Genomic DNA, 286,972 nt, shown 5'->3' on the forward strand with positions numbered 1-286,972 from the left:
TCCTATGTCCAGGCTGCCTCCCCAGTGAAGAGGGGTGGGTTTGAGGGGGTTCCCTAACAGAGGAGGGATGTGGCCCTAGACATGGTGTGCAGGGGAGACCCCCAGATCTCAGGAATTCCCCAGGCAAACCCTTCCTTCCTCTGTCCCTGGGACACACAGGGACAAAGGACCCCACTTCACTCTCCCGGGAGCCGCAGCCCCACCCCAGCCCCACCTGGGCTTCCCCCTGCCCCGCCTCTGGACACTTCCGCTGAGACTCTAGAGCAGTGCAGGGGGCAGAAACAGGGACCCCGGGTGGGCTCCTGGCTGGGAGGGCTTGACCCAAAAGCCTCCAGCCCCACCGCAACTGTCAGGAGAGCCTGGTGTGTGGGAACTTCAGCGGGGACATGCTAGGGTTGTCCAGAGTCCAGACATGGGGACCAGAACGGGCAGAGTAAGCCAAACCGCTGTGTGGCCTTGGAGCAGCTCCCTAACCTCTCTGAGCCTCCCATTCCCCGGGTGCAGGAAGGAGATGGCGCCCTTTGGGGGAGAAAAACGAGAGTTCCAGGTCAGGGCCTAAATGGAGGCATCCGGAGAAGGTTCCTGGGCCCACAGGACATGGCCCAGAGGCCGCTCCCAGCTGGGCAGCTGCTCAGTGCAGCAAACTCACACAGTGAGTGTCCGAGAGACACGCAACGGCGGGCCACAGAGACCCAGCGACCCGAGGCCTTTCGCACACACTCACCCCTTGGAGTTGTCCAAGGAGCAGGCGCACAGGCCGGACGCCGGCACCCGGGTTAGGGAGATGGGTCGGGTCCAGCTAGCTGCACAGCTGCTGAGCGCTTACACGGAAGGGGCGAATCTGCGTGAGCGACTCTAACCAGGTGATGAGCTTAAAGATCAGGTTGTCAAAATTAGAGAGAACTGGGGAAATTGTCTGCCATAGAGGCAGGGTGAGGACTGGGAGGTGGGTGGTGGAAAATGTGCACTGGTGGAGGGATGGGTGTCCCATCCTGAATGGCTGAATCTCAAACATAAAAGCTTTGTAGCTCTATCTCACGGTGATACAATTAAAAACAACAACAACAAAAAACCCAGGCATGCCGGTCCCGGGCTGAGGTCTCCAAGCCTACTTGGATTGGGACTGGGCCTTCTCCACCCAGACCCCCCATCTCCCAGTAGGTAGGTGTCACACCCACCAGCTGCAGCCAGCGCCAGGTTGGTTCCATCATCGGCCAAGATGCAGAAGACTATAAAACCCAGCTCCCAGAAACGTGCAGCCGCATTTGTGGCCGCGCAACATCTTATTTTTCCTTTGGAGAACCTGGCAGGCTACCAAAAGTATCCTGCCCGCACAGCAGAGTCTGGCAAACTTCCCATGTTGTACTCAATATGCCAAATACCAGTAACAATGATGGGTCTCATTCTCCTAATCCTGAAAGAGCATTGAAATGGCTCTTTTAAAATCTCAGGGCTAGGAAGAAGGAGATGTTACTGGTGCCTGCTGGAGGAAATCGACGAACAACAGGATGATCGTGATCGTGATCGAACAACAAAAAACAATGTGGAGTTCATGTCCAATTCAATCAGCTTAATCAATGGCTGAATAAATAGCAGGACTGCTACACTATTAAAAAATTAAAACATCAGGGTTGGGGGGCTGGGGCGAGAGCACTAGGGAGGGCATTTGCCTTGCACATAGCTTACATGTTGGATCCTGGGCATCACATGAACCCCTGGAGCTCTGCCAAGGTGCGATCTCTGAGTGCAGAGCCAGGAGTAAGCCCTGAGTATGCCCCGAGTATGGCCGGGTGATCCCCAGAACCATATATGGTGCCCTGAGCACCACTGGGTGTGTGGCCCTAAGTGGAACCCCAGATCAGGCATAGCGCCCGGAAATGGTGCGATGGGGCCCGTGGTGGGCTGGAACCTCAGTGCTGGCTTTTCTGGGGGTGGGCTCAGCCCTCCCTCGCTCTCTGATGCATCGATTCACAGCCGTGCAAACACATTCCGTGTGGGCATCCCTGAGTGTGACCGGCTCAAAGTCAGACTAATCCAAGGGCAAGCAGACTGGAGCCGGGCAGGGGCTGACATTCCCTCGCCGGCCCTCTGTGCTCGTGGGGGTGGGGGGACAGGAGGGAGAAGGTGCCCAGGCCAGAGGCGAGGGCGTCGGCTGATTCCAGCCCCTCTCACCAGCTGCGCCCGCCCAGCCCTGCGCCCCAGGAAGACACGGCCTGCAGGTTATTTTAAACCGCTTTATTCGGGCTGGCTGGTTGTCACAGACTGGATCATGTGCACGGGACCCCCCCCACACCCCTGGGCTGAGTCCTTGCCTCTCCCCCACCCCCCCACCTCCTCCCGCGCCATCGCTGAGGGCAGCCAGAGGGCCCGGCCAGTTCCCAGAGGGGAGTGGGGTCCAGTAGAAATATTTACAAATCACCACCAGGGATGGTGAGGTTGGTAGTGGAGGACCCTCGGGCCCTGGCAGCCCCAGGCCCTTGGGTGGTCGTGGCACGGGCCCCAGGACAGGAGCCTCGGGAGCTGGCAGAGGGGGCTCCTGAGGGAGCCTCAAAGACCCCCGAAGGGGTTCTGCTGGTGCAAAAACTCTGCAGGGGGCAACGGGTCCGAGGGGGTGGGTGGTGGGTGGAAGATGCCCCACCCCTTCTGAACTGCTGTGTGAAGGGGGTGTGGCACGAAGCTGTTGGTTAGGTGAAAGGAGGGGCCGGTGTCCCCACGGACAGACCCCGAGGTGCCTTGCTTGAAAGGTCAGAACCCCCAGAACAGGCTCGAAGGGGGCGGGGGTGGGGGGCTCTGCATCCCACCAGCCGCTGCTGCCCAGGTCTGCTCAGAACCAAGTCCAAAGGCAGGAGGAGGGCCCTGCCCGCACCCTGGGGCCCAGCGCAGGTGGGGGTAGGTCGGGAAGAGTCAGAGCACGGCGGGGGCGGGGTGGGGGGTGTGGCCCTGGCTTGGGACTGGATGTCAGGGGGGGAGAGGGGACAAGCAAGCATTGCAAACACTGGGCTCCAGGGAAGCCGAAGAGGGGCGGCCGCCCCGCACCGCGCCCCCCTCCCGGGAGTTCGGTCCCCTGGGTGCCCAGAGCCGCCTTGTCCAGCCCGCGATCGCGGGCGCGCAGGGGGGCGCGCAGGGGGCGGGCGGGGCTCGCATGCGGCGAGGGGCGTCCCGCGGGGCCTAGAGGCTGCAGGCCTCCTCGTCGTCGGCCGAGCGCTTCCGCAGCTCCCGGCCCGGCTTGGGCGGCGGCGGCGCGGGCGCGGCGGGCGGCACGTCGGGCAGGTGCAGGACCGAGTTCTCGCCGGGCTGCACCCGCAGGTACGCCTTGACCTTGTGGTGCCGGGCCTTGCCGTCGCTGAAGTCGATGACCCGGCACTCGTACGTGCCCTCGTCCGTGGGCTTCACCCGCGACAGGCGCAGCTTGTGCGAGATGTTGCTGCCCACCACCTTGACCACCTGGGGGCGACAGAGAGGCCGTCACCCACCGGTGGGGAACCAGCCCGGATCTCCCCATCCCCACCCCGCCCCGCCCGCGATGGGGCCGGACGCAGTGCCCCTCAACAGCAGGCCCCGCCGGCTCAGACGCTGGAAAACCCCCTGACAAGGCAGTCAGGGGTCACACAGGGTGAGTGTCCACCAGACCAGGCCACTCCTGTAAAGAAGGTCCCCTCACCCCAGTTCGCCTCTGGGTGGGTGGGGTGCACCAGGCCCTACAGCTGGGGAAGGCTGCGAGCCTGAGTGTGGTCTGAACTGCTCCGTTCCTTTCAAGAGAGGGGGCCAGAGCGATAGCACAGTGGGGAGGGCGCTTGCCTTGCACGTGGTCATCCCCGGGCATCCATCCTCGGTATCCCCGAGGGTCCCCTGAGCACCGCCAGGAGTGATTCCTGAGTGCAGAGCCAGGAGGAACTCCTGAGCATCACTGGGTGTGACCCAAAAAGCAGGGGGAAAAATAAAATAAAAAATAAAGAAAAGGGCAAAGGGCTGCGGGAAAGCACAGTGGGGAGGGCGCTAGCTAACCTGGCACACGGCCCACCTGGGTTTCATCCCTGCCACCCCATAGGGTCCCCCCAGCCCTGCCTGGTGTGCGGCCCCCAAAACAAACAAAAATTTAAAAAGGCTGAACACAGACTCTGCAGGACTGCGTTGCCTGTCCGTTGTCGTGATACAGACCTCACTCTTGAGCTCTGCTTATTGATTCCACACGGTGTTTCCATTCTTATTTATTTGCTTTTTGGGTCACACCCAGTGATGCTCAGGGCTTATTCCTGGCTCCGCACTCAGGAATCACTCCTGGTGGTGCTTGGGGGACCATATGGATGCTGGGGATCGAACCCAGGTCAGCTGCATGCAAGGCAAATGCCCTACCTACTGCATTATTGCTCCGGCCCCTCCATCCTTATTTTCAAGTGGAAACGGAGCTCCCAAATGTACACAGCTGGTGGGTGTGGCTCCGCACACTGTGCTCTCCACCCAGAGCCGAATGGGACACTCCTCCCCCCACTCACCCCCCACAAGCACCCACTTGTGGCACCTCCTTGCAGTGCTCAGCACCACCCACTGCTCTCACTTGTCACCAAGGCCCTATGGTGACTCCACTGTGTGACACGGTATCATCAGATATCAGATACTCCAGCATGTTGCTAAGTGGCCACTCTGGTCCTTCTTCACCGCTGTGTAGTATTCTGCCACAGAAGCACGACACCATTTCTGTAGGCAGCCCAGTGTTGACATTTTGGGTTGGTTTCCAAATTAGAGGGCTGATGGATTGCATCTGTGATCAGTATAAAGCTCTTGTGAGTTTTCTCCATTAAAAGAGAAAAGGCAAAGGGGCAGAGAGAGAGCACACAGGGAGGACGCTGGCCTTGCACGTGACTGATGCAGGTTTGATTCCTGGTACCCTATATGGTCCCCTGGGAGCCACAGGGGTGACCCCTGAGCACAGAGCCAGGAGAAAGCCCTGAGCACCACCAGGTGTGGCCGAAAAACAAAAAGAGAGAGAAAAGGCATGGATGGACAGACAAGGTTTTAGGTGCTTGCCTTGCATGCAGCAGGCCCTGGTTTATAGTCCCCACACAGCATGTGGTACCCCGGGGACCACCAGGAGTGACCCCTGAGCACTGCTGGCGTGGTCTCACCCCCGCCACACACACACACACACACACAATAGGAACAAACGAGAAAAGCGGTTGCTCTATTATTTCCATCTCCTTACTGGGCAGCTGAGTGAAGGGTCGACATAGACCAAGACCGGCAGACCTCTGAGTCCAAAAGTGGACAGTGCTCAGGGAACCATGCAGCATTGAGGATGGAGCCCAGGCATGCAAAGGGAGCACTCAGTCGCATGCAGGAGTCCCTGGCGCAGGGGTACGTCCTGATATTAGGTCCAGACAATCCATGGCATCGAGTTTGCAGAGGGTGAAAACAGGGGGAAGTGTGGACTTCCCCTGGCAGTGGGTCAGAGAGAGGCAGAGCTGGGAACTGAATCCACGCACCAGCGGGTGGCACAGGGCTGCCGGGCAGGCAGGTGGGCAGCAGGGGGCCGGTCCCTTCCTCCGTGAGTCCCTCCGAGCCAGGTCACCAGCCCCCACGGAGCAGGAGAGCGTGGGATGAGGTGGGCAGCGGGAGTCACGAGAGGGAGCCACCAGGCGGATCTCCCAGTGGCGAGGGTGGGGAGACTCCCAAGGTGAGGGGAGAGCGGGGGTGCTCCCGCCCCAGCGTGGAGGTCACCAGCCCGGCTGGCGCCATCACCTCTGACCAAGGGCACCGAGAGACCCTCTGGCCCGCCACACTCTAGGCGAGTCAAGAGATGCTGTTGCAAATGCTCAGCGGGGAGCGAATTACCTCAACATCTGTTTCCCTCTCGGATATTAATTATCCTTCATTTGTCAACCCTACAAGGCGCTAATGGAGTAATAATGCAGAGCGCTGGGAGCGGCTGGGGGAGGGGGAGCGACCGCCACCCACCCTGCACCGCCCACGGCTGTCCCTCCCCCCAGCCCGTCCCCACCACCCGCAGGACCAGAACGGGGGGGGGGGTGGGGGGGAGGAGCCAAGAAGTGTGCGGGGTGGAGGCAACAGGAGGCGGGGTGCAGGCACCCACACCCTGCCCAGGGGTTCTTGGACCCCTTCCTCCACTCATCAGACATTTGGGGCCGCCTCCTCTGAGCTGGGCCCGGGGGTCTGCGAACCAGCCGGACCCCAGTTATGCTCATCCCGCTCGGGGTCCGGGAAACCCCAATCTCAGCAGCAGCTCGGGGAAGAGGGAGCTGGTGGGCCGGAAGCAGAGTGCAGCCCCCAGCCCGGGGCACCCCCAGCACAGGAGACAAGAGTCACATCAAGCTGAGCTGGCAGCGTCAGTCACTCCTGTCCATGGGGTCCATGCCCCCTCGCAGTAGCTGAGAGCGTGGACAGGGCAGGGAAACTGTACAGTGCTCGGGGTGTTGGGCACACAATGTCCGGGGTGGGGGCGTGGGGAAACTGAGGCTCAGAGAACCACTGATTTGCCCAAGCCCTTGTTTGTCCTTGCCCCTCCCTCCCACCTCACCCCCCCAGCCTGCTCAGGGGGCAGAAGAAGCAACTGGTGGGTCTCTTGCTCCACCAACTGGTAAGAGCCCCCCCGTGGTGTGCCAGCCCCTCACCCGCCCTGCACGAGGGCGATTGTAAATCAAAATCTCGGCTCAGGCATCGACCAGAGAGGGACAATTAAGCACCTAATTAGCCCAAGCCGCACAACGCACAACGCGCATGCGCACTCTGCAGCACTGCCCCGCCCCTCAGGGCCTGGAGGAAAGCCCCACCCCCACCTCCCCACCCCCCTCCCAGCTGGACCCCCCACTGTGCCAGGTGTCAGGCCTGTCTGCAGGTGGCCCTGGGCTTCCTAAGAGTGACCAACTGGACGACAGCTCCTGGGGGATGCTCAGAGCCTCCTCGCTGCCAGCAGCCCCCCAGATTCCCCCAAAGCCCCACCGATGCCACTCCTGTCTGGGCCCCAGTGGGCTTCACCCCCTCCTGTGACCCTCCCCATTTCTGTCTCTGGCTCCGTCTGTTGTTGAGTGCCCCAGATGACTGGGCATCCCCTTTCTCCCCAGAACAGAGCCCTTCCTAAGGTAGCTCCCCAGGGTGACTTATAGGGGATCCTTCAGACCCTCATCCTGACAGGCTTTGGCAAGCTATCCCTCTCTCCACAGCTCCTCTTACACTCCAGTGCTCACTTCAAACAGCGCCTCCTCCAGGAAGCCACTCAGAAAGTTCTCAGCCCCCAAGAGAACTTTCCCCGTCTTGATTTGCAACTGTTTATCTTCACATCACTTGTACTTACTATGTTACAATGTATCTCCCCTGGCCCTGTGTGTCTTATGCAGAATTCCAGTTGTCTAAAATACTGCAGCCTGGGGGCCATCTCTACTTGCAGCACTGGTCAAACTGGTGAAGGGGACATTAACTTGGGTTTGACCGAAAGGAAGATGCCCAGCACTTGAAAATGGTTGCCCAGCAGCAGAATTCGCCTAAACCCTGGGAATGAGGCTCTTGGGGGGGGGGGGGTCTCTGCACATTGCCAGGGGAATAGTTTCTGGCCGGCAAGTCCCTCCACAGGCCTCACCAGGAAGTGTCCCCATGGTGACTGACCGCGGCCAGTGCAGCGCCATATGGTGCATCATCACCACCGTTAGGCGACAGGTGTGGACCCCTCGGAGACTGAGCCCCTGCCAGCATCGGGGCTCCCAGGAACTGACCCCCAGTCCCCCACTGGACTGCTGCTGTCCCGGGCACCTCCCACCCAGACCCCGTGCCAGGAAGCTGAGCCCTGTCATTTGTAAATGCATGATGAGTGTCCACTGGAGTGACCACTGTCATCCCTGCAGGCCAGCCAGGCTCAGTCCATTTCCCGCACATGTGCAACCCTGAGAGCACGGAGAGGGGATGGGAGCGGGGAGGGATGGGGCAGGGAGGAGCACAGGGACTCTGGGAGCACAACAGGGGGACAGAGAGGAAGGGACTCTGGTGCTGTCCCGCTGTGTCATCCCCATCCCAAGCCAGCTCCACGCTGCCCGCCTGGAACCTCCTTGGGTCACCTGCCACCCCAGTTCCTGGACGCTGGCATTCTTCCTCTTCTAGAACCTGACACCTCATGTGCCCCGTGGCCAGCTGTCGGTCTGTCTGTCCATCAGGAGACTGACTGTGCAGACAGGCCCCCATAGTACTTGGCAAAAACCAAGTCCCAACAGTTCCCGGCCAGACGCTCTTCCCCTGAAAGTGGGATGTCAGCTGTCGGTTGGGGCCCTGGGCGGATGCCGCTGACCCCCAGCCTGCAGCCCCGGGAGCCCTTCACGTGTCCAGCCCAGGGCCGGATGCAGGTGCGCATCGAGGGTGTGTGGGTCAGAGTCAGGCTGTGTGTGGTCCCAGGGTGCTGGGACAGGCCTGCTGCCCCCAACCCCAACCCCAAGGGACACAAACAGATCAAATTCCATGGAACCAGAACAAACCAGAGATGGGGCTGATGGCGGGAGGGGGTGGGGGAGTGGGCATATGAACCTCAGCATAAAAGACCTGCAGGTAACACCCTCCTCCTCCTCCTCCTCCTCCTCCTCCTCCTCCTCCTCTTCCTCCTCCTCCTTACCCCCACACCTGGAGCTGTGGCCGATGATGCATGTGGGAGCCCCAAGACAGGGCACCTGTGCGTGAGTGCTGGCAGGTCAGACCACATCAGGGGATCCCTGAACTCACAGAAACGGGGTGACGTAGATGCAGGGAAAGGGGTGAACTGAGAGTGGAACCCACAGAGAGACTTTTCCAGACCCGGGACTGGCCTGAGAGATGGGAAGGGGGTAGAAGGTGGGGCAGGAGGCAAGGCTGGGGGGGTCCGGGGTCCCGGGTCGGCGATGGCAAAGCCCAGAGCCCTGGGGAGAAGGTCACGTAGCTCACCCAGCGGGTGGGCGCCTGCTCGGGCCGGCGACTTCGTCCTCCCTGAGCCCGCGTGCCAGGGGCCCGGGCTCGGCTGCCTGCGGGTTCCTGAGCGGCAGCTGGCGGGGGCTGGCTGGGGCTGGGGCCGGAGGAGTGGGCACCCAATCACGCCGAGCGCATTTATTTTATTTAACTAATTAGCATCTTTGCATTCCATGCACGTGGGGCCTGGCAGCCTGAATTCTAATCCTCTAAGTCAATTAGATTATTCTCTCCTTTGCCTTAAAGCCCCCAACAAAATCATAGGAGAGAGAGAGAGGGGACGGGGCTGCCTGTCCGGCCTTCGCCGTGAGCTTCTGGGCAGGGGCCGGTCAGCAGCCAGGCGGGCCCGTGGTAGGGACACATCTGGAGCCCCGGGCCCCACCCGGCCAGGCCCCGGAGCAGAGGGTGCTGGGCAGAGCACTCCTAGCCCAAGTTTCCTCCCGGGCCTCTGCCCCCCACCTCAGCTCCGTGGAACAACACCCCATGGCTCTGTCTAGTTGCCTCCCACCACCCTGTTTCGGCTCTTTTCACTCCCTCCCGCCCCTGGAGTCCCAAGAGATCACATGACCCTTCCAGACACACATGCCCCCTTGGGGATCTCCATGCTGCCTCCCGGGGGCCTGGCTCGCCAACCCCACTCGTCCACGGCTCCCCATGCTTCAAGGCCTCTTGTCCGGGCGCACTTCCCTTCTTCCTCAGTCCTGCCTGACTGTGAGTGACCCCTCTCACAAAATAAAGGGGCCACCCCCCCAGCCTCTTGCATGCCCACCCCCCACTGGGCTCGGGCCTTATTCCTGGAGCTCACAGCCAGAAGTAGGCCACAACTCCCGCAAATCTCTGACCCCCTTAGCTTCAGCTGTCCCGGCTGTAAAATGGGTGAATAGAGGCATCACGGTGATGAAATCGATCCAGGCTTAAAAGGGGCTGGGCAGTGCTGAAATCCTAGGGCTGCCCACTCCCCCGGCCCGCCTCTCCTTCCCCAGGTCACCCAAGAGACCATGAGCGGCTCCATCGTCCGTTGTGAGGGACCGGAAAGAAATGGCTCCATCTCGTTAAACCCTGTTGATTTCCCCCGAAGAAAAATGCCGCCGAGCCAGCCCCAGGACGAGCGCGGCCCTGGCCGACAGCTGCGAATGTGTCTTCTCTCCCCCTGTCATTTTTTTGTGCCTGTCATTCAATGAACTTGAAAAATCTCCAGCTTTTAAAAGCTGGAGTGCGGTCATTTTTTTCTCCCCTCCTTTTTGCTTTCTCCTCCGTCTTCCCGCCCAAGCTCCCTGCTAAACGAAACCGCCCGCCCCCTCCCCAGCCTCCCTCCCTAAAAGGTTTTCTAGAAACTTCCATCTGCACCCTCCATTAGCGGTCCCCGGACTCACGCTTATCTTGGTGGCATCCTTCCCTGCGTCCTCCTGCGGAGATGCTTTTAGCTGTGCGGAGGGAGGGCGGGGGGAGGAGAGAGCAGAGAGAGGCGTTAGCAGAGGGGGCGGGGACCCCCATGAAGGCTGCAATTCTGGCCGCAGGAGGATGAGGGGTCTGCGGCTGGGGAGGAGGCCCTCGGCTCTGTGTCCACTCGGGGGAGAGGGAGTTAGAGCCAGAGAAGAGAAAGGGGCTCCCCAAAGAGGCCTAACGGCTGGAAACGTGTGTGTGGGGGGGTGCACGGGGCTGGGGGCTGGGGGCCCCAGGCCCGTGTGGGGGTCTGCAGGGATGCCTCTCTTGGTGTTTCCCCTTTGTTCGGAAGCTGCTGGGGTGGGGGTGCTCGTGGCTCACTGCTCCTGCTGGAGGAACCGTGCCGCGGTGAGGATGGAACCTGTGGTCTCTCGCCACCTGGAGCCACACACCCCAGTGAGTTCGTGACAGGGTCGGGCACAACCCACATCTGCTCCCTGTGCATGGCCGTACAACTCACCCTGGCCTCCCTACCTGGGCACACAGAAGCCCTGAGGTGGGGGGGGCTGCCCCCAGAATCACGTGCTTAAGGAGAGTTTGTATAGGTTAGAGGGCGTGGGGGGACAGTGCCTGCCCCGATGTGGGGGGACATGGGTGTGAGGGGACAGGGCCTACCTGGGTGTGGGGGTCAGTGCCAACACAGTCCCTACGGGACATGGCGCCCGTGCAGCTGGGAGCAGTGGCCGAGTGAACTCAGGAGCCCCACCTGCCCAGTGACCCGAGCAGAGCCCGTCGCCCTGGCCTCGGTTTCCCTCCCTGCATTGCGGGATCTCTGGAGGCCCTTCCTGTGGGCACCACCCCTCCCCCCAGTGCCCGAGCCGGACACAAGGCCTTGTTCTGAGGGGCGGAAGGAGAGGCGGGCGACCCCCGGCCGGCGTACCTGGTTGGAGGCCCACGCCTGCTTGTCCGCCCAGTCCCTGCGGCCGCGCTCGTACCACCACTGGATCTCCAGCGAGTAGGCGGGGGAGCCGCTGCCGCGGAAGGAGCAGGCCATCTCCACGTCCTCGCCCGTGCGCGCTGTCATGTCGTGGGGCGTCTCTGTGAACAAGGCTGGGGGGGGGGGGGATGCAGCCATGTCGGCAGGAAGACCGGCCTGGGGCAGAGCCAGGGGTGGGGGGGTGGGAGAGGGTGGGGCCCGATGCCTCACCGCCCTGGCTGCAGCAAGGAAACTGAGGCATGAGCGCAGTGGCTGCCTGGTTGACCCTTTCCTGTCGTTCGGTCCACTCTCGGTTCATGACCACCTGGCTCCCCGCGGACAGAACCACGCCGGAGTCTCCTCTGTCCTGGGAATCCCCTGACTTCCCTCCCTGCTGCCCTAGAATGTTCTTCCCCTGCTCCACGGAGCCCAGCCAGTCCCTCAGAGCCGAGGAAGGCCAGGGGCAAGGCAGGACCCTGAGGCTTGTCTGGCCTGGACACAGCCGTGGTCCACCCCCCACCCCCTGCACCCACCCCTGCATGGCCCCCCAGGAGATCCACCCCAGCAGCAGCCTCCAGCCTCGGGGAGAGAACATCCTCCTCCCGGGAGTGTCACCTGCCTCCCCGGGGCCTACCTGCCTCCCAGCACAGGCCTGACTCAGGGTCGCAATTCCCTCCCCTTCCCAGGGGGCCATCATGGACTGGGAGGGGGTCCGGCAGCACTCCACAGGGCCAGCCTGTGCCCTCAGCTCCCAGACACAGAGCGAGTCTGAGCAGGAAGGTGTGAGGAGGTCGGTCCTGCTCTGGGGTCCCCAGTCTTCGGTGCGATGGGAAGACGGGCTTGCCACTGCCTGCATCTGGAAGGTTCCACGCTCTGCTCACATGGAGCCTTGCTCCAGAAACCAGGCTAAAAGAAACCCTGCCGGGTCCCAGGACTGAGCTGCTGGGCGTGTGGGAGAAGGTTCTGGAAAGCGGGGCCTTGAGGAGGAACAGAGTCACCCTTGTCCGTGCGAGTCTCAGGCCCAAACTTCAGAGCTGTTCTTTCACCCCCTCCCTAGTCAGGCCCTGGGGGGTTCCACCTGCAGAACATTCCAGAACACTCCAGAATCTGCCATTCCCCGCCCTCCCTCGCCCCCAGCCCTGTTCCCTTGGTCCCCCTCATCCCTCTGTGCTCCCTCCCGGCTTCCGACTGTCCCTTTTTAGCGCAGCTGCAAGAAAAGTTCATGGAGTCCTGCCCCTTCTTCCCCGGAGATCCTGAAACCCTAATGGCCCCCACATCCCCACGAGAAGGAACCAGCAAGGGGGCGGTAGCTGCCAAGACCTCTGGGTCAGCTCCTGTCCGTCCCTCTCTCCCTTCATCCTGGCCTGGGTAGGCTCCTTGCACGTGTCCACCTGTTTCCTGCATGGCTTCCACCTCCCCCTGCCCATGTCTAAACACCACCTCCTCCAGGAAGCTGCCCTGACCACCTCCTGCAAACCAGCTGTGAGCAATGAAAAAAGGAAAGAGTCAATAAACGGATCCTACAGAATCATCTCACTCCTCCAAACCCAGAGCTAGACTTGCCAGCGAGGTCACTGGACCTTCTGAGCACTGCTTGAGAGCCCCCCACAAAAGAAAAAAAATGCACCCCACTCCAGGATGGCCCCTTCGCCATAGAGGTGTATGGTTTGTTTCACTTCCTGGGTCCTCTGCTCTCTGGGGAAACCTGGGATCTCCAGAGTGTTTTATTTCTTCTCTTTTCTTTTCTTTTTCTTTTCTTTTTTTTCCATTTTTGGGCCACGTTTGGCGATGCTCGGGGATTACTCCTGATTTTGTGCTCAGGAATTACTTCTGGCGGTGCTCAGGGGACCAAATGTGGTGCTGGGGATCGAACCTGGATCAGCTGTGTGCAAGGCAGACGCCCTCCCTGCTGTGCTATCACTCGGTCCGAGTGTTTCCTTTCCTCTCCCTTTTGATAACATTTCTTCCCAAAAGTTTAAAACAAGAAATTAATTATCTATTGTATTTACCCTAAGATATCAAAAAGTGTAATTCCAACGTGTACTAAGAATTCTGTTTGTGGGGCTGGAGCGATAGTACAGCGGGTAGGGTGTTTGCCCTGCACGTGGCCAATCTGGGTTCGATTCCCAGCATCCCATATGGTCCCCCGAGCACCGCCAGGAGTAATTCCTGAGCGCACAAGCCAGGAGTAACCCCTGAGCATTGCTGGGTGTGACCCAAAAAGCAAAGAGAGAGAGAGAGAGAGAGAGAGAGAGAGAATTCTGTTTGTTATGTTTTAGTCACCCCTGTGAGAACTGAACTACTTCTGGTTCAGTGCTCAGGGGACCATGTGGTGTGTCGGACCTTGGCCTCTTGCATGCAAACCCTGTGATCAGTCCTTTGACATCTCCCCGGCCCTATACTCATAATTTGGGGGGGCTCACTCCTGGAGGTGCTCAGGGACCATACAGGGTGCCAGGGATCAAACCTGGGTCAGCCACAGGCAAGAGAAGTGCTTGTCCACTAAGCTATGTTGCTGGGCATAACGCCACCCCATACGAACAACTATTAAGGAGGTACTTTAGACTCCAGCTTCTGAAGCTCTGGATCTCAACCCTATATGAAGTCCCACTGAATACAGAGGTCAGGAAGAATCTGACAACAGTAAAAGGTCTGGGAGTGTCTTTTATTTTGGAGGGGAGGCACATCTGACTGTGCTTAGGACTTCCTCTTGGCTCTCTGCTCAGGAGACCCTAAGTGAGGCCAACCAGGTCAGTCGTTGTGCAACCAGGCCAGTGCCGTGAACCCAGCACTCTCTCTCGTTCTCTCTCTGGCCTGTGTAAAAGGTTTCCAAATTCACAGTGACCAAACATTAATTTGTGTGTGCAAGGCAAACGTCAAAATTAATTCAAAATTAATTCAAAATCAACCTCAGCATGATGCCCAAATGTTTCTGGCACTGGGTTTGAAGCGATAGTGCAGCGGGGAGGGCCTTTGCCTTGCATGTGACTGGCCCAAGTTCGATCCCTCACAGCCTATATGGTCCCTGAGCACCACCAGGAGTGATTCCCTTTTTTTTTTTTTTTTTTTTTGCTTCTAGGGTCACATCTGGTGATGCACAGAGGTTAATCCTAGCTTGGCACTCAGGAATTACTCCTGGCATTATTTGGGCTGGAGCGATAGCATAGCGGGTAGGACGTTTGCCTTGCACACAGCTGACCCGAGTTTGATTCTTCCGTCCCTCTCAGAGATCCCGGCAAGCTACCAAGAGCATCTCGCCCGCACGGCCAAGCCTGGCAAGCTACCCGTGACATATTCGATATGTCAAAAACAGTAACAAGTCTCACAATTTGTTGTGAGACATTACTGGTGCCTGCTAGAGCAAATCGATGAACAACGGGAGGGCAGTGCTACAGTACATTGTTTGGGGCACCATATGGGATGCTGGGAATCGAACCCAGGTCAGACAAGACATGCAAGACAAATGCCCTCCCCACTGTACTATAGCTCCACCCCCCAGGAGTGATTCCTGAGTACAGAGCCAGGGGGAACCCCTGAGCATCGCCGGATATGGTCCAGAAACAAAAAGCAAAACCAATGTCTCTGGCACTGCTCACCCAGGTTGCTTTCTTGGGTGAAGAGTCACAGTTAGAGCGAGCTGGAGCCCTGGGCCAGGCTGTCTGTGAAGTCTCGGGACTGTGCCAAGTGCATGATGCCATCACAACCCGTGTCAGCTGGGCTGTTTGTGATGCAGAAGACCCTGCAGGTGCTGCTCTGGGTCCCTCAGCCCTCTCCGTCTCTGAGCTGCGGGTCCCCTCGCTCAGGGGAGGTGGCTGGGGCCCAGCACAGGGCAATCACCCTTTCAGCACCACACGGCCAAGTCTGGACTTGAATCCAAGGCCTGACTCCTGTGGACATGTGCATCCAGAGAATCCCAGCTTTGGGGGCTGCCGATCTCTTTCTAACAAAGGAACAGTCTAAAAGTGGAAAAACTTTCAGGGTCTCATGGGGCGGAATGCAGGACTAAGGCCTAGGCCGGGACAGAGGAGGCATTTCACCCAGCCTGAGGCAATCAGAGGAGGCTTCTGGGAGGAGGTGATTGCTTCCTTTCTACAATTGCTCCAGAACTGGGAGGGGCGTGGGGGCATGTGAGCCCAGCCTGGCGCAAAGGAGGGACAAGGGGAGAACTGGAGCTTTGCTGCTCGTACACTTTTTCTTTTTAAGAATCCACACCATCTCTTGGTTAGTCTCTGCGCCTGGCCCACGCCCTCCCGCTGACAGGTGACAGTACTGCGATCAGGAGGGCCTGTGGCCTGCCCAGGACTCACACAGCCGCACCGGGCACTGCCACCCCTCAGCCTCCACCGGGTTTGCCTGAATCACAGGGGTAAGTCCCTCCCCTGAGCCCTCCTCCCCTACCCTGCCTCCCTCGCTCAGGCTGGCGGCAGGGCCTTGCAGACCCCCAGACTCAGAGTGGGGCGGGCTTCGGCTTTAGGCTTCACTTCGTGGGTGGGACACAATCCCCTTCAGGAACGAGGTGCCCCTCCTCGCCCCCAGCCACTCTCTTCTCTGTACCCCAGCCCCCAGCTCTCACATGAAGCGTCAGGATCCCCGCAGCCCCCATCCCTCACATGGGGAAGCTGGGTCGCAGGCCACCGGGGGCTTGCCCAAGGTCACAGAGTGATGAACCCAGTTCTAGAAGATTCTAGAGGAGCAGCCTCAAAGGGCTCGATTTTCCAAAGCGGATGCGAGCGCCCCCTGGAGGCGGGCTCTGGAAGAACTCAGGGGAGCTACAGTTCCCTGGGGTGCCACTGGGGCACTTTGTGTTTGCTTCAAGTGGCTCGAGTTCCAGGGGCGACGCTGAGTGATTTTCTTCCTGAAAAGATGAAATAAGCTGGGAGGACTCTGCCCCTCCCTGATTCCCAGGCCCCCACCGGCCCCCAGTCTCCATCTTCTCAGCCCGTTCTCTGTCTCGGTCCCCCGGACCCCACCCCCCAGGCAGCAGGAAGGACCGATGGAGTCCCCCAGCCCTGGCTGAGCGGAGCTGGGCTCTCCCGGGAAGCAACGGAAAACCATCGTCCCCAAATTAGGATTCTGCGGGAGAAGGAGCGAGGGGCTTGATTGAATGTAACATCTCCTTCCTTTCTGCCTTTAATTGGGGGAGCGATGTATTCATTAACCCCAGGCCGGTTATCGCATCGTCTGCGGAGGCGGCTCTGGGGGCCTGAGGCGAGTCCGGCTCCTGGGAGATGGCCGGGAAGACCCCGCTGCCCACCGGGTCAGGCTCACCTCTGTCCCCTCATGCCCTGCCGGGGCCACAGACAGCCTGTGTGGGAATCCCGCCTCCTCCCTGCTGGGGAGACTGGACAAGCCTCCTCACTGCTCTGAGCCTCAGTTTCTCTATTTGGAAAAGGGCAGCCAGGAGGCTGGAGGGAGACCTCCAGGGCAGCAAGTCCATGCCGGCACATGTGGGCACATACAGGCACACACGGGCACACGCGGGCACACCCAGCACCCTCCTATCCCACCTTCCAGCCTCCCCAAAAGGACTTCCTTTATTTGACAAGTGTTTAGACCCATACCTGACCACTCTGGGGAACTACTCCTGGCTCTGTGCTCCAGGATCACAGCTGGCGGGGTTCAGAGGTGAGATATGTGTTGCCGGGGATTGAACCCGGGACAGCCACATGCAAGGCAAATACCTTACCCACTGTGCTATGGCACTGGTCCCAATTCTATGTTTTTTTTTAACCTAAAAAAAATGAAAAACTAAAAAAGAAAAAATAAAAAGCCTTTCATGCGGCCAACCCAGGTATGATCCCCAGCACCCTATACGGTCCCCTGAACACCGCCAGGAGTAATTCCTGAGCACAGATCCAGGAGTATCTCCTGAGCTTTGCCAGGTGTAGCTAAAAAACAAACAAACAAAAACCTTGCATGCCTTCCTAGGCCTAAATAAAATTATGCCCTGGCCAGAGAGTTAGCACAAGGGTTTAGGCGCTTGTCGGCTGCACGGTCGACCTGATTTTGATCCCTGACACCCATAGGGTCCCCCGAATCTCCTGCCAGGAGTGAGGTCTGAGCACAGAGCCAAGAGTCAGCTCTGAGTACTGCCGCGTGTGGCACCGAAACACCAATCCCTGCGGGTCCCCCTCGCTCCTTCCTGCCACTCCATACATGCACCCATCACTCATTGCTCCTGCACACAGAGCCCCCGAACACAGGAGAGGTGGGGGGGCCCTACCCTGGAGGCCACAACACAGCCGGGCTGAATAGGGGAAGACAGTACAGGGGAAGCCACTTGCTAAGCACACAGCACTGCACGGGTCCCCCAACACCACCAGAAGTGGCTCCTGAGCACTGAGTGAGGAGTAGGCAGATCCTCAGCATTGCACGGTGTGGCCCAGTCCCCTGCCCCCAAGATTTTACAAGGAGAAAATGAGAGCGAGAGAGAGACACCATCCATCCCTCCCTGCCATGGATTGGAGAATGTTGAGTGGGAATCACACCCCCCAAGAGCAGGGTGGGGACAGACATCTGATTGGCTGGACACAGGCCACCAGGGAGGCCCTGAGTAAGGTGGGCGGGTGCGGGTGACCCCTGCCTTCTGCCCACCTGGGGCCCGGCCACCCTGCAGAGCAAGCAGGAGGCTCCCCAGGTGGCTGAGATGAGAAATACACCAAGAGGCAGGGAGCCAGGGCCGTGGCGCGAGGCAGCAAGGGGGCGCCAGGAAGGGCAAGCTGAGGGGCTGGAGCGATAGCACAGCGGGGAGGGCATTTGCCTTGCACATGGCCAACCAGGGTTCGAATCCCAGCATCCCAGATGGTCCCCTGAGCACTGCCAGGGGTAACCCCTGCATCGCTGGGTGTGACCCCAAAAGAAAAAATAAATTTAAAAAAGGGCACGTGGCACCCTGCCCCCTGTCATCCTGATGGGGACCCACAGCCTGACCACAGGGCACGTTCCTGCTCCCGCGTGCCCCCATGGGTCTGGGGGCTGGCACCCCGGTCCTTTAAGAGGTGGGGGAAGGAGGCTCCAGGGCGCTGGTGCCAGACCCCCCGCCCTGCTGTGGGCCAGGATCCTGCTTTCCCTGCCCAAAGACAGACCAGGCTGGGACTCCTGGGAAAACAGCCCTCATGGCAAGTGCCACCTGGGCTCAGAGAGGGCGTGCCAGGGGCCGAGTCCTCACAGCACCACAGAGGGACTGAGTCAGATTTCACCCCAAGGCTGACTGCAAAATTTCCCTCTGCAGCCCAGAGCTCTAAGCTCCCTCCGACTCTCCTTGCAGCTCGGAAAAGCGTGATCGAGGGGTTACTTTCAGGTCTGCCTGGGCGCCCAGGTCAGCGGGTAGAGCTCAAGAACCCACTGCGAGGAGAATTAGGGGCACAGCGCACTCACCCGAGGGCTGCCAAGCTCCCCACAGCTGTTGCAAGGGTGCACCCACCCGGAACAGCCCCATACAGAGAAGCCTGGCTCGATGGTGTGGGGGGGGGGGTCCTCTCGCAGGCGGCAGCAGCCAGAGTGTCCCCTGCTCCTAGGGGCCCTGAGGTGGGCCCAGGAAGGCACCCCGGGTTATTTTCTCCAGGGGCAGCCCAGGCAGGCCGTCTGCAGAGAGAGAAATGGGGGCAGGGGGCAGTGGAGACCGTTTCTTCAGGGTAAACACGCTTTCTTCTTCTCAGGATGTGAACGGGGAGAGGTGCTGTATCAAAGCCAGGACTGAGAGGATGCAGGGGGCAGAGAGGGCCCCTCTGGAGAGTAGCGAAGGGATCCTGGCACTGAGGTGGCAACACTGTAGCCCTGAAACCCGTGCCCACTTAGATTCTTGGATATCAGTGTGATCTCAAACATGTTTTTGTTTTGTTTTTGGACCACACCCGGCGGGGCTCCGGTAATGCTCAGGAGTAACTCCTGGCTCTGCACCCAGGAATCACTCCTGGCAGTGCTTGGAGGACCGTATGGGAGGCCGGGGATCAAACCTGGGGTAGCTGCATGCAAGGCAAACACCCTACCTGCTGTACTATCTCTCCCGCCTCTCAGCTCAAGCATTTTGACTTTTTAAATTTTTTTCCACCTCAAACATTTTTTAAAGCTTGAAGAAGTGCAATGCTCCTCATCCGTGTGCTCCCGGGGAAGAATCAGTGCTCCAGGCTCACAGGCCTGGACCAGGCCCGGTGCTGGACACCCCAAGGGACTCATAGCTCCGCCTGGCCCTCCGAAGGGGGAGCAGCCTGCAGTCCATCAAGGCCACACACACTGGCCAGGGACTGCCACATGGATGACCATGGACAGCCGTCCAGGAGTGCACTGCTCACTCGGCCACGCATACTGGGCAGAGGAAAGGGCAGGAGAGCGGGCGAGGCACCTGGAGGCCAAGTGGGGTCTGAAGGCGGGGGTTGTTCCCAAGGGGAAAAGGGGACAGACCGCTCCCCAAGCCCACACCCTGGAGGACCCCCTGGGCCACGTCTGCAGATCCCCGTTCCACTATTTACTTAATATTTATTTTCAAAGCATCTTTCCCTTTTTCACTTAAATAAATTCATCCTAAAAGGAGACTTTTATTACTGCCATAAACGAAAAATCAGCCTCACTTGCCATAAATAGAGGGTAACTGTAAAAATAAACACCATGAAAACCAACTTTGCACATAAATCCTGGCCAGGGAGGGCCGCCTGCCGAGGCCGGGGCCCCCCGTCGCCACGCTCCCCTTCACTACGGAGACCGGGGGTGGGGGTCGCGCGTCCAAGCCAGTGCAGACCCAGCAGACTCTTGGGTCCCGTGGAAGCGGGGTCGCCACGAGCCCCCACGGACACAGCGACCCTGGTTCTGGCTTCTGCAGACACACCCACCCGGCCCAGCTCCCAGCTCCCTTCCAGCTGGCCCCTCTGAGGTCTGTGCGAGTGGGGATGTGCACCCAAGGGCCCGGTTGGAATCCTGGTGACCCCCTTGCTCAGGCCCTGGCCAGTTGCCTCTTGCGTCTCTCCCTGGGTACTCTGAGCACTGTACAGGGACCCACTTCTGGGGCACTGGGCGAAGTGAACACCCACTTCCGGGGCGCTGGGCGCAGTGAACACCCACTCCCAGGCACAGAATGAGGATGAACACCCACTTCCAGGGCACTGGGCTAGGTGAATACTACTTCCGGGTCATAGGTCATGGTGGGCACCCACTTCCAGGGGAAGTGGCACCCGGGACCAAGGAAGAGCGATGGGTGGATGGGGTGGAGGTTGTGCTGTTGGGCTGGGCTGCCTGGCACCAGCGTCCCTCCCCAACCCGGGCGGGGACGTTATTTTTACGTTTACTTTTATTGACTTATTTCCTGTTGTTGGGCCACATCCGGCTGTGCTCAGGGCTTGCTCCCAGCTCTGTGCTCAGGGATGGGTGCTGGCAGGTTCAGGGGCCACATGGGGTGCCAGGGAGGGAATAAAGCGAATGTGCCAGGCAGATGCCTTCACCCCTGTGCTTCCGTTCGGGCCCAAGAACATTATTTTTGTATTAAAACAAACATAAATATATTATGGAGAAGAATACATGAATTTTGAATGGAAACAGGAGACATCAAAGAACAGTTGCTCCTGGCTGCGAGTTGTTTATTCTCCTGCACGGGTCCGAGCCCCCTGGTCCAGGCCTTTGTGTGATGCAGTCTGAGGCTTCCCCTCCTTCCTCCCCTCAGGCTCAGGCTCCTCAGATCTGCTGGCTCTGCCAGCTAAGGGGGGAAGGGGCTGTGGGGAGGAGAGAGTCCAGGTGTGCAGGAAGGCAAGTGGCAGGCACTCTGCCCTGACTTGCTGTGTGGCTTTGGACAAATTGCTTAACCTCTCTGAGCTTCTGTTCCCAGAGTGTAAACGAACTGCCGCAGGTGAAGTGCCTGATTCACACACACACAGTACAGTTACAGTTGTCCCTCAGTGCCTGCCTCTGCCGGTGCTGCCTGCTCATTGCAGAGTTTCAGCACCCACGCACAGTCCCAGGGGGAGGTGGTGGTGTCTGGCTCTAGGTCATCAGGAAGGTTGGCTGCCCCACCCAATCCGAACCCGGCAGTGCGGGGCTAGAGCGACAGCACAGCAGGTAGGGCATTTGCCTTGCACACGGCTGAACCAGGTTCGATTCCCAGCAGCCCATATGGTCCCTCAAGCACCACCAGGAGTTAACTCCTGAGCATTGCTGGGTGTGACCCAGAAAGGAAAACAAACAAACAAACAAACAAACAAAACAAAACCCAGCAGTGCTAAGGGCTGAATTCAGGTTGTCCGCACATAGGGCAAGCACCTTCACCCTGGCCGTCTCTCCAGTGCTGAGCGCGCGCGCGTGTGTGTGTGTGTGTGTGTGTGTGTGTGTGTGTGTGTGTGTGTGTGTGTGCGTGACACCGGCTGACACGGAGCCCTGGGTTCCTCGCTGCCCACGATGGACAGTAGCTCTCAGCCCTGCTGCCCAGCCTCATCGTGGACGTGCGATCGAGGGTCCCCTTGGCATTTTTCAGCTTTCAGTGAGATGCGATTCACATCAAATAAATCCCTTCGACCTGAGGAACTTGTCCTTGTTGGGCCTCCCCCTTCCTCTGGTCCCCAGACACTCTCATCACCCCCAAAGCAAGTCCAGTCTCCATGGAGCCTGGCCCCGCGCCCACCTGGCAGAGTGGCTGCGGGCCGCGCCTCTCCGGATATTTCACATAAACGGGATCATATAAACGCGGTCCCTGGGGAGTGGCGCTGCTCACTTAGCATAATGTTCCGAGGTTCATTCCCATTCCGCGTATATCAGATTTCATTCCTTTTTATGGAGGCCTTTCTTTAATAAAAAGCGCTCTCTCCCCCTGGGCCTCCCCGGCACCCCGAGGAAGAGCTGCTCTTATCCTCCTCTGCTCACAGATGAGGAAACTGAGGCACGGGGGACAGCAGTGGGATCAGTCTCAGGACGGGGGAGACATTCTGGCACCTCGGGACAGCGGGAATAGAGGACGTATCCCAGCACCCCTGTGGCCACCCGCCCCCCTCTCCCCGGGAGCGAAAGGGTCTGGACGGGAGAAAGGCAGGTGGGAGGGGGTCGGGTGGGGGGACAGGGACAGGACGGGGAGAGGACAAATGTGCAGCCGGGGCCTTGGCAGAGAACGTTTCTCTGCCTCCTCATTAGAAGATTCTGCAAAGCCGGGGTGAACGCGCTGACCCCTCGGCCAAGGAGGCTGGAGGCTGGGGGAGGGGCCAGGATCTGAGCTGCAGAGTGTGACCCTGAGCCCAGCCCAGTCCGGCCCTGATGCTCACCATGGTCAGAGTGTGTGTGTGTGTGTGTGTGTGCGCGCGCGCGCGCGCGTGCACACAATCATGTGTGCACATATGAGTGTATGGGGGGGGGGGAGTGGATAGGTAGCCAAGGCATGTTTGCAGACCAGAACTAGGAGGAAGCGAAGAAGGGGAGAGAGACCAACCGGAGGGGAGAAACTGAGGCAGGCCCCCTGGAGGGTCTGCAGCAGAGCTCCTGCAGGGGCCCAGCCAGGCAGAGACACCCATGCATGTGTGTGTGTGACACCCACTCGGTCCCCCCTCGCCTGCCTGCTTGTTTGGGGAATGCTGGGGGGCTTCAGGAGGAGGTGGGGCTTCCCCCTTTCCCCCCAACACCCCCCTCCCGTGGCCCAGCCTGTCCTCAAATCCAGGGATTGTCCGGGAACCAGGAGAGCCCTGGCTGCAGGGGCTCTGAGCAGGGGTCAGCAGGGCTGGGGTGGGCAGCAGCTCTCCAGCGCCTCACTGGACTTTAGGGGCCACTGCAGCGGGTTTTGAGGGGCAGGGGAGACCAGCCCCCCTGGGCTGTCCAGGGGCTGTGGGCACCTCCCTCCCTCCCTGGCTGCCTGCGGGAGGCCATTAGGTGGCTTTGTTTTGACGCTCTTTCCCGGCTGGGCTCTCAGGCCGCCAGGCCTCCATTAGGGACCCTTTTCCACCCGTGACAGGCGGCAAACAGCTCCCCTGCGAGCTGGCCGTAATTGCTGCTGCCTCCGAGGCCGGAAACGATTTTTTTAAAACCTCACAAAGCAAAACAGACACCCAGTCGTCTGCCCTGGCCTTCCTGCTTGCAATCAGACACCCACTGTGGGCTGGGAGGAAAGGGGGTCTGTCAAGATCCCCCAGCCCCAGGGAGACCTAACCGTTGGCCCAGTGGGTGGGAACCACCCTGGCTGGGAAGACCTTGGGCTTCCCCCTCCCCCGGGCCTGACGCACCTCTGGAGGTCTCAGTTTCCATGTCTGAGGAGGGGGCGTGTTGACAGGGTTGGGGCTGGGGGAGCAGGAATCGAGACCTGACGGCAGAGGTCACAGGGGTGAGGTCCCGGGGAAGGGAGTGCCGGCCTAGAGAGGAAGACGCTGACACGAATGCTCAGACACACGCCTATACACACGTGCACACATGTGCACATGCAGACATGCTCACCTTCACCTTCATGCACACCTCAGACATGCTCACGTGTGTACTCACAAACAGGCTCAAACCCATGCTCACACACCCACACATCCACATCAGGCTCACGTGCGCGCACACACACACAAACCTCACACATAAACGTGGTCGCACAAGAATGCTAGTGCATGCAGGCACGCGCTCACCAACGCACATACACATGTTCACATGCAAACACTCCTGCACATGCACAAACACAACATACACATCGATGTTTGCACTGCACACACAACAACACACAGTGCTCACAGTATGGATGCTCACAAAACGCACAGAGACATGTTCTCACCCACGGGTACAAACGGTGCTCAATGCTCAACAGTGCGTGCGTGTTTGCAAACATCCTTACACGCGCACACACACACACACACACACACACACACACACACACGCTCTCACACAAGCACAGGTTTCTGTCTGCATCTCAGGAGCCCACAGATGTAGCCCAGCGTCAGGAGCCCTCTCCTCCAGCCCGCCTCTAGCTTCCGGCCCTGCCTGAGAGCCCACCCCACCCCACCTCGCCCACCTGACTGCTCACTTGGCCAGACTCGCAGGAGGCCAGCACAGCTGAGCCTCCCCCCAGACCCTTCAGGGCACCCATGGCTTCCCCTCAGACCCTTCCAGCCACACCCATGACTCCCCCACCCCAGACCCTTCCAGGTCACCTGTGCCTCCCCCTGCAGACTCTCCCACAGCACCCCTCAGACCTTCCAGGGTTACCTGCCTGAGCACCAAGCCCCAGCCCCGTAGCCTGCTGGCAGAGCTCCAGCTGCAGCCTGGTTCCCGACATGCACGCGCGACTCGTTTGGACATGCGGCCCCTGCCAGCCCCCAGCAGTCAGACAATGCCCCGGGCTGGCCTCTGGAGTCTCCTCTGAGCCCAGGAGCTGGACTCAGGCCCTGAGCCCACCTCCTCCAGGAAGCCCTCCCTGACTGTGCCAGGACACAGCGGCCATTCTCAGTGGGGACTTCCAGATACTTCCCTTGGGATGATTCTAGGCTCTGCCAACACCCCCTGTGAGCAGGACACTGCCAGAGGAATCTCTGCTTTGTTCTGGGGACTCCCTCCAGCCTCGAGAGGGCAGTGTGGAGGGCTCCAGGCCACACCAGTACAGGGCACAGGGTTGGAGGCCCATCCTCGCCCTTTCGGGCCTTAGTTTCCTCCCCAGTGTCACGAAGGCTGCCTCCTCCGACCTCAGGTGGGCTTGGGGGACCTCCACACGCCCTCTGAAACATGGCGAGACAATGTAATCTTTTTCTGAGGAAACTGTCCATTTGAGGGGCTGCTCGGTGAGGACTACTCCCAGCTCAGTGCTCAGGGCTCACTCCTGGCAGTGCTCCAGGAGCCCTGTGGAGCCAGGGATCAAACCTAGGCCTCCCGCATGCAGAGCTGCCCCCAGCCCCCACGCCATGTGCTAGTGATGAGACTAGCAGGAAGCCGGACCTCCACCAACTTAGGCCTGTCTAGGCGAGCTCCAGTCTCCCTCACACGTCACCATTCACCACGGAGGCCATGCTCATCACAGCTGCACTGCGTGAGTGCCGGCTTCATGTGGTGTCGCTACAGTGGACAGACTGTGCGCACGTGTCATCCTGAGATGGCATCCCGAGAGGGGAAAGTCTGTGTGTGCACGTGTGTGCATCTATACACGTGTGTGCATCTGTACATGTGTGTGCATATGTGCACAGTGAGCATCTGCACAGGTGAGTGTGCGCATGTGTGACCGTGTGCACACGTGAGCACGTGTGTGTACATGTATGCACATGTGTGTATATGTGAGCATGTATGTTTGCACGTGATGTGCAAACGTGTGCAAATGTGTTACTGTTAGCCTGTGCACATGTGTGCATGTATGCGTGTGTACGCACAGGTCAGCATTTGTGCACCTGCATGTGTAAGTTTGTGCATGTGTGTGCACGTGTGTGAGCATGCGTGCATCTGTGCACATGTGTGAGTGTGCGGTGTGCACGTGGGCGTTTGCGTGCATCTATGCACATGTGAGTGTGCATGTGTGTGAGCCTGTGTGTGCACGCGTGTGCCTGTGGTACAGGTGTACACCCACAGATAGGGGGAACCCGGGGAGTGGATTTGGTGGGCACGGAGGAAGGGACAAAGGAACACGGAGAGGGAGGCTGAGAGGCGGCAGGAAGCAGCAGAATGAGACAGCGCGCGCCCGACCCGGGGAGGAAGATGCAGCGCGCGGCAGAGCCCTTGCCACAGATGGGCACTGCCAGGCCCCCTAATTGATAGCTCTGAGCCAGGCCCCCTCCCGGCGCCAGCTCCAACCTTCCAGATGCTCCCGGAGCCTCTCAGCCCTGCCTCCCTGGGGCACCAGCTGGCAGGGGCGGGCAGGCTGCCACGGAAGTAGAGGCGAGAGGGCAGAGGGCACCCGGCTGTGTCCCCCCGGGCCCAAGGCCCGAGTGGGCTCACTCAAGAGCACTGGGCGCTGACCCCGAGCCCTGGGCGGGGACTCCCGCCTGCCCCCAGGTCCCCGCAGGCCACTGACAGGCTGCTCTCAGACCCAGCCCTTTGCCTCGTTTTGATAAGGGCCCTGAGAAGACCAAGGCCGGGGCACAGCTTGGGGGAGGAAACCAGCCTGGGCCCCACAGTGTGGCAGGCGGGGCAGGCGGGGGGCTGCACCCCCAGCGCTGGGCTACTGAGGGGCCCCAAGGGCCAGAGCACAGGCTCTGCCTGCAGGAGTCCAGGGTCAGTCCCCAGCACTGTCCAGTGCCTGGTCCCCCGGAGCACTGAGCCCGGAGTAACCGACACGGCTGGATATGTCACTAAAGCAAAACAAAGCTACGAGAACAATAGCCCCCAGAACCCCGCAGATGGGCTCACGCCTACCCTTACCACCAGCCCCTACCCCCGCCCCCATCCCAGGGGCACAGGCAGTCCCTGCCCAGGAGCGGGGGGGGGGGGGGCTGCAGAAATCGCTGGACAGACACGGCTGGATTTATGGCTCACAGACCCCCGAGGACCACTCAGCATACCACCCCTATGGTGAGGCCCCCTGCCAGGGCTATGGTTAAGGGCAGGCTCAGGAGGCTGCGGATGGAGGACTGACCGCAACCTAAAGCGGAGGACACTTGTTTAGATGGGGAAATCGAGGCACAGAGGTGCAAGGAATCTGCCGAGGTAGCGAGAGAGGGTCCGACTGCATGGCCACAAATGCAGCCGTGAGACATTTACCGCACCCCACTCATACGTCAGGAGTAGGGCACCACATTTGATGGGGTTAAAGTAATCTCTTATACAAGGGCTTAATGCCCCCTGGGTGAATCTTCACACACTCTCCTCTAAGGAAGTTTTTTTTTTTTTCTTTTTGGGTCTCACCTGGTGATGCACAGGGTTTACTCCTGGCTCTGCACTCAGGAATTACTCCTGGCGGTCCTGGGGAGACCATATGGGATGCTGGGAATCGAACCCAGGTCGGCTGCATGCAAGGCAAATGCCCAACCCACTGTGCTATCTCTCCAGCCCCTAAGAAAAGTTGTTTGGATCATTTTCAGCAGTTTATTCATAACAAACAATACAAAATAAATTATTTCGGTTCTTCTTTGGGGCAGGGGTTAGGGTTCAGGACGGAAACATCCAAAATATGGTGGTGTAATGGTGGTGGGATTGGCGTTCGAATATTAAATGTAATCAAATATTGTGTACTTTATTAAAAAAAAAAAAGGAAATCCTGAGTCCGAGACCAGGACTGCAGTACAGCGGGTTGGACGCTTGTCTTGCATGCCACAAGCCCGAGCTTCGATCCCTAGCACCCCATACAGTTTCCCAAGCCTACCAGGAGTGACCCCTAAGTGCAGGGTCAGGAGTCAGCCCTGAGCACCCCCAGATGTGGCCCCCCGCCCCCTGTAACAAAAGTGGAAAAAGAAACCTTAGGACCACCTTCACCTCCTGACCTCAAAGCTACAGTGATGGGTCAAAGAAGCACTGACTGCGCCCCCCCAACCCCCCCACAGGTCAGCCCCCAGGCCGGCCCTGTCTCAGATGGTGCGGGCCCCAAGGAGTCACTGACCTGCAACATGATACGTCTTTGTGGGCCAGGCCTTGTGTTGTGGCCTCTCTGTCCACGCCCTGATCTCTACCCCTTTGGGAAGGAAGGCTGGCGTCCCCTCTGTAAATCCTCCAACCCTGACCGCTCCGGTCCCACTTGCATGCCGCTCGTGACAGGAGGCTCACCTCCTCTCCGCCCCGGAGTGCGGGCCCGCCCCAGCCGGAGCGTCAGCCCCACTTCTCAGCCCTTATCGCCAGGTGCGCGTCTATAATTTTATAGGTTTACTTGTCTGAGCAAGAGCCTTATCTGTCTTCTCCACTGATCGGTCCCCGGTGGCTGAAAGCCTGTGCCTGGCAGGTGTCGAGTGATAGGAGGGGAAGGATATCCGCCCATCCCTCCCGGCCCCCGTGAGCGCAGGTGGAGGGGGGCTGGGTGTGGTCATTCCCGCCCTGACCCATGCTGTGGCCCGGCCCGCGGTCAGGCCTCACTGCGCTTCTCCAAACGCTCCCCCCTCTCTCTAATAGCCCCGTTACTCTCATCCTAAGCAATCATATGTGTGAAATCACAGTTTTGATGGGCTGGTTATATTTTTCTAATCCACATTAAAATAAATGCAGAACCATTAAAATGGAAGAGGTTTGTGTGGATCTGGCCTCAAATCGCCTCCCGGGGTAAGGCCCGGTCTGACAGAGGGCTGGCTTGAGACCCCCGCAGGCTGCCTGGGCCCGCATCTCGAGTCTCTTCCCGACAGCATGGGGGCCACCCAGGCCTCCCTCGAAGCCCCCTTTCCTGCCGAGACTCACACCCCATCACCTTCAGGGCTGAGGCGCCTCCGTGGTGCGGGCCTGCCCCCTGTGAGGTGACATCAGTGTTACCCACTCAGAATGTCACTGCATGCTCAGTGCGGACCAGGAAAAGGGGCGGGGGGGGGGGGGCTCCAATCTGGCGACTTCCCTGCTGAAAACACGGCTTCCTCTGACACAAAAATGATGTCCGGGTCTGAGACATTCTGTGGGCGCTGGGATGTCAGGCCTCTGACGCAGGGCTCGAGGCAGGATACTGGGGGTTCGGACCTGTCCCTGGTGCCCGAGGCCCCCATCCTGACAAGGGGGGGAGCATGAGAATGACCGGATGTGAACCCTGCCCTGAGTCCAGCTGACTATAAAAACTGTCTTGGGGAGGAGAAATGGTCGCCACACACCCTGTCCACTCCGGCCCAAGCCCGGAAGTCCATGGTCAGGGCCATGGCTTGGGAATGGCGCTGCAGTGGGCACCCATGCCGGTGACGCTCTCTCCCTGTCCACCTGATTCTCTCCCTCAAGGGAAGGGGGTCTGGTCACTCCCACCGCTCCTCACGGTTTCCATGTGGCGCTCACCCAGCCTGCCCTGGTAGCAACCCCCCGCGCCTCTCCCAGAGGAGCTCAAACCCGCTCCAACGCTCGGCAGGGGCATGACCTGAGGGGGGCTCCTTTCCTCTGAGCTCACTGGGCCCAGGGAGGCCTCCACGGGAGATGAAGCTGCTCACGGTGCTGGCGAGACACGCAGTTAGCAGCGGCCTTGAGCACCCCCTGTCTGACAGACCCGGGAAAGGTAGTACCCTGCGCTGACAAGGCAGCACCACGAGGTGCCCTGGTCTCGTACCCCCACCCCGCCTCACTCTGGGGATGCCACACAACAGCTGCTGCTTCGGGAAGAACCTGCTCCAGGCTCCGCCCCCTCGGCCAGCTCGCTCACTCCCTCGCCCCCCAGACTCTCATCAATGCCCCCAGGCTGCAATATGGACCGGGCAGAGTCCCCTGAAGCCCCCTTCCCCCGCCTCAAGACTGCAGAGCCCCTGGCGGACAGACAAGGTGTCAAAGCCAATTGGCGTGAAGGACTCGGGGAAGCCACTGGTGAGGGCGCGTTCCCCACAGAGGCCCGGGAACCCTCAGCCCAGGGCGGCCCATGTCCCGCATGTGTGCCCGCATAATTGATGGGATAATCACCGGCGCCCGAGACAACGGCCGGCCAGCCGGAGGGCGCATTTTTTACATCATAACCTTCGGAAGACAGCCCTCAATTTCCTCCCTCTCCCCGCCACCAAACTAGCCGGTATATTGATGGGGAGATCCCGACAGTTCGGCGCTTAAGAAAGCCAGCCGTTTTTCAGGGCACGGGGCCGGGTGCCAACTGCCCGCCCCCCTCCCCACCCCAGCACCCCGCTGCTCCCTGCTGGCAACGGAGAGAAGCCCGGGACAGCGAATCACTCAGTGGACAAAGCGCCAGGCCAAGCCAGGATCTTTGTCTGCAGCGGGGCACATTAATAATGGAAGGTGCTGGCCTTGGGGGGGAGTGTGCTCCGAGTATGCTCTGAGTGTGTGTGTGTGTGTGTGTGTGTGTGTGTGTGTGTATGCGCGCGCACATGCGTGTGGCAGGGCGGGGGTCCTCCGAGGATGGATGTTTGTTGTGGGATAAGGTTCCCAGGGTCCACTTTCCTGCCCCCCTCCATTCTTCTCCCACCTTTGCAAAGCCAAGCCCACCCAGCAGGCCCCAGCCGTGCCGCCACGATGCCGCCACATCCCATCAGGCACGAGCGGATACTCCCGGCTGTGGCTGGCAAACTCCAGCTGACTCCACCTGAGAAGCTTCTGGGGGAGCTTATTAAAATTTTGGCCGAGGGGGCGTCTCAGAAGACCTTGGGATCTGCATGTTAAGGAACTCTGTGGGTGATTCCAAAGCTGGAGGAATCTGCAAAGTTCCCCCCCACCCCACCAAGACCCTGCCTTCTGGACCACACCTTGGAAGAGCACAGGAGAAGGAGTCCAGGGCCACTGTCCCCCCTCCCCCCACCTGGAGTGTGGCCTCAGAAAGTTCCCATCCTCCTTCCCGACTGTTTCCCCTTGATGGCATCCCAGGGTGAACAGTCCACGGGGAGCTGGAAGGCAGGGTGTGCGGATGGGGCTGTGACCAGCCCCGCCCACTTCAGGGCTGGCCCAGCGTGGGGGACCCAGCCCATCTTCCTTCTCGAAACAGCTCTCTGCCTCTCGAAACAGGCTCAGTGACCTTGGGCGAGTCACCGGTCCACGGTGAACCTCAGTTTCCTCTTCCCTGCAATGCCAGCCCTGCCTGGGTCATGAAGGCCAGCCTTAGTGAACCAGCGTCTGGCAGTGCCCGACTCACACTCTGGGGTGCATCAGCATCAGCTACCTCCCCTCCCGCGGTGGCCCCCCTCCCCCAGGCAACGGGTGAACCCTTCAAGGCAGGGGGGAAAATCAGATGAGCTGCCAGGTATGAAACGCCTACCAGGTGTGGGCACAGATCACACCCCCCACCTCCACTGCAGCCTCCCCGTTCCTGAGCCCCTCTCCCCAAGGAGACAGTCCCTCCCTCTCACTTTCTATCGTGCCTTTAACAAGCCCCCTGCAAAGTGCGATGCGCAAGGGACGGAGGGAGCGGGCAGCTGGGCGGGAGGGAGGCAGCCGTCCTTGCAGCCGACCATCTGACGGAGCTCGGCCTGCAAGGAGCCCCCGAGGCGGGTGGCGGGCGGCGGGCGGGCGGGCGGAAGGCGGCAGCCTGGTGGCTGGGCTGGCGGGACCAGAGCCAGCAAGGGGCTGGGGTCAGCGGGCGCCTGCCCCCCCCCCCCCCCGGGAACCACCCCCCTACCCGGGACACACAGACTTCCCTCTCCCGGCCACCACATTTCCTGAATCAGCTGAGACCACGCGGATCCTAGAAATAATGAAACGATCAGACTCCAATCTGCTAAACAGCAATTTCTGGGCTTTTTCAGCACACACAGCTTTTATCAAATTGGTATTCTCCTCCTGAACACAAATGGCTTATTAGACATGACCCACTTCTTCGCCATGTCTCACTATCATTAATAACAGTTTCTTTTGGTGATTAAGTGAGTGGCTCCCAACCCCTCCCAAGGCAGGGGCTGAGATGGGAGCCGGGGTGGGGGGGGTGGGGACACTGACCAGTGGAGGGCCAGCCTCGGGACTCCTCAGAGTGGTGACTTGGAGCCTGGCCATGCGGGAGGAGGCAGTCTGAGCCCCAAGGGGCGGCTCACTTGCCCGGAGCTCGGCAGGAGAGGGGAGAGGAGAGGAGCTGGATTTTCCAGCAGAAAAGACCTTTCCAGCAGCCCCCCTCGAGTCTCCGCTGGACCTCTCGGGGTTCAGGGGGTACATCAGCGAGGGTGGAGCTGAGTGACTGCCTGAGCACGCCTGGTGCGGGGAAGCAGGCAGACTGCCACGCCAAGGGCACAGCCTGCCTGCCTCGGGGAGCCCCGGGGCGAGAGAGGGGAGCACCCAGATCTCTGAAGTCTGGGGGTCTGGGAAGGGGAGAAACACACACCTCAGAGCCCCGGGCCTGGCATCTCGGCCCGAGAACTGGGTGCTGAGGGAGAAGGCGCCCAGTGTAAGTTTCCACCATGCCAAGGAAGGGAGCTGAGTGCAGGAGGGAACGCAAGGAGGAATTCCCAGCCTCCCGGAACCGCGGGAAGTCACCGGGCAGCAGAGTCCTGGGAACACGCGTTGCCTTTGCCCCCCAGACCCAGGGCCCAACCCAGCTGGGCCCCTCGCTCACCGAGCCCGGGTATCTGCGTCCACACTGAAGCTAGAATCCCTTCCCTGTGTTCCCACTCTCCACCAGGCTGGAGAGCCACGAGGGATGGGAAGGGTGCATGAAGAGTGCCCCGGCCACCAGACGTGGGAACGGGGGAGACAGAAGTCAGGGTTCCTTCCCTGGAAGCAAATACCCGAGGCAGGCTCTGGAAGACCCCTGCCCCCTGAAGCAATCCCGCTCCTGCGTCACTCCCCAGCAGCAAAGCAACAACCCCCTCCCGGTCCTCACCCTTTCCCATCAGAATAAATCACCCCATTCTCTGCTCTTTGTGCAAACCTGCACCCAGCCCTACGCACAGAGTACCCAGCCCTTGGCGCTGCCACTTCCCACCATGCAGCCAGGGTCCCTGCGGGGATGGTGGCTGGGGTGGTATTTCCATCTGTGCCCTGGTCCTTGGGGTACATGCCGGGCTCATAGGGGCAGAGGCAGCCCCCCACACGGCCGCCAGCATCCGACGACCTCACTCAGGCCAACTTGGACTTCTCTGGGGCAGGAAGGAGCTTTGGACAGTGGCATCCGAGCGGGGCACACCGGCTTGCTCCCAAGCGGCAGTGGAGTTGAGATTTCCCACATTTTGGTCCTGGGGGAGGGTGGGCAAGCAAGAGTGGGGATGGGGAGGGCTTCCTGTGCACTCCCAAAGTAGACAAACGAGGCTGCAGGCATCTCCTCCCTTTCCCACCCCTGCCTCGGGTTGGAGCTGGAATCCCAACTATTCCCGCTTCTCCAGGGGCCCCTCCGGAGTCTGGTTCCACCCAACTGCCGCCTCAGGCTACCTGTTCTCCAGGGGCAAGGGCTGCCCGGGGCCCCCAGGGCCTCTGCCAGGGCTGCCAGGAGCAAATGTGGAGCTGGAAGGGGCAGGTGACGGAAACCCACCCGTCGGGAAGGGTCCGGGAAGGCAGCCGGGCAGAGAGGCCCGGCGAGCAGGAGTGTGTTCACAAGTGTGTGCGTTCGCTAGTGTGTCTGCAGCGGGAGGGCAAGAGTTGTGCAGAGTCTGTGCGCCTGGGTGCCAGCTGGCGGGGTGCGAGCCACGGGCCGTGGCACGCGCGCGTGTGTGTTTGTGTGTGCGCGCGCCCGTTGTATGTGCGTGTGCGTGCGCGTGTGCATGTGTGCATGTGCGTGTGTGTGTGCGTGTGTGTGCGTGTGTGTGGCGGGCACAAGTCTCTGTTTACAGAGAGGAGCGGATGGAGGTGTCTGGGGCTGTGCGCGCGAGGGTGCCGGCGGCTGCTGCGAATACAGGGTCGCCGGGGTGTGTGCTGGGCGCGGGCGCGCGGCTGGACAAGGCGCGGGGCGCGGGGGGCAGATTCGGGGGAGCCGGGGGGACCCCCGTGCCCCGGCGGCGGCGGCGCCCTGCTCGGCTGCTCGGTAGGGGTGGCCCGGGAGTGCGGGGAGCAGCCCGGGAGCCGGCAGAGGGCGTCGCGGGGGGCTCCCCGGCGCGGCCAGGGCGGGTTCGCCTCCCCGGGACGCGGCAAGTTGGAGCGGCGCGGCGGCGGCCGGGCGGGGGTCGCGGCGGCGGGGTCCGCGGCGGCGGGGTGCGGGGCGGCGGCCCCCAACTCACCGTGTCCGGAGCCGTGGCCGTCCCAGGGCGCGTGGCCGGCGGGTCGCGTGGCGCCGCCGAGTTGCAGGAAAAGTGGCAGGTAGTGCAGGGCGCCGAGCGCCGCGGCCAGCGGGGCCCCCATGCTGCGCGCCGGGCGCCTGGCCGCGCCGGAGCGAGCGCACGCCCCGCCGGCCGCCTCCGACTGCGGGACTCTTCCCCCGCGCGGAAGGCCACGCCGCGCCGCCCGCCGGCGGAGGGATCCGCCGCTTGATTTATCATCAAAGTTTTGCCCAGGCCGGATTTTTAAAGCGGTACCCGCGCCCCGGGCACGCCGGGGGAGCCCGCGCCCGCCAGGGGGACGGCCCGGCTCTGCGGCGCGCGGGGCGCACGGGGCGCGGGGCGCGGCGGGCCGGCGGCTCCCCGGGGTGCGCGTGCAGGTGTGCGGCCGAGCCCTGGGCCCCTTCCCGGGCTCCCGGGCTGTGGGGGGTGTTGGGGGGATCGGGGGGGGTGCGGGGAGGAGACGATGGGCGGGAAACTCTGAGCACGACGCTGCTGCCCACACGGCCGTTGGCCACAACCCTCTCGGGGGCTCAGTTTTGCTGTCTGTGCAATGGGAGTGGAGAAGGGGATGGCTTCTCCCCGCCGCTTCTGGACCCAGAGGCCCTTTCTGGGACCCCGTCGGTGGGATGCGGGGGGCAGGGGGAGGATGGTGAAGCCACCCCCATTTCCAGGAGCCCAACAGGCTCCTCCGCTCTGTCCTCCCGCGAGTCCAGCCCTAAAGGGGCTGTTGCTGGAACTGACCTTTAGCAGCCCCCTCATTCTCCCACCCCCCCAATCGCGGACCCGTTTGCAAGTCCCCTGAAATCAAAGGCCTGACTTCTCCTGGACCCCAGTGCAAGGGTGGCACGCGTCGGGAAGATCCACCCCGGGTCCCATTCCCACCTCTGTGTCACACGGCCCTGCTGTTTCAGCACCACCCGGCGAGGACAACGCCAGCCGCGTCCTCCCTGGGCCGAAGGACGCTAAGATGCTGCATGGGGGACAGACCCTCCAGGTCCCCCACCCCACCTTCCCGGGAGTCAGCCCGCTGGTGCCCACTGCCCCCTCCACATCACAAGTCCAGCACCGTGCAAAGCACCCCACATTTTGCTAATGGGTTTAGGACTTGAGGGACAGTCTGTATCATGCCTCCCTGCCCCCCCCCCCATCTTCACTCTATCCTCACTTCCCTGTACCACAATGACAGCGGTCAGCCCAGCCCAGCCCTGCCGAGAGGTCCTGTAGTCCCTAAGCAGCAGCATCCAGTGAATTTGGGACTAAAGACAACCCCCCGCCCCCAAGTGTGGCTCGTGGCTCGCTCTCGAGTTTGGTATGAGGCGCAGCTACCTCGGACAGATCCCTCCCTGCTGCCTTCTGCAGCCTGGAAGGTTCCTGTGGGCCTGCTTCAATGCCCCCACCCCACCGCAAGGCTGCTTCCTATCCCTCCCTTTCCACACAGAGGGGTCACTGAGGCACCCCCCCGGGGCAGGGGTCTTGAACTGGACAAAGCCATTTCTCATTCATCAACTCACTCGCTCGGTTTTCCCTCCCGCCCCCCCCCCCCCCACACACACCACAAAAGAGAAAATGGGAGAAGCTTCCAGATGGGGAGCAGCGCCAAGAATGAAACCCACAACTCTCTCTATCGCACCCTGACGCCTCTGCAGGACAGCGGGGCGGGGGGGACTGGGGCTCCGACCCAAGGCTCTTTCCCTTAAACCTCTGCCTAGAGGGATGGGGCGTGAGCAAGGGGTCCTTCTTGGTGCCCCCATGGGGAGCGGCTCTGGCTGGGCCACTGTCTGGCTGGTTGCTGTCACTGAGCCACCGGCTGACCTTCAGGAGTCCTTTCTCCTCATAGTCTGAAACAGGGCGAAGCCCAGTGACCTCTAAGTTTCCCTCAAGGACAGGCCTCCAGGGACTTTATGACTGACAAAACACATAGGGTATCAGCTCTGCTGGACGCTCTCTACGGGGGCCAAGCCACAGCACGTGGCCAACCAGGGTTCAATTCCCCGGCATCCCATATGGTCCCCCGAGCACCGCCAGGAGTGATCGCTCAGCACAGAGCCGGGAGTAAGCCTTGAGCCAGTGTGGCCCCCACAGAAGCAAAGCACCAACCAAACAAGTGAAAACCACATCCTGGCCTTATCTATCTCCTAACTTCTCTAATTTGCAGCCAGGGCCCCAACCTCCCCCTGCAGAGAGCTTCTGCTCCAGGTGCAGTCCCTCCCTGAAGGTGCCCCGCCCCCCAGCTGGCCTCTGCCTGTCTGCCATGTCCCCCACTGGCAAGGCCCAGCCTCAGCTCCCCACAGGGACAAACGTCTGCTCCCGGGGCCTACTGGCCCTGTGGGACCTTCACGGTGTCTTCGCCACTGTGCCAACCGCTGTATTGATTCCACTTAATCTTCAGGACAAGACTGCAGGTAAGGTCTGCAGGGGAGAACAGAGGGATTCTAGGGCAGACTCTGCTCCTCCCTAGCTGTGTGACCTTAGAAAGCTACTCAGCCTCTCTGGTCTGAACAGCCTCATCTGTAAAACGAAGCTGATCCCTCCATGACAAGATTGGGAGGATGAGGGGTCAGAGCGATAGCATGGCGGGGAGGGCATTTGCTTATCTGGCATACGGCTAACCTGAGTTCAATCCCCGGCAACCCATATGATCCCCCAAGCACCGCCAGGAGTAATTTCTGAGTGCAGAGCCAGAAGTAACCCCTGAGCATCACCGGGTGTGACCCAAAAAGCCAAAAAAAAAAAAAAAAAGAAAAGGATTGGGAGGATGAAATGACAGAAGGGGATGAATCCTCAGAGCGGTGTTTGGAAAAAGGACATGCAGGATCCGTGTTGGCAATGGCTATCCACATTTTCTTTCATTTATTTTTATACCACACCCAGAGGTGCTCAGTGTTTACTCCTCGTTCTATACTCAGGGATCACTCCTGGCAGGCTCAGGGGAACATACGGGGTGGTGGGAATTGAACCCCGGTCAGCTGCCTGCCAGGGAAGCTCGCTGTACTATCTCCCGGGCCCCAACTACTCTTCTGAACGTTCCCTGAGAGCGTCTCTGCGCCCCAGTCCCTCCCCTGCTCCGGGCGGCCACCCCCTCTCCCCCGTGAGGGGTGTCACTTGAGCACCAGGACTCGTCAGTGGTAACAGCCGTAAGATTTGTCCTTTTAATCCGGAATCAATAACAAATTTCATTTAAAAATAAATTAAACCAGGCATTGGAAATCATTCACCATGTGGGCTAGGGCCCTCCGTGGCGCTGTCCAAATGGCTTCCTCTGGCCCATCTATCAATGCCAAGAGGGGGGGGAAATACCTCAGCTGCCTGATTCCCAGAGAAACGACTTAAATGTATCAGCCCTAACAATGAGCAATGCCAGCCCGGAGTCGCACCTTTTAACACCCCAATAACATGCGGAGCGAGGCTTCCGGAGAGCTTATCAGAGACCCCGCGGTCACTGGCTTCCAGGGAGCCCATTTATAAGGGGGAACAATGACTTTTCTGTGTGAAGCCGCCTAATTTCCAGAAGGCTCAGCCCCGCTCCGAGGAGCAGGGCTGAGATTCCCTTCAGCCCCTCTCTGCCACGGGAGGACAGAGACCTAGCAGGGATGTCCCGCCCGGGCCTAGGCGCGCCCAGAGAAGGCCAGGACTGACCTCAGAGGTGTGCGAACATACCCCGGGGGAGGGGAGGGACAGGCGGGGCCCCAGATGTGTGGAAATATGTGCATTAATGGGGCTCCGGCTTCCAGCGATTACGTTCACATCAGCGAATAAAATTTGGCTGTAAAATATCGAAGCTGCGTCTCTGACAGCATTTCCTTTTACAGCCTGGTTTATTTCACTCCTTCTAACAGGAAGCCAGGGGTGCGAGGGGTCCCCGTTTCTCCCCCCTTTAATTAAATTTCCTAAATTATTGCCCAAGATTCGGATAAAGCCAAACACGGCTCTGCTAATGGCCTGCCCCATCACTGTGGTGACCCCAACTTTTGGGACCCGGTCCCAAAATGATTTAAGTGAAATATGGTGGACAGCGGGCTGGAGCGATAGCACAGCGGGTAGGGCGTTTGCCTTGCATGCAGCCAACATGGTTGACCCGAGTTCGATTCCTCCGCCCCTCTTGGAGAACCTGGCAAGCTACCGAGAGTATTTCACCCACACGGCAGAGCCTGGCAAGCTACCCGTGATGTATTCGATATGCCAAACACAGTAACAACAAGTCTCACAATGGAGACTTTACTGGGCCCGCTCAAGCAAATCGATGAACAACGGGAGGACAGTGACAGTGATGGTGGGCAGTGCCCGCCTAGGCTTCAGTTTGTATAAAGGAACTGCAGACGCAGGAGAGAAGTTGGCACAGGCTCAGGAGAGAGGCTGGGGCCTTGGGGCTGGCTCTGTCTCCACCTGGCTGTGTGACCTTGAGTAAATTGCCTCCACTCTCTGAGCTGCTCAAGTCACGGTCTCCCAGACATCCATCTTGGGGTTAGGAGAGTGCATTCAGGGCTGGGCAGTGACTATCTGCCCTCTGGGACAGCTGGAGAGCTTTAAGGTGATATTAACGCCCAGGTCTCTTGATCTGGGGTGAGGGCTGGGGTCGGGCACACAGTTGGGGTGAGCATCCCTGGTCCAGACACAGAGTGATGACAGGGCCGGAGGGACTTTAGACCCTGGAGAGGCAGAAGCAGCCTCTGGTCTTTGTTTTTGTTTTGGGACCACACCTGGCAGGGGTTTCTCCTGGCTTTGAGCTCAGGGATCAGTCCTGGTGGTGCTCGGGGGACCGTATGAGATATCAAGGATGGAACCTGGGTCATCTGCGTCCCAGGCAAGCACCTCACCCGCTGTCCTATTACTCCAACCCCAAACTTTTTCTTGTTTCCTTTTTCCAGTTGCTTTGGGGGTCCCACAGGGTGGTGCTCAGGGGCCAGGGGCCACTCCGGTTGGCCTCAGGTATCATCACCCCTTGTCACTCCAGAATGAGGCGTGCGTTGCCAAGGTTGAGGACCAGGGTTTGGCGCATGCTGGAACACCCCCACCCTCTGACTGATTTCTCCTCTCGTCCTCCTCACATGCCAGGCAGGAGCCGTGAGGGTCTCTGTGCTCAGCCTTGTACCTCTGTCCTGGTATTTGTGTCCACACGGTCTCCCAGGCACATGCCCTGGGCCTTCGTTCCCCGAGGCTCTGAGCCTGCAGAGCCCTCTGCCTCCAGCATAACCCCCCGCCCGTGCGGAGTTCCCTTTCCTGGCCAAGGCCCTGGAGGGGGCTGTGGCTCCACCCAGAGGAACCCCAGGAAGATCCATCCAGGGTGTCAGCCTGAGTCTTTCCTGCTAAATTCCTGGACAGACCACAGAGAGTGATGATCTCATCTAAAACCTGTCACTGTCACTGTCCTCCCGTTGTTCATCGATTTGCTCGAGCGGGCACCAGTAACGTCTCACGAGAAATTGTGAGACTTGTTGTTACTATGTTTGGCATATCGAATACGTCACGGGTGGCTTGCCAGGCTTTGCCGTGCGGGCGAGATACTCTTGGTAGCTTGCCGGGCTCTCTGAGAGGGGCGGAGGAATCGAACCTGGGTTGGCTGCGTGCAAGGCAAATGCCCTACCCCTTGTGCTATCGCTCCAGCATCTAAAACCTAGAACGGAAAAATTTCACTTTCATTATGATATTGTTATTATTAATGTTATTTGTATTGGGGCCACACCTGGCAGGGGGCCCCGTGCAAGCACGTACTCTAGTTCCTCAACGTCTCACCAGCCCAACATTGCCCGCCTTTCTCTCTCTCTTTCTTTCTTTCTTTCTCTTTCTTTCTTTCTTTCTTTCTTTCTTTCTCTCTCTTTCTTTCTTTCTTTTCCTTCCTTCCTTCCTTTTTTCCCTTCTTTCTTCCTTTCTTCCTTTTCTTCCTCCTTTTCTTCCTCCCTTTCTTTCTTTCTTTCTTTCTTTCCTTCCTTCTTTCTTTCCCCTTTCTCCCCCCTCCCTCCCTCCCTCCCTCCCTCCCTCCCTCCCTCCCTCCCTCCCTCCTTTCTTTCTTTCTCTCTCTTTCTTCCTTTCTTTCTTTCTCTCTCTCTTTCTTTCTTTCTTTCTTTCTTTTTCTTTCTCTTCCTTCCTTCCTTCCTTCCTTCCTTCCTTCTTCCTTCCTTCCTTCTTCCTTCCTTCCTTTTTTCCTTCTTTCTTCCTTTTTTCCTTTTCTTCCTCCTTTTCTTCCTCCCTTCCTTCCTTCCTTTCTTTCTTTCTTTCTTTCTTTCTTTCTTTCTTTCTTTCCTTCCTTCTTTCTTTCCCCTTCCTCCCCCCTCCTTCCTTCCTTCCTTCCTTCCTTCCTTCCTTTCTTTCTTTCTTTCTTTCTTTCTTTCTTGTGGTGGTGAGAGAATTGGGCCACACCGCATGGTGCTCAGGAGCAATTCCTGGCTCTGTGCTCAGAGGACCTTATGAAATCCCGAGGCTCAAACAGGGTCAGTGGCATGTAAGACAAATACCTTACCTGATGCACTCTCTCTCTCTGGTCCAATAGATCCATGTTTAAATGATGAGAAATTGCCTACAGCATGGAGAACTGAGGCTGCCGAGGGCAGGGAGGGTGGGGAGGGGTGGGGGGCGGTGTCTGGGGCAGAAGGGGTGTATTGGTACCAAAGCATTGCATACTTTGGTACCTCAACACAAACTCTTGGCTGGAAAGAAAAGCTATTTCCTTTTTTTCACAGAGAAGAACAAACATCACACATGACTGCCTTCATTGTGTAAACAGGAGGGCTGGGGTCCAGATGGGGGGATGGAAAGCCTCGAGTCTCACAGGGAGGAAAGGGTGGACACCCCTAAGACCAGCTTCCAGCTGGAGGCCAGGCAAACAGGGACCATCACCTGTCATGGCCAGGCAGGTCTGCCTTCCTGAGGCCTGGAGAACCCTCTAGGCTGCGGCCTTCATATTGACCCCAAGACCGCCAGCCCAGCCCTTCAGGGTCAGAGGTCGTAGTTACAGCACATCCTGTCAGCCCAGCAAGGCGCCCGAGTGATAATCGCCATCAAAGACCATCAGCTGCCTCCGAGAGATGGGGTTCCCGGGGCCCTTCACCCCGCAAACCAGGTGCTTATTAAACACAACGGGGCGGCGCTGTCACTGCCAATTTCCAGGCTGTGCTTGGTGGGAGAGTTTTTAAATTCCTGAAATGATTTTAATGGTGCAGTTAATGCCGGTTTAAATATTCCACGACTGTGAGTAATTAGCTGGACCAACTCTGTCCTGCCAAAATCCACACGCATACCTTGAAATTCTCCATTGCCCCCACCCCTCAAATAAACAGTGAAAAGGAAACGGGTAAAATCTATGGGATAAAATCTTTCGGGTAAGCCCACAGACCAGAAATCCTGCCACTGCAACACGTGGCAAATTCGTGGACGGGGTCCCCGGGATGTCACACTCAGGTGTGGATTTGACACAGAGGGCCACTGCAGGCTGGGTCGACCACATTCTAGGGTTTGGTGGCCGCACGTGCTTCACGGCTGCTGTCGTGCAGAGCTAAACCAGCTGGGCCTGGGCCTCCCGTCTGTGGGTCCCTTCTGAGCCCTCACTTGGCCGTGCACTGGGATTTATCACATGAAATCCCACAGGAAGGTGGGGCTCAGCCCATTTTTCTGCCGAGACAACTGAGGTCCAGAGAGGGGAGTGATGGGGTTAATGTCACACAGTGGCTGGACCACGGTCCACTGCCTCAGACTCTGGGAGGCCTCAGCCTGGGGAGGGCCAGCAAGGCGGCAGCTAAATAAAGCCAGGGCTGGCCGTGGGCACCCCAAACCTCAGGAGTTATTTCTGTCCCAGTTCCCCCTGGGGTGTTCCTGACTGCTGAGCACCAAACAGTCCAGCATCGCTGGCTCTGAGCAAAACGGGATGAGCTGTGGCCGGGAGTGGCCTCAGGGCCCCTAGGTGCTGCTAGGACTCTTCCCCCAGAAAACAAAGGGAAACTGAGGCTGGGAAGAGCCCTAGGTTTGACCCGCCCTTCACTCCAAACAGCAAATGCTACCTACCACTTCCTGCGGGGCCCTTCAACACCCAGACAGGCCCCTGGGTACCACCAGCCTCCCTGGCATGTGGGTGACACCACTCGGTGGCACGTCTGAGAGCTGGGATTCGGGGTGCAGAGGTGTTCAAGCTGGGCCAGCAGAGCCTCTGGGAGGGGCCCAGACCTCAGCAGTGGGCGGGGTGCAACCAGGCCAGCCCCCTCTGATGTCGGGGTGTGCAACCCTTTGTGGGTGGTTGCTTCCTCTCTGCACTTGGTGACTTTCCTGTCTGCACCCGGTGGGCGTGACCTGAGGTCACAGAGGACCCTTTCCTCCTCAGTCTCCTAGAAGGACATAGAGGGAGAGCGCATTGGGCCCCGTACCCCAGCTTGAACTCATGACCTTCCAAACTAATGCTTGCCACTTGCTCTGAAGCAAATGACTTTTAAAATCAGTTGGGGGGGCTGGAGCGATAGCAGAGCGGGGAGGGCGTTTGCCCTGCACGCGGCCAACTTGGGTTCTATTCCCAGCATCCCATATGGTCCTCAGAGGACCACCAAGAGTAATTCCTGAGCGCACGAGCCAGGAGTAACCCCTTGCATCACTGGGTGTGACTCAAAAAGAAAAAAATAAATAAATAAATAAAATCAGCCGGGATGTGAAGCCAAAGGAACACCACAGGGGGCGGGGGGAGGGGGTGAGGATCAAGGGATGGTCAGGCAAAAGGGGTCTGAGGGCACAGGGAACTGGATAGGACTGGCCTGAGCTGGTGCTGGGCCTGGTGATGCCAGGGGAGGGAGGGGGTGCGTGCGGGGTGAGCTCCCTTCCCAGGGGTCCCGCTGCAGTGGAAGCACTGGTGTCCACGGGGCTGGGCCTCTTGTGTTAGTGGTTTATTGACAAATTCTGGATGGAGGTACCTGGCAATTGGGTGGAAATGGCTGGAATCGGCTCTGAGCTTTCCCGACCACGGCCACAGCGACAGCGGCTCAGGGAGGGAAACCCCCCCTCCAGCTGTGAGCCCCTCTACAGCACAGCCTGGGGGATGAGGGTCTTCGGAGCCCCTAGGCCCCTGGGGGAAGTCGCCACTGAAGCAGAAGTGGGTAGAGGGGGCAGCAGGGACACAGGAGACAGTGAGTGAAGGTGAGGCAGCTACAGAGTAGCCACACCAGTACTGCTTGTGGCCATTCGGGTGGGTCCCCAGCGCCCCATATGGTCTCCCGACCCCTCCAGCAATGATCTCTGAGTGCAGAGCCAAGAGTAAGCCCTGAGTCCCACTGTGTGTAGCCCCAAAACCGTTATTTTTTTAAAAAGGTAGCTTCCAAAGCAAGGCCAAGAGTCCCCAGGATTCAAACCCAATTTCTGCTGGGTTCAAACCCGAACACCCGTGACCTTGAGCCAATGTCTTCCCTCTCTGGGTCTCAGACTCCACATCTGAGAGACTGCTACCCCTCCTGGTAGCCCTGAGGCTGGTGCCAGGGCAGGAGGGCGGGAACAAGCTCCTGCTGAAGACCCTACAAACACCGCTCACTCACACTGTCCCGAGGGGCTGCCGATGCCCCATTTTACTGATGGCGACAGACTGGAGGAGGGCAGAGAGAGTTGACACAAGTCCCACGTGGGCTTCTTAGAGCTCATTCCTATAGCTTCCCCGCATGTCCACCACATTTCCAGATTCTTATTTTTTGCTTTTTTGGGTCACACCCATCAATGTTACTGTAAGAAAGAAAGAGCCCCCAATATGCCATTGGGCTACACTAGCACATGACAGGGACGAATGGAGACATTGCTGGTGCCTCCTCGAGTAAATTGATGAACAATGGGAAGACGGTGACAGTGACAGTGGGTCACACCCAACGATGCACAGGGGTTCCTCCTGGCTCTGCACTCAGGAATCACTCCTGGCCGTGCTCAGGGGACCATATGGGATGCTGGGTATCGAACCCAGGTCAACCGCGTGCAAGGCACCCTACCTACTGTGCTATCGCTTCACCCCGCATTTCCAGATTCTTGTCCGACCCCTCACCCCAACTTCGGGCTACATCCGCACCCAGGGTGCAGCTCTGGTGGGGTCCCTGCTCAGGGGGGTCTGGCCACACACCGACACACCCAGGCGGGCTCCAATCTGCTCTCGCCCTTTCCCAGCTGCTCAGTCTTTGTCTTCTTGTTGTGTTTGGGGGGTGGGGGCAAAGCTGGTAGTGTCTGGGGGCTACTCCCCACTTGGTGCTCAGAGGCTGGGGGTGGGTGGGATGGTGTTGGGGATCGAACCCAGGGTTCCTGCACGCAGCGCCGTGAGCCCCAGCCCTCGAGGCATCCTGCTACCCCAGCCCACCTTTCGGAGCCTTCGTTTCTTCTTCTCTAAAATAAACCCGATGATCCCTATCTTCCCGGGTTTCTTGAAAATTAAGTGAGACATGCATGAGAAACCCTTATTCAGCACCTGGCACTCGGGAGGAGGCTCAATAAATGTAAGCTATTGATTGGTCGGTCCCGCGCGCGCTGGGATAATCTATAGCTGTCACCGTTCATCGTCTTATTGTACTTCCTCGTACAGGTGGGGAAGCCGACGGAGGCCACACAGTCCACAGGCAGAGCGGACCTGACACCGGGGACTGGTCCCAGTACAAGGCTGCACCATGCGTCCTGCTGGACACTCCCATTTGGAGGAAGAAACCAGAGCCCCAGCTTAAATCCCGAGGGACTGGAGGATCTGTGTCACCAAGGAGGCCACCTCTGGCCAAAGGTCACATGTGGTTCCCACAGGACCCCCTTTCCACCTCGGCACCCTCATCCCAATCCTCGGTGACTGTTTCCTGCCCGGTCCCTGGATGCTGGCGCCAAGAACCAGCATGCCGGCTCTGAGGGTCATCTGTTCTCCGCGCTCTCTGCCCTCCATCGGGATGACTGGGCAGGACCTCCCCGGCCTTTGTAGGGTCCCCCTGAATCTGCTGAGAGGCGCTGGAGGCTGCCTGCGTAGAGGTTCTGGACTGGCCTTGGGGCCTCACTTGACCTCTACCAGGTTGTGACCTTGGGCCCATCCATCACTGGGCCTGGGTGTTGCCAACTATACCGTGGGAATAAAAATAGCCCCAACTGCAAAGGGAGTGGAACTGAGAGTCCCCTAGGCTTGGAACAGGCCCCGGTGCCCAGTGCAGGGTGGCAGCCGGGAGTTGTGGGCCACCCCCAGCTGCCCGGGGTCCTGGTCCAGCTCAGGGACTGCTCTCTGGAAAGTGCCTCACGGCCCTCCAGACGACAGGGAAGGGGCCACAGACCAGGCCACAAGGTCACTGGTGCCAGCGTGGATGGGGTGGGGGGTGGGGAGCAAGCCCGACCTGGGCTACAATGGGGTGAGGGGCCCTGACTCATGGCAGGCAGAGAGGCCCGCCTGCAGGTTCTGCATCTTCACAGGGAGGTCTTTGGTAGTTGGGGGGTGAGCAGGGTGACCAGTGGGGGGCGGGGCTGTCTCTTCCCCTCCCCACAGGAGCAGCTCGCAAGCCTCAGCTGGCCCGCGAGCCTGTCCGCCTGTTGCCCTCTGGACTTCTCCATCTCGGGAGCCCCCTCCCCCTTTAGCCAACCCTCCCTGAGAGATGCCCCCTGTTCCCAAGGAGCATCCCACACCCGGGACCCCTCCATTCGCCGCCACGGTCAGCCTCACCACCTACTGCAAGCACCCCTGCCTTGCCCTGCTCGGGCTCCCCAACGGCTCCTCTGAAAACTCTCCCCTGCCCTGAGCCCCCTCCCCCGAGCTCCCACCCCAGTTCCCTGCCCCCAGGACTCCCCTGATTCCTCCCTGAGCACCCCACTGGGGTCTAATGGCTGAGCTGAGCAGCTGGGGCTCCGTAGCTTCTGCTGAGCTCAGGGGCCAGAGGAGGGATGAGGAGAGGCAGGGACCCCAGCTCTCCATCACCGGGAGTCGTGGTCTCCTTCTGGGCCTCAGTTTCTCGGGCAGTTGGGGGAGCAAACCCCTTTGAGATTCCTTGTGCCCTGAGGCGCAGGGGAGCGGAGACAGGGCTGCGGCAAACAGGGGTGCCACGGGGGGGACCCCTGAGCAGCCACAGGCCCTGGGGGTCGGACTGGGCTTGTCTGGATGAGCCTGTGACCTTGGCCAGTGGGTCAGCGCTCACTCAGCTCCCGACAAGGACCTGGTCTCAACTGAGGGAGACGACGCCCATGGAGGCAGGCAGGAGAGTGTCCCTCAGTCCAGCACCCAGGCCGGTCTGCATGCCCAGCCCCAAGTTCCGCCCACTTCAGGGACAGCGACTGGGCCGGCTGCCTGGGCCCTTGGGCCTGCGGGTCCCTTCCTGGTCTTGGCACCGGGGCTCTGCGGGCGGGGATGGCCTGTGGCCTGCCCTTCTCTGGGCCCCTTCCCCCCTGCCTGGTGCAGGGAGCCCCCCCTCTCCACGCCTCCCAATCACGGCAACTGCCTCATCAATCATGTTCTCTCTAATTAACTTCCAATTTACCTCTTTAGTCAAATCTGTTTACAATCAGAGACAAGAAAACACGCAGAGGCTCCCGTGGGCGTGGGGGCAGCTCAGCCTGAGGGAGATCAGACAGCTCCTGGCGGCGGTGGGGCACGCTGACCCCCATAGAGAGGGCCCCCTGCCCCCGTTCTCCAGCGCGGCGCCCTCCCCACCCAGTTCCTGTCGTGGGGAGCACCCCCCCACCAATCAGCCCAGCCTCTGCTGCCCCTCCCCCGCCCCTAGCCTTAGATAACGCCTATGTGGGGTAATCCCTATGGTCCCCTGGGCCCGCCAGGAATGACCTCTGAGGGCCGAGCCTGGAGTGAGCCCTGAGCATCCTGGGTGTGGCCCCCTGAGCAAAACTAACAACAACAACAAAAAATACACAATAGCTTAGTACTTCCGTTTCTGCTTTCAGAGTGGAGGGGCTGAACCCCACTCTGTGCCCCAGCAGCCACTCACAGGACCACCCTAGGCTGCCCAGTGGCCCAGTGGACCAGCCTCGGAGGCTAGGCCTTGCTTGTTGGGGGCTTGTTTCTGCATCTTGGATATTTTTATTTTATTTATTTTTTTTTGGCGGGGGAGCCACATCCAGGTATAGTCAGGCTTACTCCTGGCTCTGCACTCTGGGATCACTCCTGGCAGGCTTGGGGGACCGTATGGAGTGCCGGGGATCAAACCTGGGTCAGCCACGTGCAATCCAAGTGTGTTACTTGCTGGAATATCCCCTATTTAAAATTTTTTAATGATTGAAAACTAGGGTCAGAGAGAAATTGAGAGAGAGAGAGGGGGGGGGGAGGGAGGGAAAGAGGGAGAGGGAGGGAGAGACGGAGAGAGAGACAGAGAGAGAGATGGAGAGAGAGAGGAGAGAGAGGGAGAGAGAGAAGAGAGGGAGGGAGAGGGAGGGAGGAGGGAGGGTGCATGGGTTAAGGTGCATCATTGCCCATGTCCGATCCCAGTTTGATTCCCAGCTCTCACACGGTCCTCCAAGCCCTCCCAGGAGCACAGAGCACAGAGCCTGAGCCCAGAGCCAGGAGTAAGCCCTAAGCACCACCATGTGTGACCTAACACTCCTCCCAAAGAAAGTGCAGAGCGATAGATAGCACAGCAGGTAGGGCATTTGCCTTGCACGCGGCCGACCCGGGTTCGATTCTTCCGTCCCTCTCAGAGAGCCTGGCAGGCTCCCCGTGGTGTATTCGATATGCCAAAAAACAGTAACAACATGACTCACAATGGAGACGTTACTGGTGCCCACTCAAGCAAATTGAAGAGCAACGGGAGGACGGTGCTATATCGAGAATCTGCAAGCAGAGTGGGAGGCATACTGCCACTGCAAATATTTCTCTCTTTGTTTTGGGGCCTCAGCTGATGGTGCTCAGAGCTTGCTCCTGGCTCTGTGCTCAGGGATCACTCCTGACAGTGTCAGGGGACCGTAATGGGTGGCAGGGCTCAAACCCACGTCAGCTGTGTGCAAACTCCGCACCCACTGAACTATCTCTTTGGCCTCCCCCTCCTCCAAATATTTCGATTTGAGGGACTCTCAAGCAGTGACCGGGAGCCAGGGGGTCACTCCCAGTGAGATGGCTAACTGGGCAGGAAGGTTCTATGCATAGTCCCAGCAGTGCTGGGGATCAAATTCAGGGTCTTCTGCGGGTGAGGCCGCACCCCTGGCCTCTGAGCTAGCTCTCCCCAGGCCTTCCAAATATGTTAGTGTGCGTTTCTTTTCTTTTGCTTTTGGGACCATATCTAGCAGTGCTCAGAGTTTATCCTGGCTCTAGTGCTCAGGGATGACTTTTGGAGGTGCTCAGGGAACCGGATGTGGTGACGAGGATTAAACCTGGGTTAGCCCCATACAAGCCAAATGCCTTACCTGCTGTACTATCTCTCTGGCTTCTCAGCACACGTTTTTTTATTTTTCTTTCATTTGTTTAGTATTTCTGGGCCACTCCCAGCGGTGCTCAGGGTTTACTCCTGGCTCTGTGCTCAGGGATCACTCCCGGTTGCCTTGGGGAGACCATGTAAGGTGTTGGGAATCAAACCTGGGTTGGCCACGTGCAAGGTGAACGCCTTCACCCCTGTCCCATTTTCAGCCCTCAGCATGAGCAGGACACGGGGGTGGATGGAACAGGATGGCTCGACCCCACTTCATTGGGGCGAGAGCCGGGGGTCCCCACTCTGCATCGCTAACGGCCGCATGATCCTGGGAAAGCCATGCGACCCCTCCTTGGACCAGGTTCCATGACTGGTGGGACGGACCGACGGACAGATGCTGGCTGAGGCAGCAAGCCTGCGTCTCTTGCTGTGTGGATCAGGAGCGGGCGCAGGGCGGGCTCTGGGAGGCAGGAGTTGGCGCTGGAGCCAGAGTCCAGACCAGCTTCGAAGAGGGGGAACCCGGGTGTGGGCGTGGCTCTGCTCCACAGCAGCGGGGAAGGCGAGGCCACAGCTGTGAGTGCCCAGGATGCCAGCGGGGCTGTGTGGGGGCACAGGCGGAGGGGCCACCATGGGGCATAGGTCACAGATGGGCCACTCAGAGGAGCCTCTTGGGAACACATGCAGGGGAGCACTCCCTCTCTGTTCTTTTTTTTTTCTTTTTGGGTCACATCCGACGATGCTCCGGGGTTATTCCTGGCTCATGCACTCAGGAATCACTCCTGGCGGTGCTCAGGGGACCATAGGAATGACGGGAATCGAACCCGAGTCATCCACGTGCAAGGCCCACGCCCTACCCGCTGTGCTACGGCTCCAGCCCCTCCCTCTCTGTTCTACTCCCAGCTGCTCCACCTCCCCTGAGAGAGGCTTCCAGAAGGGTCCTGTGGAAGCACCCCTCAAACTCCAGTCTGCTGTGTCATTGTTTATTTTCGCTGTGTGTCTGTATGTCTGGGTCTGTGTCTGTCTCGGTGCACGTGTGTGTGCGTGCATGCATCTTTTTTTTTCTTTTTGGGTCACACCCAGGGATGCACAGGGGTCACTCCTGGCTCTGCACTCAGGAATTACTCCTGGCGGTGCTCAGGGGACCCTATGGGATGCTGGGAATCGAACCCGGGTTGGCCACGCGCAAGGCAAACACCCTACCTGCTGTGTGATCGCTCTAGCCCCAGCATGCATCTTTTTATCTGTCTCGATGCGACTGTGCATGCATGTACACGCAGTGCATTTCCACAGAGCACACGTGTATCCACACATGTACACGGGCGTGTGTACCCAAGGCTGTGTGTGCAGAGGGAACTCTTTCCTTGAGCCAGGGGTGACTGGAGGCTCTGGAGTCTGTTGGGGGGCGGGTGGGCAGCTGGGGGGCCCTCTGCGTCTGCTCCTAGCATGCACCCGCCCACCCATGCAGCTCGGCACGCTCCCACGGAAAGAGCTGTTGGGGGTCCCTGCGGCCCGCCTCCCCCTCCCCCCGCAGCCACTGAGGCCTGTCACCTGCCTCCAGAGCTCGGTTTGCCCATCTGTCGGCTGGGCCCCGGGGTGCTCGCGGGGCGTGCAGGGCGCGGGGACAGGCTCACACACGGCACTGCCGGGGAGCCGCACGCCAGCCCAAGGTGGTGTTTTTTTTTTATCGCTGCCTTCACTGTAATCACCATTTAATGAGATTAATGATCATTAATAGCACTAATAACAGGCTGTCCTTCACGACGGTCACTGGCGCCCACTACCCTGAGCCCGTCTCCTCCTGACTCGGTCCCCGTGTCATCCTTCACCGTGGTCGGAGGGGCCTCTCCCCCACCCCCGGCCCCCGCCAACCCCCTCCCCGGCCATTCCTTTCCTGCACTCTCCCTACACAGGAAGTACCCAAGAGCTGGAGCTGACACTCTGTTGTGGGCACCCTGAGGGTGGAGGGAGACGGCTGGGGGTGTCGAGAGAGAAGGTTCCTGAACCCAGGACTTGTCCCTGACCACAGGAGGTGGCCAAAGCTAGCCAGCCTCCCTCCAGGGGCTCCGGCCTCTGCTCACAGCCCCTAGTGGCCACGGAACTTGTGCGGCTGAGGGTGACCGTCCCCATCTGCTTCTCCCACCATTGACAGCAGCACTAGCCCCTTCCCGCCCTTCCAGTCACTGCCACTCGCTCTGGCCCTCAGGTCCCTCTGTCCCTCACGTCCCTCCATCCCTCACGTCCCTCCATCCCTCCTGGCTCCCACCAGCCTGCGTCTCTCCGCTCCGCTTCAGAGCCTGTCCTGGGCTCCTGGCACCCCCAGTCAGCCCCTGGCCCTCTCCACCCCTGTTCTGTAACCGCTCTCTCCCCCTGGGACCCCCCTTTTTGTTTTTGGCTTTTTGGGCCAAAACACCCGGCGATGCACAGGGGTCACTCTGGCTCATGCACTCAGGAATTACTCCTGGCGGTGCTCAGGGAACCATATGGGATGCTGGGAATCGAACCTGGGTCGGCCACGTGTAAGGCCGATGCCCTACCCGCTGTGCTATCAGCTCCTGGGGACCCCCTTTCTCACCCAGCTCCTCCTCCCCCTCCAGTTGGGTCCCAATGCCCCCTCCCCCGCCCCACCCCCAAGGCTGCCGTCTCCTGTGTCCTCGAGGCACCCCACCCTGCTCCATGGCCTACAAGAACGCAGGGGTCCTGCGCTGACTTCCCGGGCCCTGCCCAGTGCTGAGGGGACAGGGAGCCCGGCTGGGGACTGGGGTCCAACAGGCGTCTGGGGCCTTGCTGGTTCTCATCTCCTGGCTCCGCCCACTGGCCGGCTATCCTGGGACCCTTCACTTCCTCTTCTGGAAAGGGCACCTAAGAGGGGATGTTCAGCGGGCTGGAGCACATGCTTTGCATATGGGAGCACTGCAACAGATCTTTGATGCCACCAGGAGTGACCCCCAGGGGGGGAGCCCTAAGTGTACCCTCTGCCCCCCAAACCAAACAAAAGCAGAAACACCCTGGGGGGTCTGGAGGGGAGAGTGAAGGAGAGCAGGGGGGGGGGAGGGCAGGGCCACATAGCTCCACCTCCCGCTTTCACAGGTGGGGAAACTGAGGCTGGGGGAGGCAGAGGGTCTCTCCATGGGGGAGTGGGTGGTACAGCACTACCCAGACTCTGCCTGGGGATCACCAGCCCGGTGGGCACCCAAGGCCACCCTGATGTGGCGTGGCGTGACAGGCATCTCTCCATCTCTTCTGCAGCTGCTCAGGGCTGGCCGGGCCCTGTCCTGTCACGGCCGCTTGATGGGCTTAAGCGACCAGCGGGGCTCAGCCGCTTGGCAGCTCAGCTGGGCTGTCTGGCCAGCTCCTGGCACTCAGAGCTGAGCGTGCCCAGTGTCTCCTCGGTGCTGACAGGAGTGGACGCGGCACCTGGGGCATGTCACAGCACAGGACGTGGAGGCTGGCCAGGATGACCCTCTTGGGGACCCAGGTAACGCAGAGGGAGCCACTGGGGTGGGGAACCCCATGTACTCGGGTCCGGCTAGTCACGGTCTCTCGGGGCTCAGTGTTCCTGTCTGCAGAATGGGACAGGGTGAGTCCCTGAGGCGGGGACAGGCCTTAGCTGGGGTGGAGGCCCGGACCTGCCCTTCGTGGTGGACCTCAGGACTGTCGCCTGCTCTGCAGGGGCCTCATGGCTCTCAGCTGTCACACCCCTGAAGCTGGTGTCCCCCCCACCCCGACTCTGTCCCAGGATTCACCCCCTTCCCCTGCGTTCCGGGGCAGGGACGTGTGCCCATTTCCCCACCCGGATGACAGAGGCCCCATCCTGCCCGTTGCAGCTGTGGGTGGGGAGGGGCAGGAGCAGCCCGAGGCCCTGGGAAGGCCTGTGGGGCTCTGGGGGGGGGACTGGGGGGCTGGGGAGGGGGTGCAGGCAGATTTACGGCGGCCATTCTTCTCCCCCTGCAGCGCCTGCTTCTAATGAAATTTTACGGCAGGTGGAAATGATTCCACTCCGCCAGCCTAAAAGCACTTCTATTTATTCATTAGAGATATTTATATACTGAGCAGCGCGGTGGCTGCCCCGCCCGGCACCTGCCAGGGCTGCAGGGGGCTGCTGGGGACAGGGGCTGGGCCTCTGGGCACCCCCAACTCATCGCCAGATGGGTCCCCTCTCCTGTCCAGAGCCCTCTCCCCAGCCCTGCATCTCCTGCTCCTCCGGGAAGGTCAGGGCCACTTCCTCTGCCCCAGCCGGAGGTTCTGGCCTGGCGCTGGCTGTTCCCCTCAGCTCGTTCTTGGCTCAGAGCTCCTTCCCACCAGCCCCTGTTTCCGTCGGGGAGTGTGCTCAGGGCAGGGACCGTGTCCCACGGCACCCAGGACAGGACGGTGGCTGCTGAGGCAGGGGCGTCTGGGTGGCATTTCCCGGCGGGCCCCTCAGAGGCCCAGAGGGGGTCCAGGACGCTGCTGGGGCTGGACATCGAGGCCGGCTCTGGTCCTGATTCCCGCAGACCTGTCCGGGGCTCGCCAGAGCTGGAGCGTGCGGTCTGGTGCCCGGGGCCTGGACACTGGCCCGATGTGGCCGGCTCTGGCTTTGGGGTCAGCGGAATCAGCTCTGTGACAGGACTGAGGGGCACAGGGGCGCTCTTGGGCCATGCACACCTGCCCCAGCACTAGAGACCCCGTGGCTGAAAGTCCGTTTGCTCTTGTCCGGAACCTGGCGCCGAGGCGACCTGCTGCCTCCTGCTCCTGTGTGATCCCAAGGCCCTCCTCGGGTCAGGGGGTGACAGCGAGTCCAGACGGGTGCTCCTGCTCTGTGCTCCTGCTCCCCCGGGGTTCGCTCCTCCTCTGCAACGCTCTTGACCCCTCCTGAGAGCAAACGTGCACCGTGCACAGTCTGACAGACGGACGGACGAGCAGGGCCGGCTCTGCACCCTGCAGAGCTGCAGACCAGCCCGGCGCCCCATGCCTGCGGAGACGGTGGTGGACACTCTGCTCCCTGCCCTGCCAGCGCTGCCTGGAGTCAAGCCCGGGTCCACGAGATGAATGAGCATCCCGTCCAGGGGGTTCGCGCAGCTTGGGGCCCGCCTGGGGGGAGAGGGGGGGACATGGCCTCCTGTCCGCCAAGGCCAGGAACTTAACCAGGGGAGGCATTGTCGGAGGAGTGGGGCAGCGGTCTGTGCGGGGCGGGGGGGGGGGATGGTGAAAGGCCAGGGCAGCCCCCAGAGGTCACTGCGTGAGTCACGACGAATCACATCCCCAGGGGAACACAACTGAAGGGAGCCAGCCAGGAGCAGCGGGGGCCGCAGGGGCAGGGGTGCCTGGGGGGGGAGGGGTGCGGGGTGCGAGGGCTCTTGTCCTTTTCTAGTCCAGATGACTGTCACCATCCGGCCCTTGCTGTGCCCCGTCCCCATGCTCTGGGGGAGGACCTCGAATGGTGGGGCCTCGCCAATAGGAAGTCGCGTCTCGTCCCCTGGCTGCCCCTGAACTGCCACTCTGGTAGTACCAAGAGGGACGAGCTGGGCACAGCTGAGGGGGCTCCCCTGACCATGCGTCCTCCTCTCTGAACCGTACCCGGTGCACCTTGTGGCCACTGCGCCCCACAAACAGGGCCAGGATGGGGCAGGAAACCAGACCAGCCCGAGTCCCCAGGGCTCAGATGCCGCTGCTGCTCTGGCCAAGGCCAGGTTGGGCGTGAGACAACTGGGCGACAGCTGGGCACGTGGGGACGGACAGGTTGGGTCCTGCACAGAGCGGGGATGGCCCTGGTGATCCCAGAGCAGGCCGACCCAGATGTGGAGGCTGGAGCCTTGGGGAAAGGGCGGCCCAGATGCAGCGGCTGGGTGAGGAAGGTCAGGTGCGGGTGTCCAGCTGTCCCCAGGGCAGGCTTCCCCAGTGGAGATGTGTCCCCATGCCGTCTCTTGTGTCCTTGCCCCTCCTGGGCCCCGGGGCAGCGCAGCCCCTCCCCAATTCTGGGAATCACATACCTCACACTGGCCGCAACCCTTCCAAGACAGAACCGAGGCGAAAAGGGCCGAGGTGGTCACTGGGCAATGGAGGCGAGGGGTCACTGCTCTGGAGGGGGGACTTGGTCACACAGGGGCCTGCGGGGTGACGGCAGGGAAGGGGCCGGTGGGCCTGAGCCGGGGCACCTCCCATCCACACTGGATTCTGAGGCACAGTGGGAGGCTGGGGGCGTCAGTGGGAGGGTTACGACGCCTTTGGAGGTGACCAGCGGTGAGTGGCGGCAGGTCCCGCTGAGCCCATTTTTGATCGAGTCTCATTTAATTTTTTGGTGTGTTTTTGGCCACACCTGGTGAAGCCCAGGTGTTCCTCCTGGCTCTGCACTCAGGAATCACTCCAGGCGGTGTTCAGGGGGCCCTATGGGATCCCAGGCATCGAACCTGGGTCATCTGAGTGTAGGTGAGAATTCTACCTGCGGAGCTATCGCTCCGGCCCCTCACTCTGAACTTGTGTCAATGTTACCTGCTTAGGACGGAGCTTAAGGAACAGGCGGAAGGATCGTGACCCTCTAAGGGACTGGGCCCACGTCTGCGCTCACAGCTGGACTTGCTTTAGGCCCGAGATGGCATCAGCCCCAGCCACACAGGAGACGGAGGGCAGCATCCTGTTAGCTGTGGGCCCGTGGTGGCTTCTAGGAGGAGGCTGTTGGGGGACAGGGAACATGGCTGGGGTGTCACACAGGACTGGCTCAGATGCTGGTCCTGGGCGGGTCCCCCACCCCCTGGCTCCAACAGTGTGTGGCCAGGGCCGGCGGGAAGAAGAGAGCGGACCGTGGGGGCCCAGGGCGGGGCTCCCTGTATGGAGGTGAGGCAGGAGAGTGACTAAATCCACCAGTGACAAGCTGCCCTGCCTCAGGAGGGGGCCTGGACACACGACCTGTAGCAGCCCCGGTAACCCAGGCACCATCCTGTGCACTGCCCTGGCGGTGGTGGCCTGGGGTGAGGAGGGCGGCTGGACACAGCAACTCTGGCTGGACGCGCTCAGGCCCCGAGTAAGAGGGGACCTGCTAGGAGGGGAGGGGACCTGGTGTGCCCTCTGCGTGCCTGCCCTGTTCCTCCAAAGAAACCTTGCACCAGTATCAGTGCTGCCCGTGGCAGAGACAGGAATGAGACCCAGGCAGCTGGGGTCGCTTTTCTGTCCCGGGTGGACACCCCGGGCCAAGCTCACTCTAAGGTGGTGGCACGGAACCCGGGAACCGAGAGCCACTCGGGGCCTGGATGCGCTGGAGTCTCGATGTCCTTGGCCCAGGTGGGCCCGGCCCGGCCGGTTCCAACCCGCCACTCTCGGCAGTGAGGGATCCGGGGAGCCCGCCCGGGTCTTCATGTTTGGACGGTCATTAGTCCGTGCTGCCTGCGTCCAGTGACCACGGGCAGGACCCCCGCCCCCTCTGGGCCTGTTTCCTTCCTGGAAGAGTGACCCCCTTGCTGCTGCGGGGTGCTAGGGGTGAGGGACGTGCACAAAGAAGCGAGTCCAGGGGTAGCAAAACCAGCTTTAATCCCCTGGGAGGGGGTGTCGGTGTCCCCGCGGGCCCTAGAAGTTCTCCAACAGGCCCAGGATGCGCTTCTGCTCATTCTCTCGGAACTCCGGGCTCCGGCCGTCCCCGATGTTCTCTGCGTACTCTGGGGAGACAAAGGTAGGGGGGTGTGAAGCTGAGGCATGGGCCTTGTGTGGCTGCACCCTCCGGCCCTCCCAGGTCCCAGCTAGCCCCAGACTCCCTTCTCCCCGCCACACCAGACCCTTCGCTGCTTAACAGCACATGCATGCTGCCTCCCCCAGGCAGGCCTTCTGGCTTTCCCTACCTCCCACCCCTTCTCACCCAAGAGAAGCTACCAGGAACACCTTAATGTTTCGTTCCTACATGGCCAGGACACCCGACGGTCTGTGTTTTCACCTGGGGATGCTTGGGGACTGCTCCTGCCTCTGTGCTCAGGAGTGACCCCTGGCGATGTGGTTCTGGGGATCAGACCAGGGCTGGCTTGGTAATACCTGCCATATTACTATCATCAGAAGCTCTTTTTGTTGGCTTCTGGGCCGTGTCTGGTAATGTTCAGGGGTTACTCTTGGCTCTGTGCTCAGGAATTACCCCTGGTGGGCAGGGGGGACCATATGGGCTGCGGGGGGCCGGACTATCTCTCCGCCCCCATCAGAAGCTCCTGGACGTGGCGTGGGGCCCTGTTTGTTTACTCCTGCTGTGGCCCCGGAGCCAAGGGAGGTGGGGCCACCACACCATCACCGAGGCTGACGCCTGGGAGACCCTCATCGCTGCCTCCCGCAAGTCGCAGACTCGTCTTTCGTCCGTTCTGGACACGATGAGTCAGAAGGAGGGTGTCTCTGTACACCACAAAATAGCAGCCAGGTGGGATCCGGCCCCTTACACCAACACGAACAGACCTAAGGGAAGTCAGTCGGAAGGAGCGAGACGCCCTGCGGTTGCACCAACACATGGCAGACCACGGAACCGAAGGCCGAGCAAGACCAAACGAGGGACTATTAGGGCTGGAGCAAGAATACAGCGGGTGGGGTGTTTGCTGTGTAAGTGGTCGACTGGGGTTCAATCCCTGGCACCGCATATGGTCCCCCCGAGCCCCGCCAGGAGTGATCCCTGAGCACTGGGCCAGGGGTGATCCCTGAGCACTGGGCCAGGAGTGAGCCCTGAGCACTGGGCCAGGAGTGAGCCCTGAGCACTGCCAGGTGTGGCCCAGCGCTCCCTCCCCACAAACAGTCGGATGACAAGAACACAAGGCAGGTTAGTGACCACGGGGTAAGGAGCAGGGAGAAGTGGGTGGGAGAAGGGGCCAGGAACGAGGCTTTAGAGCCGAGCAGGCCCAGGACACAGGGCCGCGACCCTGCACGTTTCAGTCCAGAACATGCCTCCCTGGGATATCAGCACACGGTGCGAGAGCCAGGGGCATCCCCACCAGTACCACCCCCTGCAGAGAGGGCGAGGCTCATTTGAATCCAGTGAAAAAATGCATGACAGGGACCGAGCCTAGCCTACGATAGAAGCACGTGGGCTCCGCGGCGTCTCCGGTGCTCGGGCAGGCGAGGCCTCCCGGGGCGGCCCCCTCTCGGGGCTTCTGGCCCCGGCCTGCTGCGTGCCGCCCTCTCCTCCCTCGCTAGCCCGGGAGCTTCATGCATCTGGGGCCATGGGCCTCCTACTCGGTAAGATGCAGAGCAATGGACAAACACAGAGAGGGGGTCAGACAGTTACGGGCAGCCTGAGAGGCCAGCGGCGGGTGGACACAGAACTCTCCAGAAAGAGGCCTGGGCAGAATAAAACATCTGTAGAGCCACAACAGGGAAAGACTGGGGAGAAAGGGGACAGCTCCCTGCCCTGGGAACAGCCTTGGGCCTGACCCTCTTTGTGTTTCCTCCTTCCTCTTTATTACTTTGAACACGTGCTGGGACCTGGGACTTGGGATCCAGACATGTGCACCTGTGTGTCTCCCCCCTGGAAACCAGCTTCTTCCGTGAGGCCCAACGCTCACCTCTAGGGCTGCACCAGCCCAGAGGCCTTCCAGGGTGGGGCAGGCGGGCAGGGTCATCTCCTCACCGTGCCCGATGCAGTCTCCGCCCCAGGAGAGAGGAGTGACCATTTATAGCACTTAATACCCCCAGAGGCACGGTCTGGAAGCGAGTCTTAATGGATTGAACTAATACTTTGCTCTCCTAATGTATTCTCCGAGCCGGAGGGGCGGGGAGTGGAGACAGTTTGCTCCTGAGGGGCAGTAATTTTCCGAGCCTGGCCAGCTCCCCGGAGGGGCCTAGGCTCCTTCCAGGGATCGCAGGGGGAAAGCCTCTTACCCAGGGGCTGGTGGGTGCAGGAGAACGCCCGGGGCACCCCTGCGAGCATGGGGGAGTTGCCAGAAGGCGTGTGTGTGTGTGTGTGTGTGTGTGTGTGTGTGTGTGTGTGTGTGTGTGCCCCCGTGCACCCAGTGATGGGAACAAGCCCCTCCCACCTCCCAGGGCTGAAGCCGCTTGCCCGACTGACTGCGGAGGTGCGAACCCTGAGTCCACAGGCCTGAAAATGCTGTGGGCAGAAGCTCACCCCGAGCAACTGCCTCCCGTCCTACAGGGGAGCAGCCAAAAGGGCAAGACCGTGGAGGTCGGAGGTCAGAGGGCATGTGCTGGGCAATAAAGGGGCCCACAGGGAGCAGGGCCGAGCTGACGGGCTCTCGGCAGGGGCCACTCTCAGGCCGGTCAGAGGGAGGCCGAGTTGGTGGCAGCTCTTTGAAGCGGCCACCCTTCTGCCCCCCAGCAGGCAGCTGCCAGCCAGGCCTCCCACCGGACCGGCCAGCAGCCGCCTGGGGGTCCCGGGCCCCGCACCCTCTCCCCCTCACCTCTACCCGTTCTTTGTTTCCAGACGAGACTGTGTTTGGAGCAAGTGGCGGTGGTGCCAGCTACCCCTGGTTATTATAGCTGCTGCAGCAGTTCATAAATATTGAACAGAGCCCTCCCAGAGGTCTCGGGAAAGAGTTCTCCTTGCTGTGCGTGAGAGAGAGAGGAAGAGAGAGGGGGAGAGGGAGAGAGAGAGAGAGAGAGAGAGAGAGACAGAGAGAGAGAGAGACAGAGAGAGAGAGAGAGAGAGAGGGGTGCGAGATGAAGGGAGCGCTCCCATGGGTGGGGAGAGGGAGAGGAGGGGCCGAGGGGCGAGAGCCGCGGGAGGAGTGAGCGAGATGATGCCCACATCGAGCCCCCTGTCTGGTCTCCCCGCATTTCCGAATGCTCTTATAATAATAAAGGCTTTGATGGAGCTCACAACCAGGCAGCAGTGCTGAACGCATAAATATTAAAGCAAACTTTAGACAGCAGGTTTACTATTCAGACACGGAATACAAGCTGTTCTGTTTATGTTAAGAGCAAGAGGGAGGGGGCGTGGAGGGGGGGAGGCATGGCCCTCCCGGGCGCAGGCCGGACCGGCAGCAGGGTGCAACCTCCCCCCCCCCCACATACACATACATCTCAGGCCTCGGCGCTCGCCCTCCTCAAAGATGCAGGAGGCAGGGAGAGGGGGCGAGGGAAGGAAAAGTCAATATTCTCACGCTGAAAACCCTTGAAGGCAGAGAAATCACCGTCAGGCAGAAAGTGGGAAAAAGGAGGCCCGGTTAGGCCCCGTAGAAATCCCAGCACTGCGGAGAATGCGGCAGAGACTGGGCCGGGCCCCCTGGGTGCCTTCCTGGGGGCAGATGGCGGCACCCAGACCCGCTGGGAGCAGAGGAAAGAGGCCTCCGACAGCCCAGATCTGGGGGGCAGGGGAGCCCAGTGGCTCCGGGATGAGGGGAATGAAGGAGGGAAGGTGAGCGGAAGAAGGAACGAAGGGAGAGGAAGGAAGGGGAAGAAAGGAAGGAAGGATGAAGGAAGGAAGGGAGGACGAAGGGAGGAAGGAAAGAAAAGGAAGGAAGGAAAGCGGAAAAAGGAAGGAAGGACACAGGAAGGAAAAGGAAGGAAGGACGGATGGACGGACAGAAGAGAGAGCCCTGTTCACTGAGCACAAACGACCGCAGACCCCAGAACCTGCCTGGCCTCAGCCTCTGACACGGCACCCCTACCCAAGACCCCCACAGTCACTCCCCAAAGCTGCAGTCCCGGCCTGGGCGTGCGTCCCAGACCCCATTTGACCCAGCAAGTGGGCTGCCACCTGTCATTGCCACAAACAAGCAGGGGCTCAGAGAGGCTGACACTGCCTCAGGTGGACATGTACGCCTCCCAGGGCTCTCTCGGTCCCGTCCACCCACCCAGGGATCCTCAGAGGAAGCCCCCGGGCCTCTCACAGCTCTGCGACTGCAGGGTGGGGAGCACAGGCTTCGGAGCCCTGGGCCAACCTGGAAACACACCGACGGGCTTTGGAGTGATCTTCAAGCGGGAAGGAGTGCAGCCACCTCTGAGGCCTTCTGCCCCAACCCCTCAAGCTCTTCTCCACGGCCCTCCCCTCCAGACTGGGCCACCCAATGCCCCTGTAGCTGTGGATGGTGTTTGCTGGGCCTACAGCAAGGCTCTTGCTGTACCGGGGCTCAGGGTGAGCCGGGTTCTGGGTCTCAGCTCTGAGCCCACGCAGGGAGGCTACCCTCTCCGGGGCAGGCTTGGAAGAGCCGTCATCTGAGGCCGGCAGCATCACCAAGACAGAGAGGTGGGTGGGGAGGGGCTCCGTGGGTGCAGGAGGCAGTGAATTCTGTGGTTAAACAGTGGGCACTGAGGGCCGCCATGTCTGGGAATCAGTGGACCCTGGGGTCCGCCCGACCTCGATGAGAGACAGGAAATGGTGAGTGAGCGTTTCCTCCCTGGCTCCCGGGGGTCACCCACAGAGAACTGGGCCTAGGGGGAGTGGTCGGTTCGTGGACATGTCCTGGGGTGATGGGCCCCGAGGCCCCCAGGCGGCCTGCCAGTTTCCCTCACTGAGCTCAGGGGCTCGGCAGAGGGATGGCCCTGAAGACAGTTTCTCCTTCCTTCAGGTCTGTCCGGCTGCGGATTCCCACTGTCCAGGCCTCCCGGGGCCCGGCTCCTGCTCTCCCGGTCCCTGCAAACAGCCTCTGGTCTCTGGGAGTCCCGTTCGCTCCTGATCTGAGAATGGGAGCTCGTGGCTATGCTTCAAAGTCTGGTGTGGAGGGCCGGCCACAGCTGTTCCAGCTGTTGTGGTTCGAGGTTTCTGGAACAGTCCAGAAGTGCCTGTACTGTGCCCCCAGTGGGCACAGAGGGGGCCCCTCTCCGTGCCCGTCCCCCTGGGCCAGCTCCAGGAGCAGGAGGGTGCCCGGGCCATCTCCCCGTCCTCCAGGAGCAGAGACCCCTGGCCCATCTGCGGAGACCCCCAGGGCCCTGGCCCCGGGCTTGGCCGGCTCCAGGCAGGGCTGGACGCGGGAGCGCCGAGTAAGCAGTACACAGGGAGGAAGAAGGGCTTTAATGAGCCATCAATTATTCCCAGCTCCCTGGGCGCCCCGGGAGGAGAGGAGGGAGGAGGACCGTGAGAAAGGGGACCGGAATATAACAGGAAGAGTCCCCCGCTGGGTCTGCCTCATCAGCGTTTTCCCCGGACCCCGAGGGATACATCAGCTGTCACCCTGCCAGCAAAACTTAGGAAATATGTAGGCCATAAAAATCAAAGGGAAAGTCTGCATCTAATTAGTATGTTAAAAAAAAAAAAAGAAGCAACCTAAACCGAAAAACAAAATCAAAGTCCACAAGGACCGACGACGGGGAGTGTCTGCTGCCAGTTTCTGACAGGACGGGGTTGGGGGATGGGGCCAAGAGTTTAGCACTGTCTGGCCTGGCCCGCCCCCTCCTGGGCCGGGCATTGGTGGGTGGCTGCCCAGAGAGGTGCTTTCACCCCACTCTACCCCATGGGTGAGTGCCGGCACGTACCAGTATTTTTTTTTTCTGGGGGGGTGGCGGGCACACCCAGTGGTGCTCAGGAGTTACTCCTGGCTCTGCACTCAGGGGTCACTGGACGTGCTCGGGGGACCGTATGGGATGCTGGAGATTGAACCTGGGTTGGCTGCCAGCGTCCTCCCCGCTGTGCTCTCTCTCCTGCCCCTGTGCCATGATTTTCACTGACACCTGAATACTCATCAGCAACATGAGGGCCTCTCGGGTGCCTGTCCAGGTGAGCACTCTGCTGGGATGACGTTGGATTCCATGCGTGTACGTCCCTGCCCCCCCCCCCCCCCCCCCCCCCCCGGTATGCTGTCTGAGCCTGCAGATACTGCCAGCACCACCCCCCAAACTCACTGTGCACGAGAGGCTTCCCGGAGACCCCACCCCCACTGATGCTCTGGGCCTGCCCAGCCTTGCCTGGATGGGGCGACCTCACCTGTCTCTCCATGGGGATGCCATGGTCAGCCTGTCCCCCACCCCCCGCCCACGGCCTCCCGCCACGCGCACTGTTCACGGCAGTAACACGGCACTTAGCACGTTATAATTAGCTTCCGGCAGCTCCCCGCATCTCGCAGGCTCTGCAGTGCCAGTGGAGTCGCCCTGGAGCGTGTGTTTGGCTTAGGCGGGGTTGGGGTGCTCCCCCTGCCCCCCAAGATGATACACATCTCCAGGGGGTAAGCACCTGGGAATGAGGGGCCCAGGGTCTCACCACAGACAGCACTGAGGAGAGTGCCATGGGCCAGGCACAGAATCAAAGGACTCCGTGGGAGGGGAGACCCCCAACACTTGGGCTCTTCACGGGGTGCCCTGGGGCGTCCAGTCCGGCCCTCGTGGGGAACCGCATGCCCCTGAGGTGGAGCTGTGGATGCGGCCGCCCATGAGCAAGTCTGGACGCAGGGCTGTGGGGAGGGAGGGAGGCGAGGAAGGGAGAACCAGGAACCGGCGATGGGGGTCCACAAGACAGGGATCCACCCAGGGAAGCGGGAGGCAGAGGGGAGATGCTCGGGGGCGGGATAAAGAGTTGGGGGGGAGGCACGGCCCTGGCGGGGCTCTCCAGTCACTGTGCAGGGGGCTCCAGAAGAACATCCGCCTTGGCCCAGGGTCACGGTATCGCCTGCAGGATCAGCCGGGACGCGGAGTCGAAGAGCTGATAGCCCTGAACGTGCGGGCGCCACCGCAGAGCCGGGGGCTGCAGACTGCGCAGGGGGTGTCCCGCCAAACACTCAGGAAGGTGACCCTGTGCCCAGGAGGGTGGCAGCCCTGAGGCACCCTCAAGGGCAGAGGTGGGGGCGTGTCCTGAATGGGTGCCTTCTCCCCCCCCCCACCCCCGCCATCACTTCTTCTGTCAACAGGTTCTAACGCCTCAGATTTGCCAGCTGACACCACCCCCCTCCAGTCCACCTGGGAGGGCCACACTGGCTCTGACCCTTCCTCCGGCAAGGTCCCTGGCCTTGGCCGTGGCTGGACAGCTCCCGGTGCTCCTTGGGCACCACTTTGGCGGGACTCAGCAGGAAAAGCATTGCCCGGTGCATTCCCCAGCACGGCTGGCTGAGGACTCAGCAGGGGCCCACTGCGGCCCAGGCATTCCCCCTCACTCCCCTCGGGCAAATAAAACACCCCCGAGTGGCCAGGGACACGTCCAACGGAGGTGCAGGGAGAGCAGAGGCAACTCCTGGGCCCAGGCCGGTGACTGTGCATTGCTTCTCTCTTCTAGTTTCCTCCCGAGCGCTGCTGGGGCTCTGGGCCTCTCCAGGGTGACCCTGAGGACCTTCCTCTAACCCTTCATCTCAGAGAGGGGCAGAAGGAGATCCCAAGAGAGCAGGCTGACCTCGCCCGCGCCCCACTCCACCCCGGTTAGTCTTTACTCCCTAACTTTGGCATCATGAGCACTGCCAAGTCCAATGCCAGTCACGACCGGTCATGTGGGTCCGTCTGTGCTGGGTGGCCTGAGGGTAGAAGGGCCCTGCAGAGCTCAGTTCTGGGGTTCTCCAGAACCTCTCGGGACCAGGCTGAAGCAAGGAGGCAGTAGGCTGGAGCAACAGTATAGCACGGAGGGCACTGGCCTAGCACGCAGCCGACCTGGGTTAGATCCTGGCACCCCACTGGGTCCCTGAGCCCGTCAGGACTGACCCCTGAGTGCAGAGCCAGGAGAAAGCCCTGAACACCGCCACACGTGGCCCCCAAGCAAAAAACAAACACCAAGGCAACAAAAACAGACACAATGGCATTTTGGTGGAACTGGGTAAAGCAGGGCTGGAGGGAGACGGCTGAATGGGACTCGGGGTGCCTCTCGCTAGGACTGTCTCACAGGAGTGGACAGGACAGTCCCCCACACAGCTGGGCCAAGGGGCCAGGCAGGAACAGGGAGGCGTGTGCCCCGCACCCTCCACTGACTTTCCTGCTCTGCACAATGCGTCTTTCCTGCTGCCTCATTTTTGTCTCCCCAAAAAAGCAATTTTTTTTGCTCTTTGAGACTAAACTTGTTCTGCCATTTCCCTGCACCAAGAAAACAAAGAGAGCCGTGCCCTTCGCGAGCCCTGTTCTGTTTTTTCCCAGCTCTGGAGGGAGCAGGGAGGGAGGCAGGAAGGACTACGGAAGGCCACGAAAGCTGGAGGCCTGGAAGGAGCCCCCACGCTGGGCGCTGGCATGGAGTTGGAGGGGGGGCGTGTCTGTCGCCATGCAGGTGACTCACCCTTGATGATGTGCCTGACGATCTTGATGGAGCTTCCTCGCATGTTCAGAATCTGGTGGACCCGCTGGCGGATCTAGTTGGGGAGGGGAGGGACAGGAAGAGAGGATGGGACAAGCATCGTTTCATCGGGAAAAAAACAGAGAATCTGACAGGGAAGGGTTTGCCCCTCGCCCCCCCCCCCGGATGAGGACACAGAGGGGGGTGGGATGTGACTGTGACACACTTCTTCCCTGTCCTCATTCCAGTGTGTGTGTGTGTGTGTGTGTGTGTGTGTGTGAGAGAGAGAGAGAGAGAGAGAGAGAGAGAGAGAGAGAGAGAGAGAGAGAGAGAGAGAGAGAGAAAGAGAGACCCTCTTATTGGCAGGACATTGCTGTTGCACATCTCAGCTATGGTACGTGGGACATTAGTTTTGCAGATGTCATCCATGGTGTGTGTGTATGTATGTGTGTGACCCTCCTACCTGTGGGACATTAGCCTTGCAGATGTTGGCCACGGTGTGTGTGTGTGTGTGTGTGTGTACCCGCCTACCTGTGGGACGTTGGCATTGCAGATCTCGGCCATGATATAGCAGATGTGCTGGAGAACAAAGAGCCCCGCGTCCAGGCGCCGGAGGTAGAACTCGTCTTCGGTGTCGTTGTCTATGATCTCTCCACGCCGGACCATGTCCTGGAAGAAGGAGAGCAGGCTGGGAGTTCTCCTGACACAGACCAGCCCCGCGGCCACCACCCGGCCAGCCTGCAGAGACACTTCTACTTCTCATGCCTTTCTTTGGTGCGGGGGTTACCAAGCAGTGCTTGGGGGCCCGGGAGCCACTCGGGCCACACAGCCAAGGGCGCCAGCAGTTCAGTGCTAGGGACCAGCAGAGACACACCCGCTGATTCTGGGGATCAAACCTTAGGGGGAACAAGTGCCCTGACCAGGAACTTTCTTCCTGGCCATCTTCTCTTTTTCTTGGGGGGTGGAGTGGTCACACCCGGTGATGCTCAGGGTTTACTCCTGGCTCTACACTCAGGAGTCACTCCTGGTGGTGCTCAGGGGACCATACGAGGTGCCGGGGATCAAAACTCCCTGCTGTGTTATGGTCCTGGCCCCTATCTTCCAGGCCTTCATATGTTCTCTGTCTTAGGGAACACAGAGGCCTGGGGAGTCCAAAGGCTGGAGACCCACCCTGATGTGCATGATCCTAACGTCAGGACGATCTCACCCACACACTTAATCCCCAACAACGAATTTGAAGAGACACAAATCTATGTATGTACCTCCCTCCTCCCTCCTTTCCTTCCTGCCCTGCCACATGCAGCAGTGCTTAGAAGTTAGTTACTCCTGGCTCAGTGCTCAGGGGACCCCGCAGAGCTGGGGACTGAGGCTGAGCTCCGGCCCTGCGCGCCATCTCCCTGCCCCGCGTTCTGAAAGCAGCTGCTGAGACACACTTGGCAAAGCCCCCTGGCTGCCCATCTCTGGGTGCCTGGGAGCAGCCCACCACGCAGGCACCCACTTTGGCTGGAGCATCGCGGTGTGCCCGCTGTGAGATGCGGGCAGACTCTGCGTCTCATTTTTTGCGTCCTGCAGCCCAAAGCCTCAGACGCGCCGGCAGGCCCTTTCTCAGGGGATTCTTCTCTACAGAGCTGCTTCCCTGAGCCACGCCTGGCCCAGCAGCCTGGGCGCCCACTCGGAGGCAGTGACTGGATAGTCCGGCTCTGAGCCCTGAGGGCTGTGCTGTGATCACTGCAGACACCCCCCTTCCACCTCTGCTGGAAGGGCACTTCTCCCATCTCGGGGCCCCGCTTGGGGTTCTAGGGAGCGAGCAGCCGACATTCTTCTTTCTCTCCGGAGTGGGCGGGGATGGCGTCCCACCTGGTGATGCTCAGGGCTTTTCCCTCTTGCCTCTGTGCTCAGGGATCACTCCTGGCAGTGCCCGGAGGGCCATATGTGGTGCCAGGGGCGAACCTGGCTCAACCGTGCAGTCAGGGCAAGCCCCATCCCCGCTGTTACCTCATGTATAGCCCCACCAACGATATTCTTACGCTGCCTCTCCTGCAGAGCCTCCTGGCTTAGGTGGGGGCCAGCGCAGCCCCCGGATGCACCCCCACAACGCTGTGGGCCCTCCGCCAGGGCCCCCGTGTCTCCGACTCCCTAATTCACGGGGGTGGGCTGTGCGCCCCGGGAAGGTGGCGGACGGTTTCGCCTTCAGATCCCCAGCTCGGTAAACATCCATACAGTCAGAGAAAGTTTTTTTTTTTTAACGGCATCTCTGGGGGCTGTGGGCTTTCAGGGGCAGAGGCTGGGATGAGGGGCCTCTTCTGCAAGACCGGCAGACCGGCCGAGAAGGCAGGGGCTGGCTCCAGGCGCAGGGGACCGAGACCCATCCTTCCACTCCATCTGTCGCTCCCCGGCTGTGCCTCCTCTTGACGGCTCGGCGCCTGTCAGCGACAGAGACCCTGGGGACCCCGCTTCCCACTCTCCCGGACTCAGAGGACTTATCTCCGCGGCCATCCATCTCCCCCGCGCACCCTTCGGAGACTATTTAGACACAGATAATGTACTCCTTTATTTGCCCAGGGGGCTGGCCTGTGGCTGCCGCTGGAGGCTGCCTTTCATCTCGCTCCTCGAGGCCTGTCTCCGAGGCAGTGGGGCTCTGCACGTTCACCGGGCCTGCCTGGCAATACGGCCACGAATTCCGAGCTCCATTTAGTCGCAAATTCCTTGGTAATCCGCTAATGGCGCTAATGTCCGCGAGGCAGTCACGGGGCACTGGCCTGATGGCCGAGGGGTTTAAAAATAGAAGGGCCTCTTTAGTGTCTCATTTACTCATAATCATAACTTCCTGCTCCAGGACCCTCCAGCAGGGGCGGGGGAGGGGGGGTGGGAGGAAGAAAACTAGTCCTGCTTTCCTTGCAGTCATGCAAGGAGCATTTGTGGAGGAGACTGCAATTATGTAACACTGTCGAAGTGCCTGTGTGTGGTCCTTCCTACGGATTTATAGAGCGCTGGGAAGGGATGAGGAATCCAGGGTCCGAAACAGAAGCCAGGCACATGGAGGTTAAGTTAACCTGCTCATGAGGAGCTGATTATTAACCAGTTCCTAGTGGAGGGGTGTCCAGTGGGCAGGGTGCCCACCTGGTTCATCGCTGAGGTGGAAATGATGATGCCGAGGGGTGGGGTGGGGTGGGGTGGTCAGACCCAGCAGTGAGTTCCGGCGGGAAATGGAGGCGACCTGGTCTTAGTTCCCGAGGGGGTGACTGGCTGTCGCGGGTGCGCGTGAAAGGCCCACAGCCACTCCAAAGAAGGAAAAAGTGCATCAGAAGACATGGAGAAGTCACCTTGGCTTGGGGGAGAGAGGAGAAGGAAAACAGAGCTAATACGGACGCAACCTCCTCGAGGCTGGCGGCTGGCGGCACTTGGACACGTTCGGATTTCTGCGTTGTCTCGGGAATAAAGGAAGGTGTTGAACATGAGGTAAGAAGGCTCGAGGATGGTGCTTAGTGAAATTAAGTTCTTTTAATTAGGTCCTAAGTGGTGCTTTTGCCTTTTCCCGACTCTCCCTGTAATATTTTTGTTTTTCGCTGGGCAAGTACAGAGTATACCTTCCAGTTTCTCCACATGCCGTCATCTCAAGCAAATGGAGGCAAGGGAGCAGTGCCAAAGCCCATCTTCTCCCTCGTGGAACTTGGAGACACTTTGATAACGTTCAACTTGACATTCTGCTTTCAGACGCGTGGTCGCAGGATTTGAAAGCGAAATTTTCAAATGCGGATCTGAGTTACAACCGACCGACCGGAGAGCTCGTCTCCAAGCGAGGCTTCGCCACGCCGAGCAGACACAGAAGAATAGGACACGGGCGTCTGACGGCGGGAGAAACGTCCCAGAAACAGTGTGCAGAGAGACCCGGCCAGACAGGGCCAGCTGAGGGACTGTCACTGTGGGCCTGGGGCACTCCCGGGAGACTGAACTCCTGAAGGGGAAATGAGCAGCAGGAGGACTAGGGACCACTCAGATGAGGAAGGAAGTGGGGTACAGCCCCTTTAGGAATATCATTACAAGTTCGGCTTCTTCAAGAAAGAAATATATTACTTTATCATCTACTCTTGTCTTATATCTAGATCTATATATGTATTTTTTTTGGGGGGGGGGGGAACGTCAGGGTGGCCCCACACCCAGTCGTGCTCAGGGATTATTCCCGGCTCTGTACTCAGGAATCATTCCTGGCAGTCTCGGGGGACCATATGGGAAGCTGGGGATCAAACCTGGGTTGGTAGTGTACAAAGCAAGTGCTCTACCCACTGGACTATCTCTCTGGCCCCTACTCTTGTCTTACTATGTATGGTTAGCACTGTAGCATTGTCCTCCCGTTGTTCATTGATTTACTTGAGCAAGCACCAGTAATGTCTCCATTGTGAGACTTGTTACTGTTTTTGGCATATAGGATATGCCACAGGGAGCTTGCCAGGCTCTGCTGTGCGGGTGGGATACTCTCGGTAGCTTGCCGGGCTCTCCGAGAGGAATGAAGGAATCGAACCTGGGTCGGCCGTGTGCAAGGCAAACGCCCTACCTGCTGTGCTATTTATTTGTAAATAGATTAAACACATTTTTGACTCCTTAGCTGGGATTCTAAGATATCATTTTTTAAAAAAATGTGTTTTTGTTGTGGTGGTTTATTTGTTTTTGTTTTGTTGGCACATCTGGAGGTACTCAGGAAAGTACCTGCAGTGCCAGGGACCAGCCTGGGCCTCTGGGGAAAGTGGGGCTGGAGCCTTCAGGGCAGCCCACGACCACCTTCACACCATGGCTCGACCCGGCTCTTCATGTGTCTGCGTGTAAGGAGCCAGTGCAGAGAGCGGAGAGCGTGTCTGTGTCTCCAAAGTGGCTGGGAGGGTTTGGCTCTACCCCAGGACCGCTGGCTGGATCCAGCCCTCGAAAGGTAAAATCAAGTAACATAAATGTCCAGGGATTTAAAAAAAAAAAAGTCATCGCGAGCATCCTCTCCTCCCCATTACTTCCTTCACCCGGGATTCCAAAAGATCAGAGAAGCCTGCTGCCGACGGTTCTGGTGCACTGCTCAGAGACAGGCCGGCAGGCTTCATTCCCACCAGCAGGACGCGGCGATGCCCACCTGGCTAATGAGACGCGATTCAAGAGTGAGCGGGGGAAGCGGCTGGCCAACGCAGAGATCAGGCCCGCAGCCCGACTCCTCAGCACAGGGTCGCAAACCTACTGGGAAGGAAGTGTCCACTCTTCCCTCTCAAGGCACCGACGGTCACCAGCAGTGCTGCCCACAGCATCAGGACCTTCTCAACGCCAGCGTAGCGATTCTACAGACTGAGAGCCTTTGCCCAGGTGGAACAGAGCTCTGAGCCAACGGGATCAGACTCCGGCGCTCAGGCCGACTTATGGGGACCCTGAGGCAAGCCCCCCGCATGTCATGTGTTCTTGGTCCTGGCTTCACTGCTTGGGAACAGGAAGGCAGGCTAGGAGCTCGGGCAACTCTGAGGGCAGTCAGGTGAGGCCCAAACCCTCAGGATTACCCGTGGTTTCTCTGCTTGGGGGCTTGCTTGGGTTCCAGTCGGCGCAGGTAACCCGGGGTCCATCTGGGCAGACTTGAAGCACCTGTGTAGCCGGGATACAGGGGTGCGCCTGGGAGCCAGCCCAGAGAGCAGCGGGAGGAGACTATGACAAACCCCCTCCAATGGGAGCCCCCACCCCCCCAATAGGACACGGCTCAGCCTGGACACGGAGCAGCAGGACTGCGGGCAGGGCGCTTGCCTGGTACGTGGCGGACCTGGGTTCGATCCCAGGCGCCCCATCTGGTCCCCTGAGCACAGCCAGTCAGCCAGCTGTGGCGACAGAACAAAACAACAACAACACAAAGAGGCTTCCACTTCCTGTGACAAGGTGATGGCCCCCAGAGCTGAGGCTTCCGCAGACGGGCCATTTTATACCATCTGGTTCGTACGTGGGTTTTCAAACGGGAATATGATGCGTCAGTATGAAAGAGAAACCCCCTCCCCCAACCAAATCTAGTCACTTCCTTAACGTCTGCAAGCATGATCTCTCTCGAGAAAGTTTCGGAGGAAAAACATGCGTGTACATGTGTTGTCTCGTCTTGGAACTGAAGAGTCCCACTGACAGGGCGTCCTCACGGGCGAAGGCCGGTCCTGCACGGAGGCCATGGTGGCGGTGGTGGCACTGCCCACATTTCCCAGCCGACTGCCGATGCCACCCTTTCCTGCTGTCTGTGCCCACGTGCCCTGTGCGGCTGTGTGCAGAACACGGGTCATTTCCAGGTATCCCAGGCAGGGAAACTGAGGCAGACGGCAAATTGATGGGCGCTGGGCTGAGGTTAGGGACTCAATGGCGCGTGGTTTCCTGGTCCGAGGCCCTTTCCCGATCCGTCCCTTCCCTCTGGCAGGAGCTCCGCAGCCAGAGTGGGCTGGCCATGGCAGCCTGGTGCCCAAGTTTCTGCCATGTGCTGGCACTGTGCTAAACTGGGGATATAGACGGCTCATCTTGCCTACAGGACTCCCCCTCCTTCCTCCCTGCCCCCTGCCCAAGGGAAGGTTTATGATTTTCGATTTCAAGTGGGAAACGCAGGCTTGGAAGAGGTGAATTATCATCTCCCAAGCTCGCAGAGCTCATGTGTGGGTAAATGTTGCTGGCACCTGGGCCTGGCACTGATCTTGCGATCATGTCCGTTACCCGTTACCCTGTGGGGCCACGATCACTCCAGGCCTGTGAACTAGCGTGCACGGGCAGGGAGCTTGTGGTGCTGGGGCTAAGACCCAGGGCCTCACACGAGCATGGCACGGGCTTGACCACCTGAACCTTCGGCCTGGCCCGGGAAGGTCTTCTGCACGGACCTTTCCCACTATCAGTTACCGTCAGCCAGACAGGCGTGTCCTTCCCCTTTTTCCCCTTACCCAAGGCTGGAAGCCGACCAGCAACGGTGAATGCGAGGCTCTTTGGCTCTGCGGTGAACCTTTCCCTTCTAAATTGCAGGAGGCAAAGAACTAGACTGGAGAATTCCATGTGCAATTTAGGAAGTTAGGAAAAAAGAAAAAGAAAGAAAGAAAGAAAGAAAGAAAGAAAGAAAGAAAGAGAAGCCATGAGAGGTTTGGTTTTGCTCAGCCCTTAAGAGAGGCTGAAAGCAGCCCTGGGATGGTTAATTCTGAGAATGGCACGAAGCAAAACAGATTGAGATTCACAGCAGCACGGGCCTGTGTGGGGGCTGCTAAGATCAACACAGTCACTGCCAAAGATACACAAGGCGGAGGGGCGCCTGGTGTCAAGGTGCCATTCCCGCCCGCGTCCCTGCCTCCATCGCAGCCGCCCGGTGAGTGGCTGACCTGCAGCGGGGGCACCCCTGTATTGACGCTTCTCCACAAGCCTGCCTGTCCGTATGTCCACCTGTCCGTCTGTCTGCCAGAAGGCTCCAGGTCTCCCAGGGAGGACCCGATCCCAAGTACCAGCGAGCGGCCCTCCAGAGGCAGGGAGTCCGGCAGGGGTCCCGGTTACTGTCTGGTCAGGTGGAAGTTGGTGGGGGGGGCACCCCACCGACTCTTTTCTTCCAGAGCTGGGAGGGGGGTGTGGGGTCCACGGGCAAGATAGGTGAGGGTGGACAGTGTGAAACAAAACCTCCTGCCCATGCTTCCAAAACAAGCTGGACATTGGAGAAGGATCCGGCACCGCAGGTGATCTTCAGCTGGGGCAACTGAGGCAGGAGATTTATTAAAAAGAAAAAAAATTTGTTTTTGAGAATGCACAGCTGGTTGGTGGCAGCTTAAGGTAAGTATCTGAGGCTGTCGGGCCATCGGCGTTGGGGGAGGGGGGGCTTTCTGCTCAGCTGACCCACACAGGGCTTGGAGCAGGCTTTCTCGTCACATTCACATTCAATAATGCCTGCTCTCTCCTGTTCGTTTTTGTTTTGGGGGTCACCCCGATGGTGCTCAGGGGCCCATACGGGGGGGCTGAGGGCTGAAGCTGGGCCAGCCATGTGCAAGATGAACACCTGGACTGTCTTGCTGGCCCTTCCAAATGATAGTCTGAAAAAGCCACAAAGAGAGCAAGTGAAACAGTCGGGGGCATTCTGGGGCATCGTACACGCTCCTTCTAGGGTCCTTTGATATCATCCCCACAGGCTTTTGTTTTTCAGCCACAATCAACAGGGGTGATTGTGGCTGAAACATTCGCGGCCGCGCGACATCTTATTATCTCATTCCTACTTTGGACAAACTTGCAGGCTATCGAATGTAGCCTGCCCACAGGGCAGAGTCTGGCAAACTCCCCGTGGCGTACCCAATATGCCAAATACCAGTAACAATGATGGGTCTCATTCTCCTAAAGAGCCGTGAATATAATCTCAGGGCTAGGATGAAAGAGACGTTACTGGGGCCTGCTCGAGGCAATCGACGATTAACAGGATGATGAAATGAAATGAAATGAAATCAACAGGGGTGACTCCTGGCTCTGCATCAGGAATTACTTCTGGCCGTGCTCAGGGGACCATCTGGGATCCCAGGGATCAAACCCTGTTGGCCGAGTGCAAGGCAAATGCTCTCTACCTTTTGTACTATCGCTGTGGCCCCAACAGAGGTTTGTTTTGTGTTCTTCTGATGTCTCTCTATATTTCTGGATAGAACCTGTAAGCCTCAGAAAGACAAAGCGGTCTTCCAACATATTTACGAATCTCAACGAAGGTGATTGCTTGTTAAAAAAGTTAAAGTAAAGAAAAAAACCCAAACACCTGGAGGGCTCCTGGAGCCACACAGAGCCCGTCTCTAGAGCTTGTCTGAGTGCAGGGACAAGAGACCAACCTCTGCAGGGCACACGTTGTCAGTGTTTTGTTTTTACTTGGCGTTTGGGCCGCTTCTGGCAATGCTCAGGACCTACTCCTGGCTCTGAGCTCAGGGATCACTCCTGGCGGGGCTCAGGGGACCCTGAGGAGTGTCGGGGATCAAACCTGGGCCTGACGCGAGCAAGGCAGCCTTCCTGCTGTGCTACTGCTCTGGCCCCTGCAGTGCCAGTTTTGACGGGGGGGGGGGGGGGGGGGGGGGACAGACAAATGTGCAAGTTCCCAAACCACGGAGAGCTGCCACTTCCGGGGCATTTCGAGGGCCAGAACTATTCTAAGAGACCAATGTACGTTAATAGGTTTCATCTTCCCTGCAACCCGACAAATATACTTTCACTGACGAGGAAACCAAAGCAGAGCTCTCGGAGCTTCCTGGGTCACAAGGCTTCAGAACGGCAGAGGCAGGACTTGGCCAGTCCTGGCTCAGTCCCGATCTGAAGCCTGAGGTGGTAGCGCAGGGAGTGGGTGTTGGGGAGCTAGGGACCCACCAGGAGCTCAGGGAGGTTTTCTGCCGGAACAGACGCTGTCATATAAAGCAGCACACGTGGTGCGGGGGAGACGCGCTCGCCACACAGACGCGTTGGCTGGCTTTCCTGTCGGAGCCTGTAAGGACACAGAAAAGCCAGCCGGCGGCAAGAAAGGGGCTAGGCAGAGAGGGCCCAGGCAGCCAAGACAGCCCTGGGCACTGGGCAAGGACAGTCAAGACAGCCCTGGGCACTGGGCAAGGACAGTCAAGACAGCCCTGGGCACTAGGCAAGGACAGTCAAGACAGCCTTGGGCTCTGGCAGTTAAGATGGCCCTGGGCAGATGGTGAAGGCTCTGAGAACGCACATGGAGGGTGGGGAGATGTGAGAGAGGGAGGTAGGTGGAGGGGCCGCGGGGTCAGAGTGAGGAAAATGAGGCAAGGGGGGATGGGCCACAGACACGAGGTCACGCAAGGCCAGTAGGTCTCTCGGGCAGCTGCTGGCACGAAAGACTTCTCAGTTTAGCAAAACCCTCTGCTTTCTAGGCAGGAAATGGACCGGGGCTTGGGGATGGGGGCATCCGACCGAGCATCAGGGGATGGGCAGGTAGAGGGGGCCACAAAGTCGCCTTCCCGAGCCAGGCCGGATGGATGGGATGGGCGGAGACCAGGCCCGGCTCTTTGGACTGCTCAAAGTGACAACTGGATGCCCTGGAGGACAGAAAGGCCCAGGAAAGGCAAATGGATGCTCCAAGCTGGTCCTCGGAGCCAGCCGGGGGAAGGAGGGCTGGTTGAGAGCAGGAAGGGGCTGAGCGGAGGTGGGGGTGGGGGTCTACCGCCTGAGGCCGAGCATCTCTGGCAGAGAGAGAAGAAAAAGCAGCAGGACGCCCCTCCCTCCCCACCGGGCCGATGTGCTCTGGAAAATTCATGCGCTGGGAAATTTGGGGGATCATTGGTTGAAAGAGCATCGGAGAGCAACTCAGCAGGATTCTCTTGTTTTAAGCTTATCCCAGAAGATTCCGGCCTAGTTAGCTGAAGAATCGATGGTCGGCTACATCAAAGCGGGTGATATCCAGCCCCAGCTTGGGGGTGCTGTGATGGCTGGGGGGCTGGGCAGACAAGTCTCGGGTACCACTGGGATGCTGGGCGGCCTGTTCCTTCCTTTTAGGTTTCTCTTGGGTCACGCCTGGCGATGCTCAGGGCTCATCCTGGCTCTGTGCTCGGGACTCACTCCAGGAGAACTCGGGGGCGCCATATGGGATGCTGGGGATCAAACGCTGGTCGGCGGCGTGCATGGCAAGCACCCTACCTGCTGGACTATCACTTGGGTCCCAGGGTGACCTTTGCTTTCTGAAAGAGGCGGGAGGCCAAATGAGTTTGGGGACTCTGGTTTCTGTCCTTACCCAGTGCTTTCGGATATGTCTATTTCTGTACTGGTGCAGGCACCCATTCCTGTCCCTTCCCCTGCCCCTGTCAGCCCCCACGCAGAGCACAAATCTTCGAGTGAGTTTCAAAGGCAAAGAAAAAGAGTCCAAGTGTGTTGCCGACATCAACCCTCGGACGTGGCTTCATTACCAGGAGCCCATCCCTCCCTTCCCAGGACAAAGCCAGGAATGACTTAGCCGTGGCAAAATTAGCATGCAATTTGTAAGTCATTACTGTGAAAGTATGTGGTGCGATCACTTTGCTGAATAAACCTGCTGAGTATAATTTCCCAGGAATCAGGGGAGAGGTCTCCCTCCCAGGCTCTTCTCTCTCTCCCAATGCCCCCGTGGGGCGCTGTCAAGATGACTGCCTCCCGATGGGGGAAGGCGGGCGTCCCCGTACCTCTCTCTCTGACTGCCAAGCCCAGACATCTTCCCAACAACAAGGACCCCGGGATTTTCCGGGCCTCTTGCTGTTGGGGAATCGGGCGAAATCTGCTGAGACAAGCATCCTAGATATTTACAGATCACAGAGAACTGCTGCTTACGAGGAGAGTCTTAAAGAATTACATGCCCTGTAAAAGTTCAGGTCAAATCTTGTTAGCCAGGCGCCCTGAGGGGCTGTGCAGACCCGAGGTGGCCGACACTGCGTGCATACACACACGGGGCTGAGCAGACACAGGGGCGGGTGGGACCAGTTGGAGGAGCACAGCTGCGGGCTTGGACACAAACATGCACACTCTGGCCAGTTTGCTCTGAAGAAGCAGCAGGGGCTTTCCTCGACAAATCAGCCTCCATTTTACTACGAGTCTACAATGTACCACAGAGTCTACATGTATCAGAGTCTACATGTACCACAAGTCTACGTGTACCAGAGTACCAGAGTCTAGGTGTACTACAAAGTCTATGTGTACCACAGAACCTACATGTACCAGAGTCTATGTGTACCACAGAGTCTACTTATACCACAGAGTCTATGTGTACTACAGTCTACGTGTACCACAGAGTCAATGTATACCACAGTTCTATGTGTACTACAGAGTCTATGTGTACCACAGAATCTATATGTACAACAGAGTCTAGGTGTACTACAGTCTAGGTGTACCAGAGCCTACTTGTACCACGGAATCTATGTGTATCAGAGTGTATGTGTACTGCAGTCTATGTGGACCAGTCTACTTGTACTACAGAATCTAGGTGTGCACAGAGTCTATGTGTACCACAGAGTCTACATGTACCAGAGTTTACATGTACTAGACAATCTACGTGTACCATAGAGTCTATTTGCACTTAGATATTTCTGGCGACAGGGTTAGTGAGAGAGAGAGAGAGAGAGAGAGAGAGAGAGAGAGAGAGAGAGAGAGAGAGAGAGAGCGAGCATGAAAAGAAGGCGGGTCAAAAAAGGAGAGTAAAGGAATAATGCAAAAAACCCAGGAATATTTATACTTCTTAATGCCCATGAGCAAATGCTAATTAATCTCAGGAGCTGCAGTCCTTCCCAGCAGGAAGGCACTCCCTACACAAAGAAGAAAACGAAAGTCTCTTGGATTACCTCCTACCTGCCTCCAAATAATCAGACTGGGAGCTGGACAACAGTACTGCAGGACACGTGCTTGCCATGCACGAGGCCAACCGGGCTTTGATCCCTGGCACCCTGAGTGTCACCAGGAGGGATCCCGGAGCGCAGAGCCAGGAGCAAGACCTGAGCAATGCTTGGTGTGGCTCCCAAGCCCCAGGATACAAAATAAAACCCAAACTCCAACATACAGATGAGGATAGGGCCCTTATGAAGAAAATCAGGCCAGGGCACATCAGCTGCTCAGGGCAGATGAATCACAAAGAAGGCTGGTGTCTCACCTCCTATCCCTACCCGCCTTGGAATTAATTTAAAATTAAAAAAATACCTTATTAATTTGTTGTTGTTGCTGTTGTTGTTGTTTTGGGAGCACATCCCTCTATGCTTGGGGCCCACACCTGGCAGAGCTGAGGGACCATATGGGGTATTTGGCTGGCAGCCGGGTTGGCCACGTACAAGGCAAGCACCTTAGTGACTGCACCATCCCCCCAGCCCAGGTTCTGGACTTGAACCTCCCACTCGCTCCGTGCTAACGTGGCTTCTCCTTTGTACCGGGTTCTCTAGACGGCCCACACAACTGGGCCCTTAAAAGCGTTTGGCTCCACCTACAAAACTGCTGAGGGGCGACTCTGGGCGACAGCTTCTCCCTGTGCCCTGGACAAGTCCAGCCTCCTCCCGGCACTGCTTCCGGCCCATTCTTCAGCCACCCCTGCCAGTGTCTGCGCCTGAGACACAGCGGCCAAACCACCGGGTTCTCTAAGCGGGTCCTGGTCAACTGCAAGCCACGGGCATGGCGCCAAGTCTGCGTCTCTGGGAGGGACGGTGACCGGCGGTGTCTGCTCTCCGTTATGTGGGTTGGTGCCAGGCCATATTAGCTAAGGTGTTTTTTGTTTTTTTTTGGGGGGGGGGGAGGGAGGTGCTGCAGCCGACTTGTTGAGGGATGTCAGGGAGGTATTCATTACCGCTCTGACACTCAATGTTATCGAGGGCGGGAAAATAAGCATCCAATTCAAGTCAACAAATATTTGCTGAGCTCGCCAGGGAGGTCGGCCATGGAAGTTTAATGGATGGCGGGGCGAGGTGACACGCTGTTTGCCGCTGATGGGAGGAGCAGGGAAAGCGGGGGACGGTCCCCACTGACCTCCCACCTTGGAGGTGTGTACCCTGCCAGGATGGGGCCCGAGCGCGGCGGGGTCAGGCCGAGCCACGCTGCAGAGCACCAGTGGCCTTGGCGTGTTGGCTGGGGCCCAGCACAGCAGCCTTGGCATGGAGGCGGCAGATGCTTGCCAGGGAATGACCAGCACCCCCCCCCCCCCCCCCCCACCAGGCTGCAGACTCGGGTCCAGGCTCAGCTGGGCAGAGGGGCTGTGGTGACTCTCCCCATCCGGGGCTAATTAATCCCACACCCTCATCAACGTGGAACACGGATGCGCGTGGGCACAGAGCCAGGCTCCCCATGGCCCAGGAGCCGACTCGGCCTCCCCCTCGGCACTGGTTTCAACTCACACAAATCTCTGCTGGTGCCGACACCTGGGTCTGCTGGGGCGAGCTCTCTGGCGCACCCGGCAGGGAGCGTGTCCTCTGGAAAAGGAGAACCATTTGGGGAGGAGGGGGACCACACCGAGCCCGAGAAGGTGCAGGTGTCTCACCTGCTGGCGCGTTTGTCCTCAGAGTGACCTGGGCAGTTCCTTGGTGCCGGTGCCAAAACCAGAGCTCCCAGGGGACCACGCACCCATCCCAGGCCTCAGAGGCTGGAATCGGCAGAGCCCCAAATGCAAGGGGTTGGGGAATGCCACCTGATGCCTACTTGTTTGTCTTTGGGCCCCACCAGAGCTCAGGGAATCAGATGGGGAAGCTGGGGATCGAACCCGGGTCGGCCGGGTGCAAGCCTGGCAGCCTACCGGCTGTACCACGGCTCCAGCCCCACGTCTACTTTTATTTGATCTTGCCTGGCTGTTCTTCACAAAGGAGGCCATGCAGCCAGGCATGCCCTCTCCCGCGGCTGCTCATCGAGTCCTTCTCAGAGCCGGGCAGCTGACAAAGCTCGCTCACCAGAGCCCGCTGGCCGGAGTCGCGGGGAGACGTGACGTGGGGGTGGGGGGTCCCGGACAGCACCTCTGCTGATACCACAATCCAGCTAAGAATCGGGGGTGCCACAAGGGGATGCGATGATTTGTGGCTCTGCACTCAAGGTCCCGGGCCCCCAACTCCCCACTACTATTCCTTCTACCCTGAAAATCTCCTCTAGTGGATGGATATTGGGGGCCTGGGGGGGCTCTGTCCTGGCAGGAGTCCCAATTGTCATGAGGGTGCTGCACTACAAAAGCCTACGGAAACTTCGATTTGTTTCTAATTATAATTCAGGTGAAGAGGACTCATGCGTCACTCTGGCACTTCAACAATCACCAAGTGTGCATCACACAGGAGTGGACCGTAAAGGGAAGAAAAGACAGAAACGCGAACTCCAAGAACAAAATCAAGGAGGCGGGGCATGCGGAGGCCCAGTCTACAGTGCTTCATCTGTGCTGCTCACTGGGAGCCGAGCACTAGAGCAGGAAAGAAGAGAGACCCCCGGCCAGGCCATGCCTGGGAGCACAAAGCATCTCCAAACAAGGAAGAACAAGGAGCAGAGCCCTACTCACTGCTACCCCTGCACGAAGGGGTTCTCTGTGAAGGGGCAGAGTGGGTGGGGAGGAACAAATGAACTGTACTCGGACGGTGGGTCACCGCATCCTTCCAGCTCCTGGTCACCAGCATTCCTCCAGCTCCTGGTTACTTCATCCTTCCAGCCCAGGGTCACTGCATCCCTCTAGCCCAGGGTCACTGCATTCCTCCAGCTCCTGGTCACTGCATCTCCCCAGTCCAGGGTCACCGCATCCCTCCAGCCCAGGGTAACTACATCCCACCAGCTCCTGAACACTATCCTTCCAACCCCTGGGTCACTGCATCCCTGTAGTTCTTGGTTACTGCATCCCTCAAGCCTCTAGTCACTGCATCCCTCCTGCCGCCGGGTCACTGCATCAGTCCATTCCAAGGTCACTGCATCCCTCCAGCCCCCAGGCCACTATATCCCTCCAGTTTCCCTCCAGTTCTCAAGTCACTGCATCCTTCCAGCCCCCAGGTGACTGCATTCTTTCAGCCCTCGCCTCCTTCAGCAAGAAATGAGGGCTGGCATTTAAGGGAACTTGACACCATTACGTATGCATTCACTCTGGGCTCTGAGCACCTGTGACCACCCTTCCCCATCTGACACAGAATCAGCACGTGCGTGGACGAGACCTGCCCAGCCATGGCAGGCAGCGACACATCAAAGGGCCGGGCTTCAAATGTACGTGAAGGGTACGTGGCCTGTGCCCTAATGCCCGTCCTGCTGTGTCATCTTTCCTCTCCGCCGGGGCAGTGACAACCACAGGGGGACTGGTTACAACAGGAGGGTCGCTTACAACACGAGGGTCGCCATGGGACACGTGTGGGCGCCTTTGTCCTGACCATCCCGGGAGTGGAGGGGTCAGAAGGAGCACGCCAGTCTCTCACGGAAAACTAGGCAGGGGCACTCACGTGTTTCTCCCCCTCGATCTTCTTGTCAGCCACCTGCATTGCATCCAGGTATTTGAAATGCAGCTCCATCAGCCTGTCGACCTGAGAGAGGGAGAGAGAGAGAGCGCCACGGGCCTGAGTGGGGAGGGAGAGCGGCAGGGCAGGGGAATGAAGGCACTTCTCTCTCCGCTTCATCTCATTGTCTCTCTGCGCCCCCCAACGCCCCGGCGAGCTCAGCTCAGGATGGCATCTCGGACGGGCGAGAGGGCGGACAGAACAAAGCAGACCCCCTGGATGGATCCGGCCCCAGAGCGGGCCCAGGCCCCAACGGGGGCACAGGCCTCCCCAGGAATCTGAACCGTTAAAAACAAACAGAAATTCCAATCCCTTCTGGCAGAGTGAAGGAGCTTGAAGCCACCTATTTGATATTCACTTAGAACTTTCTAGAAATTTCTCTTTTCGCACTGAAGCCTTTCATGTTCAGACTTTGCCCCAGAGCTGATCTTTCTTTTTTTTTGAAAAAGGTCTGAGTAGCATCTCTTCAGTTACTTCTGAATCAGGAGAGAGTGTAAGAAAAACTCCTCTGGCAACTTAAAAAAAAATCTTGACTTCTGCTCAGTAGTAAGTTAAAAAATAAATTTTAAACTCAGTCCAAGTCATGCTTCAATCATGGCCTGAGGAGCACTGGGTGGGCTCGGGAAATTTTATTTTCTAAGACTTCCAAAAAGTGCAACCAGCCTAGATGTCTAGCCCATTTATTTTTAAAAAACTCAAACTGGCAATGCCCAGGTTCTTGGCAAACCTGGCAAAATGTATGCCAGGAGCTGAAATTGATTAATAATGGATTGTTGCTTCAACATGGCATCAGAAGAGTTTGCAGAAAGACTTCGAGCAAACTTTCTATGGTAACTACCATGCTGTTTCAGTGCGCAAAGTATTTTTGTAGCTGTTATTTTCTTTAAACCTAAGGAACGCCCCTCCTCACCTTGCAAAAGACCAACCCATGACATCATAGCAGGGGAGAGAGATTGTAACCCCCAGTTTTGAAGATGAAGAAACTGAAGCAGAGAAGTGAAGGGGTGTCTGTCATGAGGTGACAAGGTTCCTGCCATACTCTCCAGTCTAACCTGCTGGGCTCTTGACTGGCCTCCACACTGCTGGCCAGTGTGGGGACAAGGGCAGGAAGTGGGCTCAGGGGGACTGTCTGCAGCAATTCTCCAGAGCAGGGAAAACAAATAAACCAAACTAGTCTCAACTTAGACACAGGAAAGAAAGAGACAATTGTATTAGAAGGGGGCGGGAAGGGGGGAGCCCCTGGTCTTTAATCTTTACCTATCTGAAATTTCCTATTTCTGCCCAACCTGAGAAAGACATAGCTTTTCTGGACTCAGGCAGCCTGGGTTCAGATCTTAGCTCTCCTTGGATCTTGGGCAAATCACATATCATGGCTGTGCTTCAGTTTCCTTATGTGTAAACGGGAGTGAAAACTGCAAGTGGAGAAACCACCACTGCTGTAGAATAAATGCAACAGTCAAAGGTATCTGCTGGAATTACCCAACCATAAATCGCTGCATGTATTGCTGTTAAAAGTACTGTCGTTGGGGGCCAGAGAGATAGTACAGTGGGTAAGGCACCTGCAGACAGCCAACCTGGGTTTGATCCTTGGCCCTGGATGTATGTGGTCCTTGAAGCACCACCATGAGCAATCCCTGAGCACAGCCAGGTGTGGCTCAAAACCCAACAAACAACAAAGTATACTGGCTAGAGAGGCAGTTGAGGTAAGGCCCTGCATGGGGCCAATCCCTGCTCAAACCCTGGCACCACATATGGTCCCCCAAGCACCACCAAGAATAGCAAGAATAGCCCCCAACCACCTCTGGCTGTCACCCCGTGGCCAAATGTATCACAGTTGGCTGGGGATGGAGTTTAGTGATTGTGGTGTGCACGAGTCTAGTCTGAGTGTACAAGGCCCAGGGTTTAATCCCCAGCACACACAAACATCCCCACCCTGACATCTGCTCCCATTTCCAGGAGCACTGTTATGTTTTCCAGCTCATCTAGGTCAAGCTCCACCATTTTTCTCTCCATCAACTTCACTTTCATCACTACCCCCAAGGAAGAGCTCATTTCATCCCCTTTCCACCACGTCGAGGCTCGTACGTCAAAGCCAGAAAAAAAGAGGTTCAGAGTGGTGCATAGCTTGCAAGTAGCAACACCAGGCTCAAACCCGGAGGCCTGGGCATAGTTGGCTGTTGTTTTCTACACCCAACGGTGCTCAGATCATACTCCTGGCTCTGTGGTCAGGGGTCACTCCCAGCGGTACTTGGGTGGGGGACCAGGGTCTGCAGCACGCAAGGCCCAGTGCCTTCACCTCTGCACCATCTCTCTCTCTGGGCACAGAGGCCTGAACCTAAGCAAAGTCATGTGATGATCTTAATCATTTTGCCAGGTTGTGTTACCCACCCCTGTCCCTCCTCCAACCACAAGAACCCTCTTAGACCCCTTCCTCCCTGGGTCTAACAATCCCCCTGGAGTGCTGGCTGACAGCCTCCCCGCCCATCCCCAAGGTGTCACTTAGCGACCATGCAACTGCAGGGGTGAGGCAGAGTCACGGAGGAGCCAACGCAATGGAAGCAGTGGGGCTGGGCGTGGAGCAGGGGCAGCGGGGTGGGTTGGGGCGGGGACGCAGTTTGGGGGGGGGGCGGCTCTCACCTTCTCGCTGTCGTTCTCGGTGAATTTATTCAGAAGCCGAGTTCGCTGCTGCCCCCTCAGGTTGCGCAGGAGGGAGGCCAGGATGGAACAGACGTGCTCTGGGGTGGGAGAAGAGAGGAGGACACGCATGGTGAGAGCCGCCTGGGCTGCCCAAGCCCTCTCGTTATTGATCACTAAGAAACAAAACCGTGTCACCGGGAAACGGATCTTCTACCGCACCAGCCTCGTTGGACGTCGGCCCGAGGGACCATATCCTCCAAGATAGCTGGGGCAGGTGAATGGAAAGAAAATTTCGACTTTTTTTTTTTGCTTTTTTTTGGGGTCACACCTGGCGATGCACAGGGGTTACTCCTGGCTCTGCACTCAGGAATTACTCCTGGCGGTGCTCAGGGGACCATATGGGATGCTGGGAATCGAACCCGGGTCGGCCGCGTGCAAGGCAAACGTCCTACCCGCTGTGCTATCTCTCCAGCCCCTCGACTTACTTCTGTTTTGCCTGAAATTAATCGACTTTTATTGTCTACAACACTTTCCCTCTCCTCTTACCCACATATTCATTTTAACCTGGGACTAGAGTATGGAAACCGGCCACGAGATGAGGACTTAGAAACAAATGGGACAAGTTCTGGCATATTCTCAAGTTGCCTCTTCCCATTTGCAAATAAATATCCTAGAATTGGATAAGAACTAGGAAGGGATCCAGTCTCCAGGCAGCTGGACCGTGAGCACTTCAGAAAAGGCAGCGATGCTTTCTGGGTTCAGATAACCCAAGGATTTCTCTTCTCCTACCTTGGGAAGAAGAGGGTAATTGAAGGGTTTATTATAGGCTTTGACTGTGAAGAGATTCTTTTCTTTAAAAAGAACTGTTAAAAATCAAGTATAATGACCTTGAAGGGCAGGCAGCGGAATTCTACTCAGGGAGGAACGGCAGAGCAAAGTTTATTTTGAATCACCTGTTTGGAAACTGAGACCCGAGCATCTCTGTATACCAACATCATCATGGATGCTCAAAAAGCCACTCGACCAACCGCTAATTAAAATCTGCAGTGCTGCTACCTTGGCGTTTGCCCCCTCCCAGTGCAGGCGTTCCTCGTTTCTCTATGTCCTCTTCCTCTCTGTTTTTGGGTCATACTCAGCGACGCTTGGGGGTCACTCCTGGCTCTGCACTCGGGAATGACTCCTGGTGGTGCTCAGGAAACCATAGGGGATCTGGGGACTGAACCCGGGTCAGCTGTGTACAAGGCAGGTGTCCTACCCGTTGTGCTATTAATCTGGCCCTCTACATCTCCTTCCTTTAATTAATTAATTAATTAATTTTTGCTCTCTGGGTCACACCTGGTGATGCACAGGGGTTATTCCTGGCTCTGCACTCAGGAATTACCCCTGGCGGTGCTCAGGGGATTATATGAGATGCTGGGAATCGAACCTGGGTCGGCCATGTGCAAGGCAAATGCCCTTCCCACTGTGCTATGGCTCCAGCCCCCGCCACCCCGCTTCCTTTTAATGTTGGAGTCATTCCATCCCAAGACTCCCTTCTTCCGCCTATGCTCCTCTCCCTGGGCTGTTCATCTACTCCACAGCATTACAAACCTTGTGTTCGCCGATGACTCCTAAACCTGAGTCTAGCAGGGGTCCTGTGATCTGAACACAGACTCGCCTTTCCCCATAAATCCGCCCTCACCATGTGGCTATAGACCAGGTACTTAAAACAGAGCCTTTAAAAACCAAGCTCCTGGTCTTCCTCCTCACGAGTCCCTCCCCCCCCCTCCGCCCCCGTATCTTCCACATAGTGAAAGGGCATCTGATCTGATTCCCAGGTTCTCTCTCAGGGGCAGGTGGAGCCCCTCACCTGGGGGGGCCGACAAACCAACAATCATGGTGACAAGGTGGTGACAAGCTCCATCACTGAGGAGGCAGGCTTGGGGGTCTCAGGGGAACCGACCTTGGAATCCCACTGGGTATCTGGATAACGAAGAACTGAAAATCTTCATACACACACTGACACACACCAACAACAGCCATGGTCCCAAATTAGATAAGAGACCATTCCAGGGGCTGAAGCAGTAGCACAGCGGGTAGGGCATTTGCCTTGCACGCGGCAGACCCGGATTCGATTCCCAGCATCCCATATGGTCCCCTGAGCACTGCCAGGAGTAACTCCTGAGTGCAGAGCCAGGAGTAACCCCTGTGCATCGCCGGGTGTGACCTAAAAAGCAAAAAAAAAAAAAAAGAGACCATTCCAGACAGAAGTCAGTTTGGCTTTTTTGGGTCACACTGGGTGGTGCTCAGGGTTTTATCCTGTCTCTGCACTCAGGGATCACTCCAAGTGGTGTTTGGGGAACCACGTGGAGTGCTGGCGATTGAACCCGGGTTAGGGGCGTGCCAGACAAGTGCCCTCCCCACTGTCCTGTCTCTCTGGTCCCACAGACATCGAAAGGTCACTTGGAGGAGAGGCCAATCAGGTGGGTCAAGACTGGACCAGAGAGAAATGTCACAAGGATGGAGCCCACCCCAGTAAATTCTAAAATGGGGAGAGGCAAGATCAGATCCATTTATTTGTAATTAATTTTCTTCCTGGTATAGATAACGTGGTTGTAATAGTGACACTAGTGTTCGCACTTACGGCTTTGCTGTACAAAGCTACTGCATTCCCTCCTTCCAAAGTCCCCCTACACCCCCCACCAATGTCCATTACTTTGGGCCCACCTGGTCATTGGCCCTCCCTCCATTTGGTAATCTCACCTTTGTCACCCAAGGCAAAGGGCTCTGACACTGTGTGCTACCTTGTCCTGTCTCTCCCCCCCCCCCCAGGAGCCTGAGGCCATCTGCCATCTGTCCTCCCACTGACCATTCCACTGACCACGGTGCCCTCCAGCCCCACCCATGTGAGGGGGGACCACGTGACCATCTACCCTTCAGACACACAGTGGGCCCCTGTGTCCACACACCACCACTTCTCTGGCCGATCCAGATCGGGATCTAGACCAATCCTTTTGGGACCAAGATTTGGAAAACCTTCTTCCTTGCCAGGGAAATGTTTGTGCTTCTTTCGAGGCTCCCCTTTCTGCCTCAGTTCATAGGAAGCTCAAGAAGAGTTTATGCTCGGCCACAGGAAGCAATTTCTTTCATTACTTTATTACTGATTATCTCCATTTGCCACCAATGAATTTTAAAATAAAAATCAATGGCTATACATGATAAAAGCAAAACTCCACACAAAAAGGCATACAGTGTTCTCGATATATAGTTACTGAGCACTGACTAACATTTTTATTTTCTCATACTCCTTTTTCCCTAATGGATGTGCTCAGAGGTACTGACAGACCAGGGTATAGCTCACAGACAGAGCGAGAGAAAGAGAGAGAGAGAGAGAGAGAGAGAGAGAGAGAGAGAGAGAGAGAGAGAGAGCGCGAGCCTGCCTGACACAGGTGACGCCTGAGTTCATTTAACACAAAAAAAAGTAAAAAAAGAAGGAAAAAAAAGAATCTACATATCAAGTGTTAAAAGACCGAGAGACACTGACAAATTGTCTATGAATTATACACCTCTTCTTGGGATGTGTGTAATATAGACACATAAACAAGCAAACACACACACACATACACATCTACAGAACACATGCCGAGATTGGAAGCCTCATTATGTTAGTATTATAAAAGTAGCTTTTTTCCATATCCTCACTTAAATTGGATGTTGTCCAACTCAGAGATTATGACAAGTTGGTATATGAAAATACATACTTTGATTAGCAAGTTTTTATTCCTGCAATAAATCAGGGCAAGCACCTTTTTCTTTTGCTTGCTGATCATTTGTGTTTTTTTTTTGCCCGGCTTATCCTTTGCCAATTTTGGCTCCTCACAGCTCTTTGTAAATTAAGATTACCCTTTTGTCAGATATGCTGCAAATATTTTCGTGGGTTTGACATTTGTCTTGTGACGAATTATTATTCAAAGCTATGATTTAGTATCACCATATTGTTTTGCTGTAAGCTGCTTCAAAATCCTATTCAAAAGTAAGTAGGCTACAATAATAACTGTCACCATTTTTATTGTGTATTTATGACAGTGGGCTTATTTGAGTCTGTATACAGGGATTTTTTTTTTTTCTTCACTGAATCCCACTACCGAGCTAGGAGGAAGCACCACTTGACAGGCATGCAGGAGCCACGGTTGGGGCTGGTTAATTGATCGAAGGTTCTGTCCTTGCGTAAGTGTTAGGCTCCCAGACTCGGACCCCAGAGGTCTGACTGCAAATGAATCTTTTTCCCACTGTGCTATGTGCTTCCCATATTCAAATAAATGGTCATCAATCATAATTGCTTCAAAGAAAGAACAGCAAAGAAACCGAAAATAAGCACACAAGGCCTGACCGGGTGCTTCACGTGGGCTCACTGACCAAACGAGAGGCACACTGGACTCTCACCAACCAAGGAGAGCAATGTAGATGATAAAGCCCAATAGTTTTTCTTTTTGGGTCACAATGAATGATGCACAGGGGTTACTCCTGGCTCATGCACTCAGGAATCACTCCTGGTGGTGCTTAGGGGACCATATGGGATGGTGGGAATCGAACCCAGGTCGGCCGCATGCAAGGCAAACGCCCTACCTGCTGTGCTATCAACCGAGCCCCAAAGCCCAATACTTTTAGAGAGAGAAAAATGAAGCTAAAAGCCATACGGAGTCAGACATGAATAGCATCTCTTCTCTCTCCCCCTCCACCCTCACTGAATTACTCTTTCCAGAAGCAACCTTGACCAGAGTCTGAATAAAGAAGTGACTTTGGGTCGTAGGCAGTCCCACAAACAAGGGACGAGAGTTTCTTAGTAACTTTAGTCCTGTAGATGATGATGGACGAGCAAGGCCTGTGGGACGCTGATCTTTATAGTATCGTCCCAATGATGGGTGGGTGCAGACAGCAGGGAGGAGACCAGTCACCCGAATTTTCAAGGAGTAGTAGGTCACGTATGGAATCTTGGTTTGGGGGCAGCGGGTCCCAGTCACAGGCCTTTTCATGGCTCATCCTGGACGACAGCAGGAGGTAGCTTGAGGGACTGCAGTGGTATCGACACTAAGAACAAATGACATTTGCAGGAGCTTGGGAGTGGACGTGAAGGGCAGGCTGTCAGTGTGAGGAGACACAAGCTGCCCGTGTTCCGTCTGTCTCTCTCACTGGGGGTATTATTATGTCTGCTGTAGGTCCCTGGTGCCTGTCAGGCCAGAAAACCCCTCAAGCTACCCCAAGTTTTACCCATGTACACACGTAGACATACACACACACACACGCACACACACACTCACACGGTTTCATTAGCTACTAATAAATGTAGCTTCCCTAGGAACAGATTTCAGCCCAAGGTGGTGTCCATTTTTCATGCACCAAGGAGACGGGGAGAGCTGCCGGCGTGCAGAGCTGCGGAGATAACAGGTTTATCGGCTGGCCAGCACCGCTCGGTGCCTCCATCATCTCGACAGGGGGATATGGAAGGGGAGGATGGCCATGGGGCTGTCAACACAGACGGGCGGCTGTGGGGATGCCCACGGCGGAGAACAGCCTCCGAGGCCGGCACACGAGCAGCAAAACACATGGGGGTCTCCATCCGTCCTGTCTCCCATACTGCCCCCATTTCTACCTGTCTCTCAGAATCCAAGGCTCCAAGGACATGATGACCACGTGAACCTACATGTCCCCGTAGTGGACAGTGAGGTGGGGGTTGCTGATGGAGTAGTGCGGAGCTAGGGCTAAAACTGGGCCAGGAAGGCCCTGCCCGCTGGGTGCCCAGCTCAACGGGTAAGACAGCCAGCTGCTTCCGGCCCACCTTCCGGGCCTCTTCAGGGCTTAGTCACGGGCTAAACGCTTGGGTGCATGCCAGGGGGCTAAGAGTTTATGTCTCTAGGGTCAGAACTCCAAAACATTCAGCGCTGACGGAGAAGCAGACTCAAATCTTAATTCAACTCTGCTGGTGGTTCAAGGACGGAAACAACTGTCCCAATAAAGAATAAGGTCAAAGGTTGGGTCAAAAGTAATGTTGACGATGGTTATTCAATACCTCTATTGCAAACTACAACACCCTAAAGGAAAGAGTGAGCAAAAGGGAATGCCCTGCCACAGAGGCGGGGTGGGGTGGGGTGTGGGAGGGCTACTAGGATCATTGGTGGTGGAGAATGGGCACTGGTGGAGGGATGGGTACTTGATCATTGTATAACTGAAACCCAAGCAGGAAAGTTCCAAAGTCTACAACTGTACCTCATGGTGTTTCACTAATTTAAAAAAAAAAGTAATGTTGAGGAACTGGAGAGATAAACCAGTGGGTAGGGCATTTGCCTTGCATGTGTCTGCCCCGGGTTCCATCCCCGGCATCCCACATGGTCCCTCGAGCACCACCAGGAGTGATCCCTAAGTGCAGAGCCAGGAGGAACCCCTGAACATCACCAGGTGTGACCCAAAAACCAAACAAACGAAAGTAATGCTGAGGGGCCAGGCAGGCATGGAGGGTGAGGCACTTGTCTTACAAGGTGGCTGACCCAGGTTTGATCTCTGGCACCTCCTATGGTCCCCTGAACTCTGCCAGGAATGACTTCTGGGCTTAGGGGTCAGAAATAAGCACTGAACTCCACTGGTTTGGCTACATGTCCGCCACCCTCTGCCTGCCCCCAAGGGAAAAAAAAAGTAATACTGAGAACACCAGACAGTACCATGGGCAAGGCACTCACTTACCTTGCATGCAGTCAACCTGGGTTCAATCTCTGGCACCCTACATGGTCCCATGAACACCACCAGGAGTGATCCCTGAGCACAAACAGGTGTGGCCCACAAATAAAAATCAAACAACAATGGAGACTCAGCAGTGAATTCCGGAAGACAGCAGCTCCCTAGAGATCTCTCCAGAGACCCTGCTGAGCCAATTTCACCGGGGCCCCTCACATGGAGCGGGTGTCCTCTCTCCGCCCACTCCAAATGAACCCCCGGTAGCCACAAACTTCCAGAAGAAAAAATCCAGGTACGTGGGACCAGGGACTCAAGACTCCAGGCTGCATGGTGGGGGCAAGGATGGACCATCCTTTCCTGTCTCCCTGCTCCTTTGATGTCCTGGCTGTCACAGCCACGGATTTAAAAGTGCCTCAATGATCCAGAAACTCATAAATGAATCTCAAAATGATTACCTCCCTACAGAGATGGCTCCGGACCTCAACCATTTACGATTTTAGAATTCCAGGAGCACGTGGATGCAAAAGCGGCTGCACAACACCTCACGACATTCATAATAAGCAACAGAAAATAAATTATCTAGCACCTGCCTGTGGCAGGCAGGCTTGAATGGTGGTGGGAAAATTGGAAATAATGGTGGCGGGAAGGTATAATGGTGGTGGGATTGGCGGTGAAATATTGAATGTAATCAATTAATGTGAACAACCTTGTGAAAATAAAATTTAAAAATGAAAACAAACAAACAACAAGCCCCAGTGGTGGTGCTGAGAGTCGGCAGACTCAAAATCTGCAACTGAATCACAAGAAGTACTTGAGAGTCTTTTTTTTTTTTCTTTTTGGGTCACACCTGGCGATGCACAGGGGTTCCTCCTGGCTCTGCACTCACGAGTCACTCCTGGCAATGCTCAGGGGACCATATGGGATGCTGGGAATCGAACCCGGGTCGGCCATGTGCAAGGCAAATGCCCTACCCGCTGTGCTATCTCTCCAGCCCCATTTAGAGTCTTTTGGTTGTGCAGGTCCCATAGGACCCCGGGATGCTGGGGTGAAGAAGAGGGGGTATAGTATACCAGGATTCAAACCCAAGACCCTGAACACGCAAAGCATGTGCAGACCACATGAACCACATCCCCAGTTCTAAGAACTCTTGACGGAGTCTATGCGGATCAAAGATCTTTCCAGAATGGCCCAACCAGACTGACTTCTGAGGGTATTAGTCACTGGTGCAAAGTAGTAAGTGGATCAGCAATTTACCCACTGTGAGTCTTTCAGTAAGAGCCGAATCCCAACAGATTAATATCATCCTTCTTGACGAGGAGCGCTTATCCAGACCTCCACAGAACTAGGCTGCTCAGTGTCCCGCTGCTGGGAAAGACAGTGGGCACACGAGGGAGTGGACCCTTGGGACCTGCTCCAGAAACACCAAGTGAAATAATGAACCCAGCGTGGTTTTCTCTGATCCAACAGACTTCCACTTAAAGCTCGCCTCGGATGCTTCCAGAGCTGCTTAAACTATACCATGGGCGCGCTGTTTAGGCTGAGTCTTACGGGTGGTTCCTTTTATCTATTAAACTGCCCTCGGCAGACATTAGTTCGAGATTCGGTGGCATCTCATGTGATTCTCTCCCCTAGGCACCTGTCAAGACCATCACCCAACCCCTTCCACATGGCACTCTGATCACACGTTGGCCAGGGACCACATTTTCGCCTGCCCAGGCCGTCCTTGTGAACCCCTGCTGAGAACAGCAGAACTCAGACGGCTGGGACTTCTTTGCCGGTAGGGTTATTTTTCTACAACCCGAGATCTGTTTGAACCCTAGGATGGAGCAAGGCCAACTCCATTCCCTCTTAAATCCCATAAGAACTTAAAGTGCTTCCTGGTGATTTCCTGAGAAGTTGAGTAATGCGAGATTCAGGGCAACCTTCAGATGGCCGAGAGGCACTGCACTATGAATTGAAGTGCACAGCACAGCGAAGGGAGATGGTCCTACCTTTTAACTTAAAAGAAAGAAGCAAAACAGTACTTGGCCCTGGTAATCATTTGTGGTTAGAATCGAAAACCCACCACATGATCTTGAAGAAAAAATAAAGAAGGCCTTTCTTCGCGAGGTTTTTGGTTGGTTGGCTTGTTTGCTCTGGGGCCATTTCCAGCTGTGCTCAGGGTTCACTTCTGGTGGGTACCAGGGAGTGAACCCAGATCAGCTGTGTGCAAGGCAAACACACTACTCACCCTTATGAGCTTAATAACTAGAGGAGCATTCACCGGCATATACCATGGAGTATATGCAACAGAGGGCGGATAGAAGGTAAGGAGATTGGGAAGGACTGGGGCGAGGATAACGGATAAGCACAAACGACGGCTTCATCACACCCCGGAGGCCTGACGTTTAAATACTTCACCAGCCCTGCTGACTGGGACCACCTTCTGGCTCTTTCTGCCCTCCCAGCTTCATTCAGAACCAGATCTGCTTTGCAGTGGTCCGACCGGGTGAGACAGCGATGAGTCAGCCCCGAGTTCTATTCTTGGGGCAGAAAGGGTCCCGGGACTTGGACCATCAGGCCCATCCTTGGGAAGATTTTGCAGGACCCTTTTAAAAATTCACGGCCACGCGGCAGAGCCACCTTTGTTTCCCTGAAACATCCAAGGCCATTAGCTCTTTTGTCCGAAGGAAATCATACACCGCCGTCCTCTCATTTCTAAGATGAAAAGTCAGCGCCGCTCTACTGCAGACCCTCGCTGCCCACTTCTCCCAGCCCCAGATGGACAGACGTCCTGCCTGCTGGTGAGACTCAGGAGCAAACAGGGTGCTTCAAACACCCTAATTAGATCGATCCTGACTTCCGTAGTGGCGTGCTGGAATACAGATGAAGCTTCGCCGTGCCCGGCAGCGGAAGGAGCAGAGGGGGAGCTTGTCAAATCAAGCCATAACATTACACTCCTCGGCCCTTTATTATTATTTTTTCCTTTTTTTTTACATTTCATCCTAACAGACATCTGCCTGGTCAGGAATGTGGTAGTAGCCCAAGAAGAGGCAGGCCTGCGTGCGCGGCCACGGCCGCTGAATACCGATGCAGAGTCAATCAAGCCCTCTTCTCAAGGCAGATGGAGCTGGGTGTGCGTCTATATATAGCCCACTTTAACAGAGAACACAGAATCCCCATCAGTCGCTGGATCCTGGATCTGGGGCAGGCGCTGGGCTGGGGACTCGATACACAGCAGTGGTTCTTAGCGACCGACTATGCTGCCCTGTGCACACGCTGCAGGTTCGAGCCCAGGTCGGTCCCCCTCATTCTGGACTGCTCCTCCCCACCTAGCGAGAAGAAACCAGACACTCAGGGAGGAAGAGAAACCTGCCTCTCAGCCTGCCCTGGCTAGAAAGTCAGTGCCAAGAGAGTAACGCTTGAGTATTTTCCGTATAAGTATTAAAAAAAAAAACTTATACCCCCCCCAATTATTTATTTATGGGTCATACCTGGCGATGCACAGGGGTTAATCCTGGCTCATGAACTCAGGAATTACTCCTGGCAGTGCTTGGGGGACCATATGGGATGCTGGGAATCAAACCCGGGTCGGCCGTGTGCAAGGCTAACATCGCACCTGCTGTGCTACGGCTCCAGTCCCCCCCCAATTATTTTTTTTAAAGCACTTAATCTTCATTACACTACAAGGGACATGGGAAATAGTCTCATCTGGTCGAGTTTTCCAGCGGTCGTCCCATGGCGAATCTCTTATCCTGTGGGTCCCCAGGGTGCCGAGACCAGGCAGAATCCGCTCCGTTCCACCCATCTCCCTGGATCAGGGTGAGAGGCACCCGGGCTCACCCACATCGCCCCTCTACCTGCAACACTTAGTCCAAGGCCAGCAGTTTAATGGGCTCAGGGGTTCACATCCCAACAAGACCCTTGCTGGGAGTCAGCTGTGGCAGAGACCAAGAGGCAAGAGCCGACCCCCACAAGGTCTGGATGGGCCAGACTGTGGTGAGGAGGAGGTAAGAGAGAACCAGGGGAAATGAATTCTGGACAGATCACTGGCGGCCTACAGGCCTGGACGGAGGATAGCATGACCAGAGCGGTGTCCCGGGAGTACCCCGGGGGGGGGCTGCCCCAAACGCAAGTGGGGAGAGCTAATGACCAGGTCTAGTGAGCTAACACGGATACCACAACAGATTCCCCAGGAAGCGGCTCGGTCTCTGGGTTCTGTTCTCCAGGCAAGATAGGAAGTGAGGCCTAAAGAGCATCGGAACCGAGTTGGGAGATGTAAGTTTCTGGTCCCGACTTGGAGAAGGCGCGTTTGTGCCCTGTGGGCGCCCTGTGGGCGCCCTGTGGGTCTCTCCCCCTGCTCCAGGGCCTAAGACTAAGAATGTGAGCAGCGCCCACAGGACTCAGGGATTCTCCCCCGGGCATGTGGTCAGAGGAACGAGAGCATCAGATTATGAAGGGGCCGCTCCAGTCCTAATGGCGCTGACCTGGACATGGTCTGCCGAGAGAGGGAATGAAAAAGAAACGTCTATCACACCACGCGACTTGGCAATAAATGGGAACAAGCAGCCAAGGCACAGAGACAACACGGGAGAACCTCAGCATCCGCGTGGGGGGAGCGACGGCTTCCCCCGAAACCGGGCAAGCGGCAGTGGACGGTGAGTCCCCGCGTGCTGGATGCAGCTGCCACTGAGGACAACAATAGCCTCAAGGGGGGTGAGGGGGGCATCTGACCAGGGGAGGATGTGAGGTGCCTCTGGGCTGCATCTTGGGAACTTATGGGCTGGTTCAAACTCCCTGAAGATCTGTGTATTTCACATAATTAAACAAAGCAAAACAAAACAAAAAAACAACAAAACAACAAGCTCCAGTTAAATGATTTTTGTGCTAAAGAGCTTAAGGGTGATGTGTACAGATGCAACTATTCTTTCTTCTTCTGGGGAGGTGGTGGTGGTGGGGGCATGCTCAGGGGTGCTCGGAGCTTATTCCTGGCTCTGTGTCCAGGGATCATACCTGGCCAGGCTTGGGTGACCACGTGCAGTGCCGGTGAAACCGGGTTAGCTACATATAAGGCAAGTGTCTTCTCCACTATGCTCCCTCTCTGGGTCCTGCCGTTAGCTACATATAAGCCAAACGCCTTCTCCACTGCGCTCTCTCTCTGGCTCCTGCCTGCAACTTATTTCCTCTATCAAAGAATGAAATGAATGCATAAGAGAAAGGCAAGTGACAAAGCAAAAACAGCAAAATGCCAACAGAAGAATCTGGATAGTAAATCCATGAACATTCGCAATATTGTTCTTTCCACTTCTCATCTGTTCAAAATTCCCGTTAAGAGGGGCCAGAGTAATAGTACAGTGGTTAGAGCACTTGCCTTGAAACATGGCCAACCTGGGTTTGATCCCGGGCACCCCACTTGGCTCCCTGAGACCACCAGGAGTGATCCCTGAGTGCAGAGCCAGGAGCAAAGCCTGAACACCACCGGGTGTGGCCCCAAATCAAACCAAACAAATAAAACAATTTCCTTAAGAAAATGCTATGAGGAAAAAGGCAAGGGGAGGAAAAAAAAACAAAAACAAAAAAAACCCAAACCCGAGAGATGTGAACGTGGAATACAAACGTGGAATATCCTAAAGGCTATTATCCCCAAAGTGATTTTGAATGTCTGTTATTTGAAACTTCAAATCCATTTTCCATGGAAACAGACCCACTGAAACCCATTCAGTCTGAAAAACTGCCAACACGAACTCCGGATCCTCATCTTCTGCTGGGACGAGATTCTGCAAGCACTGTCTGGGCACCTGGGGGCGCGGCAGGGCGGGGGCACCAGGCTGCGCTTTCGGCTGACGTATTCTCTGGGCTCCCATGGAATTTCGTTTCCTCTTTCCCGGGTTCCAGCAGCATTGTGGATTTTTTTTTTTTAAAAGTAGGTTTAAGAGCCAGTTTCACTCATTTACAGCCTTGACTCTGGGGATAATGTGCCTGAGCAAGAAGGGCGGGATGTGCGCAAGAGAGGGCTCTTTCTGCTACGCAGCCGCTCTCCAGGGCGGAGCGAGAGAAAATGGAAGTGACATGCAGGGAAGAGCTGGGTGCAGGGCCTGGGCCTGAGAGAGGGATGGGAGGCGGTGACCCTGCTCAGCGCCCGCACCACCAGCTCAGGCAGCAGGGTTTTCTGCGGTCCATGGGTTGTGCTGGCACGAGGGCCGGCTGTGACTCCAGCAGCAGCTGCGTGGACCCAGGAGGGAGGCAGATGTCAGGCACGAGGCGGCTTAGGAATGTGACGCTGGAACAAAAATGCCTGGGAGATGTTCTGTACCCCAGCAGGCGCATTGCGACCAGCTGAAGTTTCCAGACCCTCCGCCCACTCCTCTCCTTACCTCTAAGAGAATCTGGTTAAGGCCCAAAGTGTGAAACGAAACCCAAGCCACAGTTTCCCCTGAAGCCGGGGGTGATGGGCCACACATTTGGGTCGGAAACTGCGGGCAGGGGTCGGAGCGACAGTATAGCAGGTAGGGCGTTTGCCTTGTACGTGGCCGACCTGGGTTCAATCTCTGGTGTCCCATATGGTCCCCCAGTCCCCCAAGCACCACCAGGAGTAATTCCTGAGTGCAGAGCTAGAGTAACTCCTGAGCATCAGTGGGTGTGACCCAAAAAGAAAAAAAAAAAACAAACTAACCAACCAAACACCATGAAATTTTGGGCGGCTGCTATCTGGGACTCTGGGGAGGTGGGGGGTTCGTCTTCTTCCCCTTGCCCCTTCCCCTTTATGCTCCTCCTGGTGTTTGGAACAGAGACACAGAAACAACCTGGAATCTCATTGGCTCTCGGAGTCCAGCAAGCCATCTGGGAAAGGGCAGTTAGGTGCTCAGGGTACGAGGGGGACGCTGACAACTGACCAACAGCCCTGCCCTGGGCAGAGACTCGGGCTGGCTCCTGACTGTTCTGGCCTCTGCATTGCTTCCCGCCACAGAGAACTAAACATTCACGGGTCCTGTTTGGTCCAAAGCTTCCACTCTCGCCAACTAGCAGATTTGCTGCAAGGCCTGATTCACCCTTCCAGTCAACTCTTCCTGGGGTTTAGCCAAAAAACAAAACAAAAACAAAAACGATGGAATGGACATCCTTGCTCAGTTTGGGATCGGCCACAGGGACTTGTGGACATGTGTAGAGGCTCAGGCCCTGCCCTCTCCTGCAGTACCACAAAGGGTGTCATTGGAGTACCTTTCTGTCACATCTGGGCAACCTGTCCGGAAGGACTGAGCATGTGTGTTCGCTGACCCTGACTCTCGTACTGGAACTACCTGCCCGGGCTGCAGAACCTCTGCTGTGCTCTGCCTGCCCACCAGTGCTCCGTGATGGCCCTGATGCTCCCTCTCCTCGGTGAGCCTCTTCTGAGATAGCTGTAGCCTGACTCGTGAGTGTGTGTGTGTGTGTGTGTGTGTGTGTGTGTGTGTGTGCGCGCGCGTGCGTGCAGGGGTGTCACCAATAACATCAGTTAAAAAAATTATTATTATTTTGGGCTACTCTGCCTGCTTCCCCCATCTCTGGTGACTCAGGGATCACACAAATAAGCCACACTCTGCGGGTACCTGATAATCTCCTCATCAGCTACCCTCCAGAACTCACGGATGCTCCTCCCAGACGGAAGCGTAAAAGGAGGCCCCCAGAACCATGCCACCGGATTCCTCCACACCAGGCTGTGAGGCGGGTAAGAGAAGGGATCCAGCATCGGCAGCCGACCTCCACTACCCAACCATCGCCATGCTCCCACGCTCCAGGCTTTCTTTGTGGCCACACAACACATTATAAGACACTTCCTATCCATTTATGCCTCTTGGAGAGCCTGGCAAGCTCCCCCTGGCACATTCGATATGCCAAATACAGTAACGACAATAGGTCTCGTTCCTCTGACCCTGAAAGAGCCTCCAATTGTTGGGAAAAGACGAGTAAGGAGAAGCTGCTAAAATCTCAGGGCTGGGAGGAATCGAGATGTTACTGGCGCCTGCTTGAGTAAATCGAAGATTGACGGAATGACAGTGATACAGTGATTTTGGGCTACAGTCAGCAGTGCTCAGGGATTACTCCTGGCTCTGCACTCACGGATCACTCCTAGTGATTGGGGACCGTATGGGATGCCTGGAATCGAACTCAGATTGGCTGCATGTAAGGCAAAGTGCCCTCCCTGCTGTACTATTGCTCTGGCTCCGTAATATCACTTTTTAGAGTCTTGAAGCTACTGAATGAAAACATCTTGCAGGGACCATTCCTGGCAGGGTGTGGATGTCTCTAACAAGGGGCCCCTCGCAGGAAACTTGGTCCAGGGGACCAGTCTCAGGGACCTTAGACAAGGGAGGCATGATCTCCTGGGGGCCCCTATTCAAGTCAATGTCAACAGACTCTATGACCAAGAAGCGCTTTCAGAGTTTAAATATTTTATCACCTGGGACAGAGAGATAATATAATGTGTACGGCGCTTGCCTTGCATGCGTCTGACCCGGGTACGATCCCTGGCACCACAGATGGTCCCCGGAGCACCACCAGGAGTAATCCCTGAGCACACAGCCAGGAGTGAGCCCAGAGCGCCACCGGTATAGGCCCTCCTTCTCCCACTGCAAAAGAAAGTTCCGTGTGCGGTTATCACCTAGCCCAAGTAGACCTCCTCCCCACAGAAAGATAAGTTTAGATCCTAAAAAAAAACAAAAAACAAAACAAAACAAAACAAAACAAAAAAATAGTTTAGATCCTAAAACGACACAGTTGCCCTGAATATGTGTACTGTGATTTTATTTTTCCGCGATTCCTTTCTGACAGTTGGCTTCGGATCCTCTCAACGAGCCTGGCAAGGGCTGGGAAGGCAGAGAGGCACTGTGCCCACAGCAGGACGGGGGCAGCCGCGGTTAACAAGCCTGAGAGCTGGGACTCTCCTGCGCATCAGGGGTGCTGTTGCCGTGCCAGGCTCCCCCCGCCCCGCCTCAGCCTGCCTTGACACTGGGGGACTGTTCCCACAAGCACCGGGATGCCCTCCCTGGATGCAGCACACGAAAGCCAGTTTAGGCAAAAACAAAACAGAAACAAACAAAACAAGCCTGATGGTTGTCGGGCCTCCTGGGGTGATTTTAGGCTCCCCTTCTTGCCTCTCTCGCCTCCTCAGCAGCCCCGCCATGGTACTCTTCAACCAGCCCCTCCTCTAGCTCGTCCCACATGTAGCAGCGAAGTTCCCCCCCCCCCGCCCCCCCGCCACCCCAATCGGGGCTGCCCAGCTGGTCTCCAGCACACCTCCCCCGCGGATTCCGACTTCTGCGAAGTTTCACAGAAACCAGCAAAGCCTGCTCGCAGGCCCAAGGCAGCCGTATGCTTGGATCTTGGCAGTCTGACTTCTTCGCCCTCCTTCTTCCATCAGCGGGAAGAGGGGGTTTCAGCGCCGGGGCCCGGGGTGGGGGGGCACACAGATGTGGTCATTCTGTAGGCTCGCACACACAGACTCTGGGAATGATTATGCAACCCTCTCCGGGAAGGGATCCTCACCTACCAGGGAGCAGACCAAAGGCAGCTGGCTCATCCCGAGGAACACACTGCACGGAAGAAAAACCATTTCGAGCTCTGTGCTAAGAGAGCGATCAGAAAGCGCGTTCCCATTGTCATTTTCTTTCCTTTTTTGCTTTTTGGGTCACACCCAGCAATGCACAGGTTACTCCTGGCGGTGCTCGGGGGACCATATGGGATGTTGGGAATCAAACTCGGGTCGGTCGCATGCAAGGCAAAAGCCCTACCCGCTGTGCTGTCACTCCAGCCCCTATTGTCATTTTCTTTTTCTTTTTGCTTTTTTGGGTCACACCTGGCAATGCACAGGGGTTACTCCTGGCTTTGCACTCAGAAATTACTCCTGGCGGTGCTCAGGGGACCATATGGGAATGCTGGGAATCGAACACGGGCCGGCCGCGTGCAAGGCAAAAACACCTAATCTGCTGTGCTATCGCTCCGACCCTCTTTTTCTTTTTTAAATTTTTTTTTAATGAATCACCATGAGGCAGTTACAGACTTACACACTTTAGTGATTGTGTTTCAGTCATACAGTGATCGAATACCCATCCCTCCACCAGTGCCCATTCTCCACCACCAATGTTCCCAGTATCCCTCCCACCACCCCTATCCCCCCAGTCCCCCACCTCTGTGGCAGGCATTCCCTTTCACTCTCTCTCTCCCTTTGGGTGTTATGGTTTGTAATACAGGTACTAAGCGGCCATCATGTTCGGTCCAGTCTACTTTCAACATGCATCTCCCATCCCAAGCGGGCCCTTCAAGCATACTTTACTTGGTGGTCCCTTCTCTATCTCAGCTGCCTTTCCCCCCAGCATGTGAGGCCAGCTTCCAAGCAGTGACGGAATCCTCCTGGCCCTTATCTCTACTATCCTTGGGTGTTTGTTAGTCTCCCATTCTGTTACTTTATATTCCACAAATGAGTGCAGTCCTTCTATGTCTGTCCCTCTCATTCTCACTCGTTTCACTTAGCATGATACTCTCCACGTCGATCCACTTGTACGCAAATTTCATGGCTTCAACTTTTCTAACAGCTGCGTAGTATTCCATTGTGTCCCACCTCATTTTCTCACAAAGCTCTTCCTTCCCTACTCCGGAGCCACTGCCGAACACTTGCACAGATAAGGAACAGAGGGCGGCAGTGGGTCTGTCTTAGGAGGGGGCATGATCCCCTATTATCACCACCCTGTGCCAGGCTACTGCCCCAGATGCCTCACATGCTGTTTCTCACCACTTACAGTCAGTCACTCCCCCCACTTGACAGTTGAGAAAACAAGGGGACCCAGAGGCACAGAGCCTGGGCAAGTTCTCAGAGCTAGTAAGAGTTACTGATCCGACCTTCTCCCACCGGCTGTTCTAGCAGTGAACCAAATTCACCAGCATCATTCTAGCAGTGAACGAATTCACCAGCATCCGTGGTATGAAGCAACTAAGGGTACTGCTTTGCATACTGGGTTGTGAGACTAAAGCAGAGTCCATTTTGAATAAGCTACAAAAGCAAATTATATATAATGAGAAGACAATGCAATTTACCATATATTAATATCTTTTCACTACCAAGTTAAAGGGCTGTAGTCATAGTACAGCGGGTAGGGCGTTTGCCTTGCACGCGGCCAGGTCGGCCAACCCGGGTTCGATTCCTCTGCTCCTCTCGGAGAGCCCGGCAAGCTACCTAGAGTATCTCGCCTGCACGCAAAGCCTGGCAAGCTACCCGTGATGTATTTGATATGCCAAGCACAGTAACAAGAAGTCTCACGATGGAGACGTTACTAGGCCCGCTCAAGCAAATTGATGTACAACGGGAGGACAGTGCTACAGTGCTACAAATGCAAATACCAGTATCTCTTTGTTTTATGGAGACAGATGTTTCTGAAAAAAACAAAACAAAACAAAAAAACTCACACGAAAACAAAACACTCAAAAGACAACAAAAAACAGGCTTCAAAGTAATTTCTTTGAAACAAATTCTACCGCCTACCCTTCTGAAGCCCAAGAAGCCTTCCCGAGGAAAGACACCCCCAGTCTGCCTCAGCAGAAATGTGGGGGTAGGGAGTGACCACAAACACCCCCATAACCGCATGTTCTTGCCGGCAAGGGCATTTGGGGGACTTCCTCGGCCTGGCCCTGGGGCGTGTTCTGCTCTGTGGAGCACCCATCACCGGCACAGGAAGTGAACCCCCAGAAATCGTGTGTGGTAGAGTGATCAGAGGAATTTATTCCCACATGGCCCAGTGCCATGTCTCCAAAAGAACATGCTGATGCTGAATCTCCCCAGGTATTCTTGGCCCGGCCGAGAACTCTTGGGCCTTCTTGGAAAAGGGAGCGGGCAGACCCCCCTTCCTGCCCACAGCCACACCCTCGGACAGAGAAACGGCCCAGCTCCACAGCCGAACCTCATCAAACAGCCACACCACCAAATCGTTCCAGATCTTTAGCTCCTGGGCGCCTCCAAATTTCACAGTACCGTCAGCCCAGTGGGATCGCAGCAAATCTGATGGGGAGGTCGCACAGAAGCCTCCTGAGCCCAGTGAGCCTCAACGGTACAACACAAGGTTCAGCTAGCACGGACCTGCCCAGGAAATCCTGACTTCGGCTCAATCACTATGAGATGTCATAATTACTAAAAATTCACTCGTTTTTGATCCAAGTTTTGATCATTCCATTTGCCTTTGTGTTGCAACAAACGACATGAAGCAAAGTCGTGCCTGCACAGGTGCAGGCTGGGGTGGTGGTTAGGAAACTAGGGCCCACTGATGGGTGAACTGATGGTGGAACACTGAATGCCTGAAACAACCATTATAGACAACCTGGGAAATCACGGTGTCATAATACAAAAACGACAAAAATAAAATAAGGTATTTATTCTCCAGCACAGTGCTGATACACACAGGAAGCATCAGAAGGACAGTATTCCTTTCTGGGACTCAGTTTCCCTGTCCATGGAGTAATTCTTTCTTGCTCTCAATATAGACAAAACACTTTCCTTTTGCTGTCTGGGACTCTGAATGGAGGGTGGGGTGGCGCAGGAGAAGATTCTATTGCCTGAGATACCTTGCTCTGTGTGTGTGTGTGTGTGTATGAGTGTGAGTGTGCGTGTCTGTGTGTGTATGAGTGTGTATGTCTGTGTGTACGAGAATCTGTGTCTATGTGTGTCTATTCATGTGTGTATGAGTGGATAAGTGTGAGTGTGCGTGTGTGTGTCTATGAATGTGTATGTCTGTGTGCATGAGAATCTGTGTCTATGTGTGTGTCTGTGTATGTATGAGTGTAAGAGTGTGTGTGTATATGAGTGTGAGTGTGCGTGTCTGTGTGTGTGAATGAGTGTGCATATCTGTGCGTATGAGAATCTGTATGTGTGTCTGTGTATGTGAGTATGAGTGTATGAGTGTGTGTGTGTGTGTGTGTGTGTGTGTGTGTGTGTGAGTGAGAGAGGGAGAGAGAAAGAGAGAGAGAGAGAGAGAAAACACACCCAGGAGGGAAGAGAGTCTGTGCAGAGCAGAACACAGGCGAGCCCCCCACAAGGCATCTCGGTGTCAAGAGCCGAGGCTGGAACCATGATTATGCCGTTTCTTATTATCTCTAATTACTGGTAAGAGGCTGAACTATCAACAGATCTCGATGCTTCATCGGTGTATTCTAGCTGGGGGGAAAATTGCCTAAATCCAAGGCTCTCCTCCACGTACGTGTTGCTAAGTTTGTAAATTAAACATGAAGTGAAATCACATTATGTCTGGGGTTGTATTAGGAAAATTCCAGAAAAGATAAGGGAGAGGGAATGAAACAAGAGCAGCGAAAATGCTCATCACTTAAGTTGGGAGATAGGTACAGACGGGTTTAGGATATAATTTTTCTCTATCTTTCCGGAGTTTTGAAAATTTTCATAATGAAAAGGGTTTTTTTTCTCCTTCTCATTTTCAAGGTGGGTTTTTATTGGTATAAAACAAAATCACCTATCTGCTGGAGCAATAGGAGAGCGGGTGGGTGCTTGCCTTGCATGCGACCGACCTGGGTTCAATCCCCGGCATCCCATATGGTCCCCCAAGCACCGCAAGTAGTAATTTCTGAGTGTAGTGTCAGGAGTAACCCCTGAGCATTGCTGGGTGTGACTCAAAAAGAAAAAAAAAAACCTAAAAACAAAAAACACAGTGATTTTATTTTTTTCCAAACCAACTGAGCAGTAAGTTTGAATTTTTTTCTGGAGGGGAAAAAAAAAAGTTGTAAAGCAGAGAAAGATTTCTCAAGCATCCTATATACTATTCTCCACGAAGAGAGAAAAATGGTCATTATAAAAGATCACGTAACAATGCAGAGGCCATCCTACGTCTGCATCCTGCCAAGTTCTCCCTTTTTTCTTCCCACCTGAGCTGTGGACACAGAAGTCAGCCCCTCACCTCGTCAAGCTACTGCAAGTTCCTTGTGACCGTGTGACCACATCCAATTCCTCCCCTTCCAAAGCTACCAACTGAAGGTATCTGCAATAAAGAGACTTCTTTGCATGTGCCGGCCTCAACTGCCCATTCCTAAATGGACTCTGGATTGTCAAGAGGCGCGGCCGGGACTCATGGCCATGTGGGGCTTCTGCTTGGGGTGCTGGCTGTGGGCTCTGCACAGCAATCCCGCAGTCTCTGGTCATGACGGGTTTAGCCTGGTGGTGTTCTGGATTTGTCCGGTCACCCCAGCGGCATCAATATCCAGAGGCTGCTTTGAAGGGTCAGCGACACCAGGTGGCCCAGCAGGCCTCCAGCCACAGTGCCATCAAGATGCCTAACTGATAGCTGGGAGTCCTGGATCACCTCCCAGACAGCAGTGGACCAGCTCAGGGGATCAGGGACCTGTTTCCGGGAGCCGATGCTTGTTTGTCTGTCTGTCTCTCTGTCTGTCTCTGCGTCTTGTTAAATTCCTTGGAACCATAATAAAACAGAAGGGCTATATTTTGATTTCTTCAGTCTGAGGAATAATATAATAAAGCCAGATTCTCCCGTCTCTGTTTCCTGAACCCACTGGAATCTCTCTGATTCCTGGCATCACAATTCCGAACACTTGGCATCGCCTGGGAATAGGTTTTCCAGGACCGAGGCCGCTTCCCCAGTGCCTCGTGGTCCGGCGCCTTGGTGGCTGCGCCGTGCTTGCTGACTCGGGAAGATCTGAGTCTGAGCAGGAAGCGCTGCCTGTGGAACCGCGCAGGCATCCTTCAGCCACTCGCCAGCACGTGGAGCCGGCAATGGTTCTCTGGGAGGCCGGCCCCCACCTGCAGAGACGCGGCCTGCCTCCAGATGGGCCCGCACACACTCCCTCTGGAAACGGCAATGCCTCGGTGGGCATCAAGGCGAGGGCACGCCCCACCAGTCCCGTGAGGCTACTTGACAGGAAGGTGTTTGGTGGGTCTGTGGGAGGAGGAGCCTGACGAGCCGCCAGGAGCAGCGTCCACCTGCTCCACCCCCAGCCAATGGGTGGGCTTGGCCAGGCCTGCGTCACGCAGTCGCCACTCCGGTGTTCTCTCCTTCTGACCAAGTTTCCGGCGAGACAGACGGTCTCTTCCACCCCCAGTGCAGAAGCCACGACTGTGGCGGCCCAGCAGGCGTCCACGGCGGAGTGGGCATCGGTCGGTCAACCACATCTCTCACAAGGAATGAGGCTAGGAGCGGAGGGAAGGAACAAGACTGACGCGGGGCTAGGGGTGGGGTCAGGGATGACTCAAGGAGGAAGTGGGGCGGGCATGGGGGCAGGGGTCACAGATGACTTCAAGGAGGAAGTGTGTGTGTGTGTGTGTGTGTGCGGGGGGGGGTGCGGGCGTTATTTCAAAGAACAAGCAATCAGGATGGAGACAGGTGAGCGGACGGGGAGTGAGGGGGTGGGTGGGGAAGAGCAAGGGCAGACCGACCAGCAAGGCTAAGGAGCCAGAGTTCACCCTCACGGGCTCAGAGAGGCCCTTAAAGGGACAAGCAGCATCCAGTGCTGAGATTACTGCGGGAGTGCTGGATCTCTATTTTTGCCACTTCCGGTGGTGCTGAGGTTGGGGGGGGGGGGGGTGCGGGGTTGGGGAAGGAGACACCATGTGGTACCAGGGAGCCACACGGGGGCTCCTGTGTGCAAAGCACGTGCTCGGTTCTTCTAGATATCTCCCTGACCCCCCCCCCCCCCACCAGATTCATAAGTTAGAGGGCCCAAAGGCTGTTCGGTTCATCCTTGTCTTCTGAATTTTTTTTGGGGGGGGGCATATTCAGAGTGGCCATCTGGGGACCATCTGGGGTGCTGGGGATTGAACCCGGGTTGGCCACCTGCAAGGCAAACAGCTACCCACTGTACTCCAGCCCTGTTCAATGACTCTTGGTCGAAGAACCGAACAATGAATGGACTCCGGGGACAGGGCAACACTACCTGCATCGTGACTTCCAGCAGACCTTCTGGAGCCGGGGACTCTGAACAGAGGCAGGCCACACTGGAAACACGCGATGCCAGACACGCATCAGAAACGAACGTCGGAGAGAGGGGGAGGGAATCAACACCCGTCAGGACGCTATACCGAGCACAGCACTGAAGGGTGCGAGGCGGACAGCAGCATCCTGCATCCCGTTTCAGAGGCATCAATTCCTCTGCCAGGGGGCGCCGCCTCCTGGGTCAGTCGGCTCCAAAGGACACAAGCCCAGGCCTCACTCCAAGCGCCAGAGACAGAACCAGCACAGAGCGGTCCCAAGGGAGCGAGGAGACAACCGCAGGAACTTGGAGGCCCACGGAGGGTGGGGTTCATGCCCAGGGTTAGATTGGGATGGGAACTCGGACCCTGACCGGTGGAGCTTTCCCTATGACACAGCCACGCATGCCACCTAGAAACATACGCCTCGTTAAAGAAAAGATTTTACTGGGGCCAGAGAGATGGTCCAGTGGGGAGGAGGTCTGCCTTGCATATGGCCAACCCGGGTTCGATCCCCAGCATCCTGTAGAATCCCTGGAGCACTGCAAGGAGTGATTCCTGAGCGCAGAGCCAGGAGGAACCCCAGAGCATCGCCAGGTGTGACCCAAAAAGAAAAATAAAAGATTTTACTAGGACAAGATTCAAAGCTCCCATCTTAGATCAAGATGCCCCAACCCTCCACAAGAGCTCCGCGGCCCTGCCAGTCAGAAAAGGCGACCTCCTGAAATGAGAGTTTGAGAAACGGCCCACGCGACTGGATTGTTGTTCTGCGATTCAAAGTCACTTGACTTCTCGTTGTTTTTCAGAGGTCTCCCTGCGGCCTCGAAGCACAGCAGCAAGAGTCCAGCGGCCGGACATTTGACTGTGGGCACGACTTGAGATGGCTCAGGTTCTCTGGGGCTGTTTCCTCAGTGGTAAGCCGGGGTCACGAAGCAACGCACAGAGGGGCGACGGCAATCAAATATGTTGGGACACAACAAGAGCTCAAGAGGCCAGAGGCCCAGTGGCCACCGCCGCCAACCTCACACCACAGAGCTGGAGCAGTCCAGGGTGGGTGCCCCCACCCCCACGCTCCCCAGCCAGCAGGCGCAGGTCATGGAGACACGATTTATTAGTAATCAATACATTTAAGAAAGTTGTAGGCACTTCCCTTCCCCCCAGTGATTATCAAAATGATACGCTTAATTTATTTTATAGTAACCCTGAAGCAAATCGGGAACAAATTAACAATCATTTTCTTTCTACTTTGGAGCCAGAGAGAAGGAAGAAAAGTGTTAACCGGGGGGAAAAACCTAAATGATGGGAGGAACAAAGGCCAGAACGTGGGGCTGCAGCTCACACCATTGCCGCCTCCTCCGTCGTCGGTGTCAGGTCACAGCGCACAAGTCACAGTCCCCAGATGTTCCCTTCCCCAATTCTCACACGCTGTGAAATATCGCCGCCTCCATCGGAAAGGGGGTAAACTGAGGATCAGAAAGAGCAAATGATTCGTTCCAGCCACAGCTCCTGAGAACTGTTAAGGCAAAATCATAAATCAAAGTCTTCTGGACACAGGCTGGGGGGCGCCTTTCCACCTGGCCATGTAAGAGATTCAGGGCCAGCACTGAATAGGTACAGAAACCCACCCCATCCCACAAGGGGACCCGCTGCCTTTGTGCTGACCCACCCCCTCCCTCTGCCGCTGCTCCAGCATCAAAGAGAACTGCTTCTCCAGAACAGGATACTTGAGAATAATTCCTGTTTGGGGATCCTTTGTTTGGCTACCAGAAAAGAATGTTCAACATCTTTCCAAACCTCCTTCTTATGCTAATTACAGCTCATCCGCATCTGGGCACCCACAAGCAAAATCAATCTGACTATAAAAACAAGCCAAAGACATTTTCTTACCATTAAAACAAACACACACACACACACAAAACCAAACCCCTAAAACAAAACAAAACAAGTAAGATTGCAACATGATTAAATCCACAAGAGCATTCCCCCAGCAACCTAAGAGCCCCTGTGCGGAGAAATCACAGCCAACGGCACGAGTCCTGGAGACGGACACCAGCAAACATTTCACACATGTAACTGTGTTCTTTAGCAGCGGTGCGGGATGCAAGTTTATTTTCAGTTCATCCTCTTTCATGTTTTATCTGCTGTTAGATGTCAACAAGTCTGACACATTCAAATACTGCCACGTTGGAGGAAAAACACCACTCGAAAGGCATGTTCACTTCCCCCAATGCCGAAGCCAAATGAACCTAGACACATGCGCCGTCTGTGCACACCTCATTTCTTTCCCATCCCGACATCCGAGGAGTTTGCAGGAACCACCACAGCTCTCCTTCCCAAACTGCTCCTTCGACCAGCTCACCCCTCCTCCACCCTGTCCTCTAAAAGGAGTCAAGCTTCCTCATTAATAAAGCTCACTCCTGACAAGGCACCCAGGGCAAAGTAAAAACAGCTGCTTACAAAATAGCACGGATGCTATCATTTCATTTCTAGGAGATGACAGCGCACGTGTAGATGTAGATCCACCTGATGCAAATTTTTTTTTCTTCTTTTGGGGCCATACCTGGTGATGCTCAGGGGTTACTCCTGGCTTGACATTCAGGAATTACTCCTGACCGTGCTCGGAGGACCATATGGGATGCTGGGAATCGAACCCGGGTCGGCCGCGTGCAAGAAAAGTGCCTTACCCGCTGTGCTTTCGCTTCAGCCCCTGATGTAAAATGTTTTGAGCGAGCAGTGTCCGTGTTCTCAGCAGCTGGGTGGTGAGCCGAGGGTCATTCTTTCCTTTTCCCCAGTCTCCTTCCTTTCTTCCTTCCTTGGCGGTGGGAGGTTTGGGACACAGCCAGCGGTACTCAGGGGACCAGGCAGTGCCAGGGATAGAACGGGGGGTTGGTCGCATGCACAGCAAGCAGCTTAACCCTTGCACTATCTCTCCAGCCCCACAATGCTTGAATTCTCCATGTTGGTTCTTTGTATTCTCATACAGAAAAGTGCAATAACGCTGTTTTTTCCCCTTTTTTTAAACCAGCCTCCCTCTAAAATCCATCGTGTCAAGAATCTTCTTTTGGGGTAATTAGTTTGAAAACCTTTATTTAGTGTACTTAGAACAACAACAACAAAGGGCTCATATGGAAAGATCTCAAAAACCACATCCCAGGGACTGGAATGGTAGTCCAGTGGGGAGGGCGTATGCCCAGGTTTGATCCCCGGCATCCCATACGGTGCCCTGAGCCTGCCAGGAGTAAACCCACAGCACTGCTGGGTGTGGCCCCAAATCTTAAAAAAAAAAAAAAAAGAAAAAAAAGAAAATCTTGGGGTCTGGAACAATAGCACAGTGGGTAGGGTGTTTGCCTTGCATGCAGTCAACCGGGTTCAATTCCCAGCATCCCATATGGTCCCCTGAGCACCGCCAGGGGTAATTCCTGAGCGCAGAGCCAGGAGTAACCCCTGTGCATTGCCGGGTGTGACCCAAAAAGAAAAAAAAAAAAAGAAACCAACCCCGAAACAAAAGCAATACCACATCCTAGTAAAGATTATGTTTAAAAAAAAAAAGGATTTTTTTCTGGGGGGGAGTGGGAAGGCCACACCTGGCTTCCTCCTGCTTCTGTCTCTGCACTCAGGGATCAATCAATTGGGGAGCTGGCGGAGATCAAACCGGCCAGGCAAACGCCCTCCCTGCTGTCTGATCACTCTGGCCCAAGATCATGCTAAATCTGAATAACTCAGGGACCACAGTCACTTCCTTATTTTCACATCACTTAAAATGCTGGGAAGAAATAGCCTTAAAAGGTCTGACTGCTTCTCCACCACTGCGCGCACTTTCCTGCTGCTTATTTTGCGTCTGTCGAGGAGATACACTCTACATGCTAAACTATTTCTGAAAGATTTAATCAAGACTATAAATGAAAACCAAGAGAGTCATACTGGAGAAATAATAACTGTACCTGTGAGAAATTCTACACCCAAGTCAGAATGTAGCTAATGCTGCCACTGAAAAAGAAAGTTTCTGGGTCTGGAGAGAGTTTCCATGGGCTGGCGGGCATGGGTTGCACACAGCGGGTGCAGGTTCGATCCCTGGCACCACATGGTCCCCTGAGCACTGCGGGGGTGTGGCCTACCTTCTCCAAACCTTCCCCCCGCCTCACCCCACGCATCACCAAAACAAACAACAAAACAAACAAACAAACAAAAAACAAGCCTGGAGCTGCTTTGCTGGGGATGGAACCTGGGTCAGCCGCATGTAAGGCCAATGCCCTCCCTGCTCTGCTATTGCTCTGGCCCCGGGAACAAACATTTTCACCCGATTTGGAGCAACAGAATTCAGCATGGGGTGGACCTTTGCTTTACCAGTTCCACGTTAGTACAGCTTTAACAACGCGGGCTTTAATAACGATACCCTCCTGAGCTAAGTGCTAAGTTTAGCCTGATCTTAACATAAAAAAAACAAAAAAAACCCCAAAACAACAAAAAAAAAAACAACAGCCTCAAAGAGGTGAAGCAACTTTGCCCAAGTCACACAGCTAGTAGGAACAGGACCAAGAGCCCAGCCTAGTTGTTATTTCAATCCTAAGCCGTGTTCTTCAACACGCAGGCCCCAGTCACGAGCTCCCCGTGCCTGTGCGTCCATGTCTCCTCACTGGCACAAGAAGGGACACGTCATCTTTCAAGGTTCCCTCAAATGCCATCTATTTTCTTCCCAAATACCTACAAGTCTGGACTTCCACAACCTCAAAAATAATCCTCACAAAACCCCAAGAAAATAGGTATTGATCACATTCCGACAGCAGAGGAAACAATTATCTATCGAACATCACTATGGGAACAAGTGCAGGGCAGCCTGCGGGAGAGGCATGAGCGGGCCCGTGGGCCACTTTCCCCGGGCAACCCTGCCCCCTCCCCCTAACGTGGCTGCCCCCCCCAGGCAGAGCGAGCCCGTCTGGGGCAGACTCTGCAAGGCGAGTGAGACCCGTGACCAGCAGCTCAGGGCTCAGGGCCAAGCAGGCACAAGTTCACTGAGTCACTCAAGTCAGAGTCTCCTAAGCCCTACAGCCCACGGGGCATGCTGACGCGCGTCTCAATCATATAAAGACACATTCAGACATGGGGCCGGGGTGACAGCATGTGAAGTGCTCACCTTGCACACGGCCAGCCCGGGCTCCATCCCCAGCACCCCACAGGGCGCCCGAGCCCGCCAGAAGAGAGCACAGAGATGGGAGTCCTGAGCATAGGAGGGTGTGGCCCCAAAATAAAACAGTATCTGGGGTGCAGGTCAGACAGACGCTGAAGGGAGTCCCCAGCCTCACCCGGCCTTGCCCCAGCCTCTCTTTCTGGTGGCTTTCCTCTCTCAGCAAGCCTGTTCCACACCCTCGCGTAACAAAGCGCCCCTGTGTGCTGTGGATGTATGTCGCACTTGCTGATTTGTTTGCCTGGTGAATATCTGTAATATCTCCCCCATTTCTGTGATACCAGTTTCCTTAAGCTGATTCAAGAGAGCACAGGGAAGGAGAACTGGGATTATAAGAAGTGACACGGGAGGAATATTAAGCCTGGGGTAGCACTAGTGTAACACTGTCCTCCCGCTGTTCATCGATTTGCTCAAGCGGGCACCAGTAGCATCTCACAACAAATTGTGAGACTTGTTACTGTGTTTGGCACAGTGAATATGTCACAGGGAGCTTGCCAGGTTCTGCCGTGCGGGCGAGATACTCTCGGTCACTTGCCGGGCTCTCCGAGAGGAGCAGAGGAATCAAACCTGGGTTGGCAGTGTGCAAGGCAAACACCCTACCCACTGTGTTATCGCTCCAGCCTCGAGTATGGACTTTTAACTTGGGTGGTGGGGTGCAGGCCAGGAAGAGGAGCAGAGACTTGGGCCCCGTGGGTAGGGGAGGTCTGGCTTTGAGTGACCTGTGCCTGGGCCTGGATGCACTGTCTGAGAATCCCCATCTGTGGCTCACTAGCGCTGCCCACACGGTCCTGGGAGAGAGCAGAGTCAAACACCCGGGACTCGGCAGGAAGAGGTGGGAGCTGAGAGCGGCAGACAGCGAGGAGAGGGATCAGGGCGAGGACGTGGAACTGAATGAACGGGGGAGGTGAGGCACTGCCAGGAAGGTGGAAACGACCCCTGGAGAGGAGGCAAAGGAGCAGGGTATTGGGGGCGGGAGGAGGAGGCGCGGGGGGAGGGGGCACACACTCTCCTTGGGCCCCTACGACCTGTGATGGATTAGGTAAGACCTGAATGTAGCAGGAGTCCCTGGGAAAAGAGTCGGCCCCAAACAATGCCAGGCCAGCACCACGGTCCATGTAGATGGCTTAAAAAATGCTTCTTCTCTGCCCATGCCGGGGCTGCTCCTTTCTTGGACCACAGGCCCCGCTGTGCCATTTCCTCCTTCCAACCCCGGGAGGTGCCTGGAATGGTGACACCTCCTCGTTGTGCGGGAACCAAGAAACACCCGGCAGACTTAGGTGCTTCCTGCATGCAGCCCTCCAGGATCACCGGCAAGTCTCTGCAGGTGCCGGAGAGAACTCTTTCTTTTGTTTTGGTTTAGGGGCCACAGCCGAAGTCTTTGCGCTCAGGGGTCACTCCTGGCAGGGCTCAGGGGGCCTAGAGGGATGCTGGAGATGGGACCTGGGCTGGACATCTGCCAGGCAGGTGCCCTGCCTGCTGTGTCGTCTCTCTGGCCCCAGAGAGCACTCTTGGAAGAGCCGTCTCCTCTTGGCGCCTGTCTCTCCTGGGTGAGGCATGCGTGGGACGCCTGGCATGGGGGTGCCCTGCACACCCGCCTGCCCGCCCGCTGCGGGGTGCTCACCCGCTCACAGCTCACACAGCCTCCAGGGGAACCGTGTTAAACAGTGCAATTAACTAGAACTGCTACAAACTCAATAACTCATCAGCCTAATGAAGCAGGACAAGGAAAATTCGACCCATTTTAATAAGCATTTTAAAAAGAAACGAGAAAGAAAGGTCAAGTGCCATTCCTGGGTCCCGGCTCTTCCCTCTACCCCTCCCGCCCCACGGAGCAGTGAACGCCATGGAGCCCACGGATACGGCCCCCTTCCCTCTAAAGACACAGAGCCAGCCACCCTGCCCGCCTCAAGGGCAAATCACCCCTTTCCAGCCCAGCCCGAGAGGGAGAATCTCCCGGATCTATTCCTGAAGGTTTTATTATGCAAACCGGAATGGAATTCAATTACAATCTTTCTTTTCCTTATCCACCCAAACTCGCCAAGAGGAACTAAATTACCAGCGATTCCAGGTTATAAAAGTGGTTTTTGCTTCTTCCCTCCTCTGGAGTCACCTCAGTCTAGAAATTCATTCTCTCTCTTTCGCTCTCTCTCTCTCTCCTCCCTCCTTCCTCTCCTCTTTCTATTTCATCTCGCCTTTCTATCTCTCCCCTCTCCTTTCTCTCCCTCTCTCCCTCTCCCCCCCCTCCCTTCTGTGGGTGCAGGGTGCACAGCTGTCCTCCTGCCACCCTACTCAGCATAGCGCCCTGGCCTTCCAACCACAGATGAGCCCACCCTTGCTCAGGCAGTGAGACCACAACCCGCAGGCTCTGGTTCTCTCTCTCCGAGCCCAGGGACAGGTGGGCAGTCTCCTGGCCTGGCCTTCCCTATGACCTCTGACCTCTGAGAGGATGGGTCCGTGAGCACCACGGCCAGGGTGGACAAGAGGCAGGCCTGGCCCAAGAGAGAACCTGTAGATCCCAGGGTGTACGCCAGGGTGTCACCTGTCACGCTCTTCCGGTATCTGCCTGGCACACACAAGTCCCGGCCCTGCACCCACCCTGGAAGGTGCATCTAGGCTCACTACTGTAGGAGCAACTGAGGCCCCGAGCCGAGGAGCTGGTCCAATGTCACAGGGCGACAAGCTGCGGTGGCATCACACACCGAGCCCCAAAGCTACTGGAGGCGTTTCGGTAAAGCCCTATGGACTTGATCATCCAACAGTCGAAGTGTTCTTCAACCCTGGACCCACGCTCCAGCCTTACACCGGCCCTTGGAAGGACGCTGGAGGTGAGGGGCAGAGACTGGGGAGGGGTGTGTCTGGAGGGTGCGCCCCCTCCCTGGGAGAAGCTGCCTCGCTCAGGAAATGCTTCTGCATCCCCAGGAGCCCAGGGCCCTGCCTGCTGGGCAATGGGGCAGTGGGGACCGCACAAAGGCGGGGCGCCCTCCGGTCCGGAGGCCCCTCTCCTCTCCGCGCTCCAAACACAGCCCTAACTCACATCCCTCCACGTTTTCTGTACCCGTGATGGGCATCACCCGATGCTCCTCTACTGCATGCGGCATCACGACACTGTCGTTCCCCATACATATATACCTGAGTGTCCCCCCAACCACTAAAGACGTAAGGCTGTTAAGTCACCCCGAGTCTATCGAGCACAAAGCCAAGCCCCCTCTCCTGTTTGGGGCTCTCCAGAGAGCACCCCCTCTGTGTGGAAGTTGGCTCGACAGCCCGTGACAGGGACACGCGTGCTTGCCCCATGGGGGTTTCTGGCCCATAAAGCCCCCCTCTTTCTTGTGCTTTTCTGGGTGATAATCCTGAGACAGGCCAGGGGCTGAGACTGGGCCAGCATGAAGTGACAGAGGCAGACCCCGATACACCGAATCCAGAGGCCGGACAAAAAAGAAAGGCTGAGGGCAGCCCCCCAGAGCTTCCGACTGGCTGGTTCCTGGCTATGGTGCTGAGTTAGCTGATGGGTTACTAACTGCGGCACGTCCTAGCGGGGGCCTGGAGACAATTTACGTTGACCACCATTTGTTTAGCTTCTAAACAAGCTGAGTGACCATGGGGGTGTGGCACCCCCACAACAAAAAAATATAACCATAAGCTGGGTGAAAGACCACGTCCCTCATGTGTAAGGCTGACAACTGAACTGACACCTTCAATCTGGGGGGCTCCAGGGAGAACCCCAAACTCATGTCGGTCTTTCAGGGAAGTGGCTAATTAGTTGTTGCGGTTAATAAACACTGACTTGTTAATATATCACATGCCAAGCACTGGTCTAGCGCCTGGGACCCAGAGGCGGTAAGGCCCTTGGCTCCACGATCTGAAGGTTATGAAGTCCTGGACCATGGGGGCTCCTGGGACACTTCCTAAGAAACTAATATCCCGGGCCAGAGAGACAGCATGGTGGGTAGGGTGTTTGCCTCGCATCTGGCCAACCTGGATTTTGGTCCCCATCAGCCCATATGGTGCCCTGTCCCTGCCAGGAGTAATTCCTGAGCGCAGAGCCAGGAGTAAGCCCTGAGCACCTCCAGGTGTGGTCCCAAAAGCGAAGCAAAACAAGAGCAGCACTCACACCCAGGACCCGCAGAGGCAGCCAGGCAGGCAGAGAGGTGCTACAGACGGAGCAGGGTGGGAGCGAGGGGCAGGGAGCACTAGAGGGGGGTGCAGGGGTGCTCTGGTTGGGCTGAGGCTGCTGTGTGTCAGCTGAGCTGTGCCTGTGTGCCAGGTGATGGCCCAGCCCACGCACAGGAACACACACATGTATACACACACAGTCTCACAAACACACACACACATACACAGAGTCAGCCCATGTGCAAGAATCCAACACACACACACAGAGTCATACACAAACACAGTCTCAGCTCATGTGCAGAAACACACACACACACACACACAATCAGCCCATAACAAGTACGCACAGACACATACACAATCTCTCTCTCACTCTCACACATACACACATACAATCAGTCCATAAGCAGGAATGCACAGGTACACAATCTCTCTCTCCTTCACTCTCTCTCTCTCTCTCTCTCTCTCTCTCACACACACACACACACACACACACACACACACACACACACACGCCTGGCAGGTGAGAGAGGAGGAGGAAGCCCTGCACTCTCACTCCTCCCGCCCGCCCAACCCTTGGCATCAGGGCGGGGTGCAGGGCGGGGGTGGCCCAGGGCTATGCTCCTGGTGGGGTCCGCCTCTCTCTGGGCTCCGCTGGGCTGGGGTGCAGAGACGCATCGTCGGCAGCCCCATTACGGCCTCACATGCCTCCCCGGAGCTGTCTTACCAAGCCATTGCCCTCACTAATATCCTGTTATCAAATTCCTAACGTGCCTACTCGAAACCAAATGTACTGTTACCAGCACGCGGCCGCCGGGCACAGCTCTCAACAGGAAAACAGCTGCTCGCTGAATCTGTCACTGCTCGGCTCAGGACCGTGCCCAGAGAGGCAGAGTCTGTGCCGGGAGACGCTTCCGCATGACCTCGAGGCCCTCAACAGGACCAGCAGGGTGGCCCGGGGGCATTTCCGGGATTCCAGGACAAAGCCCCGGCAACCAGGGTCTAACACACAGACATCAGAGCCTGTGTCCAGGAGTCCAGCACCTTCATTTCAGAGGCCTCAGAAGCAGCCCCGGGCTGGCTCCTTCCTGAGTGCTCTCAGCGAAAACCCCACGGGGGCCTAAGTAAGCGTATAATGAAGTGGGGCCAGGACGTAGGCCGTCTCAAAGACCTCCTCCTCTGAATTTCCACAGAGGACTGGACAAAAAGCCCCACAGAGGCTCGGCTGTCTCTGGGCAGTGCCTGGCCTCTCTCCGTGGGGGTGACCAGAACCTCCTCTCCTTCTTGGATCTTTAGGCTACAGTTCTCTGCCCTGCCCAGTCCTGCCTTCCCTAACTCCCTGCTGGCCCTGGAGAACTGAGTCAGTGGGAGAAGGAGAGAAGGAAAGTGACCTCCAGAGTACAGACCACCTTCCTTCCAGCTGAGAAGAACAGACAGGAGGAGGATTTTTTTTTTTTTGGTCTCTCACCTGCTCCCTCAAAAAAAATTATTTTTAATTTCATCAAAGAACTGTGACTTACAAAAACTCAACTTGGTAGTTGAGTTTTAGGCATATAATAAATACATCAACACTAATCCCCCCTACCCGTGTCACCTTCCCTCCCCCAGTGTGCCCCTATTCCGTCCGTCCCGTCCCCCACCTGCCGCCTGGATAGGCACATTACAGAGTTCAGTGGTTTCGGTGTAGAGTATATGTTTTCCGGGTCGCTGAGTCTCTCCACGCCAACAGCACAACGGAAGCCCCAACCCCTGCTCGCCCATCACTTCCCCTTATCTCCCCCACCCTTCCTTGATTTCTTTCCATCTCTGTCCTTCTCCTCCCTAAACTCTGGGGTCAAGGGTGACCTAGGCATCCCCCCTTTACTCCACGACATCTCCTCATCACTTCGTATGCCAGAGGTAAGTGAGATCACGCTGCGTTTGAGACAGACAGGTGCTTTGAGGCAGGCAGGTGAGGACGGCGAAAGATCCTGCAGGCACCAGCTTCCCGACCATGGGCAGGAGGCGTTCTCCCAGAGCACGGGACGGATGTTTCCTCTGACACGCCAGCCCATCAGCCGCGGGGTGGGCTCAGCCTTCCCCCTCCCTCTCCCTATCTTCCCCCTGCCCTTTGCCACATACCAAATAAAACCCTGCGGTCCTGTAACTCCCCCAGCATCACCATCAGTGGTGGCTCAGGGGTGGAGGCGGGGGACGGAGTGGGGGTTAACAGTGGGTACTTATGGAAGAACAGACGGCGCAGCAGGCTGAGACGGGTCCCTCTGGCAGCTCTCTGCTGGGAACGCGTCCCGTCGGGGAGGAAAAACATCGAGGGGGGGAAGCTGGGCAGCAGTCAATAGTTTGGGGGATTCCTGGTGTCGGCTGAATTCGACTTCAATACAGAAATACGTGAAGGGGCCTTGCCGGAAGTGACAAGTGCTGCTGCCACCTCGTCACTCTTCCCAAAAGGGTCTTTGATCAGAGAGACACTGGTGACGGCTGACGAGATGACACAACCTCTGCCTGGAGACTCACAGGCCAGAAGGAAAAAGGAGCCACCACAATTCTAGCCAACAGAGAACGAAGGTGAAACAAGGGCTGCAGAGGACCAGAGATACCCGGGATGCCCTTTAAAAAAAAAAAAAAAAAACAAACATGCACAGGAAGTAAGACACTGGAAATAGGCAACCCTCCTCCTGCCGGGCCCCAACACAGCTCCGGCTCCCCCTTCCTCCTGATGCCCCCGACCGGGAGGGCTGCTCCCAGGAACCCACCTTCGTGCTCCTTCTCCGTCGTGCCGACCTTCTTGATCTTCCGGGGGGATTTCATGAAGAGGGGGAAGATGGTTCGCAGGCCAAGAATATCCACAAACTTATGGCAGTTGTCGGTGCCCTCGGGGCCGATCATGGCATGGTCCAGGACTTTGAGGGCGCTGCTCCGGGAAATCTTCTTTTCTCTGGGGACGAGAGGTTTCACGTGAGGCCCTTCAAGGCCATAAACATGGGCCAGAGACATAGTCACCACGGGCTAAGGCACGCACTGTGCACGCCGGCTCTGGTTTCATCCTGAGCACCTCTGGGAGCCACGAGGAACCCCTGAGCACTGTCAAGTGTCGTTCCCCCCCCCCCCCCAGGCCCCCAAGACAAACATATTTACTGTAGCATCCACCACAGAAGAGATGAAAAGGAAAATTAAGATGATTCAAATATGTACCAATGAGAAAATAGGACTAATTATGGGATATCTCAATGGAATGTTACACACTTGCGGACAATTAGGAGCCGGCAGAAAAATGAACAAGCGCGGATGACACAAAAGTCACAAAAAGTCAGTATTCTGTACTGAAGCACAGCCTAAATTACTTTTAAAATGTGCACTAAAAAAAGATGGGAAAGAAACGGATGGAAATGCAAATGAAAGTTATTTCCGGGATGGCGGGGGTATGGGCAGCTCTATTCTCTTGTCTCTTTCAATTTTTGAAACTGCTTTACGGAGATATTCAACTCACACACAATTCACCCATTTAAAATGTACAACTCGACATTTTAGTCTATTCACAGGCATGAGCAGCCATCACCTGGACAAGAAACCCGCTCCTGTCCCTTCAGCTGTCTGCGTCACACCCTGCCCTTCCGGCCTCCCCGCCCCCCACCCCGGCTATGCCCCCCAAGACACACTTCCTTTCTCTATGGATCTGTATACTCTGGATACTTCAAGGAAATAGGATCAAAACAGTGATCACTGTGACCAATTTGAAAGAAACAAACAATATCCCTCCCCAAACTCTCACTGTCACTGTCCTCCCATTGTTCACTGATTTGCTCCAGCGGGCCCAGTAACATTGTGACACTTGTTGTTACTGTGTTTGGCATATAGGATGGGAGCTTGCCAGGCTCTGCTGTATGGGCGAGATACTCTCGGTAGCTTGCTGGGCTCTCCAAGAGGGGCGGAGGACTCAATAACTTGCGTCGACCGGGTCCGCCACGTGCAAGGCAAGCACCCTACCCGATGTGCTACTCTTCCCAAAACAACAACAACAAAACCCTTTCTATGGAGCTGGAGAGATAGCACGTGGCCAACCTGGGTTCGATTCCCCATATCCCATCTGTTCTCCCTAGTCAGCTAGGAGTGATTCCTGGACACAGAGCCTGGAGCAAGCCCTGAGCATCACTACGTGGCCCCCAAACCAAACAGAAGCCTTGTGAAGGGGCCACATCCACCAGAGCACTGAAAATGCACAGCCGGGCCACCCCACATGGGTATACCTGTTGGTGTGTGGTGCTGTGAGCCAGAGATGAGTTCAGGGCCGCACACAGACTGGGATGTGCTCCGGGCAACACCCAGCCCCCTGTGACCAGCTTTTCTCCGAGGGTGATGTTTCTCAGGGCTCAGCCTTATCGTCACACTGAGGGAAACACTGAGCTCTCTGGCCCTTCGCCCTGGACACGAGGGTGATCGCCTTGTCTTGGCACTGGCTAGTGCTGCGGTAAAGGTGTTCTCCCAGGCCTGGCCTTGGAGGGGAGGAATGGGTTTTCGTCTCCTTACTGCATATTAGATCCAGGCAAAGGCATCTCTCTGTTCAAACTTTTTTGGGAGGAGGGCAGTTTGGGGTCAGACCTGATGGGGCCTGGGGGCTCAGGGGTCATTCCCAGAGAAGCTCGGGAGAACCAGGCCTTGCCAGGGATGGAGCCAGAGCCAGCCGGGAGTCAGGAGGGGTCAAGGTCTCTCTGGCCTCAGGCTGGGCCTTCTGAGCAAGGGACTGTCAGGTCGTTCTCCTATGTGGCTGAACCATTTTGCATTCCCAGAGTGGTGTACAAACCGTATGATTTCCGGAGCCGTTTGCCCATGTGTGTTAGCTGGCACTCTGTTGCCAGTCGTCCTAGTGGGTGGGTGTGAGTGCTAGATCTCATTTTGCCTTTGAGTCGCATTTCCCTAATAATTAATGACTCAAGCAGATTTTCTTGGTCGTCAATGTATACCTTCCCTTTTCTCCCTTTTGGTTTTTAGGACAGGACTGGCAGTGCTCGAGGGCTGCTCCCAGCTCAAGGCTGGGGGTCCGCATGGTGCCAAGGATTAAACCAGGGTTGTCTCTCTCTGTCTTCCTGCCTGCTTGTCTGTCTATCTGGTTCTGCCTCTCTCTCTCTCTCTCTCTCTCTCTCTCTCGACCTCTACCTCTGGAGAAAGATCTACTTGCATTCTTTGCCCATTTTAAAATTAGCTTAATTCTCTTTATAACCAAGTTATAACAGTTCTTCATTCTAGACAGATGTCCCTTTACAAATATATATAATCTGCAAGCATTCCATTCTAAATGCTGTCTCCTCATTTTCTTTATATAGTGCACTTTGAAGAAGAAAAGGTTTTCATTTTGATAAAGTCCAAGATACTTATCATTTTCTGTTTTTAATTGTGCTTTCTCTTAAAAAAAAATCCTACATAAGAAACACTGCCAAATGCAGTATCACCAAGATTTAATCTATGTTTTTGTCTAAGGCTTTTAAGAGTTTGAGTCCTTAAATTGTATGTGGTGTGAGATTAAGGAAGCAGCTTCATCCTTTTGGCTCTCGACATCTGATTTCTGAGGACCACCGACTGAGTCTGTTTTTTTCCCCATTCCGTCGCTGTGGTGCTCATGCTGGAAATCGGTTAGCCAGAGACACCTGAGATTTCCAATTTTATTCTATTGATTTATGCCAGCACTGCACTATCTTCATTATCACTGCTTTGCAGTGAGCTTTAAAACAGAAAACTACACTTGTCCCCCCTCGCCACTTTTCAGGATGATTGACTTCTTTTTTTTTTTGGTGGGGAGTAGTTTGGGCCACACCCAGAGATGCCCAGGGGTTACTCCTGGCAGTGCTCAGGGGACCAGAAGGAATGCCAGGGATGGAACCCGGGTTGGCTGTGTGCGAGGCAAGCACCATTCCCTCTGTACTATGGCTCCGGCCCAACTGCAGGCCTTTTATTTCATTTCATTGCCTGAGTGCCCTGGCCAGGCCTCGAGTCCAGTGTTAGAAAGATGTATGCGGGGCTGGAGTGATAGCACAGCAGGTAGGGTGTTTGCCTTGCACACGGCCTACCTGGGTTCAATTCCCAGCATCCCATATGGTCCCCTGAGCACCACCAGGAGTAATTCCTGAGTGCACGAGCCAGGGGTAGCCCCTGAGCATCGCTGGGTATGACCCCCCCAAAAAAAAGAAAGACGTATGCATTTTGGTGGCCATCATATCTTTTACCTGATAGCAAGGAAGAAACATCCTATTTTTTTCTTTTTTCGCTTTTTTTTTGGGTCACACCTGGCGATGCAAAGGGGTTACTCCTGGTTGTGCACTCAGGAATCACTCCTGGTGATGCTCGGGGGACCATATGGGATGCTGGGAATCGAACCCAGGTTGGCCGCATGTAAGGCAAATGCCCTACCCGCTGTGCTATTGCTCCAGCCCCAAAACATCCTATTTTCATCGTTAAACAGAACACTGGTGGCGGAGTTCTTGGAAGTGCACCCTGCCATGCCCACGATTCCTCATTGGGGCATTTTTATCATGCAAAAGGGAGGTTGACAAGGTGGTTTCCCTGCACCTTAGTCCTCTTTCTTCTTTTACATATTGTTCACTTTTTGCCCTAATGAACATGTAGCGCGCCCATTCAGAATTAGAAGAGAACAAATCTTTTTAAGAAAATCTAATGGTGATTCTGTCCCCGGGAAGTCATCCCGCCAGCGAGTGCTTCTCCTGAAGAGCCTCTCGGAGCCTAATTTCCTTTCGCCTGACACTGTTTACCCCCTCGCTGCGGGAGAGGGGAGCACCATGCCAGCAGCTTGAGATCTCAGCATGACTGATCCACCAAGCCAGCGAACGTGATATTTACCGAGCGCTTCCGCGGCCATGGGACGGGCTCGAGGGGGAGAGAAGAGCCCGGTTTCTGTTTTGAAAGCATTAAATCTATTTAGAGAGACTAAATTAATATAGAACAAATAGGGAAAGGTACAAGCCAGCATATAATTTCCCCCATGTATCATTCAATCAACAAATATTTACTGGATACCTCTTATGTGAACAGGACAGATCCAGAAATCTCTTGATCGAGGAGCTTAAACCCGGCAATAGGAAACAGATGGAAAAAAAAAAATCAAGACACAGTTTGCTGGGCGTGTGAAGGAATGACTACAGAGGGATCCAAGGCCAAGGAAGACCATTCCAAGGGCCCCACCTGGGTTGAGATCTGAGCAGTTACATCTACTGATCATGTACATTTTCTCTGCTTTTTATGTATGGTTTTGGGGCCACGCTCGGAGGTGCTCAGGAATCACTCCTGGCGGGGCTGGGAGGGATCATGCGAGGTGCCAGGGATCGAACCCAGGTTGGCCGTGTGCAAAGCCAGTGCCCTATCCACTGTACTATGCTCTAGTCTCATGCACATTTTCAGGGCAAAATGTTAAAGAAAGGAGCGGTGAGCATCAAGGCACCAAGGCGCTTAAGGCAGAGCTGAGCCGGCAGCGTGGAAGGAAAGGTCTGCAGCAGGGCTCTGACTTAGATCGGAGAGGAAAGTGTGGGCCCTGGTCAAGGCCACATCCCGTACTCTTGCAGGCACAAAACGTCCTACGGGAAAAGAACAGCACTGCAGCACTGCAGTCCCGTTGTTCATCGATTTGCTTGAGCGGGTACCAGTAATGTCTCCATTGAGACTTATTACTGTTTTTGGCATATTGAATATGCCACAGGGAGCTTGCCAGGCTCTGTTGTGCAGGCGGGATACTCTCGGTAGCTTGCCGGGCTCTCCGAGAGGGACGGAGGAATTGAACCCGGGTCGGCCGCGTGCAAGGCAAACACCCTTCCCGCTGTTCTATAGCTCCAGCCCAGGAAAGAAATCTAATCCTAGAAATAAAAATGATACCATTCAGCCTGTTTGTTCCGATACTAATATGCAATATGTGTCAATTGAGTCAGACACACACACACACACACACACAGAGTGTGTAATAAAGTCTAGAGAAGAGACCACCAGATTTTTGAATATTCTTAAGTGTGAAAAATTTTAATATTATAGGGTGTCAAAAATTAAGATTTCTAAAAGGGAGGGGAAATTAATAGATAAAGCAAGGTGACTACTCCAGGAAAGGGAGGAAATCCTGATGAAACAGAGGCACTCTTCCTCTTCCTTGGTGACTGACTCAGAATCCAAAGGAATCAGAAGCATCCCTTTAGGACAGTCTCTCAGAGGGAACTGTTACTATTAAAACATTCCACTACTGGGGCGGGAGGGATATAGCACAGCAGGTAGGGCACTTATTTTGCATATGGTCAACCAGATTTGATCCCTAGCAACCCAAATGGTCTCCAAGCACCTCCAGAAATAATTCCTGAATGCAGAGCCAGGAGTAACCCCTGAGCATCACTGGGTGTAGCAGACAGACAGACAGACAAAAACATTCCACTAGCACAGGACTAATGGTGACAAAATTTTTTTTTTTTTGGTCACCAACAGCCAGGCCCGTCCCATGGGTGGGGAGAGACAGGGGAATGGCTGCCAGAGGTGCGCTTCCTGTCGGACCACTCTGGGTCACCAAGGGCTGTGCGCGTGTTAGAACTTGAAGGCAAGTTTCCAGGACAACCCTCAGAACTGAGCAAACCAAGATGGGTGTCAATATTCCCATTTTTCCTCCATATGCAATGGGATCAATCATAAATGATCTACAGACAATCCAATGGCATCCAAGAGAACTACTGAGATTAAAAGGGTTGAGGAAAAAAGATCAATCAGCATGTTCGCCACTAGAAATTATAAGCTATGCATCCCTCGCTTCCTTCCTCCCTCCCTACCTCTCTTTCTTGCAACACCCAGCAATGTTTAGGACTTTCTCCTGGATCTGTGCTCAAGGATCACTCCTGCTGGTTCTCGGGGGACCATACAGGATGCCGGGGATCAAAGCCAGGTCGGTCACAGGCAAGGGTAGCACTGTCTCCCTGGCCCACTATAAGCTCCTCTCTTGTTCTAAGCTATGAAAATTACATCTGACAGATGGAGATAACTGATGATATCTGGGCACAGTCAGCCAAGGTGTCCAGTGGAAGGGAATTGGAACCGGAACCTAGAGACAGAGTCAGCGAGGCAGAGAAGAGGGAATAGTGGCTGAGGCGGACTGGCAGGAGGCAGCAGGAGCCAAGGGGGAGGAGGATGGAGACTGACACTGAGTAGCGCTGAGCTCCGAGCGACCAGCGGCAGGGGCACTACTGAGAAGTGGACACCAAGAGGTCGTGACAGGTCCTGGAGTGTCGCCAGGGATCCTGGGCTCCAAGCCACAGGTGCTAGAACCCAGGGAATAGTCTGGAAAAGCAGGGCATGGCCAGATACACTCAGAAAGCATCACCCAGCTGGGGGAAGAGGGGCTGGAGCAACTGAGCCTGGGGGCAGGGTGGGCGTCAGGAGGAGTGACCAGCAGCATGGTAGGAAACCGGAAGGTGCTAAAGAAGGCAGGGTCTGCATGAGAAAGGCTTATTGTGAGACATAAAATCCTAAACATCAGGTGCAGGAGACATGAGGTTCCAAATTCGGCAGGAAGTGTGTGTGTGTGTGTGTGTGTGTGTGTGTGTGTGTGTGTGTGTCTCTCTCTCTCCCCCTCCCCCTCCCTCCCTCCCTCTTTCTTTCTCTCTCTCTCTAAGATGAAATTCTAACCAGGAGCCTGGCAAGTAATGTATTCGTTTTCACGGCAGCTGGACTCCAGCATCCGACCTTACAAACTCGAATTTACAAAGGCTCTGACTAGAGCAGATAATCATGGGAGCAGAAATAAGGAAACTGAGCCACAATCTCCTCATTGTTTAGTCACTCAGGGAAAAGCCTCTCCAAACGAATGACGGTCACCGAGCAGGGCACCTCCGCCTGCTCCTCGGCATACATTCAAGCATTTCACAAGGAACGGAGAATTGTCTGAAAGACTAGAGGTACAAGGACTCTCTGGGCGAGTCAAATCTCCTTTTTTCCCTACCCAAGCAAATTCCACAAACAACCGATTTTGAAAGTAAACCCCCTTCTTCTTTCGGCAGACAGCCCGAGACACGTTTAAGGGAGGGGGGCCGTAATTGCATATTGATCCCCATTTACACAAGCTGCAAGGAGGTGAACTTTGGAATATTCATTGGGCTCAAGTTCAGGCTTTTAGCAATCAATAGCCGTTTGGCCTGACTTTCTGGGGTTGACTTTATTTGAAATATTTATTCTACTGGAGGACAAGCAGTTTATCTTAGTCTTGTCTGGGTTCATTGGGGTGTCGATCATGCAAGTGCCCGCCACTGTGAGGTCGGGGCCGAGTCCCCAACGACTCCCAGAGTGACCCCGATGTGGAGAGGCCATGGGGATGGGGTCCCGGGGTCACTCTGCTCAGTTTCTTCTCTAGTACACAAAAACATGCATTCTCCATCGAATTTTTTTGTCTGCTTGCTTGTTCTTCCGTCGGGTTTATGAGGTGTCCAACAGGGGCCAGTGGGTGCTGAGATGGAGGGCGGGGAGGAAGCCGAGAGGAAACAAATTTGAAGCACGAGAAAAAGTGGTCCAGCCTCCTCTCTGCCTGGCCAAGAGAAACTGAGGCGTGAAACAGTAAGTGGTGGCATTCACTGTAGGAGGCTGAGCCTCTGGACCCACCCGGGCAGGAAGCCTGGCCAGCGTCGGGGGAGATGGTTCTTACTTGCTTTATCCTGTCTATGATAAAGTTCCTGTCCATGAGTACCCCAAGACAGAAGGCCGCTGGCCAGGGTTCAGGACGGGCAGAGTCAGACACGGACCCCAGCAACCTTAACACCCAGCCCCGCTAACCGCATGTGTGAGACTTGAGGAGGGGTCACCAGCACGGTGAGGGTCCCCAAGCACTGGCAGGAATGGGGGCTCCCATGTCGGGCACCTCAAAAAAAAAGGGTGGGAGGTGAGAACCAAAAAAGGGATAAAGTAGAGAGGGAGAACAAAAACACCAAAAGAGCAAACCAGGGGGCGGGGGCTTAGGGTAGGGCAGTGGAGCTTGTCCGGCCAGCAGGCAGTCACATGTTCAAGCCCCCGTGCTCGCCCCCCACCTCCCAGGGCCAAGCAAAGTGCTGGCAGCTCTGCTGAGGGGATTCCCCCCACCCCGTGCCACCCCACAGTGTGTGATCTCTCAGCACGATGCAGTTAGTGAGCATGAGCACTGCAACGAAGGGGTGCGGCCCTCGGCGTGCATCTGTGTGAGCCCCACAGTGACGCCCGCCCCCCCCCCCCCCCCCCCCCCGCCGTGAGTGTGTAGCCCCCAGCCCAAGGGTCGGAAGCCCTGGCTGAGCCTGGGTGTGGCTCCCACTGGCCCCAACAACTAATCGGGGGATGGGTTGGGGAGGGGCAGGGGGGGGCTGAAAAAAAACTGTTAAAGCAAAGGGGAGGAGCTAAGAAGGCACCGAGGAGAAGAAAGCAAGAAGAAAACGGTTCCTCTGAAAGGGCCCAAGCAAACGTGAGCACAAATACAACGGCGGTGGCGGGGGTGAGGAAATGAAAAGACCAGAACAACCTTCAGCAGGGTCGATGAGCCCAACTATTAATCACTATATCAATACATCACTTTAAATGTAAATGACCTCAGCACCTCAGCACAGGCAGGTGTGTGTGTGTCTGTGTGTGTGTGTGTGTGTGTGTGTGTTGAGTATATGTGTGTGTGTGTGTATACTGACTGCACACAGCAGATTCATTTCTTCAAAGAATAAGGGCCACTGCCAGTGGGGTCGAACATGAGGAGGGATCCCCGAGAAGGCTTGGCCTGCTCGGGCATGTGTGATGGCTCAGGGCTTGGCGGCCACCAGGGCCACACGTGGGGCCACCTGGGTGCAGTGCCAGAGACCCAACTCAGGAGAGCGGGGTGTGGAGAGGAGTTCAGCAGTCTGCAGAGCAATCCTGGGTTTGGTCCCCCCGAGCTCTGCACCTGGTGTGGCCCTCAAGCCAAGTAAATGAAAAGTCAGTAAACAGGCCGACCTTCACAGGTGCCTCCCGAGTCCCCCACGCGTGAGAATGAACCCGCTGAAAAGCCCAGGTATGCAGCATCAGTGACTGAAAACCCCAGGCTTCACAGAGTCGGGATGGGCAACCTCCTCCCCATCTCCCCACACCTCCAATTTCCTGGCAGTCACGCCCAAGAACTATCTCTTTAAGCACATTAATGGCCATGATTCAGAGACTCACAAGTGAATCTTGGAAGAGAGCGGCACGTCGCAGGGATGCCTCCGGACCCCAAATATTTTAAAAAAAAATTAGAATTTTGCTTTCGTGGCCGCATGACATCTCATACTATTAATAACGATCACGATCATCCTGTTATTCGTCGAATGCCTCAAGCAGGCACCAGCAATGTCTCCTTCGTCCTACCCTGAGATTCTAAAAAGTGCCACATTCAAGGCTCTTTCAGGGTTAGGAGAATAAGACCCATCATTGTTACTGGTATTTGGCATACTGGGTACACCACGGGGAGTTTGCCAGACTCTACCGTGTGGGCAGGTTACATTCGGTAGCCTGCCAGGTTGTTCAAAGCAAGAATGAGATAATAAGATGTCGCACGGCCATGCGCTTCCGGGAGCTGGGTTTTATAGTCTCTGGGTTGGCCGTTGATGGGATTACACGGCGCTGGGGGGCAGCTGGTGGGTGTGACACCCGCCCCCCCCACTGGAAGATGGAGGATCTGGGTGGAGGATGCTCAGCCCCGATCCAAGCAGGCTTGGAGATCTCAGCCCTGGGACCCACATGCCTTTGTTCCTCTGCGGTACCTTCATGCATGTAGAGAGTGGTCTCAGCATGGCTGTGGCTGGTTCTGGAGGTCTTTTGCATAACAAGCGATGCAAAATAAATCATTTAGCATCTGCCTGTGGGGCAGGCTTCGGTGGTGGTGGGAAAATTCGAAATAATTGTGGTAGAAAGGTGTAATGGTGGTGGGACTGGTGTTGAATTGTGGAGTGTAAACAATTACTGCGAACAACTTTATGAAAATAGAATTAAATTTTTTTTTTAAAAAGTAATGTGGAGTTCATGCCTGTTTTAGTCAGCTTAATCGGTGGCTAAATAAACGGCAGTACTCCTACATTTAATAAAAAAGGCACTAAACAGGTTTTATGAAAAAAAAAAAAAAAGGTGGTGTATTATTAGTCTTCTAGGGTCACCATAACAAAACAACACAGACTGGAAGGACCAAGGGAAGAAATGTGTGTTGCCTCACAATTCTGGAGACGGAGACCAGGATGAATGGGATGAATGCGGTGCCAGGGCTGGAATTCACGAAACCCTCCCCCTGGGCCTTCAGAGAGTTGCCTTCTCGCTGTCTATTTGTTTGTGGACCACATCAGCCATCAGCTGTGCTCAAGGGCTACCCCTAATTCTGAGCACAGGAATCTCTCCTGGTGGGGCTCAAGGTAACATAAGGGGTACTGGGGATTGAACCCAGGTCACATATGTGCGAGACAAGCGCCCTCCCCATCATACTATCTCTCCAGTTCCGCTTTCTCTGTGTCTCGACAGACCTTTTATCCTGTGTCCACACAGTTGGGGTCTCTTGCTGTACTCAGAAGTTTTAGTAGATTAAGGATCCACCAGTTCAAACGCATCTAACCTGTTTCACCTCCTTAAGGGCCCTATTTCCAAATACAACCACCTTGGGAGTTAGACTTTCAATGTCTGAATCGAGGGCATGGAGTCCAAAGTTAGATAAAAGATATACACTGTGCTATAATACGAAGCAAGAAAAATCTGAGGGGGGGCTATATTATAGCATCAGACACAGTATCTATATTATTGAATATCATTTCAATCGAGCAAAAGAGCAAATGCTTCTAAATGTTTAAGCACCACAAAACACTTGAAGTAAAAATTCACGAACTGCAAAGAATCCACCATTATAATCAGGTTTTGACACCCATCTCAGCAACTAACAGACCAAGTCTGGAAGGAAATACAAGACTTAAGCAACATTCAAATTCATCGGAACTGATATTTATAGAAAGAACATTCCATTCAATAACAACAGAATGTATACTCTTCACATGAGAAATATTTAGGAAGACTGATTGTAGGTTTTGGGGGTATATTTTGTTTGTTTTTGGGTCACACACAGCTATACTCAGGTTTTACTCCTGGCTTTGTGCTCAGGGATTACTCCTGGTAGGGGTTGAGGACCATATGGGAAGTCAGGGATTGAACCTGGGTCCGTTGGCAAATGTACTATTGCTCCAGCCCCAACCCTGATTATATTTTGGGTCAAAAATAAGCGTTAATAGGTGGAGGGATAGGTATCTGATCATTGTATAATTGAAACCTAAGCACAAAAATTGTAAATCTACAACTGTACCTCATGGTGTTTCACTAATAAAAAAAAAAATAAGCGTTAATAAACCTGAAAAGTCTTAACCAAACAAAAAACATGTCTCCTGGATAATGGTATAATGTAGAAATCAAAAATATTTGAGAGATCCCCACATCCCTGGAAACTAAACCACACACCTTTAAAGAACTCCTGGTGCAGGTATAAAATTGAAAGAGAAATCCCAAAGCATTTTTAGCAGGAAAAAAAAAGAGAGCGAAAACACAATGTGTCAAATGTGTGTGACAAGGCTGAGGCGGCAGTTTAGAGGGGACCCGATAGCACGCCATTAAGTGAGTGGCGGAGACTGGTCTCAAAGAATGATCTCTAGCCCCCATCTGGACAAGTCAGGAAAGAGAACCAACTGAGCACTCAGAGTAACCGGAAGAAGAGAAACGAGGAAGATCAAAGGTCTGGGGGCGGGGGGCGGGGGGGGGAAGGGGAGTCCTCAGGGCTGGGGCTCCTGTCCAGCATGTGTGAGACCCAGGAGTTCAGTCCCTGGCACCGCCACTAGGTCACCAAGAACAACCCCCACGGCACCGCCACCAGCACCACGACATCCGGAATCTCCCGTGTACCACCATGACCAAGTGTGCAAGCACCGCGGACCCCTGGACATCAGAGCAGAGAGGACAGGCACCAACACCAGAGGGACGGGGGAAGAAAGCAGGAAGAGGGGCTGGAGAGGGAGCACAGGGGGTCTTCATCACCGGCATCCCATGTGGTCCTGCCAGGATTGAGTCCTGAGCTCAGTGCCAGGAGTCAGCCCTAAGCATGGCTGGTTGTGACTCCAAGACAACACATGAAAGAAAAGAATAAAGAGCAGAGCAGAATTCCCTGGAATGAAACATAAAAAAAAAAAAAAACAAACAAACAAAAGGGAGAGAGAAAAGTTGACAAAAACGATTCTCAGAGAAGATCAGTAAAATTGATAAACCTTTAGCTAGACTATTGGGGGGAAGGTGAGGAAAGGGGAGAAGACAGATGGCCAACATTATCTTCAGGGCCTTGCCACAGAGTCTACAGAGATTAAAGGAATTAACGGGAGAATACTCGTAAACAACTTAATCCCAATAAGTCTGATGACAAAGATAAAGTGGGTTCCTTGAAAGACAAACTGTCCAAGTTTATTCAATTAGGGGAAATATCATTTGGAACAAATTAAAAATAATATTTCACCAACCTCTGAAACTTTTCGAGGAACTTTTTCACGATACAAAAATGCAAAGTAAGCTAAATTCTTATGAGAAGGCGAACCTGTAACCTCAATCTGACCAGAGAGAGCTCCAATGGTACACAAAACATTGTTACAATCAACTAATCAGACAAGGGCCTCCAACACTGGGTAAAAAAAGGTCTCACACCATCAAAGGTCTGTGTGGACAGCAAGCAAGCACACAGAAAGACATCCAGGGCCATTCACTATGAGAGAGATGACAAGCAAACCCACCCCTGATACCTCCACGTACCCACTTGGGAGGCTAAAACAAAATTCACTCTCCACAGCAGGGAGGAGCAAGGATGCAGAGCGACTGAAAATCTCCGGCACTACAGGGACAAGCAACAGCCATTCTGCAAAAGAGATTGGCGGTGTCTGAGAAATGAACAGTCCATCGATCACAGGACCCCGGCACTCAACTCACCGGTAGTTATCCGAGAGAAATGAAAAGCGTATTTACCTAGAGATCTGTTCTGTGAATAATAATAGCAGCTTTGTTCTTAAGAGTGAACAAATCAGAAACCCCAAAGCCCATCAACCAGTGAATAAATCTCAAAAAAATAGGAAGAGAACTCTCGTACGAGTCAGTGATGGCACTTCCTGGCATCTACTCCCACAGACACAAAATCATTCATTCGAAAGGACAAAGATACACACCTATGTTCACTGCTGCACTCAGTACCACAGCCAAGACTTGGAAGCCCAACTACTGATGAACAGAGTTGTCAAGTGTACACACACACACACACACACACACATACACACATGAACCTTATATGTGTGTGTGTGTGTGTGTAAACCTTATACATACCCACATGTATGTGAGATTTCCTACATATATACATACATAGATAATGGAATACTATGCAGCTCTCAGAAAGGACAAAATTATACAATTTGCTGCAACACGGATGAAACTTCTGGATCTCACGCTGAACGAAGTCAGTCGAAATGAAGGGTCAGGCACAGTATATCTCTCTCAGAAGTAGGACTTAAAAACACATGGCAACATAGCAACAAACAGCCAAACAGCCATTACATGAGGGTGGGGTGGTGGGGGTGGGGACTGACACACACAACTGAGTTGGGGGAAAGGAGATGAGAGGGAGGCGGGCTGGGTTCCTTGGGGAAGGGGGAGGGGTACACTGGTGATGGCTGTAGTGCTGCAATTATGTCCACGAGAAACCATTATGAATAGTATTATAAACCAATGTGTGTGTGTGTGTGTGTATACATATACATATATAATGTTTTTAACCAGAAATAAGTCTTCAAACAACTTTCCCCCCATAAAAATCAAGTACTACCTGGCAAGGAGCAAAATGACCAACTCCAGCCTCAGGTTGATTACCGACACTTCCTTCTACTCAAGTGTGACCGTGGCTTCAGGAGGAGAGACCGGGCTGAGGACACAGCAAGTGCCCTGCACCAGTGCAGCTCTAGGTTTGACGCCCAGAACACCCAGACACACAGACGTGCCAACGGCCCGGCATAGCAGGCGATGCCACCGAGGTGTGCCCAGCACACGCTGTGATGCTCTCGTCATCACAACATCCCACATGCCTCTCAGGAAGCAGCCCAGTTGCTAAGCGACACACAGCTGTATTGCTCCAGAGTATCAAGATGATTCCAGCGAGGCCTCACGGCAGAGCACACACTACATAATTCCATTTACAAGAAACTCGAGATGGCCAGGAAGCATATCACTGGTTGCCTGGGAGACTGGGAGACGGCGTGAGAGGCATCCAGGGCTCCCCAGGGAAACGAAGGCCTCTTGGGCATGACCCACATATGCGTTATGAGGCTCAGGTCGACACAGTCGGCAAAATTCACCCACTTTTATATTTTCTTTAAGTGTGACCGACCTACGGTGAAACCCACAAACTCCAGCTATGGGTCGGCGGCAAGGGGTGAGGAGGCCCCAACCAGGCCCTGCCAGTTGCTCCTGCTCTGGTTTAATCGTCTTTTTTTTTTTTTTTTTGGCTTTTTTGGGTCACACCTGGCGATACACAGGGGTTACTCCTGGCTCTGCACTCAGGAATTACCCCTGGCAGTGCTCAGGGGACTATATGGGATGCTGGGAATTGAACCCGGTCAGCCGCATGCAAGGTAAACGCCCTTCCCGCTGTGCTATCTCTCCAGCCCTCTGGTTTCATCATCCTTTGAGGCCACTGCGTCTTCCCGTTTATGAAGAGGGAGCGCCAGCCTGGGGAGTATGGTTGGAAGGATTGCTCTGTGCCTCAGAAGCGTTTTCCGGGTTCCTGAAGAACATGTAGCAACAGCCCCTCCCCGTCTCAGTGAGGGTGGCAGTACCCGGCCAGCAACATAAGGCAACACATGTTGCCGACTATAGGCACGAAGCCTGTCTCCCGTGCAGGCCGGGCTCTAGGCCCCTGGGCAGGCAGGGCGGAGTTCTAACGGGCTGGCATGATTACTATGTTCCTGCCGTTGAATCGGTGAGACCGAAGGTCAGAAGAAAAGGTTTTCCCTCGAAGAAACAAAATAAAGGACGAGCACAAACACCCAAAGGGCCTGAACCTTCACCTGTCCACTAGGAACAATGCCAACATGGAGCAAAAATTAAAGGGAGTAAAAATCAAAGTTTCGGGGGCTGGAGCGATAGTACAGCAGGCAGGGCGTTTGCCTTGCACATGGCTCACCGGGTTCAATTCCCAGCATCCCATATGGTCCCGCGAGCATCACCAGGAGTAATTCCTGAGTGCATGATCCAAGAGTAACCCTTGTGCATCGCTGGGTATGACCCAAAAAGGAAAAAAAAAAAAATTAAAGGTTCAAAAGGAAAAAAAACCCAGAACCCCTGCCAAAAAAAGCATTGAGACACGCTTACAGCTCAGAAGCGGGCCTGCAAAGACTTATTTTACAGCTGGATTACAGTCCTCTTTCGGCGTTTTTTTTTTTTTTTTTTTTTTTTTGGTCAGAGACACTTTTCCTTAGCTTACGGAAAATCTTCCGGCAAAACCTCAGTGGAAATAAACCGGGGTGGCTCCTGGAATGACATGTCTGCGGCCCTCCTCTTCCTCACTCCCCCTTCTCTCCTGTTTTGCCTACAGAGTTAATAACCGAGATGGATCTGCCGGGTTTTAGCTAACGCGGATGCCGAGCAGCGTTTCTCCGGCCCCTGGGATGCTAGTGGCCTCTTCTCCTTCTAACTGGAACAGGGCTTTACAATAGAAGTAATAAACTTCCTGTCAACATTTTCAAGGAAAATGACACTGGGATTTTTTTTCCCCTCTCCCACTGGCTTTGTTGCCTTTTAGAGCACAAAGGATACGGGGACACACAGTTCCACAGAGTGCTGTGGAGGCAGGGCAGTGGGCGACCAGCGTAACTTGAAGGAACAGGGTCTCCTGTTGCAGCTTGGGGGGCGCAGAGACAGCTGTAATGATGGGCTCGGCGATCACAGCCAGTCTCCACCAGGCGACAAGGAGGGCAGGATTTAGTTTGTTTGTTTGGGGGGCCACATCTGGTGATGCTCAGGGCTTACTCCTGACTGCCCTCAGGGATCACTCTTGGTGGGGCTCAGGGGGGCATTATGGGATGCCGAGGATCGAACTCAGGTCAGCTGCATGAAAGGCAGCCCCTACCTGCTATACTATCTCTCCGGCGATGTCTTAAGACTCCACCCTCACTTCCTGCTAAATTCTAAAGGGTCTACTCCCCAGCAAGTATAACTGACTCATTTATTTTGTGGGGGGGGGGGGAGGGGGGAGGAGTTATTCTGGCTCATGCACTCAGGAATTACTCCTGGTGGTGCTTGGGGGCCCATATGGGATGCTGGGGATTGAACCCGGGTCGGCCTCGTGCAAGGCGAATGCCCTACCCGCTGGACTATTGCTTCGGCCCTTGACTCTTATTTCTGTGAAGCAGACCCTTGGAATCGAATCCTTCTGCTAACCCTTCCCATAAGTTGTGGCATGCAGACATTTTTATTTTTCTCTCGACTATCCCTGACAACAATTACTCCACGTGGTTCCTCTCCACTCTCCAGCACTTTGACAGCAACCCAGCCCCAACACCCATGCTGTACCCTAACTCCAGGCCACAAAAGTGAAGCCAAGCTGCCTGGCAGGCACCAGAGCAACCCATGCCTGGATCTTTCTCCCTTCCAGTTTATTTTATTTTTAATTAATTTATTTTGGGGTTTGGGGCCACACCCAGCCGTGCTCAGGAGTTACTAGCTCAGGTATCATCACTCCTGGCAGTGCTTGGGGGACGTCCATATGGGAGTGCCAGGGATCGAACCCAGGTCAGCTGTGTGCAAGGCCAGCGCCCTACTCACTGTGCTATTGCTTGGGGCCCCTCTCTCCTCCAGTTTAGAATTTGGCACTACATAAGTGGTTTGCACCTCTGCTTCATCTTTTCTCTCTCCTTCTCTCTCCAGACACTAGTGTGATGGCCTGAGAGACAGTATAGTGGGCCGGGTCCTTGCCTTGCACATGGATGACCTGGGTTCGATTCCCCCAAGTGCAGAGCCAGGAGCGATTCCTGAGTACCACCAGAAGTGGCCCCTCCAAACACCACAAAGGAGACACTCTTCTGAGGGTGGGGAGGTGGGGGGGGGGGCTCCCACAAATGCTAAGACGCTTCTGTGACTTTTCCCAGCAGGAGTTCCACTTTAAAACGCCACTGCAGCAATCTCGACTCTTCCAAAATGTCTTCATCTGGCCTTCGGCAGCGAGAGAAAAACAACAAGAAAATCACCTGCCCCCTCCCCCAACCCCCCTTATTGATTCTGTCAAGCCATGTGAAATACAGACACTCAACACAGGAAAAAAAAAAAAACCCAAACAGTCACCTGACAACTAGACTAACACCTTGCCAGGGGGCAAGGGCGAGAAGGAAGGGCAAAGCAGCGCCCGCCGGGTACCACTGATTCCAGACCCAGAATACCCCGGGGATGAGGGATGCTGAGAGCCGAGAGGTACGGGTGTTTCACAGGGAGAGAGACTGAGGGCTTCTGCTCTGATGCCCACTGTGGGCACCAGTCAAAAGGGCAGGCAGCTGAGGGGCGGGCTCCCTCAAATCGGCCAGATCCGGTTCTGCTTCGTGCTCGTCACACTCTATAATTCTGGCCCAGGCCCAGCAGGACCCAGCGTCGCCACGCAGGAGGCTGAGTTCTCCGCTACTTGGCTTTCTGATACGTGGTGCCTCATCCTGCGGGTCCATCGCCTGGATCTCCGAGAAATGTTCCGGCCCACTGGCCCTCGGCGGCGAAAAAAAAAAAAAAGATTTCTAAAAGCGTCTTCATCTACTCAGAAAGAGTCGCCGGGAGACTTGGGTGTGCCCCCTATCAGGAAAGGGGGGGCACAAGTGGAAGAAGGAAGGATGCTTGGAGGGTCCAGTCCCAGCCGCGCCAACAGATGCTTCCCACAGAGTGAGTGAAGCGCAGCCCGTCAGAATCCAGTTCCTGTACTAACAGCAGGTGGGGTGGGTGTGAGAAAGGGCTGAGGGAAGCGAAGACAGGGCAGAACCGTCTACAAGAACTTCAGCGCAATGGGCTGAAGCAACGCTCTGCAGACGAGGCCCAAGGCCCAGGTTGGATCTCGGGACCACCTGACCGCCCCCTCCACTCCCCGCGCCACTGGGAACAACTCCTGAGAAACAGCCAGGGGCCTGACGCCGCCAGGTAGGGCCCCCAAATCTAGAAATAAATAAGTGCGGTTTGAGCAAAAACAAACACACAAAAACACCAGACACACAGATCACAGGGACAGATTAGAAAATGCAGGAAGAGATCCTCACCTAGAGGATAAACTGATTTCTGACAAAGGTGCGAGCAATTTAATGAAACACCATCTCTGCAATGTAGGGTGCCAGAATTGGGCATCTACATGCAGAAATAACAAAACCAACAGCAAACGCGTAACTGTGAGACCGGGAACTGAAAACTTATAGGAGACGCAGAAGCGTTCTGATAGACATTGGGGTTTGGTTTTGCAGCTTACGTGCAATACCCGAGCACAATTCATAAGTAAGTAAAGTAAAGGCCCTCCCGTTGATCATCGATTTGCTCGAGCGGGCCCAGTAACGTCTCCATTGGATACTTTGTTGTTACTGCGTCTGGCATATTGAATACTCTCGGTAGCTTGCCGGGCTCTCCGAGAGGGGCAGAGGAATCGAACTCGGGTCGGCCATGTTGGCCGCGTGCAAGGCAGACGCCCTACCCGCTGTGCTATCTCTCCAGCCCACTTTTGCTTTTCAAAGGACACTTGAAAAATGAAGAGGTAGGCCACAGATGTGGGGGAAACTATTTCCTAAACATTCATCTGACAGACTTGTCTCTTGAATAAAGAACACTTACGATTCAAGAAAATAATGCCAGATGGACTAAAGGCTTAAATCCAGGTCTGACCTTAACAGAGATATTGTATCAGAAAGGTTGAGATGTACACAAGAAGACACTCAGTGTCATCGGTCATTATGCAAATGGGAACCCAAACCGCCACAGACCTCGAGTGGCAAAATTTAAAGTCTGAGGGTATTGAGGATGGAGAAGGATAAGGAGCACGCAGAATTCCCTAGGCTTACTGGCAGGAAGTGAAAACAATATAATCATTTTGGGAAAGAGTTTCTAAAATAAGCTTACATTTATTTTACAATATGACTTGGTCATTCATCTGATGGGCACTTGGAAATAAAAATACATGAGAAATGCAGAGAAATGAGAAATATATTTATCCACAGACTTTTCACTAGCGTTAGTCACAATGGCAAAACACTGGAAAGAACACTGACACGCATCGCCAGGCAAATAAATACACCGATTCTGGAATACAGAAGCAGAAGAGTACCACACGTGAAAAGGAAACAAACTCCTAACACAAGCACACTACACCTCAAAGACAATCTGCTGAATGAAATAAGCCACGCAGTTCCTCAAAGTCGGCTACCGCCTCTCACATCCCTGATCTGTGGGAGCCCCAGCAGTCACGCCCATCCCCCTAAGCTGCCACCCAATTAATTACAGCTGGACCTTCCCGATAAAAGTACCGAACTTCCTGACATCTCAGATGCCACAACACTGATAAACCAGTAGTAGCACACCACACGGGAGAAGGCAAACAATCTCGATGAACGAAACATAAACCTCGAAGGCTTAGCCTGTGACAACTGACTAGGGTGTGGAGGACCCCAGTGACAGGGAGCTAATGAGCACCTGTGGCCCTTCGCAGTGAGATTAATGCAACCCAGGAGCTAACATTTGACTTGAAATCAAATGCTTTGGGGTCCACACCTGGCTTTGCTCAGGGATCACACCCAGGGGACCGTGCGCTGCCAGGGACAGAACCCGGGGCAGCCACATGCAAGGAAAGTGCCGCGCTGTACTGGTGCTTCACTGTCACTGTCCTCCCGTTGTTCTTCGATTTGCTCGAGCAGGCCCAGTAACGTCTCCATTGGAGACTTTTTTTGTTGTTACTGTGTTTGGCATATCGAATACATCACGGGTAGCTTGCCGGGCTCTGCCGTGCGGGCGAGATACTCTTAATAGCTTGCCGGTCTCTCCGAGAGGGGTGGAGGAATCGAACTCAGGTCGGCCATGTTGGCTGCGTGCAAGGCAAACGCCCTACCGCGGTGCTATCGCTCCAGCCCTACTGGTGCTTCAGCCCCACTTTAATTTAAATTTAATTTTACTATTGTTTTTTAAAAATTATTATGATTTCGTTTGGGGGCCATACCTGGCAGTGCCCACTCTTGGCTCTGCACTCAAGACTCCCTCCAGGTAGGTGCAGGGGACCACATGGGGTGCTGGGGGTGGAATCCAAATCAGCTACATGCCAGGCAAGCACCCCACCCACTGTATTATCATTCTGGCCCTATCGATTTCTACCTTAAATAAACTTAAAGTCAGCTTTGAGGATTAATAACTTGATTCAGTTACTGGGAAACTTTTCTTTGTTTTAGTTTCATACCCCCTGTCCAGGGTTTACGCCTAGCTGTAGGTGAGAGGGGCGACCATGTGTGGTGCTGGGGATCAAACCCGGGTCTGCTGTGTGCAAGGCAAGTGCCTTCCCCACTGCACTAACCCTGGGGAATATTCATTTATTTACATGTTTGCATTTTTTTTTTAGACCACATCTTGTAGTGCTCAGGGCTGACCCCTGGGTTTGTGGTCAGGGATCATTCCTGGAGGACTTAGGGGACCAGGAGGTCAATGCTAGACAAGTCAAGCACCCTACCTGCAGCACAATAGCACCGGCCCCCGTTTAAAGTCTACTTGGAGAAGCAGGTAGAAGAACCTGCTTTTTCAACTTCAAATTTCATGAAGTCTAAATACAAATTGGGTACTCTGATGAAAAGTCTGCAGCTAATTGAGATGCAAGTCTAAATACACTATTTCAAAATGTTAGAATTTAAAAAGACGGACAATGGCTCACTAATAATTTTTTAATCGACTGCATGTTAAATGGTGATTTAATATTCTGGCTTAAGTAACAATACTAAAATTAATTCTGTGCCTTTTAACCTTTCTATCATGGCTATTTCAAACTATATATTTTGTTTCCATATCACTTCTATTGGACAGTATTATTTATAAATTTACCATAATATAAAGATGTATATACACCTGCTAAAATTTAACTGTGCACTTAAAAATGGGTTTGCTGCATATAAATTGTCTCAATAAAACAAAAAATATTAAATTAAATAATACACATGTATCCATGTGAAGTGCACAGGTACATAACAATATGTCGGTATAAAAGGTTATTTTGTTGGTCACATATCCTTACCAATAATCAGAAGTGCAAAAACTCCCCTAATGGTATAGACATGCAAAATAAACTGTTTCTTTTGATAGCTACCACATTAAACTATATTACATTTACTTAAAATCACTTCCCTGACAAGCTACTGAATCTTCTGAAGTCAAGAAATCCTGTCTTGTTCATTTTTGTATAGGCCTAGCTTTTAACACAGATCAATACTGGAATAGCTGTAGAATTATCTCCTTTATCATCTGATTTCCATGAAGTCTCTGCTACTCCCACTTTTCACTGAAGGTCAGAGGTCAGAAAGGTGACCCTGTGTTGCCTAGCCTGTTCACCTAAACTTCAAAGCCCTTCTCCCACGCTATACCAAACCACTATCTTTCCCAGTGAGCAATTCCCAACTCTTCAGCGAATGCTCAAAACAAAGTGAAGATTAGTGATTAGAAGCAACGGAACCACTGGCATTTCCCCGAAACATCTAACATGCACTTTCCTGGTCTTGAGTGGGCCCTTCCTCCCGGGGGAATAACATCTGGCCTGGGAGACCTGGTGCATGTCAGAATTGTGTGCTTCTCGGGGGCTGCCTGCAGCCTGTATGCCTGAACTGTAAGGCCTGAGAACAACGTTACAAATATCCAGTGGTCTGGGCAGAAAAAAGGCCCTCTACCTCTGCGGCAGACAGCATCGTGGAAGCTCTTGCTAGATCAGAAGAGGTAAATCTTTTTGTCCCTTTGGTTTTGGAACGCACCCAGCCGTGCTCAAGGCTCACTCCTGGCTCTGCACTCAGGGCTTACTCCTGGTGGAGTTGGGGGACCATATGGGGTGTCGGGGATGGAATGTGGATCAGCATGCAGGTAGGCGCCCTGCCAGCTATTCTATCACTCCAGCAGAAGAGGTAAATCTTACCAAAATAAAACCTCCAACTCCCAGTGACACTCCTATTTGGTAATCTAGAGAAGGAAAAATAACACAGAAAAAAAAAAATGTCCAAGAAAGGGAAAAAGGAAACACTGAATCTGCTAATAATTAATTAATCCCAAAGAATTACTCCCCGTACCAGTCACTTCCCACTTCAAAACTGAAGTTGGGCAATCCGAGAGAGGTAAAGTTTCTAAGTCTTTGGAGCTCCCTTTTAATTAGGCACGGGAATCTCCGCATTCTTGCTGGAATGATCCATATTTCTGGTTATTTATTCAGCTCCCTACTGCTGCACATTACCAAACCATATGCTTTTGGAATACATCACTTCATATTTGCACGCAACCATCCAGAGCCACGGGCAATCCAGACCTTTAAGAAGTGTAAGAAAAGTTCCTGCCAAGGATAGTTTAAAGGTTAGGAAGCCTCGGACGTCAAATGCATCTTCTCGGTATGTTATTTGCAGGAGAGAAGACGGGTCATCTTCACGAAAGGCCGGTTAATTAGAAGGGTAAATAAACAAAAGACCCAAGAGAATAAAAGCCAGCAAAACAGAGATGAATATTAAAGACGCTAGAATAATTCTAATGCCTTCCCTGCCTAAAAGAAAAAAAAAATTAAAGCAATTACATAAAAGGGAGCCTTTCAATCAATCCAAAATCTGGGAGGCATTGAACAAAGGTTTACAGTGTCACCACAAGCGTCTACAGAGACGGTATTTTAGAATATATATATATATATATATATATATGTACATATATATCGATAATTTTAAATAGAAAAAAAAAGTTTGAAATACAAAACACGGTCACTGCAGAATCTGTTCACATGGCAAAACATTGGAAATAATCTCAACATCAAGAACAGAATACTAATGAAGCAAGATTCTCTTGGAGTCCATTATGTAGCTTTACTGAAAACTCTCGTGAAGTCTGTGTCACAGCATGAGAAACAGCAAGTTAAGTTTAAAAAGAAACATTATAGGAAATTACATGTGTGGGAGGACTGAAAGTTGTTAAAAACAAGAAAACAATTATAGGGAGAAAAGAACTAGCAGAAACAAGCCCACCCCCCCTCACCACACACACCCCAAAGATGTGTAGGACAGCTCTTTTTCTGTTTTGTTTTTTTTTTAAGTTTCTCTAAGGTAGGGCCCATCTTACTAACTTCTGCATAAGCTACCATTGAACTTAGCACCTACTTCACCAATGTGTTAATAGCACTTTTGCATGTCTACACTCAAAAATTATGTGTACAACATACAAAATTTATTAAGATCACTTTTTCGAAGAAGTTGTTCAAGAGTTTCCCTCGGAACACGTGGGAGAAATTGAAGACACCATACTCTCCTCCAATTCCACAAAGAACCCCCCTATTATATTTAGTCTGCCAACCGTGCAAACACCGCTAAGATCTCCATATTTAAAATACTGTGCGGCACCACCTCCTCCCCCCTCTTCCTTGTCAAATTTCTCAAAAGTTATCACTCTAACCGCCTCCCATTTGCTTCCATCTTTTTAGGATTCCGTGAAATTCGCTCCCATGAAATCCACATTGAATATTTTAAGGAGTACGGCGGAAATAATAAAATATACAAAGAAGGAGGATTTACAAGCTATCCGAGGGAGGGTACGGCGAAGTTCTAAAGCCGTCTTGGCATACTTCCGCGTCGACCGTGCTCACCACAGCACACAGGCAGGGCTCATTACTGAAATAAGGAAATAAGGAAAGGACGCGTGCATGGAAAAAAAAATATATATGGAAGAGATGCTCCTGCCAATAATAAAAAGACAAGCAAGCACAGGGAAGAGACAGACCTATTTCGGATGTCAAGACAATTGGCCTATGTTGAGAAATCAACACAGAATCAGCTTAGAAGTGAATGGCAGGGAGACTTTTGTCCCCGGTGGGTAGGTCAGATCACCGACCGACAACTGCCAGACAGACAGAAACAAGAGCTTTCGTTCACCTACTCACCGAAGGAAAGATCATACGTGTGTACCCAAGGGCCTTGCCTTTGGTATCTAGGAAACTCGACAGAATGAAAGACCCAGAGCTTGACTATGGGCCGTGGATGGGGGCGAACCGTTGGAGCGAGGCCAAGACGATCCCAGTAGGTGAGCAGGGCGACCGGAGGCGGAGGGGCCTACCTGAGCATGAGGTTCATCAGCTGCAGCCCCTCGCCCTTCAGGAAGCGCTCACGGTTCGAGCTGAGCATCAGGCAGGAACAGAGGGAGTCGAAGAGGTTCTCCATCATCTCCTGCTCCTCAGCCGTGCTAGGGTTATGTCTTTTAAACACCTGTCAGGCGAAAACGTTGGGAGGCCTGGTCACACTCAGAGAACCTTGGTCCCCTCAGCTGGCCACTTGCCTAGTCTGCCTGGGACTGAGGAAACTCTGGGTACCAAGAAAAACTCTCCTCGATTTCCACTGAAGAGATATGGAGCTTTCTGATGCGGTGAAGCAAATGGCCATTGGTTGATACCAATAAATAAATAAATAAAATAAAAACAGCACTCAGCTGGCCACTGAGTCCATGGGGTGACTGGCTCCAAGGAGGCAGATCTTTCTTTTTTTTTCCTCCCCAAATCAACAAAACTATTTTACACTGAACTGTCACCACATAAATAAATAAATAAAAATTAAAAAAAAAATCACAGAGAACTCCATAGAAGACATCAAGCTAAATAGAGAAAATAAACAAATGCACACCCCTGCAAGCACTGTCTGGTCCTGTGCTCCCCACGAGTGGGTACTCCCTAACCACCTGGCCACAGCGTGACCTGCCTCAGCTCTAAGCCGCAGGGAGACCTGGGGAGCGCTGCCTTCGCCAAAGCTAACTTGGCGCGCGGCGGGGAGGCGTTTGGACGGAATGTGCACGCTCGCACAGTCGCCTACAAAATGATCAACAATCTTGCGGGAAGCAGACCGAGCGCCTTCCCGGCGCTGGAAATTGAGTTCACATTTCAAAGCTCTGTTTTCTGGGGTTGGGGCCAAGCCACGCTCGCTGCTGGCACCAAGACAGAGCTGCATGCAAACTGACACTCAGGCACTCCCAACACTGCAGGTTTTATCCAAATAGATCTATTTTCGGTCCTGTGGGTTTTATTATATTTGGGGGTGGGCGCACAGTACAGACAAGATTTATGAGAAGAAATTCTGATGGTATTTTCAGCACGCCGGAACCTCATCTCCACTGGATCTACATTTCCGACAGTGAGCAAAGGCCCATTCCCCACTTTACTCTGTCAGGTCCCCGATACCACCTTCCTCTCTCAGGTGTCTCGAGGGCCCCTAACCCGCTACGCCGGGCAGCGTGCCTCTCTCATTGATCTGGACCCCAAATCAATAGGCTGGAAAGGAAGTGAACAACGAGGGGGTCGGCTGGAAATATCCTGCCTTTACGACCCAAGGACGAACACTGAAGCAGGGTGTGCTGCCCTTCGGGGCTGCCAAGTTCAAGATCAGAACCCCCAGAAAGTTCCTGCCACATACACAGTGACGTGTGACCATGAGGCATGCGTGGTGAGGCGGCGAGGTCCGTCCCTCCAGGGTGACCTCAACCTGGACGTCCCACGTGACTCGCCTCTCCCCGGCTGCGTCCCTCTACCTCCCACTGAAAGCAGGCCATGGGTCCGCACGGCAGACAGGAAGTGGAAGGATTACTCACGGATAACTGCTGAAGAAGCACATCGATTCCGTCCAGCTCCCCGAGCAATTCCCTGTTTTCTAAAAGGGGAAAAAAATAGAGGGAGGGAAAAGAAAAAATGAAGCTAACTGTCAGATTTTACAGCCGTCTAACACGGATACATCAGCAAACAGGATCGATACCGCTTGACAGAGTACAAAGGCTGCTCGGAGCGCGAGCGGGGGAGCAGGGGATGCCAAAGGCAAGAGGGCCGGCCATCATCGTCTGCAACAAGCCTGGTGCCTAGCCTAATGGAACGTCAATAGCGAGAGGGAGCTCACCATCGTTGTCCTGCAGCAGGATGGCCAGCACTTCACTACAGTACAGCTTGTTGGCGTCGAAAGGCATCTTTGCCTGCGGGGGGACAGGAGAAATCAGGAAGTTGTTCAGGGGCCTCATTCCTTTCCCGAGACGTTATTTCTCACAAGTAGCAGGATCTGAGTGCAGAGAAATCACAGCTGCGGATGGGGTGGACGGGGGCTGAGGGGTGGTGGTGGAAGGGTAGGTTAAGAGTGTATTTAAAGGGGCTGGAGCGACAGCACAGCAGGCCTATAGGGAGTTTTACTTTGCACACGGCCAACCTGATTCGACCCCCGGCATCCTATATGGTCCCCTGAGCACTGCCAGGAGTAATTCCTGAGTGCAGAGCCAGGAGCAACCTCTGAGTATCCCCGGGTATGACTCAAAAAGCAAAAGCAAAAAAAAAAAAAGTGTGTTAAAAAAAAAATAAGCCTCAAGAGATCATATCAAGTTGCCCACTGTGAAACCCTAAACAGTTCTACGACACTCTGCATCTCTCCCTCCCAATGTCCCCTCTTCCAGGAAGCCTTCCCATATTCCCTCCCCTTTCAAATCTAGGGTCTACTGGCTAGCAGGAGTCCATCTAATCCAGTAGGGCAGTAGTCCAGAGTGCACATTCAAAGGTGACCTCGATGAACAGCCAAAAGTTCTGGATTCTGGGGGCTGGAGCGGGTAGGGCATTTGCCTTGCACGTGGGCAACCCGGGTTCAATTCCCAGCATCCTATATGGTCCCCCGAGCACCGCCAGGGGTAATTTCTGAGAGCATGAGTCAGGAGTAACCCCTATGCATCGCAAGGTGTGACCCAAAAAAGAAAAAAAAAATAGTTCTGGATTCTGAAGACAAGCCATCTTAAAGTCATCCTCATAAAAGTAGGCCGGAAAGTACAAGACGGGAGAGAGGCTGAAAGAAAAGCAACTGGGTTATTAGGAAACTTATTTAGCCGAGTTGGATGTATTCATCACAAAGCAGCTCCTTCTGGACCTTTTTTTTTTTTTAATGCTGGAAATTTAATTTGAAATCATAAACCTTTCTGCTCACGTGCCACAATTGCCCCGCTATTGAAAAAAGAAAACCGCATTAAATATGCAGAAACGCGTTAATATTTTAACACCCAAATTACTACCCACAATTCTTCCCCTGTCGCATGCTCTAGCACTTGGAGTTTCAGAGGGGCCAAGCAGATCCAGGACTCTCTCGGGTGCCAGGCCACACCGTCACTTAAGTGTGTGTGTGTGTGTGTGTGTGTGTGTGTGTGTGTGTGTAGGGGGGGCCACAACACTCAAATATCACGGCCCTTAGACATGGGTGCAGAAGAAATAAGACTCTGCCTACTGACTCCCCGAACCATCAGTGCGGTGCGGTACAGTGAAACGCAGTGGAGATAATGACTGTTAATCAGCTGCTGCCCTGCTTACCCATCCAGATTTTCAAAATGTCAACTGCTTCTGTATCTGGGAAGGATGGGAGACGTGCTTCTCTCGGAGCTAACGCCTCCACCACCTCAGCGCCACTCCCAGCTCTGCTGGCGCATAGATTTTGTACCCGACGGGGAGACAGTGGCCCCTCGTGAGAGGCCCAGCCCCTTCTCAGCATTCCGCACAAGTCCTCCCGCCAAGCCTCCGAGCGCTCTGTGGGCTTTCGGGAGGCTGACCAGGTAGGCCCCATCTCCAGCTAAAGATCTGTAAACGCCGGGTCTTCAGGGGAATGATGGCAAGGCAGGTGCCCTGGGCAAGCTGGAGGCCACCTTTCAGGGAATCCTGCATAACCAAGAGGGTTTAAAAGCAATTGGTGGAAATCTGATATTTTGTGTTCCCGAGGAAAGCACAGTGGCATTTGACATCTGTAGAACACTGCACGTCTTACTAGTTGGAGGTTCCTGTTTCTCTTTAAGATGGGGAAGAAATAAATCAAAACACAAAGGGTGAGAAGCCAAGGGGTTAGCACCTTCAGCAGACGTGAGCTAATAAGACTATATACTTGGGCTGGATTCCTCCGCCCCTCTCGGAGAGCCCGGCAAGCTACCGAGAGTATTCGATATGCCAGACACAGTAACAACAAAGTCTCCAATGGAGACGTTACTGGGCCCGCTCGAGCAAATCGACGATCAACGGGAGGGCCTTTACCTTTTACCTTACTTGGGCTGGAGAAATAGTGCGGCGGTGGGAGGCGGGGGGGGGGGGGGGGGGGGATGGGGGGAGATGGGGGGAGATGGGGGGGGAGCACAACACTTGCCAGACAAGCGGCTGACCCAGGTTCAGTCCTCAGCACCACATACGGTCCCCCTGAGCCCTGCCAAGAGTGACCCCTGAGCTCACAGCCAGGAGCAAGTCCTGAGCACTGCCAAGTGTGGCCCAAAGACAAGCAGAAGAAAAATAAAAGTAAAACTACATACTTAGACTGTTAAGTGAATTTTAAATAAATCAACTTACATACAGTCAGTGGCTGGAATTCTCTTTTGGGGGTTGAGGGGAGCCACACCAGCAGTGCTCAGGGGTTAATCCTGCCTCTATACCCAGGAACCACCATTTAGTATGCTGGGGATAGAACCCAGGTGGGTCACGTGCAAGGCAAGAACCCTCCCTGCTGTACAATCGCCCGGGACCCCAGGGCTAGAGTGCTTGTTGGAAACAAGATATACTTTACTGCAAGATGGGAAAAGGCACATTAGGCCTCTCAGTAAACAAGCGCCTTTGTGTGGCTGAAAGCCTCTGTCCTTCATTTGATTTCATAAACTCCAGTGCCCCAGGCAGGGGGGAGATTCTGTCTCTTTCACTAAATATTTATTGGGTACTTGCTATCTGCAAGACAAGGAATTGAACACGACAGCAAACAGGTGAATTCACCTTGTCCGGGGTCAGGCGTTTCACTCAGTCAGCACTACACTAAGTCAGCATCAGTGCGATTACGGAAGACAGGCATCTGGGATTAGAAGCACCGAGGGCTCTCGCTAGCATGGAGTGCCCTAAACCAGGCGCGAGGTACAAAGATTACTGAGGTGCCAAAGGGCAACACAGAGAATGCCCCGTGATCTCTTGGTCTCAGCCCCTGCCTACTTCTTAGTCTCATGTTATCTCTAAAGTGTAAATAAAATATCTTCCATGAGAAGTAAATCTGGAAGTACTAATACATAGCAGGTATTTTTTCCCCCCCTTTCTGATGCCAGAGTCAGAAATATCTGGGTCAGAATCTCAGCTCTCCTAGTTCCTGGCTACGTGATCTTGGTCAAATTACTTGCCCTCTAGCCTGGTTTCTTTCCTGTTGAGTGAAAAAAAACAGTCATTCTCTCATGAGGTAGCTGCATGAAATGAGCCGGAATATATGTAACAGACACCTGAGCACTGAGACCCCTTTTGTGAGAATTCCTGATTCCTAGAGAAAAATCTCAGCTTTTGCTTAGCGTCACTTCAAGTCGTTCTTAATGAGCCCAAAGTAGGTCTAAAACCTCAAAGTCATCATTTCATTACAGTTCACCCCTCCTCTCCCCCCAAAAAAAGCAGATGGGTCTTTTGATGGGAATACAGGCATAAAGGAGGACTCTAATGAAAAAATTAAAAAAAAAACAGGCACCATAACTGCCCCAGCACAGAGCCAGGGAGGCTTTGGAACCCTCGGCGGGACTCTCTGAGACCCTCCCTTGCTACGTCCCTTCCCTGCGAGCCTTTTCTCCTCTGTAAATTGGGGAGAGCAGCACCTCTTCATTTTAATTTTTTTAATTTTAATTTTATTTTTATAAAGTAGTTCACAATATTTGGTTACATTTAATATTTGAATACCAATCCCACCACCATCACACCTTCCCACCACCATATTTTGGATGTTTTCATCCTGAACCTCAACCCCTGCCCCAAAGTAGAACTGAAATAATTTATTTTGTATTGCTTGTTATGAATAATCCGCTAAAAATGATCCAGAAAGGGTTTCTTAGAGGAAAGTGTGTGAGGATTGTTGTATTTCACTCAGGGGCCATTAAGTCCTTCTATAAGAGATCACTAATGTGTCGTAAATGAGTAGCGCCCGTTCGGGGCTGTTTGTGAGGATCAGAAAGAATGCCTGTAAAACACAGAGAATGTAACACTTTGCACACGGTGGAGACTTAGTGGCGATGATGATGATAAAGACGGTCATGGTGACAATCCACTACAACGATCTGGTGAGAAGACGTGGAAAGAAACGGTGGATTGGGAAAGTGGGAAGGAAGAGAGAAATCTTTCAAGTCCAGTCAAAGATGGGAGTCTCCTAGGAAGTTTTAGTTCTGCTTTCATTGCCGCCAGAGAGGGTGGCCTCCGAGCTTACAAAATACCAAACTGCCAAATGACGAGGACAATTAGCCGGGACAAGAGAGAGAAAATTCGTTCGGCAGATGTAATCTCTTGGCCTTCACAAAGTTCAGCCCAGGGCATTTGGAGTTTCTGGCGGTGCCTTCCGTCCGGGAGCCCGGGGATCCTAGCTCTTTCCATCAGCAGAGGAACTATGGGGTCAAGTGTCGGTTTGGACTCAGCAGGTACCAGCCTTCAAACAGGATTAGGTTCAACCTGTTGGAGGCTGCTGGTGCTTTCTGGGTTTTTCTTTTAAAGTACAAGATAATCACGCTCCCTCCCGCAGCCAGAAATGGCAGGTTATTGCTGCAACTCACCTCTGGTCCCTGACTCAGACACAGCTTCAACCTGGTACGACTATCAGAGGAGATTGTGCCTGAACCCCCCCCCCCCCCCACCCCAACACACACACACACACACACACACACACACACACACACACACAGACACACCTGTTTCCCAGCCACGAGGCTCAGCGTTTAGCATCACCCAGCCGTATGTGTACTGAAACTGAGCCGGCCTTCTTCGATTCATTAGCTCATTATGTTGAATGTTTTGAGACTGTGTTTGAAACATCTGCTTTAACGGGGAGTCAAAGAGAAATCTTAATTCTGTTTCTCCTTGAAAAGGAAAAGCAGAACTTTGGGGTGAGGGGCCACTTTTAAAGAGTAAACAGTATCCTCATAAATTGGTAGTCCCCGTTTTAAAAATGAACTGTGGTGCAGTATCTCCTACAGACAGTTATCTGCTTATCCGCTAATTCATTTAATGCAATCACCCGCAATGGGCTTCATCCTCATTAGCACAAATTAGTGACGTTTCATTTAGTGGATGAAGAGATCTATGAGTATCTCTCCGTACTGCTCGGCTACTAGCACAGAAAGGAAATGCGGCAGCGGGCCACTCACTCAAGAATGTCTCGAGAACGACGGAGTGATTGGGGGGTGACTAGTTCAATAGCAGGGTTTCGGCACAGTAGGTGAGGCTGCGGATCTGAGATTCTCGGCTATTAGCATGCGCCGGAACCACCGAGAGGGCTCATTAAAACACGGACTGAGGTTCCATAGCCAGAGAGCACGATTGGAGTAAGGCTCACAAGGAACACTACCGGGAGCAATCTCTGAGCACTAAATCAAGAGCAAGCCCTGGGGCAGGAAGGAAACTAGGGAGAGTGGAAGAGAAAATGAGACCATGGGGAAGGGATTGGTCCTTGATCACTGTACTCCTGAAACTCAATCATGAATAACTTTGTAATTCATGGTGATTCAATTAAAAAAAGAAAAAGAGCAAGCACCAGGTGCTGCCCCAAAACACAACACAACACAACACAGCACAACACAACACGGACTGGCAGTGGGTCTGGGGTGGAATCCAGAATCTGCATTTGTTACAGGTTGGCAGGCGGTTCTGGTAGGGAGCCTCATCTTTTTTGTTTTGGTTTTGGGGCCACGCCCGGCTGTGCTCACAGCATACTCCTGGCTCTGTGCTCAGGGAATCACTGCTGGCAGGCTCGGGGGAACCAGATGGGGTGTTGGGGATTGAACCCAAGCTGGGCTTATGCAGAACATGCTCCGCCCGGCATTGTACCTTCTCTCCAGCTCCCGGGAGCCAAGTTGGAGGGCCCGCAATGTGGCAGAGACCAACCCCTTCTTTGAAAGGCCATGAGCACACAAAAGAACAGGAAAGCCTGCCGGGTGAAGGAAAGATGGTCCATGAAGGCAAATAGGGTTGTTTACAGGTGAACGACGGAACCCAGATCCGCTACGTTCACACGGGAAAACCATTAGGAAAAACAGGAAGTGGCAGATATTCAGAGAAGAAAGAGGTCAGCGTGTCTGGCGGGCAAAGTAGTGAAGAGCACGCGAAGAAAGGCTGAAGCCTTGGGCTTCTGTCCTCGCTCTATCCGACCAGCTATGAGTTCGAGCTTACTCCTCATCTCAGTAGGTCTTGATTTAAAATGTGCTTATCTGAGGGGGCTGGAGAGAGCGCAGCGAGTCGGGCGGCTTGCCTTACATACACAACCAAGCTGGGTTCCGTCCTCCATCAGGTCCCCTGGGCCTGCCAGGATTCCTGAGTGCAGAGCCAGGAGTAAGCCCTGAGCACTGCTGGGTATGGCCCCCGCGCCCACCCTCCCCAAACCCCCCCCCCCAAAAATCACGATCATGATCACGACCATCCTGTTGTTCGTTGATTGCCTCGAACAGGCCCCAGTAACGTCTCCTTCGTCCCAGCCCTGAGATTTTTTTTAAAAGTGGCATATTCAAGGCTCTTTCAGGGTTACAGGAGAATGAGACCCGTAATGGTTACTGGTATTTGGCATATTGGGTATGCCACGGGGAGTTTGCCAGACTCTGCCGTGTGGGCAGGTTACATTCGGTAGCCTGCCAGTTTGTCCAAAGTCGGAATGAGATAATAAGATGTCACGCGGCTGGGGTTTTAAAACCCCAAAAATAAATAAATAAAATTTGTTTATCTGAAACAGAACTTATAAATTCCCACTAAGTTTTAAAAACGATGAAGGCGACAAAGCAGATGGCAAAGTAGGAACTGGAGCTGGTTAACAAAGGCTGGAGATAATTTAGACAAATGAGAAAGCCAGGAGTCGTGCCTGGTGGAGGAAGGAGCAAAAGCAAAGACAAACAAGTCAAAACAACTTCGGCCTTTAGAGGAGAGAGGCCAGAGAGACGCCCGGAAGGTAATGAGGCCCGTGCTCCGAAATGAAAAATGGCTCAAACGGAACGAGGTACAGCGGCCCGAAAACGTCGGAGCTGATGTCGAGGGGCAGGGCTTCCGCGAGGGAGACTCTCGGGAGAAAACGGCCAAAAATGGAGTTCTTAAATCTGCCCAGGAGCAGAGCAGGATCAAAACAGCTCCCCAAAGCCTCTGTATGGCCACGGCGGGGGGCTGAACCTTCCCTGAGATAAGCCCAAGTTTCTCAGGGGGTCTGCGAGCTGCAATGTCCAGTTCAGCAGGTGAAAGGGGGCGGGGATCTGAGTTCAGCACCCTGAATACACTGTGATGTTTATGATGCTGAAGGCCACAACAAGCACCCAAATCTCGAGCTGCATGGGCAAGACACCGTGTGCAAGGACACGTCTTCTTGCTGACCAGGCCCCGGGGCAGGGCTTGGCTGGCATCAATGTTCCAGGCAGGATCGGCTTTTTCTAAGGGCAGTTGCTTACTAGTAAAATAACCAAACAGCATGTTAAGGTTTAAATACCCTGAAACCTTGGAAAACTGTTTAAGGGGCAGCTGAATAGCGCTTTATACCCAGAGGGTCACACGCGACCCTGACTGGATGAGACACCTGAGGAGCAAGACACGTTACCTTGCAGAATTAGCAGAGGGGCCTCCGGTGATTCCCCTTGGGCCAGTGGAATCCAGGCTGACCGCCCAGAGCTCTCACTTTCCCTTTCTCCCTCACCCAAAGTTCCAAAAGAGACCCTGGTGAGCTTCAACACCTTTCAAAAGGGAGGACAACCTTTGATTTCGGCTGAATAGAGGATCCTCGAATCACAACAAGTTAGTCTCAACTAGCTCAGAAAACTGATGACTGCACAGAGCAAAGAATAACCGGATTATACGGAATATTCTAAGTATTCTGCTAATAATACAAGTCCCCGCTGACAATTCCATCCCCTTCACTGTGCTTTACTTCCTTCTTTCACACGTCCCTCTCCCCGAATGTCCCAAGGCCCTGGGATGAGAATGTGTTGAGGATTAATGAGCTGGCCAATGGGCTGAGCACATACTTCACATGGGGGAGCCCTGGGTTCCATTCACAGCACTGCATGGTCCCCAAGGATCCACGGGTGTGATCCCAAAACAAACCCACCACAAAGTAAGCGCTGAATACTGAAGAAAGAAGATACTGAGGTAACTGTGAGGGAAGCCACACCAGGAAACAAGCCTGGTTCCAAAAGCCCAAAAGCTAAGGACAGCAATACTCGGGAGAGAAAGAGAACAGGGGCTGCAAGACGACAAGGTGGGGACTGACGATACCAAATGTTTTCCTTAAAGGCAAGGGTGTGTTAGGTGTATTATACTGATATAAACAAGAGACTGACTTGACATTGTGTATGTCACTGTTATATGTAAGAAGCTGACTAGACATGAGTATCACACTGATATATGCAAGAAAAAACTGACTGGACACGTTATTACAGATATATATATATATATATATATATATATACACACACACATCTACATCTATATATATATATATATATAAGAAATTGACTAGACCAAATTTTATCCTTAATCGCAAGGGTGTGTGTGTGTGTGTGTGTACATGCGTGCGTGTGTGTGTGTGAGTGAGCACTGTTCTATGCATTAAGTTTATATGCAAGGATGTGTTAGGTGTATTACATTGATATTAACAAGAAACTGACCAGACAAGAAACTGACTCTGACATATACAAGAGGCTGACTAGACATGTATGCAAGAAACAAACTGACCAGGCATGTTATTACAGATATATATATACACAAATATATATTTACATATCTATAAGAAATTGACTAGACCAATTTTTTCCTTACTCGAAAGGGTGTGTGCGTGTGTGTGTGTGTGTGTGTGTGTGTATGTATGTGTGTGTGACACTGATCTACGCATTAAGTTTGTACTGTGTGGTATACCTCTGCTCCTCATGATTTCATATTCACAACATGCTTTATTTATTTTGCTTTTTTTTCTGGTCACACCCAGCAATGCACAGGGGTTTATTTATTCCTGGATCATGCACTCAGGAATTACTCCCAGTGGTGCTCAGGGGACCATATGGGATGCTGGGAATCGAACCCAGGTCAGCCGCATGCAAGGCCAACGCCCTACCTGCTGTGCTATTGCTCCAGCCCCTAAAGACTACTTCTAAAGTCCTTTAAAAGAAACACATGAAAGAGGAAGTTATAAAAAAAGAACAAAAACCAAAAAGCCCACCAAGAGTCCCAGAGCGGGTGCTGTAGGGTCCCCGGCAGACTCACCTTCAGCCTCTTCAGCAGCCACTGCAGGAGGCCCTGCTGCGCGGCCTCAGTGCACATCTCCGGCCGGAACTCGGCCATGTTCTCCACGATAGCTGAGGGAAGACAGGGGTGGTCAGTGGGGAGGGCGGTTTTGTGTCCATCTGCGGCATTCACGCCTCCTCCTGCCGCCCTGTATCCCTCCTGGCCAGCAGGTGCCCTGTCCTGCTCAGACTAACCAGGAAGTGCTATGCTTCTCCCTTCCCCTAACAGCGGAAACTCATGCAGAGATTACAGTTCACTGGAGAAAGAAGGGATGGACTTCCAGTAGTATGTGCCAGGCAGGTCATACACGAGGGACCACGCCTTGGTTCTCACCACATCCAAGTCCCAGAAAAAGGCAACTACAGAGACAGCAGCCAGCAGAGACCTGGGGCAAAGCCTGGGAACTTTTCCTTTCCAGGCGGACCCGTTTGGGTCTCCAGTTGTTATTATAGGGGAAGTAAGCCGGGGTTTAAATGAACAAAATGCTGAGCCTATGTAGAAGGGAAAGGTCATGTGGGCAGGGCTCACTGTCGGGAACCTGGAAGCAAAGTATCTTCCCTATAACAGTCAAATTGCTGTTTAATAAAAATAAATAAATAAATAAATAATAAATTCTCAATGAGGAGGTCAAAACAAGTTATTGCAAGCCAGAGCGATAGTACAGCGGGCGGGGTGCCTGCCTTGCATGTGGCTGACCCGGACTGAATCCCTGGCACCACATAGGGTGTCCTAAGCCCCACCAGGAGTGATCCCTGAGTACAGAGTCAGGGGTAAGTCCCAAGTGCAAAACAAATAAAAAGTTACCACATGACTATTATATGAAAAAAAGCACTGTAGCACTGTCCTCCCGTTGTTCATCGATTTGCTCGAGCGGGCACCAGGAACGTCTCCATTGTGAGACTTGCTGTTACTATTTTTGGCAGGCTCTGCTGTGCGGGCAGGATACTCTCGGTCCCTTCTTGGGCTCTCCGAGAGGGATGAAGGAATAGAACCTGGGTCAGCTGCGTGCAAGGCAAATGCCCTACCCACCATGCTATCGCACCAGCCCATGAAAAAAGGGGAACATTTAAAAATAAAAAATTGTCTCCAGCCCCATGGTTGCTTGTCCTGTCCCAGGATGCTTCGGCACAGAGCTCCGTGAACCTGGAGGGGCCCCAGGACATGCTGGTTTTGGCCCGAAGGAGAGAGAAACACAGCTCCGAAACGCTTCGGCAGTCAGTCTCGGCAAGAAGTTCCAGGACGAGTGGGCAGCTCCCATGGGGGGCAGAGCACAGAACCTTGTGGGGGACAAGGGCGGTAGGAGGCTGCTGAGAGGTGGGGGCCATTGTAGCACTTCGAATTACTTCCGGAGGGAATCAGCACACTTGGAGCAGCCTCTCGTGCCTTTGCCGTCTTCTTCACCCTCCACGGCCCAGAGCCCCACCGGGACAGAAGACAGACATGCTCCACACTGTGCCAGGCTCTCCCAAACCTGGGCAAGCTCCCTCCCCGCTCCCTCTGCCCTCACACTGGTCTGCAAGGGGTCCAAACAGCGCAGTTCTTCTTTTCCCCAAGGCCAGGCTCAGGCAAGGCTTTTGCAAGAGTCGCTCCCTGGCTGGCAGGGTGGGCCCTCCCTGCTCCCTGCGCCCCCACACCCATCGGGAGACTCTCCCTCCTCACGGCCATCGAGTTCCCTGGGCCGAACCTCTCCCAGGCTATTTGTCACCCTGCGTTCTCCCTCCTCTCAGCGCGACCCAGGCCCATCCATCTTCCTCTTCAGGAGCAGAATCAAGACTAATTAATCACCACTCTCCCCGCGGGGCCTCACACAGGACCTGGCAGACCCAGAGCACCCCGGCCGGAGACAGGCCCCTCCCGGGAGCAGAGCTCCCAGGTGCTGTGCCGCGGCCCTTCTCTGGGCACAGTCAGGGTGGGCTTGTGGCCGGGGGCGCTGCCAGGCTCCGGCTGGAGACTAGCCCCTGAGCCGCAAGCTGACCCACTGCTGTCTTCTCTCCTCGGACTCCCGAGGGGCAAGGCCTGCCCCTTCCTAATAATAATCTTCAACGAGGGCAGTCGCGAAACTACAAGAGGAATCTGGGTGCACGCACAAGGAGCCGAGAGAGAACCTAATCTTATCAAAATTTCTACTTCTGCCGGGCCCCGCTCATCCCTCAAGCGCTGCTCAGAGACAGTCAGCTCTGGTTCTCCCAGACAGTCGCGGTGATAAAGGGGACCCCCTCGAAGTGCGATCTTATACAAGCTCCTGGTGTGGCAACTTTATTGGGGGGGGGATGCGCAGAGTGAAGCTGGAGGAAAGGCGGGGAAGAGGGGGCCCGGGCCCAGCCAAGGTAACAGCAATATTTCCCCTGGCAGTTTACAGGGCAAACTACACCCAAGGAAAGCAGGAGTAATTCTTTTCCAATAAAATGTCCTATAAAGGCACACTTGTTCAAAAGTGCGTTGTTCCAGCGAAGTGGAAGTGGGAAGGAAATCCAATATAAGGGGCTTACAAATTGCGGAAAAGCTACCCCAAAGCGAGAACACAGCACCCCCGAAGCCCGCCCTGCATGGGCTCCACCCCGAGTTTCGCTTCGCAGGCAGAGGCTCGGCTCAGGAGCCAGCAGCTCTGGAGCAGGAAGGTCAGCGACCACCCGGGGGCTCCGCTCCATGATCCGGGGGCTCGAGCCAGAGCAACAGTCACACAGAAGCGGACAGGAGGGTCTGAAAAGGCTCTGAAAAGGTCACTTTGGAGCACAAAGGAAAAAAAAATACTCCTGCCGTGATGTGAATGGAGGGCAGGGAAACGAAAAGGCCCCAAAACACACACACACGCAAATACACATGAACACGGACATGGACACACATGCATGCACACATAGACAGACACGCACGCAGACACACACAGATATGGACACACACACATGCACACGCATGCACACACACACACACGGACACGGACACGGACACGGACACCAGGCGGCTTACCCAGAGTGTTGTGGACGCCGTCGGCCTCTTCCTTCACAGACTCGTCCAGGCGCTCCAGGTTCTGCACAAGCAGCGCCACCACCTGTCCATCCACCTTCCATCACAGGGGGGCAAAGGAGAGGGACACATGTCACACAACTGCCCCTGCCAGGTCCCCGTGCCCACACTCCCTTCGCTCCTAAGCAAGGGCCCCAGCAGAGCCCCGAGGTCTACAGTGCCTGCTCCGTCCTGCTTTGGGGAGTGGGAGGAGGAAGAAGGAGGCCACACCCAGCGCTGCTCAGGTCAGGGCTCACTCCTGGTGGGGCTCAGGGCTCACTCCTGGCCAAGCAGGGCTCACTCCTGGTGGGGCTCAGGGCTCATTCCAGCGGGGCTCAGGAACCACAAGGGATGCTGGGTCAGCCGTGTGCAAGGCAAACCCCTCCCCGCTATGCTCTCTCGCCAACCACCCCCCACCCTCCCTCTCTCTTGAGCTGCGCAGTGACCCTCAAGCAGGGCCTGGCTGCCCTGATATCCCAGAGTTAAGAGGAGCCAATGGAAGCTAAAGGCAGCAGAGTTGATTCATGCTCACAAAGGGAGTGCAGAGAGCGCCTGCACTGAGACCCGAAAACCAACTTGAGAGTTCTGCTCCCTGGTAGCACAGAAAACCCTTCCAGACAGGCCAGCTGGAGTCAGGCCAGCGCTTCACTCAGAGACATACAGATCGAGAACAAGACACCATGAGGCTGAGTTGGGGTGTCAACTTGCTGTACCTCACACAGACCAAGATACGAGGCTGACTCGAGTGTCACTCACCTTCCGTGCAGCTATGAAATGATGGATTGTCCCCAATAGTGAGTTCGACTCTTTTTTTTTTTTTTTTACTTTAAGCAAAAGGCATTTAGAAGAAAAGTACTTTTTATCTTGCTCTGTATACGACACTGGAGGAAACTGCCAATCATCACCAGTGTACTAGGCAGACAGTGGGCGGCTGAGGGCAGCCTGCGCTGAAGATGGGTTAATGGGGATGGCGCCCACGGTCAGTGGAGAGAGGTCTGTACCGTTTCTGATGAACTCATATGCCTTCCCGAGAAGTGCATGGAAGAGCAGGGTACTCAATGTTCATACTGCATCTGAGGCGCCCAAGAGCCCTCTTTCTCTCATTCAATTCGCGAGACCCTTGGTGAGGAGACTCTCAGGAGATTTGCCTCACAGAGCTGCTACTCAAGCCTCAGAAAAGCCGGACTGCAGGACGCCAGGCACCACACTCTCGTTCTCCTGGGATTTCGCTCTTCAGGCGAGTGCAGAGCCACGTGCAGAAACTTCTGCTCGAAGTAGAAACGCGCGCTATGATCAGATCCGGATGTACACTTCTCCACTGACTCTCCTGTAAGCTTCGGTTTTTCACCTCAGAATTTCACCCCGCCCCACCCCCCCACCCCTTTTTTTTATTTGGCTTTTGGGTCATACCCAGTGGGGCTCAGGGGCTACTCCTAGCTCTGTGCTCAGGGAACTCTGTGGTGCTCGGAATCAAGCCTGGTGCTCCCATGAGCAAGGGCATGCTGAGACAGTTAAGCAATCCACCCCCCACCCCCACCCCGGGGTTCTTCATCGTTTCTTTTTGTTTTATTGAGTTGTGGGGCTACTACACCCAGCTCTGTGCTCAGGGGTCACTCCTGGTGAGGCTCAGGGCCCATGTGTGGTACCCGGGATCCAACCTGGCCAGCTGCGTACAAGGAACGCCTGACCCACTGTGGTAAAGTCAATCAGAGTGATTTAGGGAAAAATGAACTGTGACATGGCTCATATTCCTCCCCCTAGAGTTATCTCTCTCAGGCCCCCACACGACTCTTCATAGTGGTGGGAGTTACAGCCCGGGCGCTCCCTGGCCCCCAGGGGCCACACCTGTTGGGCCAATGTGGAGGGGAAGCTGAGGTTAGAGCCCAGGCTCTTCTACGAGCAAGCATGCGCTCCACCACTTGAAGCATCTCCCCCGCTGACACCCCCCGCTGTTTACGGGTGAGCACAGAGAGAGGCTAAGGAGCCTGGGCCAGGTCACAGGGCGAGGGGCGGGAATGACCCAGTCTGGGACGCGATTTTCACCATCGTACCCTCATGAGCTGGGGAGGAAGAAAAGAGGGCGAAGAAAGCGTGAGGAGGGAAAGGATTCCATTCAGCTGCCCCAGACACGCCTCACACTGAGGCTGAGCCTGACAGGGTGGCCAAGGCCCAGAGCCTGACAGGAAGTTTTCACTGCTCTTCCTGGGTCAGACTCAAGGAAGAGTCTGGAAGCCAGTGCTGAGGCCGGCATCGGGGTCACCAGGGGCTGATGTGTGCTCTCAGAATCACCAGGAAAAGGTTTTTTGTTTTTTGTTTTGTTTTGTTTTTATAGGCCCCCTTTGTTTTTTTCCCCCAAGTTTTTTTTTTTATTTAATCATTTTTTTTATTAGTGAAACACCATGAGGTACATTTATAGACTTATAAATTTTTGTGCTTGGGTTTCAGTTATACAATGATCAAGCACCCATCCCTCCACCAGTGCCCACCACAGGTCCTAGCATACCTCCCACCCCCCCATCCCCCCCATCCCACCCTGCCGCTGTGGCAGGGCATTCCCCCTTGTTCTCTCTCTCTTCTTTTGGGTACTGTGTTTTGCCAGAAAGGCATTGAGTGGCAATCATGTTTGGTCTATAGACTACTTTTAGCATGTCTCTCCCACCCTGGGAGGGAGGGTCTTCACAACACCCTTTATTTGGTGCTCTCTTCTCTATCTGAGCTTGCTTTTCACCTAGCACATGTGGCTGGTGTAGGCCCCCTTTGTGCCGTGCTGCGGGGAACACTGAAAGCCCCCAGTGGCAAGTGAGGGACCAGTCATGCCAGCACGAGAGCGCCCACGAATACAGAAAGAGCTGTTCCAATGGAATACTACGCAGCTGTTAGGAAAGATGAAGTCATGAAATTTTCTTATAAGTGGATGGTCATGGAGAGCATCGTACTAAGTGAAATGAGTCAGAAAGAGAGGGTCAGACACCGAATGACTGCACTCATTTGTGGAATATAAAATAGCATGAGGGTGACACCCAAGGATAGTAGACACAAGGGCCAGGAAGACTGTCCCATACTTGGAAACCTGCCTCCTGAGCTGGGGGAGAAGGCAGCTGGAATAGAGAAGGGATCACTAAGACAATGATGGTTGGAAAATTGTTTGGGATGGGAGATGTGTACTGAAAGTAGATAAAGGACCAAACGTGATAGCCTCTCAGTATCTGTATCGCAAACCATAACGCCTAAAAGTAGAGAGTATGGGGGAAGTTGTCTGCCATGAAGGCAGGGGGAGGGTTGGGAAGGGAGGGGGGTAATACAGGGGACATTGGTGGTAGAGAATGTGCACGGGTGGAGGGATGTGTTTGATCATTGTATGACTGAAACTCAAACATGAAAGTTTTATAACTGTATCTTATGGTGATTCAATAAAAAAAAATAAAAAGTAAAAAAAGAAATTAAAGAAAAAAATAGCTGTTCACCCTTCTTGGACTAAGGAGATAAACAGTCTCGCTCTCTAAATCTCACAGCCAGCAACAGCTTCACCCCAGAAATCCACGGCACTGTTTTCCTTAATTAATTGGACAATTTGAGTATGTGAGAGAAAACAGAGAAACGTCTGGGGGGAGAAATATGAACCATGTCACAGTTTGTTTTTCCCTAAATCACTCTGATTGACTTATAATCTCCCTGATCCTGAGGCAGAGACACCCGGCCCGGCTGGGGACCGCGCCGCTCGTCAGCTCTGCAAAATGTGTCACCAGTTTCCACCGCCGATTGCTGCTTTTATCTGCCACTCGTCTCGTACTTCCCCTGATTTTCAGTTATAGCTCCCACTTCTGCTGCCTGCAAAGTGGTGGGGACCGTGGCAGGAAGCAACGCATTCAAATCCCAGAACTGAGTGGTTATGGATAATGGGTGTCTGGCTGGAGAAAAATCTTTTCTTCTTGCTACGGAAATCTAAGTTCTAACCAATGACCTTTTTAAGCTTGCAAAGTGTGAGGCGTTATGCTTAGCTGGGTTAAATGCAATTTTTATCTGATTGCAGGAGGGTCAAAGCAGTCAAAATACATTTAGTTCAGAAAAACCTTGGAGAAATATTTATATTATGCATAGTTCTTGGATATCATCTCGCACGGAGCACAAATTAGCATTCTGGCCGACTCCCTCCTAGCCCTGTGGGTCTCCCACCTTCATGCCTTATTTCTTAATTCATTCATTTATTTTCTTGAACAGTGACTAAGTCAGAAACGGAAAATAAATCCTGCCTAGGGATTAGGGAATCAGCCAGAGCAACACTGGCTTTGGAAATTCTCACTGTTTTAAGGCTGATGTTTTCTGATAAGTCGCTGGTTGGCAAGACTTCTAAATCACGGTTTCTTAAACTTTTTCCATTTGATTCTTCTTTCACCGATGAACTTTTAAAATATGCGGTAACAGTTACATAAAATAGAAACGCAGGAGTCAGAGACAGGATACAGGGGTTGATACTCATGTCCTATATGCAGCTTGCACCAGTTCGATCCCTGGTATCACCCCCTGAAACATTGCCAGGTGTGGTCCAGGAGGCCCCCCCTGAGCATCACTGGGTGTGGTCCTCGAAGCACCTGAGTACCCCCAGGTGTGGTCCTGGAGGCCCCGAGCAGCACTTGGGATGCCCCTCAAATATAAATTCACACAAAATAAAATAGGTAAATCAAACATTTACTGATGCTGAGTCCTAACTTTAAAACACGCCGTCTAACTGTCCACATTAGCTCAGCCCTGAGGAGGGTTCCAACAGGTCCCACTGAGAGCAAACAGGAACGCGACCAGGCGCCCTCCATGCGATCAGAAGGATGGGTGCAAGAGAAGGGGCGGAACCGGAAGGCTGGCTTGGAGGGAGGTCTTTTCTCCTGAGTAACCTCAGCCAATAAACTTTCTCAACCATTAGACTGGAGTGTCTTCTCTTAAAGAACCCTAGAAATTTCATATCAAAAAAAAAAAAAAAAAGAAACTAGCGCAGCACTGTAGCACTGTCCTCCCATTGTTCATCGATTTGCTCGAGCGGGCCCAGTAACGTCTCCATTGTGAGACTTGTTGTTCCTGTGTTTGGCATATTGAATGCGTCATAGGAGCTTGCCAGGCTTTGCCGTGCGGGTGAGAGAGATCCTCTCGGTAGCTTGCTGGGAGAGGGGTGGAGGAATCAAACTCAACTCGGCCTGGCCAACCACGCACAAGGCAAATGCCCTACCGCTGTGCTATCACTCCAGCGGGAACCAAAAAATCCAAGTCCACAATGGTGAGTCAAGCAGCGCGTTTTGGGGATTCCTCCAAGGAACACGGCCAGAACTGACAGCTGGTGCCAGAGCCCAGTGAGACGAAAGCTTCTCTCCTAGGCCCTCGGGTTCATCACCGCCCAGCTGAAACATTAGGTCCAGGGATGACCCGGGGCAGGTTCCTGACAGCACCCCACATGCTGAGTGTGAGCCAAGAGGCAGCGCTGTTTGGGGCCCTGACACCACAAAGGCACAGGGCAGCAAGTGTGTGTGAACACCAGAGCCGAGGGGTGGCCTCCCCCACCCTGCGGAGGAGCAAGGATGACAACCAAAGGGGGGGGGAGGGCAGGGAGGGCAGGGCAGGGTGACACAGAAGGATGATCACACATTAACAATCACACACTAACGCTAGCAATGGAAAAACAAATGAGGGAAATCTCCGAATAACAGAAACCCAAAGTGAGCACAGAACTGAGGCTAGCAGAGGGGCCCTCTGGGGATGGGGGGAGGGGGATGAGAGGGTGGTGGGGCCCAGAGGCAGTGGTGGGGAGACTGTGGTACTCCGTGCTGTGCCCTGGCGTGGTGACACACTCACAGACGGGGAGAGGAACATTCCCCCTAAAGCACAGAGCCCGTGAACCAGCGTGATTTTGACACAGACCAACAAAGGCACCAATCAAGGAGGAGAACTAAACGTCAGGCTAACCTGGGCCCGTCCTCCATGGCAGCAAATCTGACCCACGCCTGTTCCCGAGGCCTCCTGGGGCACGCTGGGGTCCGCCTGGCCCTTTCCAACCCCCTGCCCACAGCTCTGCGCTCACAGAAGGGCCTTCACGCTCCTGCCCCCATGTGCTGGCTCATTTCTGCTGCAGGTCCCGGACTCAATTTCATCTGGCCCTGGGTCACTCTGAGTGGCTGGATTCTTCCAGATGCCAGCATCCCCCCGGCCCCTGGATTTCCCACGTGGGCAGCACATCGCGTTTTATTTGCTTTTTGCTTTTTGGGTCACACCCAGTCATGCTCAGGGGTATCCTGGCTCTGCATTCAGGAATTACTCCTGGCAGTGCTTGGGGAACCATATCAGATGCCGGGGATTGAACCCGAGTCGGCTGTGTGTGTGCAAGGCAAACGCCCTCCCCGCTGTGTTATCGCTCCGGCCCGTATTGTTTATTTTATTCTCTCTGGGACAGAGGATCGCCTTTTCCTCTCGTGTATCTACCGCCTCCCCTCACGTGTGCCCCCCAGAAGCATCTCTGCCGGTCCCGGTATGAACTTGGTTTATACCCAGTTTCTAGATTTCGAATCCTGTTGCTATGAGCTCAGTAAACAGCTGTGGGCAAGTGGGCCTCAGGGCAGCGAGCTGGCCTGGCCAACCAGCATTCGGGGTTTGAGCAGGGCTCCCTGAGGGTGAGCCTGGGTCCAGGGGCCTCCTGTGAAGTCCTTCTGTGTACAGCTGCCACTTCCCTCGGCAGGGGCGACTTCATCCTTCCGCAGGGGAATGCCGACCCTGTCCATGCCCTCCTGAACTCCTCCCCGCAGACACCCATTCCGCCTCAATTCTGGAGTCAGCCCCCTCCCACAACAGCCCTTAGCAGTCCATCTGGCTTCATCACCACAGGGTCTCTGCTTACAATTCTTGTTTTTCTTCTAAAAGACCAAACCTCTGTCTTCCCACGTCTTGTTTAGACTCTAGCCCGCCAAATGTTTCTTGCTTTCATTTTTAGCATTTGCTCAAGTGCTTTTTCTTTTTTTGGGAGACATCTGTTGAAATGGGGGGAAAATTCCGTTTTGGTTAAACTCAATGCTAACACTTTACCATGTGGCAGACGGCACATCGGCCATCGGAACCTGACACTCGCCCCGTGACTGCCATGTGCCAGGCATCGTGCCTGCATGAAGATGATGGCCAACACCTAGGCGGTATTTGTCATAGACACGATTCTAAAGCTACCTGAGAGGTGGAGCAATAGCACAGTGGGTAGGGCATTTGCCTTGCAAGCGGCTGACCCAGGTTCGATCCCCAGCATCCCATACGGTCTCAGTAATTCCTGAGTGCAGAGCCAGGAGCAACCCTGGATGTGACCCAAAGAACAAATAAATAAATGAATAAATAAATAATAATAATCAAAAAAAGAAAGCTATCTGAAATATCTCCTTTCTTGCTTGCCGCGGCCCCTCTCTCACAAATGAGGCCAGTCACAGAGAGGGGAGGTAACTCTCCCTAGGACATACTGTAGGGGTGTGACAGAGACACAACTTGGAAAAGAAAAACATGAAAAGATGGCTGTGACCCCACACGACCTGGGTCGGTGCGTCCAAAGCGCTGAGGAGCACGGGGTGCGGAGAGGAGTCTGCCGAGACCTCTTGGGATGCGGGGGGGATATGCCAGGCCAGGTGTGCCAGGCTGAACGGAGGCTGAACTGCCAGGCGCCTGCCAAGTTCTCAGAAAATTACCCCAAAGTGAGTCTACCCATTGCTCCCGCTACCACAGGAACTGCTGCTGCGAAACAGAAATAAACATTTACCCATTCTGAGGTGAGGGAAGGGAGCAATACGTAACAGCAGAGGTGATGACCCAAACTCTTAGACCCCAAAGATGCCCCCCCCCACCCCAGAATGCCAGGACAGCACTGTCCCTCCCACCCCCATCCCCCAACAAGCTCATCCACTGCTCAGGAATTGCAACGGGAAGAAAACGGCCCAGGCAATAACCGCAACCCGCACGGCACAATAAATCCCGCCCCCCTGCCTGTTCGCCTCCGCCCAGGCAGCTCCAGGCCTCATATTGGCCCCCAGATTAAAACTCAGAGGACAATTCACCCCGTGTCCTAAGAGGACACTTATCCAACTCCTTCCTGGATGCAGCCACGACCCATAAGGGGAGGCCGCCCGGGGACTCGGCACCCTGATCTTTACGGGCGGCTCGGTGGCAGACAAGCTGAGAGCGGACGAATGAGCACCCAGGGGTGTCTGACTGTCTGTGAGTCCCATCAGCTGCAAATCTTGAAATCATTAAAAACAAACCCAAACCAAAACAAACAAACAAAATAACCCAAACCTAAACAAAACCAACGGAATCTGCCCCCCCAACTCCTCCCCCTCCTGTAGCCCCCCCTTCCGGCAGTTTCTAAGGGCTCTCCAGGCTGAGGATGAACCGCTCCTTTCTGAACAATGAAACCTGCAAGATTCAGCATTTGTTGGTGGGTTTGGCAACACGGGATGCACAAAGGGGGCTTTTGTGTGAAGGCTGTTTCTGGGCTTTCCAGGCGGCGGCCCGCTCACTATTCACACAGGGGAAGGCTGGTAATTAAAATCGGCCAGGGCCCGGGCGGGAAGGCTCACCCAGGGCCACCGCAATTAACCCCTGGAAGGTAAGCCTGCACAAAGGACACCAGTGGGGGCGGAGGAGCACAGGCTGCCTCCAGAGGCGCCTCTGAACAAAACAACACCCCAGCCTCATCCTCTTTCTGCAGTGCTCAAAGGGAACAGAAAGGTCCTTAATTCTTTTTAACAAACAAACAAAAAACAATAAAAAAAAAAAAACATGTGCCAGTTCACTCTAGGAAAAGGCGCCTGGAAGAAAAACAGCGCGAGGCATTTTCATCATGCCCCATCACAGATGGCCCTGCTGGACAGAAGCCTCGCTCTCTGTGAGAGCCAGCCCTCGAAGCCAGGGGCCACTGCCCCTCTCGTCCCACCAAATGCCAGCAGACAGCGTGGCACATGGGCCAAGGCTAGACAGGAGGGCGGGCGGGAGGGAGGTGAACATTTTAGCAAGTGGAAAAATCGAGGACAGCAGAGGAAAGAAAGCCGCAGACCCTGGGGGCGGCGGGCGGCTTCGTGGGAGGGTGCCTCCTGGGGGGTGTGGGGTGGGGAGGTGGGACTAGAGCGTCCCTGGCCAGCACCCACCATAGCGCACACTGGCTTACTCGAGCAAGCAGCGGGGGCTGAACAGAGGCCAGCCTCCAGAGACGCTGCATTTGTGGCTCTCCTCTGAGGCGGGCCAGGGGCTGTGGGTCGCAGCGGGGAGCTGAAGCTACTCCAGGGGTGAGCCAGGGAGACTGTTCTGGTTTCCGACACCCTGGGCTCCGCTTGAATGTGACAATGACACAATGACACGGGTGAGGAAGCAAAGAAATCTGAGAACTCAACACAAAGGTCAAGGTCAGCAGGAACATAGCTTGGGAGGTTGGGGGGAAGTAAAGCACAGAGGTGGAGAGAACCTGGGTTCGAGCCCTGGAAGCAGCCGTTCCTGCCTCCCCCCTCCCAGCTTCAGGGCCAGAAATGGGAATAAGGGCAGTTAACGGCCAGGAGAGGGTCCTCGTCCACAGGGCCGGGGCCTCTGCAGCCCCTTACTAACGCAGCAGCCACAAAGAAATAAAAGGACCCGGGAGTGGTACTTCTTTTTTTAAAATCTTTTTGTTGTTGTTTTGGGGCCTCACCCGGCGATGCTCAGGGGTTACTTCTGACTGCACTCAGGAATTACTCCTGGTGGTGTGTGTGGGACCATATGGGATGCAGGGGGCGCAACCCGGTTCTGCCTCGTGCAAGGCACCCGCCCCGTCTGGTGCACTGCTGCTCCGGCCCTGAGGACACGTCTACTGTTTTATCCCCCTCCCCATTCAGCCAAGCCCTGAAACCGGCCCAACGCCACGGCAGCGCTGCCAACAACGCTGCCAACAACGCCTCTGCAATTAGGCTTGCTATCACCAGATTTACTTGTTAATTTGGGTTTGGGGGCCACACCCGGTGGTGCTCAGGGACCACTCTTGGCAGGGTTCGGACACTGGAGAACGCTGGAAATGGAACTTGCTGCGTGCAAGGCAAACCCCTGGCCCAGGCTCACCGCGAGACTTACCAGAGAGTCGATGAGGACTTCCGCCCCCTCCTCACTCTCATGCAGGGTGTCTATATCCGTTAACTCCTGGAGCAGATCAACCACCGCGATGGACACATGTGGAAACACGTTAAGGGCCTCAAACACACACGGTCAAATCCCACAGACCTCCCTTTCCCCGCAACCCTGGCTCTCTTCCGTTTCCTCCTCAGTTACTGCAACCTCTCCCTTGAACGTAGCACCCTGGGCGCGGTTCAAGTTCCTCCCACAGTGCTCGACTCACACTTGGTGCCCTCAACGGTACCAATGGGCTCTCACCGTCTCTTCCCTTTCGCTGCCTCCCTGGCGACTCACCCCCCAGGCTCACTGCTGCTTCCAGAAGCTGCCAGACTTCCAACCGATCACTGGAGAGGTGGCCGTTGCGGGGAGGGGAGAAATGGGCCAGCACCCTTCACCCCAGCTTGCCAGTTAAATGCTCGGGATTCTGCATCAGCTCAGGCAGCTGGGGCAGTCAGTTCACCTTCAGAGGCAGTAATGATTTCTGAGACTGAGAGGGCGAGTGTTCACCAGGGAGCTTGCAGAGGCCCGAGCAGGCCGAATTTGGTGGGGAAAAGGCAGAGGGAAGGGGTCAGTCAGGGCCGCTGCAGACCTCATCGACTTCCCTTTCCCTGGGTATCTGACTGCTTTGGCCCACAGCAAAGGAAAAAGTACCAGGAGGAGAAAAAGGGCGGGTAGCACAGGGCGAGAGGGAGGACGACATGAAACGCAAAGGGAAAGGAAATCCACACCCGGACACTGGAAGGCAGAATTAAGTCTCCACCCCGCCCCCCCCCCCCCCCCCCGCACTTGCAGCTTAATAATCTGCATTTACCAAAGGCCTGTGGGGAATAATAATCCACGTGCACTAATAATCCACATTTACCAAATGCCTTTGACGACGGCAGAGGCAGATCCATTCTTCATTCTGGGCCTCACTTTCACTCAACAGTGAAACAGGAGAGGGACATCCAAGGCACCCACGAGCAAGAACAACGTGGAACAAATGAGGAATATAAATGACGGGGACGAGGGACCACTGGGGAAAGGGTCACAGGCAGCTGGAGATTAGGAGGGACATTCTAGAAGGCTGGGTAGAGGGCAGGGGCCTGTGGAGACGGGGGTGGGCAGCCTCAGAGGGGAGATGCCAGGGATGACCAGTCTAAAGAGCATGTGGGGAGGAAAGGAGAGGCGGAGGGGAGTCGAGGGGAGAGCCGGAAAGTCAAACTCGAACTCCAGGAAGGTAAGAGCTGCGGAAGTGTAGGGGGAGGGGCAGGGAGCAGGGGGGAGGCGGGATGACGGGACTCGCTAACTGCCAGCTCCACTCCGGGTATCTGATGAACATCTCAGGGGGTAAAAGTTCCAAAGTCCATTTTCTTCCTCTAGACTGTCTGGCCTCATGGTCATGTGGTAAGATCCTTTAGGGTATTTATCAGGTGGATAAATACCCTAAAGGATTTATGTGTGTGTGAGTGTGTGTGTGTGTGTGTGTGTGTCTTTGTGTGTAGTCTTTAAAGACCGAGCAAGATAGTCAATATGCAGCAAACCCCAACACACTGTCTGAGTTGATTAAGACAAGAAAACCACCAAGGAGCCTCAAGCCACACCTGCCAAGTGGGAACTAGGTGTCTCCCTAAGGACGGTGGCAGACGCCATCAGAAACCCCCCAACTCCGGGGCAGGTGTATCCCAAATGAGCCCAGGCAGCCGCAAAACCTCCAGAACCCAATCGCCGCCACACTCACAGGTGACCTTCCCGAGCCCTCACACAGGAGAATGAACCTGCTAAAAAAAACCAGGTATGCGGGACCAGTGACTGAAAACTCCAGGCTTCACAGATGGGCGACCTTCCCCCATCTCCCCACGCTTCCGGGTTTCCTGGCAGTCATACCCAAGAATTGCCTCTGGGCATCATTTAAGTGCATTAATGGCCATGATTCAGAGACTCACAAATGAATCTCAAGAGAGCAGCACGCCACAGAGATGCCTCCAAACCCCAAATATTTAAAAATTTTAGAATTCTAGGAGTGCATGGCCACTTTTGCGGCTGTGTGACACCTCATACTATTCATGGCAAGTAACACAAAATAGATTACTTCACATCTGCCTAAGGGGCAGGCTGGGGTGGTGGCGGGAAGCTTCAAAGTGATGATGGTGGGAAGGTGGGATTAGTATTGAAATATTGAATGTAAACAATTATTGTGAACAACTTTATGAAAAAAAATTTTTTAATAAAAAAAAGTAACGCAGAGTTCATGGCTGCTTCAATCAGCTCAATCAATGGCTGAATAAATAGCAGTACTCCTACATTAAAAAAAAAATTAAAAAGAAAAAAAAAAAGAAAGGAAAGAAAAGCCCCCACTCTGAAGGGTCGTTCACGCCTGGGTATTCAGGGTACTGCGATTCAGTCCCCACCACAGCACTGTCACATGTCCCCGGCCCCTGGATAAGAGAGCTCGTGGTACTTGAGCAACTCGCCTAAAGATCTCTGAGGTGGTCAGGAAAGAGCTAGGGCCTCTCTGATTTCCTGAGCAGCGTCTCCGTCGCCACACGCTATACTAGCAGACAGGGGCGGACGCCAGACTTAAATAGAACCAGTATCAGGTAGCTTCCGGAGGCTGACCACGGCCCCACAGGGGAAAGAGCTGTCTTTTATTTCCAGCACGAGTGATTAAAAATTCCAGGAAAAAGTATAGCAATAATAACAACAAAACCACTGGCCACTCTCCCTCATTCTCCTCACCTAAGAAACCTCCGTAGTTCTTCTCTTGAAAAGTCATTAAAGTGAAAGGAAAAAACAAAGATCTTGCTGGATCGTGCGGCCATTTAACCAACTCAGCCACATTTCCTCTGTTGGTCCATCCAGACTCGTCAGATGCCTAACTGAACGTGGGCACCAACAGAGCAGAGGGCAAGCCCAGGATAAGTTCCCTGCCCCTGCAACACCAGGCGTGGTTAAGGGCTGGCATCCAAGGATGTCACGATGCTACTAGACGAAGCCGCAAGAGACAGGTGCAGAAACTAAAGCGGGGTCCACCAAGACTCAGCAGACCTTAGGTCTTTGCATCTCAGCTTCCTTGTCTATAAAATGCTGCCCGTGACCTCTGTCCCCATCTCGCTCATGGAATAGCTCAACCCAGAGACTGAGATCACGTGGCACAGGCCAAGGAAGCCAAATATTGAGCACACGTGACAGCACTAGAGAAACAAAAGCCGAAACACTGACTATAGAAAAAGCCCCGGAACGGCTGCTGTCCTCGCTCCCGGTGACACGTTTCCTAATGCCTCTAAAACCTCCAACTTAAGCTGACAGCAGCACCGGCCTCCTTTCTGGGTCACGATGGGCTGGAGGAGCTAATTCTGTATTTCAGCAGCGCCACGGACACTCACCCTGCTCAAGTCTTTTCTCGGTCTCTAAAGGTCTTATGGCCATGGATCGTATTTTCCTTTGATCAGGCTTATCCATGCCCACGAAAGGGGCACATTAAACCCAGGAACTTTAAAGAAAAAGGGGGGGGGGGTGGGAGGCTTGACAACGAACGGTGGTGGTTTTCAGTACGAACGGGATAAAAGCCTGTTACCAAGGAAAGAAAGGCATTTCCTCTAATATTCCGGTGAATCTCTCTGCCGATATTCCTAACTCAGTTAAAAAGTCAAAGAAGGAGTTCCCATCTACCGGGTGTAATGGACATCTCATCAACCCTCCCATAGGTTTCGATCCCACCCCCTACACCCCTTGGAATTTTGGGGCCATACCTGGTGGTTTCTCAGGTCTCACTCCAGGCTCTGTGCTCAGGGATCACTCCTAGTGGGTCTCGGGAGGCCCTAGAGGGTGCCGGGGATGGAACCTGGGCTGGCTGCGTGCAAGGCAAGACCCTACCCACCGTACGATCTCTCCAGCTACCAGATTTTAGCAGAAACATCAACTCTACACCGGGCAGCATTTCAACTTCGTAGCTAGGATTGAGTCCCCAATCGCCCCCATCCACCCTGGAGGCTAGAGTGATGTGACCCAGGGGACGGTGGTCATTTAAAGACCAGAGAGAGTAAGGGGAACGGAAACTGAAATTAGGTGCAGAGGCTCCGTCTTGATGAGAAAATCCGGCATGGTATGCCGCCCACCCAGTGTTTCTTCCCCAGCCAACGCTGGATGTGGGCGATGGGTTTTCCCACTGTAGTTACAATTTCATTTCGCAAGGTAAAAGGCTCTCCTGCCCCAGCATAATAGGAAAACAGAGAGCCTGTCTCCCTGCGAATTACTAAGACACAGTTTCTGAGAGCCTATTCTGTCATGCCGAGGAGGGGGGCCGCCCACTCACTCCCGCCACTCCTGGCCGCCACGGGGGCAATAAGCCAGTGAATAAGAGGGGAAGTTGGCGGGACCACTGGCTATGAAATGGCCCATAACAAAATGGCTATGGCAAAAGAGGAGACTTTACTCTATATTGGGGTGGCGTCTTTTTTTGTTGTTTTGTTGTGGTTTTGTGTTGTATAGTTTTGGCTCTAGATGTTTGGATTTTGACCTGAGTCCCAAGCAGGGGCCTCGTACAGAAACTGAGTGTTAATCTCATTAGTCTGCAATGAGATGTGACCGTAAAAAGCAAAGGTTAAAAGGAGAGAGAGAGTTTAAAAAATGTCATTTCAGGGGCCAGAGCACAGAGTACAGCAGGCAGGGCATTTGCCTGGCATGTGTCCAAACCGGGTTCGATCCCCGGCATCACATAGGGTCTCCTGAGCACCACCAGGAGTAATCCTGAGAATTGCTGGGTATGACTCAAAAAGGAAAAAAAAAAAAAACAGGTCACTTGAAGGGCTAGAGCAATAAAATAGGGTGGGCACTTAATTTGCACATGGTCGTCCTGGATTTCGATCCCCGGCACCTCATATGGTACCCTCAGGAGTCTACCCTGACTGCCAGGTAAGGTAAAAGGTAAAGGCCCTCCCGTTGATCGTCGATTTGCTCGAGCGGGCCCAGTAACGTCTCCATTGGAGACTTTGTTGTTACTGTGTCTGGCATATCGAATACTCTCGGTAGCTTGCCGGGCTCTCCGAGAGGGGCGGAGGAATTGAACTCGGGTCGGCCATGTTGGCTGCGTGCAAGGCAAACGCCCTACCCGCTGTGCTATCGGACTGCCAGGTATGGCCAGAAATAAACAAACAAAAACAGTCATTTCAAAAACGATTCCTTAAGAAAAATGAACTAAGGTACACTCACGTATTTACCTGGTTTAATGGAACAAATGTGTGGATTCACAGAAAGGTTTTTTTTTTTTTTTAAATTTCTCTACTAGACCGGTGACTAGGTAAAGGTAAAGGTAAAGGCCCTCCCGTTGATCATCGATTTGCTCGAGCAGGCCCAGTAACGTCTCCATTGGAGACTTTGTTGTTACTGTGTCTGGCATATCGAATACTCGGTAGCTTGCCGGGCTCTCCGAGAGGGGCAGAGGAATCGAACTCGGGTCGGCCATGTTGGCTGCGTGCAAGGCAAACGCCCTACTGCTGTGCTATCGCTCCAGCCCTAGATACAACTCAATAAATGGAGGTCAACTCCAAAACACAGACTGAAGCTTCTTTTCTTTCTCTCTCCTTTTTAAAGGATTGGCACCAAGCTACCTGAAATGAACCTGGGCTCTTAATTTTATCCCACTCCTAGATCAAACTAATTAAGAGGGAGAAAATGTGCTCACTCACTACTTAAGCACCTACCATTATTAGCAAGTGGGCACTACAGTATTTAACGGAGGGGAAATGTTCTGGTCAGGCTATAAACCCCCAAACCTGCCAGAAACCCTGGACTCACCTTACGCTTAAGAACAGGATCAAAATGCACGTCAACAAAACCCTTTCCGAGATCCCCAACTTGGCCCTTTTCAACCTGATCTGACTATCTTCCGGGCCTGCTGAAACTGGCACCCCCAAAGGGGTGGTTTGCCATCAGCACAGGTGATGGTGGCGGGGGCGGGGCGCGGTCACGATGACAAAGCAGTGAGAAAAAGCAGCAGGGTTTTTTTTCCCTGCATTCTCTGCAGTGTAACTTTGATTCTAGAGAAGTGCTAGTAGGTAAACAGCAGCCCCCGAGACATGCAGATCTCGTTAGGCCGTGATTGCAGGCGAGCACTGGAGCAGGCGCCAGCTCCCTCCCAGCCCAATTAGGAGCCAGCCCCTAGGAGACCCAAACCCTCTGTCGCCCGGTTCCTGCTCGTTAAGGCTAGGGCGCTCACACTGGCAGCCCCCGGCGATCTTGGCCCCTCCTCCTCGGGGGCCGCCCGGGGTGTCGCAGTCTGCTCTCCCCGACACCATTCCCAGGCAGCCCCACACTGCTCAAGTTCAATGGATCCCCGCTGGTCTCAGCAAACTGTCTGCTCCTCGTTCTCCAATTCCCGCAGCAATCCACAGAATCTATCAGGGCGACTGGTAAGTCCCTCCCGGGCCTTCTAGACGCAGAAAGCCAAGCCGCGCTCTTGCATAATGCTAAAGACCAGGCTCTAAAGTGAGTCCCAGCTAAATTCTGGAAGAAGAAAATGAAATAAAATGATTCCAGGACAAAACTGATTCTAGACCTGCCCTGTGGCTTTTTTTTTTTTCTTTTTAAATAAGGACCTGTTAGGACAGGACAGCCTCGGACTGGGCCAAGGACAATAAAGATAGTAAAGTTTCCACTCAGGTCTCTACTAATGCTAAAATGACACCTCATTTTTTTTTGGAATTTTGATTGGGGAGAGAGAGAAAGCCAACTCTGAATAAAAGTGGATCAAGACTACTCATTATTATTTTTCATTAAGAATAGGGCAAGTGGGCTGTCTTGGCGCCATGCCCAGCAGGGTTGGGGGCTCCTCCCGCCTCTGTGCTCAGGAAACCATATGCGGTGCCGGGGATTTGAACGGGCGCAGCCTCTGTAACCATATGTAAGGCAAGTGCCTCACCTCCAAGCCCGCTAACTGTGACTGAAAAAATAAAGTAATAAAGTCACAGACCTGATATTCTACTAAGTTTGTAGCAAGGCCCCACGAGCTGTCGGCAAGGGCACGGCAGTTTCCAGCATACGAGGAATGACAACTTCCACCCCCAAGGCAGAGAACATGAGAAGGCTCTTGAAATGTATGCAGACCTCCACATCCATCAAACGCCTACTAGTACGGCCAATCCCCTAGTCGCCTGGTGGATCGGGCCAGCCGACCCCCCACCTCTGACTTCCCAGAGCACTTCCGGAGCGGAGCACTCCCGGGGAATCACCACACAGCAATCTGAGGGACACTGCTGCCCCTCTGCTCACCACCCCAGAGAGAAGCCCAGTGCATGCCCTGATCTGCCAGCAGGACCTTGGCCTGGTGTCCTGGAGTGTCACTCAAGTGGAGAAAACACAGCATCGGACACTGAAAATAAGATACTTCCTAAGATGGTGCTGGGGAGAAAAGGAGAGAGAAAGAGAGGGAGAAGGAGAAGGAGATGGAGAGGGAGATGGAGAGAGAGACCGAGAAAGAGAGAGAGGCAGCCGAAGGGGTAATCGCCATCTGGGGTTCCATCTACCCTCGTTGTATGTACACCCTGGTCCTTTAGGCAAACCAAGTAAACGTGACTTAAACCAGACCACAAAAGCGGGTATCTTATTCTGTTTTGTTTTGGGGTTCACACCCAGCTATGCTCAGGACTTACTCCTGGCTCTGTGCTCAGGGATCACACCTGGTGGGGTTCAGGGGACTACATGGGGTGTTGGGGATCGAACCTGGGTCGGCCACATGCAACATCAGTGCCTGACCCGCTGTGTACTCTCTCTCTCTCTCCAGTCCAGGTTAGAGGTAGCTTAAGATTACCATCTTGCAGTGTGCCTTTGGATTTATTTTCCTGTAGGAAGGCTCCAAAGGGTTCACAGGAAGAGGTTCTACACATGTTTAAATGATTTACTTTAGAGGGGAAAGAAAAAAAATTGTTTTAAAAAGCATTATTTCTAAAAAGGCAGCAGCTGGGGGGGACCCACCTTGCGCTCTCTCCTGATGCATTCGCAGTGACTCTTAGCCGGCGAGTGGGGGGCGGGGGGGCCCTCCCTCCCGCTCCAGCCCTCACCCCCCGAGGTATTCTTCACAGAATTCCACTCTGCAGCCAAGCGATGGCTGGGCTCCAGCCTCTGGAGGGGGGACGCGGCCCAGAAGCGCTGACAAGCCCTCCCCAGCAGCAGTGATGCAGAGCGCCAGAATAAACTGGGAAGCTGCTTCTCACGGTTGAAAGGAGGAGGCACAAGCTGTTTTCGCACATCTCCTGCCTCTTAAGGTTACAACACACCAGCCTCTGATCCAATTAAAATCCCAACAGTTGATGTTTTTCTCGGAGAAGGACAAAGCGCCGGCGACCCGGGCGCACCGAGGACGGGGCCGGTCATGTATCGGGCCCGGCTTGATAAATGAAGAGTTAAAGGGAGATTAAAAATTGAAGCCGTGACTGCCGTGAAATTGTTTATTCATGGTAAGGTGTTGCGGGCAGTTACAGCTGTACAACAGTAAATTGTTAACAACCGTCTCGGGGAAGAAAAATTTCCATTATAGATCACAGATAAGCCAAGCGGCGGAGTGCGAGGCGGAGGGGCGGTGGGGGACAAGGTCCTGCCCCCTGAGGCGGGACGGCAGCAGCGAGTCAAGAGCGCCGACCTCCTCCCGAAGCCGCTTCCAAGAGGAACCGTGCGTGGAGGACGATGACATTTCCCCTAATTGCTGCCTCTAATTAAAATTAAGTAATTAAAAATCAGATTTGGGGAAAAAAAATAAAAAGAAAGAAAGAAAAAATGCCACGAGGGCAGGAGGGTGAGGGCTGGCACACCCGGAGGCGGAAGAAAAACAGTTTAGCTCCCGAGAAACAGGAGGGAAATGGCGGGATGTCAAAGTTATTATATGGGGACGACGGGGTTATTTTTTTTAGTTTTTTTCCCCCCCTTTCTTAAAAGACCAGAACTTAACAACTTGGAACATCTGTGCCCTTGCCTTTCTGAGCGTGCCCGTGTCGAGCAGCATTGCCTGTGTCAGTCTTTTCCCCAGCAGGAGCCGGGCGGGTGAATCAGCAGAATGTCAGCACCTTCAGGAGATGCCACTATTGTCTGGGGTTAGCAAGAGTCGGGAAGAAATGGGGGGGGGGGGGGGCGCCGGCGGGGAAGAACGAGAGCCAGAAACAACACACGTGATTCATTCCTCGGCAAATCTACGGGGGATGAAGGCGACTCTTCACCAGAGAGAACACTGGACCGGAAACCAGGGGCCTTGGCATGACTTGACCTTGACCGTCAGCTAGGCCAACCATGAACCTCGGACTTGCCACCGAATAAAGATGGAGAAAAAAAAAAATATCCGAGTCCTCTGGATTCTGAAGATGGACCATTCTGGCAGGCGAAGGGACCGGCGAGGTCACAGCGAGCCCTCTCAGTCACTGCCACTGTGAGGACCAGGCAGGACCTTACCTGAGGCTCACCAGGGAGTAGGTAGCCGACAGTGCTGACTGGCTGACACCGCTGGGGACCAGCCCGGTGCCTAGGACAGGATACACACACAAAGTATGCCTCCTGGGGGAAATCCTGAGTCCCCCTCTGCAGCTCACTCAGACAGATGCTCACAGGAGGGCTCGCGGACGATCCAGAACCTCACAGCAAGCCCTGGAGAAACGCCCGCGTCTATCCGGGGACGAAGAGACCGTTTCTGAACACCGTCTGACATTCCATGACGCGTCAGAAAACGGCAGGTGATCGCCCTTCAAGAAGTCTCCGGTAAAATTATTCTCTGATTTACTTCCCTAGGAATTATCAGGCGAGAGAGATCCTAGTCAGACATGCTCTCAGGAGAGATATTACCAGAAAGATGAAAATAACATGAGGCAGCCACACATTCTCCACGAGTATCGCTCAAGCAGACCCACTGTATTCGTCTCTTGACTCTCAGCAATCCGGATTCAAAGAGGGTGACCAGCGGAAAACAGCTCTCTCGAACAAGCATAACCTTGGCCTCAGACATATCAAAGCCCTCTCCCACTTAAGCGGCTGCGTATCTGACAGCAAAGACAAATCATGAAATAAATCTGGGAAGGCCTGATTCCGTTTCAGTTCAAAATAACACATGCTAAGTGCCTACTGTGTGTGAGAAACTTGCTGAGTGCCCACTGTGTGCTTAGCACAACTGTTTCCCCCTTCTCAGGAACTGAAAGGCAATAGCTAGTTTAACTCACCTCCTACAGAAGGGCCTGAGGGTCCCCAAATTTCATATAAGAAACTGAGCTGGGAGCCAAGCCTGGACTGTCGGCCTCTAATGCTCACCTGACAAACAGTCAATGTTGTGTACACTGAATACGCGGACAACTTTCTTTCTCAAGAAACTAGGGAACACAGCTGTGTTCAAAACGGAAACCTCCCTGTCTTCCTGGCTATTCCAATGTGCGTGACGGTTCACTGCCTCCTCCGGGCTGAACCCCGTGGGGCTGTCTGTTAGGAGGATTACGTCTAGATCAACAGATCTGAGTCCTGTCGGGCCAGATTTCAATCTGTCAGGCCTTGCCTCTATTAACGGGCCTCCCAAGCAAGATCCTGAAACAAATAAAGGCGCTTCCTGTACCAACAGACACAGCACGGTGAATTCTAGTGCCAATAAGAAGAGCCAACGGGATTATTAAGGATTGTCCAAGACTTATTAATAGATGAGGGAGGGGGAAAATTAAAAAACACGCAACCCCAAGCCCACCAGATTTCGAATGAGTCAAGACAAGCGTGTGTTTCAGATGGAAAGTCATTAGGACGGAAATAGAAGCGGAGACATGACAGCCGACAGCAGAGACTGACAGACAGGGAGGGAAACGGCATCCCCCCACGTCGGCAGAAAGGATATCTGTGTTATCGTGCCCCAGCAGGCCGAGAAGAGACTGCACGGCGTTCAGCTCCACCAGGAGGTGGTACAGGTCGGGCATGGTGGCCACCACGTGCATCTCCTGGATGATGTCATTGAGGTCCAGCTCGGATTCCATAAACCTAGGGAGGGAAAAGGAGACAGTGTCACTGGAAGGGCAGGGCGAGGGACGCAGAGCAGCGGGGGTCCCGGGCGGAGGGACGATCTGTCAAAACGTCGACGACAGACCAACCAAGAAGTACACGCGTCCAAACATCACACTGTCACACAATTTCCTCGGGAAATCGATTTCCTCATTACAAAAATCAATCTTGGATTCAGATCTCATTATAGGATCGCCTTCACTCGGGCAGTCAGAAGTCGCCTTTTAGAGGCATCCAAAGTATTTTGCAGCATTAAGTGATCCGCCCGCCTGCCCGCCCGTCCCGGGGGTTAGCTACCGGCCTCCCCCCTTGCTGTGGCAATCCACTGGGTGGCCTTGAGGACTATTATCCTCGGAAGCCAAAGGAGGCTGCTCTAAGTCCCCTCTTCAGCACAAGGGCCAAATCTGCCCCGTGTCCACATGAGGATGTTGAAATTCTCTCTCTCTCTCTCTCTCTCTCTCTCTCTCTTTCTCTCTCTCTGATTTTTGGGTCATTTTATTTGTTTTGGGACCACACCTGGTAATGCTCAGGGGTTACTCCTGGCTCTGCACTCAGGAATTACTCCTGGCAGTGCTCAGAGAGCCATATGGGATGCTGGGAATCGAACCCGGGTCGGCCACGTGCAAGGCAAACACCCTACCCACTGTGCTATCGCTCCAGCCCCTGAAATTCTCTAGATGCCCCCAAATGCCTTCCCCTCCTCTGGGGAGCTGATTTAAGAGGTAGATCCCCACAGGAAAGCCCATGTCTTCTCTGACAGTCCACGATGATGTGGTATAAGACATGTCCATCATTTCCACAGCTGAGCTTCCCCACAATTCTTCCCTGCCCTCAGTGCTGCGTGCCTCTTCCAGTGGATGACAGCTAAGAAATGCCATGACGGGAAGGTTTGTTCTGAGGGGAAAACAACCTCCTCTCTGGGACGCAAAAGAACAGCAGCTGACGGGTGAGTGCAGGGCAGACGCCGGAGCCAGACTGCCTGGGTCTGGGCCTGAGAAGCTACCCTCACTCAGCTTCCCGTGACTCAGTGTCTTCATCTGTAAGTGAGGTCAGGAGGAAAACTATCTCATGTGCTGCGGTAAAAGATGAAATGAGGGGCTGGAGTGATAGCACAGCAGGTAGGGTGTTTGCCTTGCATGCGGCCGACCTGAGTTCGATTCCCAGCATCCCATATGGTTCCCGGGCACTGCCAGGAGTGATTCCTGAATGCATGAACCAGGAGCAACCCCTGAGCATCGCCAGGTGTGACCCCTCCCCCCCCAAAAAAAGACGAAATGACATGAATAAATACATAAAGCACGCTTTTTGGTTTTTGTCTTGGTCCTTGGGGTCACTTCTGGTGGTGCTCAGGAATCACTCCTGGCAGTGTTCAGGGAACCATAGGTGGTGCTGGGGAACAAACCCAGGTGGGCGCTGTGCAAGGCAAGTGCCCTATCTGCTGTGCTATCTCTTTGGACCCTAAAGCACTTTTTCAAACAATGAAAGCCTGAGATATATGTGTGTGTGCATAGATTTGTATATCAGTATATGTCTTCCTCTCGTTTCTTCTCCTACACGCTATCATGACATGTCTACCTTACCTAGAATACATGCTTCTTAGAGGCAGGAATCATCTCTTTTGTCTCTACATTTCCACAGATGCTTTCTTAATTGAACTGAGGCCACGAAGAAAAGAAACGTAAGCAGAGACTCTTGAAATCGTCAAGAATTCATCAATTTCCAGATGCAGAGTAACTGGCAAAATGCCACCTGCCCGGAAATCTGGATTCTCAGAGAACAAAATGTAGGGCGTACAGTTCTATAAAACATGCCCATTTAAATACTAAAACTTTTTGCTGACTTCTCGGCTACAGCTGGCTGTGCTCAGGCTCACTCCTGGCTCTGTGCTCAGGGGTCACTCCTGGCCTTGGGAGACCATATGCAGTGCCTGGGATCGAACCCCAGTTCGCTAGGTGCAAAAGCAAGCTTTTTAACCTGCTGTACTCTCTCCTGCCACTAATTATTTCAGTTGGGGGAGGGGGGCCACACCGAGCAGGGTTCTGGGGTCATTCCACGCAGCGCCAGGAATGGAACCCAGGCCTCCTACAGACTAAGTACGTGCACGACCCTTCGAACTACATCACCTGCCCCAAAACATGCCTACTTTGAACAATACCCACTTACCACTCATTTACCCCCATTACTATTTGTAATCATAAATGCTGACACAACTTTTCTAATTATACAAAATTTTTTTTTTAATTTGGTAAAGAGGGCTGGAGCGCTAGTCCAGCAGGTAGGGTGCTTGCCTTGCACGTGGCCGACCCAGGTTCCATCCCTGACATCCCAGAGGGTCCCCCGAGCACTGCTAGGAGTAGTTGCTGAGTGCAGAGCCAGGAGTAAGCCCTGAGCATTGCCAGGTGGGTCTCAGCATTGCCAGGTGGGCCTCCTCCACCAGAAAGACAAAAATCAACAACAACAACAACAACAAAATCTTAAAAAAAAAAAAAAATGGGCAGGGCCCGTAGCGATAATACAGCAGGTAGGTTGTTTGCCTTGCACTCGGTTGGCCTGGGTTCAATCCACGGCATCCCATATGGTCCCCCGAGCACTGCCAGGAGTAATTCCTGAGTGAATAGTCCGGAGTAACCCCTGAGCATTACTGGGTGTGACCCAAAAAGAAAAAAAAAAAGAAAGACAAAAAACCTTCTAAAACCTGACACAGCAAGAGTCTACCGAAAGGCACAATGTTATCTTAGCTGTGGGGCAGCCAACTCCAGACCTGAGAGAAGACGGGAAAGCAGCTGCCTCCGGGCCTGAAGGAAAGAGGCGCCAAGCTGCTTCCAAAGAGTGACAAGACCGCATCGGATCACATGGGTCTCCCCCGCTGAAGGTCGGAGACGAAGGGGAGGCAGCTCAAGTCACAGCAAATGCAAAAAAGAAGGAAATGCCCTTTCAGAATCTCCCCTAAATAAACGTGAGCCCCTTTCAAGAGCTGCATGAAACAAAACAAAACACACATTCTGAACAAAACGGCTCAACTTCAAGATTAAGTTGGGAAAAAAAGAAAACGCACCAGGAATGGAACCTGAGGAATGGAGGGTGTCGTGGTGGTCAGTCCTCAAGGGACAGTCAAGGGACGGTGCTTCCTGGGAGGCTGGAAGCAGGGATAGACTGGATTCCCCTGCTAAAAGTTTTTTGAAAACAGAAAAGTCAGGCCTTAAAGAAGCATCGACCATCTAATCCAAAAACTGAACTCATTCATTACTCAGCAAATGTATTTGTAAAAGCAAAATGTTCAGCAATCTGAACTGCTGGAAGAGGGAGAAAATCACACACACAAAAAAACTCTTGATGACGCAGTTACTAACACCTGCAAGGGTCAGGGGCACACGACATTCACAGATGCTCCAGGCACAAGCGAAAACACATCTATACATATGCTTGCTTAGATACTTTCATGCAATAAACATACTTTATGTGTATGTGTGTGTGCACGTGAGCACGCACACACACACACGCGCGCGCGCACACACAATTTTCCTAGAAATAAATGCAAGACCACAGAGTTCTCAAAACTGAAAAATCATTTTTTAAAATGGACTCCACAATACTAAGCTATTCAAAGTGTGTATGAAAAGCCTTACATTTTCATCAGAGAGGAACAGGTAGGTGGAAAGCAAAGACAGGCTGTGGCAGAACACTGAGAAGGCAGATCTGCGTCCAGCTGTTAGAGATCCCCAAACTGACTTGCCCTACTGCCCCCTTCTCAGGGGTGAAAAGTCACTGAGCACTGCCCCTCCCCCCCCCCCCCCCCCCCCCGCAAGCCCAACTCCTAGAAGTGAATAGAAACCAGCCTCCATCTGCACCCAGGGTGGCTATAACCCTGCCCTTCTTGCCGGACGGTCCAGTGGCCTGTGGGGCTCCCAACTTGACAAACACTGAACCAGCCACACAAAAATGAGATAGGAAAAGTTGCCCAAGCAGTGGCAGTTGCCTGTCACAATTTTGTGGAAGTCAAAAAGGATAACAAAGATTCTCACTGTCACTGTCCTCCCGTTGTTCATCGATTTGATCGAGCAGGCCCAGTAACACTGTGAGACTTGTTAATGTGGTTGCAAAAAAAAAAAAAAGGGGGGTTGGGGGGGACCTGTGGTGGGGTGGGAGTAGGGGGTGGTTTGAAGCAAAAAGAAAAAAAAAACACCAAAGCACCAAAGTACTGTGAGATAGATACTGTGACTTGCCAGAGTTCTTCAAGATATCTGACTCGACTGGGCTTACCGGAGTCTTTATTCAATTCACTAAAAATATTTTCCTGTTCAGGTTAATATAAAACAAAATAAAACAAAAAAGCTAGAATAAAACAAAACAAAAAAGCAAAAAAAAAAAAAAAACCGAAAAAACATACAAGATTTGGGAGTTGGTCATCAAAACCTTTTTTTTTCCCCTAACCCGTTCATCTTACTAAAGTGAATGAAACAGTGATTTATTTGCACAACAAATCTAAGCACACGTACAGGGGGGAAAAAGATTTTACAACTTCCACAGACCACCACTATAATTTAACTTTTCATCCACATGGTACGCCAGGCAGTGGTTCTTTCTTGGGGGGTGGGGTGGGCGGTAGCGGAGGGCTTGGGGCCACAGCTGGAGGTGCTGGGGGTAACTTCTGCCTCTGCACTCAGGAGTTACTTCTGTTGGGCTCGAGAGGCAATATGGGATGTCAGGGATTGAACCCCAGGTTGGCCGCACCAGCGCCTTACTCACTGTCCTCTCTGTGGCCCCCATTAGTTCTTACGCTTTCTTACTTATACTCAGTGTAACTGTACTCTGTAGTTGTCTTAACAGGTACTTGTTAATGATGGACTAAGTGCAGAAAGGTCTCAATGAAGATTGTCTTTACAAATGACTTTGCCTTAGAGTTATAAAAGTAATTACTGATTCCTATAGGAGGCAGCAGAATTGACATTTCAGTCAAGAAGCAAAGCAATTGATTAATTTTTATGCACCCTCGGATAAAATATTACATTGATTTTTTTTTTAAAAGAGGAAAAGCAAACAGAAATCATCCATAATCTTATCTCTTTAGCGACCTCGAACTATTGATAAGAGTTTGGTCCTGTAAATCAGCTTCCTGAACTCACGCCCTGCTCAGAAGTAGCTTACCCTGGACGGGCGCAGGTCTATATTCAATTTTTGTAGTGGCTGTTATCACAGGCTGAACAATTGTCCTTATTGCAGAATCTACAGCCAGAAAAGCCAGTCTCTGATGCTCTCTCCCCCTCCCCCAGCGCAATCCCTCCGGGACCCCATCGAAAACAGCAGCTAGAGAATCCAGCTCAGCGCTATGCCCCAAGGAGAGGATCCACCCTTCAAAGCAAATGTGAGCGATCAAGCCCATTTGAAACCCTTGTCCGAACCACTCACTGATGTGTCTAAGAAGAGCTATGGTATATTGTACCAATCCCTTTTCGTCAGGAATACAGACGGTTTTCGAATTTCCCCCCTCCCCTTCCAACAGGTATGACTGCAATGCATGTAATTCTTAATTACTGTGATAGGATAAACCCCCAGGAAGGAAATTGCCAACTCAAAATTATCTATGGCCAGGACGTAACTCACACTTGCCTGGTAAGTTCTGATGCCCTAAGTTCAGTCTTTGACATAGCCAAGAAAAATAAATGAGTAAAACAAAGAGTATGGATAACGATGAGATTTTGATATCCTGACAGAAAGTACCAACTGTGTGAAAAAGAAATAATCTACTTTTCTTCACTTCTTCAAAAGCAGTATTATCTATTCTTTACCTCCCATAATTTGAGATGGGAAATATAACTTTATTTTATTTCATGTTTCTGATACGAAGAATGTTACAACTTTGTTAAAATTTACTAGTTGCTTGAATTTTCCACTGGTCATTTTTTTAAAATCAGGATGCACACATTATTTGCTAACTTATAAGAAATCTATGTATTAGGGAAATTAATCTCTGTGCTGCCAAAAAAAAGTATTTTCCACTTGATTTTCACAGTATGCTTTTATATTTGGGGGGAGCTTTTGGGCCACACCCAGGATACTCGGGGATTACTCCTGGCTCTACACTCAGGAATTACTTCTGGTGGGTTTGAGGGACCATATGGGATGCTGGGATCACAACGGGTTGGCCACAAGGCAAACGCCCTCCATGCTATACTACTGCTCCAGTCCCTTGTTATTCTTCTTTTTCCAAAATGTGTCTACAAGCACCTGATTATTATTACAAGTAAATTTCTAAATTATTTGATCAAGATCCCTTCCACCTCATACCACTTTTATTTTAAGGGCTGGAAATCTATTTCTTTTTTTAAGGTCAAGACTTTATTTACTTGTTTTACTGCTTTTGGGGGATGTCACACCTGGCGATGCTCAGGGGTTACTCCTGGCTCTGCACTCAGGAATTCCTGGTGTTGCTCAGGGGACCATATGTGATGCAAGGCAAATGCCCTCCCTGCTGAACTATCGCTCCAGTCCCTGATATCATATTTTTAAAAGAATCCTTCCATCATTTTAACAAATACATTACATGGGGGCTGGGGGGGGGGGGGCGGAAATCACTAGTTCCTGATCAACCAAAGCGTGGAAGCCAAATTGGAATCATCACTGAAGGACCAGTGCAGACTTACTCCTACCTCTGTGCTCAGGGATTGCCTGGCGGGCTGAGGGAACAAATGTGGTGTGGGATGGAAGCCAGGTTCCCTAACCCCTGTGCCATCTCTCTGATGCCGAAACTCAGATATTCCAAGGGGCAGCAGATAGTCGTAATCTCTGAACTTAACAGGCTCAGCAAAACTTAAAGGTCCGTTTGTCTCATACAGTGCTTCTAAAAATCTGATATTTGAACAGTAATTTGACAAAAAAAAATTTTAAGGAAGTGAACGCTTTACTGCTTTTTTTGGAGGGCGGGGGGAGGGCAGGGGGCATATCCAACCATAAACAGCGTCTACTCACAGCTCTGTGCTCAGGGATCACTCCTGGTGGTACTCAGGGGACCATATGTGGTACCTGGGACCAAACCAGGTCAGCTGCATTCAAGGCAGGTGCCCCAAGCCCCTGTATTACCTTTCTGGCCGCCACAAAAAAAATAATGAATACAAGAAAATGATTTGGGGATAGCCAGAGTAACAGGAAAGCAGGCAGGCACTTGGCTTGCATAGAATTGAACTCAGCACCCCACATGGTCCCCCAAGCACCGCCAGGAGTGATTCCTGATCAGAGAGCCAGGAATAAGCTCTGAGCATAGCTAGTTGCCCACCACCCCCCCAACCCACCCCACACACACCAAAAACAAAAAGAAAAGAAAAAGGAAATTATTTGGGTTTTTTTGGTTGTTGTTGATAATCAATGAGTGTCAGCCTGAAGGGAAACTTCTGGTAGTATCATGCATGGCTCTCTAGTCTGAAGGCTGTCTAGATCAAACTCTTTTATTTTATTCCTAATTTTAAATCAACCGCTCAAGTAACAACACAAAGCTTACAAGAGGTGGTGAACGCAGCCACTGACAGAAGCAATTCAAAAGGTCCCCGACAGGTCACGGAGATACGTCAAACCTAACAGCAAGACAATTATCGGGCGTGCAAAGAGCACACTGCAGCGAGAGGGGAAAAGTCAAGTAAGAATGCGGTGGGCGGGAAAGACCGAGTGTGGCAAAGGCGCAGGTAGAGAAGGGACCTGACGGTCACCGGCACCCGCAGTACAAATCAGACCGTGAAATAGTCCTGCCGGGCCCGAGCCTACTTGTCATTCATTGCTGGACGCCCAGCCCTGATCCACTGCAGACACGCGGCAGATGGGCCAGAGGAACGCGGCGGCCACAAATGCTGCTGGGATTTTAGGGCACTTAAAAGAGATAATATAGAGCTATGACGCTGATGAGGTGACACCAGAGGTGGGGGACATCTGGTCTGGGAGACACTGAGATGGACAGGGAGTCGGGCCGAGCCTCTGCTGGGTGAACTGACTCGAGTCCTTCCCTCCCTCCGTCTCTCTCTCTCTCTCTCTCTCTCTCTCTCTCTCTCTCTCTCCTGTTTTGTTTTATGAGCCAAACAGGCAGTGCTCAGGGCTTACTTCTGGCGGGGCTCGGGGTATGCTGGGGATTGAACCTAGGTCAGCTGTGTACAGGGCAAGAGCCTTAGCCGCTTACCTTTTTGTTCAGGGTAGAAGATTAAGAATCAGCGGCTGCCAAATGACTAAAAGGGGGTTAGTTATTTTTTTTTTTTTTGATAATTAGATCCTGTCACTGGGTAACATAGTGAAGGAAAAAAATTAAGAATTACGGGGCTGGAACGACAGTACAGCGGGCAGGGTGTTTACCTTGTATGCTGCTGACCCAGGTTTGATTCCCAGCATCCCATAGGGTCCCCTGAGCACCACCAGGAGTAATTCCTGAGTGCAGAGTCAGGAGTAACCCCTGGGCATCACCAAATGTGACCCAAAAGACAACGCCACCCCCCCAAAAAAAAGAATTAGTAGTGAGAAGAGTCTATACTTTTTCAATACCTGAAATTCTCCCAAATATGCAGTTTTAAACTGTTTTTCCGAAGTAATACTATAGCAAGTAGGGCACTTGTCTTGAACGTGACTAACCTGGGTTCAATCCCTGGCATCCTAAATGGTCCCTAAGCACTGCCAGGAGTGATCCCTGAGTGCAGAGCAATGAGTAACCCTTGAGCACTGTCAGGCGTGGCCCAAAAACAAAAATAAATAAATAAATAAAGTTATGTTTTTAAGTCTAGAAATTCTAAAATTCAAAATGAAAAAACAACAACAAAGTTATCTCTGAGATGGGAATCATCAGAAAAATACCATGGGTCCGAGACCAAAGAAACAGGACAGGAGTTCAAGTATCTGACTTGTTCTTACAGAACATATTTTGATCCCTGGCCCCAATCATGGTCCCCTGAAGTTCTGCCAGGAGTGATCCTGGAGCACAAAGCCAGGGGTCCACCCTCAGTACAACCAGATGCGGCTCAAACTCCCGCTCTGCCCCCTGCCATGCCAAAATAAGCCACTATGACTTTCAAGTGTTACATGAATAATGACAGTATGCTCAGAAGTGCCTGAACTTGGGGACGGGACTGACAGGGGTTATACTCACACTATGTACCAGTGTGTGACCCTGAGCACTGCGCCAACATGGAGGTCACTGGGATCTCTTAGAGCTTCCACCCAGCTGCTAAAATACAGTAAATTTTAAAGAGTGTCTCGTGGTCTTCAGGGGAACCACTGGGACACAGGGCAAAGGGCCTTCAAAAACCACTGAAGGAGGCGAATAGAAGTAAACTAGCCAATCTAAAAAAAAAAAAAAGGGAGCTGGAGAGATAGCACAGCGGGGTAGGGCATGTGCCTGCACGCGGCCGACCTGGGTTCGATTCCCAGCATCCCATATGGTCCCCCCAGCACCGCCAGGAGTAACTCCTGAGTGCAAAGCCAGGAGAAACCCCTGTGCATCGCCAGGTGTGACCCAAAAAGCAAAAAAAAAAAAAAAAAAAAAAATCTGAATTTCATTGTCTTCCTAACCGAATCCGCATGTTCTGAAAAAAGGCAGCAAGCAGAAAGTGCCTAAAAGAGCGGGCACACAGTAGGTGCTGTAGGTGCTGGAGAAACCGAGGTCCCCTCCACTTTGCTTGGCTACCAGAGAACATTTTCTCTTTTCGCTGACACAGGACAGGTCTCTTCGTCTCAAGCACATGCTCCCAGTGTTTGCAGAGGGTTGCGGAGGGCACGGACATACCTTAAGTAACAGATGACTCACAGCTGGGGAAAAAGATCAAGTTTGAGGTCAATGGGAAAGCAACAGAGCAACATATTAAAACAGCCACCCAGGCTGAGCGGGGGTCAGGCGTTCCATCTGGTCCGACAGAAAGTTCGGCTCGCCTGCCCGCGTGCATTTGCTTCAGACCAGCAGGATATTCTCCTTCAGCCACGACACTGAGTATCAGGGAACGACTAGCCACGGTCAGAAGAGCTGGGAGAGGCAACCAAACCGAAGGAGCCTGCCCCCACAAGGCCAGCCGTCACCACGCAGGCGTCCTCCACGTGCCGAATGAGCCCTTCTTAAAGGGGGACGTTGGGACCTCAGGGCCGGGGACCGAGGCAGCTGGAGAGCCTGGCAAGGATCTATCTGATTAAATCTGGGGTCTTTTTTGTCTTTTGGTTTGTTTTGGCTTTTTGGTCACACCCGGCGATACTCAGGGGTTATTCCTAGCTATGCACTAAGGAATTACTCCTGGTGCGGTGCTCAGGGGACCATCAAGGATGCTGGGGATGGAACACGATCAACCGCCCTACCCGGAGTACTATTGCTCCGGCCCACTTTGGGTTTTTTTTTTTTTTTTTTTTTTTTTTGCTTTCTGGGTCACACCTGGCGATGCACAGGAGTTACTCCTGGTTCATGCACTCAGGAATTACTCCTGGCAGTGCTCGGGGGACCATAAGGGATGCTGGGAATCGAACCTAGGTCGGCTGCGTGCAAGGCAAACGCCCTACCCGCTGTGCTATTGCTCCAGCCCCAACCGCTTTGTGTTTTTAATTACAAAACATTCATCCGCCCACCCCCCTTATTCTTTCACAAGTTTACAGTGGTGTTTCCCAGAGTTCTACACACCATGCACTAGTATCACTGCCCTAACAGCTAATGAAATGTGTGCTCACGTATTCTTGTACTTTCCAGAATTTTCTAAGATCTCTTGGGATACTCAATACTTTTCTAAGCACTCTGGGCGCACTCCATAATTTATGAGTGTCAAGGGGTCCTGAGACTAAATTTAAGCACCACTGAAATAATTTTGTCCCTGCAAAAATCGGGGACAGGAGGGCGGGGGGTAAGGGGGTAGGGAATCTTTTAAAGAGACCAGCAGGGAAGAGCAACCACTCCGTCGGGGAGGAAGATCACAGGGTGCCAAGCATAGGCTACAGAAGGAGAATTGCCAATCGAATCTAAAACGCAGCCAAACGCAGAGAGGCATTTTGGGGTATGCAATCAAAATGACAATTGCGTATATGGGAAAATAAATTTGAATGTTTCTGATATCAACCGGAAAGTTTCATTCAAATGTGCTCTAGCAATTTTCATCTTAATTGCACCTCGCTGGTCTATGAGAACTATAAAAGACACTGCGCCGCGAAGAATTCAAGAATTCAAGGTTAAAACACAAGGTAGTTTCCTCACTGCTTTTAGACATGAGGGGGGAAAAAAATTCTTCATGCATAATTTTCGTTTTCAAATGCTCAGACATTTAAAACACTGCCTAAATTTTCTGAGCAGAAAACACTGGCTTATTTTAAATAAAATAATACCTTGTGAAGATCTGTTTGTGAATTAAAATAATAGTACTGTGTTTCCCAAAGTGGGCAATTGTCTCAGTCGGAGGTGGAAGGGTGGGGGGGGTGGGGGGGCTGATGCTGAGGAGGCTCTACAGGAAAGATTTAGGGAGCAGAAGCAGCCTCAGAACCCCTAGGGGATGCTTTCTGTTTATTTGCTCAGCTGAGAAAGGTAGATTTACAGGGACAAGTTGAGAGATTTTTCTTTTTCTTTTTCTTTTCTTTCTTTTTTTTTTTTTTTATTTTAAAGAGGGCAGCAGGGTTTGAATGAGTTTGGGAACCTCTGCACTAGAATATATCTGAGATATAGATGTTGACCCAAACCTGCATAAACTCATTGCTGTAAATTGATTGAAACCTAACTACCAGCTGGGCAAACACAATTCTAGCACTGCAATACGTAAACGGCCATTTCCTAAAAGTCCAGTGTTACCAACCTATGGCTTAGCTGCCCATAAATGCATCCGAAGGTTCCAAGCAATGGGAATATAATAAAGATGGCAGTTGACAAAGATAGTAATAAAATAAATAAAGATGCCATCAACCATCTAAGCGCTCCCGTGTTTGCTGAGCACACAAGTAAGGGTGCTCGGCCGGGCAGTCAGGGTGGCAGGTAACTCGGAGAAAAGCAAGACGTTTTCCATCTCAGCACGGGAAAGCAGGCTTGACTGCAAGAAGATCGTCTGGTAAAGAGTTAACAACAGTGGTCTGGCTTCGTAGTAGAACATGAGGCTTCCCATGTGAGGCCCCAAGTTCAATTCCCAGCACTGCCCCCCCCCACCAAAGAAAATAAAAATAAATAACAATAAAACAACAGGCAAAAAAAAAAAAAAGGTTAAGACTGATCACACTGGCCGAGGGCAAGAACGCAGGCAAAAAGGACAACTAATGGGGGTTTTAAAATAAACAAATAAAAAGAATTAAGTGTAGAATGACAGTAGCTGCAAAGTTTAAAATGTGCGGACACAGGCACCGGAGCGATAGTACAGCAGGTAAGGCACTTGCTTTGCACACAGGCGTCTTGAGTTCAATCCCCGGCACCCCATAGGGTTCCCTGAGCACCACCAGGGGCAATTCCTGAGTGCAGAGTCAGGAATAACAACTGAGCATCACCAGGGGTGGCCCCAAAAGAAATAAATGAAATGCGCAGGCCCTCCAATCTGGGAGTGCAAGCTGGATGTTTATCTTAAAGAAGTGCATGTACGTAAAGGCACGTGGCAATTCAATGCAGCTTTGTTCATTTAAAGCCCGCATTTGAAATAACAAAATTCTGAAAATAAGAAGTGAATCTCAGTACGCAAAAGAAAACTAAAGAAATATCATGCGCCTATCATAACACATAAGAAAAATATGCAGGTCCCAGGTGACAGTGCAGTGCGTAGGGCGTTTGCCTTGCATGCGGCACACCAAGGTTCGATACCCGGCATCCCATATGGTCCCCCACGCATCGCCAGGAGTAATTCCTGGGGGTTGAGCCAGGAATAAACCCTGAGCCTCGTCAGATGGGACACAAAAAAGTCAAACTAAATAAATAAATAAATAAAGGGCAGGTCCTGATGTTAAGGTGATCAAAGTCAAGAAAAAAAAATATACATATATACATATACATACACACACATATATATACACTCTTTTACAGGCATTGTGTAATAATCACTACATCTGTCATCTGTGCCATCAAACACATCCACAGTACACTAGGACAAGTGCTACTCTCTGGTGGCGGTCAGAAGCAAATGTGGCAGCAGCCCGAATCTAGCTGCTCCGGTCAGCTGAGGTGCCTGGTCTCCCCTCCCCACCCTACTCCCCTCTCTCCTCTCCCCCACACCCTCTCCCTCCACACCCTCTCTCCCCTCCACACCCTCCCCCCCCCCAAGTCCTTCTCTTCTCCCAACCCCCCCTACTGACTGGCAGGCCTTCCCGAGTGCTTTTCCCATTAAAATCAACATCAGGGACTTGGAGCAATAGTTCAGTGGGCAGGGCACTTGCCTTGCACACGGCCAACCGAGGTTCAATCCCCGGCATCCCATATGATCCCCGGATCCCACTAGGAGTGATCCTGAGGACAGAGTCAGGAGTTACCCCTGGACATAGCCAGGCGTGGTCCCTGAACAAAAGAGTCAAAATCAGGAGACTGGAGCAGTAGTACAGAGGTAGGGCGCTTGCAGTGTAGTCGGCTGATCTAGTTTATAGTTTAATCCCTGGTGCTCCCCTGAGCCCCAGCAAGAGTGATCCCTGAGTGCAGAGCAGGAGTCAGCCCTCAGCACTGCCGAGTGTGGACCCAAACCAAAAACCAAACAGACAAACCAAGAGACCCAAACCCTTCCTCAGGGGGGTGCTCAAACGTCACTCTCCCACGAAGACAGACCCCAACAGCCCTAACTTGCATGTGCTTCTTCCTCCGTGTTTCACAGCACTCTGCTGGCGTCTCTTTTAAAACTTATTTTCCTCTCCCATGTATTAATAGTCAGTCTCCCTAGTAACCTATAAACCGGAGTGCAAAGACTTTACCATTCAACTCTTAATTGCCTAGGGGCCTTGGGCATATTAAGATTCATTAAAAGTATATGTCCTGGGAGGGAGAAAGAGAGAAAGAGAAAGAGATTTAGAACATTAATATATATATGTATTTTTTTAAATAGCCCATTGGTTCGGATTCAAGGCTGACCAACGGATTCGAGTTAGCACTTCCCTGTCCAGACGCCTACTAACATCCAGCCCAACTCTCATTTTCTAAACACGAAGTGCCAGGCACCAAGCTGATCACTTGCCCTCATTCTCATTTTCTCCTAACAGCCTTGTGAGGAAGGCACTGCTTCTCTAGGCAGATGAAACGCCCGAGGCCCAGGAGGAGAAGTAAGTGACTAAAGTGACTTGGGAATCGCCTGCCTGCTCCCACCCCAAAGTCTCTGCAGACTCCTTCATGGGTGACTTTTTCCTTTCAACCTTGAGAACAATAAAGCAGGAAAAAGTCTCAGCCTGATCTTTCCGAGGGCCCGGTCCTGGGCTACCGCCCAGGGAACTGGCCTTATTAAAAAAATTGGAGATGGGGATGTTCGCCCAGCTCAGTCAAACTGAATATTACTGACTATCGCCTTTCCTTCCGGGAGTCTGGTGTTGTACTAACTACGGCTGGCGCAGGATGAGTCCGTGGTCCGTCCCCAGGAAACACCCTCGATCTGGAAATTTCAGCTTGGCTTTCTTGAGAGAAACACAGCACATCTTTTCACCCTTGGGAAAAAGGAGCGTGGGTACGAGAGCCCTCCCCGTAGAGAAGAGGAAACCCGGGCGGCCTGGCCAGGCTCCAGCCTCTACCCGGTGTGACCTTCCCCGCGGACACATGGCCCAGCCATCCATCCTAGGGACTGCGCCAGGTCCTGGAATTTCTGAATTAAGTCACAAAAACCAAAGGAAACAAACCCGAAGGGGAGCAAGCACAGGAAACAGACGCCCCAAGGAGCGGGCGGCACAGCGGCACGGGCCTTACTTCTCGGGGTTGTCTGGGAACTTGATCCGCAGCTCCTGGTTCTTGTAGGAGCGCTTCTCAAATGTGAGGATCATTTTCTTCACCGAGCTCTCGTCCAGCGGCTCCTCCTGGCACAAAGGGACAAAGGCCACAACTTCAGTCGAAAGGGACTTCTCAGTCACGCTTCAGAACGCCTCTAATTCTCCCTGGGGGCGCATCACCGCTGCTCTGCCTCTCGTCCACACAGGCCACGGGCAGAGCCAGGGGGAACCCTGCCTGCAGTTCTGGGCAGACCCCACTCCGGGCCTGGGAAGTTCCACTGAAGGCTTTAGACGCTCGCTCATTCAACGTCTACTTCTCCGGGATACTTTATGCTGGTGTGGAGTAAGAAGTAATATTAGCTAATTAATATTCATCTTACCCTTCTCTGGGCTGGAGTGATAGCACAGCGGGTAAGGCATTTGCCTTGCATGCGGCTGACTAGGCAGACCCAGGTTCTATTCCTCCACCCCTCTCGGAGAGCCCGGCAAGCTACCGAGAGTATCTCGCCCGCACGGCAGAGCCTGGCAAGCCACCCGTGATGTATTCGATATGCCAAACACAGTAACAACAAAGTCTCCAATGGAGACGTTACTGGGCCCGCTCGAGCAAATCGATGATCGACGGGAGGACAGTGACAGTGACAGTGACCCTTCTCCGTTGCTCAACAGGTAGAACACTCGGGCTAGTTAGAAAGGAGACTGGCCTGTGTGCTGTGCATTCGGGGGACCCAAGTTGGAGGTCCAGCACCACACACTCGCCCCAAACCCCCCAGGAGTGACCACCAGGCCCTTACCACCAGTGTAAAGCTTTTGTTGTCATGGAGGGGGGGTGTATTTTGGGGGGCAGCACTCCCAGCTGGGTCCCAGGCCAGGGTGACCGTGCAGGGTCAGGGTCCCTCATGTCAACCAAGCCCTCCCGCCCCCTGGATCAACACTCAAGGGGGGTTCAAGGAGCCCTGGGAGCGGCCCTGAGTCTCTCCCCCTGACCAGACTTGCCAATGACATGGCACTGGGCAAATCCAACCCAACGCCAACTTCTGTACAGCCCGTAAGGGGAAACTGGTAACTAGCACGAGGCCCTGACTGGCATTTGCTGCCCATTACTGGACCGTGTCCTCGGTGGCTTCTGAGGTGAGGGGATCAGACAGGCAAGGGGACGGGTAATACACAAACAGGAAATCAGTGACCACCCTCAGAGCTAGAGAGCAAAGAGGGAGGGGGGGGGAGGGGAGGGGAGGGGAAGGAAAGGAAGGGAAGGGAAGGGAAGGGAAGGGAAGGGAAGGGAAGGGAAGGGAAGGGAAAGAGAGAGAGAGAGAGAGAGAGAGAGAGAGAGAGGACCTGGAAACCAAGGGCAGGGAGCACTCAGAGGTGCAGGACACAATACTCACACACACCAACACTGCCCCCAGCCCAACCCCTGCCCCAGTGTGGCCCTAGTGGATCCTAGGACCATTTTGGGCTCCTCCTGGTGGGCCAAGTGCCATGGAGGCCCCTGTCAAACAAACAAGTAGGCCACAGAAAGCATGCTTATTCGTGCACGGGAATAAATGCCTACAGATAGAAATCAAATAAATTTTGGGAAAAAAAATTTTTCAAAAAAAAAAAAAGAAAGAAAGAAAAATACCCTACACAAAAACTTCAGAAATATGTTTTCCTCGGGGCTGGAGAGATAGCACAGCGGGTAGGGCGTTCGCCTTGCATGTGGCCGACCCGGGTTCGATTCCCAGCATCCCATATGGTCACCTGAGTACCACCAGTAGTAACCCTTGTGCATCACCGGGTGTGACCCCCCCCAAAAAAAGGAAAGAAATATGTTTTCCTCTCTGTCATTTCCATTTCACAGCGATGTGCCGCCACGCCCTCCGTCTCTCTGAGGTGCCCCCACTCCACTCCTCTGGTCATCGCCTCAAGCAGCGTTCACGGCTCCAGCTCCAAAGCTAAAGCCAACGCAAGAGAGAAGCCACTGCTGAAAGAGCCGGAAGGAGCCTGGGGGAGACGCAGACCAAGCCGCGCGTCACAAGACTTCAAAAGCATCGGCTACTTGCTCATTAAACTTGGATTCAATCTAATCCTCAAACCCTCACCCAGTCCACCTCACTCGACCTCCGAAGCCCTAGAATTCATCCAGCTGGCACAGAGATAACACCCAAGGCCTTCCAGGGGTCACAGCGGGAAGGCCCAGTGGCCTCTGGCCCACGCCATCTCTCCTGACCCCCAAACGGGACAAGGATCCCCGTGGGTGACCCAGGTCTATCTGTCCACTGCCGACTCCCCGGTGGCCATCCTGGTGGCTGGCACATTCGCAGCAGGCAGAGAGTCCGGCGGGGCGGGAGGAGGAGCACCAATATCGCGGTGTCACTCAAGGCCAGAGACCGAGGTTCGGGAGACGAGTTGCGTGTATAAAATTGTCTCATAAACCACACGACCCCACAGAAATGGAAGCTGTCGCTGTTATTAGAAGCGGGCCACATACCCCACATACCCACAGGACTCAAGTGGAGTGATGGAAACATCTAGAAAAGCGCTCGGTCACTTTTCTGAGCAACTCAACAGCAACTCCCTCGGCTGACATCTTGTCCTCCCCGCGTAGGAAAAGCCGCGGTTGACTTAACGCTGTTCTCAAGCGTGATTCCCAAACTCTCCGCCACTCTGGGCTTTGGCCTTGCTGCTCTCATTTCTCTCCGACAGCGGCGGAGACTGGAGTGATCAGTCTAAGTCACCCGCCACTGCGGCTTGTCCAATAGCTCACCGTCAGGGGCTAGGAGGCGAGCCGGGAAAGATGAATGCTGGGGGGCGGGGGGAGGGCGCACAAAAGGGACAACGGTATTTTATGGGTGCACGTGACCAACGTCACGGGGGGCAAACATCACTTGTTTTTCATCAGATGGGACTTGGGTGGCAGTTGAGAAAATAACTCCTGGACTTGGAGCCTTCCGAGTGTCATTTTTACAAAGCGATCTCCTTTTCCCTATCCCTTAACAGAAGGCCTGGCCCCACATTACATTTCTGTCTCCCAGGCGAGGAACCACTTACCCATGACAGCTACAATCCTAAGCCTCCGGTGCCAGCCGGGCCCTACACGGAATTACACCTGCCAATTAGCCGTGGCTGCAGGGCTGACAGATTGTGCTGGCTTTGCGAGAGGGTGTCGGGGGGAGGGGGCAGGGGCCTTAGACCGCAGAGAGGAAATTCAGGGCCCCCACCAGCCTCCCCTAGGGGCACCATCTTTAGGGGTGGTCGTGTGTGTGTGTGTGTGTGTGTGTGTTTGTGTGTGTGTTCCCAACCTCCTTCAGCATGTGGACGGATACTAGCAACGAAAGGCTCACAAAAACCCTTTCCGAACAGGCATCCATGTTATTCGTTTTGCGTTTTCCTTCCTCAGATCTGCACTCAAGCTTTCTTTTTTTTTTTTTTTTTTTTTTTTTGCTTTTTCTTCAAACTTAGCATCATGTCTTTGAGAGAATGGGCGGGGAGTGGGGGGGAGGGTGAGAACCAACTGGTTCTTAAGAATCTATTTCCATAATTCACATGGAACAAAATGCCAGAGCAAAAAGAAAAAAAAAAACATGAAAGTGAACACTTAAGAATGTAAAAGACACAAAGGTAAGGTCATTTTATTCTTTAGCTGTTATTTTCTTTCCACTTTGCTCTGTGTGTGTGTGTTTTTAAGCTTCATTCATTTATTCATTCAATAAATATTTATAAAGGGTCTACACTTAATAGGTTAGCGTCACAGCTGTGAACAAAAACAGCCGGCTCCTGTTTTCACAGGAGGCTGGAGAGAAGACAACAAAGAAGGAAAATAAACAGGCAGGAATTTCAGATCATAGTAAGCGTGATGCAGACAATACACAGACTATGGTGTGTGTGTGTGTGTGTGTGTGTGAGAGAGAGAGAGAGAGAGAGAGAGAGAGAGAGAGAGAGAGAGAGAGAGAGAGAGAGAATGCATGACATGCAGGGCTACCTCAGAGGTGGAAAAGACTCCTTTCACTAAGGAGAAAACATCTGAACTGAGCTCTGAAGGCGAAGAAGCCATGCAGGGCGGGAGGAAATGTGGCGCCCTGCCTCACTGGGCACAAAGGCACACGGGCCCCGGAGGCAGGAGGGAGCACAAAGGTTTTTGGAATCTCCAGAATGGCAAACAGGCTCGTGGCACCTCCTTCCCTGACTGGCACTCTTCCAGACGCACCGGAAACTACGCCCTTGACCTCCTCTACCTCCGCGGCGTCTGTGAACACCACTTCCCTGCTCTGAAAACTCTCCTTCCACTAATTCAGTGAATCTCTGCACTTCTTTCAAAGACTATCAACAATATAGGATGTCCTGATTTACAATGGTTCGATTTAGGATTTTTTTTTTCCATTTTATAACATGGTGGTGACTTCAACTGAAACCCTACATGGAGGGCTGGAGCGATAGCACAGCAGGTAAGGTGCTAGACTTGCACGTCACCAACCCCGGTTCAATTCCCGGCATCCCATATGGTCCCCTGAGCACTGCCCAGGAGTGATCCCTGAGTGCCAAGCCAGAAGTAACCCAGGTGTGGCCCAAACACATGAATCTACTCACTTGCTGATGCCAGTGGGCAAGCCCAACTCCCCATCAACCATGGACCACAAGGCCACGGGAGCAAATGATACTTTACAGAGCATCTCCACCCTAGCCCGGGACTCAACGGTTCACTCGGGAGAGGCCACATGGTTATTAGACAGGCTCTGCATTCGAGGCTTTGAGTCAGCTCTGGACTAACATAATGTTCTGAGCACCTCTGAGGCAGGTGAGGTGGATGTAAGTGCATTTTGACGGGCAACACGATAAAGGAAACTTTTACGGGGACATAACCCCATCATCATCAGTGAAGGAAATCCCGTATTCAATAGCAAAAGTGCCTTTTCTTTCACAAGGAGCTGCCTGCCAAGTGTGCTCAGTCTGACCGATGACACCCACCTTAGCCCCCCCTTTGATCGACACCCGGGCTGAGCCAGTGCTGGGGGCCTCGATTTGAGCCCAGAGCCGGGAGCCGCTGAAAAGCCCCCTCTGTAATGTTCTTTACACTTTGCAAAGGCTTTCCCAACTCCATTATCCCCCTTAACCTCCCTGTCAACACTGTGAAATAAGTATTCTTAGCCCGTTCTACAACAGAGCCGGGAACTGCAGAGAAATGAAAAGTGTTTGGCTCGAAATTACATGCTGCACATCCCACGCCAGGGCCGGCCGGCGCAGCCACCTGGGGCCCGTCTGGGCCAGCTCACCTCTTCCTCTTCCTCCTCGCCCTCGCGGTCGATGATCTGAAGGAGCCTCTTTTTGTCGTCATCTGCTTCTTCCACCACCGTGGCCTCCTCCTCCCGGTAGCGGCCCCGTTCTCGAGCGCCCGCCTGTCTCCGGCGCATCTTCAGTTCCTCCTCTTCATCATCCCGGGGTCGCTTGGTGCCCCTGTTGGGCTAATAAGGGAAAAGAAATGCCAAGTTTTAAGGGCTGCAGAGGATGGTTGAAGGGCGCTGACAGCAAGGACTTGAAAAGCTTTCAAGAATCCCCCAGCTGGAAGGCACCATAGCAAAAATTCCACCCTCCCACATATCTGGAGAACGCGCTAAGAGGTTCTTTTTCAGACCCGCTGTGATTCTGCAGATTACAGGGTGAAAGTCACCCAACAAGGTGGCTGGTCTGTTTGTTTGAATATGCTAAGTTCTGCCACTTCACAAAATCCCAGTACATGTAAAATTTAATAAAAAAATTTTTTAAAAATCACAGGAAAAAGAGTCACATTGAGATGAAGCATGGGATTAGGCTATTTTTTAGGATACGATTCCTAACATCGACCCCTCAGCACAAGAAACAGCTAGGAAAGATTACACTCCCTCACAAGTAATTCACACAGAATATTATCCATGCAGCCTCCGTGGGTCCTCAGCCTGGCAAATCCCCAATTCTTAGTAAAGTAAGGCACCACTGTGGGCCTCAAGGAGCACCACGTCTCCCCTCAGATTGGGTCACTGCTGGCACGACGGCATCACTCAACTCCTCCCGGCCTCAGTTTCCTCATCTGTAAATGGCTTCTAAGGTTGTGTCTGTCTGTTTACCAATCTTCCACCATTCTTGTTAGTAACTGCACCAGGAAGCTTTTATGACGTGCAAAGCCGTCATTCACTGCCACAGAATCCCTGACTGAAGAATCATTACCACAGTGAAGTAGCCAATACCCCCATCACGTTACAGAATTATTTTGGGTTCTTTGTTTGCTATCTGTTTGCTTTCTGTTTTCAACATTTAAGATCTTTTCTCCTAGCACCTTTCTAACATACAATACAATACTCTTGGCTATAGTTCATCCAGAACTTATAACTGAAGGTCTGCGCCAAAAGGAGGTCTGCCTTTGAAAGTGAAAGAACTCTCAACTACGCTTCCGTCTTCCCCCAACACAAAACATCTTTTTTTGTTGTTTGCTTTTGCTTTCTGGATCACACCCGGCGATGCTCAGGGGTTACTCCTGGCTCTGCACTTAGGAATCACTCCTGGCGGTGCTTGGGGGACCATATGGGATACTGGGAATCGAACTCGGGTTGGCCATGTGCAAGGCAAATGCCCTACCCACTGTGCTATCGCGCCAGCCCCGAAACATCTATTTTTAAGGCTGCTCCACAGAGACCAACAGTATGATGGGTCCTTAGCAGAATGTGCTCAGCTACCAAATAGCAGAAAACGCCACACTCACTCTGGACAGCCTGCGGGACAAAGCCAATGGCCACCTCTCCCTGTCACTCGGAACCCACGTGTGACTGGACCCCTACCAGCCCAGGGCTGACAGTCTGTCTTCCGTATTCACGTACCCTGCTGGCTCTACGTTCCAGAGCTTCCGCCAGTCTAACTTTAGAACACTCACACTTGACAGTTTGGTTTGTGGGGTAACACCTGCTGTCTTTCACTGTGTCCCGAGGCTCCCTGGACTAGATTATCATTTCAAGTATTCAGGTTCTATTGAAAGGAAGAAAGGGAGCAGCAGGAAGAAGAGGAGAGGAGGAGAGACGGAGAGAGAGAGAGATGGAGAGAAAATGAAAGAAAGTGAGAGAGAAAGAGAAAGTGAGAGAACCACAAAGAGAGAAAGTGAGATAGAAAGTAAGAGAGGAAAAGAAAAAGTGTAAGATAGAGTGAGAAAGGGAGAGAGAACCACAAAGAGGAAGTGAGAGTGAGGAGAAAGTGAGAGGATGTGAGGGAGAAAGTGAGAGTGGGCCGCTGAGAGAAAAGAAAGTGAGGAGAGTGAGAGGTAGAAAGAGAAAGTGTGATGCAGAGAGTGAGAAAGTGAAAGAGAGAACCACAGAGAGAGAAAGTGAGAGGGAGGGAAAGAGAAAGAGAGAAAGTGAGAGAGAAAAAGAGAAAGTAAGAAAAGAAAGAGTGGGGAATTGAGAGAGAGAACGGCAGAGAAAGAGGAAGTGAGAATGTGAGAAAGAAAGTGAGAGAGAGAGAACCACGGAAAGAAAAGGAGAAAGTAAGAGAAAGTGAGAGAGAACCACAGAGAGAAAGAAAGTGAGAGGGAGAGAGAGGGAGAGGGGGAGAGAGAGAGAGAGAGAGAGAGAGAGAGAGAGAGCCGCCATCCGCCATGCCAGTAACCATGGGCTACCAGCAAAAGGTGCTGGTTTCCTGAGAAGATAAAGCCAAGGCGGACAGGAGGGCCGGCTTCTCACTGGAACTCTCCCCTACCGGCAGGTGCAGAGCGCCAGCCCCCACGGAATACTCATTCTTTCAGGCTCATGAAACAGGGCCCGCTGCGATTCTGATTAGCACAGGCCGGGCACGGGATCCACAGTTCTCCACAGAAATATTTCTGGATTGGTTCTCTCCAGGGGCGGAGAAGGGAAGGCTGTGTGCCACAAGGAAAAGGAGGAAGTTAAATACAGCCCCAGCTCAGAAGGGCAGGAATAGAAAGGACAGCCGCCCCGGCTCTCTCTGAAGCTGCCTCCTTCGGAGCCATGTCTTTGCAACAAACCAGCGAGCCGTGCGGGAGGAGCTTGATTTCTACCTTGTCTAATTTTCACTCCAACAGCACTTTGCTGAGGCACAACTTAAAAAGCCTCCTTTAGGCTCCCACGCATCTCTCTCTCGGGATGGAAAGGAGTTAAGCGTTCTCTCGGCAACCAGGGAAACTGCCTTAGTGCCTTCCGACGGTTCAGCATCAATTTCGTGGGTCTGCCGGGACTCACTGACAGCGTTGAGGGTCTGTCACGCAGCATCTATACCCAGACACAGAAAGCAGCCAGCCAGCCAGTGGCCTTCCTTGCTCAGACCACACTGGTTAAGTCATCCGTCCAGATAGCACCGCAGTAAGGCCATTTGCCTTACATGCAGCCATCCCAGATTCAATCCCCGGCATCCCCTCAGGTGCCCCAGGAGTGAGCCTGAGCACAGCCAGGTATGGCCCCCAAAGCAAACACAACAAAAAGGTTTGGGGTTTTTCTTTTTTTTTTTTTAATTACACAGTTTTTATTTGGAGGTTTTAAAGGGAAGGAGGAAAGAGAGAAAGTGTGAGAGAGAGACAGACAGACAGACAGACAGAGACAGAGACAGAGACAGAGAAGAGTAATGTGCTCGAGAGAAGCCGGGCTTCTCCAAGGGCGGAGAGAGCCCCTACACACATCCCAGCATTAGACGAAAAAGCATGAAAGTCCACATCTCAAGAGGGGAGATGCGGGTGACACATGTGCTCGGGCACCACATGTGCCCGGCCATGTGGGCGCAAGCAACACATGGGTTTAGGCAGCATACGCATGCCCAAAAAGGTCTAAAAAAATTGCGAAATTGGGGCTGGAGCAACAGCACAGAGGGTAGGGCGTTTGCCTTGCATGTGGCCAACCCAGGTTTGATTCCCAGCATCCCATATGGTCCCCTGAGTACCACCAGGGGTGATTCCTGAGTGCAGAGCCGGGAGTAACCCCTGGGCATTGCTAGGTGTGACCCCAAAAGCAAAAGAAAAAAGAAAAGAAAAAAATTGTGAAAGAATCCATTACATCCCAAACAGTGCGCTTCGGTAGGAAATCAGTGTGAAAACTTCCTAACACCGTATGCGCGACTCCTTTCCTGCAGCCCGGGTCTCGGAATCTGGTCTGTACATGCACTGTGGAGTGTATCAATCCACTCGTCGGTTCCAGGAAATCACACTAGGTAGCAGAAATTGAGGGGCCTGCAGCCGAGATATCCCTGTTCTCTACTAAAGCTGAAGCGCGATTGTTTCTTCCGGCCACATGGCATGACCTGGGCCGAGGATTCCGTTTATGAAAGGCCCCGAATGCAAATGGTGCAGCCCTGAGTCTGCAATACACTGCACAATTACGCGGCCCCGTGTTCACCCCTGAGAGAGCAATCAACAATACCAAACCGAGCAAACCCAAGCGAGTGGGGAAAGAAGCTCCGCGGCGTCAATCCGACTCCACTTCCTGAGGGCCCAGGAAGGGGAGGAAACACTCGAGGCCTGTCAGAGAAGGGGCCCCGAGCACCAGGCCCCCCTCGGCCCCCCACCGCCAGTCCCAAGCGGCTCGGACCTCTCGTACCAATCACGGGGGCGATTAATTTGTTCTGATCTCTGAAAGGTGCTCGGAATCCCTCAAGTCGATGAAGGAATGACAAAAGAAATTGTTCTTAATAAAGTCATTTCTCTGCTTCTGCTGCCCACAGGACCTGGGGGCGGGGAGTGATTAACTCTTAACCTCGGATGTGCCGGGAGGATTCGCCGTTATGAAATTCCACAATTGTCTGCATACCCTGCCTTCCTTCCTAGCTGCTGGTGAGCACTTTAGGTGCTCACTGGGCTTTGCCCCCATGTACCCAGACACTCGAGGACAGCTCAAGGGTTCACATTTGCTGCAAGCCCCGAGATTCCATGTGTGCAAGCGGTCCTGACTTTCCATGCCAAAAATCTGGAAGCAAGCCCACTGTGTTACGGGTGTGTGTGAGGTTGTGTGAATGTGTGAGTGTCAGGAAAGTCGGGGGGGGGGGGGGGGACGAAGAGAGGAGGAGGTTATCTATGCACGGAGGGGGGAGGGGAATATGGGGATATTTCCCTCTGGAAAAAAGAAATCAAGACATCTCCATGAAAGCTTTGAAAGAGTTAAAAAAAAAATTAAATAAGCAATCTGCCAAGGATACTCCCTGTGTACCCAGACAATATCCAAGCTAAGCTTTGGGTTTCATTTTTCCCTCTCTCCCTCTCTCTCTGTCTCTCTCTCGCTTTCTCGCTCTTTTTTTTTTTTAATTAAAAAGCAGTGAGAAGCTGTAGCTATAATGAGGGGCTGTGGGAACATGCAGTTATATTGGGCTCAAAGTAATGTACCATAGGAAGAGGCTACATCACCAGAACGAATCCTAAATTAAAACTCCACTATGAAACCAACTCCATTTCCTCTTAGCATGCAATCTATATTATCACATTTATGGTCTGTCTCGACCTCAATTAGACTTGGGAGTGAGGGGGGAAGAGAGGGGATTTCTATAATAAGCAATAATGGTATCATTATGATAAATTATGAAAACACAAGTATAATTATTAATGCGACGAGCACATTTGTATCAGAATACAACAGTGTCGATGTATATTTGGGGAGGGGGGGCTTCTAAATATAGTTCAACATTCCAAATTACTGGCTAAGAAAGGGCATAATTTTCATAAAAGCTACTTTCACATTAATGGCAGAAAATGTATGTTCAATGCCATTAAGAAAGCTTTCATAATCAGGAGTTCTTCGTGTAGCACTGAGAATCCCAGACAACTTCAGAAAAGAGCCTGCAGAATGGGGCATGAAGGACTATTTCCTAAATATCCAAAAATGAGAAAGCCCCGGAAACTTGAGCTGGCAGAATGAAGGGACCCGGCTTCCTCCACTGCTAGCCGTGGGGAGCTCGGAACCCACTGCAGTAACCGTCCTGCCCATGGCAAACAAAAGTCAAAGGCTTCCAACTCCCATCAGTGTTCTTCCTCCTTCCGGGCTAACTCTCAAGGCTGACTGGGGGAAAAACAAAAACAAAATGGTGCTGCAGATACGGGTAAGTAGCTGTACTGAACCATGAGAACACAGACTTAGCCCCCTGCTCTACGCAGTCGAGTCAAAACCAAACAGCCACCCACGGGTAAAGGCTTCTAATCCGAGCCCATGCCGGGGCTGGTCCTTGCCAGTCCATTTGCACGGACGGTGTCCGACCTACTGGAATGACGAGTGTGGGTGAGATATCCCAGATGCTGAAGTGACATGAGAAAGTTTGGGTCCCTGAACTGAACAATCCTGCAAAGTAATTCTCTAGGGCTGGAGTGACAGCACAGCAGGTAGGGCGTTTGTCTTGCACGCAGCCAACCCAGGTTTGATCCCCAATATCCCATATGGTCCCCCAAGCACGGCCAGGAATAATTCCTGAGTGCAGAGCCAGGAGCAACCCTGTGCATTGCTGGGGGTGATCCAAAAAGCAAAAAAGAAGTAATTCTCTGGGCTCAAATGTTCTCCATCTATGATCTAGCAACGGCACTCGGCATGCGCGCGCACACACACACACACACACACACACACACACACAGAGTTTCTACAGTGTCAAGCACAGTCTGGCTCATATTAGACAGCATGGGTTGCTTCCCGCCTTCCTTTCTTCACCAGTCAAGATTCAGAAAAGTACCTCAAGGACAGGAAGAAGGTTGTCACAAACCAGGTCTTTAAATGGCGATCCCTTCTGAATGTCAAAATATCTGCTAGGCCCACATTCTTGCTGCTTTTTCAAATCACTTGGAAAAAGACCTACTGACACTAAACATTAACACCCTCCATGACTGAGAGACAGAGAGAGGATGGTTCCAGAGAGAACGCGGGTGCGTGTGTCTGGATTCACAGCTGCCTGCAGTGCTGTCTGGGGCCTGGGAGATGGTCCACACAGACTTTAGGAGTCAGTGGTCGGGGCTCTCATCCCCTTTTATACACCTTGGTACAGGCTGAGGCTCCCCTTGCACCTCCAAAAAGCAGAAACCCATCTCCCCCATCTTTGGACCACTCAAGTGAGTTCATTAAACGGAGTCCAAAAAAAAACCTTTCAATTTATAATTTTCATCTCTAGTTCCTAATCGCCTGCCCAAAGAAGTGATTTAAAAACAGGTATTGAAAAACACTCATATTTAAATTAAAAACCTGAGCATATTTAAAAATCAGTAAACCTCTTCATTCCTGTCACGGCCTTTTTCTTTTTCAGAATAAACACTTTCCACGGAGATGTCCCCACCACCCCGCCCCACAGGGTGCCCACGGAATCGAGGAGGCAAAGGAGAATATACATAATTAAAAATTCCTCCCAGTCATGAATTTGGGAATTCATCATCTTAAAGCTTTCTGGTGCCTCTTGAAGTAATTCGACGGAAGAAATGTCACAAACCCAAGCCTCTGGACAGGCTGGTCTCACCAATTCAAAATGCTCAGACATCATCTACTGTTAACCTCGCCTGATTACGTTTTGTCAGAATAAAAGGGAGTTTTCAAACATTCGCTGTTGCCAGATGGTGGTGAGCGGCCTGACCCAGAAGTTACAGCTGAGCTGCAGTAATGAGTTTTCCCCTGCCTTTGCAGGCTGCACACTCGCTGGTGACATTTTACAACTAGGACTTCTGGCTCGATCAATATTTGCAGGCATGAAACCTGCCAAAGTTAACATCAGGGCTCCCTTGCAAATTTGCTTAAGGCACCAGAACTGAAAAAGGCTCACAGTCTCTAATGCGGCAACTACCAGCAGCCAAAGTTCATAATTAGGATTAAAGTCATCAGAGACAGAAAACGCGGCCTATCTCGAAGGACTATGGCAACAATCACACAAAACAGCATGCGAGGGGCACTAGTATAACCCCAAAAGTGCAAGACCAAAGAAAAGGGGATCGTCAGCGTCATCATCATAATTATCATATTTTTAAGAATTACAAGTGAAAATCCTAGATATTCATAGACAATTACCCATAGGGCCTTTGTAAGATTGAAAGCTGCAAAAGAAAAAAATCATGGCATTGTATTACCCTCGGGAAGAGAGAGGAAACTGAAATCTCAAAGCAGTATTTTTGCAAATACAAAACAGAGCCCTTATCGGCTTAATTCCGATTTTAAAAAGCGGAAACAAAAACCTACTAGAGACAGTAAGGCTGTTCCTGGAGTTTTATCATGTCCACAGTGAGAGGGGAGCACATCTGTGTATCAAAATTCAAAGTCACTAAGTCTCTCCTCTGATCTGTAATCTGATTGGCTCACAAGTAAGGCGGGCGTGATTTATGATTTTAATCACCAGCTACCTGGAGGCCAGGGAAAGGGCTCAAAGACCCAGTGCAGGCTTCACATCCTGGAGCCTTGGGCACAACCCCCAGCACAGTTTTCCCGCTGACCCCACCCCCCCGCCCACCCCTTACACACACACACTGCCAGGAGTGAACTCCAGCATCGCTGGGTATGATCTAAAAATATTAACTAAATAAATAAATCACTAGCTATGAAGACTCTACTTAATCTGTTTTTCCTACCCCCCCGCCAAAAAAAATTTTTTTCCTGTTCCTTGTTAAGCCTGATTATACGTATGTCTGTGTTACCTCCAAAGGGTGTGCAGATTTCATTTTTATAAATACAAACTATACTTCAGCAATCCATGATTTACTTTGACAACTTCTCTGATTAATTCCGCAGCTATATCAGAAAATTGAATGTTGATGCGCTTACTTTATTTATCAAGGCGAACAGAGGCAGATCCTTGCAAAATCATTAGAAGGGAAGCTACCTGCATTTTAGCTGACTTATTATGAATGTTTTGCCTAGACACACCAGAACCATCATCTTTCATTCATCCACTTATGAAATGTTTACTAAGCTAATAAAAGCTCCACGTCACACTCTCAGGTGCTGGAGGAGTATCACACGCCAATCCAATTACGACAGAACTGCACTGACCTCAAAGGAACAAGTTCCATGCAAAGCACAGCAGACCAACACGCAGAGCAGACCAGGCTTGCGAGAAGCATCTAAGTGCCCTGGGCTTGAGGCTGCAACCAGAGTACAGCAGGAAGAGGGGTTGTCTTGTATGCAGTGAATCCGGGTTCCATCTCAGGCACCTCATAGGGTCCCCCAAGCCCTGCCAGGAGTGATCCCTGAGCACAGAGCCAAGAGTCAGTCCCAAGCACCGCTGGCTGTGGCCCCCAATCAAAACAAAACAAGAAGTCGGGGGCCTTAGATGAACCACCAAACTTCTCTGTGCTGCGTCTATAAAATTGCTGTTGACAGGCAGGACTGTGTTCCGTAAGATAAGGGAGACTAAGACCAAACAAACAATACTTTGGAGAGAATTCGAGGGCAACGATTCCATTTCTTTTAATGATTCCTAACTGCAAATCCCAACACAAATAAACTGGGATTATATGCCACACGTTTAGAAATGACTTAATATCAGCTCTTCGCCAGGATTACGATCGCAATTATGATCACAGACTCCAACACAAATACTGAGCAGTTCAACAAAATTCAACAAGAGGATCCTAAGGCAGTTAGAAATCAGAAAAATGCACATTAACCCTAAGTCATCACCAGACTGGTAACAATTAAGAAATAAAAGTCTGGGAATAGCAAGTTTAGTGAGGATACGGAGAAATAGGAACTGTTAAAATATTAACAAGTATTAACCAAACCCCAAAAATTTTTAAAAAGAAAATAACCCAGAAGAAAAGAAAAGAAAATGAAGTACTAACCAAATGGTTAAACTCTTACAAAGGTTAAACTCATATATAAATACATATATTTACATACATATACATATATGTAAATACACACACACACACACACACACTAGACATATTCTCAGACATATGTAAAGAAGATATTTAAAGAATGTTTACTGGAAAATATAATAAGAAAAAAAAAGATTCATTGTTCATCAGATACAGGCATACGTAGCTACTTTTTCTTTTGAGTCACACCAGGCAATGTTCAGGGCTTAAGCCTGGCTCTGTGCTCAGGGGTCACTCCTGGAGGGCTTGAGGAACTACATGGGAGGCCAGGGTGAACCTGGGTCGGCTGCATGCAAGGCAAGTGTCCTACCATTGTACTGTCTCTCCAGCCCCAAATTTTGTCTGTTTTTTAACGCTGGCAATAATGATAAATGCCAATTTTTTAAACTTCCTTAATTTTATTTTTATAAAACTGTTCACAGTAATTTATCACATTCAGTATTTCAACACCAATCCCACCGCCCTTACAACTTCCCACCACAATTATTTCTGATTTTCCCACCACCACCCAAACCACCCCCAAAGCAGGTCCTAAGTAATTTATTTTGTACTGCCTGTTAGGAATAATCCGCTAAAACTGATCCGAAAACGTCCCCTCAGAGGAAATGTGTGAAGATTGTTGTATTTCACCCTGGAGCCAGTATGCCCTTGTATAAGAGATTACTAACATGTTGTGACAGGTTGAGCCTTGTGTGCTAATTTTTTCCTTTTTTTAATCAAGATCTCATTGCCTTCTACTTGACACCCCATCAACTGTGGTGCACTACTCTTTGATCACCAAATCTTGAATACTGACTGCTTCTAAGAAAGGTGATGAAGAAGATGGATTAGGAGAGGGCACACAATAAGATGGGGTCAGGGAAGCATGCGGAGGAAACTTTCAGTGAGATAGCACAGCGGGTAGAGCATTTTCCTTGCGCGCGGATGACCTGGGCGACCTGGGTTCAATTCCTCCGCCCCTCTCGGAGATCCTGTCAAGCTACCAAGAGTATCTTGCCCGCACGGCAAAGCCTGGCAAGCTCCCAGTGGCGTATTCAATATGCCAAGCACAGTAACTACAAGTCTCACCATGTTACTGGGCCCGCTCGAGCAAATCGATGAACAACGGGAGGACAGTGACAGTACAGTGATTCAAAAAGATACCAGGAATGGAGAGCGAATACAGAGGCTAAGACACTTGCCGTTAAGTTTAAAGCCAACCTGAGTTCTAACTCCAGCACCACACAAGGTCCCACCCCAGCACTGCCACAAACCATCCCTAAGCACAAACTCAGCAGGAAGGAGCATAGCCAGGGTGTAGCTCAAAGTCAAAGACAAAGCAAAACCTGAATGAATTTAGCAAAAATGTTAGCAGGGAGTCGTGCGAGTCAGCCAGTCAGAGGACATCAGTGGCTGCGCTGATGGAGGTTAAGGTTCCCCTCCCGTCCATGGCTACCCAAAAGAGAGCCATGGCCAACGGAAGCACAGGTGCAGACCCTCTACTAGTGTAACCAAGAATTCAGGCAGTCTAGAGCCCTGCACCTGAATTCAAATGCGGCCCGAGAGGGAGCATAGCGGGGAGGACGCATACCCTGGTATGGACAACCCCGGCGGTCCATCAGGTTCCCCAGGAGTGATCCCTGTGAGTGCAGAGCCAGGAGTAGGCCCTGAGCATCACCAGGTGCAGCCCAAACTTCGAACTAATGATGATAATAATTAATAAATTCAAAACAGAAAACATACTAACGCTTGCCGGCAGGGCGTAGGGCCTGAAAAGCAAGTTATTCCAAGAAGAGTTGGAGGGATTTTAAATAAATCTCAGGTTCAAGGAGTCAACAGGATGATTGGTTTTTAGTTAAAAACAAAACTAGTTTTGGCATTCAGCCGAAGAGAAGGACTACATGGAGGGCGGGATCCACAGATCCCGAAGGAAAAAAAAAAAAAAAAAACAGGTTCCAAAAAGAGCCGAGATCACCGGGAAGTCCCAGATGGGGTAGGTACCGCATCCCGCCTCCCCCAGATGGAACCCCGGTGACCAGAAGCCTCTACAAGCACAGCTCGAGTATGCGGGAACTAGGACTTTTCCTCAAAACCACGCGGCTGCGACATCTCTTTATATACAAAGTGAACCATGGGAAGTAAACCACCCAACGTTTCTCTCTGAAAATCATAGTTAAGTTTGGAGCACGGCCACAGCCCCAGAAACACAAGGACTTAATGCATAACCCAGCACCTTGGAGCAGAAAAGTGAACAGGTTATGCGTTAATCCAGGCCATCATGTCTGTCCGGAGGGGAAAGGGTGTTGCCCCATTCGCCCTCTCCTCTCTGGAAAGAAGGATGGCAGCCGCATGGGGGCCTTGTGGACAGCAGGTATGAGCCGGGGGTGTGGGGGCGACTAAAACCTCAAGGGAAGGGGGGCATTCCGGTCCGTCCTTCACGCCCTACCGAGGCCACCAGTTGCCCCCCACAAGCGGCTCTCCAGCACGGCCACAGCCCCAGAAACACAAGGATTTAATGCAGAACCCAGCAGCTTGGAGCAGAAAAGTGAACGGACTATGCATTAATCCAGGCCATCATGTCTGCCCGGAGGGGAAAGGGTGTTGGTCCCTTCCGCCCTCCTCCCTCTGGAAAGAAAGATGGCAGCCACATGGGAGCCTTGTGGACAGCAGGTATGAGCCAGGGATGTGGGGGCGACTAAAACCTCATGGGAAGGGGGTCGTTCCAGTTCGTCCTTCACGCCCTACCGAGGTCACCAGCTGCCCCCCACGAGCGGCTCTCCAGCACGGCCACAGCCCCAGAACCACAAGGACTTAATGCAGAACCCAGCAGCTTGGAGCAGAAAAGTGAAAGGACTATGCGTTAATCCAGGCCATCATGTCTGCCCGGAGGAGAAAGGGTGTTGGTCCCTTCCGCCCTCCTCCCTCTGGAAAGAAAGATGGTGGCCACATGGGAGCCTTGTGGACAGCAGGTATGAGCCGGGGATGTGGGGGCGACTAAAACCTCATGGGAAGGGGGGGCATTCCAGTCCGTCCTTCACGCCCTACCAAGGTCACCAGTTGCCCCCCACGAGCGGCTCTCCAGCACGGCCACAGCCCCAGAAGCACAAGGACTTAATGCAGAACCCGGCAGCTTGGAGCAGAAAAGTGAACGGGCTATGCGTTAATCCAGGCCATCATGTCTGTCCGGAGGGGAAAGGGTGTTGCCCCAGTCGCCTTCTCCTCTCTGGAAAGAAAGATGGCGGCCGCATGGGAGCCTTGTGGACAGCAGGTATGAGCCGGGGGAGTGGGGGCGACTAAAACCTCATGGGAAGGGGGGCGTTTCGGTCCGCCCTTCACGCCCTACCGAGGCCACCAGTTGCCCCCCACTAGCGGCTCTCCAGCACGGCCACGACTCCAGAGCACAGAAACCAATTTCTTAACTATCTGACTTTCAGTAGAAATACTTCCAGGGTCAATAAGTAAAATAGCAGAAATCCAAAACCAACATTTAATTCTTGAACCCAGCTGTAGAAAGCAAATCACTTCACAATGCTTTTTCAGCATGTCTGATTTGGGGGGGTGGGGGGTAAACTCTAAATAATAGTGGTGAATCTTTTATTGAAACAATGAATCTAATCAAAGCAGATAGAGTGCTAACTAGAATTCATCTGCCCCACAGGGACTGGGAGGGGTGGGGGGTGGGGTTTTATTGGGGTTTTTCATGGTAAAAAATAAGTATTGGTAAAGGGAAATGTGTTTGATATTTGCATGACTGAGACCTAAACCTGAAAGCTTTGTAACCTTTCCCACGGTGATTCAATAAATAAATAAATAAAAAAGAAAAGAAAAAAAACAAAACAAAACAAAACTAGTTTTTCTCAGCTGATAGGTATTAACAGTGCACCACTAGAAGCAGACCACCCAGCCTGGCTAGACAGCCCCCCACCCCCCCACCCCCCACCACGGCATGGAGCTAACACTCTAAAGGTGACAAAATCAAAGAGAGCCCAGCTGCCTCGCCTAGGTTAAAGCCAATCCGAGTTCTAACTCCTGCTGCCACCCTGCATGGGGTTTTCTTTCTTTTTTTTTTCTTTTGCTTTTTGGGTCACACCAGAGGTGCTCAGGGGTTACTCCTGGTTACTCCTGGCTCTGCACTCAGGAATTACTCCTGGTAGTGCTTGAGGGACCATATGGGATGCCAGGGATCGAATCCAGGTCAGCTGATGCAAGGCAAAAGCTCTACCCATTGTACTGTTGCTCTGGCCCCGGGGGTCTTCACTTTTTAGAAGTCTGTTTCGAACAAAAGGCTCCACCAGCACCAAATCAATCAGTAAATTCTCAGACAATGATATTAGCAACAGCACTGAGATACAACAATTATTACAGGTTGACTTTTGTGGGTTTGATTTTCTGATAATTCCATTTCCCATTCTGTTGTAACAAGCAGTATGAAGTAGATTGGTTAGTGCCCTCTTGGAGGTGGGTGGGAAGCAGGGACATTGGTGGAGATCACTCTGGTGGTGGGATTCGTGGTGGAACACTGAATCACAAAGTGCCTGAAACAACTGCATTATGAACAGCTTCGTAAATCATGGAGTTTAAATTTTTTTTAATTTAAAATTTTTAAAAATTCTGTTTAGGGGGGCCAGGGTACACTCAGGGTACGCTTGTTTGCACACTGCTGACCCAAGTTAGATCCCCAGCATTCCATATGGTCCCCCAAGCCCGCCAAGAGTGATCCCTAAGCCAGAGACAAGTGTGGCACAAAAACAAACCAAAAAAATCTGTTTTGAAATAAATTTACTTGTGATTATCATATAATGTCTGACGTGATGGCTAAAGCAACAAACTCCTTAGGAATCATAACTTACTATTAGCAAATGGATTCACTTCCGTGAATACAGACAATGAATCCAGATTCTCTGCCTACCTTGGGTATTTAATGTGAATTCATCTGCTCTGCACCTGCATAGTTTAATCACCGGGTGTCTCCCGGGTCATAACTTATACCTTAAATTCACTAGTAGTGATACTAGGTGATAACTCAAGAGGATAAGCATGGCACAGCTCAAAGAAAAACCGCGTAATTTATAGATGAGTAAACTGAAAACTCAAAGGAAGTCTCAAAACTTGAGCCTGAAGCCAATGGAACTGGGCTTAAAGACTCAAACAGAAGCAGTTTACCCAATCACCAGACCACCCTTTCCTTGGTCACAGCCACAGAAAAGACCACCCCACAGGCATCATATACACGGTATCACCATCATAGTGCCACCAACAGTGCAAATCCCTCGTGTTCCATTCCACCCTGCATTTCTGCCCACCTGGGGCGCTTACCACTAACCCCAGTCTACTATGAATCTTTCAGCACTAAATAATATTGCAAAAATCTATCAAATTTGGAGCTTTAAACCAAAGGGTCCAGAGTAACTGCACTTGGCTGGTGAAGTTGGCCTAAGAGTCTGATGCGCATTGAGCGATGGAGAGCGGGGAAGGGTTGGGTGAGCAGCGAGGTGAGGGCTCTGCAGCCCGCACCACCCCAGCTCTGTCCCACCTGGAGACCGAGAAATCTCCAGACACGGGGTTATCCCCCCACGCCACGGGCAGTTCTTTAAAACTGAAGCAGGGCAAGGAGATCGCTAATTGTTTGATAGGCGTTGTCTCTCAAGACATCATCATGACTCAAAACTGTCTTCCTCGGGAGTGATGGTACAGCGGGTAGGACATGCGGCTTGTTTGTACCCGGCCAAGCTGGGTTCAGTCCCCGGCACCTCCTAAGATCCCCGGAGCACCGCCAGGAGTGATCCCTCAGTGCAGAGGCGGGAGTAAGCCCTGAGCACTGCCCAGTGAGGCCCCAAAACAAAGAAAGACAATTACAAAAGCCTGTCTTCCTTTTTCCAAATACAAGATGTGAAGGCAAAGTACGACTTGGAACTGATAGGAATGAAAAGAGAGAAAAAGGTGAAGTTCTGAAAAAAAAAAAAAACTGAAAGGGAGGTGGAGGAAGGCAGAAGGCAAGACCTGAGGTGGCTGAAAGTGAGAGCCAGTCATAGAAGAGGAACTGATCGTTTTAGGATTTTACACATCAGGATCTTTCTTTTTTATTCTATAAAGTAGTTCGCAATATTTGATTACATTTAATATTCAAACACCAATCCCACCATCATCACACTTTCCCACCACCATATTTTGGATGTTCCCATCCTGAACCCCAACCCCTGCCCCAAAGCAGAACCGAAATAATTCATTTTGTATTGTTTGTTATGAATTTCATTTTTTCATTTCATTTCATCATCCTGTTATTCGTCGATAGCCTCGAGCAGGCCCCAGTAATGTCTCTTTCATCCTAGCCCTGAGATTATATTCAAGGCTCTTTAGGAGAATGAGACCCATCATTGTTACTGGTATTTGGCATATTTGGTATGCCACGGGGAGTTTGCCAGACTCTGCCCTGTGGGCAGGCTACAATCGATAGCCTGCAAGTTTGTCCAAAGTAGGAATGAGATAATAAGATGTCATAAAAGATGTCCTGATAAGATGTCGCGCGGCCGCCAATGCGGCCGCTCGGTTCCAGGAGCTGGATTTTATAGTCTCTGAGTCTTGGTCGTTGATGGGATTACACGGCGCCAGGGGGCCAGGTGGTGGGTGTGACCCCGCCTACTGGGATTTGGAGGATCTGGGTGAAAGATGCTCGACTCCAGTCCGAGTAGGCTTGGAGATCTCCGCCCCGGAACCCGCGTGGCTTTGTCCCTCTGCCAGTACCTTCATGTGTGCGGAGAGTGGTCTCAGCATGGTGGTGGTCGGTCCTGGAGGTCTTCGGCTGCCAGAGCCCTGGTCGGGGCGGGGATCCCTGTAGGCGGGGGTCACACCCACCACCTGGCCCCCTGGCGCCTTGTAATCCCATCAACGGCCAAGACTCAGAGACTATAAAATCCAGCTCCCGGACGAGAACAGTGCAGTCTTCTGCCCCCGCACCTGGCTGTTCCTCGCCGAGACCCCTTGGAGGGGAGCGGGTTGAGCTTTCCTCCCCGCCCCGACCAGGGCTCCAGCAGCCGAAGACCTCCGGGACCAGTTTGTTATGAAAAAGCGCTGAAAATGCTACCAAAAAAAGATTCCTTAGAGGAAAGAGTGTGAAGATTGCTGTATTTCACCCAGGGTCCATGAAGCCCTTCTATAAGAGATCACTAATATGTTGTTAAAGGTTGAGCCTTGTGGGCATATGTGTGTGTGTGTGTGTGTGTGTGTGTGTGTGCGCGTGTGTGTGTGTACATATATATACCTCACAATCAGGATCTTTCATAATTCATTAATTCCCTAAGGGTTCCAGTGAGGTTTTTTATTTCAAGACCCAAACACATTAGCTATTACCATTATTCCTTTCAAAATTTAAAATTCAGGGACTGGAGAGGTAGTACAACAAAAAGGGGTGCTTGCCTTGTGCATGGCTGACCTGGGTTTGATCCCTGGCATCCCATATGGCCCCCACACCCCACCAGGAGTGATCCCTGAATGCAGAGCCAGGTATGGCCCCCCAAAACCAAAAACAAACCTAAAATACACAAATTTTAAAATCCAGCCACCTAATAGCCACCACATTTATTTCAGAGAGAATTCACAGGGAACTTTATTCTGACTGTCTTGTTATAAAGAATATTTTTCAAAATTATGGGTAATTCAGACTGTAGAGGCCAAAAACACAGTTTGATTATGGGACATATTTTCCAGCACTTGAGTGTCGATTTACCTCTCAGAAAAAAAGTGTGTGGTGTTAGGGCTTCAGTACACACCTGTTGATAAGTCCATCAAAGACAATAAAAAAAGATGGTTTCATGTCTACTTTTGTCTAAGATGCACTTTATTTTCCTCAACTCAGAGGTTTTACTATTTCCAGATGCTTTACAAACCACTAAAGTTAGCAAAATACCTTCATTCCCAATAAAGACAAAGATGCTGAATGAGTTATTCTTAAGGTCAGAAATACTTCCTTCACCCCCGCAAAAAAAGAAAAAAAAATACAGAAAGAACCTGACCACCCAGCCACGTGGAATACAGTCAAAGGGGCTTCTCTGGCCGCCAGGGCAAATGTTCTGCAAATTTCTATGGGGACTCGCTATCCTCACCACCACGCCCCCCCCCCCCCCCAAGAGCCAATGAAAATGATTTCAAAGTGATTCGGAGTCAAAATCTGCCAATTCAGTACACGTTAGGATACTCAAATTGCTAGCAATAGCAGCTAGCAGACCAGGCAGGGACAACTGCTTAATACATTGCTGGGCAGGAAGAAACGCTACCAAGGATTAAGGTAAGAGGCCGGAGGGATGAAGGCAGGGTGAAGGCATCTGCCTTACATGCAACCACACCTGGCACCAAATATGGTTCCCCTAAGCACTGCCAGGAGTAAGCCCTGAGCACCACTGGGTGTGGTCCCCAAAACAAAACAAACAAAAATAGGAGAACTAGGCAATAAGCATTTTGTATAGAAAAATAAACAAGAGACTAGTAAGTAGGCTTGCTTTGAATCATTTTCCCTTTTTAAATTTTTTTCTTTGAAATTTGGCAGGCTTATGGTACCAAAATAACGTGGCTGGCTTTAAATTAACATATCTAAAAACTGCAAAGGCAACTGGGGTGTTTTTTTTTTGTTTGCTTGGTTTTTTTTTTTTTGGTTTTTTTTTTTTTTTTTGCATGGCAAAGACACTGTTGCATATTAAGAGACCTTAAGTTCTAATTCAGGGAAAGGAAATGTTCAGCAACTGGTTTCGAGACTCTGTGTGTGTGTGTGTGTGTGTGTGTGTGTGTGTGTGTGTGTCAGTTACAAGCAAGTCAGAGAGAGCCATCAAGGCAAGCTACCCATTAGCTGTCAATTTAGAATGACTTCAGAACGCTCGCCCCAGAGCTCCACCGATATCTTTTCAACAACCTCTTAATCTTGTTTATAACACCTGTGTTAGAGCAGCCTGACATCAATCCTACTCACTTGTCTCAAACTGAAATTACTTAGAAACTTGAGAATCCTGGTACAGACTAAAAAAAAAAAAAATCAAGAGAGAGAGAGACACTGGGAGGAGAGTCAGCCATCGCTTTCCGACAAGCTGCATACGTTGTAAGCCAGGATAGGCCTCAATAGGCAAAGTCAGATATAAATCTCACAAAGAGCTGCTCAGAAGGCACGAAGGTCAGGAATGGCAGGGTTTAAAGAAACCATAAAGAATTCCTCCTATGGCTTCTTCTGCGCCGAGCGATTATCCAAGAGGTATAATAGTTACCATTAACGGGGCGCTGATTATGTGCCAGGAACTTAGCGTTTCATTATCTTTTTAATCCTCAAGCAGCCCTGCCCGGCAGGAAATAGGTTCCCTGTTTCCACAAGAAAGGAAGCCAGGGCTGAACCGGCTTTCCGAGTGAACTGCTGAAGGTCAGAGAGCTCGCAAATAACAGAGCCGGGATGGAAAGCCGCTAGCCAGCCTAGAGGCTCCGCTCTCGCTCAGCGGGCTTCCCGTGGCGATTTAAACCTCAGGGAACTTGCAGCAGTTCCGCCTACTACTCTCTGCTTTCAGAACCCGCCCACGTCCCAGACCTGTGTCAAACATCAAGCACAAGAGAAACCGGTGCTAGCGGGGTCTTGCTGTCCAGGGGGCGGGTGGGGAGGGGAGGAGAGCATGAAGCTGGGAGCCAGACTCCGGGGTTTGTGGCTGTCACTAAGTTGCCACACGCTCAGCCTTAGACGCATCCTTAGAAAAAGCCCCCGAAGGTGCTACGGGGCTAGGACAGGGGGGATGCCGGAACCAGGGAAAGTATCCAGCGAATGTTAACTACCGGCAAAATACGTCACCTGGCCATGAATATGCCGGATACGATACAAATCTTGTTCTATAAACACTAATCTTGTTCTATATGATATCTTCTTTTTCTTCTCTAAGGCTGGGTAAAGAGAAACCAGCAATTACAGCCCAGAGGGGAGAGATTTGCAATAAATCTTTGGCAAATAAATGGCTCAATCCATCTCCAGCTTGAGAGTCAGAGAAAAATCTCAGTCTTGAGGAAGAAAAAAAAAAAAAAAAGCCAGTCAACTCTCAGGCAACTTCAGTAATGGAATCAGCTTTAATGAAGGTCACTGTCACTTAAGACACGTCTGACCCAACCCAGCATGTCCAATAACCATGGCCACCATCATTCACAAACACAGCCTAATTGCCCCGACCACTGTGTGCACACACGCGCGCACGGACATGCGCGCACACACACACACACACACACACACACACTCACACTCCTCACTCACTTTCCCTCCCTCCAGTAAAGGAAAGAAGGAAACAGCAACTAACAAGGTGCTGGGTCTTGACATAGAAAGAAAAGCCCACTTCAGCCACCAGCTTGCTGAGTCGCTGCCCGATTCATCCCTCGTTCTTTGCTCTCTTCCGTCAAGAGGTATTAATTGAGCATTTACTGCACAGCAGCCACTTCGAGAGGGACACTCAGTCCCGGTGGAAGAAAGACGCAGAATCAGGCGGCCCCAGTAAACAACCGGGAAGAAAGGCGGCACAGGTGTGCAGTAGGTCCAACCCCCCTCTCGGCCGCCCAGAAGTGGGCCTCAGGCCTGGAATCCTTCTTCCTACGAGAGAGGGGCGCTGGCAGCGCTATTGCGAAGTTTACCACCTGGTGCAGAAAATCCATACCTCAGGCCCCTCCGTGCCACGCTGCCCTGTGGAGGCTGGGAGGTCAAGGGCATTCAGATCCCCGCTGGCCTTTGGGTCAGAATCACAGAGAGAGAAGGATGGACCGACGGCCCAGCAGGGGCTGGCTAGGCAGGACTGGCAGGCTACTGGCCCTGGTCTGGCTCTGCTTCTTCTCCCTGGGGCTAGGGGGCAGTCGCACCTGGAATTTATCAATGGTGGCCTCTCCCTGGGCTACTCCAGGGCCAAAACACAACAGGCGAGAGTGTCTGGGCTCTGGCCCTGGGCGGGGAAGGCGCTGCGTGGCCGTGCGCTGAGCCAGCCTGAAATCACGGCGGATGGAGGCGAGTGAGTGCAAGCCCTCGATTAGCAGAGTCCAACTACTTCTGAACGGGCTTCCCAGGGCTGCCTCTGGGACGAGAGGAGCAACACACGCACCACACAGGTCTGGGGGGCACTCCAGGGCCTGGCAGCCCGCCCGCCTTTGTCTCACTCCTCCCACCTCAGGGCGCAGGGAAAGGCACAGACACTTTTTAATCTCCCCGAACCTAGGACCCTGTCTACATGCTCCTCTCTGAGCTGTGTTTCAGCTCAGAGCATCCCAGCCCTTAAAGTGACCTGGGCCCTCCACCCACCAACACACAGATAATGGGACAACTAGGGGCAAAGCGGCAGAGGTGACATTCCAAGCCCAGCTGTCCTGTTACCCAGCACTGTCCTTGGGCTCAGCCTCACACTTCTGGGGGTGGGGGGGAGAAAAAAAACCTAAAATCTACCCTCACTGCACTCAGGAATCAAAAAGTTCACACGGCCAGAAGGGCCTGTTTCATACAACGTGTGCCTGGGTGAAAAAAAAACTGCTTTTGTAATTAAAATAAGTCATCCTCGGCCTCCTGTTGACCATCACAACCAGAACACGGAGCCCCGCATCGGACCCCGAACTGGCCTCCATCTCGCGCTAATGGTGGTTTCAAGCACACGGAGGAGGTGGTGGAAAAATGACTAATTTAAACAAAATGTTTAATCTCCTAATTACGGGCCAGGCTCCAGGAGGACGGAAAGTGATTTGCAATCTTCATTACGGAATCCCCACGCGCCCCTGGCACGAGGCATGTCAGCCAGAAGGCAGCAGCGTCTCCCCCACCCCCACCGGGCCGTCTGTGTGCCTCTAAGCTCCGCACGGAAGAAGAAAGGAATATTTGGGGGGAGAGAGGGTGGCGAAAAGGAGCTAAAAGAATGAGGATTTGGGCTCCCCAGTTTTACTGTGAGGGGGGGAGGTGTGTGGGCTCTCCAATGGGCAGCGATGGGCACTGCCCGTCTGGGCCATGGCTGGCAGTGTACACTGGCCAGCTGAGCGGCCTCAGGGCCTTTGAAACAAGACCTGAGCCTAATAGAACTGCCAGAGAGACAGAACAGCGGGGAGGGCATTCACCTCGCACAAGGCTGACCTGGGTTTAATCCCCGGTACTCCATATGGCCCCCTGAACCCTGCCAGGAGTGATTCCTGAGCATCTCCAGGTCTGCCTCCCCCCACACTTGCCCCCCTGCCAGAAAAGAAAAACAAAACCCAGCTCAGGTGGTGCTTAAGCGACTCCTTTCATTAAAGAAAAGCATCACAGATTAGAGTTGTGAGGCTGGAGCAATGTGCAGCAGCAGGACATTTGGCTTGCACGCAACGAACCAGGGTTCAATTTCTTGGCGCCCCAGACGGCTCCCCAAGCACCACCAGGAGCGATCCCTGAGCACAGAGCCAAGAGCAAGGCCTAAGCACCACAGGGTTTGGCCCAAAAAAACAAACAAAAAATTAATGAAAGAAAATAAAATCCTGCTCTGTCGGTCTTACTTTTTGGGTCACACCCAGTGATGCTCAGGGATTACTCCTGGCGGTGCTCGGGGAACCATATGGGATGCTGGGAATCGAACCCGGGTTGGCCGGGTGCAAGGCAAACACCCTCTCCGCTGTGCTATCGCTTCAGCCCCTCTGTCGGTCTTATTATCTGGTCATTTCAGAATCGAATTTTTGAGAAAATAAAAGAATCAGTGTGGTGCCCCCACCCCGCTCTGCCCCCACCCCCCTCAGGGACACCTCGGGTCAAGAGGAAATCTGTCCCTCTGCGAATACGCGGGGACCACGGCTAACTTCTGTTATCTCCGCCCATTCGGGCCTCTGTATGCTAGCTCAGGAGAAAGAGCCCCCGCCAAGCAACTCTGACAAGTCTGCCGGCTGGGCTCCCTCTGGAGGAACGGCAGACGCGGCAAGGGCAGGCAATGATCTCCTTTCATCAGGGAGAGTTCTCTCTGGGCTGCTTTAAATCTTTGCTAGAATTTGGGAAACCAAAAAGGAGCCCCTGACAGTCCTGCTGACTGCAGGCACTTCTGCAACTGGCAGCAAACGGCAGGCTCCCCCTCCGCCAACTGAAAGAGATGTCCTGGAAGTCACCAGAAATGGCTGTGCCCCTTTAATTACCCGCTAGAATGTAAAACCAGGCATGGTGGAGAGGGCCGCGGCAGAGCTGGGCAACACGGCCGCGATATTTAATCATCAGCCCGGACCATCTGCAACTGTTTTGCAGAAGCACATAAAGTTTATAGATTCCAAAGCCTCCTGCAAGCCACCAGGTGCGGCGGGGTCAGCGGCATTGTCCTCGGGCCCGCCGGGGGCTGCTTCCCTTCATTCTCCGCAAGCCAGGGTGCGCCACAGACGGCACCGTGCCCACCTCTTCCCTGCCAAGCCTGGCACGAGGAGAGGGCTGCTTCTCGACGGAGCCAGGACTTGGATGAAATGTTTAGGACGGGGAGAGGATGAAAACAACCTGGGCGGGAAAGCAATTATCCGAGGGAGAGCGGGGGCGAGCAGAGGCTCAGCTGGGCCCCGCTGCGGCACGGGGGGCCTGCGGGTCCCCACAAATGTGCCCCCTGCAGCACGTGTGTGAGCAACTGCCCCAACGCGCGCACGCGCACACACACGCACACGCACACACATACACACACACACGCACTGATCTTTTTAAAATGTGAACCAAGTTGTGTCTCACACACACACACACACACACACACCCTGATTCTTTTTTAAAAAATGAACCAACTTGTGTCCCTCCTGGCTTCAGGCCCCCAATCGCTTCCCAGTGCACTGACAGGAAATCTGAAAAGGCCCAGGTCTCCCGTCCCTTCGTCCCGCTCCAGGCCCACTCCCAGGCTTCCCAGCCCTGTCCGGCCCTGGGCCACATGTGACCGTGCTTCCTGCCAGGGGCCCCTGACCTAACTTTTACCCCCCTCATCGTTCCTGTGGCCCTCCCATTTACCGGTTTTTCTCCTGTGCTCCCCCATTGTCCCTGGGGTCCACTGGGGCGATCTGGTCGCCTCTGAGAAACGCTTCTTGGCCATACGGCCTCAGAAGGGACTGGCTTGTTCCCCCTCCCCCACGCCCCGCCCAGGGAACTGTGTGTGGTTGGTCCTTGGATCAAAAGCTGTTCCCATAGCTCTTCAAGTGGCAAACCTCAGTTCCAGTTCAAATGTTACTGCCTCAGAGAGCCTTTCTAGAACTTTCTAAGAGGACCCCACCACTTGAGCCCATCCCCCCCCATATCTTCGTTTATCTCGGGGGATGATATGGGGTACCACATACAAAGCAAGCACTCTAGGGGCTGCAGCAGTAACACAGCAGGTAGGGCGTTTGCCTTGCACGCGGCCGACCTGGGTTCAATTCCCAGCATCCCATATGGTCCCCCAAGCACTACCAGGAGTAATTCCTGAGTGCATGAGCCAGGAGTAACCCCTGTGCATTGCCGGGTGTGACCAAAAAAAAAAAAAAAAAAGCAAGCACTCTACCCACTATACTATCGCCCTAGTCCCTAAAATTATCTTTTTTGATCACTCCCAGCAATGCTTTGGGTATACCAGCCATACGGGTCCATGCTAGGGCCTGGGGATGCGGTGCTGATCCGGCCCTACGGTGCCAGAGACCACTACAGCCAGCCCCAAGATGCTGGAGGGCTCCAGGGTATACCCTGCAGACTCGGGGGGCAGTGCAACAACAGCAACAAAACAGGCAGCAGGCACATGCCCTGCGCCCTAACACCCACGCTGCCTCCCTGACCTCCTAACAGGCACGTTAACAAATACTGTTGAATAATTAGAGCACAAAAGGTCCAAAATAGATTAACCCAAGTGAAATTTACTAACAGAGATCACATGTCCTTCTCTCCCAGAAGGGAGTATAACATGATCCTCACCATAACCATGCCACCAGACCCCCTTCCCGGCTGTTTCACTCAGGTACCCTGGGGGGGGAGGGGGGGCAGGTGAGATCCGTCCCCACCCCAAGGGACCCAGCCCCGGCACCAAAAACCTCCAGAACCCAACTGCCACCACGCTCTCAGCAGCTCTCCACACACTCGGGCCGAGCCTCACCCATGAGTGAACCTTTTCCTGGACCACGAGGCCGCATCTGCAACACTTCATAGGACACACCCGACCCAAACTCCAAGAGTACCAACCACACTTGATGGGATTCAAAGCAGGAGGCAATCAACCTTAGAGGGAAATAGTATATTATTTCGGTTCTGCTTTGGGGCAGGGATTGGGGTTCGAGATGGAAACACCCGAAGTAAGGTGGTGGAAAGGTGTAATGGTGGTGGGATTGGTGTTTGAATATTAAACGTAATCAAATACTGTGAACTACTTTATAAAATAAAAACATTTTTTTTTTAAAAATGGAGGTGGGGGAAGAATTTACTAACCCTCAAAACTTTGGACTTAGGGGGCTAGAGCGATAGCACAGCAGGTAGAGCGTTTGCCTTGCATGCGGCCGACCCGGGTTCAATTCCCAGCATCCCATATGGTCCCCTGAGTACTGCCATAAGTAATCCCTGAGTGCAGAGCCAGGAGTAACCCTTGAGGATCACCGGGTGTCCAAACCAAACCTGAGAGAACTTGGTGTATGTGTGAGTCTAAGACTGTGTTAGGGTTGAAGAAGAGACAGGAAATGAGACCAAGAGCAAAGCACATAAAAAGACCTGTGAAGCATATTTTTAAAATACTCTATAACATTAATCATTGGGGAAATGCAAATCAAAACAACAATGAACTATCACCTTACACACAGAGACTGCCACCCATCAAAAGTAAAAATGACCAGTGCTGGCAAGGATGTGGAGAGAAACGGACCTTCATTCACTGCTGGAGGGAATGTCGACAGGTCCAGCCTTTCTGGAAAGCTGTATGGACATTCCTCATAATAGCAGGAATGGAGCTTCCATATGACGCAGCAATTCCTCTCCTGGGAATATACCCGCAAGGGCCCAAAAGCTTAAATTCGAAAAGACATCCACACTTCCAAGGTCACTGCAGTTCTATATACAATAACCAACGTATGGAAACAACCCAAATGCCACGGACAGATGACTAGATAAAGAAACCATGGTCCATACCCACAACAGAATATTACACAGCCTTTAAAAAAAAAAAAAAGATAAAGTCATGTAATTTGCTGTAACATGGACGGATCTGGAGATTATCATGTTCAGTAAAATCAGCAAGAGGGGGAAGGACAGACTCAGAATGATCTTTCTCACACGTGAGACAGAAAGAAACCTTTTGGGGAATATCAATAGAAATGAAATATCAATAGAAATGAAGAGCAAGAGAACTGGTTTTCAATAGGAAGCTTGGCACTGGAACAGGGTGGGGGGGGGGGGGATAAATTAAGGAAGGGCACTCTAGGACAACCAGGGAGGGGAAAAGTGCCAGCCATAGAGTCAGGCTGGAGAATGGGAGGGAAACTGGGGAAGCTGGTGGAGGGACAGTGGGCACTGATGAAGAGATGGGTGTTGGAACAATACACACCTGAAACTCAATCACAAATATCTTTGTGACTTTGTAATTCACAGCGGTTCGATTTTTTAAAAATTTAAGGAAAAAAATAATACAGAAAGGAAAGAAAAAAAGAACTGTGGCCAAAAGTAAGACTCCGTCAGGAAAAAGCACACAGGGTGTCAGGGAATTATAATATAGATTTCACGGGAGGGCGGGTATATGAATTTGGGTATAAGATGAGCTTAAGTAGAGACAGCAGAAAGCAGACAGGTATATAACTGCCCCCTGAAAGATAAACAGCGTTGGCGGAAAAAGGCATGCCAAGGAAAGACAAGACCAGCCTCGACTGTGAGTACTGCCTTCTCCCCCAAAGACTCATCGTTAACGGACAACAGTCATTGCTCAGATGTTCTCCAGTTCCCAGAATGCTAATGGGGGACAAAGAGCTGCTAAAGGAAACACTCGGCGGAAAACAAAAAACAAATGTGATTTGTAGAACCCCATGGTCATCGGTATCCAACAGAAGAACCCGGAAGTCTTATTCAAGGATGACCAAGAATACTAATCCACCCTCTGCATTTCATGAGGGTCTCAAAGGCTAGATAAAATTCCATGGGTCACACGTTAAGGAATGATACTGAACACCAAAATAACAGTAAGAGGGCCGGAGCAATAGTACAGTGGGTAGGGCGTTCGCCTTGTGCACAGCCGACCTGGGTCAATCCCCACCACCATGTACAGCACCACAGTCTCAGCAGAGCGCACCACCAGGTGTGGCCCAAACACACACACACACACACACACACACACACACACACACACTTATTTTAAAAGTAGGCAGGGGGTCAGTAGACAGTACAACAATTAGGGTGACAACTGAGCAAGTGCCTGACGCATGTTTAACCCCTGGCATCATATGGTCCCTGAGCATCACTGGGTGTAGCCCTGGAGGCCAGGGTAGCCCAGGTACCTGTGGGGCTGCAGGGCCTGAGCAGTGTGGCATCCTCGGACCCTTGCTCTGAACCACAGGCCTGAAGACTGAGAATCACCCGTGGGACCGCTGAGCACTGAGAGGCAAAAAAAAAAAATGGAGAGTGTGTGTGTGGTGGGAGCAGGGGAGGGGGCTGCCTTCTGGATTTCTACCGCCTCAAATCTGCCAAGGGCAACATCAGTGTCCCATCCCCAGCATCTCCACCTTCCCCAGCACAACTCAGTTTACTCCCAGCCAAGCCCCCACCTCTCAGCTTGTTTTTGCTAATGATCATGTCATCTCAATATGCTCGTTTCTTTTTTACCATCGAGATGCTAGCAACAGTCAGTGTGGATAATGATTAACCAGATAATATGACAAATGTACCTATAATTATTTTGTTTTCTCCTTTTGTTTTTGGTGCCAGGGAGCAAACACGAGGTCTCACATGTGTGAAGTAAGTACTCTACAGCCCCAGAACCAGAGAACTTTTTTTTTAAATCCAAAGCTGGGGCTGGGGGGTGGGGGGTGGAATATATCATTCCAACCTGATACCGCAGCAGAGAAAAGGACTGACGTGCTGCTAATGTTTAAAGCCACTGAAGATTCCAAAAGTAATTTTAAACTTGATTGCTCTTAACTGAGGGGTGGAGGTATTTAAACATTATATATACATGAACCAATCCCCAATTTGAAGAATGAACCGAATGAGCGCATAGACAGTGTTGAACACTGGTTCCACCATCAATCACATCCACCTTTCGAATGGGGGTAGCACACTGAGAGCACTCTGCTCCATCTCAAACCATCCTCCGTCTAGTCAAGATGGGAGGCTGCCAGGGAGCAAGTCTACTGTGCCAAAAAAAGTCCATGCTTACAGACAACTGCACCCCTAAGCTAAGATCAAAGTGCTGGGTCTAGTAACCTCCCCAGATCTTTCCCAGACAACCTAATTTCCATTGAAGAACCTGGAGTGGAACCAGGGTTCCAAAGTTTATGCTAACATAGTTTCAGCTCATTCCTTCCTGGAACTCTATGGAGAAGAATCCGGTTCAGTACTACCCTGCAGAAGCTCGGGTTTCCTGCTACCCACTATTTAGAAGGATAACATTCCTGCGCTTGGAGCAATAGTACAGTTTTGTATGAGGCCAACCCGGCTTCAATCCCTGGCATCATCCCATAAGGTCTCCCAAGCACCGCCAGGAGTAATTCCTGAGTGCAGAGTCAGGAGTAACCCCTGAGCATCACTGGGTGTGTTCAAAAAAAAAAAAAAACAAAGAAAGAAAGAGTATAACATTTCTATTTGGTAGGACATTTAGAAGGTAATTTGGGGGGTCAGGGAATGATAAAGATTTTTCCACATAAATTCATGACGACAGCATTCTCAGATACCCCTGCTCCAAATCACTGTATCACTATACCACTATAATCCTATTGTTCATCGATTTACTCGAGCAGGCACCAGTAAGGTCTCCATTCGTCCCAGCCCTGAGATTTTAGCAGCCTCTCCTTACTCGTCTTTCCCAACGCTGCCATATTGGAGGCTCTTTCAGGGTCAGGGGAATGAGACCCGCTATTGTTACTGTTTTTGGCATATCGAATATGCCACAGGAAGCTTGCCAGGCTCTGACCTGTTCCAAATACCAACCATAATACAGAGAATTTCTTTCTCGTAGCAGGGAAGAAGCGGAACTTACATAAACTGGCAGGGATTAGAGAGACAGTACAGTGGGGAGGGTGCCTGCCTTGTCTGCCACCAACCCGCATTCGATCCCTGGTATCCCAGATGGTCCACAGAGCACCACCAAGAGTAATTCCTGAGTGCAGAGCCAGGGTAACCCCTGAGCATCGCCAAGTATGACCCCAAAACCAAAACAAATCAATAAAACAGAATGACAAACCAAGGAGAAAGTAAAGATTCCTGCTACACATTCTCTGAATGCCAGTTTCTCTACAACTATTTTAGCCTCAGATCAAAACCAACCACTTACTTCCTCAGGACAGGTAAAAGGAAGTGATTTGTAAATGAGACGCCCCTCCCTCCTCCTTAAGAAAAGCAGAAGGCGGAGCTAACTGAGTGACCAGCCCGGGGTTGGGTCACCATTCCTGGTATCTGCCACTTGACCGAGGCTGGGATCAGGGCATTTCTGTCCAGGGGCATGTTCAGCTGAAGAACTGCTGTAAGGTAGAGCCTTCTAAACCTGCATCTCCAAGGAACCAGTGACCTTGAAAAAACATCTTTTCTTTTGCTGTAGCACACGAACTGTCTATATTATAATAAAAAAAGAAAAAGAAAAAGACCTATCAGCTAAGATATACAGGGCACTTTCTACATGTTGAATACTAGACTACCTGGCACTATCTCATGTAACCCTGTTTGTTTTTTGTTGTTGTTGTTTTTTAAGCAGATGATAAAACGGAGACTATTTAAAAAGATGACAGGGCCAGGAGAAACACAATTTAAAAATCTGCATTTTAGAGATGAAGGCCTGAGGCTTAAAGAGGTTGATGAGCTGACCCGCGGTCACACCACACGCCAGCCAGCACTCAAACACACACACACTCTAGCCCAGCGTTCATGCCCATCCACTCCACCCGACGCCTAATGGGTACGCTCAGAAGGGCACACGCTGGGAGGGATTTTCTCCGTCAGCTTGTGCTGACAAGCTGTTTTGAACCATCTCTTTATAAAAACATCTCGACCGGTCATGCTGTAGAAGTCAACCCCTCTAATTAAACAATGACACCGAGGAAGCAACGGCCAAAAGCTACGCTGTCTTCCTCCAGGTCCTGACCACAAGCCTGACCTCTGAAACAGAGATCCACCTCCGAGGGAACTGAGTGCACTGCAGGCTGGTCCCCTGGCAGGCCCCGTGGGGCAGAAAACAAACCCATACTCATTTGCCAGTGGGGACCCACCTACGTTGAAAGCCAAGCCAAGTCAAAGGCCACTTGGAATAAAGGTGGCGGCTGAGGGGGCTGGAGCGATGCACAGTGAGGAGGGTGTTTGCTCTGCACACAGCTGACCCGGGTTTGATTCCCAGCATCCCACATTGTCCCCTGAGCTCCAGCTGGAGTAATTCCTGAGTGCAGAGCCAGGAGAAACCCCTGTGCATCACCAGGTGTGACCCAAAAAGCAAAAAAAAAAAAAAAAAAAAAAAAGTGGTGGCCAAGGTCCAGAGAAAGACGGGAAGATCCTTACTCTACAAAGCCTGGCCAGCCTTTTGCACAGCTTCGCCACTCTGTACCAGGGTCCGTTGTCTCATCTGTGGGAAGCCCCCCTTTGATGGCAAGCTCCATGCAAGCAGGAGCCGTGGCAATGATGTGCAGACCGCAGAGAGGCGCAAGCCCACTGCTCAGAGTTTGTGAGATCCGGAGAAAGGAACCGGGACTTCCATCTGGGAGTCTGACATCTTTGAAAAATGGCTCCAAGGTTTCTTTCAAGACTGGAACAGTGATGCCCTAGGCTAACACAGATTTGGTGGGGGAGGTGATAAAAGCAGGACATGGGAGAGCAGGTGAAGAAATAATGAGACGCATGTGGGACGAGAACATTCCGGCAGACGCATCGAATGTGTGGACCAGCTCCGAATCGGGGCTGGTGTGCTGAGAGTCACCAACAGAAATTTGGGGACGTTCTTCTAAGATTTAGCAACAGGGCTGATTGCAGAATCAAACTCTAGCAAGGGTCAAGAATAAAGAGGCTCAAGGTCATTTTGGGCATGGGGGCAGTGGAAACCTTCGAGAATGCAGGAAATAATAGTTGGAAATGATCACTCAGAACAAAAACTTGAGTGTTGAAAGTAGGTAAAGGGATATGCATGATAACTTTCAGTGTCTGTATTGCAAACCATAATGCCCAAAATGGGGGGAGCGGGGAGGTGGGAGAGAGAGAGACAGAGAGAGAGAGAGACAGAGAGAGACAGAGAGAGAGAAGTGCCTGCCATAGAGGAGTGCTAGGAGCCAGGGGGTTAACAGGAGGAAAACTGGGGACATAGGTAATGGGAAATGTATACTGGTGAAGGAACGGGTGTTGGAACATGATGACTGAAATCCAATCACAACACTGTGTATCTCACTGATAAATTAAAAAATTTTTAAATTTTAAAATAGAAAAAGAAAGGAATGCATGCTTCATTAAGGTCGGAGTGATAGTATAGCAGGGAGGGTGTTTGCCTTGCATGCAGCTGACCCACACGCGATCCTTGGCACCCATCTAGGGTCCCCTGAGCCTGCCAGGAGTGATCCCTAAATGCAGAGCCAGGAATAAGTCCTGAGCATAGCTGGACTTAGCCTAAAAACAAGGGGGACATTTTTTTTTTAACTTAAAAAAAAATGCATGCTGAATAAATAGCAGTACGCCTACATTAAAAAGAAAAAAAATGCATGAAAAAAATCATGAATCTATGATGGGGGAGGTGGGGTGGTGGGGGATGAAGGAAGGAAGGAATGAAGGCGGGCAGGCACTCTTCAAAAGTGTCCAGAGCGCAGAAGACATGGAAACGTGACAATTATGAGCACTGTGGGATCCTGAAACAGAAAAGCGAACAACTGTGGAGGAAAGTGGTGTCTGGAGTAGGCCCACGGTTTAGTGACAAGTGTCTGAATGTTAATTCCCTATTTTTGGTTCCTGTTATTAGTGCATTAAGGTCATATATGTTAACCTTCGGGGAAGCCGGATGAGTTATATACAGAGACTGTCTTTACTATCTTTTGCAAATTTTCTGTAAGTTTAAAAATTAGTTCAAAAACCCTTTAATAAAGTGTAGATTTTGTAACAAGAGCGGCACCACATGATAAAGATGGAAGATAGGGGGCGGGGTGTGGTTCAGAGGAAGCTACACTTAGTAAGTGAGGCTATGGGTTTGATCCCCACCAACTACCAGTGCAATCCCAGGAAACCACCATCACCACAAAAAAAAAAAAAAAAATTAAGTATCTGATCAAAAATACACGGAGACCTAAAATGAAAGCAATGAGATATAAGCCAGTAAGCAAACAAGTTATTGGAATGAAACTTCCCAAGGGCCAGAGAGACAGTATGTGGGTTAAGGCAAGAGACATGCAGACCCCGGCTTGACTCCCGGCACCCCATATGGTCCCAGAGCACCGTCAGGAGTGATCCCTGGGCACAGAGCCAGTAGTCAGCACTGAGCACCGCCAGGCATGGCTCCAAAACGAAAGCAAAGCAAAGCTTCCCCAACGCAGAATCAACTGAGAGCACCTTGAAAGCAGTAGCGGTTCATTCACTCCATCACCAAACTTCTACCTGTGAGGAGTCAGCGTGGGCGGGACAAGCTGAGTGCCAGGTCCCGCCTCTAAGTGTGAGAACTGGTGGACAAGAAGGAGCACAAAGAGAGCATGTCCCATGGGAACGAGATGAGTGTGCCACGGGGAAGAGACAGGGAGAGAAGGCTGCATAGGAATGGAATCGACAACAACAACAAAAATCACTCATGGGACAAAACAGAAAACACCCAAGACGGGAATCTGCGCATCGTCCCGGTATGAACAAAAGGTAACTCAAACATACACTGAACTGCCATGAAAAAAAAAAAAAAGATAAAGCCTGCTTTAGGATGCTATGAAACGACATCATGAGTAGTTTAATACTCCCAGGGTTATGGATGGGCATGTTTTATCCATTAAAACAGGATAAAACTGGTGTGTTTCATACACGCACCCTCAAAAGCAGAACAGTGTGAACTGATTACTAAATACAGCTACTACCTTAAGAAAGAGCTGACAGGCACTGTGGGTACTTTGATGGGGAGGTGTAGTCACTTTCTACATCAATGCCATGTATTTTAACACTCGTGCGATGATCTTATCCAAACTATATCAAAATTCAAATTTTAAAAAGAAAGTCAATAATAACAATAATAATAATAATAATAATGATAATAATAATACAAGGGGTTGTGACTATTAGAGCAAATGAACAAACATTTTATATACAATGGGAGACAAATTTTTTCATATACAAGTGGATAAAAGCGGAAGGTTTTAATGATGACGACCCATATTATCAATTTTGTGGTAAAATCGGAACATGTAACTGCTGGTAGCACAGGAACTGATCACGGCTCATTCTACGTGGCCGCTACCACCACTGCTGGACACAGGTGCCACTCAGGAGACCCCACCCGCCAACTCCTGCCTCCCAATATTTCACTCCTTCGGTTGTCACTGATCCTGGTCCACAATGACTCTCCTGGGTTCCCATCCCCATCCAAGGAATCCTTTTTCACTCAGTGCTGGAACTGAGCTCCCTCCTCAACGACCGGAACCAAACCCCAGCCATCCCTTGGGGCTCTTTCCAAGGAGATTAAGCCCATCTCCTCAGGCCCCGCAGCCTTTTCTCAATCTGTTCCCCCAATGCTGCTGAACTCTCCTCCGTAATTCTTGGGTCGCCCGATGGGCACCTCGTATGGTTCTGGCAGCCCCGCGATTCCAGCCCGGCAGCCAGCAATCTCCAGCACCGTGAGCAATGTCCAGGGGCCATCAGCACCACAAAGGGCTGTGAACCCCCCTAGCCCAGGACTATGGCCCCTCTCAGCACAGACGGAAGCCCCACAACAGCCGCCAGCAAGAAGCCCAAGAACCACATGGTCCTCGGGCTGCAGGTGGAGAGCAGGACCCCCCCTGGGCACAGGTGCACACACCACAGAAGCCAAAGCAGCCTCCCCCGCACACAGCTCAGGGAAGGAGGAGCGGGCAGGACACTTACTGTGGGCCAAAGCCTGGCAATCACCTAGATAATTCAGGCGGGGAGGGGGAGTGGGGCTTAGGTGTGTGTGTTCGCTTGTGGGCCACCCTCAGCTGTGCTCAGGGCTTCCTCCTGACTTGGTGCTTGGGGATCCCACCTGCCAGGGCTCAGGGCACCATATGCAGTGCCAGGGTTCGAATGAGGGTATGCTGCATCCAAGTGCCTAACCACCCCTATCATCTCTCCGGTCGCCACCAACTACTCATTCAGGAGCAATTTAAGGACAGTTTATAACTTTGGGGGGGGGGGTAACAACCATATTCCATATTCTACATACAAACATTAAAACAACCTGAAAGTTATACAGCCACACAAAGCATGTCTGGAAGCGTTATAATGAAACCAGAACGCAAACAGTACACGATTCCAGCTCTGCAAAAGACAGTATAGACTGTGGGAATGTAAAAATACTGGATTAGAAGAGTTGTTTTCCTCCTCTCTTTTTTATTTTTATTTTTTTTATCTTAAAAGAAAGAAAGAAAAGGCTGGGGACAAGATTGTAAAGCGCCAGCCAGCTAGGAAAAGGCTCTGATATCACTGATCGGCGACGAGACGTGGGTGTCTGCACGACTGCCCCAACCTCGGGTCTCTGACCCCAATCTACTTCCAGTGTCACAAAGCGAGTCATTTCCCTCTGAGCCACACTGCACTAAAAGCGAATTCTTTATTACAAGACTTGGGAAGTCAGAACTTTCCCCCGACGCCTGTGGAATGAGTATTAATGAGAATGGCCCAGAGTTCACACACGCGCCACGGTGGTGGGAACTGCACCATGGAATTGCTGGGCACGCGGGTGTGATGAGATGTCGAAGCCCGAAGGCCTCATAAGGTACATTTCCATACTGGGGACGTAACTGGTTTCCTCTTCCCAGGCTTTGCCCACCACTTCCTGTCCACAGCACAATCCTCCTGCCTCCTCCAGTGAACAGCTAACGGACGTCCAGGGGAGAAGGCACGCGTGGGGAGCGTGCTGCTTAACTCTGTTATTAGAAGAAACCGTCTTGGCAGAAAGTTGGAATGTTCCACCCACCTCCCACCCATCCACCCCCATCAACACCCTCCCCCAGCAACACAAAATTTAGTTAAGCACCTAGAAAGTGTTTGATACTGGGGGCCGGAGCGATAGAACAGCAGTTAAGGTAGGGCGTTTGTTTGCACGCAGCCAACCCAGGTTTGATCCCTGGGCATCCCAGAGGGTCCCCTGAGCACCTCGAGGAGCAATTCCTGAATACAGAGCCAGGAGGAATCCCTGAGCACCACCAGGTGTGGCCCAAAATAGAGAAAAAGAAAAAAGAAAATGTTCGGGGGTATGGTGCCGCCAGCAGGTCAACCTGTATCTGCAGGGTAAGAGCATCAGCCTGCAGACTTCCTGATACCAAAAATTGCTGCTGTGCCTTTGGCTGGACCCAACAACTTGGGGCCAAGTTTACCAATAATCTAAATGGCCAAAAGTTAGGTATGTGGGAGCCAGATCACAATAGCTATATCCAGCTCAGTTATACAAGCTCTGAAATAAGCTTATTTGTCTTATTTCTGAGACCCATAAATAAATCTCAAAAGAGATCAAAAACCGCAGTTAATCTCGGACCCACACATGGCTGAACAGACTGGGGGTAAATGAGAGGGGGTAGGGGGGTTGGCCAAGGGCCCGTCCAAGCAGAGCACCCCACAGCCACTTGCTTCCGCAATCCAAAATTGCCACCATATCCCCTGGGCTAGGGTGATAGCATAGCGGGTAGGGCATTTGTTTGCCTTGCAGGTGGCCGATATGGCCGACCCGAGTTCAATTCCTCCACCCCTCTCGGAGAGCCCAGCAAGCTACTGAGAGTATCTCGCCCACACGGCAAAGCCTGGCAAGCTACCCATGACGTATTTGATATGCCAAACACAGTAACAAGTCTCAACATGTTACTGGGCCCGCTCGAGCAAATCGAAAAATGGGAGGACAGTGCTACAATGCTACCCCCTGCCTGACTCCACTGTCTCAGGAACAGACCTCACCAAGATGTAATCTGCCGAAAATTCAGGTATGCAGGTTTTGTGACTGAAATCTCCAGGCTTTCTTGGGGTCAGGATAGGCTACCTCCCCCCACCTCCCTGTACTTCCAGAACCCTCGGCAGTAACATCCACACCCCAAAGCAGCCAACCAACTGAAAAGCTACTCCCGCCTTACCATCCCAATAAAAATACCGAATGTCCTGAACAAACACCATGACCTCTTAGCACAAAAGGAAGCGCTGTAGCACTGTCCTCCTTTTGTTCATCAATTTGCTCAAGCGGGTCCAGTAATGCCTCCATTGTGAGACTTTGTTGTTACTGTTTTTGGCATATAAAATATGTCACAGGGAGCTTGCCAGGCTTTGCTGTGTGGGCGAGGTACTCTAAGTAGCTTGCCAGGCTCTCTGAGACGGGTGGAGGAATCGAACTCAGGTCAGCCAGGTCGGCCGCATGCAAGGCAAACACCCTACCCATAAAAGGAAATAATGCACAAAATGAAAAGGAGAGAAAGCAAGAAGGAAAGTGCCTCCCATAGAGGGAGGCAGGGGGTGTGGGGTGGGGTGTTGGGGGATGGTGGTGGGGAAATAGGGGACACTGGTGGTGGGAAATGTACACTGGTGGAAGGTTGGATGCTAGATCATTGTACGATTGAAACCCAATTATGAACAGCTTTGTAATAATGGTCTATGCCACGGAAATTCAATTAAAAAAATTTTTAATTAAAAAAAAGTGTTCAATACTCCTTAAAAAGGACTCCGAGACATTATCTACTTTCATTACTTACCTGACTTAGTCTCTGAATGTGAGGAAAGAACCAAAAGCCATACAGCCCGGCACTTCGTTTGACACGATAAAAAAAAAAAAGTCACAAAAAAAATAAATTTTTAGAAAATGACGCTCAGTGAGGGCAAGTAACTAGTCCTGCCTAAGTCACTCACGTAAGTCATGATAAAAGGAGGATTAAAACTCAAATCTTCAGGATCTTCAGCCCCAATTCTTTCTACAACACCAAGCTTTTTGATCCCTGAGCGCGCTGAAGCTCTTGGCCTAAATAATTAATAGCACAGAGTTTTAGAGCTCAGAGGGCCTCTGAGCAGACTTATTTAATCCCCTCATTAGGCATGTGAGGAAACTGAGGCCCAGAAAGATTATGTGCTTTGCTCTCAATATCTTGGATGGCGGGGGTGGGGGGGTAAGGGGGAATTTAACAAGCTCAGAAAAACCGGCAAAGGAAAGGCCATGGGAAGGAAAGAGTCTTCGCGGGGGGGGGGGGGGGGGGGGAATTATCAAAGGAGGGCAGAGGCCAAGGAGGGCCAAGTAGCATTCCTGACCAGCAACTGCCGCCCTGCCTGGGATCTCATTAGAAATGCACTTTTTAAGGACCCACGGGAGACTTACGGAGCCAAACTTTGGGCATGGGGATGTGCAAATCAAACCAATTCGTTCCCATGCGACCCTGGGAAGCAGTCAGAACGAGCCAGGCTGAGCTCACTCTGCAAAGGACGACTACCAATGCTGCCGCTACAGGTCCTGGATTCTTCTCGTGTGTCCTGTATTTCATGATCTGCAAGGGTCGGGGACGTGGCTCAGTGATAAAGCACGTGTCTTGCATGCAGGAGACCCAGGTTTGATCCCTGACATGGGAAAATAAAAAGTGGGGAGTGGGGGGAGGGACTGGGGCATGTAGCTGGGGGGAGAGCTCCTGCCTTGCCTGTGTGAGGGCTGACTTTTCCCCTGAGCACCGCAAGGAAACCCCGGTGCCCTCACCCCCACCAGCAGCACCAAAGTTGCACCCCACCACTCAAGCAATGAGCCACCAAGCCCACACAGCCTACTGGAGCTGAGACATCCCCCGACCGCCAGGAAAAAAAAAATCAGAAAACCAAATATGGGTATTCGGCGGGTTTTGGGGCTGGTTCTGTTCTTTCCTGACTGTTTGGTCTCGGTCAGTATCTGCTTTCTGGAGACCGAGATCCATTCCTTAAGCTACGCCTGGGAGGGTTCGCTGATCTGCAAGGACCTCAGTCCAGCGCCTGGCCCAACAGGCAGCAGGCAGAGCCCAAAGGTTAAGAGTTCCTCCAACTGTGGAGTTCATGCCCAATTCAATCAGCTAATCAGTGGCTGAATAAATAGCAGTACTCCAACATACAAAAAAAAAAAAGAGTTCCTCCAGCTAGGAACCAAGGATAGTACAGTGGGTAGGGTGCTTGCCTTGCATGCAGCTGACTTGGGTTCGATTCCCGGCATCCCATATGGTCCCAGAGCACCGCCAGGAGTAATTCCTGAGTGCAGAGCCAGGAGGAACCCCCGGGCATCATCAGGTATGTCCCACAAACAAGCAAAAAAAAGTTCCTTCAGGTCAAGGGGACAGAGCCACAGAACAGCACCTGCCTGGCAACTGCTGACACAGGTTCAAGACCAAGCACCACATCTGGTCCATGAGCCTTGCCAGGAGGGACCCCTAAGCACAGAATCAGGAGTAGGCCCTGAGCACCACCACAAAAAAAAAAAAAAAGTTCAATTCAAGGGTAAACACTGTTCAGTACCTCAGTGCCCTCACCAACACAGGGTCACCCTTCTGCTTTAAATGGGTTTCAGAAAAGATGCAGGTTACACATGCATCCTTCCTACCGATACAATGTTACGATCTTCAAAGAGCTTTTGTTCCCACTGACTCAGGTGACTTTCCACAAAAGCACCCCCTTTGATTCAGACTGTACATCTTCTAGAGTAGAGGAAGTGGACACTGGTCTCACAAAACGGAAATTGTGTGAACAGCACATGTGGGGAGTGAAGAGAGCTGGAAATCAGGAGCTCCAGCCGCTTCCAGCTCTGCTCCGACCTGGGCCCACCACCTCAGGGAAGGCCTCTGACCAGCGTGGGCATCACTTCTTTATAAACAGGTGAGTTGGATGAGGTTACCCAGCACGTCTCTCACAATGAAACTCCAACTCCTTATCATGGCCCAGGGAAGACCAATGCGGCATCTCAATTGCCCACCTCTCCATTTTCATCACGACCCTTCCCTGCTCACTCACCGAGTCCCACGACCTCAACCTCTTTGCCGTCTTCTAACGTAACACCCCTACTTCTACCTCTGGGTCCACAGCTTTGCTCTTCTCTCTGCTTTCTTGACAGTGACTGTCACTGTCACTATCTTCCCATTGTTCATCGATTTGCTGGAGCAGGCCCAGTAACATCTCCATCGTGAGACTTGTTGTTACTGTGTTTGGCATATTGAATATGTCATGGGTAGCTTGCCAGGCCTTGCCGTGCGGGCGAGATACTCTTGGTAGCTTGCTGGGCTCTTCGAGAGGGGCGGAGGAATCGAACCTAGATCGGCCAAGTCAGCCACGTGCAAGGCAAATGCCCTACCTGCTGTGCTATTGCTCCAACCCACGGCCCTTCCAAATCAGGACTCCTCCTCAACTTCTCGGGTCCTTCCACCTCTACTACTTGAAAGTCACCAATGAGCCACAGACATAACTTTGTTTTGTTTTGTTTGGGGGCCACACCTGGCTGTGCGCTGGGGTTACTCCTGGCGCTGCGCTCAGGGATCACTTCTGGTGGGGCTCAAGGGGCCATAGAGGTGCCAGGGATCAAACCTGGGTTGGCCACATGAAAGGCAAGCACCCTACTCGCTGTACTATCTCCCCCACCTCTTGCCTCCCGCAACACAAACACACACACACACACACACACACACACACACACACACCTTTAATTGCCTTTGCAGTTGCCTTGAAAAAACTTTTAAGAAAATGGGGGTTGAAGGGACCATAGTGATGATACAGTGGGAAGGTTGTTTGACTTGCACGCAGCCAACCCGGGTTCGATCCCTGGCATCCCATATGGTACCCCCAGGAGTAATTCCTGAGTGCAGAGCCAGGAGTAACCCCTGGGCATCACCAGGTGTGATCCAAAAAGAAAAAAAAAAAAGACAAAACAAAATGGGGTTGGACAGATAGCAAAGTTGACAGCCTGTAAAGCTGATTGCAGTTAGTACCGGTTTAGACCCCATAGGATTGTCCACATACAATTCCCTCATTCCCTCCCTCCCCCAATATCTATCTTGCTGCCCCTTGGTTTAAAATTCTAATGGAGGTTGAAGGAGGAGAGGGTGTTGGAGCGATAGTACAGCAGGTATGGCATTTGCTGCACACAGCCAACCTAGGTTTGATTCCCAACACCCTGTACGGTTGCCCAAGTCCCATCAGAAGTGATCCCTGAATGCAGAGACAGATGAGTAATCTCTGAGCACCAGCAAGTATGGCCTAAAATGGGGAAAAAAATAAATAAACAGTGAAGGGATGGGGATGAATCACTTTGCATATTACAAGACCCTGAACATGATCCCTAGCACCAAAAGAAAAAAAAAATGTTAAAAAAAATAAAATGAGGGGGCTGGAGCGATAGCACAGTGGGTAAGGCTTTTGCCTTGCACGTGGCCAACCTGGGTTCGATTCCCAGCATCTCATATGGTCCCCTGAGCACCGCCAGGGGTGATTCCTGAGTGCAGAGCCAGGAGTAACCCCTGTGTGTCGCCAGGTATGACCCAAAAAAATAAATAAAATGAAGTCAGGGCCTGAGCTCACAGCTGACCTGGGTTTGATCCCCTGCACCCCAGCTGGTACCCAAATCATTGCCAGAAATGATCCCTGAGCACAGAGCCAGCAATAACCCCAGCACCACCAGGTGTGGCCCAAAAAACTAAATAAATAAAATGAGGAGATGGACACACTTTCCCCTAAGGAAACTTTTTGGGATCATTTTTAGTGGTTTATTCATAACAAACAACACAAAATAAATTATTGAGGACCTGCTTTGGGGACAGGCTTGGGGGGGAGGGTGTGGAAATTTGAAATAATGGTGGTGGGAAGGTGTAATGGCCATGGGATTCATGTTGAAATATTGAATGTAATAAATTATTGTGAACAACTTTATAAAAATAAAATCTTAAAAAAAGAGGTGATGGAGAGAGTACAGCAGGGAAGGCGCTTGCCTTGCATGCAGCCAACCCCAGCTTGATCTCCAGCATCATAAATGAACCTCCAAGCCCCTCCAGGAGTGATCCCTAAGCACAAAGCCACGAATAAGCCCTGAGTACCACCAGGTGTGGCCCAAAACCAATAATAGACACCGATTTTGATCGCATTTTCTTTAATGCTAAGTATCAACATTTTAGTATGTCTGCACTACAAAAATTATTCATCTATCTTAAATATTTTTCGCTTTCATAATTTTTACCTTCTTTTAAATCTTGGAACTCCAGGGCCAGAGAGACAGGACAGAGGTTAAGGCACTTGCCTTGCATCCTACACCACTCATGCTCCCTGAGCAGCACGAGGTCCAGAGCACATCATCAGAAGCAGCCCGAGCGCCGCCAGGTATGGTCTCAAACCAAAAATAAAAATTCCTGGAACTTCAGTGCGTATTTACTATAACTAGATCTCAGCTCAAACAATACACATTTTAAGTCTTCAGCAGTCACCTGCGGCCAGCACCATACCAAAAATCATGGCCTGTAATACACCCTGGACCCTTCAAAGCACTTGTCACCATCTGAATTTCATGCTGTTTACGCCCTATTATTTCCCCACTAACCTGTAAGGTTCACAGAGAAGCCTGTCTGTTCTATTCGGTGTTATGTACTCAGTGGACGTGGGTGTCTTATACAGTAGGTGTTCAGTCAGATGTTTATTGAGCAAATGAGTGAACCTCTTCCACCTTTAATATTCTGTGAGTTACCGGGCTAGCCATTTAATAATTCCCAAAGCATAGTCACTCATTCAACGGCTTTCTTATTTCTTTTCTTCCTTTACATTCAATGACTGTCTTGAAAAGTGAAATCTTGGGCGGGGCAGAGTGACAGCTTAGCAGGTAGGGCACTTGTCTTGTAGGCAGCAGATCCGAGTTCAAACCCTGGCATCCCATATGGTTTCCCCAAGCACTGCCACGAGTAACTAACACCTGAGCATCGCCAAGTGTGGCTGAAAAACTGCGTTGGGAGATGGAGGGAGGGGGGAGGGGGAGACAGGAAGGGGACGACGGACAAAATCTGGGTCAGAGAGATAGTGTGGGGGTTAAGGTACTTGTCATGCACTGGACAGCCCCGAATTTGATTCCCAGCATCACGTATGGTCCCAAGGAATGATTCCTGAGCCCAGAGCCAGGAGTAATTCCTGAGCACCACCAGGTGTGGCCCTAAGCATCACCAGGCCCTAACCCCATCCACCAAACTCCCAGGGTTACGAATCCCATTGCTCCCAGCAACTCAGCAGCCATGCCCATAAGCCACTCCTGGCTGCCACCAGAATCTCGGCCACCATCCAGATCACATGTCCTTCTCTCCCGGAGGGAGCATAACATGATGCTCGCCATAACCATGCCACCGGACCCAGCACCAGGCTGTTTCACTTGAGGCGCCCCAGAGGGGAGCAGGTGAGAGTCCTCCCCACCCCAAGGCACCCAGCCCCAGCAGCCAAAAACCTACAGAACTCAACTGCTGCCACGCTCACGGCCACTCTCCACACGCTCGGGAAGAACCTCACCCACAAACAAACCTATTTCTGAACCGTACAGCCGTGAATGCTCCATAGGACACACCCTACCCATACTCCAAGAGTAACGCACCACATTTGATGGGATTCAAATAAATTAGGAGGCAACAAACCTTAGAGGGAAATTTATTATTTCGGTGATGCTTTGAGGCAGGGATTGGGGTTCAGGATGAAACACCCAAAATGTGGCGTAATGGTGGTGGGATTGGTGTTTGAATATTAAGTGTAATAAAATATTGTGAACAACTTTATAAAATAAAAAAAAAATTTAAATCCCATTGCTTACAAATTCTTTCCCATGATATCTGTAGAGTTCCAACTCAGATCTCTGTACATAGGCTGAGTGGCACAAGCGTAATTACTGACACTACTGAACATTCACTCCCACAGGCAGTAAAAAAAAAAATCCATGGCATTTTACATGTCATACCATTTTACATCTTGTTGTACGTATCTATAACCAGCTATGGTGTAGACACCATAATGCCACATTTACAGATGAGGAAACCAAGGGAGAGAGAGGTTAAGCATTATAAATGCTCCGCCACCATTCAGAAGCAAAACAGACTCCAAGCCACATGGGGTAGCAGAGATCTGAAGTTCCAATTTTCTATTGCATAGCTGCTCAACAGAAATATTGGGCCAGCCTCGATGTAATTTTAGCTTCCGCATGAAAAAAGGCTAATGGCTACCTATCCAAGTCAACAGAGTATGTAGGAAAACAGGAAGGAAGTGGACAGTATCAAACGATGACAAACGATGACAAACCTGAGGTCTTAGATTACAAAACTGAAGATTACAAAACTGAGATGCCCCAGCAGTGGAAAGAGAGGGAGAAAGAGGCAGACCACAAGGACAGTGGCCCAAGGGGGGTAGGGGGAGAAAGGGGGACTCTTGGAAACAGTGGTGGTGGAGATGCAGTAACTTTGTACAGAAAAAAAAAACCATAAACACTAACGCTACTGTAGTCATGTTGCCTAGGCCCCCGATAAAAACTTCAAATTAAAAAAAAGAAAGGTTAGGGCTGGAGTGATAGTACAATGGGTAGGGCATTTGCCTTGCACATGGCGGACCGGGATTTGATCCCCAGCATCCCATGTGGTCCCCCAAGCACCATGAGGAATGATCCCTGAGTGCAGTCACAAGTAACCCCTGAGTATTGCCAGATGTGGCCCCAAAACAAAACAAAACCAAAAAAAAAAAAAGTTATCAGAGGGCAGGGCAGGCTCCCAGGTTAGGCAACATTGTATGCGAGAGCCACAGGCTCCATCCTGGGTACCACATGGTACCCTGAGCACTGCAGAGCAAGACCTTGGAGCACTCAGTGAGAAGTTGCCTGCATCAGTGGATATAGTCCAGCCATAAGGAAAAAAAGGTTTTAATATTTCATTCCATATTTTATTCCTAATGGAATCATGTAAACCATGCAAGTGATAGGCGCAACATGAAAATTACATTTTCCTACCGAGTCTTCAAAACCCAGAACATACGGGTTTCAAGAAGCAGGTGTTTGTTTTATTTTGTTTGGGGACCACATCAGCCGATGTTCGGGGACTACTCCTGACTCTGGACTCAAGAATTACTCCTGGCAGTACCTGGAGGGGACCATATAGCATGCCCACGAACCTTCGTCCCCAGAGTAAGGCAAACTGGCCCTACCAGTTGCATTATAGTTTTTACAGCAATTCTCCATTCAGATTGGCCCAGGGGCCAGTGTCCCACAGCGCTAGGTGCTGGGTGTGCCCTCCTGGGTCAGCGAGGCTCTAGGACAAGGACACGCTGAAGAAGACAAGGGAATGTAGGGTGGGATCCAGGTCACCTAAACTCGAGTCCTGAGCACTTACTCCAGTTCTCACTGCAAACACCTCCCGCCAGCAGCAGTTTCATCCCACTTCAAACAAAAAAATCCAGAGATCGGGGGCTCAGATGCAAGAAAGACCAGTGTCCCCGGCCCCCAGCACCGGCAGCAGCACCTCAGTCACCCCCCAGGGAGGAGGGCGATCCCGGGAAAAAGGGGTCGGCTGGGAACACAGGCTGGGGCCAGGGCCTCCCGCGCAGCTGGGAGCGATCGGGCCGCGGCGCGGGGCCAGGGAGGACCCGGCGGCCGAGGACGGAAGCAAAGGCCCCGAGAGGGAATGAATGGAGAAGGCCCAGGGGAGTCCCGGGGCAGAGAGGTGCGACGTGAGGCTGGACGCCCGGTGGCAGGAGAGCTCGGGAGACGCGGGCCTGGAAGCGAAGGGCAAGAAAGGAGGTGAGAGGAAGGGGCTCTGGTCCTGCAAGCCCTCCGCTGGGAAAGCGACGGCCCCGGCTCCCCCCAGGACCCTTCTACCTGGTAGCTCAGAAGTTCGCCCACGTCCATGGTTCCAGGCCCGTCTGACACCGGCAACTCTCGTTCCCTCCACTCACGCTCTCGTCCGGGGGCCCTTCGGCAGCCGCTCCAGCCACACTGCCGTAAAGCGCCCAGAGCGGGGCCCCCCCCCCCCAGAGCCAATGAGATGTAAGTGCGCTCCCGGCGCCCTCAGCCACACTGCTGTAAAAAAGCGACGCTGCCGTAAAGCGCGCTGGTTTTGGGACATTTTCTTCCGCCCGGTGCCCTTAGGGGGCGGGACGGAGGGCGGAGCCTTGGAGGAGGGCGGCGCCGTGAGAGGGTCGGTACCGGACGCGAAGCTTTCCACGTGCTTTCAGGTGCTGCCTTTGAGCTAGGCGGGATACGTGTCTTCATCCTGAACCCAGTTTTTGCAGATAAGGAAACGGAGGCGGGAGACCATAGAACTGCACTGTCCAGTACTGTGTCAATTAACTACATGTAGTTGCTGCATGTGAGAAATACGATTGATGCAAACTGAATTATGCTGAATTGTTGATAAAATACACACTGGATTTCCAAGCTGTTCACTAATCACGTGTTAAAATGATATTATGCATATAATGGGAATATTAGAATATATTATTAAATATTAAATAAAGACATCCCTCATGAACAGAATGGGCATGTTAATAGAAGAGGCAGAAGAGATTTCTCCCAATCACCACGCCACGAAACAATACCACCTTCAAACCACAAAGCAGCACAATATATATAAATATATATAATATATAAACCACGATATACATTTATATATATAATTTCAGAGTCTCCTGCCTCTGCGCCTGGCTGTCCTCACTGGGGCCCCTTGGAGGGAGCCAGATTGAGTTTCCCTCTCCACCGGAGCAGAGCCTCAGCAGCTGAAGACCTCAGCCACACCCATGCTAAGACCACTCTCCACATGCTTCAACGAGTCTCACGCATGAAGGAACTGGCAGAGAAACCCAGGTGTGCAGGATTCGGGGCTAAGATCTCCAAGCCTACTCGGTTCTGAACTGGGCCTCCTCCACCCAGATCCCCCATCTTCCAGTAGCTAGACAGTTACACCCACCTACTGCCCTTGCCGTGTAATCCCATCTATGGCCAACATTCAGAGACTATAAAACCAAGCTTCCAGAAGCTTGGACCTCTTATTGTCTAGTTCTTGCTCTCAGAGAACCCGGCAGGCTACCGAGAGTATCCTGCCCGCATATATGCCTGACTGGAAACACCTGTAAAGATGATTAGAAGCTTCCCCAAAAGCCTCCATTCCTCTCAGAAAGCCCGGCAAGCTACAAGAGTATCCCACCTGCAGGGCAGAGCCTGACAAGCTCCCTGTGGCGTATTTGATATGCCAAAAACAGTAACAAGAAGTCTCACAATGGAGACATTACTGGTGCCCGCTCGAGCAAATCAATGAACAACAGGAGGACAGTGCTACAGTGCAGTGCTTTTTTTTTTTTTAGTTGTTGGGGCCACTCCTGGAGGCGCTCCTACAGCTATCAAAGCCACACTCAGTCAGCTGTGTTGGGGGATGAGGAGGGTCACAGTGCTGGGATGTCAGGACCTACCACTTGAACCACATTCCCAAGGCCTTTCTCCATTTTTTTTAATGTGGATCTGTAGAAATTCTCCATTACACAGATATCAGTCCTTCACAGCCCCGCTGTATTCCATCAGGCTGTGCTGGCTGGGTAAGCAATTTCCCAAGGGTATAAATATTACCAACTACAAAGCTGTGGATGATCTTATTTTCCTTTCTGGACTTCTTTTGTCAATGCAAGGCACTGTGGGGACTGGATAATGTTCATTCGACTATTAAGTACAAAGGTTTTCTATAGGAGAAAGTTGTTTCTCTGCAGAAGAGAATCATTCAAAGGGTGCATCTAAGTCCCAGTGTGGCTCTATCTTCAACGTGTAGTTAGCCTCCTCCTTGAACTATTAGTGCCCCGTCCTCCACTTCATATCATTTATCTTGATCTATTCGGGCTGCTGTAACAATACTAGACACAGTGGCTTACAAACAACAGACATTTATTTCACACGATTCTGCAGACTGGGACATCTGTGCCCAAGGCACAAGCAGGCCTATTCTGGGGAGGGGGGGGTGCTGCTTTGTGGTTCAGGGGTGGTATATTCTCAACTGTGGTGACTGGAGAAATCACTACTACCTCTTTTGTAAAAGTGCCCATTCTGTTCATGAGGGATGTCCTTATGACTTAACCCAAAGCACCTCTTCTGATGACTCTCTCTTCTGGGGTTAGGATTTCAATATAATTTTAGGGGGAGGTGGACACAAATACTCAAACCATAGTATAATCATCCCCCCCATCCCATCGCCACTCTCTCCAATTACACGGGAATTGCTTTTATTCTTCAAAATGCTAAATTCTCTTTTCCCTGTCTTCTAATCCCACATCCCATTCAACAATTTCTCATCACTGAGTCTCAAATGTCATTTTCTTAGTCTTTCTCAACTTACCTGGAGTCTTTCTCAACTTACGCTGGAGCGATAGCACAGCGGGTAGGGCGTTCGCCTTACAAGCGGCCAACATGGCCGACCCGAGTTCGATTCCTCCGCCCCTCTCGGAGAGCCCGGCAAGCTACCGAGAGTATTCGATATGCCAGACACAGTAACAACAAAGTCTCCAATGGAGACGTTACTGGGCCCACTCGAGCAAATCAACGATCAACGGGAGGGCCTTTAGCTTTTACCTTTACCTTTCTCAACTTACCATCATCCTACTAAAAAATCTCTCCTCTTCACTCTCATTTCTAGCCCTTCCTCCAGGATGCATATCTCACTCAATTTGTAACTGTGCACTTCATGGTTGTTTGCTGCCTTACTAGTGCAGAGCCTATGACAACAGGAATTGTACATGCCATGATCAGCACAATATCTGAATATCTGTACAAAAAGCCTCATGCTCAGTCAGAGAGATAGATGGGTTGAGCACGTTTTGCTTGCGGAAACGTGGGTCCAATCCCTAGCACCACACTATCCTCCAAACACCTACAGGAGCAACCCCTGAGCATCGCTGGATGCGGCCAAAAAATCAAAACAAAGCAAGACTCAGTACATACCTGGAACCAGGAGAGCATTCTCAATGGGCTTCTGGATTATAGTAACTAGATTGTATTTGGGGCTGAAACACTGGGAAGGTGTTGAAAGGTCTGTCTCAGGGAAGTTTAATGATTGGGTTTGTGCTTTATGGATTTTTGTTTATTTATTTTATTTGGCTTTGGGGATACACCAGAGGGAACTGCACCCAGCATGGTGCTCAGAAGCCTCTCCTCAGGGTTCTGGAGGGCTAATCAGTCCCCTGGCATTGAATGTAGGCAAAGCATGTGCCTTGTATTCCAGTTCCTTGAATTTCCTTCCTGCCTTGGGTTTGTGCTATTTCCACATCACCTATGCAATCTTTGGACTGAGTTGTTTGGGTGTCTTTTCCCCTCCTATTTAGCTATGAGTATGGTCAGTGCCCTGTTCAGGAAGCAACAGGAATGCTGAGGATGTGTCCTTTAGAACCGTGAATCTTTTAGAACTATGTTCTAGTTTGTGGGATTCTGGAGCCAACTTGAGTAGAGAGGCTTGTACGCGCCTATGACGGTATTTCGAGGAAATTTTCAACTATATTAACATTAGGTTGGTTGTTTGAAATCAGCCATGGTGGGAGTATTTATGTCACAGAACTCAACAAATGCTACAAGTGAGGGTTATTGTTTTCACAATGTACTGCTTGTTCAACACCAGCATATCACTGAGTCTGGTTTGAGTCAGAGTCCCACCACATCTACCTGTGTGCTCATGGTGAGTTACTTTTCCAGCTTCCTCATCTGTAAAGTGATTTGTTCACTCATTCACAAAAGTTTACTGAATGCTTATTCAATGCCAGGCACCACTCTAGAATCTAAGAATATAAGAAAAAAATTGTTCCTGCCTCTGTCCTTTTGGAACTTCCCTTCTTGTTTGATGGGGCGGGGAGGGGACCTCATGAAGAGATCATTGTAATGAGATGTGTTTACAGGTGCAAAAACACATATAAGAAACTTGTCTCCGTGTGTCTACATCCCTCATCCAAAGAATGGAGATTCAACTGAACTTGCCTTTCGAGATTGTGAGGAGCTAACATGAGATGCTGCATGCTAAGTACTTAGTCCAGCACCTGGGATACACACACACACACACACACACACACATCTGCATGCATGCACAGTCAATAATGCAAACTCAATGTTTGATGTTAATACTGAGTCAAGTGGGATTGATTTGGAGAGTGGGGATCCTAAGTGAGACCATTGCTTAAACCTTTTTCCCTTAGGCATTGAGTTTTGTCTGTGTATTTTAAGAGACTGAAGGCAAAACCCTGTGAGAATCCAGTATAGTGTGTATCTGGAATGAGGATAAGTTGCTCTGCCCGGGAAGGTTCCCAGAGTGCACTGGGTTCTAATGGATACAAAGAGTTTGTCACTTTCAGTATCAATATTGCAAACCACAATGCCCAAAAGGAGAGAGAGAGAGACAGAGAGACACAGACAGACAAACAGACAGACAGAGACAGAGAGACAGAGAGAGGAACAGAGACAGAGATGGAGACAGAGACAGAAGAAAAGCGCCTGCCTAGAGGCAGGCTGGGGTTGGGGGTTGGGGTGATGGGAGAGAACTTGCAGACACTGGTACTGGGAAATGTACACTGGTGGAGGGATGGAAATGTACACTGTACGGCTGAAACCTAATCATGAACAGCTTTGTAAGGGTCTATCTTAACAGTGATTCAGTGAAAAAGTAAAATAAATAAATAAAAAAGTTAAATAATAAAGAAGAGTTGTCAGAAAGACATGGGGGAAGCTTCAGGCTCAGGCAGAGAACAACATAGAAGTTAGACCCTTTTATTTTATTTTTTATTTTTAATTTTTTAAAATTTAATTTCATTTTTAAAATTTATTTATTGAACCACTGTGAGAACAGTTACAAAGCTTCCATATTTGAGCCTCAGTCATACAATGATCAAACACCTATCCCTTCACCAGTGCACATTTTCCACCACCCAAAACCCCAGTATACTCCCCAAGTTAGACCCTTTTAGTATGGCTATCCTCCAAATTCCAGTAGGCGGGGGTCACATCCACCAACTGGCCCCCTGGCGCCGTGTAATCCCATCAATGTCCAAGACTCAGAGACTATAAAAACCAGCTCCCAGAACTGTGCGGCCGCGACATCTTATTATCTCATTCCTACTTTGGACAAACTGGCAGGCTACCGAATGTAGCCTGCCCACACGGCAGAATCTGGCAAACTCCCCATGGCGTACCCAATATGCCAAATACCAGTAACAATGATGGGTCTCATTCTCCTAAAGAGCCTTGAATATAATCTCAGGGCTAGGATGAAGGAGACGTTACTGGGGCCTGCTCGAGGCAATCGACGAATAACAGGATGGTCGTGATTCGTGATTCGTGATGGTGTATGGAGGGAATGGAGGGAGACAATGCAAGAGACTGGCTAGGGAAAATCAGGGATATATTTGCCAGATTGAATAAAATTATATGAAACACTTAAATTTGAATGTCAGATAAACATAAACATTTTTGACCTGCAGTCCGGGTGGTATTTCATAAGATACTATAAACTTCTTGCTGCTTATCTGAAAGAGACATTGAACTGTGCGTTTTGTATTTTATCAGGCAGTTCTGATCACGGGGGCTCTTATTAAATGCCATATTAAATTATATCTTTTTCTCTATTCTTTAGGAATTTCTGGAGGATAAGACTTGAGGATCACACCCTCAGGTCTCAGCTCCATGTCAATGCATCACAGACCCTTTCCCAGCTGTGAGACACAAGACGGGGCCTCCTTGTCACTCAAGCATTCCTACCATTGTCTTCAGAACACTGTGATTTTGTTTCTGGATTTATTTGCTTTTTACTCATTTTTGGATCTGTTTTCCTTAGCATATTCTAAGCTCAAAAAGGCAGTGATTGCTAAATTATTGCCCATTAATAACCTTAGAGCTGAACACAATACCTAGAACTTCATAGACACTGAATAGTTGACAATTTAACAAATGGACCAATCAATTAACCAATGATTGCTTGGTGAAGTTCAGTTTGGTCCAACCTCCAGCACCCCCCCCCCTCAAAGAGTAGCTGTGAACTACTGAATTCTTTAAACTTGAAGCTTACAATTCATTGTTTCCCAAGGTGGGTGGTATCAACCCTCAATGGGGGTGTAGGTATGATCAGGGGACAGCTGTTACCATGGGTGCAATTGGGAGTGCTCTGTATTTGTTCACCTAAAGAAGGTAGGTTTCCAAGGGGGCACTGAGTGGTGGGCCAAGTAAGTTGGGACCTGATGCTGCGAGAGGTAATCGAGTCTCTTCCTCTCACCGTCACTGCCCCAGTAGCATATCTACCGGAATGAACAATAATTCCCTTGAGAAAATGTTCATTCTAAAAACCACCTAACTCTGCACTTATCCCTGTTATTGAGCTCCTGTTCTATCACTTTGAACTGACTGGAAGCAGATGATGCCACTGAAAGAGTCCTGACACTCAATGCAGGCACTGAGCAAGCAGGGAGGTTACAAAGTGAGCCACAGTCACAGAAAACCCATGTTTTCTGGGGGGCTGAATGCAAATTCTGGACTTCGGGAGGAACCCCTATTCCCTATTTATTTAAAAACTCAGGTACCTAGGTCCTCCCTACTCTTAATGTTTTTATTTATTTTTAAATTTTTTAATTTTTATTTATTTATATTTTTTGCTTTTGGGGTCACACCCAGCGATGCTCAGGGGTTACTCCTGGCTCATGCACTCAGAAATTACTCCTGGCGGTGCTCGGGGAACCATATAGGATGCTGGGAATCGAACCCGGGTCGGATGCGTAAAGGTAAATGCCCTACCCACTGTGCTATCGCTCCAGCCCTAATATTTTTATTTTTTCCAAAATTTTATTTTATTAAAGAACTGTGAATTATTTATTAAAGATATTTATTCATAGTTGGGTTTTTGACACACAATGCTCCATCACCAATCTTGCCACCAGTGTCAACTTCCCTCCACCAGAGTTCCCAGATTCCCTCTCCTACCCACCCACCCATATCCCAGCCTCAGCCTGCCATCTTGACAGGCACCTTTTAAATTGGACAATCACCTAATAAACATTTTTTTTTGCTTTTTGGATCACACCTAGCAATGCACTGGGGTTATTCCTGGCTTTGCACTCAGGAATCACTCCTGGTGGTGCTCGGGGGACCATTTGGGATGCTGGGAATCGAACCCGGGTTGGCCGCGTGCAAGGCAAACACCCTACCCGCTGTGCTATTGCTCCAGCCCAAATAAATATTTTTTTAATTAAAGTTTGGATCTCATGGTTTCAATTGTGTTGACTCTATGCTTTGACTATTTAGTTCTATCATTTCTTAATACAACCAATGTACCCTACGTGGGTCCTCTTGACCCTGCCCCTATTGTTTCTCCTCTATCTCTTCTCCCCTTCCTCTTTATTCTATTTCTTTCCTTCTCCCTATACTCTGGGGTCAAGGTGATCTAGGCATCCCTCTTAAAACCATTGCATTTCCTCATCCAGTTACTCTAAATATCACATATAAGTGATGTCATCCTGTGTTTGTCCTTCTTTTGTCTTACATCACTTAACATATCGTCCAGTTCCATCTATGTTGCAGTAAATTTTACGATATCATCATTCCTTACAGCTATGTAATATTCCATTGTATATATACACTACATCTTCGTGATTCACTGCTCTGTTGTTGGACATCTAGGTTGATTCCAAATATTAGCTATTGTACTGAGTGCTGCATTGAATAGTGGTGTGCAGACGTTCTATTGAATGAATGTTTTTCTGTCCTGGTCCTAGATACCCAAAAGTGGAAATGCTGGGTCATAGGGTTCTACTCTAATATTTTTAAATACTTATAAACTGTTAAATTTGGCTACTTGGCCATTGTGGTAAATGGTAATAATCCAATCCAACCTTTTCTGAATACATATTTCACAGTCATAATATGGGTACAGTTAACTTTTCAAGCAGCACTGTGTCACTGTTTTGATCCTGCCACCAGTGATTATGGTACGTGAAAGAGTAATTATGCCTCCCAGTGGGTACTGGTCTTGATTAGACATAAGGAGAACATATATTCTCTGCTACACTGAGAATCAAGTAAAAACTCAAATCATAGATCTGCAATGATAAAGAGTTATTTCAAGTGTTTTGTTGATGGTAGTGCTGGTAGTTTTGGTTGCTGTTTTGGTTTGGGGGCCACCCCTATTGTGTTCAGGGTCTACACCTGGTTCTATGCTCAGGGATCACTTCTGGGGAACCATAGGATGCTGGGGATCAAACCAGTGTTGGCCTTGAGCATGGCAAGCAACTTAACCCTTGTGCCATTATTCTGGTCACAGTTTTTTTTAGGTGTAATATTAGTATAGAATTATCTGACTAAGAGGCCTGGTATATTACAGCTCTATACTGAATATGTGTATGAATGATAGGATGACTGAAATTTGCTTCAAAAATCACTTGTGGTGGGATGGATGTAGAGAGAAGTACAGAGAGGAGTCGTCATTGGTTAGTTGGTGAGTGGTTAATTGTTGAGGTTGTATGATGGATAGATTAGAATCATTTTATTCTTCTGGATACCAGATGGCAACAGCAGTTTCAGCCACAGCAACCTCAAAAAGAATTATAAAAATCATCGTTTTTTAAGGCTTACTCTTAGGAAGAAGGAAACAAGGATGCGGATAAAAACCAACCATGTCCAGGGCACATATAGGATTCTGCAACCAAAAAATGTGTGACTGGGAATGCCATGGAAATGAACCTCATGATGCCTTACAGGAAAGGAGTGAGCTTCATAAAACCTTGACTCTGAAGAGCTCTCTCTCTCTCCTCCTCAGTGCCCCAGTAAGGGAGGTGGAAAACCTCCTTTGAGCATCTTTCACTTGGGGTCAGTGGAGGACCACTACTGCCTTGGGCTCCTGAAAGCAGTGAACTGAAGGAGCTATGAGTTACCGAGCCTTCTCTGGGAATGTGGAATGGGTTAGCCCCAACTCTTAAAGAACCACCATGAACATGCAATAATCTCTCAGAGGTTTGTGAATGAGGACTCTGGAAACAGGCTGGCACCATAGTTCCCAGCACAGAGATCCTCTAACGGGTAATCATCAAGCCATTCGCCACTTCCAAAATGGCTCCCACACATGCCCAGAGAGTCAAGGCTGGCTGTAGGCCAAAGGCTTCTATTCCTCAAGGGCTTGCCTACCTGTTCGCATAACTTGGAGCCAGATTTGCCGCAGCATAAGAGAGAACAAAGTGTGAGCTATGATAGTTTGTTGTTTTGTTTGTGTGACCTCTTCTTCTCTCCTTATGATCTCCCTCTTTTTTTCTTTCTGTCTTCCTCCTTCTCCTCACCACCCTTTTACCTGTGAGGAGAGACTTAGCTCTGCAGATTCTAAGTCCTACTAGTCCTATGGCAACGCTCTCTGGATCACCTCTGCAAAAGATCCAAAGATTCTTCAACCACAGGTTACTGTCGATGATCTGAGTCATGAATTATAAGTGATTTTAATTTTCTTCTCTCTATTTTGTTTTTTCTTGTTTTCTACCCTGAATAAGTATTCCAGAAATAATTGAATATGAAAAATATAAAGGTAATAAAATGAAAGCAATTTTTATCTTGACACTATTAAAGCTCGGGCTTTGTCAAATGACAGACATCTATCCCCTGTGGATGCCACCCCTTTCCCCAATACACTTCTAACCAGCCTGTTCCTCCCCATGATAAAGAACCACTGTTTGTGTTTTAGGAATAGGTTTTTATAGAGCTTGTTGTATTTTATATTTATGTTATATGTCTTTATTTATATCTCCACCTTATTCCAGTAAGGATTTAAGGTGACTTACAAAGATACATATAACACAGCAAGGTAGCATAAATTAGAACAAGGTGTAAGAAAATGAAAAAACATGGAGGAGGGCATAAAACAGAGAAATGAAGCTAATATCAAAGGCTTACTCATGGTCTTGCTGGCTCTCTCTGGGGAAGCCACGGGTTGGTCTTAGAGGCTAAGAAGCAAACATGGAAACACAAACTTGTCCATTAGTTCATTGATCCCTCCCTACGCCAGTCAACACATCTTTTGGCTTTCGAATGATGCACCAGAAGAACAGGACTCAGCTGTTCTTATACTCCAGGTGTGGAGACCTGGCCAGGAAGAGGAGCAGAAGAACTGCCTTCTCTCCCCCGTTATTCCTCTGATCAGACTCCCCTCCCCAACTTTGGTACCCAGGGCTGCTTTTTATAGAAGAACCTATTAGAAGATGGTGTTTGATTTTAGCACAAGATCATGTGTATATTACTCATTTAAAAAACTATGGAGTTACTCTATCATGGAACTTCCTCAAGAAGGACAGTCACTTCAAGGTCATTCTTCATCATCTGAAAAACTCGGAGAATACCCAATTCATGCAGTAGGTGAGAATTCACTGGGTGGGGCCAGAGCAGTAGAATAGCAGGTTATAGTAGTATAGCACTTACCTTGCATGCGGCTGGCCCTGTTCAATCCCCGGCATCCCATGTGGTCCCTCAAGTCCTCCCAGGAGTGAGCCCAGAGTGCAAAGCCAGGAGTAACCCTGGAGCACTATCATGTGTGCCCTTGCTCAAAAAAAAAAAAGGTGGGGGGCTGGGGCAATAGCACAGCAGGTGGAGTGTTGGCCTTGCACGCAGCTGACCCAGGTTCTATCCCTAGAATCCCATATGGTCCCCCAAGCACCCCCAGGAGTAATTCCTGAGTGCAGAGCCAAGAATAACCACTAATAATTGCTGGATGTGACCCAAAAAAGTCAAATAATAATAATAATAATTCACTGAGCACCCATTGTCAATAAGCCAGATATTGTATATTACCATGAAAAATTCAATAATGAGTTCCATAGGGCTGGGAAGACATCTCAAAGGGCTGGAGCATATACTGGCGTGCAGAGGTTCTCGGGTCCATCCCCAGCAACTCATAGTTCACCAAGCCCCATGGGGGGTGGCCTTGTAGCCCCCAGAGCAGCCGGATCCACACTGACAGTACCCTAATGGGGCTGGAGGGTTCAGGGCTTGGGCTCAAAGATGTGCTGCTGCTTAAGTCACCAAGGCAGTGCTCGGGGCCTCCAGGGGCACACCCAGTGGGGCTGCAGGGAGGCAGGCAGTGCTGGGCAGTCCTTGGGCACACACGGCATGTGCTCCTGACCCTGAGCCATCTTCCTGGCTGCCAGTGGGCTCTGAACAATTTCTTCCTCAAACACTTCCGTGTTGCTGAGGTTCCGTAAGAATGACTGTGTCCGGCATAGACTAGGGGGCCCACTCAATGTGTGATGAGTTCAGTTGCTATATGAAGTCACGTAGTTCATTTGTGTAACCGCCCAAGTTTCATGTCAGGCCCTGATATTACCCTCTCTTTCACAGATGATGGAGAAAGCAAGGCTTAGAAAGAGTAAGCAGCCTGTTCAAGGACACACAACCAGAAAGAGTTGCATCCAGATTCACACCCAAGTTAGTGTGGCTCAAAATCCTGTGACCTTTTTACCAACTCATGATTCCAAAGGACACAGACAATATACAAGTAGGGATCTTAGGAAGAATGTCTCCAGTCTCATAAAGTAGTGCATGCTCAAAGAATACACACATACCAAAAAAAATCAATCTTAAAGGAAGTTTCTGACAAAACAGCAAAGAGCTACTATTGAATTATGAAATATAAATTGTTATTTCTTTCTGTCTTCCTATCTCTTTCTTTCTCTCTTTATTATTATTTCTTCCTTTCTTTCTCTCTTCCTTTATTTCTTCCTGTTTGGGGGGTACACCCAGCATTTTTCAAGTCTTCCTTTTATCTCTGCGCTCAAGGACCTCCTGGCAGGGCTCAGAGGACCATATGCAGTACTGGATTAGCTGTATGCAAGGCAAGAACCCTACCTGCTCTCTGACCCACAAAGCATGATATTTTCCTAACAACACCAGCATATCAGATCTGTTTTCTCTACTCTTCCATCTGAAATATCACCCTGCTCTCTTATATTCCCCCCAGAAATGGTGTCCTTCCTGCATGTGTCTATTTGGGCTCTTAATTTCTTTGGGATTCCTCTTTGTACCCAATATTATAACTGGCACAAGAAAGAGCAGCACAGTCTTCACTCACCCATTCATCCAGTCAACAAAAGATCAGGTTCTTGCTATTCTACCAGCCAGTGTCTGGGGTCCTAGCATTCAATCTGTTGGCAAAGATAGACATTAATCACATGCTCCCACAAATACTTAGAGGAGCAGAAAGCCAGTGCCCTGGGTGGTGAACTGCCCAGAGATCTGAAGGATGCGTTGGAAGTACCCAGGGGATGTGGAAGAACCAGGTAGTGGGATGAACATGGACAAAAGTCCTGTGGTAGAGAAAGGATATTTGAGAGCTAAGGAAAAGGCCCAAATGACAGGTGTGCAGGGAGGGAGGTGAAGAGTGAGGTAAAGGAAGTCAACAGAAAGGGGAAGACATGGGGTTGGAGCGATAGTACAGCAGGTAGGGCGTTTGCCTTGCACGCGGCCAACTCGGGTTCGATTTCCAGCATCCCATATGGACCCTGAGCACCACCAGGAGTAATTCCTGAGTGCAAAGCCAGGAGTAACCCCTGTGCTTCACTGGTGTGACCCAAAAAGCAAAAAAAAAAAAAAATAGGAAGGCATCAGTTCACTGGGATCTTACAGAAAGGCAAAAAGGGTTTGGATCGTTCCACCTAAGATTAAAGAAAGAAACCCTGTAAGTTAAGGAATATACCTACAGAAGATGGGTAGTCAGTGACTTCCTCTCAATGGCCTCTACAAGTGTCAGGGAACGCCGGACAGATTGTTGCAGACTTGCAGCCCTCTCAGGAGCGTGCTTTGCCTGCCTAGGGAGCAGCTCAGAGTTGTCAAAGAATTAACTCCCTTCTTCTCTCCCCAACTCTGCACCACTGGACTCAGTAGATAAATACTCAGCCCCCTCATTTCTCAGATGGGATAATTTTCAGTTCCCTGATGTTCAGTGAATCCCAAAGTTTCCTAGTGGGGTCAAATCCCCAGAGCTCACAGACTAACCTGCTGGTTAACCCCTTGACCCATTGCCTTTCCCCCTTTTCTGTCAATGTTTCCTGAGATTTCACACACACACACACACACACACACACACACACACACACAAAATAAGTTGTTCACCTGAATCTTTAGCTCAGGTTTCTTTAAATTTAATTTTTTTTCAGTTGGAGGGTCTTATCCAATTATGTTCAGGGCTCTGTTACTCTTGGTTCTGTACTCAAGGATCACTTCTGGAAGTGCTCAGGGGGACAATATGTGGTACAGCTCAAAATGGGGTTGCCCATATGCCAAGCAAGTGCTTTAATCTATCTCTCTGGGCTTATCGCAGATTTCTTGAAGATCCCAGGACTGTCTTATAAGAACAATGAGTTTGAGGGCAGCACAAGAAGACAGGGTAGACCAGTTGTCCAGCAATAGATGCTCAGGGCTTAGTAGCATTGGAGAAATGTAGATATAAAATATAAGACCAAAACCTGCCATGGATGGGCAGAAAAAGGAAGAGAACAATGTACAGGCTGCCTTCTGGGCTTTGTTCTCCGAAGAAGAGAGGGCAAGGAGAAAGGTTAAGAATACATATGTTAATATTTTTGTGCATGTCACATAACAGCTTGTAACCACTAGATTTTCTGGAGCTCTCTGCTGTCTTTTCACCCTGTTTTGACTCATCAGACTCTAGAACAACCTAGCTGCCATTGTCCGGGGAAGTCCACATTTTCTCCTGCAGGGCAGGATCCAATAACAGTGTTCTCATCCAATAAAGGAAGCTGGCGCACAGGGACAAAATATTGAATTAAAAACAATACCAGAGCCGCTGAGCTCGCACCACCCCTGAACTGCCTGTGCGTGCCTTTGCTCTGCAAATTGGTAACGGGAGCCCCAGGGAAATACTGTCCAGGAGCGCAGAGGGGGAGGGAAATTGGGGGAAGAAGGGGAAAGCAAAGTCAATTCTTAGTTACAGTTGGCTGAGCCAGCACCAAGGAGCAAGGATCCAGCTGCCAAAACCCCAGGCCTGAATTCTGGGCGCTGACCTTTGGAGAGAAAAGTGAAGGCAGAGACTGCCCTGGGAGCTCCGAGATCAGGCACCCTAGGCTGGCCCCCTCACCATCCCGGCTGACTCTGTGACCTTGGGCATGTCCTGCATCCACGTTACAGACCCTGCATTCCTGTTTGTTGTTTCTGATGCTCTGGGCTCTTAGTTAATCCTAAACGTTAATCTCTTCCTATTTCACAAACGATGGCGTCTAGGCTCAGAGGGTGGGGGCGGCCGGGGTGGGGGGGGTGGTGTTGGCAGAGGGAGGTGACTGGCCCAGGGGCACAGAACCAGGTGTAGACAGATTTCAGAGAAGGTGATGTGAACTATGCACACGTCCCATTAACCACTACTGGCTGTTCTTCCTCCAACAAGGGATTTTCAAAATGTTGGAGGAATTTCAATGCAACTGGGGAAGGGAGAAATCACTCTCTTTTGGTCTTTCTCTAACACAAGCATCTAGTCTTGGGCCTGGTTATGTTCCCTCATTCGCTTCCTTCCCCATATCCATCTCGTTGGGTCTAGGTTGAACAGTCCCATGGAGCACTGGAGATGAGTCTCAGTGCAGAGCACTCACATTGCATATATGAGGTCCTGGATGTCAGCCCCACCCTCACAAGGGGAAAAAATAAAATGATGTGCTCGCTCTTCAAGCCATGTTCTCCCTTGAACACGAATCATGCTTGCTTGCCACTGTTTCTTATTTCCATGCTGGAGGTGTCTGTATTCTCTCTCGAACACATACTTCTCTCTTTCTCTCCTCATCTCTCTCTAAATAAATAAGTTTCAATTAAAAACTATCCTGTGGGGCTGGAGCAATCGCACAGTGGTTAGGGCACTTGCCTTGCATACTGCTAACCCGGTTCTATTCCCTGCATCCCATATGGTCCCCGGAGCACCACCAGGAGTAATTCCTGAGTGCATGAGCCAGGAATAACCCCTGTGCAACGCTGAGTGTGACCCCAAAAGAAAAAAAACTATCTTGTGTTACTAATTAATTAATTAAATGACCTGATTAATTAATTAATTCAATGATGGGCTGTAGAGATAGTACAGCAGGTAGAGAGCTTGCCTTGCATGCAGCCCAAGCACGATTTGATCCTTGGCTGCCCATAGGGTCCCCTGAGCCCACCAGAAATGATCCCTGAGTACAGAGCCAGGAGTAATCCCTGAGCACTTCAGGGTGTGGCCAAAAACAAAAGGGATGAATAAATATTAAACTAATGAATAAATAAATGAAGATTCCATGGAAGGTCTCTCATTGGCTTGGCTTTGGCTGGGCATCTAGATGAAAGAGTGAAGTAAGGTTTCTGATTGGCTTGGCTTTGGCTGGGCCTCCACCTGAGGGAGTGAAGGAGGTTCGGGGTCAGCAGTGTGTGGCTGGGTGCAGGCATAGCAGGATGAAAGCAGGCCCAGCACAACCAGAGATATCCATCATCCCAAATACTAAGTGCAACATTAATTCCAACGGGTGTCTCTCAGACATGAAACACCAAGCTGGGAGAGCCAAGCAAGGGCCAAACAGTAAGAAGACTCAAGCAAAGTGGCCCCAAGCAGTCTGGGGCAGGCCTAGAATCTGGTTCCGGTCTCCAGGCTGCATAGTGTGAAGCCCGGGCTGGGAGGGATATGTTTGCTCCCTCTCCTGGCACATCTTTCCTCTTTAGTGACACCTACTAAGTACCAAGGACCTAGAGATGCAGAATTATTGCGTTGTTTGAGGGGTGCAAGGTCCAGCAACCTTGGACAGAAGGAAGCCCTGCACAGAGCAATATTTGGGGCGTCCCAGGGGCCTGGTCCTCAGGTGGTCACTGCACCTACCTGTGGTGCCATTACTGGCATGACCATCGCCTGCAAAAGAAGAGGGATTTCCTCTTCCCAAGAACCCAAGAATCCCTTTCCCAGGGGCTCTGCGAAAACACTTCTATCTCCATTGGTCAAATTGCTCCATATCTGTTTCCAAACCAATGGCTCAGAAGAGAAATGGAAACTTCATAAATAGCTTGATAAATTCCATGGTCATCCATGAGAGAATGGATCACTCCCCTCACACATCCCCAACTGAGGCGCTGTTAGATAGGACTGGTCTCGGCAAGCAAAAAAAAAAAGACATGTTCTTGGGGCTGGAGCAATAGCACAGCAGGTAGGGCATTTGCCTTGCACACAGCCAACCCAGGTTCAATTCCCAGCATCCCATATGGTCCCCTGAGCACTACCAGGGGTAATTTCTAAGTGCAGAGCCAGGACTAGCCCCCGTGCATTGCCGGGTGTGACCCCCGCCCCTAAAAAAAAGACATTCTTTTCTCATCCAAATTCAGCTCCTTCTCTACCACTTTACATTTCATTTGTCCTTCTAGAACCAACTCAGATATCTCTTCTGGATAGCCTTTCTGGACTTACCACCACCAGATCGCTTCCTGTCTTCATTCTACTTTCAAGGGACTTACCACATGCTACATACATGTTCTTTACGATAACGTCAAGGGAAAGGGTGAGTCTTTGGAGACACTGAACCCAGGTTCAAATCCCAGGTCTCCCAATTTTTTCATAGGATCTTGGGGTACACTATTTCCACTCTTCGTCCCTCAGTTTACCCATATGTACAGTACACATCTGTTTTGAAAGCCACTCTGGAGCTTTTAGTCAAATAACATGTCTAGGATTATTGCCAATAGTACCTGACCATAATGAATTGTCAATCAATAATAATCCTTATGTGGAGGGAACAGGAAAAGGAGTTGTCCAACTGGGTGCAGCAAAACTCAACTCTCAGCAAGAAAAGCAAAAGTCATTCCAAGGTGCTGACCACACGGTCCCTTCCCCTGAAGTTCCCCTCCCCCGCTTCTCCGAAGAAAGTCATTTTTCATCCCCGAAGTCATTTGGCTTAGCGAGAAGGGGGAGACGCAGTGCAGGGTCCGTATTGCGCCTGCCCTGGCACCATCCATCACCCAGCGGACAGGAACTCACCTCCCACAAATAAAGTTATGACAAGCGTCCCCAACCCATTCTTTCAGCCTTCGCCTCCCTGTTTCCATCATCTCCGACATTATAAGCCATCAGCCGAGCTGTTTGTCACGCCTCTGACAGGGCCTGGCCCACTGGGGCAGAAGGGCTGTGCTAAGGTCTAACTGGACACAGGAGACGGTGCCCTGACCCCTCCCGTCATCGGGGACCTCAGCGACGGTCCTTTCAAAGGTGCTTCCCAAAATTCTCCCCCCACCCCAACCCCCGGGAGTGAAGGTCCAGAGGTCGAGCAGAAGTAGACAGGAACTTCCGCTCACATGATGGTTCAGCAGACCCTAGGGGCCTGCTTTAGGCACTGCTGCAGTCATGGGGGTGGGGGTTGGGGGGTCCCTGAAGCAGCCCGGTGATGCAGGAGCTCAGAGCCAGCCACGTCAACAGGCAGTACCAGAGGCTGGGCCAGTGGAGGGTCAGAACAAAGGGAAGGCTTCCTCGAAGAGGTGGCTTTATTGCTGAGACTTCTAGGACACAGAGGGAGAGAACAAAATAAGGAAGCAGAGGGAAAGGTCCCCTTTAGGCTGTGTCGGTTGATCTACTTTTCGGCCCGCCAGGGGCTGTTTAGGGCCGGAGGTTTAGGGAAGAGGATGCTATGGCCCAGCAAAGTAAATGGTGCAGGACGAGGCGAGTGCAGCGGGCAGGGCCCTGGCCTTGCTCACACCCCTCCCAGGTTCTATTCTCAGCATCCCATACGGCCCCCGGAGCCCCATCAGGAGTGATCCCTGAACACAGAGTCAGGAGGAGGCCCTGAGCATGGCTGGGTGTGGCCCCAGAACAACAACGCAAAAGTAAATGGTGCATGCAAAATTCCCGAGCGTGTCCTAGAACTGTTGCAACCTATCCCGGTGGGCTCTTCCCTCCGCAGTGCTGCAGAGCTGTGTGTGCTCCCGGAGGCTGCACGCTAGGGGCTGGTGGGCTGGTGCTTCAAGGCACAGAACCCTTTTCAGCTTCTGTCCTCTTTCCACGCCCAGAGAGAGGCCACAAGGGCAAGGAGGGGATGTTTCTGCCCAGAGCTGGGGGGGTTCTGAAACACTGTCATTTCTTAGAAGGCCGCACCCGGCACTGACAGGGCACGGGAAGGCCTTGGGTGTTCTCTCATCCTTCAGCTGTAAATGTCCTCTCGCGTTTCCCCAAGTGCTCTCTCCTCTGGGTCTCTCTGCACAGCCACAGGAGCCAGCCCAGCAGACACGCCGGGAGGCCAAGGACCCACGCCACGGCACAGAACCACAAGAAATAATAAACCACTGCTGCCGGAAGCTGCTGCATTCTGGGGTGGTGTGTCGCATGGAATGGAATCACTGGATCACATCCAGCTCCAGGTCTACAAGGTCGCGGGGTCAAGTGCAGACAACGAGTTAGATTTTTCCAGGTGGCTCCTACAGAAGTCCCGGAACGACTCAAATTGGGTCAGTCATCAATGGCTGGTGAGGCCTGGTGCGGAGGTGGACCATGAGGATTGAGGAGGGGGGGTGCAGGAGGGGCCAGAGGAGGAAGATGAGGGCAAGGGCGGTTGGAACCTACCGAGGTTTTGTGGGGGTGAAACTCAAAGAAAATGACCCTTGATGCTCCCCCTCATCTAGTTCCTACTTGCAGCCAGGAGCGACAGATGCATGTGGATCCCCAGGGCAGGGCCCCCACAGAGAGTGAGGAGACCCTAAATCTTGCCGTGGACAGACCCAGCTTCAGGGACGCTGCCAGGTTTGGGAACTGCTCTGGGCAAACTGCCCGCCCCCGGGGCGCTCATCTGTGAGACAGATCCACAGATCAGCTCCTCTCTGCCTGATGCAGGCGGGCGGGATCAATCGGATCAATCGGTGTGGCTGCCCTGACACTCTCCCCAGGGAGAGTTTGCGGAGGGGGTGGGTTTGCGTAGTGGGAGGTGGGTGTGTGTGCGGGGATGGTCTGCAGCCAGTCTCTCCCTGAGCCTCTAGCCTGAGACCATCTCCTCAGGGAGAGAGCAGGGGTGTGAGTGAGCAGGGGTGTGTGAGCAGGAGTGTGAATAGGGGTGAGTGAATGGTGGTGTGAGTGAGCAGGGGTGGCTGAGCAGGGGTGTGTAAGCAGGGTTGAGTGAGCTGGGGTGAGTGAGCAGAGGTTTGTGAGTGGCAGGGCTGTGACTGAGCAGGGGTGTGAGTGAGCAGGGGTGTGTGAGCAGGAGGTGTGAGTGAGCAAGGGTGAGTGAACAGGGCTGACTGCGCAGGGCTGTGTGAGCAGGGCTGTGAGTGAGAAGGATGACTGAGCAGGGGTGAGGGAGCAGGTGTGTGTGAGCAGAGGTGAGTGAGCAGGGGTAGGTGAGCAAGGGTGTGTGAACAGGGGTAAGTGAGCAGGGGTGTGAGTGGCTGGGCTATGAGTGAGCAGGGGTGAGTGAGCAGGGGTGTGAGTGTCTGGGCTATGAGTGAGCAGGGGTGAGTGAGCAGGGGTGTGAGTGGCCAGGCTGCGAACGGGCTGTGAGGCTCCTCAGCAGTGCAGAACCCTGCTGCCCGGTGTCTCACTCTGAGCTCCTCGGGCTTGCTGAGCTTCTCCAGGCCCAGCTCTTGCCGTCTGCCCCCGCCCCTCCATCAGGTCCTGCTTCCCCGTTCCCTCCCACAGGGGTCCCTCTCATCAGCGTCCTGTGCCTTCCAGCCCTGCTCTGTAGACCCAGCCTATGGCAGGGTGCAGGCCGCAGTGCTCGTCCTCCCAGTCAGCAGCCATAAGCGGCGAGTTTGGCTCCGGAGCACGGGGAGGCGCGGAGGAGGGGCGGCGCGGAGGCTGGTGCGGGGACTGTCAGGTGCTCAGCAGCTGTGGCCGGGCTGGCATAAGGGGAGCAGAAAGGAGGGTCTCTCCAGGGTGCCCCTCAGCCCGGAGCAGCTGCCGCCGCCTGCTCGCCTGGCCACGAGGACGGACATGCCACAGCTTGCCCGAGGACAGCGGCAAGCCAGCTCTTCCTCCAGGCCCGTCCTGCCCTGAGCCACCTATCCGGGTCTCTGGGGATGGGGCAGATTCTGCCATGACCCGAAGCAGAAGCCCGCCCCCAGCCTACCTTAGACATTTGAGGGGGGAGGGTTGGGATCAGCATTTCAGACTCTCATTACAAAACTGAAAACAGTCTTGGGACAAGGAAATCTTTGCTTTAAAGAACCCTCGTAGGACTGCCCCATTAACAGTTGACTATTAATTGACCATAAGAATAAGAATTTTGGGGGCTGGATAGTACAGCGGGTAGGATGTTTGCCTTCCACGTGGCCGACCCAGGTTCGATTCCCAGCATCCCATATGGTCCCCTGAACACCATCAGGAGTAATTCCTGAGTGCAGAGCCAGGAGGAACCCCTGTGCATTGCCAGGTGTGACCCAAAAAGTCAATAAATAAATAAATAAAGTGCCCTCGTATTTCCTGGCTAGTTGAGGCCCTTGGACAGTTTCCCTCTCCCTGAGTTGAATCAGACCCCGGGACCTGCAGGTGGGACCACCAGCCTCCCACGCTGCTCAGTCCTGCATATGGAGGGCACAGAACAGGAAACCAGCCCCTGCAAGGAGGGTAGGCCCAGACAAGGAAAGAGATGCTGTGGGGAGGAGAGGCTCTGAGGCAGGCACCCAGCTGCAGAGCAGGGAGCATTGACGGGAGGAGGATCATGGCAGGGAGCGACTTTAAGAAGCAAGTGAACTGCGTGAGGGCGATTTGGCTGCACCATCTGCCACCCCTGGCCGGTCCTCCCAGAGCTGCACGTTCAGTTGAAGCTGATGCGCCTTCCAGGAACAGAGATGGGCCAGTCTTCATCGGAGGTAGAGGAGTAGCCGAGAGAGGGGTCCTGTGAGAGCTTCTCACCATGCTCAGGGAAATGCGAATCAAAATGACAGTGAGAAGTCACTTCATACCCGTGAGACTGGGCCTGTTTCTCAAAGCTCAGAAAACAGGGGCTGCAGAGGTAGTCCAGCAGGTAGAGTACTTGCGTTACCTGCAGCCAACCCAGGTTTGATCCCCAGCGCCCCAAACAAGCACTCTCATTTCTGAGATGTACGAACAGGTCACTTAAGGCCAAGGAGCTAGTGCATGAAGAGCGCCGCAGAAGTCTCTTCAACAAATGGTGCTGGGAAAACGAGCTAGCCAAGTGCAAAAAAAAAAAAAAAAAAGAAAGAAAAAAGAAACTGGACTCCAATCTCACACTATTCACAAAAGTTAATTCAACCTGAGCAATAGTAGAAGGGGTTGGGTCTTGCCTTGCCCAGGGTCTACTCGGTTTTGATCCCTAGCATCCCTCACAGCAAACCCGCCAGAAGTGATGCCTGAGCACAGAGCCAGGAGTAAGCCTTGAGCACTGCAGGGTGTGGCCCCAAACCAAAAAAACAAAAAAAAACTGCAACAAGAAGTTAATTCATGGGGCTGGAGCAATAGCACAGCGGGTAGGGCGTTTGCCTTGCATGCAGCTGACCTAGGTTCGATTCCCAGCATCTCATATGGTCCCCCGAGCACCGCCAGGAGTAATTCCTGAGTGCATGAACCAGGGGTAACTCCTGTGCATCACCGGGTGTGACCCAAAAAGAAAAAACAAGAAGTTAATTCAAAGTGGGTTAAAGGGATGGAGAGGTAGGAGCCCGAGAGAGTGGGCAGAGTGCTTGCCTTGCACGAAGCTGACCTGGATTCAATCCCCAGCACCACTTATGACCCTCTGAGCACTGCAAGGAGTTATCATTACACACAGAGCTACAGGTAAGCCCTCAGGACTGCCAGATCTGACCCCAAAACAAAAAGAAAAAGGGAGGAGAGTGGTAAAGACCTTAATATTAAACCTGAACCCATAAGATATTGGAGGATGTCACAGGCAGGGCTCTCCAAACTGTCCCCAGACGTGTCTTCGATGACTCAGCTTCATTGGCAAAGAAAACAAAAGCCCAAACACACAATGGGATCACATCAAACGAAGGAACACAGAAAGAAATTGGCTTCCATAAAGACACCCTGCTGAATGGGGAAAATATTCTGACAAAGGACTAACATCCAAGACGCATAAAGCGCTTACAAACTCAACCACGAAAACAAACAACTCCATCCAAAAATGAGGAGAGAGAAATGAGCAGGAAAATGAGTACAACAGACCCTTCTCCAAAGAAGACAAACACATGGCCAGCAGGCACAAGAGGAAGTGTTCATCGCCACTGATTATCAGGGAAATGCAAATCAAAATGACAATGAGAAATCACTTCACACCCATGAGACGGGGCCTGTTTCTAAAAGCTCAGAAACAGGCACTGCAGAGATAGTTCAGCAAGTAGAGTACTTGCTTTGCATGCAGCCAACCCAGGTTTGATCCCCAGCACCCCATAGATACCCCATATGGTCCCCCAAGCACCACCAGGAGTGATCTCTAAGGGCAGAACCAAGAGGAAGCCCTAAATGTGGTCCCCAAACCAAAATATCAAGTGATACTACACCCGGTAGGGAGTTTGACTTGTACACGGCTGACCTGGGTTCAATCCCCAGTGGCATCCCATATGGTCCCCCCGCCAGGAGTAATTCCCGGCAGAGCCCTGAGCATTGCTGAGTTTGACCCAAAAACAAATCAGGGGAAAAAATGCTCAGAGACAATCAATGCTGATGGGGATGCAGCGGGGAAGGAGCCCTCATTCACTGTTGTTGGGACAGGAAAATGGTCCAGCCTTGGTGGAAAGCAATCTGGAGACTGCTTCAAAAAAATTAAAAGGAGAACTACCAAATGACCCAGTCATTCCACTCCGCAGCATCTACCCCCCCAAACACACAAAAGCATGAAGTCGATGCATGCCTCTGTTCATTGCAGGACTCGTCACACTAGCCAAGCTCTGGAAACGACCCAGATGCCAACGACAGATGAGTGAATAAACAAATCTGGTAAATAGACACAACAGAATACTACTCAGCTGTGAGAGAAGATGAAATCTTGTCTTTTTGTTCTGACTCGGGGAGAAGGGGAGGGTATCATGCTAAGCAAAGTACATCAGAGCGAGGAGGACAAAGGAGGCATGACCTCGAGTATCCGTGGCATATGAAGACACAAAGAGAGGGAATGGCCAGTGGACAGAATCGCGTGGTTCAGACCACGGAAGTGAACTGAAGTGATGGAGGTGGGAGGATTAAGGGTAGGGAGGGTCCGGCAGAGTGCGGGCGACAGGAGGCCACCAGTCTTTAGCACTTTGCTGGGGACAGGGGTGGTCTTGGGGGAAGATGGAGATGCAGTAACTTTGTAGACAAAAGATACAAATAACACTGTTGTAAACTGCACCCACACAGGGTCACCCACATCTCCGGGACCCCCTCTGCCTTCTCCTTCCTGTCTCCTTCTCCTTCCTCACTCCCTCTTGGAATGGCCTTCCGGATGAACTACGTGGACCAAGTCCGCGCACAGACCCTACTTTGGGAAGCCCAGCTGGAGGACAGGCTGAGTCCCCCTTTGCCTCTTGGAAATTCCCCTTTTCCCTCCAGACCCCCAGTCCTGCCTGCCCCACCGTGGCCAGGCAGCTTCTAGAGAAATGCCCCTCCTGTGTGTTGGGCCCCGCTCCCCACGCCAGCTGGCAGGCCTCGTCCATCTTCCAGCCCGGCTCTCGTTCTGAGAAATTGTGATGAAGTGACTTGGCTGGGCACCTGGGGGTCCAGCAGCTCTGGAAGCAGAAAGAGACGATGGGGCGTCTCCAAGGCAACCTGTTGGGATGGAATCCACAGGGTCCCTGGGCGCCTCTGTCCTTAGGTGGAGATCTTGCCACACTTCCCCTCTTGGGGCACCCTGGCAGGAAGGCTGAGCAGGGTTATAGAGAGGAGGCAGCCGAAGACTGGGAGTGCCGGCCTTGCGGATCACAAAGAACTTTGCGTGAGAGCTATTTCGAAAGCCTTCTGTTTTCCAAGCACTTCATTAGCAGCACCACTGATGGTTTTAACACCAGCGTTTATTAACCTCAGGGAGAAGTTCTCACCACTCTGCTATTTTCTCTTACTGAGACTTAGAGCTCGGCCTGAAACCTTGTGTAATCAATATTTCTGTACTTTTTCACTCCTTCATTCACCTTTCAATAGCTTCCCTATGCCCAGACCCTGAGGTTTCCTGAGGGAAGGACAGCCCCTCCCCCATCCCATCCCCAGCTTGCCGCCTGGCAAGGTAGGGCATTGCTTTGTGCTCCGCCAACATGGCACTTTTGGGTTTTGTTTTTGCGTGGGGGCTGCAACCCAGGGGTTGGCACCCAGAAATTACTCCTGAGTCATGAATGGGTGGTGTCCGTGGGACCCTATGAGATGCTGGGGATCAAACCCGGGTCGGCCCTGCGCAGGCAAACGCCACCCCCCCCCCCATCCTATGACTCTGGTCCCCCAAGATGGCACTTTTAACCAAAGAGGAGCTTGAATGCAGGGAGGGAAGGGGATGGAAGAACCAGAGGCCTCGGGAGATAGTGGGGCAGGCCAAGGATGAGTCCCAGCGGGTGGCAGCCTTCCCCCCACTCCCCCACCCCAGCAGGGCAGATGCTGCCCCAGGTCCAAGGGAGAGCTCAGGGGGAGGAGCATGGGGAGGAGGAGCGGAGGGGGAGGGGCGAGGGCCACTCCATCCCCAGCTCCCTCTCAGAGCCCCACTCCAGCTCCCTGGTGGAAGGCGGATGCTTGTGGAATGACCTCAGTGACCAGATCAACAGTCATGCCCTTCTCGCAGCTCAGCTGCCCGGACCGTCGACCTCTGCACCGAGTTTAAGGGCGGGCTTCTGTGCTGGTCGCCAGGGCCATGTGATAGGTGCCAGCACCATTGCCACCCCCCCCCCCGGCAGAGAAGAAACGGAGGCTCATGTGAGGAAGACAGTGTGCGACTCAGGGGGTTCTGTGCCTGGCAGTGCCAGGGGCAGAGGGAGGACGGGGAGGGCCTGGGGGTTGACATTCCACCCTCCCTCCCCCCAGGAGCTGGCAGTCAGTCTACTGGGAGAAATCAACCCTGGAAAACTAATTAGACACGCTTGGCCCCAGAGTGTCGGGAGAAGGAAGGGGGGTGCGGAAAAAAAAAGATGGGGAGCAGAGGCCAAGGGGAGGCGAGGGCGTTGGTGTGTAGAGGGGGGTAGATAAACACGCAAACCAGAGCCAACGACCCCCAGAGGAGAGCCCCATGCCAACAACCCACTACTTCGAAAGGCGCCTATCAGGGTAGCAGCGGGACCCTGGGGACGCTGGGGAGGGCAGAAGACACTGGTGCTGCCGGAACATAGTAGGTCTATGACCCAGCCACAGTCCATGGTGTGAATCATGGGGCTTGAATACATTTTTGTTTTTTTTTTTTTTTTTGCTTTTTGGGTCACACCCAGCGATACACAGTGGTTACTCCTGGCTCTGCAGTCAGGAATTACTCCTGGCGGTGCTCAGGGGACCATATAGGATGCGGGGGATCGAACCTGGGTCAGCTGTGTGCAAGACAAACACCCTACCCATTCATTGTGCTGTCACTCCAGTCCCTTGAATACAATTTTAAAAGAGTTTTTTTTTCCTAAAGGAAAACTAATTAGAAGTGTTGGTGCGAGCACTCAGAGAGGGCAGGGTGCCCAGACCCAGCTCTCTTTGTTGAAGATTCTCACGTAGTCTGGGAGGGCAGCGGTGCTTGCGGGGGCGCAGACCTGGGATCCCAGGTCACCCACCAAAGATGTGGCCACACTGCGTGTCCACCCGGGGCCGATCCCCTTGCACGTACGAGGTGCCCCTCCTTCCAGGTCATTCCAAATACACTCTGAGCTGGGAGGGTCCATCTTGGTGGCTACCTGGGGCCTCCAGGTGCGACCCGGGGCCCTGCCCAGACCGCAGCAGTGAGACGCGCACAGCCGCACTGACCCCAGCCCCGGCCCACGTCCCCCAGGAGCGGCCCTGCTGAGGCCACCGAGGCTCAGCCCCCATCCCTGCAGGCTCCGGGAGCCTTGGCAGACAGTCAGGAGGAGGCGGCTGGGAGGGACAGACAAAGAGAATTCGATTTCCATTTTTGCTCCTGCTCTCCTGCTTCCAGTCCAGATGCCTCCAGATCTAATTCCGAATAAATAATTGTGCCGAGTAGCCCGCGTCCCTTGGTGATTAAGTAAACACGCCAAGGCGGTGGAAATTGAATTAGTGCACGGGCCCAGCCATCATTACCGCCCCTCCTCATGCATATGAATGAGGGGCTCCTGCCAGATGTAAATGCAGCCCAGGGGTGGGGGGCCGGGGGTACAAGGGGTTCAGGGGTGGGGGTGGGGGGTGGTCAGGACAGGGGGACCCAGGCGTTTCCAGAGTCAGCCCCCGCTTTTCTCTCCCGCGCCCGGGTAGCGTTCTGGGCGCTTCATTTTTATTAAACCGAGAGGAAGGGAACACATTTTAATTCGAGGATAAAATTAGCATTTTCCAAGCAGCCTTGGCGGCAGCAAGGACATATTTTGCCAGAAAATGGACATTCGGGGCGGGGCCCCCGGTGAGGGCTGGGGGTGTGAGGCTGATGGGCGATCTGTCACTCGGTTCATCTCCGGGCCAGGGAGTAAACAAATTCATCTTTGAGCAGCCCCGAGATGCTTTTGCAGGGGAAGAAGACGGAGTTCTTCTTTCTTTTATGCCCGGTTCAGAGAGGTGAAGCACTTGTCTGGGGTCACACAGCAAATACTCAGGTTGGGCCTTACGGGCAAGGCCAGGCTGTTTTGTGCAGAGCCTGAGGTTGCAGGCAGTCTTTCCACTCGCCCACTTTGTGGCTCACCATTCCATCCCAGTCGGATGCTTCAGCGGCATCTCCCCACTTCCCCCAGGCCCTTCAAGGGCTCCCTGTTGCCCCGAGACTGATGCTTACCCTCCTCCATCTGTCTTTTAAGTCCCTCCATGATCTGACCACAATCCCAGCTTCCCATCGCTCCTTCCAGCCGCTATCAGTTGCACCTAGGAAGTCCAGCAGGAGAAGAGAGGAGAGAGAGGGAGGAGCAGGCAGAAGAGGAAGAAGAAGAAGAAGAGCATTAAATGTCTAAATATCCCAGCTCTGCTAAATCTTTACATAGGCTAGCGAGGTGGCAGAGGCTCGGGGTCCTTGCTGACTGAGTGCTCGCTCGGGCCCGGCCACCGGCTCCACACCACGTCCTTCTTCCGTCTCTACGAAGAAGGTAGAATGATCTCATCTTACAGGCTCAGAATCAGACTCATCAAGGTGAAACAATCACTTCAGAGTCACATACATCTCAAATGACAGGACCAGCCGATTGCACGTGAAAAATCTTTGTTCAGAATGTTGGCACCCCCAATGGGGGCACAACTGGCCCCGTTTTAAAGATAGAGGCAAGGGGACTCAAGGGGCTGAAGGGGTTTGTCCTGCCTGGACCCCAAAGAAATGAGCAGGACCAAGAGGAATCGGAATTCCCCAAGCCCGTCTTGCCCCGTCTTCATCAGCACCAGCCTGGAGACCTCAGGCCCATTGCACGTGACAGCCTGGTCCTGATTTCCCACCGTCAAAGGCGTCAGGCACCCCGCTAAGTCGTATCCCCAACAGGAGCTCAGGAGGGGAGGCCTGAAGGTGGGTCCTGCTGGCCCCCCACCCCACCCCGCCCTGTGTTCCCCACCATCCCACCCAGCCAGGAGCCCCCGACCCTGTGGAGAGCCAGATGTGAGGCCTAAGGGCTCCGACCCTCCGCTCCAGACAGGAAAGAGTGAGTCTGATCCAACTCATGCATTTTAACGACTTCTTCGGCACGCCTCGCTCCACGCGCTCAGGAATAAAGGCTGACAGGTGCGGCTGAGTTAATCAGAGTGGATAATAGAGGGAAAGACAGGAAGCGCCGGCCAAATTGCGGCAGAGAAAAATGGGGCAAAATCATGAGCCACAGTCAAACGTGTCCAATTAAAGTCTGATGATGTTTAAAGGGCAAGAACCACAGTCCTGTCCCCTTGGACGATCCAGCGCGTCTCTTGCCCTGGGGACGCCAAGGCCAGAGGAACACGAGAGAATTTCTAGAGCGTACAGATGAATGCTTTTTTTTTTTTATTTGCCTGTCTACATTTAATAGAAAAGTAGAACTAGCATATAAAACTTGTGATTTTGTGTGATTTTATTGGTTATAATGAGTCTAAATTTTACCCAAAGAAGTCATTAGTTACTCAGTTAAAAGGAATAACAATTTTTTAAAAACCAGTGCAGATGGAAGGAGAAAGTGGCACCAAAGGAAAAAAAATAAGTTGATTCTTTGAGGATGAGATTTAAGAAATCAAGTTTTCTTTTCTTATTCATCAGAGGGTGTCCTTGGATCTGTAGCACCTTGAGTCCCTTCCTCAACCACTGAAATGGCATCTGCATCTGAACAAGATTTCCTGGTGACTCATAGACCTTCCTGTTACTGTCACTGTCACTGTCCTCCTGTTGTTCACCAATTTTCTCGAGCGGGTCCAGTAACATCTCCATTGTGAGACTTTGTTGTTACAGAGCACTGGTCTGACTTATTTATCACTGGGAACAATAGAGGCTTTTTCAGACTTGATCCTAATGAAAGAGCACTGAATTGGGAGTCCATCCCAGCCATAAGACTGTGGAGAGTTCGCACCCCTGTAACTCCAGGAGAGGGATAGAGGGCAAATTTAAAATGATAAGTCGGGTTTAAATGCATTTGATGAAAACAGATGATGTCAGAATGATCAGGCTCATTCTCCAAATATCTTGGCTGCAGGAGAGGACTGCTGTCAACAGTGCAATATGGATTTTTTAAAAATGTTTTGGGGACTGGAGCAATAGCACAGCGGGTAGGGCATTTGCCTTGCATGTGGTTGACCCGGGTTCGATCCCCAGCATCCCATATGGTCCCCCGAGCACCTCCAGGAGTGATTCCTGAGTGCATGAGCCAAAAGTAACCCCTTTGCATCACCAGGTGTGACCAAAAAGCAAAAAAAAAAAAAAGTTTTGGCTGGGCTGGAGCAATAGCACAGTGGGTAGGGCATTTGCCTTGCATGCGGCCGACCTGGGTTTGATTCCCAGCATCCCATATGGTTCCCCAAGCACAGCCAAGAGTAATTCCTGAGTATATGAGCCAGAGTAATCCCTGAGCATCACTGGATGTGACCCAAAAAGCAAACAAAAAAATGATCTGGGGAGAGCAGAACCTTACAGGAGCCTAAGGTTTGACCGGAGCACCCCTGGGAGTGGCCCCCAAACAAAAAAAAATTCAAACAAAAGAGTCTTGGACCCAGAGGAATGGCACAGTGGCCCAGCGCACCCACCTTGCACATGTATGGTTACGAGTTTAAATCCTTGATGTCCCACATGCAGAAAATGATCCTGCGGCTCTTCCATCTGGGTTTGGCAGCACTGCTATGTGCATCCCTCAAGGACACATGGGACTTTCAGCTGCTCTTCATTCAGGTATCAGTAAGCAACACAAAAAGGTGTGCCCAGCACTGCAACAACAAAGATAGGAAAATGCCACGACCTGGAAGTGCAAAGTGGAAGCCCTGCCAAGGAAAGTGCCATGGTGATACCCGTGATACTCTGGTGATCCCTGGCAATGCGACACCATAACTGGTGGGCGAGTTGGACCCCCGTGAGCAAGAGTGTGAGCAGCACAACTGAAGGAACGCAGGCCCCGGGAAGCACCAGAGCAGGAGGTGTGTGTGATGTGTGATCCCACAGACACGTGTGTGACCCCAGACACTGAAGCAACATCAGCAACAAGAAAGGGAGACTGGGGGAGGGGAACATAAAAATATCAATGAAATGTTTTTTTGATTTTGGGTTTTTTTTGGGGGGGGTCACACACAATGATTCTCAGGGGTTACTCCTGGCTCTACACTCAGGAATTACTCCTGGCAGTGCTGGGGAACCATATGGGATGCCGGGAATTGAACCTGGGTCAACCGCGTGCAAGGCAAATGCCCTATGCACTGTACTATCACTCCGGCCCCTAGCAATGATACTGGGCCCGCTCTAGCAAATCGATGAACAATGGGAGGACTGTGACCGTGAATGAAATGTTTAATAATAAAAAATAATTCTTAGAGTCATCACAAGGCCAGAGAAATAGGGACCAATATGGATTAACAGAATCAATATGTCTGATGAATAAAAGATGAAAAATATCCCCCCAAATTAGCAAAGCCAGGGTGAGAGAGAGAGAGAGAGGTAAGGAGAAAAGGCCTTTTGATGCCATGACTTGGTTTCCAAGTCCCTGTAAGCACGGATGTTCTCCCAAGCACAACTTGGGGTGACTCCTGAACACAGAGCCAGGAATAGCCCCTGAATGCCACAGGTGTGTTCCCCAAACCAAAAATAATAATTATATATCTCTATACATAAGAAACATTGAACAGGGGCTGGAACGATAGCACAGCCGGTAGGGCGTTTGCCTTGCACGCAGTCAACATGGCCGACCCAGGTTCGATTCCCAGCATCCCATATGGTCCTCCAAGCACCGCCAGGAGTAATTCCTGAGTGCATGAGCAAGGAGTAACCCCTGAGCATCGCCAGGTGTGACCCAAAAAGAAAAAATAAATAAATAAATAAAAACCTTGCAAGAGACATTGAACATTTAAAGAATACCTAAATTAAAAATACCTTATATTTTTCAATCGGGAGACTAAAAGTTGTTATTATGAAAACAGTTAAAATACAGATTCAACACATTTCTTATCAAAATTCCAGTTATATGATTTTTAAAAATAATAACATTGACATGATTATCCTAAAATTCATACGGAATTTGCAGGGGCCTCAGAGAGCCAAAAAACTCTAGAAAAAGAACACAATTAGAGAAGTCACAGTTTCTTATTACAAAACTAACAACAAAGCTAGAGTACGCAAAACAGTTTGGGACTCATACATAAAATCAATTGAGAACACTGAAAAAAATTTCTATTCTTATAGTTAATTGATATCAACTGTCAATGGGGCAGGATGATTGTTTCAATGAGTAGTATTAGAATAACTGGGTATCCACATCTCAAAGAATGAAGTCGAACCCTTACCTCACACAATATGCAAGAATCAACTCAAAATGAGCCCCAACCTTAAAGGTGAGAGCTAAACTATAAAACTATTAGAATAAACCATAAAAACAAATCTTCATCATCTTCAATTAGTCTCAGAAAAATAGCGAAAGCATTAGTGACAAGAAAGTTAATTTAACTTTGTCAAAGCCAAAAACATTTGCGTTGCATGCAGCCAACGCAGGCATTGCAAAAATTCCCCTGAGCACAACCAAGAGAGATTCCCGTGTGCAGAGCCAGGAGGAAGCCCTGAGCATTGCTGGCTGTGTCCCCCAAACCAAACCACCTCCACAACAAAAACTAAAAATCCATTTGTGCTATAAGTTATAACATCAATTAATTGTTTGAGAAATAGAATGGGAGGAAATATTTGAAAACTATATACATGATAAAGTACTTGAACTAAGAATAAAATCAATAAATTGCTAGTAAAATAGTAACTCACTCAGTTTTTAACCGGTAAAGGATCTGGACAGATAGTTCTCTAAGGAAATATGCAAAAAAGCTCATGAAAAGATACTCAATATCCATTCCCAGCCTCTGACTTGAAGTAGAAGATCATGGAATGCTTTGAATGAATATATAAGGCACACACACATTTTTAATTTAGAAAAATGGGATCTTCCTGTACATATTGCTTTATAACCTTCTCTTTCTCCATTACCAATATATTATGAGCTTCTTTCCAGTTCAATAAATATACATTTACATTAGGTGTGTAATAGACACTGCCAGGCTGCAAATAGAATTCAAGGGGTTCATGAATTTGAATGGGAAAAAGAGCTCTATCCTTCTTTTCACTCACCTCTAGCTGAAATCTCTCATTTCTTTCTACTTGACTTTAAGCAAGAAGCCACAGCGGCATCAGCAGTATTTGTGACTTTGCTGCCAGTACTGATCAGAGATATTTTCATTTAAAGTTACCATTGTTACAGCTATCTCAAAATACGGTTTATGCTCATCACTACTTTGAAATCATCATGATTATCACACCTGCCACTCTGTTATTGGAGTATAATTTTTAAAAAGAAACATGTATAGTACTATGTCAAACACTTGAGAATATTTTCATTAGCTACGTTTTAATATAGAAGATCTTCTTAGAAAGTTTAAACTTCTTCGTATTTAAAAGTCATGCTCTAAAAGGGAGTTCCCGGGGCTGGAGCGATAGCACAGCGGGTAGGACGTTTGCCTTGCACGCGGCTGACCCGGGTTCGATTCCCAGCATCCCATATGGACCCCCGAGCACCACCAGGAGTTAATTCCTGAGTGCATGAGCCAGGAATAACCCCTGAGCATAGCCGGGTGTGACCCAAAAAGCAAAAAAATAAATAAATAACATAAAATAAAAGGGAGTTCCCTGTCACAGAGGCGGGGGTGGGGTGGGGGCATGGCATGGGGGTGGTGGGAGGGATACTGGGATCATTGGTGGTGGAGAATGGGCACTGGTAGAGAAACGTAAGCACGAAAGTTTGTAAGTCTGCAACTGTACCTACACCGTGATTCATTAAAAAAACAAGAAAAAAAGAAAAAAAAGGAAGAAACAAAAAGAAAAAGAAAGCCTAACATAAATATTGAAGATAAAAGAAAAAAATGAAATAAAAGTCATACTCTGAGAAAGGGTCCCAGCATGACAAAGGTTAAGGGGTTCTCATCTCCATCATCATCTTCAAATTTTTTTTTCTTTTGAGTTTGGAGGGCCACACCTGGGGAGCTCAGGACTTACTCCTGGCGGGGCTCAGAGAACCATACATGGTGCCAGGATTCAAACTTGGGGTGCCCATGTGCAAGATAAGCACCCCTGTACTATGTCACTGCCCTACCGAATTTTTATTTTGGAACAATTTTTAATCTACATGAAAGTTGCTAAAATAGTACACGCTCCCCTCACCGTTTCCTTTAACGTCAGCATTGTTTAGAATCAGAGAATAATTCTAGAAGGCAGGAAACGAACATGACTCCAGTGCGATTCAGTCTTCAGCTGGAATTTGAATTTCGCTCATTTCTCCACGAACGTCCTTTATTCTGCTTCAGACGCTGACCCAGGGCCCTCCATCATATCTAATCTCCATGTCTCCTTGGGTTCCTCCGATCTGTGATTATTTATCGGTCGCCTTGTATTTCATGGCCGTGACATTTTTGAAGAGTACTGGTCAGTTCATTTGTAAACTGTCCATCAAGTCAAGTTCATCCGCTCCCCTCCCTCGCTTAGATTCAGGGCACGCGTTTTTGGCGAGGAAAACATGACCGTGGCACGTCCCCTTCTTGGGGAGCCCTGTCGGGGGGTCGATGCCGCTATGTTTTATTCCTACGCATAATCGCTGCGGATTAGCCATTCTCTGTTTAATTGAATGTAACATCATTTACTGACCTGGCGTCCTTCCAGTGGACTTTTAGCTCGCTTCCCACGCAGGGCTGTTCTAAATCGCACGACCAAGAATCCCGTGTGTGCTGGGCAGCTGGGGCAGGAGAGGGCTGAGCCTCCTGTCCCGGAGGCAGGCAACAGCAGAGTGACACCAGGGGCCGTCCCAGTTCCCCACCCCAGAGTATCTGGTGACCCAAAGCGCCTACAAAATATTCAGGGACAGTCATTCTAGGAGGCTGGCTTCCCATCCCCCCACCCCACCCCGATATAGGTGCTCGATCTGCAAGGGAGGTCCATGTTTCACAGTGGAGGGTGAAACATGCACCCCGGAAACAGCGGGTCTGGTTAGTATTCCAGCTCTCTGCCCTGCTGAAGGCTAATTGCCCCTAAGAACCACAGTCACTGGAGGAGAAAATTCCAGGCTGCCTAACCTTTGCTGGGCTCAGCGAGCCGACCAGCCTGCAGTAAAAAGGCACACAGCCACTCAGCGGCACCCCACTCTGCTCGGCCTGCTCTCAGGGCTGCTAGCTCAAGGTCCAGTCTAACCTGGGGCCTGGGGCCTGCAGGGGAGCCGGGCTGAACCTCCCAGCAGTAGATAGGTCCCTAACATGCGCACACGGAACCACGGTTTCAGAAAACTGGCCGAATCTGAATGTCAGGCATGCTGGGAGCAGGCGTCCTGCCCCTGGGGCAGGGGGCAGACAAACCAGGGTGTGTCTCTCAAAACCTGGTGAAGTTTCCAGCATAATTGCTGGAAACTGGAGGCCCTCAACAGAACTGATAAAGAAATGATGATACGTTTGTATCATGGGATACAGTAAAACAAGAGAAGGAGCGAGAGAGAAAGGAAGGAAGGAAGGAAGGAAGGAAGGAAGGAAGGGAGGAAGGGAGGAAGGGAGGAAGGGAGGAAGGGAGGAAGGGAGGAAGGGAGGAAGGGAGGAAGGAAGGAAGGAAGGAAGGAAGGAAGGGAGGGAGGGAGGGAGGGAGGGAGGGAGGAAGGGAGGGAAAGAGGGAAGGAAGGAAGGAGGGAAGGAAGGAGGAAAGGGAGGAGGGAGGAATGGAAAGGGAAGAGAGGAGGGAAGGGAAGGGAAACAAAAGGACAGAGGGAGGGAGGGAGGGAGGGAGGGAGAGAGAAAGAGAGAGAGAGAGAGAGAGAGAGAGAGAGAGAGAGAGAGAGAGAGAGAACCCAACAGCTGCGGTCACAGTCACAGCAGCCCCCTCAACTTGTCACGACTTGGCTGAATCCCCCGAGACCACACTGAGTGAGAAACGCAGACAGGAGGCCACAGTGAATGAGCCCATGCACAGGAAGTCAAAAGGCAGGCAGAAGGGGGTTCCAGGAAAGCGGAGTGATCATCAGGCTCGCCGAGGAGGTGTTTGCCGATGGGAGTTGCTGGAAACGCCCTGTCCTGTGCGAGGGTCTGCAAGCATGTCCAGGAACACCCCATTTTCCGGCACTTTGTTTCCATTGTGGTGGTCTCCCACACACACACTGGCAGACCCTGAGGCTGTGGGCATTGCTCTCGGACCCTGGTGCCTCTCACTGAGGCCACCTGCTACTTCGCACATTCAGGCTGTCGCACATCTAACTGGTTGCCCCGCAGGCAAACGTAACCATTGGCCACGCACAGAGAAGCCTCAGAATGCGTGTGACTCTCTATCACACCCCTTGCCTGGTTGTGGTGATTCTCTTGTTGGCTGTGGACGAAATCCACATGTTCTCAAGGCAGAAATCAAAACTCCTGGGCCCGGACACATCGGTGGCTGTGCGCAGTCAGTCACGGTTTGGATAAGAAGAGCAGCAGGAACCAAAAGATGGGAAAGAGGCCCGGACCGGCTCTGAGCATCCAGGGAGGGCAAGGTGGCAGGGACCAACTGTGTCAGGACTTGCCTATGGCTGGTGACCCGCTCGCGTCCCCCTGAGCTCCAGCAGGAGAGGGTCTGGTGTCACGCTGCAGAGGTGTGAGGAGGAGAAACCCAACTCTAGGCTTTGTCTTTGTCTGCGCGGTTAAGCAGGTTGGACCCAGCCCCTGTCCGGCATCTTGACTGCCAGGGACCCAGACCAACGACCCCCCCCCCCAACTCTTTTCATGCACAATGAAGGTTCCAGAGATGTCAGCAGGCTGAGAAGCAGGAGTGCAAGGGGGAACCCGCGGGTGCTGGCGTGGGAGAAGGACTCTGAGAAGTGAAGATGTAAATGCAAGGACCAGCCAGGCGGAGGGTTGGGGAGGAAAGAGTAAGCACCCACTGGGGACAAGGACCATTCATACCCCTGCAACGGGCAGGAAGCCTGGACAGCCAGAGGGGACAGATCACACACAGTCTCACGGGCTTATGTCCAGGGTCTGGTTTGGAGGGACCTTGGGAGGAATCGGAAGGGCCACTCCTGGCCATGCCTTGTCCTCTGGTGCTGCCTGGCAGCTTAGCGCTCAGACCTGGTGGGGCTCAGGCCACCTGGGCTGCCCTGGTGGTGCAGAGAGCAGGCAATGGAGTGCGGGATGTCAGGGAGAGGACTCAGGCTCGCACGTGGCCTGCCACCCTCTCCCACGTCCCCCTGGTCTGTGTGTTTTAAAATTGTATTCCTTGACTGCATTCACTTGTGGAATATAAAATAACAGAACATGAGACTGACACCCAAGGACAGTAGACACAAGGGCTGGGAAGATCGCTCCATAGTTGGAAGCCTGCCTCATGAGCTGGGGGAGAAGGCAGCTGGGATGGAGAAGAGATCACTAAGTCAATGATGGTTGGAGGGATTGTTCAGGATGGGAGATGTGTGCTGAAAGTAGATATGGGACCAAACTTGATAGCCTCTCAGTATCTATATTGCAAACCATAATGCCCAAAAGGAGAGAGAGAGTATAGGGGAAATTGTCTGCCATGGAGGCAGGGGGAAGGTTGGAAAGTAATGGGGTAATACTGGTGGATATTGGTGGTAGAGAATGTACACTGGTGGAGGGATGGGTGTTTGATCATTGTATGGCTGAAAGTTTTGTAACTGTATCTTTTTTTTTTTTTTTGCTTTTTGGGTCACACCCTGCGATGCTCAGGGGTTACTCCTGGCTTTGCACTCAGGAATCACTCCTGGCAGTGCTCAGGGGACCATATGGGATACTGGGAATCGAACCCGGGTCAGCCGCGTGCAAGGCAAATGCCCTCTCCGCTGTGCTATTGCTCCAGCCCCTTGTAACTGTATCTTACGGTGATTCAATTAAAAAGAAAAGAAGAAAAAAAAAAGAAAGTTACCAGAGAAAATAAAATGTTCATTCTGATTCTAAAAGCACACACACACAAAATTGTATTCTTCCATATTTATTTTGGAGTCATACCAAGCAATGCTCAGAGCTTACGCCTGGCTCTGTGCTCAGAAATCATTCCCCATGGTGCTGGGGTGGCATCACAGGAGGAGCAGGGGTTGAACCAGGGTTGGCTGCAGGCTAGGCAGGTGTCTGTCATCTCTCTCCAGCCTCTGACTTGCATTTCAAAGAGGCAAATACAAAAGGATGTATACTAGCTGATTTCACTTTTATGAGATCCAAAGAGAGATCCCCAGATCTCTTTCGGGGAGCGGTTCCCTTTGGGGATGATGGCGGTCTTGATTTGAAAGGGACACCTAGATTTAAAGTCATCAGGTTATACACCAGGGACTGGAGAGGTTAAGGCAATGGTTTTCAACCTCTCACACTCGCAGACAGGTGAAAACGGGACTAGTATTTCACAAACTGCTAAGGTAGATATAAAAGGCATTATATATGCTGAATATATAATGGATATATAATGAACTGGAGCGATAGTACAGCAGGTAAGGCTTACACACTGCCGAACCGGGTTCCATTCCTGACACCCCATGTGGTCCCCTGAACCCACCAGGAGTGATTCCTGAATGCAGAGCCAGGAGTTAGCCCTGAGCATCTCCGGATGTGACTTCAAAAACAAAGAAACAAAACAAAAATAAAATAGTACACTTCCCCCCCAGAAAAAAAAACAGAAAACAAACATTATTTATAGTAGTAGTTTGTTTCCTAGTTTTTATTTTCATTTATTTGGGGGTCTCACACACCAGTGCTCAGGGGTTGGTCCCAGGGGTGCTTGGGGGACCATGGAGTACTGGGGATTGGACGCAGGCCCCCTGCATGCAGAGCATGTCCTCCAGCCATTCCCCAGCCCTATTTTTAAAATCTAATATTAGCACTGTAGCACTGTCGTCCCGTTGTTCATCGATTTGCTGGAGCAGACGCCAGTAACGTCTCCATTATGAGATTTGTTACTGTTTTTGGCATATCAAATACACTACAGGTAGCTTGCCAGGCTCTGCCATGCAGGTGAGATACTCTCAGTAGCTTTCTGGGCTCTTCGAGAGGACAAAGGAATCAAACCTGGGTTGGCTGAGTGCAAGGCAAACGCTCTACCCGTTGTGCTATCACCCCGACCCCAAATCTGAACATTGTGACTTGTTTTATTTATTTTTTTTTTCTGGAGCGATAGCACAGAGGGTAGAGCGTTTGCCATACATGCAGCTTACCCGAGTTCGATTCCTCCGCCCCTCTCAGAGAGCTCAGAAAGCTACGGAGAGAATCTTGCCTCCATGGCAGACCCTGGCAAGCCCCCCATGTCGTATTCAATATGCCAAAAAAAAAAAAAACAATAACAACAAGTCTCACAATGCAGACATTACTGGTGCCCACTCTAGCAAATCAATGAACAACAGGAGGACAGTGCTACAGTGAAAATCTAATAATATAAAATAAAAATTTAAACCAGGCATATCATGTGTTAGGTTGGTGGCAATAACTTCTTCATGTACTGGCAAGCTATTTCTGTGGACCCATACTGTTCTGTGGTAGAAAACTACCATGTTAAAGTATGGTGCTATGTGCGCATATAAATCACTGAAAAAGCAAAATGAAATTTAAAAAAATGAGCTGTCACATACATTAACCAATATTTATTTTAAACAGTAAAATGCTCTGAGAAATACTTTCCAAAAAAGTCAAACTGACCCTTTTGAAGTGTGCTGGTGGATGACTTTTGGTAAACACGTAACCAGTATTAAGCCCATTGCAATCAAGATAAAGAATATTTGCATTGGGCCCTTTGCAAGTCGACTTCTTGCCCCAGCCTTAGTCCTTGGGACCACCTGCTTCCTCTCTGTGCCAGTAGCTCGCTAGGTCTTTAACTGTCACTCAGTGGACTCACTTAGTAGTCGTTTAGGTCTCCTGCTGTACAAGTAGCCAAGTGGTTCGGGAATTTTCCACGTTGTTTTGCATATCTATGCTCTGTTTCTTTGTATTGCTGAGCCATATTCTAAAGGGCAGATGAGCCACAGTTATTCATCCATGCTCCACTAATGATTGATTTGGGGTGCCGTGATCCACATTTGCATCCAGGGGCCAGGAGATAGAATGGCAGCTGGGGGGAAGCCAGACATGCTTCCAGCCTAGTTCTGATCCCGGGTGCGGGGATGGGGGTGGAGTGGGGGGACCCAGCACCCCTGCTGAGGCCATGGAGTTGCCTAACATCGCAGGCGCAGGCCCGGGAGCACCACACCCCATCCTCACATGGGTGCATGGAACAGCCAGCCTGCTTGGCCAGAATCTTCTTTCTCTCTGTATTTCTCTATCTCTGTCTCTAGCTCTCTGTATGTCTCTCTGTGTCTCTGTCTCTCTGTTGTTCTGTAGATACAGGATTGCTGGGCTCAGACCTGCAGATTTTCATTGTGAAAAATTGCCACTGTGCTTTGGCCATCAGGTACTAAACACACAATGTCACTTTCTCCTCAGGGTTGGAGACAAGCTCAGAGACACCAAGACACTGGCCTGAGACAACCGAGATAGTGGGGGGTGCTGGGATCCTGGCACAAGCATACGCACATGCGCACACACACACACACACACCACACCACACACACTCTTCACGCCATATACACACCACACACACCACACACACCACACATGCACATCACACACACACTCATGCTTGCACACACCCATATACACATACTACTCACACACACTCAGACACACATTTACACACACAACTCACCCACGTACACACACACCACAAACTACACACACATACCCACACTCTCAGAAACCACTCACACACATACACCCACACACAACACACACACTCCACTCACACCGCACACACTATACACACACTCTACACACATACACACATACATACACACTACACACTACACTCACACTACACCCATACCTACACTCACACACACCATACGTGCACCCACACCCACACCCACACACCACATATACACTATAGCCCCACATTACATACATACACACTCACACACACCACATGTACACCCCACATACCACATACACGCTACACACCCCAAACTACACACATCCACACTCACACACACCCCACCTACACCTCCCCACACACCATATACACACCACACACACATCACACACACACACACACACACACACACACACACACACCACGAGCACCTTTGGGCGACAGCGTCAGGAGCAGTTCTGTGAGTCTGAAATTTGGGACCTGGACGAGGAGACGGTGCACTTTTCCCTCCAGGTTGGAAAATAATGAAAGGAAAAGAAGGAAGAAGAGCCAGGAGACGAGGACGTGGAGAAAATTGGCAGCTACAAGCCGCGTATTAATTCGCTGGAAGCAGCCGCTTCCCCCTGTTCCCAAAGTCCCTTGGTCCCCCGGTAAGTTTTCAAATTAAAGTGCTGAAGCTCTGTCCGCCCCCCGACCCCAGGCAGTGGAGGCTGGCAGGACGAGCACTGGGAGCTGGAGCATTGCCTGGAAGCAGCAAACCAGAGCCCCGCCCCACCCCTGGCCCCAGGCGGACTGGACCCCGTTGGCTGGGAGGGGGCGTCCCCTGGTCTGAAACAGGCCTGACCCCTCCAAGGCCACGGCAGGAGGAGAGGTTAATGAGATCTGGATGAACCTGAGGTTTCTATTTCACCAGGGAAGAAGCTTCGAGCCTCAATAATTAGAGGGAAGTGACCTGTAAAATGAGTGTGGGGAAGGCTGGCAGGGCAGCAGGGGAACAGAGCGGGGCTCCAGCAGCCGGGTTGAGACTTTGATGCTAGAGGAAAAGAGCAGGCCCAGAGAGGGAAGGAGGCTTGCCCAAGGACACACAGCATATACATCAAATCCCGGCTCTGACAGAGGTAGGGAGAGTGGAGGGAAGGATGTGGAGAGGCTGAAGAGATGGAAAGAGTATGCGTTTGGGGCTGGAGCAATAGCACAGCGGGTAGGGCATTTGCCTTGCGTGCAGCCAACCCAGGTTCGATTCCCAGCATTCCATATGGTCCCCTGAGCACCGCTAGGAGTAATTCCTGAGTGCAGAGCCAGGAGGAACCCCTGTGCATTGCCAGGTGTGACCCAAAAAGCAAAAAAAAAAAAAAGAAAAAAAGAAAGAAAAGAAAGAGTATGTGGTTAACTGTGGACTTATTCAAATGTCTAACCACCTCCTTGCAGATGCTGTGCTGAGCCCCCGTCGCCCCATCCGCTCACTGAGCCCAGACCCCTCCCTGACACAGGCTTTATTCACCTCCTACGTGGAAACTGAGGCGAAAAGAAGTAAAGCAAAGGCTTTCTGCTGGCCAGTCCCACACATGTGCCTTCCCCTACACACGGGGCGGGGGGGGGGGGGGTCCTGGGTCTCGGGACCCATGTACTATCCTTAAGTATTGAAAATGCCCTTTCAGGCTAGAGCGATAGCACAGCAGTGAGGGCATTTGCCTTGCATGCAGCCGACCCAGGTTCAATTCCCAGCATCCCATATGATCCCCTGAGCACCGCCAGGAGTAATTCCTGAGCGCAGAGCCAGGAGCAACCCCTGTGCATTGGCAGGTGTGATCCCCCACCCCAACAAAAATCAAAATAAATAAATAAATAAATAAAATGTCCTTTCACTGTCCAGTAGGACCCAGTTGGCCAAATTGTCCATCCCCACCCCCACTGGCATCATTCAGCCCTCCTGTGGGTGCCCGCCTGTGGGTCTCCTTAACCCAGGCGCCAGCCTATCCTGGGCTCAGAGCGAGGGCCCAGCGGGGAGGGCGCTTGTCATGTCAGAGCGAGGGACGTGCACTCACGACAGGGGATAAGGCTCTGGGCGAGCCGAGCTCCACAGGGTGACATGCTGGGACCCCACAGCCCCGTGGGGTTCCCACACCCTGGGGGTTCCCACAGTGGTACCGGAGGATGAACCATGGCTACCAGCCCAGGTCGTGGGGGTGATGTGAGGATCAGGGGAAATGCCGCTCCAATCCCTGCTCCCTACCATACTTCCCTCTGAGTCCTCCTCCGCATGGCCTGGGTCCTTCTACCCAGCCTCATCCCCAGCTGATGTACCACTTCCCTTCAAGACCCTCCCTGATGACCCAGACTAAGTCACATTTCCAGCACTGCCCGTGGGAATCACTCAGGCCCCTCATGGGCCCACAGAGCCAAAGACAGCTTGTTTGACGTTTCTCTGTTTCTTTGGTCTTCCCTGCTGGGCAGCCTGGTCCAGAGCCTGTGTGTGTGTGTGTGTGTGTGTGTGTGTGTGTGTGTGTGTGTGTGCGCACATTTGTGTGTTGGGAGCCTGAACCCCAGCCTTACGCATGCAAAGCAAGACCTCTACCACTGGGCCACATCCTCAACCCCCAGAACCACCTTTGTACCTGGAGTATGTGGAACCAGTCGGTGCTCAATAAACAGTGGCCAGTGGGAGGAATAATGAGGCAAGAGGGAAGGGCACCCCCTCAACCTCCCAACCTCCCAACTTACCAGGGCAGAGCTCGAACCCCAAAGGACAGGAGCTGCCCCGCCCCTGTGTGGACCCCGGGGAACATCCAGGGGTTCACCCTGGCTGGAAGCAGGTTCTCAGTGTTGAGCCAGGACGTTCCCTCGGGCGGCCAGAGGGGGCAGGGCTGGGGTGCAGCCAAGGCTGGTGGGTGGGGTAGGGGGGTGGCGGGGCAGGAAGCCAGCTCTCAGGTACCCTCCCCTACCCCCCACCCCGCCTCCCACCCCCCACCCCAGCCCTCCCTTCTCCCATCTTCTTTTCCTCCCCGAGACGAACCAGTGGAATGATTTTTCTACTTGAGCAGTTTTCAATTTAGATTAAGAAAAATGTGGTCTGCAGTCACTTGGCAAGAGGCCCCGGCTGGCCCAGGCCCTCGGGGGAACGGGGGCTTCTCAGCCGTTGACAGAGCAGAGCTGGTTCTGGAGGGAGGGGAGTGGGGGGGAGTTGAGAGGGGGACGCCCACACCCCCTCCCTCCCACGCCCATCCCCAGCTCTTGGCTTCGTCCTGCCTTCTCGGAGGGGGCTTCGGGGTCCAGAACCAGATGGAATGGGCCCGTATCTCTCGGGGCTGCCTCTTTCCTCCCTAAGGCCGGTCACTGGCCAACCCTCTCTCTCGCTCTCACCCAGCTCGGAGGGCGCCCTCCCAAGCCCCTGGACAGGACGGCATGAGGACGTCTGGCTGGGGTATGGCCAGGCAGGCAGCATTTCAGAAACCTGGGGGGCCGGGTAGAAAGCAGGAGAGATAGCGCCAGAGCGACAGGACAGTGGAGAGGGCATTGGCCTTGCAGGGAGCTTACCCAGGTTCGACCCCCGGGACCCTATACGGTCCCTGATGCCCCATCAGAGCACAGAGCCAGGAGTCAGTCCGGAGCACTGCCAGTGTGGTTCCCCAAACCCAAAGAATAAAAATAATTTTGAAAAAAGAAAAGAAAGCCGGAGAAGTTTGGTTGAGGACGAGGGAGGCTTGGCCAGTGCAAGAATAGATGGGAGGGTCCCTGGAGGGGGGTCAGAGGTCACCTAGTGCCAAGGCCAAGGGCTCTGCAGTGCCAGGCAGGAGCTGGGGGCGGGAGGGGGCTGGCAGGGGGACAGGGACATTCCAAGTCCTTTCTGGTTCTGACTTCCTGCCCGGGACAGATCTTACGCTGTTTGTAAATGTTGCTTCCTGAACGGACCTCGGGCCTGAGTGACAGTAAAGCAGGCAGGGCGCTTGCCTTGCACAACAGCTGGTCCAAATGCAAACACCAGCACCCCATATGGTCCCCAGAGCCCCCGCCAGGAGTGATTCCTGACCACAGAGCCAGGAGTAAGCCCCTAGCACCCCTAGCCCCCAAAACAAACAAAACAAACAAAAACAACCCAGAAAGGAGCAGCTTTTGCTTCCGTGGACACAGCAAGGGCAGTTCATCCTGGGTTCACGGCTTCAACTCTTAGCGAGGCATTTTCGGACCTCACTTCCTGCCCTTCCCAGATGGCTGTGTGACTGCGGGCCAGTAACTCAAGTTGTCTGAACCGTTTGGAAGTAAATGTGTCATTCACAGCTCTGGTAGTTTTCAAGTTTGGGGTTCTTCTTCTTCTTGTAAACTTGAGGCACAACTTAGGAGTGATGAAGTGTGCCCATCTGAAGCCCGCATCGCAATGAGTCTTGACAAATGCATGCATCTGTATAATCACCACCACGATCAAGGAAATGAACATTTTATTCTCCTAAAGGGCTCTCTGTGCGCTTCCCGGGCCTTCTGTTGTTTTTAATATAAAAATAATAGGTTTGCCCGCCGCCATGACAACAATCTCGACATCAGATAAGTCTTCTAGGAGAGGATGTGGTGTTTATACTGTGACTGCTTCTCAGCCCTGTCCCGGTCACACACACACACACACACACACACACACACACACACACGTATAATCACACCTGCAAGTTTTATTAGAAAGTCCAGAAGCAGGGCTCGAGAGAGTCCAGCTAGTGGTGTGCTTGCTTTCATATTGTTTAATTTCCCGGCACCCCTATGTGCAGATCCAGGAGAGAGCTCTGAGCACTGCCGGGTGTGGCTCAGAAACCAAAAACACAAAACAGAAAATCCAGAAGCCGAGATCCAAGGAGCAAGGGCTCCCCACCCCCACCCCCACTGCATGGTCAGTGTCTCAGTCACTTTCACCCCGTTTCCTGCAGTGCTGCCACTCCAGGTACCTAAAGGCTGTGATGGTCACAGGTCACCCTGCTGTGGACTCTGTGCCTCCAGAGGGTTGATGCACCAATAACATCAGTGCAGTGTGTATGAGACAAGGAACCACACACTTCCCCCAGTTCCCAATGAAATGGAACACCATCACCTTACCCGTGAGTTCCCAAAGGACTGTCAGGTCCTACCCTCAGAATGTCTGAGCTGGATACCGGTTGGGAGTTCCAGAGTTAGTGTTGGTGTCAATGCTACACACACAGCCCACATTCCGTATGCACATTCCATTAGGGCTTCAAACTTTACAGCAAGGTTGCAAAGATCCAACACCCCCATCCCCAGATTTCCCACTTGAATACATTCAACCCATGTGCTTTATCATTTTCTCTCTCTCTCCAGACCCACACCTATATACTTATAAGTATATAATGACACATTTTTTCAAATATGCCATAAAATAGATGCTGTGCTAGA

The 286,972-nt window shown here is 52.6% G+C and overlaps 2 protein-coding genes across 2 annotated transcripts; both read right to left on the reverse strand.

Moving 5' to 3' along the window:
• Window positions 1-3,131: 3,131 nt before the first annotated feature.
• VSTM2L (V-set and transmembrane domain containing 2 like) lies at window positions 3,132-34,123 on the reverse strand. Its single transcript, XM_056121218.1, has 4 exons — window positions 33,871-34,123; window positions 11,255-11,424; window positions 10,305-10,355; window positions 3,132-3,444 (listed from the first exon to the last, which is right to left on the reverse strand). The coding sequence occupies exons 1-4, from the start codon at window positions 33,989-33,991 to the stop codon at window positions 3,169-3,171; spliced, it is 618 nt and encodes a 205-aa protein (XP_055977193.1). The 5' UTR covers window positions 33,992-34,123; the 3' UTR covers window positions 3,132-3,168.
• Window positions 34,124-55,699: 21,576 nt separating this feature from the next.
• On the reverse strand, window positions 55,700-242,184 carry CTNNBL1 (catenin beta like 1). Its single transcript, XM_056121215.1, has 16 exons — window positions 242,058-242,184; window positions 197,474-197,662; window positions 192,202-192,308; window positions 177,215-177,356; window positions 166,353-166,448; window positions 156,219-156,312; window positions 153,234-153,325; window positions 143,911-143,983; window positions 143,612-143,670; window positions 142,094-142,242; window positions 117,502-117,683; window positions 82,824-82,921; window positions 80,133-80,213; window positions 64,795-64,932; window positions 64,267-64,339; window positions 55,700-55,828 (listed from the first exon to the last, which is right to left on the reverse strand). Exons 1-16 carry the CDS (start codon window positions 242,085-242,087, stop codon window positions 55,740-55,742), a joined length of 1,692 nt encoding a protein of 563 aa, XP_055977190.1. The 5' UTR covers window positions 242,088-242,184; the 3' UTR covers window positions 55,700-55,739.
• Window positions 242,185-286,972: the final 44,788 nt, after the last annotated feature.

Source organism: Sorex fumeus, unplaced genomic scaffold, assembly GCF_029834395.1.
Source record: "Sorex fumeus unplaced genomic scaffold, SorFum_2.1 ptg000044l, whole genome shotgun sequence".
In the NCBI taxonomy this organism is placed as follows: domain Eukaryota; kingdom Metazoa; phylum Chordata; class Mammalia; order Eulipotyphla; family Soricidae; genus Sorex; species Sorex fumeus.

Excerpts from the sequence above, each read along its gene's own strand:
- VSTM2L (XM_056121218.1), bottom strand. The coding sequence starts at position 33,991 with ATGGGGGCCCCGCTGGCCGCGGCGCTCGGCGCCCTGCACTACCTGCCA. Across the intron at positions 10,356-11,254 it reads AGGCGTGGGCCTCCAACCAG|CTAAAAGCATCTCCGCAGGA; the intron begins GTACGCCGGCCG and ends CCCTCCGCACAG. Across the intron at positions 3,445-10,304 it reads AGGATGCCACCAAGATAAGC|GTGGTCAAGGTGGTGGGCAG; the intron begins GTGAGTCCGGGG and ends TGTCGCCCCCAG.
- CTNNBL1 (XM_056121215.1), bottom strand. The coding sequence starts at position 242,087 with ATGGACGTGGGCGAACTTCTGAGCTACCAG. Across the intron at positions 192,309-197,473 it reads GCGAGGAGGAAGAGGAAGAG|GAGGAGCCGCTGGACGAGAG; the intron begins GTGAGCTGGCCC and ends CCTTTGTGCCAG. Across the intron at positions 64,933-80,132 it reads AGATCGAGGGGGAGAAACAC|GACATGGTCCGGCGTGGAGA; the intron begins GTGAGTGCCCCT and ends TCCTTCTTCCAG.